Source organism: Canis lupus, chromosome 25, assembly GCF_003254725.2.
Source record: "Canis lupus dingo isolate Sandy chromosome 25, ASM325472v2, whole genome shotgun sequence".
NCBI classification, from domain to species: Eukaryota; Metazoa; Chordata; class Mammalia; order Carnivora; family Canidae; genus Canis; species Canis lupus.
The window spans coordinates 36,679,260-36,894,319 of NC_064267.1; the positions used below are offsets into that span (position 1 = coordinate 36,679,260).

At 42.5% G+C, this 215,060-nt stretch overlaps 1 protein-coding gene, 1 long non-coding RNA gene and 1 other non-coding gene across 8 annotated transcripts; all 3 read left to right on the plus strand.

Moving 5' to 3' along the window:
- Positions 1-24,695: 24,695 nt before the first annotated feature.
- On the plus strand, positions 24,696-140,156 carry LOC112669789 (uncharacterized). 3 transcript variants are annotated; one of them, XR_007405877.1, is made up of 5 exons: positions 24,696-25,363; positions 29,856-29,948; positions 59,147-59,338; positions 124,636-124,755; positions 140,075-140,156. It is a non-coding gene; the product is annotated as an uncharacterized LOC112669789 (long non-coding RNA). The 3 variants fall into 3 exon arrangements; XR_007405878.1 differs by lacking the exons at positions 124,636-124,755; positions 140,075-140,156 and adding an exon at positions 80,076-80,242 and having other exon boundaries at positions 24,753-25,327; XR_003142520.3 differs by lacking the exons at positions 124,636-124,755; positions 140,075-140,156 and adding an exon at positions 80,076-80,242 and having other exon boundaries at positions 24,754-25,363.
- On the plus strand, positions 73,385-73,488 carry LOC112670246 (U6 spliceosomal RNA). Its single transcript, XR_003142828.1, has one exon. It is a non-coding gene; the product is annotated as a U6 spliceosomal RNA (small nuclear RNA).
- A 4,810-nt stretch (positions 140,157-144,966) lies between the features above and the next one.
- On the plus strand, positions 144,967-196,340 carry LZTS1 (leucine zipper tumor suppressor 1). Of its 4 annotated transcripts, none has more exons than XM_049101224.1 (5): positions 144,967-145,156; positions 145,343-145,515; positions 187,112-187,589; positions 188,870-189,670; positions 191,840-196,340. In XM_049101224.1, exons 3-5 carry the CDS (start codon positions 187,245-187,247, stop codon positions 192,521-192,523), a joined length of 1,830 nt encoding a protein of 609 aa, XP_048957181.1. In that variant the 5' UTR covers positions 144,967-145,156; positions 145,343-145,515; positions 187,112-187,244; the 3' UTR covers positions 192,524-196,340. The 4 variants fall into 4 exon arrangements, 3 of the variants coding, with proteins under 3 accessions (XP_048957181.1, XP_048957180.1, XP_025318983.1); XM_049101223.1 differs by lacking the exon at positions 145,343-145,515 and adding an exon at positions 179,110-179,240; XM_025463198.3 differs by lacking the exon at positions 145,343-145,515.
- Positions 196,341-215,060: the final 18,720 nt, after the last annotated feature.

Consider the following 215,060-nt stretch of genomic DNA (forward strand, 5'->3'; position numbering starts at 1 on the left):
TCAAACCCAGGCAGTCAGACTTCATACTTATACTCTCAACTACTGTGGTTTATAGATCAGACCAGAGCTAGGAAATGTTCTGAGAATCATTTAAAACCTGAATTTCTAGGCTTTCCAATTGCAGTGGACATTAGCTGTTTGGACCAACCAATCACCTATCCCCTTACCTTCTTACCTCCTCCCGTTAGCAATACTCCACACTGTTTTTTAGAGAACTGCCCTTCTCCCAGCTGACCCATTTGAATTAGAGAAAGCTGCCAGTCAGGGCTCCCCCATTCATCAGCCTTAGACACAGCCTGGGCCAATCAGAATCCTTCCCTGGAATTTTTATTAATTAATGGTGAGGAATTTCTCTCTCTTTCTCCTGGGATTTCCAAGTGCCAGGATATTACTCTAGAATTGTTCATGGCTGTGTCCTTAAGCTAAAGAGCATGAGAAGGCTGCTGACACAGATGGGGACTGACTGAGAGATGAAAGGAGAAATAAAGTTCGAGAAAGAGGAAAAGAGAGAAGAAAGATTTCTGTCTGTGTCTTTTATTATCCCTACACCTGCTTCTTTGAAAATTTGTTATATTTTTTTCCTTAAGCTTGTATGAACTGGGTTCCTGTAACTTGAAACTATAAGAGTCCTGAACAGTGTGCCAATCCTCCTAAAATATTTAAGGGCAGGGGTAGCTGGGTGGCTGAGTCGGTTAAGCATCCCACTCTTGGTTTTGGCTCAGATCATGATCTCAGGGCTTTGAGATCAAGCCCTGTAGTGGGCTCTGCACTCAGTGGGGAGTCTGCTTGAGATTCTCTCTCTCTCCCTCTGCCCCCCCCCCCCGCCTTCAGCTTATGAGCTGTCTTTCTATCTCTCTCAAATAAATACGTAAGTCTTAAAAAAAAAAAAAAAAGTCTAAGAGGGGATTCCATACTCAGTTTTTCCTGGAAGGATATCAGAACAGAAACCCCCCCCCTTTTTTTTTTTTTCTGTGACTATCACATAGGAGTACAGACTTTTCAATGTCCCTTTGGAGAACAGAAGTTAAAATGATCTGCTGGAAGGTGATTCACAATTGTAATTTTGACTTTGATAATAATGGTATTGGTATTGTTGGTATTAACGGTAATACTATTATTAATGGTAATACCAACAATACCATAATAATGGTATTGTTGATTTTAGTAACTTTATTATTGCTGACTTGTTGAATGCTTACTACATGTCACCTACCATGGTCAGAACTGTGCATGCTCCAACTCATATGATTCCAGGAGTCCCTATTATCCCCACCAAACAGATAAAGAAACTGAGGTATAGGGAGGGTTAAGGGACAGCAGACAAATGGCGCATCTGAGGCTCAAATTCAGATCTGTATGACTCTATAGAGTTCCAACACTTACACTCAACTCAGCCATTTACTTCCCTGATATTATCCAAATGTAATGTTACACAAAGCTTATGACAAGCATTTTCTTGTGAAATGGAGAAAAAAAATAGCCGAGAGGGCAGGTCAGCTGCCACCTTCTGATGGGAAAAGAAAAAAAGAAAGAAAGAAAGAAAAAAACTCAAAGAGGAGCATCTTCAAAAAACAAAGCTCAGGAAACTAAACATTATAATAAGCTTTAGAAAAAGACTATATTTTGGAGAACCTGTTATTTAAACAGTTGTCATTTTGCTGAACAAAATGTCCAATTATGGATATCAATTCTATCTCAGAGCTCTCTGACAAAATAGACTAAAAGCGATGCCATCAAAAAGTGTCCCTAGTCCAGCTCTCTACAGATGCCCCACAATAAGATGTGTGAGTACTCAGACTTTGGACATCTTCACCATGAAATCAAAATGGTCTTACCAAGCTGGAGGTGGAGGTGGGGATCATGGAGGTGGGAAGGGAAGCCCTCTGAGAAATCCCACATGATGGGTGGGAAACTGTTACAGGTCATTTCCTGGGGTGACAATGTTCCTCCTTTACTTGTGTTCTTCTACCTACCATACATACAGTGGACTTCCTCTCCCTGTCACTGTTGTAGCATCTTTACCACTCCCGTCACTGCATTTCCCCATGTCTGAGGCCTGTGTTGGCCTCTGTTCCTTGTTCATTTGCTATGAGAAAGCATCATGTGTTCTCACAGCATCCAGCATCAATCAGTGCCCCCCATGCTTTGACAGCCAGGAGGCAGAATGGAAGCAAGGGTAAAGACACATTCCCATGTAAGACCCTAGAGCCTTTCCTGAATCCTCCATAGGCCAATCTGCCAGGTAGTCCTTATAAAAATACTTCCAATTAGCCATCAAGGACATACCTTTCCCTCACATAGCCTAAAAGAAGAAAAGGCAAGATCTTTAAGATCACATCGTGAGATTCTTTTGCCATCTGATAATACTTACGCCTCTTGTTGCATTTATTTATAACCTCTTTTGCCTTCATTCTTTCTATGTCTTCCCTCCTGGTAACTTCTACATTCACATACTTGATCCATTTAACATCCTAGTTTCTCAATGCCTAACGTCACTGCCAGTAATCAGCTCAGAAATCATCTCAGCGCATCTCATCCAAGAATTTCCATGCCCATAGCCCAGACTATTGTTACCAAATGCATCATCTCTAATATCCTGATATCAAACATCTAACTGACTATCATCACCAATATTCCAGTTTACTCTCTCTAATACACCTACTTCAACAATCCCTCCAGGAGTTCCAGATCATAAAACCTATGCTCACTGTTATCCTCCCTTTTATGTTTTCACTTCATCTTCCATTTATTAAATCAACCCACTGGATAAGCCATCAGTTCCTTTTGCTCTCCATCATGGAATCCATCCTGGATGCCTCTAATCTTTGGTTAAACCCAACTCTCCATCTACCTCATAACTGTATTCAGCTGAATGGAAATGATGAAAAACATGCAAAACCCTTGACTGTTCTCATCTTAAATCCATGACCATAAACCCCAAGTAGAATTGTGTTCCTACTTTATTTTCCTATTCATTTCACTTACATGGTAATTATTTCACAACTTTTCAATTCTCAAATCTCTAATACCCCTTCTTACTTCTTCACTCTTGGATGATGGTCTATTTCACCGAGAACACAGAAACAATCAGAGAAATTATTTTTCTTCCTACAGCCACACTTCCCAGTCTCTGTACCAATAGGCTCTGCCTTTTTTTCCTGCCAGAGGAAAAATACTCCTAGAGGTCAAACTTTTCACTGTTCAGAGGACTTTGTTTCTTTCTACCTATAAGACTTTATCACTGTAGTTATTCTATCACTTTCCTTCACTTTCAACTCTCAAAGAATAGTGTATCACACACAAACATACTGAAATAACACACATACTAGAGAAGCTACTACCCTATTAACTTGCTCCCTTTATAGTAAAATTTGTGATTATATATATATATATAATACTATATATATATAGTAATTCTTATCTTCACTAATTCATCTTCCAATTTATCTTGAACTCTCTTTGTAGAACTATTGGCTCCTCCTTTCTGTAATGATTGTAGTTGCCATGTGACATGTAGGTGAAGTATATCTCCCATAAACATCTGCAGGCTTGGCCATGTGCCTGGCTTCCCAACAGAATCATAGTAGACATGATATGAGCTATGTTTGAGTAGAAGTTTTAAGAGGCATGTCAAGTTGCCACTGGCAATCTTGCTCTTCCCCTAAACTGTGATAACTGCAAACCCCAGATTGGAGCTATTCCTTCAGCCTGGGTTTTAAAATGAGAACTTATAAGGAGTAGAACTATAGTTTACCCACAGCTGTCAACAGGTAACATGAACAACAAAACATTACTGTTTGACAAGTCCTTGAGAGTTGGTAGTTGATCGTTATGGCAGCCTTACTCAGCAAATTCTGATTTTCTAAACAGGCTTGAGTCCCCGTCATTCCATGGAACACCCACATTTGTCAAAACTACTTCTGCATTGCCAAATCTATTGATAATTTATTGGTCTCCTTATTGAACCACTGATAATGCCATCCTACTTAAAACATTTTCATGTCTTGGCATCCGGAAACCCACTTTCTCTCTTTTCCTACTGCTTCACTCGCCCCTCTGTCAGTCTGCTTTACTGGCTCCTCCTCTTCTTGAAATCTAAATGTTGAAATCCTAGAATATATCTATTTTCTACCATTTTCTCTGTATTTTTGGCTGGGATTTTAAAACTAGTATCTCTTGCCCCCACCTCTCCCCTGATCTTCAGGCTTGAGTATGTAATTTCTAACTCAGTATCTCCACATGCATCTCCAAGACAGTACTCTTAATTACCTCCAACCACCGCTGATAGACCTGCTGGTCTCTACTCTTCCCAAGTTGAGCAAATGGCACTACCACAACATCAGACCAAATTGCTCAGCTGAAAAAGACTTGATATCATCCATATTCTTTCTCTCACACTCCACATCCAGAGCTTTCAAACTCGAGCACTTACATCATTATCACTCTGATCTAATCCCAGATTATCTCTTGCCTGGACTATTGCAGTAGCCTCTATTCTATACCACATCCTCATTAATATTCTTGACATCTTGTACTCCTGACACACACTGAACATCCAGAATAGTTCATTGTTTCTTAATGTAATTAGATCCCGTTATTGCCCTTGCTCAAAACCCTATAATGGCTTATCATAAATCTTCAGAGAAAAGCCAAAGCCCTTATCATGAATGCCAAGGCCCTATAATATCTAGCCCTGGCTATCTTTCCAACTCCATCTTATATCACTTTTTCCCTTGCTCATCCATTTAGAAACCAACACCTTGACATTACTCAAACCCACTATACTTTTCCCATCTCAGGGCCTTTGGACTTGCCAATCCAATCTTTGCCTTGATATCTTCAGACTGGTTTCCTCGATCCACTCAGATTTCTCTTAAAATGTTCCATCTCCTTAACCATTCTAATTAGTCACATCTTCTCTTTCACATTTTATTCCCTTATTCATGTTTTTTATAGCAGTAATAAGAGAGAGTATAGATTAGGAGTTAAGAACAGGCTCCCCAGCTTTGACAATTAACCTCTCTGTGCATCAATTTTCCCATCTGTAAAATGGAGACCCAAGTAACAGCATTTGTCCTACAAAGCTCTAACAAGGCTTAAATGAATTAAAACCTCTAAAATGCTTGGTAAGAAAGATGGCAAAATACAATGATTGTTAGCTGTCTGTACCTGATGTTGAACTCTCTAAATGTACACTGTCTAAATCCCCATAGAGCAGAAACTTTTGTTTCTGGGTCACTGCTGTAATTCCAACCTGTGTTGACAGAACTTTTTCTGCAAACCCATTTTAAGAAAATTATTTCATTTTGTGTACTAGTTTTTAAGAAATCTTATTTAAGTTGGATTTTACTTAGTCTGACTCACCCAATCCCAGTATTACTTTATCATCACTTTAAATTGATCTTTAATAACGTTTCACTTGAAAATTTCCTCTCTCAGTACTAAACAAGATAAGAGAAATTGATAGTCACAATTCTCCGATTGAAATAATCTTTCTCTAATTTGTGTATGAGTGTCAACTGTCACCTATTTGATTTACATAAAATGGATTATATTACCATGTGGACTAATATTATGTAACTTGGTTGCGGTCAATGAAACTAAATGTCACACTTAAAATCATTACTTGTGAGTTCCTGAATCTTTTGCTGACTTCCTGAATCTCAACTACAACCTAATCTTTGATTAAGAATGATCCCTTATATAGCATTTAGTGTGTACAAACACAACTATTATTTATTTCATCTTCAGCGCTATTCTGGAAAAAAAGAAGAAGCCTTTGTCGTTATATACAATTCACAGAGATGAGAAGGGTCCTGACTTAGGTCGTTTGGAGCAAAGAACAGTGCCAGGAAAGAAAAGCTATTTACCACAGCTGGCCTCAAATGGAAGCTCCCCAAAGACAGGGACCATAGAGAAGCTCACAAGGTACTATAAATCACGTTCAATGCTACGCTGTTGGATCTGCACTTCTCTTTCATGGCACCATAGAACCAGAAGCTGTTAAATTCTGAAAGACCTCAGAAATCATTCTGGCTAGCACCCTCTGTTTTTCCATATGAGGAATCTGAGTATATTAGCCAAGGTTATGCTAGCTGTTGTAATAGATAAACCCTCACATCCCAGGGGTTTCACATAATCAAGTTTATCTCTCATAGTGGTGATGCTGGGACCCAAGCTCCTTCCTTCATAGCTCCACCATCTCCAGCATCTCCTGTGGCTTCTAGGATTGCTGTGAGAGAAGAAAGAGCATGGAAGTCATGGGTGAGAGGTTCTTAACAGCCAGGCCTGGAAGTAGCACATATCACTTCCACTCACATTACACTGGCCAACACTCAGGTGTTTGATCACCCTAACTTAAGAGAGACTAAGAAAGCAGTCTAGCTATTAACCCAAAAGGAGAGGAATTTGTGACTGGTGAACAGTTGGTGTCAGCCGCACCAAGCAGGTCCTGCAACTGTCTTGAGCTGCATCTACGCAGTCTATGGGTAGTAGCTGAGGTTGTACCAAGAACCTCTGTTTCTGGATGTGAATGTCTTCTACTTAACTACTCTCACCCTTCTGCTCTCCTTTGTACACTAACCTTCATTATACAAGTTCTCTATTGTTTCTAATCTAATGTTTTCCTTCACTTTTACTCTCAGGGATATGAAAAAGAAATGAGAAAAAAGGAAACATTAGCTGTTAGTTATCCAGGTGAAAGAGCACCTGAGAAGAAGGATGGTTAGTAATAGAAAAAAGGAAGTTGTTCTTTTGGAATCATCTAGCATCCTGCTCCCAGCTCTAATCAATTCCCATGTATCTCCTAATGGCCCAGGTAATAGAATATTAGAACTGAAATGACCTCAGGAACAGCTAACACAGAGGAAAGAAGCTGCTGCTCTTATTAATACATCATGAAACCTTAAGGAACACCCCTGGGACTCACAATTTAAAAAGTGAGATAATACCTCACATTAGGTTCTCATAAAGATTGTCTAATATGATAATATTAAACAAAATTATCTGGCCCAATGCCTGGAACATAGTAGGTTCTCAGTCAATGCTAGTTGGCTTTGAATCTGAATCAAGCTCAATGTTGTCATGTTATAGAATAGTTTGTGCCCCAAACCAGGTGAGATTAATTTGGTGCACAGATCTTTTTGGGCTCCCAGGCACAATTCCAATATGGGAGGGGGAGTTCCTACATAGACAGACACAAAGAAATTCTCAGACACCAGCAGAATTCAGCTTACTTCTGACACTATTTACCTGGAGATAGCACCAGATTGCACAGGTTAAAGGTTCAGCCCTGTAAAATTGCCCCCCCCACACACACACACACCCCAGTTCAAAAGCCAGATTGCAAGCCTCAGGCTGTTACCTATGTTTCTAACTGACTGGCTATATAGTTCAGAGGTTCCAATGACCTCCTTCTTAGGTTCAATTTATTTGCTAGAGCAGGTTACAGAACTCAGGGAAATACTAACCTTTACCATTTTATTAAAGCATATGATAAAAAGGAAATGAATCAATAGCCAGATGAAGAGATAAATATGGTAAGTTCCTAAACAAAGGAGCTTCTGTCCTCATGGAGCTTGGGGCCCCACTCACTGGCAGGGAAGCGCTTTGAAAAAGGACCAGAAAGCTGTCCTTTTTTATGGAGACTTCATTATATGTTCATGATTGGCTAAGTTACTGGTCATTGCCAATCCTTTGGACCTCTAGCCCCTCTCCCCTCTCCAGAGATCAAGAGGTAGCACTGAGAATTCGAAATCCTCTAATCAGAGTTGGCCCCACTGGCAACCAGCCCCTATCCTCAGGAGCTTTCCAAAAGTCGTCTTATTAACATAACAAAAGACACCTTTCTCACCCTCAAAAATCAGAAAATTCCAAGAGCTTTGGGAGCTGTGAGCCAGAAACTGTGGACAGACCAAATATACGTGAGAAATAGATATATTGGTTATCTGAATGATCAAATGTATTTTTCTTATCAATCACAATATCACAATAGGCTAGGGTATGATGGGTTAAATGACCCAAGTGCTGTATGTAGGAAGCCACAGTCACCTGGAGAGATCCAGGAGCTGGCCAGCTGGGAATGAGAGCAAAGGCTAGGCTGAACAAGCTGCTTTCACATACTCGTTTATTATACTAGAGTTAGCAGCAAGCCTGAGTCTCCCCCTGCCCCATTCTTCCTCTGTCTTTCCATTCTTCCCTCTGCTCAATAGACTCAAAGCCAGAGAGGCTCTCCCTGAAGAGTATCACAAGCCATCATGAAACCCACCCCAGTCACAGATAAATTCTCATTTGCATTTCCATTTCCTTGCTATGTGACTTTGGACATTTAATAAATGGTAGTTATTATTTTTATTATTGAGTTCATTATTATTTCCAGAGCACACTGATGTTACCACCCTCTGAGGGTCTTCATTGCTTCTGGAAAACACATCCTGTCCACTACCCAGACACAAAAATGTATTGCCTCATAGGAGAAAAGCAAGTCCATTAACACTTGGTGCTCCTGAGCATTGGATACAGCCAAACCTACCATACATACTCTCAAACTGGTCCCTGAGGTATGTAAAGATGATTTGAAACAAAGATGAATTATCTCTCATGATAGACTTCTCCAGTGTCCTAATGATGTGTGCAGTGAGACTGTGGACCAGGAGAAAGGAGCCTGAAAGATAATGGTAAGGTTATTGGCTCTTGCACTGTGACTTACGAAGTTCTCAGAGATGAGGAGGAAGAGAAGACATAGCAGAACCTAGGCTCATGAGCCCGGTGCCACCTGAGATGACAACTTTGAAACATGAGGAAACATTTCTGCACAGCTCCTACACCAGTGGACACCAGAAGACAATAGCTAAGACAGCACATGGAAAGCGTCTGTGCTGTTCATGCCTCATCCTTGACCTAGTCAATGACAATAGCTCTGTCATGTGTTCCCAAGGTCCTTACCACTCGTTTCCACCACCCCAGAAAAGATGTGACTGATTTTTCTTTCAGTTTCCCATAGCATTTTTACATACCCCTACTATCATAAACAACACGTTATATTTTAACTGTTGATTTTCTTGTCTTTCTCCCTATCAGGGCGAGGAATCATGTCTTCCTCGTCTGCGGTAAGCAGGTGTTCGATAAATGTTTGTAGACTGACAACTGGCCTCTTTTGCCAGATACCTTTGTGTTTCTGACCTTCACCTCTCACTTGACATTGGAGTCTGCTGACTCCCAGGCATGCCTAAGGCTGGTCTTCTCCTGGGCCTAGCCTTAGTATTGATGAAGCATGGGGCCTCATCTAACATCAGGATTTTGCTGTGCTCCTGAACTCTGGGAGTGCCCTCCCTCATCCCAGTTGGCCTTACCACCTCCACCTCCCTGGCAGGCTGGGACTTTCCCTGTACTCCTGTCCTCATAGCCTGGACCCAGGCAGCGGGGTCTCATGAGACAGGAACAGGGTGTGACAATGAGAGTCCATCCCATTGAAAATAAGGCGATCTGTTGTAAATCACCCACCATCACTGCTCCTTAGCTTCTTTCACTATAAATGGATGAAATGATACCAATCTCAGAGTAGAAACAAGAATGAAGGTAGAGGTGAAGGCACCTTGAAACAGACTATTTGTTCAGTCAGCTCTGCCTTTGTCCACAGCAGAAAGCCAAAAACATTTAGACATTTCGTCTACACCGATGTTTGGATAAGGTGACTCCATGAGTGCCTCCATCCCTGGTCGTCCAGGTGAGCGATCTGCTAACAGTGTGCCTCCTGCATCGACACTCAGGCTGCAGAAATCCCTACAAGTGGGCAATGCAGGCAGAAAAGGAAGGTGTAGGTGTTCCTTAGGCATTGTCAAATAAGTGGATCAGCAAAATAGGAAGTGGCAGAGAGCAGAGACTGTCTGTGTTATTTCAAGCTTGTGATCACATCTCACATGCTCTGCTGAGCCAGTGAACAAAGCAGCCCTCTGAAAACTGGTGCTTGGTGTGGGCGGCGCTCAGCCAAACTGCCAGCAGCCCTAGCTCTGCTCTGCGCACTCACCAGTGAATCTGACCTCCCCTGAGGGAGCCTCAGTGTCCTTGGGGCTCCTGCTGCATGTCCTTTCAATTCAACATTTATCGAACACTTATCAAGGCTAAGCATTACACTGACCCTTTGACAAGCACAGAAAAGAAAACCCACCGTCCCTGCACGCAATGACTTCCCAGTCTTGAGCCAACGTTGAGTTTTCTTAACCAACACTTCCCCCAGGTCACTCTCCTGCTCAAGAACTTGCAATAGCTTCTTATTGCTTTGGATCAAGTACAGACATTTTGGCCTGACTTTTAAGTACCCACCTCCAACCTAAGTCTACTTCATCTTACGAAGCCCTGGAAAGGGGGTGGCAGCCTTCTATAGGCATAAACCCTCCGTTCTGCAAGTAAAATGTCCTGATCGTGCCAGGCTCTTCCTGTCTTCTCTAGTCACGCTGTAACTTTTTCTTACCTAAACCTTTCAAGACCTAGCTTAAATTCCATGAGCCTCTATATGATGTTTCTTTTCTAAACTCCAGTTCACAGATAGCAAGCCATAGTCTAGCACTAAATTATTCTTTGCTTCACACAGCCTCTCTCTCTCTCTGTCTCTGTCTGTCTCTCTCTCTCACTAGATTATAAAGTCCTGAAGGGCAGAGACTATTCAATTAAGCTCAATTCAACAAATATTTTTGAACACCTACCATTATTCCCTGTCTGTATCTGTTGATGTCTTGACTGACAGGCTGGACCCTGTTCTGGGCTCCTCAGGCAGGGGAACATTCATGATAGAGAGTTTAAGCCACAACCTTATGCAAATCTCAGGACTCTGCTCTTCCCTTAATGACCTCAGGGCATCCTGGAATAAGATGAAACTATAGGCCCATCCTCAAAGCCACCTTGAGAAATGGGAAACCATTTGTTCTCTCCTTTTAAGCATATTGAGAGTCACACCTGAACACAACAGTAAGCAGGTGTGGGAATGCCCACCTCAACCAGCCAGGAGAAATTGAAGCCCCATGACTGGGTCTCCTTCTGGGCAGGAGGGTGAGCCCTGGATAGGGGGTGGTAGCCGCCATCCGCAGACTGCCTTTGCTCTCTTATGCTGCCTTGAAATTGCTGCAGATCCACCCTATTGTCCAAGATAGATGCTGCCTGGGTCCTACCTATGAGCTGGCCCCTGCCTCTGTTCTCAATACCCTAACCTCCACGCCTTCCTACTACAGGGAGAAATGCCTGGAGAAAGGAGGCCTGCTGAATGCCCAGGCTGCTTACCTTTTTGCATGTTTGACTATTGCCATCTAGTGGCCATATGGCATAAACTAAACTCTCACCCCATCCCCCACTTTCACCCTTTTTTTGAGAGGAGAGAAAAGAACTCTCCTTTTCAACCCTAAAAGGTCCTAAAAACTGCAGTCAAAGATTGCCCGGAGCTTCAGTATTCTCAGGAAATTACTTGAACAACCTGAAGAAGTTAGGATCAGGGCCCTTCCTGGGGGTTAACAGCCTCAGCAGGAAGGCTTTCTCTAAGCAGAGAAGTTGCAAGAAAGGTAGAGGGACGTAGGGAGAGAAGAGAGAGAAACAGGCAGAAAGGGGGCAAAAGAGGAAGAAGAGAGGTGGGGTGAGGTCAAGGAGTAATCGTGGCCACAGAGACAAGATGAGATTACACAAACACTAAACTAATGAGAGGTGTGTGCCAGACATGGCCCAGCCCTGAGAGCAATTGAATTACTACAGGATCTGAGCAGAGGAACTTGAATCTGGAAGACTGCACAGATGCCATGAAGGCTGTTCTTTCACCTTCACTTCCATGAAGTACTGCTTCCTGGCTTCACAGGGCGCTGGTCACCCTGCCTTCTGAGGTAGCACACCCACTTTGTTAGTGGTGCCTCAGCATCCCTGCCTCCACCCTCCAGCTTTCTGTCACCAAAGCATCCCTCAGTGGACAAAGCACCCACCTGGGCTCAGAACATGGCAAACAGAACCCTGGCAGCCCCTGGGCAATGTGGGGTTTACCCTCAGCCAGCCCATCGCCTTGCCCTCATGCCTGCTCCTCAAACCTCTTCTCACCCCATCCCGCCTTCAAGCCTCCTAGCTCCAGTAGGAAGAAATGTCTTCCACTGGATGAAATGAAAATAAAAATACAGCCAGGCAGGGGGGCACCCTTGCCTCATCTGAGAACGTCTGCTCGTCCCCATGCCTTACCTGGGAGGCCACTAGGTAGAGACCCGTTGAAGGGATGAGGAAGGCTATTAAGCAAATTCATTATTGACTATTTCACATTAGATTCCATTTTTTTCCCTTTGATGCCGACACAACTAATAAAAATGCACTTTATCTTCTTGGATTTATGGGCTCGTAAAGCTGCTTTCATGTACCTCAGGGAATTGGGATTAAAGGAGAATTAAACATCTCCAGTGCAAAGCCTGCTCAGGTGAGGGGGTGTGGGGGGGAGGGAACCGAGGAGGTGGGGGAGAAGGGAAGGAGTGATTCAAGGACAAGAAATAAACTGAAGTAAAAATCTGGCAAAAATATGGCTTTAATATATTGTAAAAGAATAAAAACCTCATAAAAAGTTATCACCAGACATGAGGAGTTCGTAATGTCGCCCATTGTGGATTCTGGGAGGAACTTTCTGGGAGATGAGAGTCATTAAGCAAGAGTGAGCCCATAGCCGGTGGGCGGGGAGAGGCAGGATGGAGGTTTGATGGAACTGTACGCACAGGCGGCCAGGGAAGCTGCCAGCCTGGACGCCTTGGGGGCTGGCCAAGCAGGGGTCCTGAGATGGGATACAGGCACTTCCCACAGGGGTCAGTGGACACGGCTACACCTAGGGTCTTTTACAAAGGAGGTAGCTAGTCTTGGCTTTTGCCAACCAACATGAGACATGAGAATCATCGAATCTCTCAGTTTCTTGTTTTCTTCTGTTAACCAGGGACACAAAGCCCCTGGCTACCCCTGGTTACCCCGTGGCCCAAAGTTATTGCAAGAGCCAAATAGAATGGGGCAGTTATGAGAAAGAGACTTCTTGAGTCAAACCAGAAATTTGGAAGCTATTCTCACCCTTCCTTTTTCTTCATCCCCAAATCCAGGCCATTACCAATCTTGTCATTTCTACATTAAAAAAAAAAAAAAACTCTCTCCCTTGTTTTCTCCATCTCCAGCCCCAGGTGCAAACCATTCTTATTTCTCACCCAGACTACCGCAATATCTTCCTTGTTAGCATCTTCTGAATTCATTCTCCACACAGCAGCTAGAATGATCTTGTAAAAATGTAAATCAGATTATGTCATTCCCTGCTTAAAACTCTTCAGGGGCTTCCCATTGAATTAAGGATAAAATTCAGAATCCTTAACCTGGTCTGAAAGGCCTAATCTAGCCAGGCCTATGTTTTCAAACTCGTAGAAGGGCCTTCTTTCTGTTCCTCTGCCACACTGAGCTCTGTCCTGCATCTGGGCCTTTTGTACACGCCCTCATCTTTGTTTGGAGAGCACCCTCCAAACACCCCTGCCCCCAACTCTCTGCATGGTTAACCTGCCTCTGTGCATTAATCTCAATTCAAGTATTCAAGTGTCACTTCGACTTCCACAAAATATAAGCCACCTGTGTTCTGTGTCTACGCTTTTCCTACACCACAACCGATATGCAATCTACATCACAATTTGAGTTATATATTTACTTGTGTATTTAAGTTTAATATCCGACTCTCCTACTAAATTGTAACTCTCTGAGAGCAAAGAGTATGTCTATTTGTTATTCATTACATCTCCAGGACTTAGCACATAGACCAACCCTGGTCACCCCTCAGTCAATATTCACTGAGCAAAAGTAAAAGAACCTTAGATTATTGCTAAATAGAGATTCTGGGCTTCCTGTGGTTGGAGTAGAAGGAAAGAAAATCTGGGAGGAGGCTGGAAAAGGCTTCTGGGTACAAGCCAGACAGGACATAGAGAAGAGGTTAGGAACTGCACAGACAGGTGGTCAAGGCACAATCATCTTTTCCTCAGGCCTTTCTCATCTTTGCATTGCCACATGTGCCTCATCATTGAGTGTTGAATGCTTTTGATGTGCAAGACTTTGCATTCAGTGAGGTTGGGAAATCCCAACAGAACCTGATACTGCCCTTGCTCTCCAAGAGCAAAAGTATTTTTTTTAAAGATTTTATTTATTTATTCATGAGAGACACAAAGAGAGAGGCAGAGACACAGGCAGAGGGAGAAGTAGGCTCCTAGCAAGGAGCCCGATGTGGGACTGGATCCCTACCCCAGGATCACGCCCTGAGCCAAAGGCAGATGCTCTAAGGCTGAGTCATTCAGGCGTCCCAACCAAATGTATTAAAAAGAAGAGAGCCAGGAACCCAGAGATGAGACACTAGACATCATTAAACATAGGACACAGGCCTCTTGAATCCTAGAACCTTATCCTCACTGTAGGAAGAGGCAGATAGTCCACTCAGGGCTGACTTTGGTGAGGTCCTGATAGCTCTGGATCTAGTTCTCCAGCTTTGCAGAGAAAATAATTTATTTACTGCCGGTGAGCAGAGCTTACTTATTCTAACCAAATTTACTAAAGACCCATTAAGTAAAGCAGAATGCCAGTTTATTTACATTGAGGAAACACAATTTCCACCCAGAGGAATCCTTCCCTGGGCAGGGTTTGCATGAATGTTCCCACATATCTCATGTGGCACGCTACCAGCCGTATTGCACAATGAATCGTTTTAAGAAGCTGTAGCATGTCAAGCTCACTTTTGCCTCTTACCTTGGGCCTTTACTTAGGTTGTTTACAATCTGTGAACTACTCTGCGCGACCCCTTTCCCCTTCCCCTTTGTATAGATAATGCCACATCTCAGTTTCAATACTTCCTGCTCTCAAATCTCTTCTCTGACTTATAGACTAGATTAGGCCTCCTGCTAAATGTTCTTATAGTTCCTTATGTTTCTGTTCATCATTCATCCAACAAATTATTTATTTATACTTATTTGAACTACTATGTGCCAAGCAATTGTTGGGAGTATTAGGGATACGTCCATGAACAAAATAGACAAAAATCCCTGAGATTTTGAAGAATAAATGTTACATGCATACACAGACACACACAAATAGACTGTAAGCTCCCAATGTCTTGGAAACATTAATGTGCATTATATTTCTTGGCGTCCGTTAATGTATTTCTTCCTCCATTCCTTAAATATTTCTTGTAGTCCTGTTCTTTGGTCAGGTACTAGGCTAACCTCTAAGGTGCTATTGGCATAACCAATACACGTGGTACCTGTCTTTAGGTATATAAGATGTAAGGAAAGCGATAAACACTAAAATAAAAACACAAATAAACAGCAGGGGCTATGAAGAGAATGAAGGAGTGTGTAAGAAAGAATAATAGGGGAAGGGTCTGGTTGGGATTTAGTGGTCAGGGAAGACTTCTCTCATGAAATTACATTTAGGATGAGATTAGAAGAATGATTAGAGGGATAGAAGGAGCCAGCCATGGGAACAGTGAGAGGAAGGACACTGTAGACAGAGGAAACAGTACCTCTGCAAATGTCCTTAGGAAGGAAATAGTTGGCACATCTGTGAAACTGGAAGAAGACCAATTTGCCTGAAAGCAGTGAGTGAGAAGGTGTATGGTAAGAAATGAGGTTGGGAAGGTAGCCAGAGGCCAGGTCTTGCAGGGCCTTATGTGTCATAATGAAGATTTTTGTTTTCATCCTAAGTGCAAATGTGAAGTCATTGAGAGGTCTTAAGCAGTGGCTAGATGGTATTTTATGGCAAACGTAGAAATGGGGATCCAATTAGAAGGCTTTTGAAACGGGTAAAAGGTGACAATGTCTTGGATTGGAGTGATGGTGTTGGAGGTGGAATACGGAATGAACCGACATGCTTTGGGACTAACTAGGATGTGGGCATTTCACTACCCTAACACAGTGATCATAGAACACAGAATATTCAACAAGCCTTATTTCCCTGGTGCACATCAACGTAGATGTCCACAATGGTTCTTCCTAATGTCCACCCTAGTTCATCTTGTAGCATTTTATATTCATTTTCTCGTGCCAAAAAATTATCAGTGATCTAAAGTGCTTTCATAACTAGTAGGTTCAATTCCCTTTTGTGTTCACTCCAGTTTTGTTCTAAGTAGTTTTAGAATTCTTCAACAAACTTCTTTGCATTTGAAGTCTCATTGTTTTTATCATAATCCCTAAAGGTGTTATATTTAAATGGATGGAAGCAGTGTTGCTCTGGGAGACCTCGAAAGCCAGAGGCCTGGGACAATATTGCTTTGAAGTAGGGTTCAAAAGGAAGAAGAACAGATCGAACTCAGAAAAGAGACTGGGCTCCGTAACCCAGCTCTGTCTCTGAGAGCCTGCTGATCTGAGACAAGCAGCACACCCACCTCTTAGTGGCAGGTAGATCCTTGTCCTTCCTTTCATTCATCTAACACCATTACTGAGGACCTACAATGTGCCAGATGCTTTCCAGGTGCTAGCAAGGTAATCATAAGTGACAAAGAAATCACCTTTGTGGACAGAATGCTTTGAAAAGCTCAAAACCTGTGTATAAATATGAGGTGTCGTTGCAGCAACCTCAAGCATGAAGGAAGCAACGATAGTCTGAGGATTTCAGACCAGGAACCCATGTCTTTAGGGAGCACTCCCCTATGAGCAACTGACTATTCACGTAACTTGTCCTTGTCCCCCTTACAGAGAGGGGAAAATTTTTGAGGAAAATTTCTTGGCAATCAGCTCATGCATGATTTACAAGTTTATGGTTCTGGGAGGCATCTGAACGTTGGGGCATAGATCTCAGTAATTAATCCTAGGAGGTCCCTAATGACAGAGGAGACTTTGCTGTGTGAAAGTTGCTTCAGTACTAAACAGCTTGTGTTATCTAACAAATGAGAACATTTCACACCCAATAAACGTCACTTTTGATAGTGCTACTAGCGGTCATAAATCTAACAAATGACACACGTGCAAGATCTCACCCACACTTGCCCTTCCCCTGCTCATCTTCTACAGGGTGCTCTCACTCTGGGTTCTCTGAGAAGGGCAGGGCCAGAGCCCACCTCTGTTCCCACGGTAACCATGGAGCTTTGGCAGGGGTGGGGGGCATGTCAGGACCCACAGCCAGTTTCTCCTTCATGCCAACAGCACAGCACCTGCATCTAGTAGAAGCCTTGCAGTTGCCTGGAAAATTTAGGTCATTTTAAGTGCAAAAGTGGGTAATTCACACAAATAAAGCAAAACAAACCAAAACAAAAAGCTCCTGCCCCTGTTTCTTCTCAGTTCTCTTTTCAGGACACATTAGAAATTGTTGGGAGTTGGCCGAAATGATAAAAAATCACCCCTAGCTCATCATCAAAAAGCATTTAAGTGATTAAATGTGTTTTACTGAATCAAGGAAACTGCAAAGATCCAATCTTTCTCCTCTGGGCTAACAGTGGATCTATCCTACTTGCTAAGTAGAGAAGATTTTACTTTTATTTTGCACATCACTGCCTCTCAATTATATGAATGGGCCCATATGACCATGGCAGGACAGAGGCTTCTGGGTTTCACCACTCTGGGATGAAGGTAGCAGCCTAACTAAACAGAATCAGAACAGAATTGCTAAAAGAGAAAGTCCTATATGATTCCAACTCCATGATAATTTAAGAAAGGCTCTAAAATTATGGAGACAGTAAAAGGATCAGTAGTTTCCAGGGGTTAGGGGTGGGGAGGGATGAATAGGTGAAGCACAGGGTTTTTTAGGGCAGGGAAACTGTTCTGTATGATGCTGTAATGGTGGATACATGTATTATAGAATACATTTGTATTATAGAATGTACAATTCAAAAAATGAATCTTAATGTAGACTATGGACCTTAATTATTAATAACGTATCAATATTGGTTCATTAATTGTAGCAAATGCATTCCAGTAATGCAAGATGTTAATAATAAGGGATATTTGGGGTTGGGGCAGGGGGATAAATGGAAACTCTCTGTACTTTCTGCTCAATTTTTCTGCAAACCTAAAATTGCTCTAAAAAGTAAATTATATTAATTTAAAGGTGAGAGAGAGAAGTTGCATGACTCTTGGGCTCAGGACCACAAGATTTCTTGAATGTACTCATAATGTTCACCTTCAGGGAACGTGGTCCTCCATGAGCACAGGCTATCAGGGGCATAACCAGACCCCCTTGTCACCATGATGGCGGAGATCCAGATGGCTCACACATGGCTTTTGGCAGGTGATCTCCCAACCCACTGACCACTTTCTCCATTTTCTCTTTCCACTAGTGCCTCTTCACACCTTACATGCTTCATTCCCCTGCTAGAGTGTGAGCTCTATGAAAGCAAAGTAGATTTGGTCTATTCTATTAATTGCTGTATCATTAATGCCTGGAACTCTGCCTGGAACAGAGTAGATACTCATTAAATAACTGTAGAATTAATGACTATAACCATATGTCCACCCCATCACCAAACATCTCTCAAGTTGCTCTGATACAGTATCCCAGGAACTGTAGAGAAAATGCATATTAGAAAACACAGTCTCTATATTTAAGAGACTTAGAATCTATTGGAAAGAGATCATCTGATTCTAAATTCCAGTTCTAGGCAGTACATGGCAATCCTTCTAGGAGTCACAGTCTAGTACTCTCTGCCTGATATCTTGATACACCTCTGATTGCATAAAGTGTCTGCCAATGCCTGGCAAGTGGAGGCAGGCAAATGTTTAGCAATTTCCCATTCTAAAATTGCCTACCAACAAATTGATTATTAAACCCTATTTTCATGATAGAATCCTGCCATATTGGCTCCACCCTCGATAAATAACAGTAAGAACAACATATTTTTAATTGCACAGAATCTTACAGTTTCCAAGTTTAAGGTACTTTCATATATATATAACATGTAATACAATTTCATATATATAAAAATTATGTATATTTACTATACGTATCTCTATATGTTACATATGCTATGCATATATTACATGTCATTATATGACATGAATTCCCAGCCCTGGATATTAGGCTGATAGGGAATTACTTATTTAGGATCTAGAGTCATTTCAAGAGGAGAAGAAGCACTAAGAGTGTCAAGGACTGTGCTGAGTGCTTCATGCAGCTCTCCCACATGTCCCTCACAATGCAACACTAGAAAGGTGTCCAAGCTACTGAGAGGGAACTAAAGCTCTGAGGAAATAAGACACATTGAGCTACTAAGCAGCAAGGCTGGGATTAAAATTCAGGTTACTCTGATTTCAAAGATCAGACTCTTTCCAGAGACTGATATATTGGCTCTAATCTAAATGATCTAATGTCTCTAAAAATCTAGAGGTTCCAGGACTTCTTCTAAGGAAGGAGAATTAGAATTTGAATTGTATACCAAAGACCAATTGCTTCGTGCTTCTACTTCCTTTAAGTAATGAGATGTCCCTGATAGCCTCCAAGACTGCCCCCGTAAGTGCTTAATGTGCAGTAAGCACTTTAAATGTATTTTCTCATATTGTTTTCATAACAATTATATGATCTTGATAGTATTAGTATCTCCATTTTACAGATGAATTAACTAAGACTTAGAAAACCTAAGTAACTTGCCTAATTTCATACGATTTAGGAGACGCTGAGCTGACACTGAACCCAGATTCCTTAACTTCAACAACTAAATGCAAGAGCCTCTATGGGGAATGGTTTTTCTCAAGGTCTCAGTTTATACTAGTCAATATTACTATTACTATTACTATTACTATTACTATTACTATTATTACTATTACTATTACTATTACTATTACTATTACTATGAGTAAGCTCAGGTTGCCATAACAAAACACGTAGACAAAATATTTCCTCCAAGTTCTGTAGGCTAGAGAGGCCTGATACCAGAATTCCAGTATGGTTGAGTTCCATCTGTGTTACAGACTGACTATTTGTCTTTCTCCAAAATTCACATGTTGAATCCCTAATGCCTAATGTGATATGTGGAGATGAGGCCTTTGGGAGGTAAATAGGTCAGAGGGGTAAAGGCCTCATGATGGGATTAGTTCCTTTATAAGAAAAGATACAAGAGAGTTTGCTTCCTTTTTCTCTGCTCTCTGCCAAATAAGGATTCAAGATGGCCATTTATGAATCAGGAACCAGGTCCTCACCAGACACCAGTCAGCACCCTGATCTCAGACTTCCAGCATTCAAACTATGATAAATAAATTTCTGTTGTTTAAGACACTAGGTGTATGTAATTTTTGTTATAGTAGCCCAAAGGGATCTCACCTTCATGACCTCATTGAAACTTAATCACCTTCCAAAGGCCCCACCTCCAAATACCTTGAAATTTATGGCTTCAACCTATGAATTTTGAGGGGACACAGTTCAGTCCATAGCACCTATCATTGGCTTAATCTCAGTATCCCTTGCTGCAAAACCAGGTCATTCTCTTTCCAGCCCATTTTTAGTGGAGCCAAGAACAGCCACTTAAGTTAGGCTCAGTGTTGTACTGAGCCATGCATGGAGCCTGCCTGACTCATTAGGCATTTGCAGTCTTAAAAGAATCAACTCAGATTATTAACAGGAGGAGACTATTGCCTTTTTTTTTTCCTCCTTTATTCTAAAAGGGAAGAGTAACAAGTTGGCTTCGGTTGTCAGAATAACAACAAGGGCATTTTCTGGCAGTCATTTCATAAGGAAATTTGTCTTGTAATTGGAGCTTCAGAGGCTCACTCAGCATTGATGGCATCCATGGTATAAATTAGCCTCCTCTCTACATTTACAAATGTTATTGCAATTATTGCAGCTAAAATGCATATAGCCTGGCCAAATTCTTCATTTAAAATCTAACCATAGCCAGCAGGGTATCCCTAACCCCAGGGACAGAGCAGGCCTCAGTGCCCTACGGACTCACAGTAAAACAGTGCTGTGAGAGAACTAGCCCATCCAGGACAGTGTTAATACAAGCCTGGTGGCAGGCTTCTCTATGAACCTGCAAAAGCCCTTTCCCTGCCCCAGCCAGTGGCTTCTGGACTGACTTCTGGCTTCTCCAGACTTTCCTCAGTGCAGAACATATGCCCGCCCATCTTTTGCCTTCCCTCCGCAACAGACCACAAAGGACCTACAATGCAGCAACTTGCAATCTCTCCAGTCTCAGATTTTTGGCTCCCTCAAGGCCCCTCCCAGAGCTGCCAATTCCTTCCTTTCTTCTCAGGGCCAGTGATCCCAAGGGAAGCCAAGGTCCTATAGCATCAGGAGCAGGTCTGTCCTGCCAACTGAGGACTCTGGCTCAGATGCTCCTGGACCTCAGCAATGGTCTGGCAAAGAATCCAGTGCTGGCAACATGCAACAAGAAAGTCTCTTGAAGGAATGGCTAAAATTAGTAACTCAAGAAACAACAGATGTTGATGAGGATGCAGAGAAAGGGGGACCTTCTTACTTTGTTGATAGGAATGCAAACTGGCGCAGCCACTCTGGAAAACAGTGTGGAGGTTCCTCAAAAAGTTAAAAATAGAGCTACCCTATGATCCAGCAATTGTACTACTAGGTATTTACTGCAAAGATACAAATATAGTGATCCAAACAAGCACCTGCACCCCAATGTTTATAGCAGCAATGTCCACAATAGCCAAAATATGGGAAGAGCCCACATGTCCATTGACAAATAAATGGATAAAGAAGATGTGGCATATATACGCAACGGAATATTACTCAGCCATTAAAAAATGAAATCTTGGGCAGCCCCGGTGGCCCAGCAGTTTAGTGCTGCCTTCGGCCCAGGGTGTGATCCTGGGGACCCGGGATCGAGTCCCACGTCGGGCTCCCTGCATGGAGCCTGCTTCTCCCTCTGCCTGTGTCTCTGCCTCTCTGCCTCTCTCTCTCTCTCTCTCTGCCCCTGAATAAATTAAAAAAAAAAAAAAGGAAAGCCGTATATGTTCATGGAACATTCCAGGAAATTGAAAGCAATTAAGTATCGCTGTTATATAGAAAATAAAGAGGAGGGCAGCCTGGGTGGCTCAGCAGTTTGGCACCACCTTCAGCCCAGGGCGTGATCCTGGGGACCCGGGATCGAGTCCCACGTCGGGCTCCCTGCATGGAGCCTGCTTCTCCCTCTGCCTGTGTCTCCGCCTCTCTCTCTCTGTCTGTCTCTCATGAATAAATAAATAAAATCTTTTAAAAAAAATGAAATCTTGCCATTTACAATGATGTGGATAGAGCTAAAGGGTATTATGCTAAGTGAAATAAGTTAGAGAAAGACAAATACCATATGATTTCACTCATGTGGAATTTAAGAAACAAAACAGATGAACACAGGGGAAGCGAAAGAAAAATAAAATAAGATAAAAACAGAGAGGGAGGCAAATGATAAGAGACTCTTAATTCTAGGAAACAAAGTGAGACTTGCTGGAGGGGAGGTGGATCAGGGGATAGGACAATTGGGTAAAGGGCATTAAAGAAGGCACTTGATGTGATAAGCACTGGGTGTTATATGCAACTTATGAATCACTAAATTCTATCCCTGATACTCTATATATTAACTAAATTTAAATTTAAATCATTTATTTATTTATTTTAAAGATTTATTTATTTATTCATGAGAGACACAGAAAGAGAGGGGCAGAGACATAGGGAGAAGTAGGCTCTTCATAGGAGCCCGATGCAGGACTCCATCCTGGATCCTGGGATTACGATCTGAGCCAAAGGCAAGTGCTAAGCACCCAAGAGTCCCTAAATAATATTTTTTTAAAAAATTCTTTTAAAAGAAAGACATGTGACCAAGAAACCCTTTTGGAACCCTAGGAGCAGAGTCTGCTGGCCCTCAGGCAAGCAAGCAGGCAGGCAGTCAGGGAATTCTCATCCTAGAATGGTAGTACTCGAAAGAAACCAAAAGATTAGCTTGTCTAACCTTTGCCTTACACAGAGAAGAAATCTCAGGAAAGAACAGGAAGTGACAGGTTATACAGTCAGAGTAATACCCAGCTGTACTAAGCCCGTGGCCAGGCTATTTCCCCTACAATCTACAGAGCCACAGAGACCAGGTCAAGGAGCGAGAGGCCATGCCTGAACGCATACAGACATGGAACATCCTGAGCTAAGCTATATGGGAACTCAGGTTTCCTGCCTCCAGCTCCATGTACTTCCTTAAACCTCTCTTTCTAGAGTTTCTCTCTCTCTCTCTCTCTCTCTCTCTCTCTTCCGTCCTATTTCCTCCTTGCTTTCAAATGAAAAGCTGAAATCACGGTTGGAGAATTGGCTTCCCTGGACTTTCCTAAGGAGATAAAATTGCTTTCCAGATTTGGCTCTCTTTAGTAGAACTAACTTGCTTTTAGCATAAGGCTTGGGAGGGGCGAGAAAAAAAGCAGAAAGGTAGGTCTTTCCAAAACTCATTACCCCCCACCCCTTTCTCTCTGTCTCTGTCTCTACCTCTATCTCTCTCTGTCTCACTCTGTTTCCAAATGGGCCTGATTTGGGCTTCATATCACCCTCTAATCCATTTCAAACAGCTTAAACCCCACTCTGGCAGCAATGAAGTTCTTACTAATAAATGCAACCCTGGCTCCATCGTTCATCTCTGAAGGGAAGGAGGCCTTTCCTGTTCTAAATTCCAGGCTATTGTGCTGTCTGTGTTTTGTTATATAAAGTCTTGGGCTTGTTAACAGCTTTGGTATCCTATGCAGTTAAAGCCTGGACAATGGAATGAAGATGGGCAAGGATAGGCTCTGGACTGATGAAAATTGAAACTGAGAACATATTAGACTGTAAGAGTCAGGAAAAATATAAGAAAAAAGAATCTCCCACATAAATTGGGGCAGTGCTGCTCTGCCAGGAATGCTACTATTTACCAAAGTGAAACCACGTATGTAAATTTTAGTGCTGGCTAATGCTATGGCCCCACAGCCTTCTTTCTCAAAATAGCCACATGGTAATCATAGCTAACACTACTGAGCACTTACTGTGTGGCAAGAACTGCTGAGACCTTTACATGCAGTATCTCCTTCAGTTATTATGGCAACCCTATCCTGGAGGGGCTGTTATAACACCCATTTCACAGATGAGTTAACTGAGGCTTTGGGATTTTAAGAAACTAGCTTGGTTCACAGAGCCAATATGTGGTAGGTCTCAGCTTTGAGAACCCAGTTATCCTGACAAAATGGGCTAACCCCTTGATTCTTTGTTTGATTTCTCTATGTAAATTTTCTGCTCCAGTGCCCGGAGAAAAGGCTAAGGAAGATGCTCTGGACCTAGGATGGGTAGAACAAGGCAGCAAGAAAAAGCGAATAAAAAGAACGCACTAATTTTGTCATTCCATTTCAAGCTGTGGGCTCTAGTACTAACACTGTCCTCTCTGCAAACCAGTTTCCATATATGTAAATGAAAGAGGCTGGTTGGAGGGTCTCCCTTCCACCCTCAGTCGTTTCCATTTCTGGTCAAGGAGGGAGTAATATAAGAATAATATTTAGGGAAGAGCGTGAAGCTGGTGATATCTTCATTGCCACCCCAGGCCACTTCATTCAGCTGCATAAAGTGAATAAGAACTCTACACGAAAAGGAGTGAAGCAGAACATAAAGAGTTTCTCCTACTTCACATATTTAAGAATATTAAAGTGTAGAAAGCTTTCAGTAACAAGGTTTCTTTTTTTTTTTTCATACTCATTGTTGATTAATTCCATGTTTTCCCAGGAACAGTAGTACAATATCGCTCAAAATGCAGATGGGAGGACACAGCAGGGAAAGCATGAATGAGGAGCTCATGTCTCAGGGGTCTGATGACTCAAGCTTTGTTCTCATGGTTACTCTGATGTCAGAGAAGCCCCGGTGGGTGTGAATAGCCTGGAAAACAAAATATCTGCCCAGGACCTCTTAACCTTCTGGATACATAATTTTACTAATCTTACAGGATCGACACCTAGCTGGTTTACGTAGAATAGGGAAAGCTAGACAAAACAGCTGTTGTGTTGGCAACACGGAGACTTCATAACGATATCACATACTGCATGATGGAACTCTCCAGTAGACAGGTCACAAAGGAACTTCTACTGTTCAGTGCCTCCAAGGAGCCCTTGGAAGATGGAAAGTTTGATGACTTGATTTCCAAGCACATGAGCTGAATGTTTGAAATTAGATTTAGGGAGGTAAATGGAAATCTGTGGTCTCTAAATGGAAGGTCTGCATTTTAGGGCAGTATTTCCCACCTGAGATGATTGGAATTATGAACATTTGTCTCAATTGTCATAAAATCACTGGTCTGCTGATTTTGCCAACAGAGTAGACAAGACTTTTTTGTCATGTATGATGGAGGCACCATAATCTCCCAGCCTTGGAGGTGAAGAGTCTCAAAGTGGTGAAGCATGGATACAATGTAAGGAAAGACTTACTGAAGCAGCAGAGAGCTGAGGTATTCCAGGGTAAAGAGGGAAATGGAGTGAACACACTGCATGTATCACAGCATAATTATAAATTCATTGAGATTCATTCATTTGTTCATTCATTCATTGATTCTCTGACTCATCATTACTATTTTGTATCGGTCACTCTGAAAGGGTCTTGAGGCCACAGCAGAGAATTTTATAGGTGCCATCAACCCCTGCCATCATAAAGCTCAGAGTCTGGACAAGGGTACAGACAAAGAGGGAAACAGCAGGCAGACAATTAAGTCTGTTGTGATGTTGCTGGAAGGAGAAATGGAAGGTCTAGTGGTGCTACCTACCCCTGAAAGAGATGTTATCAGGAAGACACAATCCCGCCCTGCCACCACACCCTCCTCACCACCCCCTCAATTTGTTTCTTCAGTATCTCTTGACCACACCTTCTATTCTTTTGCCTCCCACTTACTCCTCCTCAGTGCTCCCTGCCTCCTTTCTATTCCTCAAACATGTCAGGCACTCTTAGAGCCTTTGCACTTATTATTTCTCTGCCTGGAACACTCTCTCTAGATAAGCTGAGTGGTTTGCCCCTCATTTTTTCCAGACCTTGACATAAATATCCTCTCATGAGGTCTCCCTGGTCAATCTACTTAAATTGCCAAGTGCCCACTCCCTATCTCTTTTCTTGTTTTATTTTCCTCACTGGTACTTTTCACCATCTACCATGTGTATATATTGACCTACCTCTCTTGTTGGCTGTTTACCTCTCTTAAGCACAAAATTTTATGAGAGTAGGGATTTTGTCTATTTTATTTACTGCTAAGAACTGTGTTTGGTAGATACTCAATAACTATTTGAATGCTGAATAAATGCTGATTTAAGGAAAACTAAAGAATAAGTAGGTGTTATCCTTGCAAAGGGACTGAGGGATGAGAAGGTAGAAGTAAAGGAATGTGGTGGGGGAAGAGTTCAGGAAGATGGAATCACAGGGGCCAAGGTCTAGAGGCAGAGAAAGTGTGGCACATGTGATAATGTGCTCTGCTCTCTCCTGTTCGGCTCAAACTGGTTGAAAGGCAGAGTTGGCCAGAGTAGAAAAGTTTGAGGCAAGAAATGAGGCATAAATTTGAACTGAGGCCAGGTTGATACCTTCTTATAGAGCATGGACTTAATCCTCTGGTAAATGGACAAATATTGAGGCTATATTATTTTATTATATATTTACACATACATTATTTTATTAAAATATTTTAAATATAAGCATAAAATTATCAGATTTATGTTGTGGAAAGATCACTTTGGATATACATGACAAGTGAAATAAAGTAGGCCATCAAGGGCAGGAAGGCCAGTTAGGAGGCCATTGCAGAGGTTCTAGCAAGACATGATGGCAGCATAGCTAGGGTGGTGTCAGAAATGTAGTGACATGAGTCTGGGTTCAAGAGATATTCAGGACACAGAATTGATAAGCTTAATAACATATTGGCTATGAGGGACGAGACATGGGGAGGAGCCTTCATTCTATCATGGACCTTGGGTTAAATAGCAATGGTATTCATTGAGCCAAATCAGAAGAAGAAACACAGACACCTGACAGATTTAGTGTTGAAGTCCCAGTGTGGCATTCGGTGGAGATATCTGGTAGAAGTTTGGTCACAGTGGCAAGCAGTTCTAGGAGAGAGTTATAGGCTGGAAGCAAATATTTGAGAATTGGTACATACATAGGGAATGAAGTCCTGAGAGTAAGTGAGACCATCAGAGGGCAAAGGACTAACCCTGGACTACACCTTAGGGTTGGGTCTGAGGGATGTTTCCCCACACAACCACCAGAGAAAGTCACTAGTCAGGATTCACAGGGTTCTCAGAGACTAAAATATTTTCTTATGGTAGCGAAGTCCGACACTGTTGCGTAAGAAGCCAGAGTTGAATAGAAGGAAGAATTAAGGCAGGTAAAAAGTATTGACCTTGACCTTGGAGAGACACAGTCCTGACTTCAAATCTCTATCCTACTGATTATGCCCTTAACAGCTCCAGGTTCTCTATGGAAAAATAGGGATCATGGTGCTTTCTTCATAAAGATAACAATGGGCTTGAATGAGAAAATGGAAATATACATGAAGGTGTAGTGTCTGAGCCCATGCAAGTTTACTCAGCAATTCATTTATTAAATATTTGCTGCAGACAAATGAAGAGTCAGGCACCAAGGAGGCCATGATCCAAGCAGACACAGGCCATCCTCCAGGCACTCACAGTCTAGAGAAATTCAATAAGAGCTTTTTTCTTCCTTAAAATTTAAGGAAGGTACTGAATAGTTTTTGGCCAGGTTGATGGCCCCAGACAACAGTGTGATATGGGAAACGATCTGCCTTCACTTTCTGGTTGTTCTAGGGGTGTTGTGCTAGACTCCATCAGTCACTCTTCCAGGCCTCCCACCATGCAGCAAAGCTTGCATTTTCCTGACCACCTCCTGTCCCAGGAGCCAAATTCTCTAACTTCTTGGCCTGACCCTATTTCTTTTTTTCAAAGCTTTACTGACTGATGGAATGAATCTACTTATTATAATCTGGCCTTGTGAGGATAGGGTTTTTGTGGTTGTTGTTTTTTTTTTTTTAATTGATAAAATAGGTGTTTATTCTGAAGGCATAATGCCAGGAAGAAACCCAATGAAACCAGATTAGGAGTGGGTGAAAACTGTTGCCCCTCAGAACTTCTCTGCATCCCAGTCTTTCAGGGAAGTCTGGGGCAGAGCTCATGAGTGAGTTCTGTGAAGCCAGAGGATTTTGTTTTCTTCTGTTTTTATGTATTGACTGCGGTTTACCTAGTACCTTGTTTTGGGCATAGGGTAGGCACCCAAGGAATTCTTGAATCACTGAATGTCTTATCCATATCAAGGAATTGAATAGCTGAAAACTTAGATGGTTTGCATAGCAACCAAGGAGTGAGAGACCTGAGTAATCAGTCCTGGGATCAAGAAGTCAGTTAAAGAATGTGCTCTGAAAGGGGACCCTCCAACTCCTGACAAACATAGCTGCTTTCTACCTGTGAACAATGCCTATATGTGCACCCAGGCTGAGTCAAATGCAGTGAAGGCAAAGAAGCACTAGTGGGAGTTTGAAGGTTAGAGAGTGTCATGACTGCCTGTGATTTCCTCTCCCTACTTCTGGCTTCACTTAAACAAAGGCCATGACTTGGATAACAGTCTTTGAGCCCCCAGGGTGCGCTCTCTGACTTCTATTTACTTCTTAAGAGACAATACCATCACTCTCTCAGACAATTAAGATCTTACTTTAGGAAGGACAAGGAGTTGGAAAGCAAGAGCAAGGCTGATCTTCTGGCACACTGGATAGAATTTCAGCTCTGCCACTGACCAGTTGTGTGACCTAGAGCAGCCCACAACTGCCCTGGGCCTCAGTTTCACAAGTTTTCAAAGGCAAAGGATTGTTTTGAGAATTCACTAACATTGCATGTTTGACAGTGAATATGAAGTCGATGGCTGGAATAACACAGGGCTTCATCAAGATGTGTACCTCTTGTCCACATACCAGATCCAATGGAAGATGTCCTGTGGTACAAATAATCTGTAGCTGTGAATTTTTGCAAAATTGCCTCATTGGTATTTGCCTCTTTCAATGTTATAAAGCCAACAGAATTTAGGATTCAAGACAGCCATATTTTTATCTGACATAAAATAAGTACTCAATGAATATGTTAAAAGATTAAATGAATGCATGGCCTCATAGTACTTTTTTGATTTTATCTCTTAATGCTCCTTCACCCAGACTTCTAGACCCAGAAACGCTGTCTACTTACTTCTCCATGTTCATATCTATTTCAAGGCTACCTCCATGATTGTATATCCCATGAACCAAACAATAAATATCTAATACGCTCCTATATTATGTTCAGCACTTTTGTCCACAGGGGGTTCACAGGGAATAAAAAGAATAACTTGGTCCTATCCCAAGGAACTTATAATTTGGTTGGGGTGAAAACTGCCAAGTGAACAAGGCAAACAATATGTGGAGGAGGAGAACTAAGGTGAATGGGGGTTTCTTGAAGGTTATATTTGAGCTGAGTCTGGAATGACATATGGCCTGAGGCTCCCCAAGCAAATGTTACCTTAAAATGAGACTTTCTTTCTTTGGTCACCTAATTGTCCCTAAAATAGTTGAAGCCTGTCAGCTTTAAATATAAAGCTAAGTGGTGCAATTTAGTGATAATACACAGTTTGAATTTAGGAATTATGGCAGAGTCTACTCACTGCCTGCCCAATATCTATTTTTGCTTTTTTCTTTAGTGGTAGAAGCACAGTTCTGTTTGATGGTGGCAATGTACCTGAGTAAAGGTAGTCAATTTTCCACACTTCCTCCCCAGCAAGGGTATCTATGTGCTATAGTTCTGGACAAAAAGATAAATCAGAAGTTACTGGTTGGAGCTTTTAAGTAGAGGTAATATTCAAAGTAAGAAACAACCAATTTAAAAAGCATACTTAATGTAACCTGCTGGTATATATGGCTCTATTTCCAGGAAAGTTCTGTAAAAGGAACGGTCTCAATGGCATGTGCTTTGCCACTTTACTCTTTCCTTCTTCCTGCCTGGAACATGATCCAATGCCTGAAGGTATAGTAGCCATTTTGCAATGACAAAGACAAAAGCTAAAGATGCTAATAACTGATAGTATAGGCAGAGAGAGAAGTCTGGTTCTTAAATGATCTTTTTGACCTTCAGCTGCACTTGAAGATTGCCTATTTCCAGAGCACATGTTGAATTTAATAAAGTAATCCCTTACCTATTTAAGCCACCCTTAGTCATATTTTCTGTTATTTTCACCTGAGTGGAATTCTAACTGATACTAGCATCAGACCATGTTTAAATGTAAGAATGTGATGACTTTTAATCGGAATATTGTAAAAGGAGTTGTGACTTACTTTGGCTTGGGTGCTCAGCTCCCCAGTGTCTGGCTTGTCTTAGTAAAAATAGTCTCAACACCCAGATGACCACAAAACAGCATATACATAGTCTAGGGCCTAGCATATACATAGTCTAAGTGGTTACTGATGCATTTTTTAAGTGCCACTGACAAGTGTGCAATCCTGTTCCAACAAGACAAGGAAAGATGTTATTTCATTGATGAGCCACAGACTATCAGAGTAAAATATCCCCTCTCTACTTTCAGGATATGCCAAACCCTGCCTTGAATAGTGAGAAATTATAACTTTTAACTCTCTTCTTTGGTTAGAAACCTGTTTTTGTTTTTGTTTTGTTTTTTTCTTCCCTGGATCTTTTTTTTTTTAAGATTTTATTTATTTATTCATGAGAAACAGAGAGAGACAGAGAGAGAGAGAGGTAGAGACACAGGCAGAGGGAAGCAGGCTCCATGCAGGGAGCCCGACATGGGACTTAATCCCAGGTCCCCAGGATCATGCCCTGGGCCGGAGGTGGCGCTGAACCACTAAGCCACCCAGGCTGCCCTCTTTACTGGATCTTAAAAGGCCAGCAAGCAGTTTGTTTGGACTATATTGTGTTCTGTCCATTCTCTGTGAGCCTATGTCTCTGTGCAAAGACCTATTTAGTTGAGGATAAACCAACCTAGAGAGTTAGCTCTGGAACTGGAAATCATTCTCAGTTCAATTCTTACTCAGGGACAAAGTTCAGGGAGCTGAGAAAAGGACAAAGGTACTTGATGGTCAATAATTAAAAGCATAGAAGCATGGAAAGATTTAGATTTCTGCATGGGACCTTAAGTAAAACAGATATCTAGAGTGGAGTGGACACTATGGGGGAACTGAGGAAACAGCTGGGAAGATAAGGTAGGTGCACCGTTGGATGCTGGGCTAAAAAGACTGGGTCTTATCACATAGTAATAAGAAAAAGACAAGGTAAAATAATAGAATTCTTCTCAGGTTTCAAAATGCTCTCACACATTTAGGGTCATATGATCCCCACAACAATCACTGAGATATATGTAATACTGATTCATCTTTGAGGGAAAAGACCTAAAGAAGTTAAATGTTGTCCAATGACCCACAAATAGAAATAGTAGATTGAGACTCTAAATTGGATTGAATTTTTAGCATCTTACTCTAGTGCTCTTTTCACTCTACCCCACTGAGAATGGGAAAGACATGGTTTGTGTAACCATGCATTTATGCAGACAATAAGGGGTAAGTGTGGAGGCAGAGTGACCAGCAAGGATATTTTTGTAATAGTTCAGTGTTAGGTAAAAGGATTTGAATTAAAGTTGTGTCAAGAATGTGATAAAAGAAGAAGAGAGGATTCAAGAGGGCAGTGTAGGAAGATCATACACACACACCTTCTCCCAAAGACCTAGCACAACTACAACCACATATGGAATAATTCCATCTGAAACTAGATGAACAGAGCCTCCACAGCAAGGGACAGCACCAGGATGGATAGAAGAGGCAGAGATATTGTCCATTAAGGGGAAAAAACACACCCAGGCACAGCATTCCATAGTCATAAGGGAGCTCAGTAGTACACAACTGTCCTCTGAGGAGAAAGAGATTCAGGCTCTACATCAAGCACCATTCCTTAGATCCTGCATAGGCAAGGCAAGCCCCCAAAACACTTGGCTCTGAAAAATAACAAGGAGTACATTCAAGAAAACTACAGAACTATAGGGAAAGGGAAATCTTTTTTTAAAGTCTTGTACACAGACTTATTCCACCTGGCACAAAAATACCAGATCAAAAAGAATATAGACCATAGGTGAAAAAGACTCACTACTCTTTTAGCACCTGCCTGAAAAGAAAGACATAGCTGGGATATCCCCCTGGGGACTGAGACACTGGTATTAACCATTTTTGCTATCTTGTTCTTCTATGATGATTCCAATACTGATGGATTCCACTTGGAAATCCTCCCTCTAATCTGTCCCCACAACATGCACCTTGGCTGGGCCTTGCAGCTGACAAGAGGATCACCCCAACCAGGAGTACACTCACAGTAGTTGCTGCCAGGCCTCACAGACCTGGCTCCACTAACACACACACCCACAGCAATCACAGCTAGCTGGATTGGGACCCACCCACCCCTACTTACCAGCATGCCTGGGGCAGTCACATCTAGGCCTTCCAGCCAGGCAGGCTAGGGGCCTCCCCACCCACCAGTGCACCTGCAGCAGTAGCAGCCCCATGAGGGTGCATGCTTCCCACAAAGGGGATATCTCTAGAATACCTGGCTCTGTTGTCCAGAAAAAAAATTATCTTTTGCAGACCTACAGGACATCTTTAACATAGGCCACTTTTTCAAGACTGGGAGACATAGCTGAACTACATTATACATAGAACCAGACTCAAGCAAATCAAGGAGACAGAGAATATTTTCCAAATGGAAGAACATGACAAACCCTCAGAAAAAGAATAAACACCATGGAGATAGGCAATCTAGCCAATAGAGAGTTCAAAACAATGGTTATAAAGATGTTTACTGAACACAAGAGGAGAATGGGTGAACACAGTGAGAATTTAAACAAAGAGAAATTATAAGAAAGTACCAGTTAGAACTGAAGAATACAATAACAGAAATGAAAAATACACTACAGGCAATAAAAGAAGATTTGGTAACACAAAATGTCAGGTCAGTGATATCTAAACCAGCTTTGCAGGAAATATTAAAGGGACTTCTTTAAGTGGAAAAGTAAAGGCTGTAATTATAAGTAAGAATAAAGAAGAAAATATATGAAAGAAAATTATCACTGGTACCAAGGCAAACATATCGTAAAGGTAGCTGATCAAACATTTATAAAGCTAGTATTAAGGTTAAAAGATAAAAGTAATAAAATCAATGATAACTATATTTGTAATAAGTTAAGGGATATGCAGAATAAAAGTATGTAAAATATGACACAAAAAAAAACAGAAAACATGAAGAGAGGAAGTAATATAGTGCCTTTAGAATGCTTTTGAGCTTAAAATAGACTGCTGTATACATAGATTGCTATATATAAAACACATGGTAACCACAAACCAAAAAAAACCTAGATACACAGAGAGAGGGGATTTTAAACAAAACACTAAGAAAGTCCACAAATAATAAGCAAAGATAAGAAAGAAGAAAGGAACAGAGAAGGACTACAAAAACAACCAGAAAACAATGAACAAAATGGCAATAAATATGCACCAATCAATAATTACTTTAAATGTAAATGGTCTAAATGCTCGATCAAAAGACATGGCATGGCTGAATACATTAAAAAAAATAATAAGCAAGGTCTATCTATCTGCTGCCTACAAAAGACTAACTTCAGAGCTAAAGACACACACAGAGACTGAAAATGAACTGATAAAAAAAGATAACTCAAGAAAACAGAAATGAAAAGAAAACTGAAGTAGTAATACTTATATCAGATAAAATAACTTTAAAATAGTGGTTGTATTAAGAGAAAAAGAAGGGCATTACATAATGATAAAGGGATCAATCAAACAAGATAAAATTTGTAAATATTTATGCATCTATATACAACAATTAGCAGATAGAAGGGGAGAAAATGACAGTAATACAATAATAGTAGGGCACTTTAACATCCTGCTTACATCAATGGACAGATTAGTCAGAATGAAAATTAATAAAGAAACATTGACCTTAAATGATATATTAGATCAGACGGACTTAACAGAAATATACACAACATTCTGCCCAAAAGCAGTAGAATGCACATTCTTCTCAAGTACATATGAAACATTATTTAGGATAAACCACATGTTAAGACACAAAACAAGTCTTAATAAATTTAAGAAAACTAAAATCACATCAAACATCTTCCCTTACCATTAGAATATGAAACCAGATATCAATTACAAGAAGCAATTTGAAAAGACACAAACATGTGGATACTAAACAACATGTTACTAAAACAAATGGGCCAACCAAGAAATAAGAAGGAAATCAAAAAAAGTACCTTGAGGCAAATGAAAATGAGCGCACAATGTTCCGTAATCTATAGGATGCAGCAAAAGCAGTTCTAAGAAGGAAGTTTATAATGATACAAGCCAACGTCAAGTAACAAGAAATATCAAATAACTGATCTAATCTTACACCTACAGGAACTAGAAAAAGAAAAAGAAAAAAAGCCCAAAGTTAGTAGAAAGAAGGAAATAATAAGGATCAGAGTGGGGGGATCCCTGGGTGGCGCGGCGGTTTAGCGCCTGCCTTTGGCCCAGGGCGCGATCCTGGAGACCTGGGATCAAATCCCACATCGGGCTCCCGGTGTATGGAGCCTGCTTCTCCCTCTGCCTGTGTCTCTGCCTCTCTCTCTCTGTCTCTGTGTGACTATCGTTAAATAATAAATAAATAAATAAATAAATAAATAAATAAATAAATAAGATCAGAGTGGAAATAAACAAAACTAAGAAAAGATCAATGAAACTAAGAACTTATTTTTGAAAAGATAAACAAAATGATAAGCTTTTAGCCAGATTCATCAAGAAAAAGAGAATTCTCAAATTAATAAAATCAGGGAAAAAATTACAACTAGTTCGACAGAAATACAAAGGAACATAAGGAATTACCATGAAAAAGCATACGTCAACAAGTTGGACAACCTAGAAGAAACAGGTAAATTTACAGAAACTTAAAATGATTCAGGACTAAATCAGGAATAAATAGAAAATCTGAACAGACTGATTACAAATAACAAAACTGATGCAGTAATCAAAAATTTCTCAAAAAGATGTCCAGAATTATATGGCTTCACAGGTCAATTCAACCAAACATTTAAAGATCTTTGGTTGAACATTTTTACCTATCCTTCAAAAACTATTTCAACAAGTGAAAGAGGAATGAATAGTTCCAAAATCATTCTGTGATGGCAGTATTACTCTGGTACGAAAACCAAAGACACTACAAAAAAGAAAAAAAAAGAAAAAGAAAATTATAGGCCAATATCTCTGATGAATATAGTGTAAAAACTCAACAAAATATTAACAAACCGAATACAACAATACATTAAAAGTATCATACACCATGATCAAGTGGGATTTATTCCAAGGATTCAAGGATGGTTCAATATCCACAAATCAATCAATGTGACATACCACATTAACAAAATGAAGGAGAAAAATTACACAATAATCATAATAAATGCAGAAGAAGCATTTGATGAAATTCAACATTCACTTGTGATAAAAATTCAGCAGAGTGCATTCAGAGAATGTATCTCAACATAATAAAGGTCATATATGACAAACTCACAGCTCACATCATAGTTAATGATAAAAATCTGAAAGCTTTTCCTCTGAGATCAGGAAGGAGACAAGGATTCCCACTCTCATCACTTTTATTCAACATAGTATTGGAAATCCTAACCACAGAAATTAGGCAAGAAAAATTAATAAGAGGCCTTCAAAATGGAAAGGAATAAGTAAAAATATTACTATTTGCAGAAGACATGATACTAGATAGAGAGAGCCCAAAAGCCTCCACCAAAAAAACTATTAGAACTGACAAATGAATTCAGTAAAGATGCAGGATATAAAGTCAATATATAGAAATCTGTTGCATTTTTATACACTAATAATTAATTATCAGAGAAATTAAGAAAACAATTCCATTTACAATTGCATCAAAAAGAATAAAATACCTAGGAATAAATTTAACCAAGAAGGTGAAAAACTTATACTCTGAAAACTGTAAGACATATATGAAAGAAATTAAAGGTGACACAAATAAATGGAAAGATATTCCATGTTCATGGATTGGAAGAATTAATATTTTTTAAATGTCCATACCACCCAAAGCAATCTACAGATTAAATGCAATTGCTATCAAAATATCATTGAAATTTTTCACAGAACTAGAACAAATTTTTATGAAACCACAAAAGAACCACAAAAGATAGCCAAAGCAATCTTGAGAAAGAAGAATGAACTGGTAGTATCATACTCCCAATTTACAAACTATATTACAAAGCCATAGTTATCAAAATAATATGGTACTGGCACAAAAACAGACACATAGATCAAAGGAACAGAATAGAGAACACATAAATCAACCCACACTTATATGGCAAATTTGTCTATGACAAAATAGGCAAGAACATACAGTGGAGAAAAAAATAGTCTCTTTAATAAATGGTACTGAGAAAATGAGACAGCTACATGCAAAAGAATAAAACAGGACCACTTTCTTACTCCATGTACAAAAATAAACCCAAAATGAATTTAAAACTTATATATAAGACATTAAACCATAAAATTCCTACAAGAAAACATAGGCAACAAGCTCTCTGACATTGGTCTTAGTGACATTTTTTTTTTCAATCTGTCTCTTCAGGTAAGGACAACAAAAGCAAAAATAAACAAATAGGACCACATCAAACTAAACAGCTTTTTCACAATGATGGAAACCATTAACAAAATGAAAAGGCAACCTACTGACTAGGAGAAGATATTCATAAATGATATATCTGATGCAGGTTAACATCCAAAATATATAAAGAACTCACACAATTTAATAACAGAACACATTAATAATGTACTTAATAGATATTTTTAAAAGAGTAAAAGAAGAGTTAAACAGAATTTTTTTAAAGACATACTATGATCAATAGGCCCATGAAAATATGCTCAATATCACTACCATCAGGAAAATACAAATCAAAACCACAATGAGATATCACCTCCCACCTGTCAAAATATCCATTATCAAAAAAACAAGAAATTTTTTAAAAAGACAAGAAACAACAAGTGTTGCTAAGGACGTAGAGAACTCATGTGTGTTGTTAGTAGAAATATAAATTGGTACAGCCAATATGGAAAACAGAATGGAAGTTCTTCTAAAAATTGAAAATGGAACTATCATATGATCCAACAATTTCACTTCTTGATATTTTCTGAAGAAAACAAAAATACTAATTTGAAAAAAAAAAATCTGTATGCTAATGTTCACTGCAGCACTATTTACAATAGTCAAGATAGGGAAGCAACCTAAATGTCCAAAGAAAATTTTGTGTGTGTATGTATATATATATATATATAGAATGCATATATATTTGTATATATAGAATATATATGTGTGTGTGTACATAGGTATATATGTGTAAATGTAAATATATATATTATTGTGTGTATATATATTATATATATATATATTCCACTTTTCTGTGGTATCTAAACACAAAACAAATGAACAAAATAAAACAGAAACTGACTTTTACATACAGAGAACAAACTGATGGTTGCCAGAGGGGAGGAGATTGGGGAACAGATGAAATAGGTGAAGGGTTTAGGAGGTACAATCTTCCAGTTATAAAATAAATAAGACACAGGGGTATAATATTCAGCATAGGGAATATAGTCAATAATATTTCAACAACTTAGCATGATGACAGATGGTAACTTGGAGTTATTGTGGTGACCATTTTGCAATGTATACAAATATTAAATCACTATGTTGTACACTTGAAACTAATACAATATTGTATGTCAATTATTCTTCAATTTAAAAAAAAGGAATGCAATGAAAGAGGGGGAAGAAGGCAAGAGTTCTGTCAGGGAGGAATCAGCAATACGGGGGAAATTTTCTTACTCAATTCACTCAACCAACTCTCCAGATGGACCAATGTTCTTCATCTTCTCTGTAAAACAAAACATTTGATGCCTACGGCAAAGTGAATGCTCATGATGAGTAGATAAGTGACTGTGGTTCACTATGCCTTCTGCTCCCACCAGATGAATTTGTTGCTCAGCCTGTTTATTCCAGTTATTTTTGTTATTGTAATGATATAACTTAATTAAATATTACAAGTACTATTGTTATATAAACCAACAAGGCAAATGCTTCAGGAATAGTCAATAAAGATAAGTCACTAAAGTGAACTGTTTAGATTCTCTTGCAAAGTCTTTAGTGCTTGTTCTGCTTTAAGGAAATCTGAAAATCTTAGCTCATACATTAAAGATGTGGTTTATCTTTTTCACATAAACATGCAACTTTTTCAATTGTCATAGAAATCCAACAGATTCATACTCAAAGAAAGGCCTTGACCCATATCAAAAGATTGAATTTCCTTCATTAAAATAAAGTTTCAAGGATGTAAGTAGCATTTCTCAATTTTAATTGATTCTTTCCACAATTAATTGACTATTAATATGGTTCTGTGGAACAAGAGGGCTTCTTCTATGGTTAGAATCCAGAAAGCTGAAAGGAACTTTGGAAACCAACTATCTAGGGGTTCTGTAATCTTTGTGCATATCAGAATCAGCTGAAGGACTTGGTAAATACAAAATGTTGGGTCTTGACCAAGCATTCTGATTCAATGGTTTAGGGTAGGGCCTGATAATTTGCTTTTCTAACACATTTTCAGGTGAAGCTGATGTTGGTGGGCCAGAGACACCACTTGGAGAACCACTGAACCCACCTATCACTGAGTTAAATTCTAAAGTTTGGTGATTATAGAGTTCCCTCAAGCTCACATGGTGGGCTAACAGAAAAGCTGAGACCAGAACCCAGGTGTCCTGGATGTCAGTCCAGAGATCTTCCCATTATATTCTGCTGTCAAAGTAAAAAGTATATTTTTGATAAATTATGGACAGCCACAATTTTCTCACAACTGTTTCTTTCCAGAGGTGACATCTACATCCCCTCCCATGATCGGGGCTGGTTCTGTGATTGCATGACCAGAACCATATGCAGAAGTGATGCTGCACCTGATTTGAGACTCAGTCTTAAGACATTTGTGGCTTCCACATACTTGGAACTTTTGTTCTGGGAGCTCTGAGCTCCCATTTAAGAAGTCTGACCACGTTGCACTCTGGTTGATAGTTCTTTTTTTTTTTTTTTTTTAAATTGGAGTTCAATTTGCCAGCATATAGCATAACACCCAGTGCTCATCCCATCAAGTGCCCCCCTCAGTGCCCGTCACCCAGTCACCCCCACCCCCTGCCCACCTCCCTTTCCACCACCCCTTGTTCGTTTCCCAGAGTTAGGAGTCTCTCATGTTCTGTCTCCCTCTCTGATATTTCCCACTCATTTTCTCTCCTTTCCCCTTTATTCCCTTTCACTATTTTTTATTCCCCAAATGAATGAGACCATATGTTTGTCCTTCTCCCATTGACTTACTTCACTCAGCATAATACCCTCCAGGTCCATACACATCGAAGCAAATGGTGGGTATTTGTCGTTTCTAATGGCTGAGGAATATTCCATTGTGTACATAGACCACATCTTGTTTATCCATTCATCTGTCGATGGACAACGAGGCTCCTTCCACAGTTTGGCTTTTGTGGACATTGCTGCTAGAAATATCGGGGTGCAGGTGTCCTGCCATTTCACTGCATCTGTATCTTTGGGGTAAATCCCCAGCAGTGCAATTGCTGGATCATAGGGCAGATCTATTTTTAGCTCTTTGAGGAACCTCCACACAGTTTTCCAGAGTGGCTGCACCGGTTCACATTCCCACCAACAGTGCAAGAGGGTTCCCCTTTTTCCACATCCTCTCCAACATTTGTTGTTTCCTGCCTTGTTAATTTTCTCCATTCTCACTGGTGTGAGGTGGTATCTCATTGTGGTTTTGATTTGTATTTCCCTGATGGCAAGTGATGCGGAGCATTTTCTCATGTGCTTGTTGGCCATGTCTATGTCTTACTCTGTGAGATTTCTGTTCATGTCTTTTGCTCACTTTATGATTGGATTGTTTGTTTCTTTGCTGTTGAGTTTAATAAGTTCTTTATAGATCTTGGATACTAGGCCTTTATCTGATACATCATTTGCAAATATCTTCTCCCATCCTGTAGGTTGTCTTTTAGTTTTGTTGACTGTTTCTTTTGCTGTGCAGAAGCTTCTTATCTTGATGAAGTCCCAATAATTCATTTTTGCTTTTGTTTCTCTTGCCTTCATGGATGTATCTTGTAAGAAATTGCTGTGGCCAAGTTCAAAAAGGATGTTGCCTGTGTTCTCTTCTAGGATTTTGATGGAATCTTGTCTCACATTTAGATCTTTCATCTGAGTCCTATCTTTTAGCCATCCCCAAAGAGAAGACAGACATAAGAGAGCACAATCTTGCATTTTCCGGACTTACCAACACTCCAGTGAATACTAGTAAAATGACCTCAGTTGATACTGTGTGAAACAGAATAATCACTTGGCTCAGATGCCTGACCCACAAAATCATGAGGCATATTAAAATGGCTGTGGCTTTAAGCCACTAAGTTCTGGGGTAGTTTGTTACACAGCCATAGATAACTGGAACAATATTGAAAAGACAAAAGCTGTGAGGATCTGGGGTTCTATTTTCAGGCTGAACTTAGAGACAGAAGCAATCTGTGTGAAATGTAATAATGGGAGGCTGATTACACAAAGGCATCAGTGCAAGCGAGAAGGCAAACTTGACTGGATTTTTTGCTCTGAAAACTATAGTACACTTGGTGATATGTACCAAAATAAGTATCATGAGGTACAGCTAATTTTTAGAGGAAATTTGGGGAGTAGAGAAGTTGAAATGGGTAGTGAAATCGTGAGTTACAATATTAGACACTTTAAGTCCTCCAGCCAGAATGTCCAATCTCCCACTCCCATTCCCTGAAGTCTCTTGGGGACCCTCTCAGTTTGCACATCTGACCTTTCCTACTCACATGCTTCTCTCCCTAAATTCTGGTAGTTCTTCTCATCTGGGTGGCTCATTTCTATACTGTTTCATGGACTTTTTTGCATTATTACTTGATATTTTTTCATATGATTCCATCAAACGTAGTTGTAAACTCATGATGAACATGATTTGCCTTTTACCTGCTGAACGCAGTCCTGTGGACACTGTTGGTGTCCCTGAAACTCCTGCCAAGTGGAAATTTTGTAGATTGGCTCATGTTACAACAGCAGGAAATGAAAGGGGTGGGTTGGAGTGGGAGTGCCAAGGGCTGGGATCTTCTCAATGCTAATGGTGTGTTTAGTGGCAGCCTCGGTGAAGTAGATCTCTGAAGGTGACTATTTTGAAGAGTAGCACTCATCTCAGTATGCTACATTTTAGATTGTTTGTGAAAATACCACTATCACGTATGGCTATAAACATACATACCTTTAAACACATACTATTTTGTCTTTTTTGGCAATTCGGTTAATGTTTTCTTGTTTTAATTTTCAGAATTGGTCCCTAAGTTCAAATTTCAAACCGAGTCTTCTTTCTACCACTTTAATATTGACAATCCCATAGTACCCTGAGAGCCCTTTTAACCCTATTAAATTAGTCAATCAGCAAATGTTTTTGATTTCCCTACTTTGTCAAGCACTATCCTTTGGACAAAGCAAGAGAAATACAATGTTCTGTGGAAGATTGAAAAGAAGAAAGTGTACTTTCAACCAAGGCTCAAATCAGGGCATGCTTCATAGAGGAGGCAGTATTTGAAATTAACCTGTAAAAATGAATAAAACTTAGACAGAAATGATGAGGGTAGAGATCTGACATTACAAGGAGCATTTATCCTTAGATCAAAGGGATGTGAGTTAATCTAGGTTAGCAGGAGCATAGAGCATGTGTAGAAATGTGGGTTGGAGCTGTTTACATGAGGCCTGGGATACAAGGCCAATGAGTCCAGCTTGAATTTTGTAAAAAGTGAGTTTCGAGGGTTAGAGACACAAGATTTTATTCAAATTTTATATTCTCCATAGTCACTAACATTATGCTTTACATGTGGTAGGCAATTATTAAATATTCGTTAATTGATCAATGAACTGCCAAAGCCATTTGGATGCATTGCTGGTATCCGAATCTTTCAGAAACTTAATTTTCCCCCTTTTTTTCTTCTCCAGTGTTCAGGCAACATTTATTCTAGGAAATGGCTCTAGCTTTAAAGACAAAGGAGAAGAAAAACTCCCAGTAACACAGAGATTGTCAAAGCAGAACCATTTTTAAGTGAAATGATTTCTCCCTACCCAAACTTTATTGCAAGACCCCATTAAAAAACTGCAGAGGCCCAGCACGAAAGAACTATAAATTATGAGACTCCAGACCTCAGGGACAGAGAGTCACAATTCCCACAGGAGTTTGCTGTACATTTCTCCTTGCAAAGCATCCAAAGCAGATTGAAATCCTGGCTGAGAAACTTGTGGAGAGAGAGAGAGCTGAGGCAAAGGGCAAAGGCATTAAATAATATATAGATTTTCACAAAAGATCATTTCTGCTTAAATAGCTGACTACTCATGCTGGTGGCCAGGTTCAGAAAGGATGGAGCCTGGCACTGCTGACAGTGGAAGGTGTAGGGCTGATGCAATCAATAGTGGCACAATGACTTTGTTTAATGGGCTTTTAAGTGCCCCAAATTGAAAGTCCAAATTTCTAGGAGGGCTGTACGGTAAAGACAATTTGTCCTTGTTTTATTAATCCACATGAAAGCACTTCTCTCTGCTTTAAGATATAATCATCTATCTAGTAGAAGTTAAAATTCCAGACACACCCACCCCAGCCCAAGAAGACTTTCCCACCTCCAAGATTTCAAAAACAAGCTCTTCAATGAGATTCTCCTACCATGCAAGAACTCCCATTCTCCACCTTCTTCAAGAACACCATACCCTTCAATCTGCCAGTACTAGTGCCTTCCCACTGAATGGGAACCCTGGCCAGCATAGGGAGAGAAGGACCACAGGCAGCACCCATACCAGCGGCATGATTTGATTCAGCCTTGCAAATAACTACCTGCCCATTCACCCAAGGCAAACACTGATTTATGCTGAATGCTAAGTGAGTGGGAAAGAATGATGACTCACTTTCACTGCATGACCTTTCTACTTTCATAAGGAGAAAGCAGACAGTTTAAAAAGAAAAGCAATTTGTCTTCTACTGATTTTCTCTTGTATGAAGTCTGAATTCCTCTGCCTAATGTTCAAGGACCTACCTTCCAATACATGTCTTAACACTCGCTGAGTCCACACTCTTTGGTGTCCTCTTCCACCTCCAATACATCATGCTTACTTTTATTTCTTTCCTCATAAAGTTCTCCTCTCCTCTCTGCTTTCCAAATGTATCTCACTAGAGAACATGGTCAAGCCACACCTCTTCTATGAATCCTTCGACTGTTACTCTCCCCATGAACATTCACAGACTTAACCAAGAAACACAGAATGCTATCCGGTATTTATTTTCCTCTCATTGTTTGGAGAGCTTACACTTTTTATTTCTCTCTAAATCATAATTTTTTGAGGGGGGGAAACCTGCCTTTTTAGTGAGCACTGTTCCTTGCGCAATGGAGGGCTCAATGAACATTTGTTAATAGCAAGACCAACCCTTGCAGAAGCCAACAGATAGTTAAGGGGAACATCGATTCATTTGAAGATTTAAGAGTTTTTAAACTAAGAATGTACTAACCACCTCCACCACTCCATCTTTCTTCTTTATTTCATTGCTGTTGCTGCTGTTTCTGTGGATATTCCTTTATTTGCTGCTGCTGCTGCTGCTGCTTTGATAATGATGATGATGATGGAGAAGGACAAAAACAAGATGACAACTTAATATTTACTGGAGTGTATTAAATACCAAGCACTGTTTTTATCAGTTAACTCATATTGTCTCATTTAATTCTCACTGAATTACAGCAGAAAGTATTTCCATTTTAATACTGAGGAAACTGAGGAAGGGACCATTAGTAACCTGCCCAAGATCATTCCTATAGAAAGGGCAGAATTAAAATTTAGATCCCAGCAGCTCAACTTTAGAGCTTGAGCTTTGAGTGATACATCATTCCTCATACTTTCTTTCACCTAGCTTGTACAGCACTTAAAATGACAGAAAAGTCATAACCCTTTTCCCAAAGACATTAAAAATTATTTAGCACTTTATTTTTTCTAAGCACTTTCACCTGCATTAACTCATTTGCTCTTGACAAGAGATCTCTGTAGGTTGACCACTTCTATACTTATGAATAGATAGGGAAATGGATTTCTTGCCCAAAGTACAAGTGGGTCAGTGGAGCCAGGAAGTCATGGAAGTAGAATCACAAAATGCTAGAGAAGAGGGAAGAGTCAAGATCATACAACCTGCCATTCATTCTATAGCAAAACAACTGGGGCACCCAGAGGCAACTAGCTTGGGATAAACATCAAATGAGGGAAAAGCAGGTCTAGAATTGGACTGTGTGACTTCTCATCTGTGGTCTTCCATTGCAGTACTATGGCTTTGAGCACATTCTCCAAAATGAATGATGAGGGGCACCTGGATGGCTCAGTTGGTTGAAGGTCTGACTTTGGCTTACGTCATGATCTCAGGGTCAGGGTCCTGGGATTGAGCCCCAAATCGGTCTCCTGACTCAGTGCAGAGTCTCTGGTCCCTTTGCTCCTCCCCCTACTTGTTCTCTCTCTCTCCCCCACTTCTCTCTCTCTCAAATAAATAAATAAAATATTTTAAAAATAATGATGTAAAGGGAGCCCTGGTCAAATATGCTGGGACCTGCTGCAGGCCATGTCTTCCTCTTGGAGAGCCACAGTACACAGTCTTTGAAAAATTATGCAAAACACTTCATAAACTCACTTAACCAAAGAAAAAAAACAAAAAAAACAAAACAAACAAACAAAAAAAAAAAACAAAAAACACCTTCCATTAACACCCCTTTGCAGAACTTGTACTCTATGGAAGTCAGTTTGGGAAATGATATATAACAGATATATTGGGATATGAGCATAAAGATAAATGTAATTCCTTTTTTTTTCTGCTATTGGGCCCAGATGTAAAATAAAAATAATTCATTTTCCTTTCTTCTCATCTCCAGAACCTCCTCTCCCATAACTACCAAAAATCTATGCATCACACTCTTCTACTCTACATTAAAACATATACGGGAAAACATTTCAACCACTTAGATGAAACATAATGGAAAATTAACACTCTCCAAAGAACGAACACCTGTACTCTTGCCTGTATACACACCACATACACATACATGCCTTGAATTCTAGTTTTATTTTTGTTGTTTTATTTCTTCAGTTTCTTAGAGTTGTTATGTTATTGATTTTGCATATGTGAAGATCAATTATATCCCTAGTGTTCCCTTGGGATTTGTTTGTTTATAAAAGATTAGCCTGTTCGGGCTGCCACAGATTGAGCGACTTAAACAACAGAAATTTATTTCTCACTTTTTTGGAGGCTGAAAGTCAAAAAGATCAAGGTACTAGCAAAGTAGGTTTCATTCTGAAGCCTCTTTTTTTTGACTTATAGGTGGCTGTCAGTTCACTGTGTGCTCACATGACCTCTTCTTGGGGTGGAAAGAGATGGAAAGAGAGAGGGAGAGGAGTGGTTGGGGAGGGGGAGAGAGAGAGTGTGTATGATTGAGAGCTGTCTGGTATCTCTTCTTGTAATGACACTAATCCTATTGGATCAAGTCTCTACCCTTAAGACCTCATTTAGCCTTAATTACTTCCTTACATGCCCCACCTCCAAATATAGCAACACTAAGGGTTAGAGTTTCAACATATGGATTTTGAGAGAAACAATTCTGTCCATAACAAAGATGGGGGATATAATGATGACGGCAAAGGTTCTGTTTGTGGTAACCAGAGAGGTCTCAGAGATAGAGTTAATATTATTTTTAAAACTAAAGAAAGAAATTTGGGAAAACTATCTGCACACTGCTGTCTCACATCCTTTTCACGCGTTGAGGGAAAAAATAAAAAACGTCAATGGATCATAACAGCTATGTCTGAAAACGTTAATCTCTTATGAGCTGAAGTAAGGTGGCAAATTTATATTAAGACGTAAATAACTGACATTCTTCCCTCTGAGCACATCTCTGTGACAGAAGGGAAGTGGAAATCCGAAGTGGAGTAAGGACAGAACTGCCCTCCACACACCTGGTGTGCTACTGAGGAGGCCAACCACAGCCCCAGGACCACTACTTCTCCACACTATCCCCAACCTCCCAGGCCCCAGAGCCGGCAGCACTGTGGGCAACCACACCCACTCCCCTGGGCTCCACCTGCCTCCCCCCAGCCCCCCACCATCTGCCAAACGCAGCCAGCTGAGTAGAAGTGTAAGAGGTAGAGGAAAGGGAATGTGGGCTGGAAAGGGCACAACTCTCTGGGGGGCTGAGGGCGACATTCACAAGAAGGACCTCACTGATCACTTCCTTCCTTATTATTTCAGGATTATTGTAATTTCATGCAAACACTCCTTCTTCCCCACGCAGCTTCTGATGGCCACGATTCTTGTTTGGTGCTGGCCCCCAGCAATGCTAATAAACGGCTTCCGGATCATTTTTATTCATTTTGCGCATTTCACTCACAGTACTTCATGTGACTTATGTAGCCCCTGCAGCTCATATTTCTATTTGAATTGCAGGGCAAGTAGTGAGTTTTAACATTCCAACTGCACACACATTCTTCTTTCCCTCGAAATGAAAGATCATTTGAACTTTGAATTGCATTAGCATGACATTTTTCTACTAAATTACCCTGGCTGCACTCAACAGCCTGAAAAGAAACAAACCTCTTTTAACTCTATAGGCTATGTGAGTGAATAAATACCAGAGGAAACGCCAACAGAGAGGAGGAGGGAGGACAACCAGCAAGGCTGGGCATTGCCCCTGCCTTGGGGCGCCCTTCTGTGATGCTAGCCCGGCAGACTGAGGGTCACTGCTGTTCCACTCATGTCAGGCCCAGGTCAGGGCATTTGGATAGATGGAGGAGAAAGTTAATGGTTCTCAGCAGCTGTTGCTTTGTTAAAATAAAATAAAACAAAACAAAACACACACACAAAAAAAACGAGGTGCAGCTTTTCATACCATTTTTTAAACGTAATAATGTTTGCTTTTCTGTGTATTATAATGGTGGAAAATGTTCATTGTGGGAAATCTGGAAAATACAAGAAGAATAAAGAAGAAAATGAAAACCGCCCATATTCTCACCACTTAGATAAACTCTAGCTTTTGGGAGTATAGTTTTCCAAATCCTTTTTAGGGAAGTGAGTAGAATTCTATTCAATATATGTGTATAGCATCATTTTGTTAATTTTGTATAAATTAGGCTATACATATACATACAGATAATTTGAATCATGTATATGATTTGAGTCTCTTTTTTACACATTTGTGAACATTTTCCCATTTCTTTAAATATCATGATTTGCAATGGCTACATAATATTTTATCATAGGAGTACATTATAATTCAGTTAATCATGTCTTTTTTTAAGATTTATGTATTTATTTGAGAGAGAGAGAGAGGGAGTGGATATAGTGGGAAGAGCAGAGGGAAAGAGAATCTCAGGCAGACACCCTGCTGAGCAAGGAGCCCCATGCAGGGCTCAACCCCACCACAACCCCACCCAAATCGGGATCTGAGTGGAAATCAAGAGTCAGACACTCAACCAACTAAACCACCCAGGCGCCCAAATTAATCATGTCTTTATTGGCACACGTTGATGCCATGTTTACAATCAATGCTGTGATGAACGTCTTTTTGTACATAACAGATCTGATAACTGAGAGTAGCTCCCAATTCTTGAGCTCTTACTATATGCCAACTATGATAAAAGACAATTTCCAGAGAATATATTACATATATAGTATTAAAATAATATATAACAATTAAAAATCATAATACATAGCATGCTAGCCTTTGTGATCTCCCTTAGAGGTGGTCATTATTCTCTGTGTTTGATAGGCGAAGAAATTATAACTGACTGGTTGAAGCCATCAGGTAGTAAGGAACAATTCCAGGATTTGACCCTAGCATTTTCTGATTCTAATGTCTGTGCTCTTTCACCTGTGTTCTGGGGTGCTATGCACTCCCAACTCCCAGGGCTTTTCTCTGAAGATTGCAAGAAAAGGTATTCAAGATCATCCACATAAGGGGCACCTGGGTGACTCAGTTGGTTAAGCATCTGCCTTCAGCTCAGGTCATGATCTCTGGGTCCTGGTATTGAGCCCCACATTGGGCTCCCTGCTCAGCAAGGGAGTCTGTTTCTATCCCTCTCCCTCTGTCCCTCTCTACTGCTCATCTCTCTCTCTCTCTCTCTCTCTCTCTCTCAAATAAGTAAATAAATAAATAAATAAATAAATAAATAAATAAATAAATAAATATTTTTTTAAAATAAAAGATCACCTACGTAAAAATTTAACTCTGCCTCAGAAATCTATATCCACACAGGTCAGAATCCTAGGAGGTCCGCAGAGTTTGAGGTTTTCCTCCATCAGGAAATAGGCATTTCTTGAGGCAGGTTAGGAGAGTAGAGATTCCTCTTTGGACAAAACTCAAACACAGGATTCCTAAGTGGCTCACTGTCTGCAGCAGGGGCTTGATTTGATAAAGGACGTCACAACCTGTAGAAGCCACCGAGGCTTCAGACCACACTAACTGCTGCGTGTGGGGCAAAGGTGGGCACCAAAAGAGGGAAAAATAAAAAAAAAATAGATCATATCTTCTCCATGCTTATTAGCACAAAAACCCAGTGATATGTTTGGCATTTTCTGGTTAAAGAGATCATATGGATCTCCTTGTAGGTGACACATAAGTGTACTATTCTTACTGAATGAGTTGCTGGTGATTAGCAACTATCTGATTGAATATATTACAATTACTCTGGTTATGGCACACAGATCCATGTACACTCACAAACCCCCACGACCAAACCATTGGTCTCAGCACTCTCCTCCTCTCCAGAATCTATACAAGGCAGCCTAGGCCATTGTGATAGAAACAGAGCCCACAGGTCTACCCATGTCATTATCAGCCCCGAAAGGTGAGGTCTTGGTCTGAACTCCAAGGCTGCATACAGTGTAATGGTATAGGCATTAGACATGGGATCAGCAGGTGCTCTCATAACTCATACACTGTGGGCAGGACACCAGAATAGCTCAACTATATCTCAGCCTCTGGTTTCAGGCTATTTCAGGGTGCCTCTTTATTCCCGTCCCAAATTTTATGAGAAAGGAAGCAACATCTGGCACAGAAACATAAGCTTCTCCTAAGCTTATGGAAACCTTTCTTGAGAAGTTACCACAGTGATTGGAGCAGAAAGACACAGAGAGAAGCATCTTGACCCTGCCAGTTATTAGTCACATGGCCTTAGGAAGTCAGTGAACTTCTCTGAACCCATTTCTTCATCTACAAAATTCACTCATTCATCAAATTAACTCGTTCACTTAATGTCACTTATTAACTACCTGCTGTGTTAATAAGTAATACCTATTAAGTGATCACTACATGCTGGCACCATGATAAGTGCCCTTTAACAAGGGGCAATGAAGTAGGCATGGTGTCTTCCTTCAGTGAATTTGCTATCCAGTAGGAGGTCACTGAGAAAGCATGTGTGAGCAAGTAGGCATATAAAACAAAATGAGGTGAGCAAAATACCCGCAAAATACCTGATGTTATTAGTACACAAACAATAAATGATAGTTGTGATGATGATTATTATTACTATTAACCTGATGTCTCCTGGACATTGAAATCTTCTGCCCGTTGAAATCTTCTTACGGAAAACCCAAGTTCCATTCTTTATGGACATCTAAAATCCAAAATGCCTGTAAAATCTGTAAGGGAAATTTCTCTGACCATCTCAGCTCTGTGCTCTTGATCACTCAGTTTATGGATCATCCATTTCACACATGTTCTTTTTGTAATCCTCCACATTGACCCAGATGGGAAATCCAACCCCTACCTTGATTTTTATCGTAAGTAAGTAAATGACTGAATAACACTTAGACACAACAATTTGTGTATTTAGTGGTTACTGAAGGTGTAGCAGAAGAGGGATTTAATGGGAGCAAAGCAAAGAACTTAAAACTGAATTCTAGGCTCTTTCATTCTAAAATGTTCTTAGACCTTTCGTGGGCCACTTGATTGCATGTACATTACAGCTTACTATCAACTTACTTTTCAGGAATAAAATCCATTTTTCTCTTTGATTGTCCTTGTAACTATTACTATCCATGTTCTCAGAATTTCAGCTTTTATCCTATCAAGATTCTCTCAAAGGCATCATTCTCCCAAAGAAAAATTCTGCTGATAGCTAATAAAATTTTAGATATTTTCACCTCTGCTTCATTGTTATTGTCATGATTAGGGTCATTATTAGTATTAATACTAGTATTAGTATTAGTATTAGTATTAGGGTTAGGATTAGTATTAGTGTTAATATTAAGTCTGACCTCTTAGGAAAGGCTTTCACAGATGTAGACTCCAAAAATCCATTTCCTTGAAGTATAAGGGTGATGTCACCTAAGATCCAAGACACCTAAGTATGTCCTGGTGCAGACTACAGGCATCCATATTTCTAGTATGAATCTCTCCAGTATCCCAAATATACCATAAAATGGAGAACAATGAAGTCATGCCTGCTTCACTGTGGATCATCTCCACCACTGGTTCTCTTCAACTTTGGCCACTTAAATAAAGGACCCAAAACTGTAGAGCTTGAGAATCTAATCTTCCTTCTCTGCTCTTCCTTACCCCAAGTATTAGTCCTGATTTTTTTTTCCTGAGAACTCAACAGTATATCAGTGTAGAACTTACTGAATCTTTTCTGATTCTAGAGCTTGCCAGAACTACTGGACAGGAATGCAGAAATAAAAATGAGCTCCAGATACACTGACTCCAGAGGTAATGGTGAATTTCACCCAACACCTGCCACTGTACTTCTGGAAAATGAATTCTTCAGAATTCTTTAGGACAGCAAAATTTGTCCAAATTTCCTGAAAACTGGGGGGTGGGGAGGGAGGGATCAGAGGGTAGGGGTCAAGGATTTGTTTTTGTTTGTTTTCATTTTCCAAAAAAAAAAAGAAAAAGGAGACAAATTTCCTGAAAACTAAATCAAAATACACCTTCAGTTGTACTTGGGACTCTATTCTCTACAAATAAGAGGTTAGATAGTATTACTTTTCACATGGCGACACCTTCCATAATGAGTCGCTGTCCACATGAATGAGTAGGTTTGCAAAGGTTTACAAGAAATACTCAATCCAAAATGGAACACTACCAGGCCTCCAGACCCAAGGCAATTTTAGAAAGACATTAGCTAGTGAATTTTGTGGCAATAACTGAGCTACTTTACTGAGCAACAGCATATTCACTTTTATCCTAAAACATCATGGAATCTCCTTTCTTGACTAAAGTATGGAAAAATTTGGTGTGTTTTACCTTCTATCTTTTTGATGTGTGGTATTGTGCAATTTTTGTGTTCACCTCTGTTATAATTTTGAGTGTTCGTAGGAAACTTAGTGGCCAATATTTTGTGACGTCCCCTTTCAGATGGCATAGTCCCAATATTTATTTTTGGATATTATATATCATGACATAATGAGCCCCCCTGCACATATTTAATCATGTTTAACTTTATCAAAATATAATTAACGTGCAATAAGCTGTACATATTTAAAGTGTACAACTCGGTAAGTTTTTACTTATCACTCAGGCACCCATGAAACCATTACCTCAATCAAGATAATAAATCTATCACTTCCAAAAGCTTCTTTCTTCCACTTTGTAATCCCTTCCTCACACAATTTCCCATTCCTTTTGTCCCCAGGTAGCCACTGATCCTCTTTCTTTCACTGTAGGTCATTTTTCATTTCTAAAATTTTATGTAAAAGAAATCAAATAGCACATATTTTTGTGTTTCTGGCTTCTTTTGTACTGCATATCACTTTGTAATTCATCCAAGTTGTAACTTGTATCAGTACTGTGCTCCTTTTCATTGTTAAATAGTATTCTGTTGAGTGACTATGCCATTGTTTGTTGCATTCATTCACTTGTTGATGGATAGTTGGGCTGTTTTCAGTTTTTGCCTATGACAAAATAAAGCTGCTATGAACATTTATGTACAAATTTTTGTATAGACATGTTTTCATTTCTCTTGAATAAATATCTGGAGTGGAATAGTTGGACCATATCACAGGTCTATAGTTAACTCTTTAAGCAACACCCAAACTGTTTTCCAAAGTGGTTGTGCTATTTTACATTCCCGCCAGTAGTTGAGAGTTCCAATTCCTCCACCTTTTTGGCAGTACTTAATATGGCCAGTCATTTTAATTCATAATATTCTAACAGATGTGCAATGACATCTCATTATGCTCTTATTTGCAGTTCTCTAATGTCTAACAATGTTAAGCATATTTCCATGTGTTCATTTGCCAACGGTATATTCTTTGGTGAAGTGCTAATCTGACCATTTTTTAACTGGGTTATTTGTATTTTTATTGTCGAGTTTTGATAATTTTCCATAAATTCTGGATATAAGTCCTTTATAGGATATAAATTTTCCATAAATTCTGGATATAAGTCCTTCTGATGTGCAAAAAAATTCAGCAGTATCTTTCAAAGAGCAGAAATTCTCAATTCTTATTTGTCAAGTTTGTCTTTTATGAGTATTTTTTGTATTGTATCTAAGATATCATTCCCTAATTCAAAATCATGAAGATTTTCTTCTGTCTTCTTTGAGAAGTAATATAGTTTGGGAGTGTATATTTATATCTATGATCCATGTAAAGATTTTTTTATGGTGCAAGAAATGAGTTTTTTGTTGTTGGGGTTTTGTTTCTTTCTTTGTCTATACATATCTACCTATTCCAGCACAATTTGTTTAAAAGACTATCTTTTTTTCCACCAACAAAATTGCCTTTGTTGAAAATCAATTAACCATTTATGCATAGTTTATTTTCAAACTCATTCTGTTCCACTGATATATTTATCTATGTATATATCGTATTATCTTAATTACTATTACTATGTAACTCCTAAAATCAGGTCGTGACAGTCCTCCAAATTTGTTTTTCTTTTAAAAATAAAAATAAAAATTTGTTTTAGCCCTCATAGTTCCTTTGGACTTTTCTATGAATTTAAGAATAAACATCAATTTTTACCAAAAAAAACTCTTCTGGAATTTAATTGGGATTATGTTGAATCATTAGATCAATTTGGGGAAAATTAACATCTTAACAGTATTGAGTCTTCCTATTCAATGGCATGGCCTTATCTTTCAATTTATTTAGTCTTCATAAATATCCTTCAGCTCAGTTTTGTAATTTTTAGTGCACAGGTCAATTTTCCCAGAATTATCCTTAAGTATTTCATATTTATAATGCTTTTTAAAGTAGTATTTTTTATTTCTTTAAAGTAGTATTTTTAAAATATTATTTCAAGTTCTGGTTCCTTGTTACTAGTATATAGAAATAAGTTAGATTTTGTATATCAGTCCTACATCCTGTAATTTTTTTAGACTTTATTTATTTATTTGAGAGACTGAGAGCATGAGTGGGAGTAGGTGCAGAGGGAGAGAGAGAGAATTTCAAACAGACTCTGCACTGAAGAGGGAGCCCAACTTGGGGTTCGACCCCATGAGCCTGAATTGAAACCAAGTTGGAGGTTTAACCTACTGAGCCACCAGGTGCCCCAATCCTGTAAATTTTCTAAATATACTTTCATTTCCTTAGAATTTTAGTCGATTTCATAAAATTTTCTTGAAAGATAATTATGTTCTCTAAGAAATAAGACAGGCTTATTTCTTTCTTTCTGATCTTGGTGCATTTTATTTCTTTTTTCTTCTTTATTACCTTGGTTGAATTCTCCAAGTACAATGTTGAATAGAAGTGGCAAAAGTGCACCTCCTTGCTTTTTTTTTTTTTTTTTTTTTTTTTTTTTTTTTTTTTTTTGATCTTAGGAGGAAAACATTCAGTTATTTGCCATTATATGTAATGTCTGTGGGTAGGTTTTTTCATAGATGTCTTTTATCAGGTTGAGGAAATTCCTTGCTATTCCTAGTTTGGTGGGAGTTTTTATCAAGATTAAAATGCTGGATTTCCACATTTTTTTTGTATGTTCATCAAGATGATCATGTGTTTCTCCTCTTTTAGTTAGTCAAAATGGGTAGTTATATTGGTTGATTTTTCAAATGTTAAACTAACCTTTCTTCTCATTATCAATTTTATTTTCCTGTTTCTCTGTATATAATTTTGTTTTTATTGGATACAAGACATTATGATATTTACTAAGTTGTTACTGGATTTCTTATATCTCTATTAAAGTTCTTGAGCTTTGCACTGAAATGCAGTTAATAGAAAGAATTTGATCCTTTGTATGTCTTGCCTTTAAATTTTGTTAAATGAGACCACAGCAGCATTAGGTATAGATTTAATTTTGCCCTACTACTAAATCAAAACTTTCTGACTACTCTACCCAAGGCCCCGTGAATTATGAAATTTTCACTCTGCTGCTGTGAATAACAATTCCCAGAGCTCTTTGCTCTCTGGTATATATTCCTCTAATCCTTTTGGATGGTTCTTTCCTTGGCCTTGAGTACTTTTCCACATACACACTGATCAGTACTCAGTAAAGCCTTCAGTGGAACCCTCTGCATATTTCTGGAGTCCTTACACTGAGCTTTCTACTCTCTGCACTCTACTCTGTCTACTCTCTTCTCAGTCTCCTCAGACTCCCAGCTTCATCCCCTCAACTCAAGATCTACCTGGATTCTCTTTCCCTGAGCTACCATCTGGCAAATCTCTCAAGCTAGAGCAATCACAGGGCTTACCTAGCTTTTATCCATCTCTCAGTGATCACTCTCATGTGTTGTCTGATGTCCAATGTGTTGTTACATATATTTTGTCTAGCTTTTAGTTATTTTAAGAGAAAAAAAATTAGTAATAGGGTATTGACCACACAGAAAGTTACTATAGCCAGTCAATGACACACAGGAAGCAGCAATGGACAGTAGAAAGGGCAGAGACTATGTGAATACTGATGGGGGAACCACAGATCTGATCAACAAAGAAGAAAACAGCCAACACGCTGGACAATAATATGTATCGTTCTCCTTTTCCCCAACTCAATTCGAGTGAGTAAGTAGAGGGAAGACAGAGACAACCATAGATAGAGTAGCAGATAATCCCTTCCATTCCAAATTCTGGAGTCACACTCACTCAAGGAAAATAAAATGGGCTTTGAATCAAAACTTAAAGTATTTAAATAGACAAAACTAAGCCTTAACACCCAAAATGATACTGTTTTAAATGACTAAAAATTATAGAATTAGATTCAGATATATTAAGGGAGTCCACTGCCCATAGGGAAAAGGGATTTGGGGAAAACACAACTTAGCAACTATTGAAGAAATATAAGTATTTTATGATTGCACCTCAAGTTAAGATGTCTGTCAACCTAGTCATGCATATATTGGTTAAGATTCTTTTAAAAATAATATGACAGGGCAGCTCTGGTGGCCCAGGGCTTCAGCGCAGCCTTCAGTCCAGGGCCTGATCCTGGAGACCCAAAATTGAGTCCCACGTTAGGCTCCTTGCAAGGAGCCTGCTTCTCCCTCTGCCTGTGTCTCTTCCTCTCTATCTGTGTCTCTCTTGAATAAGTAAATAAAATCTTTAAAATAATAATAATAATAATATGACAACCGATATATCAAAAGCTATAAACGAGTTTATACCCCTTGGTCAGTTTCTTGCTAGCAAGCCAGCTCTCTAAAAACAAAACTAAAAACAAAACAAAACAAAAAAAGCCTGAATTTGCAGCCTTTGTCAATTTTTGTGGTGCAAATAGAAGTTCCTGAATACAGAGATTTGCAAAATGTGCTGTCACAAACTGGTATGACCCAGCTCCAGCACACCATTGCCTTTGATTCTTCTTCTAAAAATTAATCCTAGAAAAAATAATTTAAGCAAGAAAAAAACTATATAAACAAAACTGTCATTGAATGGTTGCTTATGATAGCAAAAAATAATGTAAATAATTTAAATAGTTTGTTTATCCACTTGATGGAATATTACAAAGTTATTAAAAATAGAAAAAGAATAGAATAATATAGAGAAACACCGAATATAGTGTGAAGTGAATAAAGAAGAAAGCAAAATTTTATGTTCACTATGATTATATTAATGTAAAATATGTATGATTATGGCCCACGTCTCCAAAATACACAAAAACAGAACTCATTTTGTTATAGTCCTGTGATAGAATTATTTTCTTTCGTAGATGTACATAGAAAGTAATTCTATCACAAGAATTTGTTATTTATTACTCTTCTTTCAAAAGGCCTATAAAGTTATAATAATATTCTTTTTTATATATAACAAAACAAAATTAGCAGTAGTTTACTTAACCTATCTCTAAAGACATATTGGCACACTGGATTAAAGCTAAGAGCATCCAGGAAGTTGACTGGAGCACTATTTTAAAGGGCATTTCTCTAAAGAAAACATACAAATGGCCAACAGACACATGAAAAAATGTTCAACATCACTGAGCATCAGGGAAATACAAATCAAAACCACAATGAGGGGCACCTGGGTGGCTCAGTCAGTTACATATTTGCCTTAAGCTCAGATCATGATTCCAGGGTCCTGAGATGGAGTCCTGCACTGGGCTCCCTGCTCTGCAGGGAGACTCCTTCTCCCTCTCCCTCAGCCCCTCACCCCATCACTTGTGCACTCTTTTTCTCATTCTCTGTCTCAAAATGAAATAAATAAAATCTTAAAAAAACAAAACCTCAATGAGATACCACCTCACAGTCAAATGGTTAAAATTAACACATCAGGAAACAACAGATGTTGGTGAGGATGCAACAAAAGGGGAACTCTCTTACACTGCTGGTGGGAATGTAAGCTGGTACAGCCACTCTGGAAAACAGTATGAAGGTTCTTCAAAAAGTTAAAAATAGAGCTACCCTACAACCCAGCAATTGCACTACTAGGTATTTACCCAAAGGATACAAACAGAGTGATCCAAACAGGCATCTGTATCCCAATGTTTAGAGCAGCAATGTCCATAATAGCTGAACTATGGAAAGAGCCCAGATGTCCATTGACAGATGAATGGAAAGAAGATGTAAAAAAAAAAAAAATATATATATATATACACACACATTATATTATATATATCATATATATAATGGAATATATCATATATATACCATATATATAATGGACTATTACTCAGCCATCAAAAAAAATGAAATCTTACCATTTGCAATGACACGGGTGGAACTAGAGGGTATTATGCTAAGTGAAATAAGTCAGTCAGAGAAAGGCAAATACCATCATATGATTTCATTCATATGTGGAATTTAAGAACCAAAACAGATGAACATAGGGTAAAAGAAGGAAAAATAAAATAAAACAGAATCAGAGACGGAGATAAACCATAAGAGACTCTTAACTATAGGAAACAAAGGAGAAAAAAAGAAAATAAACTGAGGGTTACTTAAGGAGGTGGGGGGGATGGGGTAACTGAGAAATGGGCATTAAAGAGGGCACATGATGTAATGAGCACTGGGTGTTATATGCAACTGATGAATCACTGAACTCTACCTCTGAAACTAATAATATGCAATATGTTAATTAATTGATTTTTTTTAAAGCGATAGATAAATAAATAAATAAGTGACATTAAAATAACACTGGAAATCCAGTGCCAAAAATATTTACCAGAACTCTTATGAAGGGAACCTCCAGGTTGAGAACCCTCAAAGGGCAAGCTGAAGTAACAAGGGATTGTTCAAATGTCTCTAAGGTGGTTGAATCTGTTTAACTGCCAGTTTTTATGTAAAGGGGTTAGAAAATGAATGGGGGTTGTTCATCCTTAGAAGCCCTCTGCTCACTCAGCAATTCAATTTCTCTAAATAACTGCTGAGAAAACATTTAATAATATTATTTAAAGTAGTGCCAAATTGTTAGCTTTTCTGGGGCAGCCAGGTGTCTCTGGCTATAAACATAACTCTACCAATTTCTGTCAATTCCATTCAAATCAACAAAAGTTAAGTGAGTCCTGATTTACCACTAGACCCTGGCTAAACTTTGTGGACACACTAAGGGATAAAGACTCAGTTCTACCTTTATGAAGCCTGGTTGTCACAGAACAAAAGAACAGTACGTTGGTATAAGTACTGCTACATATAGGAAGTTTACTAGAGCCTTCCTGGAGCCTCTCCCAAAGTGCCTAGTAAACATGTTGAAGGGATCCCCTGGTGCCCATCAGTGAAGATTGTCCCAAGTCTATTAACCTCTCAAGCTTTCTTCTCCATCTGGGCTCCCTTTGCTCTTTGCCAAGATCTGGCCATTTCCTGCACCAACCTGTTCCAAGGCAAAGCTAGCCTAAAAGACTACAGCTTGCTCAGCCTGGCATCAGGTTGCCAGGTCAGCCTGCCAACTGGCAGGATCTTCCTTGCCCTCCCTGCCCTCTTCTGTCTCCTCCAACCAGAACAGGTGGCAGAAACCTGGCAACATGGAAGGCCCACATCATAAGCAGACCCAAAGCTTGCCAGAAAGGCCCAGGTGCTTCTTGCAACCAGTGCAGTGAGTAGGAAGAGATAGAGCTTTGTTGGCTCCTGGAAGTCACTGGGACTCTCCAAATGAAACTTGCTGAATAGAAGAACATAAGCACTGATTCCTAGTCCTGGAGGCTGGAGGCTAGAGGCTGGAGAAAGAAAAGGTATATTCGCATTTGAAGTATTTGGTTTTCTGAGTTGTGAGGCTGAGCGTCAATGATCTTCCTGCCTTATCTGAACAGCCCAGCCTAAGTCATACAGGAATCTTCCCAGTCCTGCAAGGCCTAGAAAATGTAAGTTGAAGAAAGGATTCTCTTTCTGAGGATAGGAAAATATGAAGATAATGGTTATCCAGCACTAGAAAACAAGACAGATTGAGATAAGAGAGTCCTTCTACATTCTTTTCTGAAGAAAGAACAAAGAAAGCAAGAGCTCTGCAGAAACATGGGGAAAACATCTTGAGTGGATAACAAGACAATGCATTGAACAGTGTCATTCAAATGCAATGCAATTAAATGGCCAAATCAAAGTTCCTAAAATGTGTGTGTTGCTCTCAGATACAAGTGAAGAAATGTACTCTATGTCATCATCTTGTAACTCCTCTTTGTTATTTCTCCCCCCAGAAAGTTCACCAACCTGTGGTTCCTCAGAAAGACAACAGAATATCAGATCCTAGATACACAAGCTGCATAGAGTGTTTGGTGGAAACTGATCCTTTCACGTCTGAACTGCAAGTGAACCAAGTAAACAAAGAATTAATCCCAGCAAATTCAAGGGTGTACTTACTTGACAGAAGTTGACTGATGTTGCAAATGGTAAGTTACCCGCACTTGCGCTGAGCTTGGTAAACCAAATGAAGAACTCATTAGATGGTACTTAGAAAACTTTCAGACGTCAGTAAATGGATTTCAATTAGATGGAAGAGAAAGCAAAACTAGTTCCCATGGAAACCAGCTTTTATCTGTCTAGGTTATCTGAAGTCTGGGACACCAATCCTGATGGTTTTGAATGGCCCTAAATGGTACTACAAATGTGGATATAGTTAATGTTCCAAACATAAATGGACTTATTTTTACATTTGGGCCATAAAACATGTATTTTATAGCTGCTTTCAACAACAAGCAAGACATTAACTGGCGGTATTTCAGGTAAATCAAAACCTGCTTCCCCACACCCCCTACAACTGTCGAATCATTGATCATGGTACCAACGTAAGGTATGTTCTCTCTTCAAGTGATTGTTTGCATTGTTTTGTACATTTAAAGTAAAAAACATTCAATTTCTAGGCCAGGAATTAAACATTGTAATAATAACACAACATTTATTGAATTGTGCTATGTACTATCTGCTTTCCATGCATTTTCTCAATTTATCTTTCTAAATACCCTATGAAATAAATTCTATTATTATTCTCCATTTGACATATAGAAAAAGAGAGGTTCAATAATCTGCCCAATGTTTCCTAGCTAAGTTGTGGAATTGCAAATTGAATTTAGGACTTTGTTATTCTGTTTCCTAGAACCCATAGATATTACTCATCTGCCCAAATAATTTTCCACATTTATTTTCACTATTTCTCCTCAATTCTTACTCCACGGCTCAAAAGGTTGATTCAAGCCTCACTTTTTATTAAATTGTACATGTATTCAACAATAATATATTAAGTGCTTTCTCTTTGCTCAGAACTAAGTACATACAGAGAGAAGACGTGGTTCATGTCCTTGGTACACTTACAGTCTAATAAGAAGACAAATAGTAAATAAAAATTTTAATCTACTTTTCTTCCTTTGAAAATATTGGGCTACTGGGGTCAACTTACAGATGTCAATTTTTTTTTCTGATGGGTAGCTCCATACCGTAGGTCAGTAATACTTATCACTAGCCAAGGTGACAGGCACATATCCATAAGGACCTCCACCATGGTATCCAGGAGTGATAGCTAATAATGTCCAGAACTACAAATAATTAGTCTGCCTGGATTTCTAATCCTGCCTTCTTATACCTTCTTGTGGAAGTAGGCTGGATCCAAGATTCCCATTATGTGATTATACATGGCCTCCATCAGTTTTCTTTTAACTTTGACCACCTCATCATACCCTACTGCTCTGCACTCTCACTGCATGTATTTTGAACCTGCCTCATCATTATAACCATCTTTCCTTTCATTCAGTCATGTAGTTCTCATTTATTATTGGTTACATTATATGATTAAACTAATGACCAAGTTCCTACTTTCAAAGAGTAAACATAAATGAATACAAAAATAAAAATACCCAAATATTATGATAGAAAGGATTCAGGTAAGGCTAATACAAAAACATATTCAGCAGTGTTTTATACTTTCCAGTGCACACGTTTTTCACCTCCTTGGTTAAATTTATTCCTAAGTATTTTATTATTTTTGATGCTAAAATAAATGGAATTGTTTTCTTAATTTTTTGATAGTTTATTGTTGGTATATAGAAATGCAACTGATTTTTTGTATGCTTGATTTTGTATTCTGCAATTTTACTGAATTTGTTTGTTCATTCTAACAGTTTTGTGTGGAATCTTTGGGTTTTTCTATATATAAGACTGTGTCACTTGCCAACAGATAAACTTACATCTTTCTTTTCTGATTTTGATGCCTTTTATTTCTTTCTTTTGCCTAATTTACTTAGCTAGGACTTCTAGTATTATGCTGAATAAATGTAGCAAGAGTCGTCATCATTGCCTTGTCTTATGTTTCTGGTTTCTTTGTTTTGTTTTGTTTCAAGATCTTATTTATTTATTCATGAGAGACACAGAGAGAGACAGAGACAGAGACAGAGAGAGAAGCTCCTCGCAGGGAGCAAGATATGGGACTCAATCCCCAGACCCTGGATCGTGCCGTGAGCCGAAGGCAGATGCTCCACTGCTGAGCCACCCAGGCATCCCTGGGTATTATGTTTTTATCACAAATAACAGTAATAATAAATAAGGGGACTGGAAAGGGGATGAAAAACCTAAAAGTGATAATAAGGAGGACAGAAGAAAATTTTGGAGGTGATTGATGTGTTTATGGCATAGGAGATGATGGTTTCATGGATATATTATTATCTTCAAGTTCATCAAGTTGTATACAATAAATATGTACAGTTTTTTTAATGTCAGTCATACCTCAATAAATTGGTTTAAACACACACACACAGGATACCTTGGTGGCTCAGCGGTTGAGCATCTGCCTTCAGCTCAGGGCGTGATCCCCGGTCTGGGATCGAGTCCCACATTGGGCTTCTTGCAGGGAGCCTACTTCTTCCTCTGCCTGTGTCTCTGCCTCTCTCTCTATGTCTCTCATGAATAAATAAATAAAATCTTTAAAAAATAAATAAATAAATAAATAAATAAATAAACAAACAAACAAACACACACTAGAATTTAGGTTTAAGTGACTAAAGAGTACTAACTCTGGGAACACCTGCTTTTTAAAAGAAGACTGTGAAAAGAAAACCATCTTTAACCCAAGAGGAAGAATTATCAGTATTATAGTAACTAGGTATCATTGAACTGTGGACATGATTTAGAAGACACTAAGAGAGAGCAACCTTCCTAAAAATAGCTAGCTTAGACAATGTAAATGGCTACATTCTTTAGCAGTTAGTCTACTAACAATCACAAATACGTTCATTCTCTTTCTTCCTCTCAACTAGCCTGAGAAGTATCCAACATCCAGTTGAGGAACAAGAGAGGTACTTTGTCCCTGGGTCAAATGAAAGGTCTCTTCTGCCCCAAAGCCTCCAAGCACCAGCTTCATTGGACATTCCATCCTCCATACTGGCCCGTTCTTAAACCACTTCCACATGGTACAAGGTCTCTTTCCCCTGATCCTATTTCCAGGCCCAGGTGCTTGCTCTTTGGTCATCACAAATGACTTAAACCCAAGAGAGCAGCTTCAGTAATTGGCCTGAGCAGAACACCACCTGTGGCCTATATATTCTTTGGTCTCCATCTGCATCCCCCACTTTTCAGGCCTCTCATTTGAAATTGATTTCTGAACCACCCCTTAGCCGGCTGCAAAGCCCAGGAGTTGGAGGGGGCAGGGAGCACAGGCAGCAGTCATCCCTTTCTCCCTCTTCCCAGCCATATGCCATTGCTCCTGCCTCCTCTCCCTGTATTACTTCTGAAACTCTCCAACTGGGCTCTTGCTCAGCTCATACGTCCCCACTTGCCAGCCTCACTGCCCTCCCCCACTCTATACTTCTTCCTCATTTATAAGCATTTCCATCTAAAAGGGGGAGTTTTTTTCTTTAAAAAAAATCTGAGTTGGGAACACTGCCGATTGTAACTATAGTGATGCATCAATCACGTCGCAATAATTGCACAGCACAGGGTTTCCTGTTAGTGCTGAGCTACCTGCCAGAAAATGGCAGCAATCAGGCTATTGGCAGCAGACAATCAGGCATCATTTGTAATTCTTTCTGGCTGCATGTTTCCCAGTCCAGGAATTGGATGCTAATCAATCAGTTGTCATGGCAACCCAGCATCACACAGCTATCAATACAGGAAAAAGATGGGAGAAATTATGAGGGCAGTGAGCACCGTAATTCCTGGAAGGGAGTGCCAAGTGACCTTACCAGGTGCCAATGCATGAAAAGCAGTACCATGATAAAGCAGGAGACCCCAAGGGTAAACTATCATAAGCAGTCCAGGGAAGAGCTGTTGTCTTAGTCACAAGACTAGAAGCAGGTGGGCAATTTTTAGGTCACCTCATTGTCCTTGGATACCAGCTGAGTTTCCAGGGCCAGGCAATATAGAAGCGGTTTGAGAAAAAAAGACAAGCACTAGTGATAGAAGAGAGAGATCAGTTATTCAGTCAGCCAGCAAATGTTTATGGCGTACCCAATACACATGAGACCCTTCATGTGGCAAATAATTACTGGTCTGGGCCACCCAACATAGACAGCAAGAGCCAACTGGTACTCACACCACTATCTGAGGTGCCAAAAGAGTAGTACAATCTTTGAGTAACACCGTAGAGGAGATCAAAATAGAAACGACCAGTGTGACCCAACATGGTGAAGGCAATGAATCAAAGCTATATGCCAGGACAGACCAAACATGCTCACTTACCTCATATTGAATTCTAACAACATGAGAGGTAGGTTTCACTATTTCTATCTTACCACCGAGGAAACCTCAGCATAGAATGTTGAGTAAGCTGTCCAACGTCACACATTTAGAAGAGCTGGGACAAGACCCAATGAAAGCTCAGGCCTAACCTTCACTCAAAACCATATGGACAGTGGCCACTCTGTAGCTGGCAGACTGGGGAGGTCAGATTCATTCAGATTCTCAGGAGCCCTGATGGCCACATAGTCCAAAGACAAGATTTAGTACAAGATAGATGTATAAACGGCTTTGCTAGCAATTCAGAAACATCCTCCAGAGATATCAGCTCATCTCAGTGTAACCCTAGAGAAGTCATTTATTTCTCATGTCTTCAACTTCCTTTTCTGTAAAATGAGAATAAGAATTCCTATGAAGAATAGTGATATTTAAATGAGAAGGTGTCCATGAGTACTCTTAAGATAGTTCCTGGCCTCAGCAGCTTCTTCATTCTTTTTCTCCTTCCTCAACTCTAGGGTGACAGGGGTATCCTAGATCCTGTGGTACAGATAAGCAGTCTCCTTGAGCAGGGTTAAGAGTTTGTTTTAAAAAGCTTTCTAAGCTTTCCAGAGTGTCACCAGAGCAAGCTGAGAATTTGTTAGCTTCTACATTCTTAGTCTCTGGCCCTGTATTAATTTCAGGGTTCCAGAGAAATAGAACCAATAGGAATATATATGAAGAGACTGATCATAAAGAATTAGCTCACCAAATTATAGAGGTTGAGAAGTCCCATGATCTGCTGTATGTAAGTTGGAGACCCAGGAAAGCCAGTGCTGTGATCCAGTCTGAGTGAGAAAGCCTGAGAATCATGCAGGCTGAGAACAGCATAAGATCAATGCTACAGCTCAAGCAATCAAGTAGGAAAGTAGAATTTCTCCTTCCTCTACCTTTTGTTCTAAACCCAGGTCCTCAACAAATTGGGTGACGCTCACCCACATTGCAGAGGGTGATCTACTTTACTGAATTCACCAATTCAAGTGCTAATTTCATCTGGAAACACCCTCACAGGTATATCCAGAAATGACATTCAGCCTAATATCCCAGCACCTTTTGATCTAGTCATATAAAATAAACCATCACAAGCCTCTCCTACCTGCTCTGTCTTAATCTTTAATCTTTAGGGAGGCTTGGAAAGAAAATCAAATGGTCCCACACAACATGAGCCACCCCTCAGGACCCAGTGCCAAGGCCCCCTCATTTCCATCACGGCAGTAATGTTGTGATGGGATTTTGGCTCATCAAACAATTCCTGGCATAATGCTGTGGCATTGCAGAAATGACACTTAAAACACTGTGAGCACGAATCTAGTTACTAACCAATTAATTTACCAAACTGTTCTTATTAAAGTAATTGCATACTTCAAATGCATTCCTTTAAGCCAGATAATATCCAGGCTTATTTTATGATGCACAGCTTTCTTGCTAAACTCTTTGAACTTCGGTGAAAACGTTTCACAGCCTAAGAAGGGGCTTCCATAAGCAGTGTGGTAGAAAATGCATAGGTCTTGAGTTCTAGTAGTCTTGTTTCTCCTACTAATTGTTAGCTCTATAACCTTGTGCAAATGAGTCCCTGTCTCTGAGCTTCAGACCCCTCGTCTCCACAGTGAACAAGCAGCACTTCCAAGACGGCTTCCTCAGAGCATTACTACATATTCATATAACATCGGCATATACTTATGTACAGTATAAGTAGGTGATTTGGGAAGAATGTATTCAGAGTGAAATGGTCAAAAACAAGTTTGAGAAACTGGGTGAAGCCACGTTTTTCAGGTTTTCTTACTGAATGAGTTCCTAGAGCTTTTTATAGGCTATTGGCATGGGAGATCTAAATGCTAGAGCACCTGGATGGCTGGGGTGGTAGAGTGTATGACTGCTGATCTCAGGGTCATGAGTTTGAGCCTCACATTGGGGGTAGATATTACTTTAAAAAGTAAAATCTCAAGAGGAGGAGTTAAGGTGATGGAGTAGGGACACCCTACGCTTGCCTCATCCCTGGAACACAACTAGATAGTTATCAAATCATTCTGAACACACAAGAAATCAATCTGAAGACTGAGAGAACAAAACTTCAGGTCTCCAAGTAGAAAGGTGACCTCCTTCTGGAAGCTAGGGGATGCAGAGAATTGATTTGGGAGAGATAAGAACTATGGGTACTGTAGAGGTGAAGAAGCCCTGATTATAGAAACTACCACAAGATATTATAAGCAGTGAAGTGCAAAATCTGAAGTTTTAATTTAGGAGTCTGCCACCACTGGGGCTGTGCCAGGATTAAAGGTGCTCCAGTGGGGAACGAGGGTGGAGATCCAGGAGTAGAGCGCATGTTTGGAGGATCCTCTGGGCAGCAAGAAGAACAGATGGGACTAATGTGCTGCACTGTTCCCAGGCATAGGAGCAGGGACTCCAGCTGAGGGCAGCAAGCCTGGGTGCCAGCTCTCTGCTCCACCTTATCATAAACTCTAAAATGCTGTGCAGTTGTGCAACCACTTTCCAGGCACCAGCCACCAAACACCAAAAATGCAGCAAGTCCTCCCCAAGAGGACTGGCATGGATCCATAAACCAGAATTCCTTAAAATTTGGAATTTTGCAACCCTGCTGCATGCCTAGATAAAATAACTTGAACAAAGGAAAAGTGAAGGTAGAGATCTGATGGAAGTTGGGAGCAGAAGGGGGGCAATGGTTTGCTCTTCTACAGTGGGCTCTAGGGCTAGAGAGTTGCTCTGCCATTTTCACCCTGCCCATCAGCACTCAAAGTCTTCAGGGAGCAAAACAGCAACACGTAGTGGAGATGAGAGCCCTCACAACAGCACCCCGCCCCTCCCCTGCACACTTTGCATCTCCACTAGGTCAAGTCCACCTGAGAATCAGTGTAACAAGCCCCTCCCCCAGAAAACGAGCACAAACCTCTTCACATGCACCAAGTTTTCTGATCATAGAGTATTGCAATTAAAGGAGATAAGATCTAACCTCCTTTTTATTTTCTTATTTTTGTTTTTTATTATTCATTTATTTATTTTTATATAATTTATTTTTTATTATTTTTTAAACTTTTATTTATATATATTTGTATATTTTTAGGGTTTTTTTTAATTTTTATTTTTTTCTTTTATTTAGATCTAGCTTCTTTTGACAAGCAGACCAAAACACACGCAAGATCTAGTTTTTTTGTTATTGTGTTGTTGTTGCTGTTGTTGCTGTTGTTTGTTGGGTTTTATTCTGGATAAAATAATAAGACAGGAATTTACCCCAAAAGAAAGAACAGGAAATAGAACTAATGGCCAGGGATTTAATCAATACAGATATAAACAAGATGTCTGATCTAGAATTTAAAACAATAATTATAAAGGTAATAGCTGGGCTTTAACAAAGCATAGAAGACACCAGAGAATCCATTACTGTAGATATAAAAGAACTAAAATCTAGTCAGGCTTAAATTAAAAATGATAAAACCAAGATGCAAACCCAAATGAATGCCATAACAATGAGGATTCACAAAGAAGAGGAATGAATCAGTGATACAGAATATAAAATTATAGAAAATAATGAAGCTGAAAAGAAGAGGGAAGGGAAAGTAATGGATCATGAAGGTAGACTTACAAAGCTCAGCAGCTTATTAAAACAGAATAACATTCGGATTATAGGAGTCCCAGAGGATGAAGAGAGAGAAAATGGAGCAGAAGGTTTATTTAAGCAAATTATAACTGAAAACTTCCCCAATCTGGGGAAGGACACAGGCATTAAAAATCCAGAAAGCACAGATAACTCCCATTAAATTCAGCCAAGTTATATCACAGTCAAACTTTAAAAATACACAAATAAGAAAAGAATCCTGAAAGTGGTAAGAGAAAAAAAAGTCCTTAACCTACAAGGGAAGACAGATCAGGTTCATGGCAGATCTGTCCACAGAAACTTAGCAGACCAGAAGAGGGGGCAGAATGTACTCGACATGCTGAGTAGGAAAAATATGCAGCTAAGTATATTTTATCCATAAGGCTATCATTCAGAATAGAGAGATAAAGAGTTCTCCAGACAAACAAAAGTGAGGAGTTTGTGACGACTAAACTAGCCCTAAAATAAATATTAAGGGGGATTCTTTGAGTAGGGGGGGAAAAGACCAAAAACAACAAAGACTATAAAGGACCAGAGGATATCACCAGAAACACCAACTCTACAGCAAACACAATGTCACTAAATTCATGTCTTTCAATGATTGGTGAAAGTAAATGGACTAAATGCTTCAAACAAAAGACTTAGAGTATCAGAATGGGTTTTAAAATTAAAAAAGCAAGATTTATCTCTATACTGCCTATAAAAGACTCATTTTAGACCTAAAGACACCAGCTGATTGAAGATGAGGGGAAGGATAACCACCTATTATGCTAATGGACAGCAAAAGAAACCTGGAGGAGCCATACTTATATCAGACAAACATGATTTTAAAGCAAAGATTGCAACAAGAGATAAAGAAGGGCATTAGACCATAATTCAGTGGTCCATCCCTTAAGATTTAACAATTGTAAATATTTATGCCACCAACTTAGAAATACACAAATATATAAATCAATTAATAAACATAAAGAAACTCATTGGTAATAATACAATAACAGTAGGGGACTCTAACAATGTGCTTACAACAATGAACAGATTCTCTAAGCAGAAAATCAACAAGGAAATAATGACTTTGAATGACACAGTGTATCAGATAGACTTAACAGATATATTCAGAACATTTCATCCTAAAGCAACAGAATACATATTCTTTTCAAGTGTACATATAACATTCTCCAGAATGTGACCACATACTGGGTCACAAATCAGCCCTCAAAAGTACAAAAAGATCAAGATCATATCATGCATATTTTCTGATCACAATGCTATGAAACTTGAAGTCAACCACAAGAAAAAATTTGAAAAGACCACAAGTACATGGAGGTTAAAGAACATCTTATAAAAAATGGATGGGTTAACAAAGGAATTAAAGAAGAAATTAAAAAGTACAAAGAAGCAAATGAAAATGAAAACACGAAAGTCCAAAACCTTCGGGATGCACAAAGGCAATCCTAAGAGAGAAGTATATTGCAATGCAGGCCTATCTTAAGAAGCAAGAAAAGTCTCAAAAATATAATCTAACGTTACACCTAAAGGAGCTATAAAAGGAACAACAAATAAAGCCTAGAGTCAGCAGAAGAAGGGAAGTAATTAAGATTAGAGCAGAAATAAATGATAATAGAAACAACAAAATGGAAGAACAGATCAATGAAAGTAAGAGCTGATTCTTTGAAAGAATTAATAAAATTGATAAACCCCTAGCCAGATTTATCAAAAAGAGAATGGCTTCAAATACATAAAATCATGAATGAAAGCGGAGAGATCACAACCAACAACCACAGAAAAACAAATAATCATAAGAGAATGTTATGGAAATATTATACGCCAAAAAATTGGTCAATCTGGAAGAAATAAGCAAATTCTTTGAACATAAAAGCTATCAAAACTGAAACAGGAAGAAATAGAAAAATTGAACAGACTCATAACCAGCAAAGAAATTGAATCAGCAATTAAAAATCTCCCAATAAACAAAAGTCCAGGCCCAGATGGCTTCTCAGGGCATTTCTACAAGACATTTAAAGAAGGATTAATATCTATCCTTATCAAACTTTTCCAAAAAAGAGAGAGAGAGAGAGAGAGAGAGAGAAATGGAAGGAAACTTCCATACTCCTTCTATGAGGCCAGCATTTTCTTGATTTCAAAACCAGACAAAGACTCCACAAAAAAAAAAAAAAAAAAAAAAAAAAAAGGAGAACTACAGGCCAATATCCCTGATGAACATGGATGCAAAAATTCTCAACAAGATACTAGCAAATTGAATCCAACGATCATTAAAATAATTATTTACCAAAATCAAGTGGGATTTATTCCTGGCCTGCAGAGGTATTCATTATTCACAAATCAGTCAGTGTGATATGTCACATTAATAAAAGAAAGGACAAAAACCACATGTCCTCTCAATAGATGCAGAAAAAGCATCTATTTGACAAAATACAGCATTCATTCTTGATAAAAATCCTCAACAAAGTAGGGATAGTGGGAACATCCCTCAACATCATAAACATCATATATGAAAGATCCACAGCTAATATCATCCTCAATGGGGAAAAACAGAGCTTTTCCTCTACAGTCAGGAACAACATAGGGATTCCACTCTCACCATTACTATTTAACATAGCACCAGAAGTCTTAGCCTCAGCAATCAGACAATAAAACAAAAATAAATAAATAAATAAATAAATAAATAAATAAATAAATAAATGGCATCCAAATCAGCAAGGAATGAGTCAAACTTTCACTATATGCAGATGACAAAGTACTCTATGTAGGAAACCCAAAATACTTCATCAAAAAATTGCCAGAACTCATATGTGAATTCAGCAAAGTCACAGGATATAAAATGAACGTACAGAAATCTGTTGCATTTGTACACACAAATAATGAAACAGCAGAAAGAGAACTCAAGGAATCAATCCCATTTATAAGTGCTCCAAAAACTTAGGAATAAACTTAAGCAAAGAGGTTAAAAAACAAAGCAAAACAAAATACCCTGTACTCTGAAAACTACAGAACGCTTATGAAAGAAATTGAAGAGGCCACAAAGAAATGGAAAAACATTCCATGTTCACAGATTGGAAGAATAAACATTGTGAAAATGTCTATGCTACCCAAAGCAATTTACCCATTTAATGCAACCTCTATCAAAATATCCTAACATTTCTCACAAAGCTAAAATAAAGAACCCTAAAATTTGTATAGGACAACAAAAGACCCTGAATTGCCAAAGCAATCCTGAAAAAGAAAAAGAAAAACCGGAGGCACCATAATTCCCGACTTCAAACTATATTACAAAGCTGTAATCATCAAGACAATATGGTACTGCACAAAAATAGGCACATAGATCAATGGAACAATATAGAGAACCCAGAAATGGATTAGTTAACCAATAGTTAACTTATATGGTTAACTATTCATCAGCAAAGCAAGAAAGAATATCCAATGGAAAAAGGACATTCTCTTTAGCAAATGGTGTTGGGAAAACTGGACAGCTACATACAGAAGAATGAAACTGGACCACTTTCTTACACCATACACAAAAAATTAATTCAAAATGGGTGAAAAACCTAAATGTCAGGCAGGAAAATCATCAAAACCCTAGAGGAAAACACAGGCAGCAACCTCTTTGACCTTGGCTGTAGGAACTTCTTACTAGACATGTCGCTGGAGGCAAGGAAAACAAAAGCAAAAATTAACTCTTAGGATCTCACCGAGCTTCTGCACAGTGAAGGAAACAAAATAACCAGCAAAACCAAAAGGCAGCATATGGAATGAGAGAAGATATTTGCAAACGCCTTATTGGATAAAGAGTTAGTATCCAAAATTTATAAAGAACTTATCAAACTCAACACCCAAAAAACCCACAAATAATCCAGTTAAGAAATGGGCAAAATATATGAACAGACACTTTCCTAAATAGGACATCCAGATGGCCAATAGACACATGAAAAGATACTCACCATCACTCATCATAAGGGAAATACAAATCAGACCCACAATGAGATATCACCTCACACCTATCAGAATGGCTAAAATTAACAACACAAGAAATAACAAATATTGGAGAGGTGTGGAGAAAGAAAAACCCTCTTACACTGTTGGTGGGAATGCAAATGGGTACAGCCACTGTGGGAAACAGTATGGAGCTTCCTCAAAAAGTTGAAAATAGAACTATCCTATGATCCAGCAATTGCGCTACTAGAATACAAAAATACAGATTTAAAGGGGTACATAAATCCCAATGTTTATAGTGGCATTATCAAGAATAGCCAAACTATGGAGAGATGACTGATGAATGGTGGTAGGTGATAGATATAGATAGATAGATGATAGATAGATAGATAGATAGATAGATAGATAGATAGATAGATAATAGATAGATAGATGATAGGTAATGGAATATTACTCAGCCATCAAAAAGAATGAAATCTTACCACTCTAAAACCGTGGATGGAGCTACAGCATATTATGCTAAGCAAGATAAATCAGTCAGAAAGACAAATACCATATGATTTCATTCATATGTGGAATTTAAGAAACAAAACAGATCAACATATGGGAAGAGGGGAGAGGAAAACAAACTATAAGAGTTCTTAACAATAGAGAGCAAACTGAGGGGTAATGGAGGGAGATAGGTGGGGAATAAGTGATGAGTGATGGGTATTAAGTAGGGCACTTGGTGTGATTAATACTGGGTATTGAACGTAAGTGATGAATCACTGAAACCAATATTGCACTCTATGTTAACTAATTAGAATTTAAGTTAAATTTTGAAGAAAAAGTCCTTAAAGTAACAGTAAATAAATAAAATAAAATGCAGTGCTTTCCATATGTGTCTTCTCTCTAAACATTTTTTTGTTTTGTCACTAAACATCTTTAAAGGCTTGTGTTCCAATGATCAAACTTTAGAAAACACTGAATTAAAGGCTCTCTGAGAAGCATCGTTTGCAGCAGCAACAAGGTAGAAATAAGCTGGGTGGCCACTGCTATTTGCCTTTCCTTCAGGGAATGCTAGGCAGCCTTATGAAGAACAGGGAAGATCCACATGTGTTAACATGGAAAATTTCCAACTTGTTTTATTAAATGCAAAAGGCGAGATGCAAACTTTATAAACTGTTCCCATTTATGTGTGTGTGCTTGAGTGCTGGTGGAGGTGACTTGATACAAAGGTAAATGTGAATGTACAATTATGCATAGAAAATTTCTCAGCATATTGTGAGATATGTGATAAGATACCACAAAGGATCCCTTCCAGAATGGCACTGAGGGTGGGGATAAAGGGCATTTTTAGTTTTCATTATATACCTTTAAGTATCATTCAACTTTATTTTTACCAACTTATGTATTATTTTTATAATTTTTTAAAAAAAACAAATTTCAAAAGCTCTCTGGAAATCTTTTAGGTCAACATTTGTAATTTTGTGGTTTCTTAAGCCCTAAATTGAGGTTAAGTCTGTCTTCTGGATGAGAAATGGTCAAGGCTTTCGACCCTCGGGTCCACCAGAATGCCAATGCTTCTGTATTTTTCCACCCTGAGACTGTAGGCAAATTGGATGCCTGAGCACCCTGAGGAGTAACTGGCCCCTCTGTTTGGGGGGCCCACACTCGGGCTGCATCTATATTTCCAGAAGACCAAAGAACCCAGCCACAGAGGCAAGAATGGAACACTAAAACCCATTGTAGGCAAATATTAACAGGCAAATCATGACTAAGCACCGAATCCCAAAGTCTAAAAACATCTAAGCTGGAAGGATCTTTCTACAGAGGAGAAACCTGACACCCAAAGGAGAAAAACCGAAGACCATACTAAAGATCTCAGATCCAAAATTTCTGACTCTGAGTCTGGGAAAATTTACATCATGCAATGTTCCCTTTCCAAAATGGGAAGGACATGCCCCTTCCCCACTTCTGAGCCCTCCACATGGAAACAGGAGAATGTTCCTTGCTTGAAGGCTTTAAAATGGACCAAAACAGGGGGAAAAACTGGTCAAAGCTAGACACAGTGAATTGAAGAAAAAAAATCCAATCAGAAAAGGCAGAACCAAAAATGCAGAGAAGGCAGATTTGTTGAGCTAATTTAGGTAATCCTCAAGTTGATGAAAATCTGGAGAAGGCACCAAAGTAAAGAAATAGAGTGCTCATTTCAACAGCACATAAACTAAAATTGGAATGATACAGAGATTAGCATGACCCCTGTGTACAGATTACATGAAAATTTGTGAAGCAGTCCACATTTTTTTAAAAAGAAAAGAAACAGAAACAGACCCAAATCAAAAGATCAAGACAAATTGGTGCTGATGAAGGAAACTGGTAAGAACAAATTCACCAGTTGCTTTTGGCATCAATTCTACATATCTGAGAGGAATTAGCTTCTCAACTAGTTATACATGTTGTAAACTTAGTGGCAACAGTGAAACACAGTGATAGCATAGGTGGAGAATGAGCTTTTCTGTCTAATGAATTATCCTCAGGATGGAAAGTCTTTTTTCCAATGCTAGAACTTCTGTATATTTTTACAATGTTTATGGGGGGAAAAAAAGGAAAAAAAGAAAAAAAAGTTTATGGAAATGTTTATAAAAAGGACTATATGTTTCCCAGACTTTTTAAGCAGAATCTACTGCACACCTTTTAGACTTTTCCATAAGTTTTTGTTTATTTGTCTGCTTTTACATTTGAAAAAGAAATCCTTTTTCTGAGTTTTTGTACAGGGAGGCCCTTCAACCATTTGAGGTATAATGGTTCTGCCCTTTGTTTTTTGCTCCGTACTATGAATTCTCTTAGGTTTTACAAAGCACTCGTAGATCTGAAGGGATATATTCCACTCTAGTACCAGTGAGGAATAAGATGGGAGCGGCCCAAAGACAAGGGATATATGAGGAAGTAGAGTAGTTTCTCTTTTGACTTTGCGTACTTCTGAATCATCCCATTTTTTTCTCTTTACAAGAAGAAAGTTGTTTTCATAATAAACAAGTTTATTATTTTTGTATCAAGCAAGCAAATAATAGGCCAAGTAAGTAAAAATGAGAAAATAACACCTTGACCCCCTATTCCCTCATTTGATAGGAGTCCAGGGATATTTGAGGTCATTATTATTGCTATTTTACAGGTGAGAAAACTGAGGTCCCCAAGAGGTTTCACAGACTTGTCCAAGGCTGCCCAAGTTGAGTTATTGGTAGAACTCAACTGTGAATCTTGGTGTTTGGGTTCCTAGGCCCTCATACTACCCTTCATTTGGCAATGTAAGCCCCTGGCAAAATGCAGCCTACCCTAAATGCCAACCTCAGTGTGTCCTTCACTAAGAGTCAAGTCAATCCATCCGTCTGTCTATCTTTTTCCTTCCACTATCATTAAACCTGGTCCTAGAAACCTCTGCTCCCTTCCAACTGACTGTTTTTACTGTATAATGGGCTGGAAAGGCATAAGGAAATAAGTATCCCTCTGTGTGTAGGATTGATAAAGACATAGGCTTAGTCCATGGTCACTGGGGTGATACTGCCTATTCTGAAAACCTTCCCTTCCTTCCTCATTCCTGCCCATGTTCCAGGTAGTTGATACAAATTTTATGATACACAGAGAGTCTGCCTCTCTGTAGCCAGAGTACTCAAAAGCAAACCTAGATGAAAATACATTGTTTTTGTGTTGATCTTAGCCAGTATAAGAGAGAGTAAAGAAAAGGTGAAAGGAAGAAAGGAGGTAAAAAGATGAAATTTGGAGAAACTTGGTTTATAAGATTAAGCCATAAGAGCAGAGGTGACATTAGCGAGAGATCTAGGCAGGTGGCATGGGCAGATGGCACGGAGTGGTAGGTGAAACTCTGGTGTTTGCTCCCTATAATTTTTATCAGACCTCTAGGCTACCCCTAACCAGCATACAAGCCAAGTACAAATAATGTGCTGCTATAAAACATGGTTTCTAGGGAAGGACTCTAGCACTCTCTTCAAAATATTGTCACCTCTAAGCCCCTCTTCCATAAAAATTCTGGAACCTCCAGCATTCAGGAAATCTGCTGGTCTGTCCTAACTTCCCAGCCATTCTCAGATAGGATCTTTCCCAAGGACAAGTCAAGTGATCATGATGGGTGAAGGCTGCCCAAGGGCTTCCCAGTGCTGGAGGGAGCTCACTTCTTACCTTGCCTGATAAACCTGGACCCCCAGCAAATAAACACCAGAACCTATGGAAGTCAATCAATCCTCCTTTGTAGTCTGAGTCACAGATATGTGCACAGACACATGCACAGACACACACACACACACACAAACTCCCACATGTCCTTTAACCCAAGGCCCAAGGGAAAGAAAGGCATCTGTGCAGCCCAGGGAGCCAACTTCTCCAGGCTGTAGTAATATTCACAAGGGGTGGGACTAATAGGAGATGCCTGTGTGCTATGCAGTTAAAAAGATAAAATGACTTGTAAGGCTGGTAAAACCATCCCTGTGAAGATAGACAAGCAATACTGAAGCCATCGTGCTAGGAAAAAGGAACGATTGCTCCTACCATCTTATATTCAAGTGTCCCCCCTGGTCACAGGAATCAGGCATGTTTGGTAATCTACTTGGGCTAGCTGGGGCTGGTCAGAAAAAGAATGGGGCCAGGCAGAGATGGGGTTATTTCCGCTCAGGCAGGCATCCAGTTGGTGTTAGGCAGTGTGGCATGGTGGTTCCCAAGGTAGTGTGCTTCAGAACTACCCAGAGGACTTTCATTCAAAGATACAGCCTAGGGCTCTAGTGATACTTGCAGAATCAGAATCAGATGTCTGTGATGGTTTTTAAGCTCCCCAGGTAATTCTGTTACAGTTTGTCCAGGGACTGGCATTTAGAAACCACTGCAGTGGGGGATATAATAGAAGTATAAGATGCAGTTTGTCCTTGTGGAATTTATCATACAAGCAAAGATGTAGGACTTATTCATAGGAAAGGGATTTAATTATTCCCTCAACAATGTTCAAATAGTACTTTTATATATCTCTCTATATAGTGCTTTTGTTTCCTTAGATTGGAAACGTTCATTAATTCTCTCATTTACAAGCATTCTGTAACTATTTGAAGGCAGGGTTGTGTTTATTCACTGTGGATACATTTATTCACACAATCATCTAACTAACCACTTGTTCATCCCGTTACTTCAACAAATATTGAGTCTCCAGGGTGCCAGGCACTGTCCTAGGTGCTGGCAATGCAGCAGACTGACAAATCACTAACTTCCTGGAACTTATATTCTAGAGGGGGTGAGAGTGGGTGAGAGTAGAGAGCCATAAAATAAGCCAATGAATGAAATGAGTGCGACAAAGAAGATAAAACAAAGCCATGGGAAAGAGATGAATCAGGAGGCAACATTTAATAATACAGTCATGGGAGGCTTCTCGAGCTAATCCCCAAATGACGATGACACAGAATTAGCAGAATGAACATCTGGAAAGAACAAGGCAGAAACAGAAAGTGCAAAGTCTCAGCAGCTGGAACGAACTGGGGTTTTGCAGAAATGGAAAGCAGGCAGGGGATGCTGATCCCAGTGGCTGGCAGGAGAGAAGCAGGATGTGGCCAGAGAAGTGGGCAGAGGATGAACAGCAAGAAGGCTTATACGCTGTGGGGGGAGGAGGTTCTATTTTATTTCCTATTTCCCTGTGATCCTAAGTGCAATAGAACATTACTGCATGGTTTTATTTTTTATTTTTTATTTTTTTATAAATGTATTTTTTATTGGTGTTCAATTTGCCAACATATAAAATAACACCCGTTGCTCATCCCATCAAGTGCCCACCTCAGTGCCTGTCACCCAGTCACCCCCACCCCCCCACCCACCTCCCCTTCCCTCACCCCTAGTTCGTTTCCCAGAATTAGGAGTCTCTCATGTTCTGTCTCCCTTTCTGATATTTCCCACTCATTTTTTCTGCCTTCCCCTTTATTCCCTTTCACTATTTTTTATATTCCCCAAATGAATGAGATACTGGATAGTTTTAACCAAGGTGATTAAACAATATGATTTGATTTCCTCTAAAATTCACTCCGTTTTGTGGAAAATGGATTGCATAGGATCAGGAATGAAGTGGGAAACCAGTTTCAGAAGAATGAACAGGAGACAGTGGAGAGGGCAGAAGGAACACGGGTGCAAAGAAGTAGCTGGCACAGTACACATTTTGGGGTGAAGCGAAAGGAATCAGGGATGACTCCTAGATTAATGAATAAGCCCGATATCTGGAACATAATAAGCATTCAATGAGTAATTACTGAACAGCTGGATAAATGAATATAAAACAACTCGACATCAGCATCTCAAACATAATTGCATGCCAGTATATCTGGTGCAGGCAAAGCACTCTCGGCCATCAAGAAAGATGTCACTGCAGGCGCACGGAATTCCACAATGATTGCAAGGATGCCTGGCACCTTTTCTCTGGGCACCCCCCTTCATTGGCCTGAACTGGCTCACGCCAACCCTGTGGTCTTCTAGTACCATACTCACTGATGGTCTCCCAACAGCACTGTGAGCTTCAAGATGGGAAAGACTTAGCCTTGTTCAACCTTACATCCTCTGCTTAGACTGAGCTAGTACAAAATAAATATATGAGGAAGGAGAATCAATCTGTAAATCTCAATGTTTGTACCTCATTCTTAAATTCTAAATATTTTGAGATTTTACATATTGTAATTTTAAGACATTTTTCCAAAAATTATTTTAATATCCTACTTTAATCTTACTATTGAATGCTTATCAATAAACTGCTTCTGAAACTTAAAAAAAAAAAAAAAAGAAAGATGTCACTGTGGATTCAGATTTTCCAGGAAGTGGGATTTGAAATTTGACTCAAAGATGAGTAGCATTGGGATAGAGAAGCAATCTCTGAAGGAGATTCTAGACCAGAACATAACAATAAGCCTGATATGTTTGTTTTTTATGGGGTAGGAGGGGGTTGTTTTTTTTTTTTTTTTTTGGATCTATAATTTCTTAAGGGGTAAGAGGTTCAGGGGAAGTATAAAGACAACTGCATTGGCAAAACAGAGGATAGAGATACAGTTGGATATGAAAACAGGAAAAGAATATGAAGCCTCTTAAAAACTAGACTGTAGTTTGGATTCAAAAAGCAATAGAGATCCATCTTGGGTTCTTGTGTAGGGAAGCAGCATGCTGGCAGCAGGTGATTTATGTCTTGAATTTAGATGGTCTGGGACTGGAAGTCAGTGACACAATACTATGAGACAGCAGGTCAGATAGAATTATAGTAATCTAAGCACTGGGTCCACCGAACTATCCTTTCTGGAAAACAAAACAAAAACAAAAACAAACAAAAAAGCATAATGTTCCAAGCCTGGGCATATAGACCATATAGACATATAGAACCAGAGGTCCTTGGAGCTTGCCAGGGGGGTCAGGGCAGGAGAAGAGGTGGGAGGTGGTCAGTGGGAGAAAATAAGTCAGCCCTGAGCCAATAAAGAAGCCCTCACTACAGCTTAAAGAGAACACAGGAGTTTTTTAGTTAGCTGCAGGTGGTTACATACCCTGAGCCAATTTGTGTATTTTCCTTCTTCAGATTCCAAATCTAAGTAAAATTCTTGGACCTCCCCAGGGCATTTGCAGCTGCCATGAGTGGGCCATGTCGATGAAGAACATCCTCCTTGGTGATCAGAGATTCAAAGCTCAACCCCAGCCTCCTGGCCCTTGCAAACTGTGTAGAGATAGAGAGTGGAAGAGGGAGAAATGAGACCTTTTATTTTTGCATTCAAGAGCTGCTGGAACATGGCGCTCGCTCTCTCTCTCTCTCTCTCTCTCTCTCTCTCTCCATTTGTGATATATATATATATATATAACAAATCTAAGAATTTGAGGACCTTGCCTCATGCCCCAGCAGGTCAGTGAATTATGCCTGGTCACTTGGAAGTGGAGGCCACAGAAAAGGATGGTGGACTATGGAGTCAGGTCTCCCAAATGGAAAGGAAATGACAAAATGAAAGAGAATAGCAGCAGCAGCCCATGGTGGAAACTTGTCATCTTACAGCCTGGAAGCTGTCTGGCTTCCCCAACACAGGAACGTGGGGGAAGCAGGCTCAACATCCAGTTAGGCAAGAATACAAAGCCAGATTCTGCTAAAGAGGCTGGAATGGTTCCAAATGATAACCATCTGCTCAGGGGTCCAGTGGAGCCTGGTTGGTTGGAAATTATTCATGGTCAGGCCACACTGGGCCACTTGGACAATCATGCACCAGTCTTCCCCGTGGTTCAGCACAGATGGCAGCTTCTACTCCCCTATTTGTTTTTGAAACACAGCAACTAGTATCCAGGATGCAGTCGACTGACACAGAGCCAGGAACCCAGCATGTTCTTTCCCACCTCAGTCTCCTGGCCTGTACTGCCTGTACTGTAAGAGCGCCACGTGTGTGTACATGCACTCATCAATCATGCAACAGATATTTCTATTTTTTTAAGATTTTATTTATTTATGTGAGAGAGAGACAAAGAGAGAGAGAGAATAGTAGGGGAGAGGCAGAGAGAGTAGCAGGTTCCCCCTCTGAGCAGGGAGCCCAACTTGGGGCTCCATCCCAGGACCCTGGGATCATGACCTGAGCCGAAGGCAAAAGCTTAACTGACTGAGCCACCCAGGCGCCCCTCAACAGATATTTCTTGAGCATCGAATACATGTCACATGCGATGCTAGGACTTGATACAGTAGATAAATATGACAGGGTCCCTTACCTCCAGGGGATGACAGCGAGGGACACAGATCACACTCTGTAGAATACCGCCAACATTGTTACAAAGAGTGCAGTCCAGGTCAGGTGGCCGTAGTTAGAGAAATTTGATCCGAGACACTATCTTTGTTCTGTCTGTTGTAGGAAAGGATTTTTCCCTACCAAAAAATAGTGAAAAAGAAACTCCCAGAAGAAGAAGCATGTAAAATGTACAATATCTTGAAGGAGTCCAGGGGAAGGACCAGGGATAACAAGAGGTTTCCTGTGACTAGCAGCAAAGCCAGAGAAAATGTAAGTGCCTCAATCAGCTGGGGACAGATTATGAAAGGCCTTTGCTAAGGGGTCTGGATTCCTGAGCAAGATAGAGACCTAATCAACAGTGCATTAGAAACGAACAGATGCTGACATCTGGTGCCCAAGGACTTAGGAATGCCTAATTGTCTCCAGCAGATCACATGTCCTCCCCATGACATTTTCAAAGGCACTTGCATACACGTAGCATGATTATTGGTTGGGCAAGCCCTACGCTATCCTGATATCAGAAGTTTCAAGGCAACATGAGGCTTAGGCTCAAAGACCTATGTAGGATCTTCTGTCCTCTCTGGACCAAACACATGGGTATGTCTGTGGGCACAGAGTAAGAGAGAAAGAAGGGAATTATGTGAGCAGGCTCTGTCTTAATCCTCAATCCCCAAGCTTGTGCCCAAAATGCTGTGGCTAGATCGCCCTCTGGAGGCAGGAGGCAGAAGAGCAGCAAATCTGGGTGCAGAGTACCTCCGTGTGGTGACTGAGATTAAACATTATCCCGAGTACCACATTCGGGTGACATTCTGCCCCTAGTTTTCCCCTGTGATCTGTCACTGGGATCTTTGAAGGAATCCTACATATAAACGAGGCTGTTTCTTCAGCACAGGAGCCTGTTGAGTGTGGATCCTTTTACACTCCAAATGTGAACTACCCCAACCCCATGTCTTTCCGTTGTTCCACTGTTCCAAATTTCCAAGGGATGTATAGACGATGCACACCAATATCACTGCACCCCAGCACCCAACCTAGCTTCAAAATACAGAAGATTTAAACAAAACATTGGCATTTCCCAAGCAAAAACTAATTCCCACTTGGTTGCCAGACTGAAATACAGCTGGGTTGTAAATACCTACAAAGGGAGGGGGAAAAAGGGAATCCTAAACTAATTTGGGAGAAACTTGCCATTGGGCCGACTTGGTCACCATATGCAAATTTTATAGAAACTCAAAGTTTGAATGGGTCAGGTGGCAGTAGAAGTCATTCCAGGATAATGACCTTTAGCTAGTGATGCGACCCACTTGCACACAGGGAGTGAAGATTGGGGTGGGAAGGGACCGGGCAAGTGGACCCTGACTTATGAGATCAGCAATTCTTCACAGCATTTCCAAAGGCCAAATGAGAAGGCTTTCTTCAAACTTTCTAGTCCCAGGACATTGAGCTGCATTTCCCCAGTTGTAGCCCAAATATCTTCTTCTATCACCAGGTTCCCTCTTGCAACAAGGCTTGACTCCCCCAAAAAATAATATGACAAATCAAATATCTCCCCCCCCCCCATGACATCTTCCCTGGTCCTTCCAGCTGTGGATAACCTCTGTTCTCACTTAGAACTCACCTGGCCCTTATCTGTGCCTTTCTTGTAATTGTGTGTGTGTGTGTGTGTGTGTGTGTGTGTGTGTGTATAACTTCTCTATTCTATTAGAAGATTATAAACTCTTTGAGGACGGAACTAGGAACAATAAAAACTGGACTTTTTCCCCTTCTTTATGAGGGAAAGAGAGACTCCACAGAGGTCTCCCTTAGAATCCAGGGTTATTTCGTAGCTCCCACTGCTCTCAGTGTGACCCCAATCAACCTTGGGGGTGAGACACAGCTGGCAGAACTGGTCATACACATGCAGAGCAGGAAGTGTCTTGGATGGTGTGCTTTGGGGAATGCAAGGAATTTCCCAATTTTGTCCCCAAACCTCCCACCTCCAATACCTGAAATTCTACCAATTAGTAATACATTCCTTTCAGTCTTTGAGGTTTTCCTCTTTTGCAGTCTCCTCTTGAGCAAACCCTAAATACCCCATAGAAAAAGAACATTATAACCTCTACGGTGCAATGACTTAGCAAGGGAGTGACTGCCTATTAGAGGTAAGCAAAGTTGACAGGAGTGTGTGACTGTGTGAGTATTTCAAAGGCCAGACATTACAGCAGGGAACAAAGACTATGAAAATACACGAGGGGGAAGTCTTGTTTGTTTTGTTTACTTCTGTATCCCCAGCACTGCTTATGGTGCCAAAATACAGAAGGTGCTCAGTGGATGTTGTTGAAAATGAATGAAAGAGCAAGGATGATGGAAGAGAAGTCCAGAAAACAGATATTCTCCAGGGAGAGGTTATAAGGCCAGAAAACGAATTACCTGGGGAAAGGATTGATTCCTTATTCTTCTCATGTGACCTCATAGTATTTCGGACAACATAAGAAGCTCTGAAGAAACACTGCAACTGATGTATCCTTGCTCTCTAAGTTTGGTGCCACACAGCAATAGCCAGCTTTGCCAGTCAAAAATCAGTCTTGCCACCAGGGGGCAATGCAGACCAAATACCAGGGGGTTTTGGTCTAAACCCCCGGTGGCTAACAGCAGGGGGCCCCCAAATGCCATTTGGGACCACCAAATACAGCATACCCCTCCTTGCACACTCATTAATATCAAAATCCCATCTAAGCAGCTTTGCTTCTCAGACTTGTAACAGAGACAATAGTTCAAAAGTCATACTGAAATCACTCAATCAATAAAAATTGTGGCCTATATTGGGGGACAAGAAGAAGAAAAAGAAAGTTGGTACTAAGCTCATTGTTAAGAACAGTGAACAACAATAAGGTATTATTCCTATGGAACTTGAAGGATCCCACAGATGATTCATATTTTTTTTAAGATTTTATTTATTTACTCATGACAGACACAGAGAGAGAGGCAGAGATGCAAGCAGAGGGAGAAGTAGGCTTCCTGCAAGGAGCTCAATGTGGGACTCGATCCCGGATCCCGGGATCATGCCCTGAGCCGAAGGCAGACACTCAACCACTGAGCCACCCAGGTGTCCCGATGATTCATATTTAATTGATAATTAATATGCAGCGAGTATCACATAATATCTATGAAAGGCATACAGAAACTTTCTCAGGATTGATGCCAAGCACTAGACTATTATTTAGCATTTAGAATCCAACTGGGTCAGGATCTTAGATAGTAGTCTGGCCCTTTCATTGTTAAGCTGTAAAAAGAGGTTGAAAGTAGGTAAAAGACATGCCCAAGTCAAAGAAAGAAGCAAAAAGGAAATATTTATTGACCTCGATATTGTATCCTATTGGGCTTATATACTACAATACTTACGTAACCTCTACCAGGCCAGCACCCATTTTCTCAAATGAGAAAGCAGACATAGAGAAGGATTACAAAACTGTGCTTTATTTTACTCATTCTCTCACTCAACATTTATTGAGCTCTTACTTGGGCTGGGAACTATGTTAAGGGATAAGAATACTGAGACTATAAGACCTAAGATGAGTGGGACAGATAAACACAGCGATTGCTACAATTGAGTGTACGGAGTGTTCAGCCTCAGTTCGTCTTTGAAACCAAGGCTACATTTTGCTGCCTTCTAGTAGAGTCAACATCCCTTCCCCAGGGCACGTTCTATCATGTCCTCTTTGTATCTCCAGTACCTTGTTTTCCCCTATAAATGAATGGGACAAATGAATGGAGATATAGATGGATGGGTTGTTGGGTGGACAGATGAGCAAATAAATCAATTCTAAAGACCATGAGTCAAAAAGGGGAAAGAAATGAAGAAGTATTCAGTGAGATAGTGAGTAGGCCTGTTTATAACTATATTCTTACTATCTGCACAGATACTTGCTCTCTTAGCCTGTAGTAAACTCTTTTAAAGCAAAGAAGTTTCCCTGTATGTTTTCTAACACCCACACAGCCTAACACAATGTTAGGTATCCTCCAGGTACTCAATAAAAGTTTGTGAAGTGAAGCAGTATCTTTCCATGTTTCACTTCATTCTCTCTGGATCTTTTAACTTTGGACAAGAGGGTAGGTAAGTTTCTTCCACCTTCATGTGGAGGGGAAGACAAAGCCACAAAAAAGTGAAGTGTCTAGGGGTCTGAACTCTGGGTCTTAAAGATTCAGCATCAGTTGAGCATCTGCATTCGCCTCAGGTTATGACCCTAGGGTCTTGGGATTGAGTCTGCATTGGGATCCCTGCTCAGCCAGGAGTCTGCTTCTTTCTCTCCCTCTGCCCCTCCCCACTGCTTGCTCTCTTTCTCTCTCTCTCTTTCTTTTAAATAAATTAACTTAATTTTAAAAAGAAAAAAAGAGCTTCTGGAGCACATCAATGAGAGAGCATGTACCCTTTAGAAGAAGCATCCCAGAGGTCTCAGCCCTGAGGACTGATGAGAACCCCCTAGCTGTGTCTGGAGAAAAGCTCCAGACCTGAGTCCCTGTGAGTTAAAGGTGTTCACAGGCATCCCCACATGTGAAAGGCAGGCCACCCACTACCAAAGAGGTAGATGTGGGAGCTGGGGCTGGCAACTCTAAAAGAGAGGGGAGAGGAGGATGCAGGAGTAGGAGCCCAGGGAGTGTCCTTGGTAGAGGAGCAAGTATATCCTCCACCAGCTAGCCAGGAAAGTTCAGAACTTGTCCTCCTTACACCCCTCTAGTCCAGCAAGGCTAAAGGCAGAAGTCACCCTGAAGGGTTGAGTTCCAGTTAAAGAGAGAAAGAAAGAGATAATTACCATAAAAATAACCTCTCTCAGACACACAAATGGCCAACAGACACATGAAAAGATGTTCAACATCACTCAGCATCAGGGAAATACAAATCAAAACCACAATGAGATACCACCTCACACTAGTCAGAATGGCTAAAATTAACAACTCAGGAAACAACAGATGTTGGTGAGGATGCAGAGAAATGAGAACCCTCTTACACTGTTGGTGGGAACAAACTGATGCAACCACTCTGGAAAAAAGTAAGGAGGTTCCTCAGAAAGTTGAAAATAGAGCTACCCTATAACCCAGCAATTACATGCACTACTAGGGATTTATCCAAATGATACAAACATAGTGATTCAAAGGGGTACATGCACTCCAATGTCCACTATATATATATATATATATATATATATATATATATATGATATATAATATCAGCCATCAAAAAGAATGAAATCTCACCATTTGCAATGACATAGATGGAACTAGAGGGTATTATGCTAAGCAAAATAAGTCAGTCAGAGAAAGACAAATACCATATTATCTCACTCATAGTTGTAACTTCAGAAATAAAACAGATGAACATAGGGGAAGGAAAAGAAAAATAAAAGAAGATGAAATCAGAGGGGTACTTGGGTGGTCAGTTAACCATCTGCCTTCAGCTCAAGTCATGATCCCAGGGTCTTGGGATTGAGAACTGGGTTGGGGGACTAGGGGGGTGGACCCTGCTCAGCAGGGAGCCTGCTTCTCCCTCTCTTCCCTCCTAATGTTCTCTCTCACTATCTCTGTCTCTCCCCATCAAATAAATAAATAAACTCTTTAAGACGAAATCAGAGAGGGAGAAAAACCACAAGAAGACTCTTAACTCTAGGAAACAAACTGAGGGCTGCAGGAGGGTGAGGAGGAGGATGGGGTAATTGGGTGATGGACATTAAGGAGGGCACTGTAGTAATAAGCACTGGGTGTTGCATGCAACTGATGAATCACTAAATTCTATCTCTGAAACTAATAACACTATACGTTAATTAACCCATTTAACATTTTTAAAAAGCCTCTCTCATATCTGTATACATGTCCCTTTTGATGATATTTTGCTTTACTTATCAAGAAATAGAGTTTATGTCTCCTTTCCTTAAATCTTGGCTTGTCCTGTGACTTGCTTTTACAACTAGAACATGGTAGACATGATACTATATGGCTCCCCTAATGAGGTCTCAGTAGGACTTGCAGTTTCACTCTAGTTCCCGTAGATTAAATTTCTATCACTATCATGTGACAAGGCTGAGCTAGCCTTCTTGAGAATGAGAGACCATGTGGAGAGAGAGGCCTAGATAACAATAGTCACTGACCACCAGACATGTGAGTGAGGCCATCTCAGACCACCCAGGCCAACCACTTGAGTGCAAATATAATAGTGCCCTCTGCAGAAAGTGTAGAGAGTGCCAAGCCTGGCACCACCTAGTGATTTTCCATTTTCTTTCAGGATCTTCTTCCAGAGTTGAGCCAGCCCAAATTGTTGATCTGCAGACTTGCAAAGAAATAAAATGGTTGTTGCTTTAAGTATCACCAAGTTTTGGTATAAAGCAAAGATTATAATGTGTTTTTGTGTCTATGTGAATAATTGAATGCATATAGATACCAGCATCAGAACTAGTCAGGTGAATAATTGCATGTGTGGAATCAAAGCCTTAATACACTCTACTTTCAGATTTTGCCTCCTGAATCCATTAATATAAAATTTGTTTGGTGGAGCTGACTTTTTCCCTCTCTTTTCTTCCAACAAGAAAATAGAATAACCAGGATTTGGAAGAAATTTACCTAGTTCTCAGGAATGTCAAAAGTGTAAAGGAAGGATCCAACTTATAGGTTTTTCTTCAATGCATTTAAGGCTCTGCAGTGTGATATCAGGGAATTGAACTGGAACCGGGCAATGGCTGCATGAGGCCTGGTTTTACCCCTCATTGGCCGTATTTTTTTTTAATTAATTTATTTATTTTAGAGAGAGAGAGCACTAGCAGGAGGGGCAGAGGGAAAATGAGAAAGAATCTCAAGCAGACTCCACTTTAAGTATGGAGCCAGACACAGGACTCAATCCCATGACCGTGAGATCACCATCCAAGCTGAAATCAAGAATTGGACACTCAACCAACTGCCCTACCCAAGTGCCCCTCGTTGGCTGTATTCTTGAGCATGATCAGTTTCTTCTCTCTATACCTTAGTTTCCCAACTGTAAATAGAAGCTTCATTTGATAGCCTCTAGGCTCTCACCAATAACATTTCTTGAATTGCTGGTAAGGATGTATTAATCCTTTTCACTCACCTCATGGCATATTCCTTTGAGTTTATAAAAATCAGTAGATATCGATGGGGAGTAGATCTGTCCCTATGGGGGTGGGGGCAGAAAATAGGACTAAGAAAAGGTAGTTAAGACTCCTTAGAAGATACTGCAAGGCAGGAGGGGAGTCAGAGATAGAATATACACATAACATCTGCATTTTGGAGATTGGCTCAGACATCCAGGTTATACTGGGTCTCAGATCCGGAGAGTTGCAATCTGTCTAGCAAACTTAGGTTGCAACTCACAGGACATGATGCTTTATAGCGTGATCCTGAGTAAGCCTCAGAAATAGCTGTGGAAAAAGATGACTTTTCATCTAGATATAAGTCTGATTGGAATATACAAGGATAAATCATTTATCATTTATGGTAAATCCAATCATAAATCTGATTGGAATATACAAGGATAAATCATTGGAATATACAAGGATAAAACATTCTCTGCCCTCCATCTATTGCCACCATTTTTCTGAGAATGGTAATGACCATTCTCTATAGAAGGTCCATCTTCCTAACCATGTTACACTGGACAGTATTATTTATTTCATTTTAAATTTTAAGAAATTAAAGTTCAGAATGATGAGGTGAATTGCCTGAGTCACGTAATTAGGAATTTCAAAGCCAGGAAATAAACCCAAATTTGTCTTATTCTAAAACTTACAACCTTTTCTACTACATCATTCGGTCCCTGGCACCATCCAAGAGTCTTCTACTTCCTGCCATAATCTCCCAGAGCTAAGGTCAAGTGGGGGGAGGTACTCTGCCATTTATGAACAGGGCCATAGCACTTCTTGATACAGCTGCTTCATATCTACCTTGGATAGAATCTGGATTGGATCTACTTCACCCTAAATTCTAACCCTGTAGAAAACTGAAATATCACATAATTCCAGTGAATAAAGAAACAGGAATAATTGCAGAAGCTTGGAGCCCCTATCTGAAACTTCATAAAATGTGGCTTCAGTCCCTCCTCCCAAACGAAAAGCAGTCAGAGATCACTGCATATTAGGCAAATCTGCAAAATTGTGGTCTTCAACCCAAGGGAGCTTAACCTCTGGGGACTACATCAAAAGACACAAAACATGTAAATGTTGAGCTTTGTGGAACTAAACTACAGTATAAGAAAATGAGAAAATAAAGATCCTTAAGAACTAGAGGGGAAAGAAAGATTTTGTGGAGCAAGAGAAGTTTATACTGAGCCTTGAAGGAAAAAATGGCCAGAAGAAGGAGACCCCTCAGCACTGGTAACAGCATAAGAAGAAACTTGAGTGAGAGAAGTGAGCAGGCTTGTGTAAAGGACAGTGAGAAAATAAATCTCTATGAGGCCTGGGTCATAGGAAGAGGAGATGGTAAGTGGCCTCAGAGTGGGCTAGAAAGCCAGAGGTCAAAGGGAGACATTTGGCACCTAGGCCTCATTCACTCATCTATCTCACCCTGTAGAAGACTGAATCCATGGGCCTCTACCCACACAAATCAACAGGCAGACATCTGCATGTATGCAAGTGCATACAGACACACACCCCTGCTTTGTGTTTACTCCTGTCAGAAATCAGCCCTCGAGATTATTGTGGATTCCAGAAGAGGGTGGGGAGGGCCAGGATAGCAGATCATTGAGGCTCTAATTACATATCTTTGAGGTGGAAATTTAGTAAAACCACAGACTTGGAACAACATAAAAGTGCATAAAACAGTCTCATCCGTTCATTATGCAAAGGAATTGCTCATTTATGGAGTTTGGATTACAGTAGAGAGCTCATAAAGCAAAACGATGGTGCTTTATGGAATCCCATAAGTATCAGCACGTTGTTCTTGTCATGAAGAGCACACCTGTTGGATGTAGCCTAACCAATGCTGTGATAGGTTCCCCACCTACTGAGGAATGGCCACATAGCACCATCCACCTCGAGGAGTGATGCCAAAAACAAGGACCAAGAGAGAAGCTAGCTGAGAGAACGACTATCTATAACAATTCTGAGATCATAGGGAAAAGGTTCCATCAAAGAACTATTTATTATGAGAAAAAAATACTATAAATAGGGGCAGCCCCAGTGGCGCAGCGGTTTAGCGCCGCCTGCAGCCCAGGGCGTGATCCTGGAGACCCTGGATCGAGTCCCACGTCGGGCTCTCTGTATGATGCCTGCTTCTCCCTCTGCCTGTGTCTCTGCCTCTCTCTCTCTGTCTCTATGAATAAATAAATAAATAAATAAAAATCTTTAAAAAAATACTATAAATAGTACAAATATTTTCATGCTGGGGGCAAAGGACTCAGAAAAGGGAGATAAGACTTAGTCATGCCTTATACACTAACAAGTTACCTATTTGTGATTCACGGAATTCTGTGGAACTTGGATCCCTTGACTCTAACTCAGTTTTTCTACATTTTATTATCTATCTTCCTTAAAATTTACATTAAAATTACTTTGGGGAATGATTAAGTCACTAAAAGAGCATTCCTCAAAGTATGGTCTTGTGGAATACTTGTTTACAAGAAAAAAAAGTGTTTGGTGAATAAATACATTTGGGAAATCTCAAATTAAATTCACATACTTGGAATGCATAGTGAGTGAACATCACCATTAATGTGTTAGAAGCTCTGAAAAGTCTTGCAATAATGAAATTTAAATCTGTTTAACTTTAACTTGCTTTTTTCTAAAATTTAAGTAACCCCCAAAATTGTTTTTGTTTTCTTTTGTTTTTGTGTGCAAAACAACTACAGTTGACCCTTGAATAATACAAGGTTTAGGGGTGCTGGCCACCGCCCACCTCCGTGCAGTCAAAAATCTGCGAATAACTTTTGACTCACCAAAAACTTAAGTAAAAACAGTCTACTGTTGACCAGAAGCCTTAATGACACCATAGTCAATGAATACATATTTTGCATGTTTTATGTATTATACACTGTGTTCTTATAGTCAGGTCATCTGGAGAAAAGAAAATTTAATTAAAAAAAAAAAAAAAACATAAGAGAGGCATGCCTGGGTGGCTCAGTCAATTGAGCTACCTGACTCTTAATTTTGGCTAAAGTCATGATCTCAGAGTCATTAGATGGGGTCCTGGGTTAGGCTCTGGCTCAACGTGGAGTCTGCTTTTCCCTCTCCCTCCCCCTTTGCTCCTCCCCTGCTCACACCCATGTGTGTACTGTCTCTCAAATAAATACATAAATCTTTAAAAAAGAAAGAAAGAAAAAATTAAAGAAAGACAATAAGAGAAAATACATTTATAGTACTATATTTGTAAAAAAAAAAAAAATCTCTGTATAAATGGACCCACACAGTTCAAACCTGTATTGTTCAAGGGTCACCTGTATTATCATCTGAGGAACAAATGTTTTATTAAAGAAGTTTTGGAAAATAATGAACTTTTTGGCTTTTTTCCAGTTTTCTGTCTTTGGATATAAATTTGAAAATTGTTCAGTGACTTTTCAATACCTATTGCTTGATCCTTTTGTTTCAGTGCAGCCTGGTAAAGTTCTGTCCTAATCCTCTTATATATAGTTGTATTACTTACTCATAAAGAGATATGATTACCAGGTTTCTGGGTGGAACCAAGGAACTCATGAACTTCAGGTTTTCTGAGACTGAAAAAGTCATATCCTGGTCCCCAGAGATAAGAACAGAATCAGAGTGCTGTGATCAGGGCATTTAGTCACACTGGGGCTAACCATAAGAAAAACATGTTAGAATGTCCTGTGTGTATGTATTAGAAAGCAATGGTGAAACTGGACAGGACCCAAAACAAGCAAATAGATAAATTGTGGTTTATCCATACAAAGGATTCATGCTACTCATCAATCAAATGGAATAAACTATGATATAAACACAACATGAATAAACTCAACTGAGTGAAAAAGAGTATGTACTATATGATCTAGAAATATAAAATTCTAGGAAATTCATATAATCTATAGTGACAGAAAGCAGATCAATGGTTGCTTTGTGATAGGAGCAAAGGGAGGGAAGGATTGCAAAGGGCACCAGGAAATTTTGGAGAGTGGATGATGGAAATGTTTGATATCCTTTTTTTAAAAGATTTTTATTACTCGTTTATTTTTGAGGGCGGGAAGAGTGAGCAGGAGGAAGACAGAGGGAGAACCTGAAGCAGAGTCGGCACTGAGTGCAGCTTAGATCCAGAGCTCAATCTCATGACAGTGAGATCGTGACCTGAACCAAAACTAAGAATCAGATTATTAACCAACTGCACTACCCAGTGCCCCAGAAATGTTTGATATCTTAATTGTGGTGATGGTTTAAAGGTGTATACATATGTCAAGACTCATAAAAATTATATACTTACATATGTGCGCTTTATTGCATATAAGCAATATCTCAAAAGAGTTGCTAAAATAAATTGAAATAAATAAAATATATAAAACATTAGAATTTTTTTCTCTAGGAAAAAAAATCAACATGATGAGAAATTTATGCCTGGCTTGCCTCTGATTAATGCTTTTGATCATCAATGATTTTTAGATAATCAAAGTTGGTAAGAAAGTGAATGAATGAGTTCAGGACCCCCATGGGCTCCATTTCTAGACCCTGCCTTCTACATTCTTATAGGCCACATAGACAAAAGTAACTGTCTTTCATTGCTTTCTTATCAATGGAAGAGGCTTTGAAAGAATTTCATCTGGTTCCTAGAAATTTAAGGGACACAGATGAAGGGGCTTGTGCACTGGCTTCTCTTTGATAGCAAAGTTTCACCAAAGCTACTATGATCTAGGGGAATTAACTGAGCCGATGTTTCCAGACAAGCTTTGACTTACCTTCTCTGCCGGTACATCTTCGGTGGGGTCATTTTCTCTCTGTGTGACTTTGGAGAATCAGACACTTCAGAGGTGTAACAGATTTAAAGGATTAAAAAGACCGTTCACCTTAGAAGAAACTAAGGCAGGAAAAGAATTTCTTCATTCCTAAAATGAAAAGGTGTGAAAGTTTCTTCTTACTTGACATTTTATGATTCTTTGGATTTTTCTCTGCAAATAAGAATGGCACTGTGAGCATTCCAAATGTGTGGATGAGTTTGAGGAAGAGGAAAAAGAGATGGATGGGGACATAAAGAGGAATTGGCCATATTGAGTCCTAAGAATCTGGTCTTCATAGTCAGACAGACCTTAGCTTCATCCCTGAATGGTAAGCCATGGTGAGCAATTCACAACTCTGAGTCTCCTCTGCAATCTAGAGTTATTAGTAACTAATTATTTTCAAAAGTAAATGAAAAAAATATTTGTAAAAATTCCTAGCCCAACACATATATAAGGAAAAAGTCTCAATTTCTTCTCTACCTGCCAGAGACAAATAGCTTAAAAAACATTTTGCTATGAAGAGGCCTACAAGTTTACTGACAAATGCAGGTCCAAGGTATCCCAAATCCTCAGAACTGATTCGATGACAAAACCCTCCTCAAACCATAAGGATCCTTGATTTCTGTTTGTTTAACTGAACCACATAAGGCATTTTTCCCCTGGTGACTCATTGCTTCTGGAAGGGAGCCCACAACTTAGCAGGGCCTTTCTTCCCCAGCCATGAGGCTCTTTTCTTCCATGCCACTTTCCCAGGCTCTACAGAGCTGCTTCTGATATTTTGACTTCTGTTGCCCACCACCCCCACTCCATCTTCAAGCTTGTTCTTTCTTTCTTTCTTTCTTTCTTTCTTTCTTTCTTTCTTTCTTTCTTTCTTTCTTCTTTCTTTCTTCTTTCTTTCTTCTTTCTTTCTTTCTTCTTCTTCTTTCTTTCTTTCTTCTTTCTTTCTTTCTTTCTTTCTTTCCTTTTCTTCCTTTCTTTCTTTCTTTCTTTCTTTCTTTCTTTCTTTCTTTCTTTTTCTTTTTTCTTCTTTTCTCCCCTCTTTGCTTTTTAAGGGACAGCCCAGATCTAAGACACCTTCAGAGTTCAGGATGGTGAAAACAGGTGGACAATGTCAACTGAGGGGACAGGGCTTTGTGTGTCTCAACAAGTTAAGTCTCTTAGAGCTGGAAAACACTGAAGATACGTGTCTGTCTCATGAGGCTGCTGTCATCAAGCACACAGATTGAGTACTTTGTTTGTGGTGCTTAAAATAACAGGAAATTATTCCCCCACAATTCTGGAGGCCAGAAGTCTGAACGCACAGTGTCAGCAGGGCCTCTCCTCTCTGATGCCTCAGGGGAGGACCCTTCCTTGCCCCTTCCAGCTTCTGGAGGTTGCAGCAATCCTTGTAGTTCCTTGACCATACACACATCCCTCTAATCTGTGCCTCTGCCAACACATTGCATTCTCCCTAGGCATCTCTCAATCCCTGAGTCTCTGTGACATTTCTTTCTCTTATAAAGACATCAGTTTTATTGGATTGGGATTAACCTGATTCAGTATGTGAACTCATCTTAATTACATCTGCAAAGACCCTATTTCCCAATCAGTTCACATTCTGGTATCTGGATAGACATTAATTTGGGGAAGACACTATTCAACCCAATGTAGCATCTTAGATATCCAATCCACAGAAAGAGAATAAATCCTAAAGACTAAAGTAATTTAGTCTAGATTATATGGCCAATTAATTAATGTCAGAAATAAAACTGGAGTCCAGGCCTTGTGCTCCCATATCCAGAGTGATTTCTAAGGCACCAATACATGTCTTCAAGGAGCACCAATTTGGCTCCAAGCTCAGGTTGGGGAAAGAGGATGATTTAATTTGGGAGGTTTCCTGTACTGAATTAGGTTTATAATAATAATAGCCACTAAGTACTAGGCTTTAGACACATGGTCTCTAATCTCTATGACAATAGTTAACATTGTCAGAGAGCTTACTATGGGCCAGCCACTATTCTTAACATTTAAATATGTATTAATTTATTTAATCTTCCCGACAAACTGAGGTCTGTCTAAATCCAAAGCCCATGCCCTCCCTCTAGCACCCAACTTAAATGAGAACTTAGAGCAAAAATGGCACTTTAGACAATCCCTTCCCACTCCCACTGAATGCCGATCAGTAATTTAAAGCTCAGTGAAATTTGAAAATGTCCACCTAGGCTGAGAATGAGGCTACCACAAAAGAGGTTTTTTTAAATCCAAAAGCCAGCTGCAAGCCAATTATCTGGGAACCTCCCAAAGCCAAATCTTTAGATGTGCCTACAGATTGAGACAAGAAATGGTCAATTAAGCCCAATCCAGCTGATTGCTGTGGTTTCTGGCCGGGACGAAGGACAAATGTGCATCAGTAGCCTCTGCCAGTCAGGATACAGATGTGGAACAAATCTCTGTGGCATGATGCCGTTCTAAAATAAGTAGAGGCAGAAAAGAGGAGAGCAGCTCAGGTCATCACTGCAAACAGCTCAGATTTTAAGGACTTCTAGTTGATCCCAAAGGCATTGGCTCATCACTTATTACATGCTGGGGGACTGTAGGCCATAATTAATGATTACCTAGTGACATCAATTAAAACCAAGGAAAGAGCTCAGTCGGATACATTGACTTTCAAAGAGACTGAGTACAGAAAGAGGGGAAGGCCACCTCTTCCTGGGCATTTGGCAATGGAAAGTGCCTGTGGATGCCACAGGGGATTTAAAAAGGGACTGGAATTTTCTTTGCCTCTGCCACTCCCTTTGTAATGATAGTTCTTATTTGAGGGAAAGCATATGTGAAGGATTTGGGCTCTGAAGAGGACTTATTTTAAGATCACACCCTGGGTGCTGAACCAGGTTTTTAGAGGAGTCTGAACATACTCCTACTTGTCTCTATTTGGTGCATTAAGAAACAGAAGTGAGTCTCTCATTTGTAAGGATACTATGGAAGCAGCAAAGAACACTGACCTAAAGCCTTGAGACCTGTGGCCCTATAACAGCTCTACCACTGTCTTGCTATGTGACTTTAGATAAACCCTTTAACCTCACTGCATCTGAGATTCCTCATTTCTCAAGTAAGAATAACAATACATGTTCTTTCCTTCTCCGTGGGCTATTATGAGACTCAAATAGGACAATATACACAGAAACATTTTGAAAAGCACAATTTTGGTAGTGAGGACAGAAAGTACTGATGACTAAGAGCCAAGAGGAGTCACTTAGCCGCAAACTAACCAGCCATAGTAAACTGGGAAAGTCATCATAAAAAGCTTAACAGTGCACTACAGCCTTGGTTCATGGAGTTTTTTTGCAATCTACCCAAAGTGATGAACCTAAGAGCCCAGAAAAAAATGCCCAAGGAAGCAGTAATGTTTGCACATGACTTCAGAAGCTTCCTGGACTTTCTAAAACTATCCATGGGCCTCCAGCAAGTCCCTGAACCCCAGATTAAAAGTGCCCATTCCCAGGACCAGGAACCTGACAATAGCAGCCCAGATCTGGGTTATATTACCTTGAGAAAGAATATCACAGTGTCACTAGGGACCATTCCTAGCAGACTGAAAGTGAGGAAATATATTATTTCTTATATTTATCAGGATTGTCATGAAAGCAATACTGTGCATGATCTATTTTTCAAGCAGTATTTAAGGGTAACCTACCACACTTTCCTAAGCATGTTCTAAGTTGTAGCTTGTTCTTCAGTTTATCCTTCCATATGTTCCCATCTACTTCCTGTCTTTTAGAGATTTATCAAAATTTCTGGGCACACGGGGCCATCCCTGCTGTTCTCAGCACAGTGATGGATTGATTTCATTTTTGCATATCTGCTGTTATTTCAGTGGATTTTGGAAGCAAGGGAGACAAACATGTAAACTCAGGCTTGAGCCACAAGCTCCTCATTTCTTTCAGATGATATAAATCTTTACCAGTTTCACCCATGGAAGGCCAGATGGAAGGCACTTCCTTGGTTTGCTTTTGCAGTGTCATGTCAGGACATCCACCTAAATTATCCACCTTGAGCTCCTAAGTGTCAGTGTCCATGCAAGGGACCATCCCAGCCTTCATGAGCCAGAACAGGAACAGGAGTATAGCAGCAGCAGCCAGACCTCAGTTGATATAACTTGAGCAAGAGTGTCTCAACACCACAGCAGTGTGCATGTGTCTCTATGGCTGAGATCACTGGTGCACTCTCCTGAGAGAATGTGTGGCCTCTGCTATTTGGGCAGGGGTGAGCATTCATTTTTCAGGCATGTGGGTTTGTACCCAAGAGTCAGCACAGCACACAGATCAAGAAAGCAGACTCAAAACGTATTCACTAGCTGTGTCATGTTGAACAAATCCCCTAACCTTTTTGTGCCTCAGCACTGTCAACTATAAAACAGGAGCAATATTTACTTCATGTTGCTGCTATGAAAACTGAATGGGTTAATACTTTTAAAGTGCTTAGAACAATGTCTCCTAAGCCTAGCAAGCACTCAATAAACGCAAGTTATTTAAGAATGGGGATAAAGGAGTGTTATAGACTGAGTGCTTGCGATTGCCTAAAATTCATACGTTGAACCCCTAACCCCCAATGTGAGGGGGATTGGATTGAAACATTTGGAGGTGGGGCATTTGGGAGCTAAGTAGGTCTGAATTAGGTTATGAGGGTGGGGCCCCGATTATGGAATTAGTGTCCATGCAAGGGGAAGAGAGAGCAGAGTTCTCTCTTCCTCCATGTGAGGACACAGTGAAAAGACAACCATCTACAAGCCAAGAAGAGAGCCCTTACTGGGACAGAAACTGCAGGAATCTTGATGTTGGACTTTTCAACCTCCAGCATCCTGAGAAATAAAAGCCCGTTATTTAAACCACCCATTCCATGGTATTTTGTTATAGCAGCCCAAGCTGACCTATACAGGAAGTGTAACAGAATTCTCTAGAGAAACACATGAATATATGTGTGTATATACAGACATACCTCATTTTATTGTGCTTTGCTTTATTGTACATGCCAGATAATTGGTTTTGTTTTGTTTTGTTTTGTTTTGTTTTTTACAAATTGAAAGTTCAAGATTATAGTAGGAGTAACTGCAGGTGTGGTAGAAATACCAAAAGAACTACTGGAAGTGAAGCCTGATGTGAGTGCATGGCTGCCATCTTATGATTAAATTTGAACAGATGAGGAGTTGCTGCTAATGGGTGAGCAAAGAAATTGGCTTTTTGAGATGGAATCTACTCTTAGTGAAGATGCTATAAAGATTGTTGGAATTACAACAAAAGATTTAGAACATTACATAAGTTTATTTGATAAAGCAACAGCAGGGTTTGAGAGGCTTGGTTCCAATTTTGAGAGAATTTCTACTAGTGCAAAAAATGCTATCAAACATGCTCTAAAGAAATCATTCATGGAAGGAAGATTCAATCTGTGTGTCAGATTTCAGCATTATCTTTATTTTAAGAAATTGCCACCCCCCACCCCCCACCCCCGCCAACCCTCAGCAACCACCCCCCTGATCATCAAGGAGCCATCCAACATCAGGGCAAGATGTTCCAGCACCAAAATGTTACGATTTACTGAAAGTTCAGATGATGGTTAGCATTTTTTTAGCAATAAAGTATTTTTAAATTAAAGTCTGTTGTTTTTTAGACACAATGCTATTGCACTTAAAAGACTAGTATAAATACAACATTTATATGTACTGGGAAACCAAAGAATTAATTTCACTGCCTTTATTGTAATACTTTGTTTATCATGGTGCTCTGGAATTGAATTTGCAATATATCTTAAATACAGGTTTGCCTGTATTTAAAAATTGGCATATGTAATTGTGGGGCCTGGCAAGTCAGAAGGAATTCCATGGGGTAGGATAGTAGGCAAGAGACTTAGGAAAAAGTTAATGTTGCAGCTTCAGTCCAAAATCAACCTGGAGACAGAATTCCCTCTTCCTTGCGGGACCTCAGTCTGTTTATTCTTAAGGTCTTTGACAGATTGAATGAGGCCCACCACACCATGGGGGGTAATATGTTAAGTCAATTTACTCAGTTAAATTTTAATCTCATCTAAAAACTATCTTCACAGTAACATCTAGACTGTTTTTGACCAACTATCTAGGTACTGGGGCCTTGTCAGGTTGACACATATTAACACTAGAATTAACTGTCACAGGGATAACTAAAGATAATGGGCAGGTGCACATGTGCACATCTGGGTGCACTTCCTCAGTGGCAAACTAGACATGTATCATATATTTAAAATGCCCCAGAAGCTAAGGCTGTCTCTGGATTGGAAGCCCCTGTTCCTAGATTTGCTGAAAGTAATTGCAGAGGGCTATGTGGGCCCATGTCTTTAGCACACTTGGAGCAGTAGCTCTCAATGGAAGCCAGATAGCAAGGGTCTGCTTTGGGGGCAACTGCAGTCTCAGGGCCCTGGGCCTTGGACAGGGTCCAGGAAGCTGCCACTTAGGCCTTTCAATAATTATTTTCTGCTTGGTGATTCACCTACATTATCTCCTTTGGTCTGCATGACCACCTCAGGAGGAGGCTGGGTAGGGATTCTCATGCCCATTTCACAAAGGCATGTTTAAAACTAAAGGCTACCAACTAATAAGGACAGAGTCTAAATTAGACCTTCATTTTTCTGGCCATTATTTTAGGGCACTTTTTCACTACATCAAAGGGTCCTCCAAGTCTACAAATGGACTCAACTTGTGATGTCAGGAGAAGGGAACCAAAGGAATTAAGAGGAAGCAGACAATTCTCAAGCAAGTCAGTTTACCCATCTAAGACTTAGTTTCTTTCTATGCAAAATGACACAACCAGGCCATAAGTTTCTAAAGGATGGAAATTTGTCTTTTCCTTCCTAATATATCCCTGTGTGTTATATAGTAAGCATTCAGTAAATGCTTGTTTAATAAAATAGTAGGTAGGAGATTATATTGATTTACTAGGGCTGCCATAACAAAGTACCATAGATTGGGTGTCTTAAACAACAGAAATTTATTTTTTCATAGTCCTGGAGCTTGGGAGTCCAAGACCAAGGTTGGTTTCTTCTGAGGCTTTTCTTCTTGGCTTATAGATGGCTGCCTTCTCCCTGTGTCCTCACATGGTCTTCCCTTTGTGTGTGTCTGTATCCTTATCTCCTCTTCTTATAAGGACACCAGCCATATTGGATTAGGACTCAGCCTAGCGATCTCATCTTAAATTAATTACCTAGTTAAATTCTACATGTGGTCACACTGAGATACTAGTAGGTGTTAGGTCTTCAACTTATAAATTCGTGGGGAGGGACATAAATTAACTCAAATCAGGGGCTTATTAGTCTCTAAAGTCATTCTAGCTCTGACATTCGACTTCTTTGATGGTGACTCAAGAACTTTGGCTAGGCCTTCCTCCCACTAATAAATAGTTTCTGGTAAAAATGACATATTAAACTCAACAATAAAAGAACAAAGAACCTGTTTTTTTTAATTGACCAAAGTTCTTAACAGACTTCTCATCAAAGAAGATATACAGATAGCCAATAAGTGTATGAAAAGACACTCAAGGAAACACAAAATTAAGTGAGACACTACTACATACTTATTAGAATGGCCAAAATCTGGAAATCTGACAACACCAAATGTTGACAAGGATATGGAGCAACAAGAACTCTTATTCATTGCTGATGGGAACACAAAACAACACAGCCACTTTGGAAGACAGTTTAGTGGTTTATTACAAAAACAAACATACTTTTATACAATCCAGCAATGTACTTCTTGGTATTTACCCAAAAGAGTTATGTCCACACAAAAACTTGCACGTGGATGTTTATAGCAGCTTTATTTTATAATTGTCAACACTTGAATGTAACCAAGATGTCCTTCAGTAGGTGAATGAATAAAGTGTGGTATATCCAGACAATGGAATAGTATTTAGCTAAAAAGAATAGTAAATAGCTAAAAAGAAATGAGCTATCAAGCCATGAAAGATAAGAAGGACACTTAAATGGATATTACTTAGTGAAAGAAGCTCATCTGAAAAGGCTATGTGCTGCATTTCAACTATATGGCATTCTAGAAAAGGCAACACTATAGAGACAGTAAAAGATGAGTGATTGCCAGGGTTGGGGGATGAGTAGGTGGAGCACAGATGATTATTAAGGCATTAAAAAAGTCAGTGTGACATAATAATGATGGATACATGTCATTATGCAATCTGTCCAAACTCATAGAATGTGAACACCAAGAGTGAACTCCACTGTAAACTATGGACTTTGGGTGATGATGTGTCAACATAGGTTCAGTTAACAAATATAACTTTCTGATAGAGGATGTTGATTAATGGAAGAGGCTATTCATGTATGGGGGCAAGGAGTGTATAGAAACTCTCTGTAACCTCCTCTTAATTTTGCTGTGAACCTAAATCTGTTCTAGAAATAAATTCTTTAATATTAAAAAAAAACACTCTATTGTTTGTATAATCAGCCTGGCAATGGACAAAATCTGGTGGGGAGAAGAGGGAAGATGAGTGCATAAGTCCAGTGATGTTTTGCCTCCAGCAAGAAACCATGTCAACCAGCCAAACAAAACATAAGGCTTTGAAAAAATAGTGAGAGGAAACTGTTCAGAATAATTTATTATCAGTAGTAAGAGAACAACACCATTTAGGATATTTAAATATTTTAAAATCATGTAGAACTATTTATAAGCTTCTCATTTGTCAAAAACAATTTTTTTAAATGAGCATGTCAGGACATTATAGATATGCATTAGTTTCTATTTCTAGACATGGTTGGACTAGGGCCTGGATGCCTTGACTAGGTGGTACATCTATGCGGTGAATACCCCTCAACAATAAAAGTATGGATTGTTAATAAATGCAACTACACAGTGAAATCAAAGCAATATGTTGTTTTCAATCAATAGCAATCCTGCAGACTAAGGGCTGTCCATTTGATGCAGTCACAATTGTACTGAAGATATAAAATTTCTTAACAATCAAATAGGTATAGTGTTTGCTTTAATTGTAAATTGTTTTTTTTTTAAGATTTTATTTATTTATCCATGAGAGACACAGAGAGAGAGACAGAGACACAAGCAGAGGGAGAAGCAGGCTCCTCACAGGGAGCCTGATGCGTGACTTGATCCCCAGACAGGGATCACTCCCTGAGCTGAAGGCAGACGCTCAACCGCTGAGCTACCCAGGCGTCCTGTGTAAATTGTTTTCTAAAACTAAAATAGTTGCATTGTTAAAATAATATACTGAGTGAGAGAAGCTGACAAAAAAGTATTTGCTCTATGATTCATTTACATAAAATCTGGAAAATGCCAATTAATTTAGAGTGAGGGAAAGCAGATGAGTGGCTGTTTGGGTAAGTGGGTTCAGACAGAGATAAGAGGACAGCTTACCATGAACATGAGGAAGGTTTTGTAGATGATGAGCTTGGTCACTATCTTGAGTTTAGTGATGGTTTCACAGGTACATACATTTGTCAAAAGTTGTCAAAAAGTATACCATAAACATGTGTGGTTTACTGTATGTGAATTATACTTCAGTAAAGCCATTAAAAGGAGATGCTGGAGACATGGCAATTGATTCATCTTACAACTTCAAGCCTACAGAGAGAAGAACACCAAGAAGATGGGAGACGATATGCCTATAGATTCCTAAGAGGTTCCAGGTACCCAGGAAAGAATGGTGAGAAGACAGGGTGAAAACAAAAGGAGTGAATGAAAGTCCATACAAAGAGTATAAGGACCCACATGTTCCTGTTCCCTCCCACCCCACCCCTGCCCATGCACTGTGGTGCCTGCTTCTCTAAAATGGGACTAAGGATAACATGACCCAGACTCAAATTCCTGGACTCAGGTATCTGAACTGAGGGAAATTCATGAGAACTGTCCTTAAAGGTGGACAAACCAAATTGTCCATCTGTGTAGCCCATCAGGATTTCCTCATCTTTCAGTAGTTTGACAAAAGGAGGCCCAGAGGACCACAATGAAACCTGCTGAGAGGCTCTACTTCATGAAGGAGAGCATCCCCCATTATCTTGTGAGGAGGGCCATGGAGAGAGCCCTGCCTGGGATACTGGCTGTGCATCTCTTGGGCATCCTGGCTAATGCCCAGTCGTCTCCTCTGAAACATTGTCGACCAGCTGCTCAAGGCACAAGGAAGGGCAGGAGCATGGACAGCTAATCAGCCCATTAGTTCAAATATAGGCTGCATCCTTGCCCAAGAGCAAGTTTCTTAACCTGTGTGCTCTGTGTCTTCATCTAAAGCAGGGATAATAACTATCTAGCCACAAGGCTTTGGTGGCGTCTGTGTTTAGAACGCAGCCTGTACCCTGGAAGGATCTAGAACTATCAGCACTTTTGTCTTATTTGAGGGAGATGTCTTTCATACTCCTTTCCTTTTCCTTCTGGTTTAACTGCATTTTCTTTTTCAGGTCTTCAGACTATGAGGTTTCTTTGTGTCTTTCTCTAGGTCATCACTAGCTTCTGAACTTCAATCTGTGTTCATTCCACCTTCTGAACTCCATCGAAACAGCTTCCAGAGAAACTGGCCACAGATCTTTCAGGAACTTGACTTTCCATCTCTATTTGTTCCCCTTCCATCCAACTCCTACAGCCCCGCCAGATGTGTGCACCTCCAAAGCTCCCACCCACACCTCTAAACATCATAGTCCCTGAGCACACATTTCCCCCCACTAGGTCCCTAAGACCTACGGAGAACTGGACCCCCTCTGCTGCGCACACTACTCAGCTTCATATCCTTCATCACACACCCTTTAGCATAGCTAGTGTCTAATTATATTCTGATTATTTCTGTTTGTTATTTCAGATTATTTATTGTTTAGCTTTAACACACAGGATTTGAAGGGAGGTCTTTCTTTTCATGAAACACTATTATCTGTAAACTAGAAATTGTTCCTGTCAAATATACAGATCTGAACATGTGTACATGATGTTACCTGATACTTTAAAGAAGAGCTTGAGAGATGGTTAAGGGGCTGAGGGATTGCCTTTTATGAAGCTGTGAACACCACACCTGTGTCTAGCCAAACCCTGCCCCCTGCAGCATCTGCAACCTCAGTGGGGAGAAGAGATGTGGGAAGGGAAGAGGAGATGAGGCACTTGACAGACTCTAAGCAAACTTTCCCTCCGCCCTCACCTACGCTCAGTTTTTTCCTTGTTGTGATTGTACAGGATTGCTTATTATTTGGATGTGAGAGGGAGAAGCAGGATAGTGCCAGGCATGTGGGTAGATGCTGGTGTCACGTTCTGCTTCCTAATGGCTATAGATCTCAGGCACGGCACTTAACTTCTCTGGACCTCAGTTTTCTCAGCTGCAAAATAGTGCCATTAATTATATCCCCCTCAAGATTGTTATAGAGAACATATGGAATAGTCCTCACTCTATTTTATGAGCTGTTGTATCTAGTCCAACTTTTTTTAAATTTAGAGACTGAGAGAGATCCCTCACCGAAGGTTGAAGGACTAATTGTAGCAAGGGGACTAAATCCAAACATCCAGACTCCTTGTTCAAAAACTTCCCTTTAGTAGCACATTAATGGTCCACAGCACACTCTATTAAAATGCAAATGTTCCCTAGGAGGCCTAACTCCAAGTCATTAGCACCTTAATGTTAGTGATGTGCAATGCTTTAACACCTTTTTTTTTTTTTTTTAATTGAACTCATTCTGGTTAGAAAGGAGTATAGAAAGGGGTGGGGAGGGGCATACTTCACGCCTGTGATTTTGGCAGCCCTTCTCACACTACATGTTGCCTCAGGAAAAAAAAAAAAAAAAAAAAAAAGCTGGCTCCTCTCCTGCCATCATGGAACAAGGTTGAGATTCAAATTTTAGGATCAGACCGCAAAATGGAAAGTTCTGCTCTCAAACACCCTACATCTGTGGCCTGACTACCTCAGAGAAGAAAACTGAGAAAAGCTGGTGATCCAAACCTGGCTTCTGAGGTGGGCCTGGGTGACCACACAGGCAGGAGGAGGTACAGACCACTTCAAAAACCTTAACTACTGCCCAGGCAGGACAAGGCATGGATTATCCATTCACTCTTTCATCAATTTGTTCATTGTACTCAGCCCCAGGTTGTGAACACCTACTCTGTCATAGATGAATGTCTCGTGTCAGGGTATGGACCCCCTATAAGTGTTGACCACTGGCAGCATTACGGGCTCCTGATGGCAGGAAGGATGTTTAATCCTCAAACACCCAGGAAGAGCACTGTCAACCAAATCATTGAGATGGAGGTATAAAACCTGCTAATAGAAAAGAATATTCAATGGAGAAAAAGACAGTCTCTTCAACAGTGTTTGGGGCTCCCCGTTCTCTACTTCCCCATTCTCCATGTCCCCACCAACACCTATTGTTGTTAATTTTAGGCATTCTGACTAGTGTGAGGTGGTATCTCATTGTGGTTTTGATTTGGATTTCCCTGATGCCATGTGATGTGGAGCATTTTTTCATGTGTCTGCTGGCCATTTGTATGTCTTCCTTGGAGAAATGTCTGTTCATCTCTTCTGCTCATTTCTTGACTGGATTGTTTGGGTTTTGGGTGCTGAGTTTGATAAGTTCTTTATAGATTTTGGATACTAGTCCTTTATCTGATATGTTATTTGCAAATATCTTCTCCCATTCTGTAGGTTGTCTTTTAGTTTTGTTGTTTCCTTTGCTGTGCAGAAGCTTTTAATCTTGATGAAGGTCCAATAGTTCATTTTTGCTTTTGTTTTCCTTGTCTTTGAAGACATGTCTAGCAAGAAGCTGCTGTGGCTGAGGTCAATGAGGTTGCTGCCTGTGTTCTTCTTTAGGATTTTGATGGATCCCCATCTCATATTTAGGTCTTTTGTCCATTTTGAGGTTTTTTTGTTTCTTTGTTTGTTTATGGTGTAAAACAATGAAATCTTGCAATTTGCAATGATGTGGATGGAACTAGAGGGTATTATGCTAAGTGAAATAAGTCAATCAGAGAAAGACAAATACCGTATGATTTCACTCAAATGTGTAATTAAAATAAACAAAACTGAGGAACATAGGAATAGAGAAGGAAAAAATAAAATAAGAGAAAAATAGAGAGGTAAACCATAAGAGACACTGAACTCTGGGGAAAATGCTGAGGGTTACTGGACAGGAAATGGTGGGGGTATGGGGTGATGGGGATTAAGGAGGTCACTTGATAAAATGAGCACTGAGTGTTGTATGTAGCTGATGAATCACTAAAGTCTACCCCTGAAACTAATAATACAGCATATGTTAACTAAATTGAATTTAAATAAAAAAAAAATTTTTTAAACCTGCTGATATTCATGCAGTGTTGTTCTTCATCAAGGATGGTAAGCCAAGGACTGCATAATGGGGACTGTTCCCCTTTCCTGCTTCTAGAGAGAAAATAAACATCATAGGTTATTTTTCTTCTTAATTAAACCCTGTAAATTTGGGCCTTCTTCTCTGAGCTCCTTACCCAGGGAAAGGTGGACCAGAGAAAATATAAAAAGGAAAATATACTGGCAAAGAGAAGATGCTATGTTTTCATTATTCAACTCACATTTCCAAGGACTTACTATAGCTTTAAAATAACATTTCACTTGATCCTTATGAACTCTAGGAAGACTGAAGATTACAGGCACCTATTTGCTTATTGCCTAAGGCTGGTATGAAGGGCAGAACTGGGATTTCAAGCCAATCCTGGCTTATTCAGAGGAGCTCAGACTCTTCCAAGGTGCAGCTTCCCATGACTCTCTAGGGCTTCACAAGCTGGCCTCTACCTCCACACCACAAACCAGGCACTGGTTCCTCAGCCCCACTGTCCTCAGATGCATTGTTTCTATATCCATGAAGAAACCCTACCCTTCAATAGAGTCCTCACTCATCTTTTAGTGTTACCAAATCATCCAGTATCCCTGCCACATAGTCTCTCTTGTTTAAGAGAATTCATCAAGCTGAAAACCCAACATGGGTTCCATGATGCTTTATAATTAACTCATATTTTAATAATCGCAAGCATATCTACACACACTTGAAAAACAGTTTCATAGGAAAACATTACCCATTCACTCTAAAATATTCCTTGTGCCATGAAGTAGAAAATCTTTTGAAATAACTCACCTTACAATCCCCAGGGATTCTGACTGGCCGAGGACATTGCTTTCCATCTCATTATCTCTTCTACCTGTTGAACCAGCAGACAGATCTGGCACTCGGAAGATTCCTTTTGCTTTTTTTTTTTTCCCCCCTCATTCATTACAAGCTAGAATTCCACCGCCCAGCACAGTTAGTGGTTGGCACTGTCTACAACCCTCCTGGCCATCACTCTCAGTCCCAAACTTAGTACCCAACAGTTTACGCAGCACATTTATTATGTTAACCCATTTAACACTTGAATCAACCCCAGGTAGGTGTTATCACTGCCATTTTCCTCAAAAACTGAGACCCAGAGAGATTTAAGCAATTTGCTGAATGTTGACCAGCTCACAAATATGAAAGCAAGAATCTGACCCTAGGGTGATCTATCCTCTTCCCTACAATATACTCCTCCTCACCCACTCTCCTCTCAGCCTGCCACTTCCTTTACCACCATGGCAACAGGAGCTCCCTGGTAGGCCCTGCACAGGTACTCTATTTTGATTGCACAGGTGGACTGCCCACATGCCAGCCTTCACTGCCCACATGGTCTCATTCTCCAGCCCAGTTGGCTTTTTAGGCACCACATCAGCATGAAATGACGACCCTGTAATAGGGACTCTTCTGCTCTCCATTTCCTATCCCAAGGGACTTCAGGAGACACAAGAACAATCTTTCTGAAGAGGGAATGACTGCCTCAGGGAGCAAAGGCTCATGGGTGCAGCCTCCAGAAGAAGAGCAGCTACAAGGGGCATTAGGGTCAGCTCAGCATTGAAGAGGTTTCCCTTGGACCATTTGCTACGACATACTCTCCTAAAGCCTTAGGCCAGAACACACAGTTTGAGGAAGTGCTTCCTTCATTCTCTCTAGGGCTTATCTTCCCCTCCAGGACCCCCCTGCTAAATGGCTTCATCTATAGCTGAAACCCTACCTGTGGTGTCCAGGGGTCCAGCATCTCAAGCCAGTCTGCCTCTAAAGGCTCTGCCCCATACACACCCATCCCCGCAAAGGTCTCAGCTGCAGAGCTGACTGCCATACTGAGGTTAATCTTCAGTGCCCTCCAGGCTCCTCAGGTTAATTGCCAAACAAACAGCTGCCTAATAAAGAAGTGTTTCTCCTTCCCTACCCAATATGATGCAGGGTGGGACACAGTTTGCATCCTCAGGCCCAAAGGCTGTGGCCCATCTGGTCTTTCTTTCCCCCTCCCACCCACCCCTCACCCCTCACCCCCCCCCCCCCCCCCCCCCCCACTAAACACTTTCAGGCAGGACATGGCCAGCTGGGCTGAGGCCTCTGGAGACAGCTCCCCCTAGACTCACCAGAGTGAGAACCCACCCCCATTCAAGGGTTGACAGGGGCCATCTGTGCCTGAGCTCCAGGAATTGGGCAGGCAGTGCCCCACACCTCCAAAGCCCTCCGAGCTATGAGGAAATCTGCCAAGCGCCCAGCTCTTCCCCGACAGCCCCTGGCGCCAAATATAACCAGCAGTTCTCCTGCCTTCCCCCACCTGCCTGATCCGGAGAGTAAGTGCCAAGCCAATCTGATTTCCTGCAACCCACCCTGGGGAAATTCAATTGCTTTAGGGCGGGAAAGAAGCTTTTGGCTACTGATTCTATAGCTCGCGGTATCCTGACAATTCAGGCTGCTAACACAGGACAGATGAAAAGGAAGGGCAAGGAACAGAAACCAGGAATAAACCTCCAGTCCCATCTTGGACAAAAGGGATGTCAGCTAATATTGAGAACATGGAACAAGGAAGAGGAATCCTACAATTTTACAGACACAACTTTGCATTTTATAAAACTCAAGGGCAAAAAAAAAAAATCATATAGGTCCTTTAGTCCAAGCCTTTTATTTTACAGATGAGAGAATGAGGCTCAGAAATGGGTGTGTGTGGTCACAGCTAGCTCATGGCAAAATCAGGACAAGAAGCCTTCTTTCCTGACTCCCAGCTCAGTGCTCTCCCCTTCACCTTCTGTTCTTTGTCACTGCACGGCTCCTTCTGCATAAGTTTCCTACCTCGGGCTCCCCTGTTTATAAACATTCTGCCGCATAGGGGAGAAGGACACATAAAAGACTTGTGTGGGAGACTGTCCTGGAGAGAGCTATTCATAGGCTTCCCATCTGTGTGCAGCGGGAGTACCCCTAAAGGCCCTCTCTCCTTCCTGCAGCAAGTGAAGTTGGAGTCTTGAGGTGTATAAGGCAGTGTGGTATTGTGAGAACACCTGAAGAGAGCAGCTGGGTTCAATCCTCATTTCTGACCTTCACCAGGTCTGCAGGTCCAAGGTATAGCTTTACCCTTCGATCTCTTGATTCCATATGTAAAATACGTACAGGAAAACCAACTTCAGCATCCTTGTGAACAGAATGAGATGTCTATTTTAACAATACTGCCCTGACAGCCAGTCCTTGAGCCTGTCCTTCAAGTATGTTAAAAATCTGAGGTTGCTACGGTTCTCTAGTATCTTATAGACCTGGACATCTGAGCTACCCCAAGCTAAGAGAAGGCCTGGAGATAAATGTAAATGATACATATTCCTTTACATTGGAATCATCCTCAGGAAGTAAAGTTGCTTCCTCTGGCTCTCTTCATGGACAAACATGATATGTTCCATTCTTACATTGGTGCCTGCCCTCCCCCTGATATGTTCTCCCTTCCACCTGTTCAAACGTGTCCCTCCCATAATTCCTGTCTCTGCAGTGAAGAGCCACCCCCAGAATACTCTAACCCTCCTCAATATCCTCTGAACCATCACTGTGATTCAGCTTCTCCTTTTCTTTCATCCTGTCTTTTAACAAGATCAGAAGTTCCTAGAGGGCAGAAATCACAACTTGCTTATTTTCAAATCTCCTTCATGGTGATCTAGTGCAAAGTCAAATATATGGATTAATTGAGGGATCTCAGTTTGCATCAGACCATTTCCTCCCTCACCCTGATGCTCCTGTTATGGGTTCTTCTATATGTCGGTAAAATGAAACTATAGCCCCAAGAAGATGGGCACAAAGGGGAAGTTAGCCACATGCCTCAATATCTGAGGCTTTCTATGTTCATTCATGTATTTCTTCATTCACTAAGGAGATGAGAGTACTGAGTATATCTGCCAAGTTTAATTCAAGCTGGGTGGACTTTGGCCAGAGATAGGCACAAACCTGGGACACTGCACGAGACCTTGAGATAGTGTCTTTATATAAAAAATAAGGGCTAGATGCTTTTCATGCATTGATGATTATAAGAGCTTTACCTCTATTTACACATATAAACCCTATAAGCATCTTTCAAAGCAGGGGCCATCATCATCCCCACTTTGTAGATAATGAAACTGAGGTATAGAAATGTTAAGCCACTTGTCCAAGGTCTCACACTAGTAAGGTACAGAGTCAGATCAAAGCCAGGCCATCTGGCTCAGGGCCCATAGGCCTAAGCATTCCACTGTACTGCATGTCAGGTAGGAGTCACAGGGCATCCAAGGATGGAGGGACACAGGGATAGGGGCATGACGCTATTGAGAGACTGTAGAGCCCTGCTGAGGTAGAGTGATGAAGAGTGCCAGCACCTCAGTCTGAGCCACTCCCAGGCCCCTGTAAGCCCTCTCCTTAAAAGGACATTTTGAGCCCCTCCTGTGAGCTGCCACTTGGAGCTCAGCTGATACAGGGTTTCTGAGAGGCAGCCTGGCATTCCTGTCTGCCTGACATTAGCCAGGCCCCCAACACAGGAGTCCTTGATTGCCACAAAACCTGCCCTTTACATTTCTATGCAATTTCACTCTTCTCTGACCTGGTAAAATGCCCAAAGACCAACCCTTCACACACTTTCATATCACCTACTAACAACCACAGAATCTGTTTCCTCTATTCCATGGGTATGGTAGCAATGCAAAGGGAGATGTCCAGTGAGGACATGAAAGATGATCAGAAGATGCTAAAAAAAAGAGTGGATCCTCATAGTATTCATTGCTGAGAAAACTGGAGTTACACACAAGGGGCCTACCACCTTTTGGTAGGGAACCAAGACTCCGGCGGGGTACTAACAGAGAGGAAGGAGAGAAGCTCAGAACTGCGTCTAAAGTGATATCTGGAGCAGTTATGACTGTGCATGTTGCAGAGTGATGGCCACTTCTAATCGTTATGGCTGAGTGAATGTGAGGCAGGGAGTGGCTACGACACAGAAACTGTAGAACCTGAAGCAAACTTATATGCAAGTGGAGGTTGCTGATGTTGCCCGTATTGATGTTTAAAGCAATAATTCCTGGAGAAACCTTTACCAGTTGTTGGTTCTATAGTTACTCCTGGAAAAGCAGCCCCCATTTCAGGTCAGATCAAGTATAGGACCAGAGACAGCATAAGCCCAAGCCAGCTTCATGCCTGGTGGTATGAGATTAGCTGACCAGGTCAACAAGCGGAAGTGGACTTGCCTGAAGAAAACCAACAGAAATACAAGGATTCAGGGACAATCTCTTCACTCCATCATCCCCTTGTGAGCTTTGACAGGTCCAGGTGCGGCTCACCAATGGGAACCACCCAAATTGGTGGGGGATGGGGGGGTGGATGAGGATGGATTGTAGTCAATAGTGCTTACTCTGATATAGCATGTGATATTTTCCTCAGGGGTTTTCATGCCCTTTCAGGGTCTAGGCTTCCATTACTTCTCTGACTTTCTCCCTTACCAGTCTCTCCTGGCTCATTTTGCTTCAGCCACACTAGTTTTCTTGTTATTCCTTGAACACATCAAGCATGCCTCAGGGCCTTTGCATTTGCCATTTCCTCTGTTTAGAATAGTCTTCCATTCATATATCTAAATAACAGCTCTCCATATTTCGCTTTTCTGCTCAAATGTCATCTTATCAGAGGGATGACCTAATCTCCCCATATACAATTCACCCTCCCCCAGCAGCACTCTCATGTACTCAGCACTGCTTCCTTTCCTCCAGACATTTATTGTTACCTGATGACTATACATCTGTATGTCTGTCTGTCTGTCTGTCTCTCAATCCTAGAAAAACACAAGCTCTGTTAGAATAGACTAAGTTTTGTTTGTTGCTGTATTTCTGCACCCAGAACAGCGCCTGACATATATGGGGCACTCAAAATACTTATAGAATCAAAGTGAATTCTGCTCTATTAGTCTCTGAATGATTTCCTTTCGAACTGGACCTAGTGATTTCTTCATTTGTTCTTTAAAAATATATATATATATATATTATGTATTTGACAAAGAGAGAGCACAAGTAGGCAGAGCTGCAAGCAGAGGGAAAGGGAGAAACAGTCCCTGGGCTGAGCAGGGAGCCCACGGGGGTAGGGGGCCAGAGGTGGCTGATCCCAGGACCCTGGGATCACGACCTGAGCTGGAGGCAGATGCTTAACCAACTGAGCCACCCAGGCACTCGTCCTGTTTGTTCTTATTGTTGTTGGTTTGTTTGTTTCCTGAACTCATCAGTAAAATGTAGAAGATGCTCTTTCCCATAGTCACTGAGTGATCAAGGCCCTTGAAAACAAGGCTTCACTTCTGTTCCTGTGAACCCCCGTGTGAACCCTCTGCCCCACCACATATTTTCTGACTCATTCTTGCTCTTGGCATCAGCTGGTGCTGTGTTCCTCACCAAGTATGAACTCCCTCCTGCTTATCTAAATCCTGTTTAAACTTTCAAAGCATACTCTGACTTTTTCCCCCTTTATCTCTTCATCGATATCTTCATCCTCTGAGTCCTCATGTCTCTTCCACATTGTTTATTTTTTTAATTTAAATTCAATTAGCCAGCATCATTAATTCCAGATTTTGTATTCAATAATTCATCAGTTGCATATAACAGCCAGTGCTCATCACACCACATGCCCTCCTTAATGCCCATCTCTTCCACATTGTTTATCACTAAAAGTTCCAAATATAATAATCCTATCTCCCTAATCAGACTATAATTCTTTGAAGACAGAAAAAAAATGCCCTCTACATCTTCTACATCTCCGTGGGATGAACATCGTGCAGGGAGGGAGGGAGTGCTTCTGTGTTGACCAATTTTTCAAAAAACAAATAAAATTATAGGGCATTAAGAACGACATTTCTCTTTCTTGCTGACGTGGCTGCTGCTGCCTCATGTTGATATCTCTTAGATCACTGAGTGAAATAATGAAAAGCATGCGGAAGGAAAGTGTAAGGTGGAGATCCTATGACCATTGGTCACCTAGTCAATAAACATTAATTAAGGGTCCAGCACTATGCTAGCCAGTCTGAAGACAAATCCTAGAATCACAGGACACTGAGTTGGAAGGAACCTTGGAGAGCATATGTTCCAAACAGTCGTATCAATCAGGATACTTAGCTATAAGCAACAGAAACTAATATAAGCTTAAATGGGCAGGAATGGAATGTGTTAAAAATGCTGGTAGGAACATAGGGGAGCCAGCCCTAGAGCTATGCTTCCAAAATGATGGTCGGGTGAGAAAAGAGTTACCACTCTCATGGACACTATACTTTGAAGTTCTTTCCCCCCCGCTTTTTTATTTTATGTATATTTTTTAATTGGAGTTCGATTTGCCAACATATAGCATAACACCCAGTGCTCATCCCATCAAGTTCCCCCTCAGTGCCCATCACCCAGTCACCCCATCCCCCCTCCCACCTCCCCTTCCACTACCCATTGTTCATTTCCCAGTGTTAGGTGTCTCTCCTGTTCTGTCACCCTCGCTGATATTTCCCACTCATTTTCTCTCCTTTTCCCTATAATCCCCTTCACTATTTTTTATATTCTCCTAATGAATGAGACCATATGATGTTTGTCCTTCTCCGATTGACTTACTTCACTCAGCATAATACCCTCCAGTTCCATCCACGTTGAAGCAAATGGTGGGTATTTGTCACTTCTAATGGCTGAGGAATATTCCATTGTAAATATATACCACATCTTCTTTATCCATTCATCTGTTGAAGGACATTGAGGCTCCTTCTACAGTTTGCTATTGTGGACATTGCTGCTATAAACATTGGGGTACAGGTGTCTCGGTTTTTCACTGCATCTGTATCTTTGGAGTAAATCCCCAGCAGTGCAATTGCTGAGTCATAGGGCAGATCTATTTTTAACTCTTTGAGGAACCTCCGCACAGTTTTCCAGAGTGCCTGCACCAGTTCACATTCCCACCAACAGCAGAGGGTTCCCCTTTCTCCACATCCTCTCCAACATTTGTTGGTTCCTGTCTTGTTCATTTTCCCCATTCTCACTGGTGTGAGGTGGTATCTCATTGTGGTTTTGATTTGTATTTCCCTGATGGCAAGTGATGAAGAGCATTTTCTCATGTGCTTGTTGGCCGTGTCTATATCTTCTTCTGAAAGTTCTGTTCATGTCTTTTGCCCATTTCATGATTGGATTATTTGTTTCTTTGCTGTTGAGTTTAATAAGTTCTTTATAGATCTTGGAAACTAGCCCTTTATCTGATATGCCATTTGCAAATATCTTCTCCCATTCTGTAGGTTGTCTTTGAGTTTTGTTGACTGTTTCTTTTGCTCTGCAGAAGCTTTTAATCTTAATTCCCAATAGTTCATTTTTGCTTTTGTTTCCCTTCGTAGATGTATCTTGCAAGAAGTTGCTGTGGCCAAGTTCAAAAAGGGTGTTGCCTGTGTTCTCCTCTAGGATTTTGATGGATTCTTGTCTCACATTTAGATCTTTCATCCATTTTGAGTTTATCTTTGTGTATGGTGTAAGAGAGTGGTCTAGTTTCATTCTTCTGCACGTGGCTGTCCAATTTTCCCAGCACCATTTATTGAAGAGACTGTCCTTTGTCCAGTGGATATTCTTTCCTGCTTTGTCGACTATTAGTTGACCATAGAGTTGAGGGTCCATTTCTGGGTTCTCTATTCTGTTCTATTGCTCTATGTGTCCGTTTTTGTGCCAGTGACACAGTCTTGATGATCACAGCTTTGTAGTACAACTTGAAATCTGGCATTGTGATGCCTCCGGCTCTGGTTTTCTTTTTCAATATTCCCCTGGCTATTCAGGGTCTCTTTTGATTTCACACCAATCTTAAGATTATTTGCTCCAACTCTCTGAAGAAATTCCATAGTATTTCGATAGGGATTGTATTAAGTGTGTAACTTGCCCTGGGTAGCATTGACATTTTCACAATATTAATTCTTCTAATCCATGAGCATGGAATATTTTTCCATCTCTTTGTGTCTTCCTCAATTTCTTTCAGAAGCGTTCTGTAGTTTTTAGGGTATAGATCCTTTACCTTTTTAGTTAGGTTTATTCCTAGGTACCTTATGCTTTTGGATGCAATTGTAAATGGGATTGACTCCTTAATTTCTCTTTCTTCAGTCTCATTGTTAGTGTACAGAAATGCCACTGATTTCTGGGCATTGATTTTGTATACACTTTGAAGTTCTAAGTGTGGTTGCTGTTGCCTGTTTGCAAAGGTACCACCCCTAGGAGGGTCCTCCACTGTCCTTGCCTTTTTTTTTATTCAGACTCTGGCCAGTGCACATCTGATTAGGAGAGCCTAGGTCATCATTCTCCACCCTGGTACAAAAGAGGGCAGAAAACAAGCATATTTCCCCACTCTTTAGTGAGATGTGGACTCTGTTTCTGACCAAAATTCTTTAGATGGAGATGCCCTTAATGAAGGAAAGTATTCAATGGCAAATGTTCACTTACTCTTCATACCACAACAGAGGCAATGGTGATCTAGAGAGATGGAGCAAATGCCCCAGGTCATGTCATAAATTGCTAGTAGCTAGGACAAGAATCCAGGTCTTCAGACTCCATGTCTCAAATTCTTTTCATTCATCTATGTATAAAAGAAGCAACTAGTAAAAAGGTTAGATGCAAATTAGGACAAAGAACAGGGATCAAATGAGTGACCTGTGTCCCTGGCATGGTAATAACCATCTCTTAGATTTGATTACTGCTCTGTTTTCAACATTTACTCTTGACAACAGCCTGATCTCAGATATCACCTCCTGGAGGGAACCTCTCCTGAATCACTGAGCCCCTTGGTTCCTTGACTTAACTTTGAGGTAGTCTTGTTTATGTTGCAATATCTATGTATGTGTCTTCCTCCTCACCAGGCTGTGAGCAATTTGAGGTGCAATATTGGGCAAGAAGTATAACAGGAGAAGCATCATCATGAATATGCATAGGGGGAACTACAGAACAGTCACATTTAGTCCTCCATCTCTACAACAATAACCCCCCTTCTGAGTCAAAACTATACCTATCATTCACCTCTTATTTCTGGGGTGCCTAAAACCACATTCTCCAAGAGTCTTGTAAAGAATCCCAGGGCATGGCACAAAGCACAAATGCCAAAGGCTAGCACTTTTGTAGCCTCACAAAGTCTTGGTCAGGTGTCTTCTTCGTGGTGGTAGAAAACTAATGGCAGAGTTACCAAAGCAAGTCTGTAAGCCCAGGAGGCTGATATCTAAGCTGGACAGCCCTTGGCAGGACAAAAAGTTCAGGACAGTGCCCAAAGCACAAATTGGCTCTGGACACCTAAGGCCCTTGGAAACAACAGAAACTGGCCTGCAGAGACCCTGAGTCAGCAAAACAGATGTCACAGGAATGAGGTAAGAGCTCCCTGCAAGGACATGTGGCCTTCCCTTGGAATGAAACATTTTAATATGTTTGAAAACCTTTATAAGTTCACCATAACACTCCCTAACTCTTCATGTTCACCCAACCTCCACATTTACCCACACATGACATTTGCATTGCCATCTCTGTGGCTTCCCCATGGCTGTTGCTGAGCTCAAGGAATCCTTCTTATGCCTACCCTTTTGAATACTTGCATTCGGTAAAACCCAGCTCAAGTGCTGTATCCTCCAGAAAGCTTCTCTGTCCCTATCTAGTTCCTTGCTAATATCTCAGGGAAATACTTGCTCCTACCATTGCCTTTGACATTCCTTTCATGTTACAGTCCATACTATACTATTTTCTGAAGATAGGACATGTCTCCTAGATGAGATTGTAAGTCTTTCAATGGCTAACCGTGTCAGAAATTCCTTTTTCCTCCAAAGCATTTTGCACAATGTATGCACATAACAAATACTATAAACAATACAACCCACTGAAATGATATCTTCAAATTCTATATTCTACATAACTTGGCCTCCATTTTAAATGACTTACTGGTTTTTACTAACCTCTTTTTAAAATTTAATCTAGTTATCAAAATAGTACATACTGACAGGCATACATATTACATGCAAAATAAGACAGACACAAGAAGTTGGCTCAACCAAGCATTCCTAGACATTTTTCCCTTGTCTGTCTATAGTTATGAAGATGCAAAAACTAAGATACTCAATTTCCCAGCATCCTTTAGAGCTGAAGAGGGCCAGAGAGCACACTTTACAATTTTGGTCAATAAGGTTGAAGTAGTGGTCTATTGTGTTCCCGCTTTCCCCTTCTTCTTTATTTCTGCCCGGAATGTAGGGGTTACCACTTAAACTTCAACAGCCATCTTGTGATAAATGTGAGGAAAAGCCATAAGAATCTCAAAGATGCTCTTCCTCCCTGACATTGCCAATAGGCTAAACCAGGACTAAAAGCCATCCATTTTCAAACTTCTAGGAAATAAAAGAGGGAACTATTTGATTAAACCATTGAAATCAGGTTTCTATAAAGCATTACTGCTGATATAGGCAGCCAAGATATCCAAGAGGACTTCTAACTGATATACTTGTACATTGTCAAAAACAGAAAAACACAAAGATGGAAAGTCACCTGCCACCCAACCACTAAACTGATTTATTCCACATGACTCTATTTTTTTTCTAAATATGGATGAACTATATTCTTCAATAAAAAAATGAGATTTTAATTATATTGTTTTCTATAATTATTTAACCATAAACTATGAACATTTTAAAGCCTTGCCATCAAGAATCATTTTTAGCATTATTTTAGGTAATACATACCATAATTCATTTTACTAACTCCTTTCCACCTGCTTGGACATAAGGTTCTTTCTAATCATTGTATAAATATCCTGGTATGTAAATGTTTGCATAACTTCATAAGGATTTCATTAAGATTATTTCTTAGAAATAAAATTTGTAAAATATGTCTATCTTTAAGGAAGGTTTTTAATGCGCTATGCTAATTTTTCTGCTACAAATTTTATATTATTTTTCCTAATAGGACAAATAATAAAACATGATTTTTTAACAAAACATTTGTAAATAATGAACGAAAAATAAATACCTAAAATAACATCAAGCTAAATAAGCAAGCTTTACAAGTGTGTCAGAATTTAAAATGTTTGTGTGGGGAATTAAAAAATGTATCCCACCATTATCATCACCACCATAGCTTCTGTCTACTTCTCTATTTTAAGAGAAATACATGGACAAAATCCAAACAACTCGATTCCAAAAATAAAAAAACAGTCAAAATGAAGATGAAATAAAGATGAAACCCTAGGGAGTTTTGCCTGGGAGGATAAAGGGGTCAAGTATTTGAGGCACATTTTTCTTGAAGGACATGGCCAGATTGAGAGAAATGACAGAGGAAGCAATGTTGTGGAGGCAGGAAAACATGGAGAATAAGATTATATTCTAGAATAACTGAGTTACAGACTCCCAGGAATTATTGAGCATGAAAGAATGGATGAGGGGAAGGGATGTTAATAAGAGATTCTATGGAGTACACTTATATCCTCTTGAATAACTGTGAGAGACACCAGTAAGAATCTGATGTCCTGCTTAGAGTATTGTTTTTAGATGTGATATAGCTCCGTAGCTAGACTATATGAGTTAATATTTTTAAAAGGGTTTCTCAAGATATGGTTTACTCCTCTTTAGCTTGTTGTCCACTATAGCTATTCAACTTATCTATTCTCATTCTGCTTCCTCATAATGGCAGAGTCCATTTTAAAATTCACTCCACAAAGATCTCTAACATCTTTAATGCCTTCACCACCTCTTCAGCCCACACATTAAACAGGGAAACCTGTCAGTTTTATTAAATGTAAGGATTTCCTCTGTTTTTATTCTGATATTGTTAATTTATACCTTCTCTTTTCTGTTTGTTGAGATCAATTTAGCTAAAGCTTTATAAATTTCACTTATATTTTTAAAGAATAAGCATTTGCTCTGTTTTGTTGGTTTTGTTTCTTCTATTTTTTCTGATTATCTATTTACTGATTTTTGCTATTTTCTCCTCTGTGTATTTACTTTGGTTTATATGCTCACTTTTTCCTAGCTTCCTAAAGTGAAAGTGTAGCTTATTTAACTGAGTTTCTATTGTTATATCTTCAAGTTCACTAATCTTTTCTTTTGCAGGATCTCTAACTTTCTACTAATTCCATCCAGTGGGTTTTTTATTTCATATTTCTATTTTTTATTCCTAGAAGTTCCATATGTGTCTTTTAAAGTATATTTCTTTTACTCATATATTCCTTTTAATTCTTAAACACATTTGTGTTAGTTGTTTTAAAAGTCCTTATAAGCTAATTTTATCATTTCTATCATTTCTGTGTCTATTTCTATCGTCTGATTTTTCTCCTGATTATAAGTCACATATTTCTGCTTCTTTGCATATCTAGTAATTTTTGATTGAATGCTAGAGATCATGTTTTATATTTTTGTGTGCTGAATTCTTTTTCTAAGGTATTGGGAGATTGGACTTTATTCTGGCTGACAGTTAAATCCTTTGTGGATATGCTTGATTGTCTGAAAGCTTGTTTTTAGTTTTATGAGAGTGGGTTTAGAAAAATCCTTATAATATCACTAATTTAGCACCACTATTAGGGCAGGACACTTCTGGAGCCACTGTAAGCCCTGAGTGCTCAATGAAGACTCAATGCCAACTGATCAGAAATTAAACACTTTCCAGACTATGTTCATTTTAGCATTTCCCTGAATTGTCCTTTGGCTGCTCTAGTAAAATTTTATTCTATGCATGTGCAGTTTAATATTGAGCTTAAGAGAACTACTATGCAAATTTCTGAATCTCTTTTTCTATACAACACTATCTCTGGTACACTGTCCCAGAAATTCTGACTACTCTAGCTTTCCCAAATTCTGATCTCTGTTCACTCCACTCAGAAAGACTGCTGAATTCTGTCTGGGACTTTTTCTTTGTGCTGACATCCAGAAAAGTGCCTCACAGCAGAAAGCTTAAGCAATCTTGGAGCTCACACTATTTTTTTTCTTTCTCTTGGGACTACAGCCTTGTACTATCTATTGTCCAATGTCCAAAACCTATTGCCCTTTTTTTTAGTTTTCTAGTTATTTACAGCAGGAAGATGAGTATTGTCCCAGTTATTGCAACATGGACAGACTTGGAAATCTTATATCTGTTTTGTAAACTAAGCCACAAACTTTCCTAGGTTTGAGCAAAAATTTCTCCAGAACACATACCCAAAGATACAGCATGGTTCTGACAATAGTACCTAGTTATGAGACCTCCAAGAAGATGAATGCAAGGAAGAAAATTCAGGGCTGCTTTTTTTTTTTTTTTTTTAAGATTTTATTTATTTATTCATGAGAGACAAAGAGTAAGAGGCAGAGACATAGGTGATGGAGAAGCAGGCTCCATGTGAGAGCCCCAAGTGGGACTCGATCCTGGGTCTCCAGGATCATGCCCTGGGCCAAAGACAGATGCTCAACCACTGAGCCACCCAGGCATCCCTAGGGCTGCTTTTATTGTCACCCTTTCACATCTGGAGAACTTTCCTTGGCTAAAACTTTAGAATTCTCTGTACAATATTTGGGTTTTGCAGCTCTAAGAAGCACTAAATTTCAAATGCCCAAGAGCAAATAGATAAAGTGAATTGAGGCCTCACTAAGTGGAAGTGATTCCAAAATTTATTTTTTTATCAATAAAAATTGTTTATTTATAATTCAATGAGGATTTAAATTTATAATAAAACAAGTTTCAAATTTATATTTTCCCCTGCTTAATGCAAGTGCTTCACATTGATTCCTTACTTCAAGCTAATACAAGCTATCTGCTGGATTCCCTTTTACTGAAGTCCCTTCAATTCTCCTTTCTGAGAATCTCATAGAATGAAGGAGATATGATCAATTTTTCTGAAGTATCAAAGAGAATTGACATTGTATGTGATCACATTGGTCTGGTTAAACCAACCTAACCCTCAAGAGTCTATCTCACTGCTATCACCCAAATTCTTCCCCATCACCTTGCTCCTGGACTATTGCCACCAGTCATCCCAACTTCAATTGAACTTCCTCATACAGTTTGGTAATATTGCCTACAATTCAACTTTAATCATAACATTCCCTGATTAGAAAACCTTTATAATTCTTGACTGCTACAATGTTCTCCATAATTTGGCCACAATTTTCCCTTCTAATGTTCTGTCTCATGTTTTTCCTTCTCTGCATTCTAACCAAGACATTAATTTCTGGTTCCTGTGCATGAACCATAATTTCACAGCTTTCTTCTTTCTCTTTCAGTTCACACTTTCTTTTCTCCCTCTGGAATACTTTCCTTATGCCAAATATTTGATTATAAAAATGTTACCTATCTTCAAAATCCCCACTCTAAAACAATCACATTCATGAAAACTTCAATAATTTTAAAGTTTCTTTCTTTCTTAGAAGAAATCTCTTGGGCAGCCCGGGTGGCTCAGTGGTTTAGCGCTGCCTTCAGCCCAGGGCGTGATCCTGGAGACCCAGGATCGAGTCCCATGTCAGGCTCCCTGCATAGAGCCTACTTCTCCCTCTTCCTGTGTCTCTGCCTTTCTCAATCTCTTCCCCCCACCCACATGTCTCTCACGAATAAATAAATAAAATCTGAAAAAATAAAGAAGAAGAAATATCCGTTTCCTCTCTAAATAACTTAGTCTAAACTTCATTTATCATATGTATCACTGTCTACCTTACATTATAACCACTTCAGTAAACCTCTTGAGCATAGTCTGTGTATCATTATTTTTCATGAATCTTTAAGAGTCACATGGACTGAATTTCACATATGGGTGTTCAGTAAATATTTATTGAGAGGAGGAGTGATTGATTGGATATTTGTATATATTCCTTGTTATTATAATAGTTAATTTAAAAGGTATTAGTTTGAACCATATGAAATGGCTGTACATTCAAAAATAGTCAAATATCAGCAATTTAAAATGATTTAATCTTGTACATTTTCTTCCCTGTTTTAATATGAGCTATCCTTTCACAAACTGTCTTACATTATTAAAGTCAGAGGATGTCTAAATTAATCAGGGACAAAGGAGTTTTACTAATGAAATGAAAATGTCAGAAATAATTATTTATGAGAGCTGAACTGAGTATAAAACTGACACATATCTGTTAAAGATCTTACATGTGCAGAATAATAGATGACCACTAAAATCAAGCTAGCTTCCAAAAGGGAAGTATCAACAGGATATTGGAGAATCTCATGGTCTGAATAAGGTGGCATCGCTAACAGTAGGAGCCAGGGCAATTTTGAAGGCCTCAGCAGCAGGAGTTCCTGGGGTTTTATTTCTTTTATTTTTTTAAACTCCTAACCTGTTTTGATTTAAATTCTAAATTCCTGAGATATAACATCTGAAAGACTTGGCAAGGTAAAGGATCTGCCAATCCTTTAGTTAAGGTGAGAAAAATTGCTTGGAGCCTGGCCTTATAGACTAGTATGTGGAGAGGGGCAGTGGGCATATATATATGATTTTGAAAATAAAATGCATACAAATTCAAAGACATTTGTTATATACCATTCTGGGGGAGATGTGTCTTCTGCTTTACCTTCTGGAGAAAAGTTTGAAAATCTTCAAGCTAGACCATCTCTATGGTATTTTCAAACTCTTAACACTTTCTCAGTCAATAAATCTTCATATGTAGCCAAACATTTTCTCTTTCCTCCTCCAACTGAGCTCATTGCTATCAAGTTCATCTGTAAATGACTAGTCTGCTGTTTGGGATGTCTGAGTGGCAAGAGATAAGAGAAGTTGAATTACTGACACAAGTTGATAGTGGAACCTAAGAGACTCATCTCAGCTCTATTTATAATCCATTTAATTAATATTTGTTTAGCATCTACTCTGCAAAAAAATTTAGCACTTGAAAAATCATAATATCCAACATTCGCAAATACTGTGAGAAATACAAAGGAATATAAGCAATAGTCCCTGCAGTCAAGAAAGTTATGATCCGATTAGGAAACTCACAGGCAAAGTTAATAACAATGCAAGTTTAGTGACTAAGGGTATAAATGTGTCTCTTCAGATGCAAGTGCTAACATACATTATTTCATTGCAAAATGTTGCATAGACATGAACCAAAAGAATCATTAATTGTATGGGATTATTTGTTACAGAAAATTGGCAGTAACCAGGTCTACTGAACCCTGCATTTCTGAGTCATCTGCCAAAATCTGGAAATAGTGTTCTTCAAAGCTTACCTTGAAAAGTGATTTAATTTCCATTATTTTATACCTATCCCACTCTCAATGCTGAACAACAGTGAGTTGGGTCTAAGGTTTGAACTACCTCACCATTCCCTTCCTACCCAGGAGAAACCAGCAAGCATTCCATGGTCTTTGTACATAGCCTTTGAAGGGGAAATGAGACACAGATAGGGGGAAGAAGCAACCTGAGGAGTTGAAAAGAGTCATGAACTAAGAACCAGAAAACTTGGTTCTGGTCTTACCATTGATCCCTATTTACTGTCATGCTTAGAACAAGTCTCTTAACTTCCCTATGACCTATATTGGCCCATCTATAAACCAAGGGGGGCGGGGTAGGAAAAGTTTTAAATTCAACAACATTTATTATGAACCCCCAAGGAATTTCCCTAAAATATTTCTGTTAAATGCTTCTGGACAAAATTGAAAACCTAATTTCAAATCACAGACCTCCAGACTGCCTAATAACAATTAATGGTAAAACATCTGTTCCACTTTTCTTTTTTTTTTTTAAGATTTTATTTATTTATTCATGAGAAGCACAGAGAGAGGGAGAGGCAGAGACACAGGCAGAAGGAGAAGGAGGTTCCATGCTGGGAACCCAATGTGGGACTTGATCCTGAGTCCCCAGGATCACACCCTGGGCCGAAGGCAGCGCTAAACTGCTGAGTCACCTGGACTGCCCTATTCCCCTTTTCCAACCCCAACTACATACCTGATGAGACAGACCAAGTGCCTCCCCTCTCTGATGCAGTGAAACTCTTTGAAAATAAGCTAAAGGAGAAAATCATTTAGGGGACATGATCACAGCTCTGACTGAATCTTTCTTTAACTTGTTGAAAACCATCCCTTACAAAGGGATTGTGAGAATGTAATGTAATTCTGTGCACAAGAGCTCACAAACTAATCTGGCCTATAAAGCATTTCTACCAAAAGCTTATTGTTGAAAGCTGTGGGCTTTAATAAAGTGTTATCCAGGGACAAGTCTAAAAACTTGTCTGTTCTAAAAACCCTCCTCCTCTTCTGCCTCTGTTTATGCTCTTAGTTCCGGTGCCTTGGTTGATGACCAAAAAGGGTCAGCTCTGACTCACAACAGCACTGTGAATATCCTGACCCTGGTGGGCTACAGGGCCTGAGATGTTTATTTCATTTCCCTTTCATTCCATACTCAGCTGGGCTCTCAGGGATGGAAAGGGAAGGAAAGCAGCCCACGCTGACCAATCAGTCCAGAAATATTTACTGAGCACTATCCAAGTACTTCGCATTGTGAGGAGACATGAAGCCACATCTCAAGCCCAGGGCTTCAGAGCTGCTCCCAGGTTTATGAGAATCCCTGTCCTGACCACCTTAAACAAGGCCACTAGCCCTGAGAAAGAACGCTTTGGTCCTTGGAGTGTGTGGAGCTAAGGAGGGGTCCAGGATAGGAGGTTGCTGGAAAGTGCTTAGGACCTAAGGGCCTCAGTGCATTAATTCATTTAAACATGTCCCCTATTGGGCAGCCTGGGTGGCTCAGTGGTTTAGTTTAGTCTTTGGCCCGGGGTGTGATCATGGAGACCTGGGATCGAGTCCCACATCAGGCTCCCTGCATGAAGCCTGCTTCTACTCCCTCTGCCTGTGTCTCTCATGAATAAATAAATAGAATCTTTTTTAAAAAAAAAAATAAACATGTCCCCAGGAGAGGACAAAATTCTCTACAAATATGATGAATTGAAGAGGATGGTGGATGTCCTGAGACAGGGCAGCAGAAATGTAGTGAAGGCAGCTCTGTGGCTCTTACGCTCTCCTCTGGCCCTGACTCCACGACCAACCGAGAAGTCTCAAACTTAGGAAGACTGCAGTCACTATTTGGATGTTTTAGGGACTAAGCCAGTTGCCTTTCCCCTATCAAAGCATTGAGTGTAGCTGGATTCACAGAGAGAGGGAAGGGAGATGTAAATCTTGTCCCCTAAGAAGAGAGCAAGCCAGAAGCTGTGAGGCTCAGCACTAGGGCATCTCCTTACCACATTGTCTCCAGTGAGTTTTGGCCCAGTCTAAGCCAGAAAGAATAAAAGTTGCTACCAATTCCAGACCACATTCCAGGGGCCAGACTCTATGCTAAATGCTTCAGTTGCATTATCTCATTTAATCTTTACACCGCCACTGCTCTCCACCCTGCCCCTCTCAGCAAGTTATAATTATCTCTACTTAGGAATGAGAGGAATAAAGTCTCAGAGGGGCTAAGTAACTCCTCTGAGTTCATGCAAGTAAGAAAAGTGAAGATGTTAATGCAGATTTGTCAGAATTTGAATTCTGTGTTCCTCAGTATCTGACATGGCTTGCCAGAAAATAAGCTGGAAACTCCAGGAAGAGGATGGTGGGGAGAGGGCGATGACAGAAAGAACCAGCGGTGGACAGAGAAGAAATGATCCCCTGGTTCAACATGGTAAGAGCCTCGGGTTTGGTTTCCTGGAGGTGGCATTTGGGTCCAAGCTCAGTACAAAGCGACAGGAGGAATATCTGTAGAACAAAGTCTTAGGCAGAGACTAACGGAATGGAGAGCCCACAGTGGGACCTGTAAGAGCTCACACTTTGGAGATGCATGGAGGATCTCTAACTTGTCTAGGCAGAAGTGTACATGGAGGCATGACATACTTGCCCCTGCACTTTTGTGAGGAATGATGACAATGAGAGGGGACCAACAGGGACAGGGCTAGATCCATGGTGCAATTCAACTGTGATGGACAGTACATCAGGTATAGGCATGAAGGGGATATGTCTGGTTTTCTAGTGCCTGCTGTTCTGGTATTTCTGGATCCAGCTCTCTCCACATTCCTTAAAAAAACAGCAAAGGAAGGAGATGAGCATGGGGAAGTGAACACTACCTCTTCCTGATGAAGTCTTCAGAAATATCATTAAGAAATGCTCTTTTCATTGTTTTCAATGGTGTCAAGTCTTTTTAGGTGGGAAGTCAACCCAGGGCAAAATCAATGAAGCCCAGTCCTTTACACACTCACACACATTCCACAAAGAAGCATGGAAAATGACCTCTGCCTTCGTGAAATACACAAATTTATTTGTTTTGTTTTCTTAAGAACTTTATTGAGATAGAATTCGTGTATCATACCATTCACTCAGTTAAAGTATATACCATTTAGTGGTTCTTAGTATAGTCAGTTGTAAAGCCATCATCACAATCAATTTTAGAGCATTTCATCTTTCCAAAAGAAACCCATTTGCTATGTGTAGGCACTCTTTATTTTCCTTTAACACTTTACCTCCAGCCCTGGGCAACCACCAATTTTTTTTTTTCTGATTCCATGGATTTGCCTGTTCAGTACTTCATACCTTTTTATGGTGAATAATATCCCATAAAATGAAGACAGCACATTTTATTTATTCATTTATCAGTTGATAGACAGCTGAGTTGTTTCCACTTTTTGGTTATGAATATTCATGTACAGGCTTTTGGATGGATATAAATGTTAATTTCTCTTGGGTTTATAACTAGAGATGGAATTGCTAGGTAATATGGTAACTCTATGTAGAACTTCTTGAGGAACTACCAGATTGGTTTCCAAAACAGTTGTACCATTTTTCTTTTCCATTAGCAATGTATGGGACTCCAATTTCTCTACATCTTCACCAGTACGTATCATGATCTATTTTTGATTATAGCCATTCTAATACATGTGGTATCTCATTGTATTTTGATAAGATTTCCTTCATGACTAATTTGAGTAACTTTTTATCTTTATGAAGCATTTCTGTGTCTTCCATGGAGAACTATTCAGATCCTTTACCCATTTTCAAACTGGGTTTTCTTTTATTACTTAGTTATAAGACTTCTTTATATATTCTGCATATCCGATGTTCCTTATCAGATATATGATTGGAAACATTTCTCCCATTCTGTGGTTTGTCATTTCACTATGGTATCACTTACAATACAGTAATTTTAATTTATCTATTTATTTTTATTTTGTCAATCAGGCATTTACAGTATTTAGTGTTGTATCTGAGAAATCATTACCTAATCCAAGGTCAGAAAGATTTATAACTATATTTAACTATATTTATGGTTAATTTTAACTAATTTATAGTTAAGTTATAAATTAGACAAAACTTATAACTATATTTTCTTCTAAGAGTTTTATGTCTTTATCTTGTACATTTAATTTTTTTTAATTTTTTATTTTTTTATTTAAATTCAGTTAATGAACACATGGTATATAATTAGTTTCAGATGTAGAGTTCAGTGATTCATCAGTTGTATATAACACCCAGCTTGTTACATCATGTGCCTTCCTTAATACCCACCACCCAGTTACCCATTTCTCCCAAACCCTTCCCTAGCAACAACCCTCAGTTTGTTTCCTATGATTAAAAGTCTCTTATGGTTTGTCTCTCTCTTTGATTTCATCTTGTTTTATTTTTCCCTCCCTTCCCCAATGATCCTCTGTTTTATTTCTTAAACTCCACATGACTGAAATCATGTGATAATTATCTTTCTCTGATTGGCTTATTTTACTTAGCATAATACCCTCTAGATCCATCCATACCATTGTAAATGGCAAGATCATCTATTGATGAACATCTGGGCTCTTTCCACAGTTTGGCTATTGTGGACATTGGTGCTCTAAGCATTGGGGTGCAGGTTCCCCTTCAGATCACTATATTTTGTACATTTATTTATTTATTTATTTATTTAAAGTTTTTATTTATTTACTTGAGAGAGAGAGCACAAGCTGGAGGGAGGAATAGAGGGAGACAGAGAAGCAGGCTCCCTGCTGAGCAGGGAACCCCGCATACAGCTCAGTCCGGGACCCTGAGATCATGACCTGATCTGAACGCAGAGGTTTAACCAACTGAGCCACCCAGGCACCTCCTGCATTTTTTACATTTAAATTTATCATCACTTTTGAGTTCCTTTTCTTGGTATGATATGAGATAGGGGTCCAAATTCATTTTTTTGCATGTGGATATCCAATTGTTCCAGCAACACTTGTTGAAAACACTATTCTTTCTCTCACTTAATGCTTTGGCACCATGTGGAAAATCAATTGCCCAGTTTACCATCTTGTTTGAGAAGCAGGTTGCATAACTGAAAAGGACAAGATACTCTATGAGATGTGAGGTAGCCGTAGGTATTGTTAGATTTAAGGGAAAACATTCTGATGGTTAACTATTTCAGAGATGAATTATGCAGTGGTAGGAATGGCAGAAGGTTTAGAGGTAGAATAAACTGGATAGCTTATAAAAAGCAAGCATAACAATGTAAAGGGTTTGTTGATTTGTTCATTTTTAATATATTCCTAGAGCAAAAGCTAAAGAAAGAAGGAATGGACTCTGTTTAGGAACTAGATTGCATAGTAGATTTATCAAACACCACTCCTATAATCCTATGTAATATAACTTCTCTCACATGGATAGTGGATAATTCCTCCTCACTTTAGATGCTTCTTCCACAGAGAAGTGTGATACTCCTACTCTCTCTCTACCTTTCACTTCCCAGGGGAAGAGGTATAATTTAATTGTGTTAGTGAAATTAAAGATAGTAAACTAAGAATGCTCAGCTCAGCTCATTTCTTCCTTTTGTCCTCTCAAGAATCAGCTGCCTACGGGGAATTGCAGTTCTCTTCTACTCCATGCTAGGTTTTATGTCTTGGAGAGAAAGAGGAGAGTGGTGAGGAGTCCTCACTCAGACTGACATTTTCTGTTACTAGTTGGGTATGTGTTCATAATTCAGGAAATTAGAAAACTCACTTGCCCACAAATGTGAGCCGTTCTTATGACTTTGCCCTTATCTGCGTCAGGAGTGATACCATTGATTGAGTCCAACGAGGGACTTCATTATTTGGTGCATAGGGCAGGACATTGAGTTTTCAGAACAAAATGGCATGTACGAAGTCTTTTGGTGGGGCCAAGGTATTGAGGGAAAAAAAAAAATTCAATCTGGTACTTGTCAAAGAATGGTAGGGAACTTTATTAAAGAAGTTTATTACAGGTTCAGGGATTACTGCAATGGGGTTTTGCCATAGGAGAGAGAGATTGGGCTCAATTCTAAATACAAGAAAAAGTGGGGATTAGTAATAGCCAAGGAGCAGAATAGAGGCCAACAGTTGGAAAGTTACTAACAGGAAACATCAGGGATAAGAGGAGATTTTGTAAATCATCCTAACAGGATTCTTGCTGAAGTCTGGCCAGGATGATCAGATGTCACCTGATGGTAATATAGGATGAAAATCTGAATAAATATCAGGAGTGAGAGATCAGAAATCAAGGTTGAGGGATTCTGGATAAACTGACTAGCAGGATTCTTGCTAAATCTGAACTCTTGAGAACATGCCCAAGGACCAAGCTTAGTTGAAAAGAGCTCAGAGGACCCTGAACAGAGATTGGTCAAGGAGAGAATATTTGTCTGGAGCTTGGCGATACAGAAAGTCTGTATTGTAATAATTAATTGTTCTATCAAACAATCAAGCTCTTTAAAAGTGAGGTATGTGAGGCTTGACGCTGGATTAAGAAAACTCCTGAGGCCCTGAAGGAATTGTAGTGAGGGTATAGCTGCTTAAGGAATCTTAGTTTGATCCAACCATCAGGAAGTTCTCTGAGTCAAAGCACAATAAGAAATTGAAGTTGATGAATTTTAGACTTTTATTTCCTTGAACTTTAACCCATAAAAGCAAGTAAATTTGATTATGGAGATTAGTTTCTTTGAACTTTGACTTGGCAAGGAAATTTAGTCTTTGAACTTTAAATTCCCTCTGGGAATTTGATAATAAGGGATATTTATATTCAAATCTGAGACATTCCTAAATAGCTGACATTTTATTATTGAATTGTCTTTATACAGTTTGTAATTGGAAGATCTTAGTGAGTCATTTAATTTCATTGAAAAACCTGATATACTATGTTGGAAAACGTGGTTAGATATAATTTGGAATAAGAAAGGGAGTCAGTTTTCAACTGTGAGTACCAAGTAGTCTTGGCTTTATTTAACAAGGAGGCTGTTTTCACCCATTTCAGAGCCTTCAGGGATCAACTAAACTAACCTGAAGAGGTTCCCAGGAAGATCCTCAAAGAAGCCTTAGCTGGTCCCTGGGAAGTGGGGATTGAGGGGACAACACAACTGCCCTGCTTTAGTGCTGATCTCCAGCCTCAAAGAGGGCCATATTCTTTGTTGACTCAACTTAATGGCTGAACATCTAGAGTTGTTGGGGAGAAATGCTTCATCCTCATTCTTGGTGTTTCTTTTAATGTGAAGTGTGGCATTCCTGATTTTCATGTCCCCACAGAAGGGCTTCTTTGTATATTAAGAATTACATTTGACCACTGACCCAATCCACATTCTCCAATCTGGTTTTTGTTAGTAATAAAGGTGGTGTGTCAATTTTTCAGCCACAGCTACTCTTTTTTTGTCTTATTGACAACTGGGTATGATGCAGAGTAGAAAAGAATGGTGCTATTCAAACCCCCAAAGAATATCATCTTCAAATTGCACGGTAGTTTACAAAGCTTATTTCACATATCCATATATCACATGTGTGTGTGATATACAAAATATAATTTTATAAATATTATAAGGGAAAATACATTTTATATTTTATATTTCCACATATTATGAAAAATAATTTCATAATGAAATGTATACAGTTGTCCCTTGAATAAAGTGGGTTTGAATTACCTGGGTCCACTTATACACAATTTTTTTTCAATAAGCATAGTAGAAAAATTTGGGGGGGATTTGCAACAATTTGAAAAAAACCTGCACATAAACTGCATAGCCTAGAAATACTGGAAAAAAATTAAAGTTAGGTATTATTGTAAGAATACAGTATATAATTAATATGTATAACATACAAAATATATGTTATTCGACTATTTATGTTATCAGTAAGGCTTCTGGTCAACAGTTGTCTATTAGTAGTTAAGTTCTGGGGAGTCAAAGTTACACATGGATTTTCAACTGCTCAGGGGTTGGCACCTCTAACTCTCATGTTGTTCAAAGGTCAACTGTATATGAAATATACATAAGAATTATATATGAAATATAGGGACATCTGGATGGCTCAGTGGTTGAGTGCCTACTTCAGCTCAGGGCGTGATCCCAGGGTCCCAGGATCGAGTCCCACATCAGGCTCCCCACAGAGAGCCTGCTTTTCCCTCTGCCTATGTCTCTGCCTCTCTCTCTGTGTCTCTCATGAATAAATAAAAATAAATCTTTTAAAAAAAGAATTATATGTGAAATATCTACATATAAATATACTGTATTAACATATATATACACATACCATACATATATACACACACACACAGTTTTGTCATTTGCCATTGTAAACATCTCGAATGTACATCTATTTGACTTTTGCCCTGGTTAGCAATATTTGCAAAAATAAAAGGGGCCCTGATTCTCAAATTAAAAGCAGTGATTCTCAGACCGAGCATGCATGAAAACCACCTGTTAAACATAAATTGGGGGGATCCCTGGGTGGCTCAGCTGTTGGGCGCCTGGGGCATGATCAGCCCAGGGCATGATCCTAGAGACCCGGGATCGAGTCCCACGTCGGGCTCCCTGCGTGGAGCCTGCTTCTCCCTCTGCCTGTGTCTCTGCCTTTCTCTCTTTTTTTCTCTCTCTCTCTCTCTGTGTATCTCTCATGAATAAATAAATAAGATCTTTAAAAATAAATAAATAAAACATAAATTTGTGGCCTCCAGAGCAGAGTTTCTGATTCAGTAGGTGTGACCTCCTTCAATAGATGGCACCAGCCTGGGAATTTGCATTCCTAGGAAATTCTCACATGTTGAAGATGGTAGGACACACAATAGGAGTATATTGATACTCTGCAGACACACTTATCTTTGGATATTTTAATTTCATATCTGAAGGACTTCTCTTGCCCTATTGACCTAAACATATATCATAATGTATGTAACCACATTCAGATTTTATGAAGAACTTCATTCTTTCCTTGCTAGCAACTGGAAGAGTAATTGTATTCCACATTCAAAGTAGGCAGCCAATGAACACTTGGCCAACTACCATTTTTAATGGCAGTCTTCAAGTTTTGCAGAAACTATAAAGCTCTCCCAAACAGAGTGTTGGAATAGCTAACCACAGAGATGAAAGTTGTACATGTCTCCATCTCTTCAGAGAGCCAGCCTCTGAGTATCCCTTCCCAGTTGTCCTTCAAAGGCTGGATTCAGTGACAAGAAGAGAAACCAAATGCCTGCCAGTTCTCCCATAAGTTCGGATGGTATCTTTGTTGATGCATAAGACATTCCTGTCATAACAAGCATCATTTAGATTAAAAATAATAAATCTCTTCTGGTTCAAGTGACAGGTGGTTGGGGTTTCAACACACACGTGAAGAGAAAAAGTGAAATTGCTCATTTTGTAAAGGAGGTACCAGGTCTGAAATTGAGACATGAATGGATAAAACTCAGAAAACAGAAAACAAATATTTTAGAGAATTAATTCCTTGTATAGGTAAGGAAATAATTGTGAGGCACTCAGACACCTTTAGTGCCTTTAAGAGACTGTGCTCTGGGGTCTGCATATCTACATCCCTCTTCTGAGAGATTGCTTATGTGTAGCTAAGAGTGCTTGTTCCTACACAATGCCACAATCCTGCCTAAAGATGATTAGGTCAGGGACAGAACCTGATCTAAATAACCGGGGCCATATGGACACTTGATTCTTGAGAGGAATGACTGCCTCAATCAGATCTTCTGGGTGTCCAAAAGCAGCAAATGTAGTTGACAAATAGGGTAGAAGTGGAAAGACACAGAGAAAAGGCATCAGGAAGAAATCAAAAATAAAAATAAACCATAGGCAGAAATAAGAAGGAAAAGAATAGAGAGTAGAATAGGAAGAAGAGGTAGGGGAGTGAGAATACTTATGTGGCAGATGGGTCCCCAGGGTTGTTCTCCGTTTGTGGCTGCTCTGGTCACCTCCTCTTCCCTCCTCTGAAAGCCCTTGCTGGGAGTCTGCAGAAGCTATTCTTATCCTTACAATAAACTCTCATAAACTAGGATAACCTGAACAAGTTTCTAGCTCTCGCAAACATATCTTTGTTAATAGAAATAGAGACAAGAAGAGACTATTATAGATTATGATCCTGGACTCAAACTACGAAGATGAAATGTAATACAAGCAAATTGTGAATTGCTTTGCTTCAATTTAAAAAATTAACCAGATCTGACTAGACAGTAGATCATATAGACTTGAAGAGACCTCAATTCAGTGCATCTGGTAAAAGCAAACTCAATCTTACCTTCTTTAACAGATGTTTAGTACATTCACACACACACACACACACAGAGAGAGAGAGAGAGAGAGAGAGAGAGAGAGGAGAATTGCTGCACTCTGCCTTGAATAAATTCTTGGATTAATGTGGCTCTCCAGGGCTCTGCAGTTTATAGAGATCTTACCTAGACATGTGGGCACACAGCAACAAGGATGGCTAGCAGCAGCACAGGTTAGGTGTCCTTCTCAACATAGTTCCTAGACATCCATGTACCTCCTATAGCACCTTGCTACATCTTATTTTATTTGTTCAAGGATCATAGTTCCCACTGAACTTGAAGCTTTAGAAGACAAGAACATATCTGTCTTGTCCAATGCTCTGTCCCTAGTACCTAGCACAGTGATGAGAATGGTTGAAATACTTAAAGGGCACCTGGGTGGCTCAGTCAGTTCATAATCTCATGGGTCATGAGACCCATGTGTGGAGCTCCATACTCACTGGGGAGTCTACTTGAGATTCTCTCCCTCTGACCCTCCCCCCACACCCTCTCTCCTTAAGAAATAAATCTTTAAAAAAAGGAATACTTGAAATATTTTTGAAATGTTTCTTTATTTTTGAAATGTTTATCAAGGAAATGTTTCTTGAATAAATCAGAAAATCACATTGTATGAGCAATGGTAAAGTAAAATGGGAACCTTAAATTTGGAAAGGAAGAAACTCCTTTCCATTAGATTGTGGACTCCTTACACTAGATTGTGGTTTTCAAATACCTGCAAGATTTTCATGTGGAAGAGGGAATAGGATTGTTAAGGCCTCAAGTGAGCAGAATTAGCATGGTGTTGGTGATAAGTAAACCAGACTAGCAATCAGAGCCAGAGCTCACTCTCCAACTCATGGTAGACTTGCTGCTTACATTGGAGCCATCATTCCATCATTTCTTCTTCTTCTTCTTTTTAAAAAAAATATTCTTATTTATTTAGATAGAGAACATGAGTGAAGGGTGAGCGGAGGGCAGAGGGCAAAGGAGAGAGAATCTCAAGTAGACTCTGTGCTGAGCATGGAGTCCTATGTGAAGCTTGATCTCACAACCCTATGATCACTACCTGAGCTGAAATCAGGAGTGAGATGCTCAATCGACTGAGCCACCCAGGCATCCCTCATTTCATCATTTCTAAGCTCTGTTCAAGCTTCAACATTTAATGAACCATTAAATGATAGGCAGAAATTCCGGGAGAGAGATTTTTATTTTAATTTCACCAAATTCCCCCAACATTTAGTGTCAAAAATAGAATGGCTTATCAAAAATAGAATGATCTGTGAGCTTTCTGATAAAATAAATCAACAAGCAGATTTCATTAACTATGTACTTTGTGTGTTGTAGATATGAGTCTTACATTGGGTGAGAAGTTGGACAGGATAATTTTTATCCCCATCAAATTCTATGAAATTCTAATTACAGGGTGTTTTTCAGTTTTGATGTCAAGAATGTGAACCAAAGAAAGAAGTGGCTTCTGTTTTTATTCTGTGGTTTGTTAAGTATACAACTTAGTCTTGCCAAGCCTCAGTTTTCTCATCTGTTAAGTGGGGTTAATAATACCTGCTCTTCCTACTTTAACAGATTGGTAAAGATCAAATGAGATAATGTTTGCACTTCAAAAGTATAAAGTGCTCTACAAATATATTAAATCTCTTCTCTGGAGGAAGAAAAAGAAATCATGAAGGACCATGTCTTCTGATGTCCAGGCCAAGATTCTGTCGTTCTAAAGCAAGACTGTTTTTCCTCAAATCCCTCTAGACATCCTAGAGATAGTTTTCATCTCTCTCTCTCTCTCTCTCTCTCTCTCTCCCTCTGTCTCTCGCTCTCTCTCACTCTCTCCCTGCCTGGGAATAATAGGGCTGCTAACTTGTTTTTTAGTTGTGGTGAGTTCACTTGCTACTTAAATGTCAAGTTCCACTTGACTAGAAGTTAATATATAATGTCTTCCCTTTCCTCATGAGTACAATTCTGTTAAATTATCTCTTTATGCTCACATTGATTTTTTTTTTTTTGCTTTTCAGTTTTAAGTCCTAAAATAGCATATTCAACCCTACTGCTTTACTGCTTTCAAGGCAATAATGATGGTGCCTGGCATTGTGGGAGTTTAACGCAAATCATAGTTAAGTTGGCTGTGCTTCAAGATAACAAGAGCACTGCCAAATGGGCGTTTATCAAGGATGCCTGACAGCCCCAGGAGTCTAAATTACCTCACATTTGCAGCCTTTCCTTCACAATCCCCCATCACCTTCATGCAAGCCAAAGGGAAATACAAGATGGGTTTTATTATCCCCATTTTACTGAGAGGAAAAACGAAAATACAAAACAATGAAGTGCTTTTATAAAGTCATGTGGCTGATGCTAGACCTGAGCTTAAAAATTTGGATTCCTATTGGTGCATTAGTCTTACTACCAAGCCTTTAGAAACCATTAGACATTAGATGATCCTGCGTTTCCCTTGGGTTGATTGTACTTCCAATTCACTCATGTCATGGCATGAAGATCTTTCAACCATTGGCTGGTCTTGCTAGGAAAGGCTCTGACTTTTATCATGGCATGTTTCTAGACAACCTAAGAGAGGCCCAGGCTAAGAAAGGATCCTCAGGACAAGAGGAAATAACTAGGAGAGAAAGCTTGTCCTTGTGAAATTTTAGTGTTTGGCCCTTAAAGTTTGTCAGAATTTTGAGGAATAAGTAAATAATAGAGGCTTAAAAACTACATTAGTGGGAGGGGCTGAATAAAAGGCATGCATCTGCCATATGTATACAGTGACATGAGTTTTTTTTTTAAGATTTTATTTATTTATTCATGAGAGACACAGAGAGAGAGAGAGAGAGAGAGAGAGAGAGGCAAAGACACAGGCAGAGGGAGAAGCAGGCTCCATGCAGGGAGCCCAATGTGGGACTCGATCCCGGGTCTCCAGGATCACACCCTGGGCCGAAGGCGGCACTAAACTGCTGAGCCACCTGGGCTGCCCAACATGAGGTTTAAAATAACTTAGATATTGTCACCTGCTTTGGTTTTGGTGACAGTCCAGTGAGATATATATGACAGATGTGTGTGGGGTGGGAGGGTGCTCTCTGCACCTCACAAATAATCAACTTAAATGACATCCATGATCATGTAGCTAGTAAACATTAGAGCTACCCATGAATTCTGATCTTCAGACAACACTAGAAGATTTTGTCTCACCTGTAATAGAATCGCAAGTATTGATTCTCACTTACATGAATATATTTAGGAAAAGAAGTCTCTTTTGGTCTCCCAGAAATAATACTATAGAGGAAAGCACTGTCCACTATTCTCCCTCTGCATAATGCTGACCTTACATTATTAAGGGTAAGTTCATTCACACCTTCCCTTGTCAAGACCAAGGAGGCCCCCTTTCCCTAGACCTGGCTTTTTTATAAGAACCCCAAAGACAGAATGTGTTTTTAAACCAGCTAGAGATCTCCCCATGCCCAGAGGGAGAGGCACTTTCCCAGAAAACACTCTTGCACAAGAGCCCCTTCTTTTTTGTTACTCCCTCCCCCACCTACACCTCAATGGAGAGTTCCTCACCTTTCTCCCAACACTCCTTCATTACCAGAACAGCCAGCCAGCCAGCCTGCCAGCCTACACCTTCCGCCTTCTCACCAAGCATCCTCTTCTTCAACACAGATTAGGGCCAGGGGCAGGCCAGTAAAATCAGGTCTACGGGTGGGGGGAATCTAAGAAACTCTTTAAGAAGCTGTGAGCCAGCCGAGGTGTCCCCAGAAAGTCCCTTCCCCCTCCCAGCACTGGGCTTTAGCCCTGCAGCAGTGGCAGCAGGGAACCTCACCACTGCAAGTTGAAACAGGACTCCCGCCTCCCCTCTCAGCTTTAAATAGGATTAATGAGAGAGAACATTCTAAACACTACTCTGAGAGGTTCCAGAACAGGCTGCCGGCTACTTCCTCTCAAGCTGCCATTTTGGACAGGGTCCTCTGGCTGCCTCCCCCTTAACCTCCAGCTAGCTCTTTCGTTCTCAACATTCCAGCTTTGCTGGGAACCTAACCTTGGAAACTCAAGGATAGATGAAGTCTTATTGCCCTCCCAAGTACCTCCTCTATCCACTGATAGTGCTAGAAAGTTTACTCTTGCCTCATTCATTAGATTATATTCTTTGATAAAATTCAAAGACTTTTGGAAAGAGAGTGGGAAGTGGAGCTGGGAAGGAAGCAATAGAAAGCTGTTAGTGTCTGTGTTCCATTTTATAGCAATTACAGCATCCCCTAAAACTTTAGTAAATGCATTTGAATCTGCTCTATATTTGTGTGTGTGTGTGTGTCCCTCCCTGTGGAATTATATTGTCAATACCACTCACAAGTGCCAGAAACTGAGGATATGGGCAGAAGACTTGGCCAAGGTCACCTAGCTGGGTTTCTGATTGGGGGGCGGGGGGTGGCAAAGAAAATAATAATTAAAGGGGTTTCCTGTATGACAGGTGCTGTGATAAGCACAATGGAGTAGGCACTAGTACTAGAAAACATCCAAGAAACTGATGCTATTTGGCATTTTGCCATGATTATTTCATGAAGGCAAAACCCCTCAAAGTTTACCAAAAGCCTCTTCTGGATGGAATGCTCACCTCACTGCTGCAACAGTCCTTCTTTGTTGTTTCCAGCAAACTTAGCTAAAAAGAATCAAAGAATGCTGAAATAAACCTCAGAGAATACCTGAGACAGCCATCTACCACTTCCACTCCTCTGTCCCTTTCTCTAGCTCCTCTCTTTTTGGAGGCAATAAGATTGAAGCTTTCTCATGGTGACTAGAGTCAGTAATGGGAATAAAGCAAAATATGTAGTCAACACGTAGACAGTTTGACGCACAAAGTACAGGGAGTGAGGTTAACTCCAGAAGACCTCAGGGGAGAATGGCAATGCTTGTTGAGACATGTAGTGACCTGGAAGATTCAAACAGAAATTCAGGCAGGTCAGTAGGAGTCCAAGCCCAGGGTAACCTCTCACCCCAGAAGACTAGTTCTTGATCCTACCAATTCTTAGGGCATAGCATCGGCCTTTCTGTCTAGGATCCCTTTCACCCAGCAGCTTCCTGAGAAATGACTGAGTAAATGCGTAAATTAAATTTCAGCACACAGGATCTCAAAAGCCTCTGATATTTTTTTCTCCACCCTGGAGGAAAGGAAATGATCATGCCAGCATTCCCTTAGGGGAACTAAATGATTTCCCAGAAGTCATGGTCTCATATGTTCTATTTGTTTAAATGAGTTCAGGGCTACAAGTAAATGTGAGCTTGACAGGGTCCATTTGCCAAAGACCTCCCTCAGAACTGACAAAGGTCATGTCAACTTCTTCATCTGTATGCCATTCCTCAGCCCTGGGGAGAAATTAGCCCAAAGTCTATTAGTTACCACCTATGTGCTCAGCAGCAGGCTGAATGTTATTAGAGATATAGAAAAATAAGAGGTGGTCTCTGCTATCATTTAGTCATTAAATATTCGTTGAATGCCTATCATGTGCCAAGCATTGGGCTGAGCACTGAAACATGTACTAGGAAAATGAGATGCATTCCTGTGAAACAATAGAACACAAGTTACAAAGTGCACAAGGGATCAAAGAATAGCAGGATATGGATGCCCTATTTGATAGGACTTCAGTGGAGTGTGAAGGGGGGATTCAGGAGGACTAGGTCAGGACTTAGGGAGATCCTTGAAAGACTTCTATTATGGTTTGAAGAAGACCAAGAGCTGAGAAGTGAATGTGGCCTTGGTGAAGGTGAAGAGGCAGTATAGAACTGAGGGAAGAAGGAGAAACTGAGGTGAATAGCTAAGGAAGGGGGCAACACTATGGAGGTGCTGGAGACACTACAAAGCTATTTATCTCTTGTGCATACAGTGGTTCCTGGAAGGTTTCAATTCATTTGGGGCATCTCTAGCTTTGGGTAGACCTGAGAAGAGTCAAGTCTAATAAGACAGCTTGGAACAGTAGAGAGAGAAAAGGCTTTGGATGAACCTGCATTCCAGTCCTTTATCCTCCCCTTACTAGTGGTGGATTTGGGGTACATTACTTAATCACGTTGAGCTGAGATTTCTTTATCTCTGCTCAGATAATGATTTCTATGGTTATTAAGTAAAATACTCTAGATAAAATGTCCAGCAAAGATGAGGTACATAATAGGCAAGCAATGACTGTTTTTCTCCATGGCTTCCCTATTCACCCTTGAAGAAAAAGGTGAAATGTGTGGGTATGTCCCACTATCCAACCAATCGGTCAAAGCCAGTGATGATAGTCTCCTTCAATTTGCCAGTGATTGTTAGATGATGCCTCTAGTCCTGTCTAGTGTCAACTGAGAGCTTTTCAGGAAAAGTTTCCTTGATCTTAAGAAAGAGATGCAGGAACAAAGGTCTTTTATTTCTTAGCCCATCATTGGTTCTGGGTGTGACAACTCGACTGGCAGATCCAACCAAAGTCATGGAGCAAGCACCATGAGGGCAAAGCCCATAGTTCAAGAATGGCAGAAAGAGAGATGCAAAGGCTTGATCTGTGATGACATTATGAGGCCATGGTATGAACTAACCTGGAAGCTGATTTATTAATGTATTAATTCATGAGATTTTTGTTACCTATTGTTTAAGCCAATTTAATTCAGGTTTTTTTTTGTTTCTTGTAAGTAGAAACATCCTCCTAATTCACAGTTTGATGCAAACTAGTTAAAACAACAGAAGAGATAGATTCCAGAACAGATGAAAGGCCAGGCCCATTCACAGCTAGGATGTTGAATTAGAAATAGCCTATTGTATCCTACTGAAAATGGTATTTGGGGTGGAGCAAGACATGTCAAATCACAATACTTCCTCCTTATTTCTCTGTAATCTAGTTCAACCCTGCATTTACATTGAAGAGTTTGCTAAACGGTTATCACATGACCCTTGTCAGCTGATGGCTGAACAAAGCCTATTCAGACTAGAAGCCAATGAGTGCCATTTGAGCCCTGGTTTTGTATTGCCAAGGTGGCTGCTTCACTGCTCTCTGCTCAGAGGAAGGCCGCCTGCCAGTGGTCTACACTAACCAAACTAAACCACATTTAAGCACTGTATCAGTCTCAAGGTTTCTGAGGCAGTTAGAGGGTACATGCCTCAAAACCCTGGGGTGCCAACTCCAGTAAACCTGGGCAAATTTCTCACCTCGCTCTTTGACTCAGTTTTCCTTTAAACGAAAGAGTGGAGTGGATATACTTCTTAAGGCAACTTGAGCATGTTAGTGTGAATGAGTCATCATTGAATAGGAATTCTGATGTCAGCAAGTTCTCTCTAGAGCTCCTAAAGGTGTTTTGTTTCCTCTACAACTGCCCTCTAGTTTCCTGAATATAGATTAAGTACTCTAAATGAAGTTCCGGATGATAATCCTCCTGATGATAATGATTAACAATTCCTTGGAGTCAGTTAGTACTTTCTAGGAAAGAAAAACATTACTTGCATTTTATCCTATTTGTCTTCCTAGTGCTCAGAGAAGTCAAAGAAGAGATGTTCCTCACAATGTAAAGAAGAGTTTAGTAAACTTCAGAGATAAGAGCTGCATTCAGGTAAGCAATGTAAATTCTGGTTATAAAAACTGCACATCCGGGGAAACTCCAGGAGAACTGTTTTGTTGTTGTTGTTGTTGTTTGTTTGATTGTTTTTGTTTTTGTTTATCCTGGAGGGAGACAGGACACTGGTGGGGCATCCTTTAAGGTCAAGAGGCATTAGTTTGACCTTCAGGAAAATCAGCCTTTTTATACTTTCCTAGGGTAGCTTGGAGACGGAGTAGCAGTTAAGTGATCTATCACTATATTTTCTTACCTACTTTTGGAGATTAAACAGCCTCAGTTAAATATAGTCAGCTTTTTTATTTTTTTAAGATTTTTAATTTTTTTAAAGTAATCTCCACACCCAACATGGGCTTGAATTCATAACCCTGAGATCTAGAGTCACATGTTTCACCAATGAGCCAGCCAGGCACACCCCTATAGTCAAGTTTTATTATCATCTAACAAAAGCATCTGCATTTTTTTAGACTTGAAATAATGTTAAACAATTATTTGACATTTTTTACTTTTCTTACCGTCTTCAACTTGATTTTCTTCATCTTTGCATCATTGCCATAAGACAGGTAGAGCAAATGTTAATAGGCCCATTTTACAATGAGCAAATGGAGTCTCAGAAATATTGTGACAAGACCACAAATTTGAAGTGAGAAGAAATGTGAATCTTCTGTATTTGAGTTCATATCTCTCTCTAAAACATCATCTTTCTCTTCTCAATATAATTCTTTCAAACATTGTTTGAATGCTTTCTGTATATCAACTATGTGCTGGGCATTCAGTGTTGAACAAGAAAGATGTGGTCTCCGAGTAAGAAGGTTACAGAAAAGTTGAACACACAAACAAAAAGATGGGCAATTATTTACATTGTAATAGGTGAAAGCACACTGAGAAAGGCAGAGGCGCTTCTAATCCAGAGAAAGTGTTAGGTTAACTGGTCCATGGGCCTGGTCCTATGTGGCCAATCTAAGGCCCTAGAGATGAAGGACAAAATGATAAGCCCGAATGGTTAACTACTTGAATCTTTGTTGGTGAACAGATGAGGAAGGCAGGGAATTTTTTTACAAAAACATGCTTTTAACCCAGCTTTCCAGACTCAGCTCAGGCAAGGGAAAGTCTGGCAGAGATTCCTATGGGATACCCAGGGCCCCGTCAGGGCAGCACTCCTTAAACAGACAAAGGAAGAGGAGCCACATTGAGAATCCCACCAGGGGTGTTAGGAGCAGACACACCCAGTCATTGCATTACCATACTCAACAGCTGAATCAGGGAGCTAATTATGGCTTTCTACTTCTGGAGTCCACATTCCTGAGGATTTCATGCACACACACACGCGCACACACACACCACGCTGTACCATGGCAGCTCTTCTCCCCTTATTCTGCTTCCTTACTTCCACCCCCATTTTCAATGCACCCCACTTTATCTCTGAAGCATCCCTTGCACAGGGTGCTTCTGTTGTTTCATACTGTATCTTGGTTCCACCCCTTGCATACACACCAATGCATTGCCCGCATCCTTTGCCTAACTCAGTCATTATAAGAGAGCTACATGTCATGCTTTATATGCTACCTAGAATGCTTCTGACAGAGAACCGTAATATGTCAGTGCTGGATGCATCCCCTTAAAGAGTCTCACTCAAACTACCCACTTTGCAGATATAGAAACTGAGGCCTAGTCAGGGACATGGCTTATCCAAGAGCATTTAAGTAGTAGTGGTAGGGCCAAAATGAGGAACAGGTTTTCAGGATTAGTATTTTTCTCCTTCCATGGAATTCCACATCTAAAAACAGAAAAATGAGTTTGACTGAAATCAGAAGTCCACCTGATTATTTTTTTAAGATTTTATTTGTTTATTCATGAGAGACATACAGAGAGAGAGAGGCGGAGACATAAGCAGAAGGAGAAGCAAGCTCCCCATGAGGATCCTGATACGGGACTCAATCCCCAGATCCCAGGATCACGTCCTGAGCTAAAGGCAGATGCTCAACCGCTGAGCCACCCAGCATCCCATAATTCTTTATTCTACCTTCCAAGATTCTACTTTTTTTTTTTAAGTGCTAAGATGTTAGATTTATATTAATCCATTCTGCAAGTGTTTCTGAGAAATTCCCACCTGTGAGGCACCACATCTGTCTCTGGGGATGTAGAGTCCAGTGTCTGACTGTAGATAGCTCATAGTCTAGGGAAAGACAGACCTGCAGTCACAGTCACCATGCAAGCAAGCATACATATGAATGGGACAAGAGACGTGGAGCTCTAGAAAAAGGAATTGTCGTTTTGGCTGAGATGATCAAAGATGGTGTGAATAAGGAAAGCATTTTAGGTCTCAAATTTTGACAGGTAGAGAAAAGCCTTTCAAACTGAGGGACAAATATATGCAAAGGTGGAAAAGAAGAGGTGATCTTCAGAGAAGGCTGAACTGGCCTTTGGAGTTGATACAGAGAAGTTGTAATGTTCCTTGTAATAGCTACCATGTGTATGTACTTACCACATGCCAAGGATTCTTATTTAATCCTCATAGCAAACCTATAAAGTAGGGATTGCTTCATTTACAAGTAGTTATAGAATGACTATGATATACCAGCCAGGTTCTAGGTGCTGAGGGTACATCTGTGAACAGAACAGATCAAGTCCCTCCGCTATGAACAAAACCGAACAAGTCCTTGCTCTCAGGAAGTTTACATTCCAGGAATTGTTTCCCCATTTCATAAAGGGGAAAAATATATATAAACGACAATATCACCACCAAAAAAAAAACCAAACAAACAAAAAACAAAAACCCTGAGATATAAGGAGGTTATGGCCTTGGCTGAGGGTCACACAGATGATAATTAGCAGAGCCTGTCTCTGCTCTGGAAGTCTGTTGTGTTTCCTTCCAGGAAGCTTAGAATTGAGAGTTGAAGTTTTCAGAGTCCAGATCTGGAAATGGGAAAGATATTTTACAAGATTGAGAGCAACAGGATGGCTGTAACAACATGGTGTTGCTTCTGTTTGGGCTGTCTTCCCTCATTCCACTTTTTTTTTTTAATTTTTATTTATTTATGATAGTCACACACAGAGAGAGAGAGAGAGAGGGGCAGAGACATAGGCAGAGGGAGAAGCAGGCTCCACGCACCAGGAGCCCGACGTCGCACTCGATCCCGGGTCTCCAGGATCGCGCCCTGGGCCAAAGGCAGGCGCCAAACCACTGCGCCACCCAGGGATCCCTCATTCCACTTTTATTTTTTTTTTTAAATTATTTTTTTTTTTAATTTTTATTTATTTATGATAGTCACAGAAAGAGAGAGAGGCAGAGACACAGGCAGAGGGAGAAGCAGGCTCCATGCATCGGGAGCCCGATGCGGGATTCGATCCCGGGTCTCCAGGATCGCGCCCTGGACCAAAGGCAGGCACCAAACCGCTGCGCCACCCAGGGATCCCCCTCATTCCACTTTTAGTCAGAGATCAGCCACCTCAGTGTTCCCTCCTCCACTTGGCTGAGGCTGGCATTCCCTGGGTAGAGCCGTGCCTGGTTTTAGTGAATTAATTAACCTGGGTGAACCCAGGACCAGAGCCTCATGCCACACCCAGCACCCCATTTAACTGGCCTTTTGTCCTCCCAAAGCCTGTAAACTTGGTTTCCTTCCTAGCCCAACTGCTAGAAGTTAAAAATGAGGGTGGTGGAGAAAATGATAGCGTTAAAAAGGTACTGGGTGAGATTTATAGCTATAAACTTGGAACACGACTCAGCTTTCCTTTTTTTTATATATAAATTTATTTTTTATTGGTGTTCAATTTGCCAACATACAGCATAACACCCAGTGCTCATCCCATCAAGTGCCCCCGTCAGTGCCCGTCCCCCAGTCACCCCCACCCCCCGCCCTCCTCCCCTTCCCTCACCCCTAGTTCCTTTCCCAGAGTTAGGAGTCTCTCATGTTCTGTCTCCCTTTCTGATATTTCCCACTCATTCTTTCACCCGAAACCTAGTCCCCCGGAGGGAGCTGGAAAAGTTTGCCTTTGAAATGTCTTGGAACGCTTGGGTGGCTCAGCAGTTAAGCGTCTGCCTTCGGCTCAGGGCGTGATCCTGGAGACCCGGGGGTCGAGCCCCACATCGGGCTCCCTGCATGGAGCCTGCTTCTCCCTCTGCCTGTGTCTCTGCCTCGCTTTCTCCGTGTTTCTCATGAATAAATAAATAAAATCTCAAAAAAGAAAAAGAACAAGAAATGTCTTGGGAGTGGGGGTGCCAGTGTTCCGGGCCCCTGCCTTTAATCCCAGCACGTGAGGCAATGCCCATCACTAGGCTGCTGGTCCCGTCTTTCACCTGGAAATCCAGCCTTTCCCCGGGACCCAGGGGCTGCAGGGCTGGGGCTGGGGAAAGCAAACTGGTGAGTAAGAAGATGGGGCGGGGAGCAGGGGGGGGGATGAAGGAAGAGAAGGATCCAGGGGAAGAGGAGAAAGCCAAGGAATGAATCTAGGAAACGCGAAGGAGGAAGGACGGAGCGCGCGTTACCGAGGAGGCAGGGACAAGAGCAAGAAGGGAAGAGTCGCAGGAGGGGCAGGGCCGGCGGGTGGAGGGAGAGAGGCTCAGGGCCGCCCGAAGGGGTCTGCGGGCGGTGGCAGCGGAGAGCCGGGGCCCGCGGCCGCCGCCGACCCCAAGTGCGGGGCAGCCCCAGCTGTCAGCCGGGAACAAAGGCCGCCGAGCAGCAAGCGAGAGGCTGCGAGCCGCGCCCGGCCAATGAGCGGCGCCGGCGCTCGCCCCGCCCCGCCCCGCCCCGCGCCCCGCCCCGCCCCGCCCCGCCCCGCCCTCGGCTCCCGGACCCCGCGCGGAGGCCGGCGCGCCGGGAGCGGGCGGGCGAGCTGCGGGCGCGCGCGGAGGCCGAAACTTTCTCCCGCCGCCCGGTCCGCCGAGCCGGAGCCGCGAGCCCGCAGCCCTGCGGAGACGGCCGGGACCCCACTGCAGCCCCCCGACCCCCCCCCCAAAAAAAAACCATGCCCAAGCCAGCCGGAGGCGCAGGGGGCAGGTAAGGTGCGCTGCGCGCGGGGTCCTCCTCCGCCGCGCCCCGGGCGCTCGGGCTCGGGGGCGACCGCGCTCCCCGCCGCGTACCGGGCGTCCGGGCGTCCGTCGGTCTTTGTCTGTGTCGGCGTCCGTCCGGGTGTCTTTGTCTCTGCACGTAACTGTCAGGGTCTTTCTTTCCCCCCTGCGCCAGGGTGGGTGCTGCTGCTCGGGACCCAGCCTGGAGAAAGGGATGCTGCGCCCGTCCTTACGGCTTTGTCTCCGTCTCCTGCACCCTGGCTTCATCTGCTTCCAGCCCCGAATCTGATCTTGCTGGACACGAAGTGTTGGGTGACACTGATGTCTGAGATGAGCCAAAGGGGAAGTGTGCGTGAGCCCAGAGGGTCCCTGGCCCCAGACGGAGGGTGTGACAGCTGGGCTCTGGACACTGCACTTGGCCGTCCGAACTCTGGAGATGGGCCGTGGCCGTGCTCACGGGGTGGCAGGGACACTGGTGCAGTTAGAGCTTTGGGACGTCTCACTGAAGGAATGTGTCACGGGGGCTGAGTTGGATAGAGAGGGGCTCCATGAACGTGGAAAGTGGCCCCCTGGAGTTGTGGGTCAACAAGGATCAGTCGTAGACTTGCCATTCAGCCAGATTAACACACACACAGTCCCACACCTACACACACACCACGTTCACTTCTTTCTCTCACCGGCCAAAGGTAGCCAGCCCCCGACTCCCTCCCCACCCCTACACACACACACACACACACACACACACACACACACACAGTCTTCAACATGCTGAACTCCCGCTTTCAGAGCATAAAACTCAGCAGCAACAGGCATCGAAACACCACAGGCCAGGTGATCTTTCTCCTTCTTGCTCGAAATGGAAAGGAGTGAACTCTGGAGCAAATGAATGTTCTGCTTGCCCACAAGTATGTCAGGCCTAGGAAAGTGCTTGGGACTTGTTAGCTTCAGAGCCCTCGGTTCCCTAGGAACAAAAAGAGTGCTTAGGGATCTGAGCATCTAGATTTCCTGGATCGCCCCCCCCCCCCCTCCCATTCTATCCACACCCTCCTGCAACCATCAACCCTGGTCTTCCGTCTTAGGTGCTGGGCAGACTAGCATGGAGGGACTGAGTTCTAGAGAGCTCTTGGCAGGAGCTGTGCCAGATAAAGGATCTCCTGCTCTGCTGGAAGTACAGCCTAGTGGCAATCAGAGGAGCAGAGAAGTCTAGCCAGAGAGAGATGAGCTGTGTGTGTGCTTGGCAAGTCTTCCAGAACCAACGACCCTTGAGAAGACTCTGTGGGTAGGGACTAGACAGTGCTTGTAACCTGAGCTTCCTCTAAGTCCAAAAACAATTTTCTGTGGGTATACTGGGGAACATATAGGTGCTAAAGCATACACACACACACACACACACACACACACACGAAAATGGGTATTAGAGACAGCTTTTATAGGCAGGAAGGGTGTTTGTGTTCAAGGGTGAGAAGAGCAGAGTGTGTGGGTGGAAATCTGTGGGCAGGGGCATACACACTAATCAGGTCTGGCATTTACACCTTATATTTATCCAGTGCCTTTCTTCTGAGGTGCTTTCTCCACATCACAGACGTTATCTCATTTGTTATCTCCTTTATCCTCACAATGTAACTACCAGGTTGGCATGAAGCATGGTTCATTCTCTGTGTTCTACCAGTGAAGAACGGGGGCCGGGCTTTCCCTAAGGTCCACAGCTAATAGGAGCAAAGTTAAGTTTAGCAAGTGGAAGTTCAAGTACGAGGTCTCAGCTGAGCAGATGGGTGTGTGGACATTCACTCTTCATGAAGTGAGAAAAAAAAAAAACAGGTGGAGAAAAAGGATAGTCTTTCAGGAGTGTGTATGTGTAAGCGAGAAGGAGGATGGGACGTTCGAGATGGTTGTTACTTAACCATTTATGGCAGCCTCTGTGCACCTACCTCACAAAGTAAAACCTGCTTTAACAATTCAGCTTGTACATTTGTGTGTCTGTCGAGGAGCCTCCTGTCTTGCCATGTGCATCCCAGTAGATGTGTGTTGAGGTGGCTGCCGTCTAAAGTGTGCCGCTGTGCAGTGTGTTGTCAGGGAGAGCCAATGCTTTGGGAGTGCATGAGGGAAAGATCCGCCATGCAGTTTTGAGAAGCCACTTTTGTGCCTGTGTGGGCAAGGAGGTAGATGGGTTCCAACCATATAAAAATGGCTTCCTAATTCTAAAAAGTTATGTATATGCCTTTGCACTTATTCAACATTCACTTAATAAATATTCATTGGGTACCTACAAAATGCAAAGCTCTGGGCCAGGCATAGCCTCATTAAACTATGAAGATGCATAAGGTAATGAGGGCAAACCTGTGGTTGATCAGCTTATAGACTGGTGTCATGGGTAATACTTAGCAACACCTAATACTGTTCACTAAGTACACTATGTGCCCAGTACTTGTTATTCATTATCTCATTTAATTCTCAGCACAGGCCTGCGGGTGTGTATGATTATTAGATGAGGAGAGTTAAATAATGTAGTTAGGATAGAGGATGGAGGAGCAGGGGTTTGAACTCCACTCAGCTCAGCTCTGGCTCTTTCCATGTTCTTCTACTAACTTTGAAAAGAGAAATACACGTTTCCACTCTGTCAAATATTCTTACGCCGTCTCTCTACCTCCACCTAACAAGCTCCCACTTGCGCTTCTGGTCTTAACCATGAGAATCAACCCATCCAAGAAATCTTCCCCTCTTCTTTCCCTATGTCTGGGTTACATGCCTTTCTCTGAGTTCCTACCATCATTCCACACTATTCTGACATTTACCCACTGATCCTGAAGAGCCCAAATGGTTCTTAGAGGCAGAGATGATGTCATGAATGCCCAGCTCATAGTATACTATTTGGCTACTATGAGTAGGCCCTTAGTAAATGGTTGCTTAATAAAGCAATGGGAAGAAGAGATATCGGGGACTGTTGGCAAGGAACATTTTCCCAGCACAGATTCCTGCATGGCCTCTGGCTTTCCTGCCCCTGTTATTGGGTCATCTCTTTCAGGGCCTCTGCCTAGACAGGGTTCCTTCGTCTCAGTTTCTAACTCCAGTTTGGGAACACAAGGAAAACCTAGCTCCTACCCACCCTACCAACCTAGGCGCTCTATCTCGGGGTCAGTCAACCAATGGATATATACTAGTGGGAAGTGCTAGGTGTGATCTAGAATTAAGGTTTTAAAAATTGTGCAGTTGGAACCGCAGGAAGGCACTGGTTCCAAGGCAGTGATGAGGTGTTTCTAGGGGTTTGCTAACAAAAAAGTAGCCAGCTGTCTGGGGGATCTTTAGGCACTTTAAGTGGTAGTTCTTTGAGTTTCCTTTTGAATAGATCTTTATGCTGCTGCAGTCTGAAAATTGCTGATCTAAAATAGACACTTACGCTGTTGTTGGGAGTGTGAATTGCTACCATGTTTAGGGAGGCAATCTGGCCATGATTTCCCCAAGGTCACGTGGTTACAGTTTGGTGACTCCTGTCTCATGCCGTTTATACCACCCCATTATTTCTCATAGCAGGTTTGCCACGTGCCTTCTCAGGGGTTTGTGATTATTTTAGTTTCCCTAGAACTGTACATCACTATTTATTGAAGGTTTTCAAGGTGCCACGGAGGTGGGGGATTTTTTAAAAAAATGGTTCAATAATGGCTTGAGACTAAAATTTGTGATGGGAATTGAGAAGAGGAAGCAGCATACGTAAATCAATGACAAGTACATTGAAAATTGGATTGTACTAACTTTGAACACAGCAGCTGCTCAGCATGAGGGAGGTGAGCTCAAAGACACCAGGGAGGAAGTGGTCATGAACTAAACCTTGAAGTTAAACCTCAGGAAAGTATAAAAAGTAGACATAGCAGCAGCGAGGTCATAGTTCCAAGATGCAAGCTGAGACCTGAGGAAATGGAGCTTTTTCTTCCAAAGGGAACCCAGGTAGGAAATGTTTCCTCCTTCCATGTAGCTCAGCAAGGCACCCAGACCAGACAGAGCTGGGAAATGAAGGATGTGAAGTAACTCACCTCTAACAACTGCCTCCAGCAAAATGAGTGTGCAGATTGGCTCTGGATCCCCTTCTCCAAGGATTTAGAGAAGTGGGTGGAGATGTGTCAAAATCAGGCATGGTTGCGTTGGGCTTCGGGCTAGCTGCCGATTGGCAGTGCTGCCTCTGTATCTGCAGTCTCCATCCTGCTTCCTGCCAGACATCGACTTCCACCTGACAGTCTACCACCATCTCTAGGCTGCCTGTAATAATAATTTTAATAGCCTTTTTTATTTGTACAGGACTTTACACGTTAAAAAGGATATTATTATTGTTGCTGCTATTGTTGTTATTGTTAGGATCATTATCAACCCTGTGAGAAAGTATCTTCCACAATTTGGCATATGAGAAAACTGAAGGAACCTATTGGGGGTGAAGGGGTTCACCCCAGATTTTAAGTGGAATGCTGGGATTTGAACCCAGCTGTCCTGACTCCCAATTCATTGCTATTATCACCCAATTGGCAGGCCTCATTAATTAGCAAATAGAATATGAGCGTGTGTATGTGTTAGCTAAAAGCTAAAATTAATTGTTCTAATCAATCCAGTAGACTGGTGATTTTTCTTGCTAAGTGATAGGCCAAATTGGTGTCTAAATAGATGTGATATGGGTTTTGTCCAGTACCTGGAACAAAGGCAGTAAAAAGTTGCCCTATCCAGATCACCCATAGATTAGCTTCCATGTCAGTTAATCACTGTGGGAGAGGATAACTGCCTTCAGAATGACAGCCAGCAGACACACACACACACACACATGCACACCCGAATTCATTCATTCATCTCTTTCACTAAGGCATGCTCTCCTCTGATATCCACACTCGCAGTCATATCCCATAACGTGAATCCTTAGACATTCCCAGATGGCAGGACCTGGAAGATCCACACCCTATGCCTACTTGGGTTGGTCTTTCTGTGGCATGATCTAAAGTGTGCTTGGATTGCCCCCCTCCTCGATGGCACAGAACCTCAATTTCTGCCATGCCCAGAGCAGTCTTTTGAATTACCATTAGTTCTTCAGAGCTTCAGAAGCTCCCAGGCCACAGCATCTACTAGAAGAAGAGAGCCCAATCTAGGTAAGACTCTCAAGCTAAGGCATACCCAAGGACACAGGCCCTCAAAAGTGCCAAAGTAGAGCTGAGATCAGGGGTGAGGGTAGGCATTGCTTTGAAAATCAGTTGCTGTTTAGGGATGAACCCTGCCCTGTGCATGAATATAACTGCAATGCATAGACTGCCAGGTGGCTGAGGCAATCCCTGCCTGAGGCACCAGGGCAGGGCTGTACACTTGGCTCACTGGCCTGTTGGCTTTGGGGGCATCTTCACCCTCCTTGCTGTTGCAAAGCCATTTGCTGCTAAATCACCCTCCTCCTGGCACCCTGGACTGCTAAATTGGTCTCAACTTGCTGTACTTCCACCCACTACCTTAGTCATTATTCGCTGGCAGCATTCACAGAGTGGGTGTAAAGCAGCTGAACATTATATTCCTGCTGAAGAGAGAATTGAGTATAGGCATGCAAGGGAAGGAGGTAAGGGAAAGCTAAGGAGGCAGGGAAACAAAGCTTGGATCTGCCAGCACCTTTCCCTACTAACTCCAATAATTCTGGACAGTTGGGTGGTGGGCAATAGGTGAGTGTCCTGGCTCAATAGGAGGAGACACAGGATTCTAGGGTGAGAGAGGTACACTCACTACAGTGGGGCTGCACCTACCTGGGAGGAAGAAAGGACATCCTCTGTGAGGAGAGAAACACCCCCCCGCCCATCAGCTCCCTGTTGCTTAAATTCTGCAACATGTACTGTCATACCCATTGAGCATCTATTCCCATGTATTAGCATTTAGCTTCTCTATCCTTCCTCCCTGCCTAGATTATAAATCTCTTGAAAGGAAAGTGTGTCATGTTTCAGGTGACACAGGCTCTGGACACAGGGCTCAGCCCCAAAGTGCTGAAGGTAATGGTGATGAGGCCTATGGTGGCCCTTCCTTCTCAGCCATTTCAGATCTCCCTGTGCTGTCCAAGGGCCACAGGGTTTGGGAACCCAGGCAGGCAAGAAGAAAAGGAATAACAGGGGAACATTCGAGGCTGGGTCTATTATCTCAGTGAGGAAGCTTTAGGGAGGGAAGGGTTATGCCACACAGGAACAGGCCAGCTAGGGAGGTAGAAACTTAGAGACTTTCTGTTGTGGCATAGAGGCTGCAAGTAATCTCCAGCCAACAGATGGGGTACTCTTTCCTAGCTCATCTAGCACCCAGGATTGCACTGGGGCTGGTAGGAGGTGAAGAACACAGTTGGTTCTCATGTCAGACAGCATCAGATGGAACAGGGTGACCTTGACAGGAGGTTCTCTGAACCACTGATAACTTTTGCTTGGTCTCCCAAGAAAGGGTTGGAAGGGGAAAACAGTACCAACACAACCTGGCCTGGAACCCAATGGACTCCCCAACCCAGGTTCCTGTCCTCTGACCCTCTTCTCAAGGAAGATAATGAGAAAACCCTGAGAATAGAAGCCACCACGCAGCTAGGGACAATGGGGAATTCGCAGAGCATGGCAAGGGATAGAAGTCTAGGGGAATGAGCCCTGAGGTTGCTCTTGACCTTCTGCTAACTGTTAAGAGGCAGTCTGACCAGTGTGTCTGGAGGATGCCTGTGCTGAGTCTGCCCTCGTCACCTCAGCAGCCAGGTCAGGGATGGCAGGGTTTCAGAAGGACACTTTAAGCACTCAGAGCACCTCCCTTACTTATTGCAACCTTCAGACACTCCAGCTTTGGCTCTCTCCTCCTTCCCATTGAAGGGTATCTCAACGGTGCACATGCAGAGGAGGCTAGGAAGGATTAGAATGTGCTCACATCCTGAGAAGACAACCCTCCCCAGCCCCAGTGCCTCAGTGGTGGCACCAGCAGGGAAACTGAACTGCAGGCAGGTGGGGAAAGCAAGAGCCAGGAGGCAGAGCCCCAGCCTCCACCTGCACTAAAAAGGCAGCGCTGCACTGAAGGAGTGCTCACAGCCGCCCGCTCCTCCCCTCCGTGGGCCTGCAGCGGCCCTGCTCAGAGACACGCACTAGCAGGGAGTGACCATGGGCAGGATGTTTGGTCTTTCCTGAGACATTTCCTCATCTACCAGGACCACCAGGCATTCAGCGTCCCCCAGGATTTAAAAACTCCTCTTGACTGGAGTCACTTCTATGCTGGAGCTACACACAGGACCTCCAAGTCCAGGGTTCCAAGACTTATTAGGAAACTAAGGAGCCTGTGTTGAAGAAATGTCCAGTACTCAGCATAGAAACAGAAAATCTCAGAGTTGAAAGGACCCTTAAATTCTATTTTATGCATTCCTCCCACATCCCCCAAAACTCTTCTTCTCCAACTTGTTGTCTTTACTCACTTCCAAGTACTCTTGCTCTGGACCCCTGGTACCTAGTTCTTTCTGTCTTAGTTACATTCTTTTTCAAGTCAGGGAATGCCAGGTCCGTATCAAGCACTCTACCAGAACCTGAGAGGAGCAAAAAAAAAAAAAAAAAAAAAAGATGAGACAGACACTGTTCCAGACAGGCTTGGTATTGGGGGAGACAGCAGATGCATTAGAAAATATCACTCTACAAAGCTGAATTGGTCGAAAAAGTCTTCATGGGAGATATAGAACATGATAAGCAAGCTGTGGTCTGGGTGCGACTTTTAAGAGTTAGAGGGAGGGGTGGCAAAGAGAGGGCACAATCGGTGGTGGAAACAAAAGCAAGGTGAATCAGATTGAGAAGGGCTTAGTACATCCCTTGGGACTTTGCTTGTTATTTGGCAGGCAGTGGGAAGTGACCGATGTGATAGGTCGAGGAGTGGTTTATAGTAGTCCTTGGTTTTAGGAAGTTAATCTAGCAATGGTGAATAGAATAGATTTGAGGCTGTAGAGACTCCGTTCTCCAAATAAGATTATTTATTAGAATGACTTTCTATCCCCTTTCCTGTCTCCTGGTTGATAGCACATGGTCTGGGAGATCTCGCATAGCCTGGAAACATAGGGTAGCCAAAGCTTCAAGGAGAGGAAAGTTCCTTGTCTATCATCCAAGGTCAGGTGTCACATTGACAATGTGTGGGGTTTAGAGACTTATTTATAATAGGATACTCGGGTAACACCTTGCTTTGCACCACTTTGGACCTGGATGGAATCACAGGGGGCTTTTTTTTTTTTTTTTTTTTTTAACAGATGAAGACACAGAAGCTCACACTGGGGAGGAACTTGCTCAGTGTCCCCCCCCACAGCTGATTAGTGGCAGTACCAGGATTGGTGTTACCACTTCAGACCCTTACTAGCCCACTGCTATTTGTGGACAAAGACAGCAAGGGCCAGTGGAACTCATCAGATCCTCTCACCTTTAGTGTCAGACAGATTTGCCTGAGAGGACATAGGAGAACTAGTCAATAATGGAAAGTTCGCAGTCTTTGTGGATCTCTCCCCCCAGGGCAAGGGAGTCCCTGGACTTTGGTGACAGGTGATACTCACAGCCTCCATTTTTCTGTCCTGCCTTCCTTCTTGTTTCTCTGGAATCTTCAGATGTTGGATTTCCTTCCTTTCCTCTGCCCTCTGCTTTGTTCTCAGAGTTCTGAGAAGCTCCCATCTAATGTGATAGTGAAGGTTTACTATCACAGTCACAGTTGTGACCAATTATCACCTTTCCAAAATGAAAATCAAGTTTACTGCCTCTGTCTCATATGTGCTCCATTTAAACCAAACCTGAACAAAATGGAAAGGTTGTAGGTGCCAGTGAGCTATGCTAACCACTTAGAGAGCTGATGCCACATTGGGAAAGATTCCCAGCCAGGAGGCAAGTGTGCATCCCAGGAGAGGCAGGTCCAGTCAAATAGGGACTTCCTTCGATCTTGGAAGAACAGGGTGCCAGGGGTCCTCCTGCCCACAGAATCTAAAAAGATCTTAGAACATCATCTTCCTCTACCTGCCTAGGAACTTCCCTTGTGTTTGCTAAAAACCTGAGTAGCCGAGGGCAAGGCCATGGCAGTGTCCTGTGACATCTCCAGTGAGGTGACCCCTGGAGACAAGGCTTTGCTCAGGAAACATTTCAGCTCAGGCCATGCTCCCTCAGTCTCCCAGAGAAGTTCATCCTCACCTGGACAGCAGCCTACAGCCCTGGTAGAGAGAACAGGTGAGCCGTAAAGGTGAGGCCTGGGCTTTTTCATGCTTGTCAACCCTTCCAGGCAAGTTTGGGAGTGGAGAACAGAAAGAATAGGATTTTTGGCATCAGATAGATCGGTGTCTGGCTCTGCTACCTAATAGCTGTACGGCAAGTCACTTAGCATCTCTGAGCCTGTTTTCTCATCTATAAAATGCATTGTGTCCCAGGGAAAATTTTTATGAACATTACATGACCCAATATAAGTAAAGGCGTGTGAAATGTAATAGGAGCTCTATTTTCATGTTACCCTCATCCCCTTCCCATCAGCTCCAATGGAAGGAAAGCAGGCATGAGATTAAGATGTCTGTGTAGGAAGGTCATGAGCCCTTGGTGTAGGACATGTCCAGAGTATCAGGGAAGGGAAATTTTGGGGTCAGGCATTATTGCCCGACAACTACTCTCTTATCTGCTTACTCTGGCAGAGGGAAACAGTTGTAACTGAAAATAATATGGGAGGAAACACTTCCACCTTTGTCACTCTGGATCCCCATCTACATTGTCAATTTGACTAAATTAAAATGGACTGATAAAATTACGTAGGACAGATGAGTGTGGCATCATTGAATGTCCATCACTGAAGGACAGATGAGGTGGAGACTCGGTGTTGAAAGTAGATCTCTTGCTCACATTGTCTTTCACCAAATGTGTGGAGGACAGAATGCAGGAGAGGGGAGGGCTCAGAGACCCTGCAGGTCTAGCCTCAGGAAAACCCCACAAGGCCATCTGGAACATGTGTGGAACGGAGTAAGGGGAGGAAGATTTCTCCCCAAGGTGAACACCTGGATACAAGGTGTTTCACACTGCACCTCTTTCTTTTTTTTTTCCCCCTCCTGCCAATGCCTTTCTCATCTGTATCATTTTCTGGATTATGTAACACATAAGGTGTAGGAAAAAATAAAATGAAACTTCTCTCTGCACTTAGCTTATGAGAGATGCATAGACGCAAGAAGGCCCACATCTGGTTGAGTCTCACGGAGGAGAATGAAGAAGGCTGAAGAGTCGACTTCTGCCTTGGGAAATTAGGGCAATATTATTCTGCCTAAGTGGCATTAAACAAGATGGGGCCAGGCAGCCTGGGTGGACCGAGGGGAAGTTGCTCCTGTTTTGATGCACATTCTATACCAGGGACAGGGACACATACACGAATCCTCCCACGTGAAATGAGCAGTCTGGCATCAGTCATGCACCATCCACCTGCCTTCTCACCTCCCTCTGTGCTCTTTTTTTTTTTTTTTTTTAGTGAAGGAAACTTTTCCACGTTAATGGCATGGCCTAGAGAGCTGAGGCGGTGTCTTCCATGGCACACAGCACACAGCTGTTAGTCTCTGATGTGACATTAGAACCTGCATCTTCAGAGTCCGGCAGTTTCTCGATTCTAGCATGTTGGTATCTGTCGGGGAGAAGACAGTGCCTCCAGCAACAGGAGGCCCTCATGGCTTTTAGGAACATCTGTGAGAGGGGATGTTAGTTCAGTTTCAGGGCTGATTTTAGAGCCAGGACAGCTTGCAGAGATCTTAAAGAGCTGTCGGGGAACAGAGGCAGCCATGGGACTTCCCTCCAGCAGCCTCTGCCCTCCCCCATTAGGTAATGGTGGGAACCTCCCACCAGCAGAGGAAGACAGAGTTCAAAGGACTGCCCTCTGCACAGTCCCTGGGACAGCAGCTATAAACTCCCATTTGACTGCACTTCATGGATTCGGAGGCTGATGGGAGATGTGGAACCTGTGAGGGAAACACAAGGCAGCCCAGAATTAGGCCTTACTTTCATCAGCATAAAGTGGTTTCAGGGAAGCCTGCCGAGGGTCAGAAACTACGGTGCTATGTTGAGGCCCTTGCTTAAGATGCCTCCAACCCAGTAAGGCTCTAGAGAGCTGTGTCCCAGGACAGGAAAACAGGATGAAGGGACTGAACACAAACCAAGGGCTCGTCTCTTCTTTCTTCCCTCCTCACACCTTTTCTGTCAGCGACTGAGAACCCTGCTCCATTGCCTGGCCCTGGAGCAGCTCAGGCACGGGGACAGGGAGGCAGGTGGGGTTTCTGGGATCCGGTCTAATTGCAGCAGTGTCTCCCAGCCTTGCCCAGACTTGTGCTGGCTGCACAGCACTTCTAAGGCAGCCAGGACGTGTCTGCAGGGGCACGGTGGTGGGAGGACCTCAGGGATCCGCCACTTCTCCTTTGGACCAGAAGAGGCTTTTAGGATCTCATTCTTTGCAGACAAATATGTTTCCACATTGAAGCACAAGAGGGTGCCAGCAGAAGGAAGAGTCTGGTTTCTAAGACTGGTGACTGTGAAGGTTTCTCTTGCCAGAACACCACGGGGTGTTCAGTATGTACCAGATCCGGTGCAAGACCTGGCATTGCTTGGTGCAAACCAGCCCCTGGGCTGTTTCCCTCTGCTCCAAGCCACTGAAGTGACATGATCTCTTGGGTTCCCTCACTCTACCCAACCCTGCCCTCCATGACTCAGGTGAAAAGGACTTCTTACCTATGCTCCTGCTTAGTTTTCCTCAAGGAGGTGGTGGCAGAGAATGTGGGCTGAACATTAGCAGCAAGAGACAGGGGTAGTCCAACATCGCCTGCCTCAGCCCAAGGGGACTGTAGGGCCAGAGACCCACAGAAATGCCTCTGGGGAAGACAGAGGTGTCTGATCTCATCTACACCCTGGGGCTGACCTGTTATTAGCTGGCCATGACTCAGAGCACATGCAGGGGGAATGAGGAGCTGTCTCTAGCTAAAAACACCCATCCTCTAGCCCTCTAAAGGATGGGGACTACTAGCTTAAGAGGCCAGGACTGTTCCCCACTATTCAAACTTGTGCTGCTGACTGTCTGTTCCTTTGAATGTACTGAGTTCTGCTGGGCCCAGCTCTGTGCTAGACCCCAAGGGTATTTGGCATCCTCAGGGAGTTTACTATTTGTTAGACTAGTGATTTCTAAATACTTTAAGAGCAATTTCTAAAAAAAAAAAAAAATGGATAGATGATTACTGATATTTTTTTTAGAAATCTAATCTCTAAAGCCCCCAAATGGAAATGTCCCCAATTCTTTAGATAATGAAAGGAAAGTAGAGCCCAGAGACCAGCAAAGTTGAAGAAAAATATATCAGGATTAGAGCCCAGAGATGCTTTGAGTCACCAAGTTCCATATGTTAAAAAACAAAGATAGGGATCCCTGGGTGGCGCAGCTGTTTAGCGCCTGCCTTTGGCCCAGGGCGCGATCCTGGAGACCCGGGATCGAGTCCCACATTGGGCTCCCGGTGCATGGAGCCTGCTTCTCCCTCTGCCTGTGTCTCTGCCTCTCTCTCTCTCTCTCTCTCTGTATGACTATCATAAATAAATAAATAAATAAATAAATAAATAAATAAATAATAAATAAATAAATAAAAACAAGGATAAAATCTAACTGCCATTTACTAAGCTCTTAATTATATCGCAGTTCCTTTACAAATAAAACTTCACTCAATACATATAGAAACCTGTGAGGTAGGTACTACTGTTAGCTCCACTTTATAGATACGATTGGAGGTTTGCAGAGGCTGCAGTGGTGGCCCAAGACTAGAGGTGCAAAGGACTAAAAAGGATTATGGACTGGAGCCGGAGTGCAGGGTGGGGGGCATGGGAGAGAGTTAGGGGGAGTTCTAGAGGAGCAGCCAAGCCTGTGGGGAGAGGGTTGGACAATGGGTGGGGGAGCACTGGCTGGTGTGAGGTCTGCAGAGCACCTGATACCACTAGAGGTAAACAGGTGGTGTGTATGGCTAAAGCACTGTTGACTACAGCCTAGATTCAAAGCTCGGCATTGCCCCTTGTTAGATGTAAAACCTGGGACCTCATTTTCTGCATCTGTTGTATGAGAATAATGATGGTGTTCCCCCTCAGTGTTGGGGTGTAGCTTGCTCCAGATCATGTCTGTATAGTCCTTCATCCAAACCTAAGGAAACACTCAGCAGATGGGAGCTTAAGAGGGACTGTGTCTCCCAGATTGACATCCAAGGGGACTGGATTCTGCTATTTCAGCTTGGGCATATACTTCTGGCCAGAGGCAATGAGAAAGTTGGTAAACTGTCTCTCCCAGCCTTTCCTGGGCAGTGGTGACCTCCTTATTTAGCCATGGGAGGCTGGCCCTCAGCCTTCCAGAGGAGGCTTCTGACAGCATCCAGATCCTATTCTTCAATGATGTAGAGACTGAAGAGTCCCCCATTGTGTTGGGGAGGAAGCTCTGGTCAGGGATCTGCCAACAGGGACCATTTCATTCCCTCCTCTGCAGGAGGAGAAAAGAACTTCAAGGCTGAAGTGGAAGTGGAGTCAAGACCAAGCCCTGGTGGCAGAGAGAGTTAGGAGCTGAGCCATACCAGTCTGGTTCCACACCAGTCTGGTTCCCCCCTCACCCCTGAGGATCTTTCTAGGAGTAGCTGAGTTGAAGAAACCCCACTGTTCTGGGTGGTGGTGGCCCAGTGCAGGTAGCCTAAGGGAGAGGAGGGCATCAGGACACCTCTCCTGTTCCACCTCTGCACCACATTCTGGGAGCACCGCTGAAGCCACTTTGCTGAAACCACCCTGTTATCCCCATCCTAAAGGTAGCAGCACTCTGCCAAGTAGGGGGACAGAGTCAAGAGCCAGGCAAGCTCAGGAACACTCTTTAGAGCTAGGAAGGAAAAGAGAGTAGAAGGTAGGCAGGGAGAGGAAAAGGGTAGGTGGGCGAGTTTGTAGATTTAGCTTCTGGCCTTCTTCTTCCTACTGAATGTCTTAGCTTGAGCTACTATAACAAAGTACCTGGTAGCTTGAATTAATAACCATTCATTTCTCATAGTTCTGAGGGCTGGGAAATCTAAGACTGAGGTGCTGGAAGATTTGGTGTCTGGTGGAGGCCACTTCCTGGCTTGCAGACAGCTACCTTCTTGCTGTGTCGTCAGGTGGTAGAGAAAGGGTTCTGGGCCTGTTATTCTTCTTACAAGGATACTAGGGATGCCTGAGTGGCTCAGTGGTTGAGCGTCTGCCTTTGGCCCAGGGCACGATCCCGGGGTCTGGGATCGAGTCCCACATCAGGCTCCTTACAGGGAGCCCGATCTTTCTCTTTCTCTCTCTCTGTCTCTCATGAATAAACAAATAAAATCTTTAAAAAAAAAAAAAAAGGATACTAATCACATTGTAGGGGCCCTACACTTATGACCGCATCTAAACTTAGTTGTCTCCCAAAGACCCTACCTCCAAATACCATCACATTGGGGGTTGGGGCTTCAATATGTAGATTTTGGGAGACAAAAACTTTCAATCCATAACTGAACATCTGTTGGGTTGCCATGTCCAGCCATGGGCAGGCAGCAAAGGGAATACAAGGTAGGACTCAGAGTCTCTGCTTCTGAAGGCACAAAGCCCCAGTGAGGAACCCACACAGGGTGGGTTTGAATACCCATCCCCATCTGACATCTGACCACTTCTTTGTTCCCACTGAGCCTCTTAGCCATTGGAAAATTGGGAGAAAGAATCACTTCCTGGGTCATTGTGAGAACTATTTTAAGTGAAAATTTTATTCAAATATATAGTATAATACAGAAATGTGCACAAAGCACGGATGACCAAACTGATGAATTTTCAAAATTTTTTATATAAATAGAACCCAAGGCAAAAGACAGAGCATTAAAAGTACCCCTGAAACCCCTCTGGTTCCCCTATCCTCCATAATTCTGTCCCTCATCCTGACACTATAACTTTGCCCTCTTTATCAACATCTTATTAATAGGACCATATAGCATGCATCCTTCTGTGAGAGACTGGGCTATGCTGCTATGTGTAACAGTAGCTCCATGGATCTCTTTACCCCATAATCTTCTACTATATAAATATACCGTGGCTCATTCTACTGTGGATAGGACTTAGGTTTCCAGGCATTTCCACTTTGGGACTCTTACGCATAATGCTGCTAGGTTTTTAAAATACATGGGAACATTTCTACTGGGTGTGCATCTACGACTGAATTGCTGGGTCAAATGATGTGTATATGTCCAACTTGAGTAGATACTGCCATTTTCCTAGTGTGGCTGAGCATATCTGCTCAGTGGATACTTCACATCCTCACCAGCACTTGGTTATCTGGCTTTTTCATTTTATCATTGTTGTGGTTGTATTTAATTATGGTTTTTTTTTGTTGTTGTTTTTAAAGATTTTATTTATTTATTCATGAGAGACCCAGAGAGGCAGAGACACAGGCAGAGGGAGAAGCAGGCTCCCTCTGAGGACCCTGGTGCGGGACTGGATCCCAGGACCCCAGTACTATGCACAACCTGACCCAAAGATAGACACTCAACCACTGAGCCACCCAAGTGTCCCTAATTATGGTTTTAATATGCATTTCCCTGATGACCAATCATCATGAACACCTGTTTATATATTTTGGCGATTTGCATATTTTATTTTATGAAGTGACTAATTAAAATCTTTTGTTCATTTTTAATTTGGTTTCTGTCTTTCTATTAGAGATTTACAAAAGTTCTTTTATGTATTCTGTTGAGCGTCTTTTGTCAGATATGTATAAATATCTTCTTCCATTCTCTGGCTTGTCTTTTTACTCTCAGTGGAGACATTTGATGAAGAGAAATTCCTAACTTTTCAGTATTTTTCCTTTATGATTAGTGCTTTTTAATGTCCTGATTGAGAAATTTCTGCCTATTCAAAGACCAAGAAGTCGTTCTCCTTTGTTTTCTTCTAGATGGAAGCTTTACTGTTTAACCTTTTGCATTTATAGCTGCAATTCATCAGAAATTATTTGTATGTAGTGTGAAGTTGTAGTCAAGATAACTTTTTTATAAATGGATACCAGTGGACCCAGCAGCAATTAATAAAAATAGCTCTTATTTTCTTATAGCTCTGCACTGTTCCCTTTGTCACAAATCGAGTGATTATGTATGTGTGGGACTCTATTCTGGGCTCTATTCTCTTCCACTGGTCAGTCTGTCTACCTTTATGTCAATAGCACATTGTCTTGATTAGTGCTACTTCTTATGTCTTTAAATCTAGTAACATATGCCTTCCAGCTTTGTTTTTCTCGAGGTGGTTTTGTTTATTCTTGGACTTTTGCATTTCAATGTATAAGCTGCTGGGATTTTGATTGATAGTGTATTGACTATATTGATTGATTTGAAGACGATTCAAATCCTTAGAATATTGAGTCTTCTAATGCATAAATCTGCTATATGTCTGCATTTGTTTAGATTGTCTTTATCACCGTACTTTAAATAATAATTTAATGTAATATATAATTTAATAAAATAACAATTTAAATAATACTTTCCAGTTTTCAATGTACTTTCAATGCATTTCATGCATAATATAACTTCAGTTATTTTTAAAATGTACATTTTTAAAATGGTATGTTTTTAACATTTCTTTTTCTATTTATTTGTTGCTACTATGGAGGAGTGCAATTGGTTTTTGTATACTGACATCGTATCCAGAGACTTTGCTAAATTTATTGCAAGGATTAAATGAGATCATGAGTAAACCCTACGTACATTTGTTGGTGGGGGCTCACTAACTCTGATCTGTGTGCAGAAGAACTGAGGCAGGTCAGCAACTCAGTACTAAGGGTGTTCATAGTGAAGGAAAACATCAGAATAGGAAGGTTATTGAGCTCTGGAGGAAAGGATTTACCTGGCCAATTAAAGGAGGGAAGATCCCTATGGAGAGAAACAACAGGAGAACAAGAAAACCATCTTGAATGAACTTTGAGAGATATTCAAGAGCTCTGAATGGATTCTAATGTTAGTGCTGCACTTTTTAGTTTGCAAAGCCTTTCTATATCCACTGTGTCATTGACTATCATTGCACTCCTATGAAATCACCACGTCAGGTCTTTATGCCATTTTCAGAGATAAGGAAGGGGGCTCAAAGAGTTAAGGGCTTGACCAAGTTCCCTCCCTGAGGAAGTCCAGGTAAGATAGGTTTCAAGCACATGCCTTTTTTGATATTATGACTTAGTGTGGAGGTTTCTAACACTATCACATGGTAGCCTTGGTCCTGATGAGCTAGGCCTTGGGAGCAGGAAAAGGTTATCAGGAAGATAAGTGAGGCAAGTGTTGAAATCTGTGTTTAGAGGACCTTTGTGCAGGATGGCTTAATGGGAAGAGGAGGCAGGCCATCTTGAAGTTTGTCACCACATGTTAGGCATGAGATGATGTAGGCCCTCAGGGAGGGAAGGGAGAGCAAATGCAGAGGAAATAACCACAGTGTGCCATGTACCCACTGTGTCAGGTCACAGCTCCCCATGAGCAACACATACAGGTGAGGAATGCTCCTTTGGGGCTTTTGGATCTCAACTCCCCACTTAAAAAAGAGTGACACATGGCATGTGTTTACCCTTTCTTGGCTAATCTCATGATTAAAACCAAAATCAAATCAAAACAAACAATGAATTATTTCTTCCTCACCTGTTCTGCTAGACCCCCTTTGCCAGCTCCTATTACACACTGACCTTAGTAACCTCCAGGGGATAGCTCCACCCTGGCCCCCCAGAGGTGGTCTACCTTGGTTTGTCCTCATGCTGGGAGCTCAGTCCTTTCAGCCAGTGACTCCCTTTGAAATGGCTTTGGTGCAGCCTGCTCTCTCTCACACTGAGGCTGAAGTTGGTGGTGGGCGTGCCCCAATAATTCTTTCTCTCTTCTCAAAGCATGTTTAGTTGCTGACCTCACCAGAGCCTCTTAAAGTGTCTGCGCTGGAACAGTTGCAGTGCTGCCCAAAAGCAGATGATGAAGGGGAGCCCAGAGAGAATGACTCACTCAAGACCACACAACCAGCCAGTGGCCCAGAGGAGCAATTCAAGGCCCTAGTCCATTGTCCTTTCTATTCTATCATTAAAAAAAAAAAAATTAGTCGAGGTGTCTATAGCTTGGACAACTCTGAAATTCCTTATAGTGGGTCAGTTTTGCCTCTCACAGAAGCCAGTTGTGGACTTGGAAGATTTCCATATATCCTAGGCCTGAATGAAATACTACCTCTGGAGACTTCTCTCCTTCCTCTGTCTTCCCACCCCAGTAGAGAAGCCTAGATCTGGGCAGCAGAGTGTGGCAGCTGCAAAGACCAGATGCACAAGGGCAAGGTGGGCAGGAAGGCTATCCTCTGGGGTCTACAGTTATAGCCAGCTTCCTCTGAGTCCTTCCTTCCTGTGCCCCAGCCCAGCTAGTGTCTCAGCAATATCTCCCACATCCTCTCTTTGCTGATACAAACTGCTTCTCTACAGAAGCCATATCCCTCATCTGGAATGGGCCATATATCTCCCCAGAACAACCAGATAGGGAGGTGGAACTGAAGCACAAATGGGCAACATGCTTACGAAAGGCTCTCTGTGGAGACTATTGAACCATGTCTCTCTGGGCCTCCAACTACATCACCCCTTTACCCTGAGACACTTCTAAGACATACATGAATATCCAAGAAATGTCTCCTCTGAGGCCACTGAACATACTGGAGAGATCACCTTCTATCGAACTTTCTTTCTAGAGTCATCCCCACACCACCCACCTTTTGAGGCCCCAGGGACACTTCATGGTGGGTGAAGATAGAAAGGCAACTGCCAAATTCTACCTAAAATATCTGATGAAACTAACATTTATTGAGTCCTTATTATATGCTAGATGCTGTCAGATGCTTTACATATGCTATCACATTAATCTTTAGAATAATCCCAAGGTATTTTTCAGTGGTTTTCAACTGGGAATGATTTTACCCACCCCCTTACATACCTCTGTAACCCCCCCACCCCGATTTTAACATTCAGCAATGTCTATGACATTTTTAATTGTCACAGTTGGCCAGAGGAGGGGGGCAGAGAGTGGGTTTAATTGGTATCTGGTATCTATCTATCAATCGATCTATCCACCCCCCTCACACACACATATATACAATACAGAATTGTCTAGTCCAATCTGTCAGTAACACTATGGATGAGAAGCCCAACCTAAATTTTCAAATGCAAAAAGAAAATCTGGGGTCAAAGTAGCGAGGTAGCATCCCCAAGGGTCTCATGGGTAGTCAGTGGCTGAGCTCTGCTGTAGTCCACATCTGTCCTCTTAGTTACAAAATTCCCCCTTTCTAAAGCATCTGCCCACCAGGTCCTTTCTGTCCTGGGAAAGAACAAATCACTGTCTCTGACTAGGCAAGCAATTTGCATCTGCCTGCCTAGAAGCCCAGTGAGCTTAGGGAGAAATTGTTAAAGTGCAGACTCCCCGCCTCCCAGATTGATCTGGGGGGTTACAGAGGTATGAGACCAGAAATCTAGGATCTCATTCGAGTAGGTATGGCATATGCAGATGCAGAAGCCTTTCGGGTGCCAGTTCACGGTATTACCAAGAAGCTCATGGGCATCAGAAGAACTGTGGGCCCTGGTGGGGATCAAGGAATATCTCCCTCATAGAAGGGCAGGGCTAGAGTAGGTCTTGGAAGGCCTGGTAGTTGGATATCAGTACTAAGGGGAGAACTGGGATCCTAACACCAGGGAGCAATGAGCCTGTTCTGAGGCCAGGCTGGGTGGGGCGCTGTGTTTTGGTGGGTAGGCTGTAGACCATAACAAAAGACCACCATTCCACTGACTCTCTTCTTTTGTGTCTCTTACTTCATAGTCTTACTTTTGCTCTGCTTCCTCTATGGCTTTCTTCATAGTCCTAATAACCATCTTATTAACCATTAGCTTAAAAAATGTTGAAAAGACCCTGTTTTTGCTGAGTTTCTGAGGTAGAATAATGGACTCTTCATGCCATTGAAAGCAGCTGGCCCCTAAGCAGTGATGAGAATATATAAGCAAAGCATGAGCTAAAGATCATAGGAGCAGACCTCGTTGATAGAGGTAGAATTCAATTCAAGGACATAGCACATAAGCCAGGTGGAAGGTGCTTGTCTTCTGGAGAGCCTTGAAGGACAGACTAATGCCTAAGAGGAAGGCAGAGACTGGATCTCTGGAACTAGCTGGCTCTGGGAAGAATGAAAGCAGGGGGAGAGAGGTGGGGAGCAGTATCTGTCTGGAGTGATGTAGCTGATGGTGTTTAATGACAGGAGCTGCCAGGAACACCCCCACCCCTTCCTCCCTTCCTGCTCTGCAGAGGTCGTCAGTTCTCCTGATACTTCTTAAAACAACATTAGCGCGGTAGACTCCCCAGCTAATAGAGGGGGAGGGCAGTCCCACATTCAGGCAGTGCTGCTCTTTATTTCAAGTGCCCTCACCGTTAATGGGATGTGGGGTCTGAACACATGTGCACGCGTCTCTGTGCATGTGGCAGCAGGAGGAATTATCCTAGTGAATGTCAATGAATGAACAGGGACAATGAGGTACAGTGAATGAGTGAGTTGTAAGGGGCCTTTCATGAGGCCCGAGTGACAATTGAACTCCAAAGGAAGGGTGCCAACGGGAATGGTATCCACATCCAGAAAATTAGAGAGGACTTTTATGCCTGACAAAACAAGGCTGCAGAAGGAGCTGAAGTCCCTTCAATTAGCACTATTACCAGGCAGATTAAAGCAGGAGGGAGGGCACACCCTTAGTGTGAGATGCCCTAAGAAGATCATAGAAGGAAAGGACTGAGAAAAGTAGGGGACTTCAGCCTATCTTTACTGTGACGACATTTGGTGGGGTATGGTGTGCCTAAGGGAACGAGAACATCTTCCCTGGCCAAAGGGCCTTTCCTTCTCCTCCTGTGGTCATAGAAGTTCTCTACTCCTTGGGATGGAAGCTGGGAAACAGGAAGCTCAGGGCTGATTACATAGTTTCTGAGGCAAATAGCTAGGTATCTGCAATTTTATATTTTCCCAGTATTATCTCACTAATATTTCTTCTTCCAACCTCTTTGAGTCTCTTTGGCTTCCCTCACTCCTTTATTTAACAGTCATTTAGCTGAATATGTGGAGACAAATCAAAGTGTGAGTCTTTGAGAAGCCCAGAGCCTAGTGGGGTGGTAGACAGGTAAAGAACAAGTGATAAGAGATAACATGAAATCGGTGCTGCCATAGCTTCAGGGCTTCTCTTGTGAAACCACAGGCAAAGAAGCAAGAAAGACAGGAAGGCTTCATGGAGGAAGTGATATTTGTGTGGGACCCTGAAAAGTGGGTTATCAACAAGCTGAAGGCTTGGGTCATAGGTGCAAGTTGTAAAGGAAATTCTAAGTGGAGCCAAGCAAGGCTCTGAGGGCATTATGTATTTAGAGATATTTGGAGGAAATGGCGAGGAACCAGTGGAGGAGAAGTGGGGAATAGAACTGGAAATGGGGGCTGGGGCTCAGGTCATATAATCATTAATGGGAGTATATTTCTCTGAGAGAATTTTCCCAAGGGCAGAAGCTGAAAAGGACTTCAACATGAATTGATCAGGTCTATATTTTAAGGTAATGTCTAGCTGCTGCAGTGTAGAAGACCAATTTGAGCTAGAGGAAAACCTAAGGCAGGAAGTTCACTCATTCATTCATTCATTCATTCAGCAAGCATTTACTGAGTCCCAACTGTGTACCTGATACCGTGTCAACTGATAGAGTGGCAAGGGACACACAGTTGATGATACTATTTCTACACTTCTTCCAAAGGCACACCAGGTCACTCCTGGTTGCATGGAGGGGTTTTCACACATATTCTCCTGTTGCCAGCTTCCCTCTGGTCCCAGAAGTCCCAGAATTCCCCAACTTTTCATCAAGCCAGAATTGGCAATAGACTGCAAAACCTCCTGGGAAATTTCCAGGATGCTGACAGGTCCTGTTGTTTTGGATCTTGCACAAAATTCTAACCTCTGTGGTGGGTAGAAATGGAGAAAAGGGTGCTTTTTGGACAGTTTTCCCATCTGGGGTTGCTGGAGTTTTCTATCATTCTCCCTCCATCCTTCGGCTCTCTGAGTGAAAATCCTCCAGAGTGGGACCTTCAGAGTGAAAATCCCCAGATAAAAGCCCAGCTTTTAAAACACTTTTTTTTTGTTTTGTTCTGTTAAAATAAATACCAGCCTTAAAATCACCTTCAATCCTCGTACCTGATTCTGGGGACACCTTCATTGTGTGTAAAAATGTATAAAACAAAGCAAATCTATCCCAGGATTATATTAATTCTTGATAGCCGGCAGGCATCTTACGCTATTTTGTTTTGGATCATGGTCATGGGGTAAGGTATAGGTGGCTAGTAGCTGTAAAAACTATTCTTCCCTTAAAATGTGCTCCAGTCCATGATTTCTTCTACCATGCTAGAATGCACTCAACCACAAACCTCCTTGCTACTAAGCACTGACTTCTTTTAGTTAATAACAGCTCACTCGGCATGTGACGCCTGCACAAAAGAAATCAGATCTCCATGACCAACAGCTATGATATAATCTTTGCCTTCATCTCCACTTGAGTTTCTACACAGTACCCTCCTCCTCCCTCACGCTGTTCCCGCCCCACTTCCCAATCACTGCATTTTCATCACAATGAAAGCCCTTTCCCCTCCTCTGGCAGCAATCCACTCTCCATCTTTCCTCCTCCTTCCTAACTCATCCATTCTCTTCCCTTCCCTCCAGGTTTCTTTTCACCCCCATGGACCCCTCCCCTCCCACGTCCTCTTAGACCTCCTCCTCCTGCTAAGGCCCTTGCCTCACTCCCTGCTCACCTCTTTTTTGGGGTCTGCAGGAGAGCAGGGAATTGAGGAGTAAAGATAGGAGCTAACCGATATTCTCAATTCTTTCATTTCTTCCACCTCCACCCCACAAATTAACTCACCATCTCCTCTACACATCATGTTCTTTGCACTCCACTGTAGCCCACCAAACACTTCCCTCCACAAGCCCAAGATCACACCCCTGAGTGGCAAACCATTGGAGACCCACACATGCAGCCATTCTTTGTTTTCTGTCAATGTCAGCCCAGGGAGCTGCCCAATGAGGAGCCAAAGGCCAAGTCAAGGTGTTACTAAGGACTAATTCAATTTTCTTTTGTGCTAATCCCAATTTCCTGACTAGATAAGGCCACCGAGTCATCTGGGTTTTACTGAGACTCCCTGTTATTATATTAAGTCGGCTGTCCCAGGAATTTCCACAGCCCCAGTCAAATTAGCACAATTGGTCTCTTCGCAGAATTCTCTTCACAGAATGGAACTCAGAGTGCAGATGACTTAGAAAAACACAGCACCAATAAAGATGTCGAATCCAGTGCATATTCTTGGCCCCAGCAGGTTTTGTCATTCAGCTGTACTCTTACCCCGTTGGGAAGGTCTAACACACAAGCTTACTAATTCCAACACACCCAGAGCCCTGGGCCAAATTAGGGGAACACCGAGGCACAAGTGCCACACAGAGAAGCCTTCTCTAAAGCATGATGGAGCCAAAATTGTCACAGCTGTGTTTCAGGCTACCTTGTGTGCTCTATGAAGCCTCCTGGGGGATAGATTGGGGATGAAAAACTTTACCACTGTGTAGTGTTTTATGGTGTCCCAGCTAGAAAAGGGTAGCTCATGGAGCTCGTGAATCATAAAATAGAATACGATTTTTATTTTCTTTTTTTAGGATATGATTTTTAAACACATGCTTATCCGTTTATTCAACAAGCATTTATTGAGCTCTGGGCCGAGAGAACAGTATATAAAATAGTCTTGTAAACTGTTGAGAAAGGGGTATGAATACAGAGGACCTGTACTACAGTGTGATTAACTCTGTTTTAAGAACAAGTAGAGGATGCATTAAAGACATAGGAAGGCCTCCTAGTGGAAGCCCTGTCTGAGGAAAGTCTCAGGGACTTAGGCCTAGGGAGCAGTACGTGGAAAAATATTACACATTTACAGATCTCAAGTCAGGCGAAAGGGAGAGGGGAAGGGGAAGGGGAAGGAAGACAGCAGTGCTATATAATATGGAGATACAAAGATAAATGATTATTAAAAAAAAGACTTTTATTTATTTGAGAGAGAGAGCAAACAAGCTAGCATGAGTAAGAGGTAAGGCAAAGGGAGAGGGAGAAGCAGGCTCTCCACTGAGCAGGGAGCCCCACCCAGGGCTTGATTCTGGAATCATGACCAGAGCTGAAGGCAGACACTTAACTGACTGAGCCACCCAGGTGTCCCAAAGATAGACCATTCTCATGAAGTCCTTCTCTGCCATTTGAGAAATTCTGATTTTATTCTTTGGGCAATATAGAAGCCTTGGGAAAGGTTGGAAAAGAGCAAATAACAGGCCTACTAGTATCCCAAGGGAACTATGACAGAAACTTAGACTAAGACAATAGCAGTGGAGGGAAATGCTGGTTTTAAGCAAAATCAATAATAAGACAGGACCTGGTGATTGGTCAGGTATAGGGGTGAGAAGAAGAAATAAAGGGTTCCAGACTTGATCAAATTTCTTGGGGTCAGATTTCTGGCTTGGTCACAGTTGCACTATTCTCCAAGACTAGGAACCTAGAAGGAGGGACATGACATGCTAGGGGAAGGTGGGTAAAGACAAGGAAGAGAGAATGGTGAATTCCATTTTGAATATGTTGATTTTGAGATGTGGTGGCCCATCCCAGTGAAGATGGCCAGCAGGCAGTTGGATTTTGAGGTTAAGAGCTCAGGAAAAAGGTTTGGCTATGGACACAAATCCAAAAATCATTACCATGTGGATACAGCTATAGCCATGAGAAAGGATGGGCCAACCAGGAACAGAGCATAGGGTCCAGGATGGAACCTGAAGAACACCAATATTTCAGATTGAAAGAGGAAAAGGTGATGGAGGGAAAGGCCAAGGGGATAGGAGGAAAGCTAGATCATAGTATCATGTAAGCTGAGGAAAAAGTATTTCAAAAAGAATGGAGTGGAGAAAAATGAACAAATATTTGAAACAAATATGGAGTGACTGAGGGGTCAAGTTTGAAACTGTTAAAAAGTGTGGGTTGGATTTACCAACATCCCTGGAGAGCATCTCTAGTGTATTATCAGGGGCAGTTGCCAGGCTTCTGTAGACCATGGACAAGTGGGAAATGAGCACGTGGCAAGAGTGAGTATGGCTTTCTCTTTCAAGAAGCTATCTGTGAACTGGGGGAAAGGCAGTAATTCCTAGAGAGAAAATGGAGTTCAGGGGCTGCTGTGTGTATTGCTTTTGAGTTGGCAGACTTGTGTGTGTTTAAATGCTCATGAGAGGGAATTATGGAAAATCAAAACTTGGAGAAATAGAAGGGTTAGAACATAATTCTTAGTGAGAAACCAATTCTGGAATCGGAACTGGAGAAGGTTGGAGTTGATGGAATCATGCCATGGCTAGAAGGATTAGCCTGATGTGAAAATATTCCAGCCTGTGACAGGCTCAAAAGAGGCAAAAATCACTTCACTTGCAGGTAAGCTTATGAGTTCAGGGAATTGAGGGAGTTTGCTCCCAGTGCTTCTACTTTTCTCTCTATTATAGAGATGAAGTTGCCTTCAGGGAGTAAGATGCAGAGGTGGTACAGGGCTTACACATTGGAGAAGGTTTAACAGATTAGACTTGAGAAAAACAAAAGACACCAATAAAAAGCCCCAGTTTGCTGGGAGATCTTGATTCTTTAGTGTGGACATTAGAATCCAGGCTCAGAAGGAGTTTGTCATCCATTTAGTTGACAAAAATCACTACTCAGCAATACACAGTAGTAAGCAGAAGAAGACGGGGAGGGCTGGATCCAGGAAAGGGAGAGAGGAAGCAGCACAAGCAAAGGCATGGGGAAGGGGAAGAACTAGATGGACCCCTAAGAGCTGGCAGGGGTGCTAGCAAGGAGGTCACTCTAGATGTCAGATGCAACCCTGAGTGTCCATGACGCTGGGTACTGGGGCCAGTTGGGGAGAGTGCTTAGCTGGTGAAGCTTGTGATAGTGGGAGGTGAGGTGAGAGGCAGATTGAGGTTACATTGCACAGGACCTTGAATGCAAGCCAGACCTGTCATTTTCTGTATTACATGTCTTCTGTATTTCTGTATTACATGTCTGTTCTGCTCACTGCTGTGTCCAGAGAGCCCTGATAGTGACTGCACATAGTAAATGCTCACCAAATACTTGTGAATGTCAGACAGGGGCACAGGTACTTCCAGCAGCTCACCTCCACAGTGGCAGATCTCTCTACTTGTCAAAGTTACTGCTGACACGTGTACTGGGAGGTAACAGTTAGCCGAGCCTGCCCCATCAGGCATTTCAATCCTGCTTTCACTATGCCGGCCCATGACTAAGCTATATGAGGCAATAGATGAGCTCTGACCTTTAAACCCGAGTCCTGGGTTCAAGAATCATTTTTTCTGGCTGTAACTCCCCAAAACTCTGATTATAATACCTGTCCAGGGTTTTTTTTAAGCACAGATGAGATAAGAATCCAATGCAAAGGTGATGGACATGTAAGGTCTCATAGCACCCATGTATCACTGTAGGTAAAGCACCTGGTATGTGGTCCATTTAGCTGGACTTCCTAGTTGCTTCCTGTTCCTTGTTTCTTATAGTTAATGAACACTAAGTGGCTGGAAGGAGGGGATGGGGGCCAAGAGATACCAAAACTTCCTTTCTGACATCCTCATCCACAACCTGGCCCTCGTGGGAAGAAATAATGACTGATACATAGGGTGACCATATGCCTCAGTGTATGTCTCCTGTTCTGGTATTATTGATACTAACACCTCCTTTCACTTTCAAAAGTGTCCAAGTTATATGGTCACCCTACTATAACCTATACTATGTTCACAGTTTCTGTGTTCCCTGGAAAGCTTATGTGGCTTTAGCTAGATACAGACAGAACCAAATCTGTGTGGCAGGTGGGCTAAATAACATGTTTATGCAACATATGTATCTCACTGGCCACAATCATTCCATCTTCTAGTTATACTACCCACAGGGCAGGGAAAAGGAGCCCTATAGCCAGTATGGCAGGATGAGTAGGTATCAAAGGGAGTTCTAATACCTTCTGCTCTTTTCCATGGGCTATAATGTGATGGTTTATAGTAAGCAGGCTGCTCAGGAGCGTCCTTGAAGGATGCTGTGTATAAGGGGGTTGGGGCTAGTCTTCTTTGCTCTGGTTTTGCATTTTGAGAGATCAGCTCAACCTGAGAAGCACCTAAAAGGTTTTTAATGTCTTTGCAACATTACTGGGGCAGAGACAACATTTTATACTCTGGACCCAAACCTTTTAATATCTGGCACTTTCTGACACTCCAGAAGTGCCCTCTACCCTTGCTCTACACTCACCATTAATTTCATAAGCCCTAAGTTGGGAAGATGGAAGTCGAGGAGGAAGCAAAGGAGGGAGCAGGAATGAAGGCAGGAAGATGGTTTTCTCTTACTGAAGGCAGGTAAGATTTTCCTAAGGCCCTTGGGTAGATAGGAAGATTGACGGGATCAGGAGACAGGGTTCGGGAAAAATGGGAGATTAGAAATTATTCAGATGAAATTTAATTAAAATGCTCACCTACTCAAATTCACAAGGACTTATCCAGCATTTCAGAATAGAAAACGGTTCCTACCCTCAAGGAGCTTACAGTGATAATTCAGGTCAGGCTATGATTAATACAATGATAGAATACAAAGAGAATACCACAACAGCAGTTCTCAAACTTCAGTTTCCTCTGGAAGGCCATTAAAACACAGATCTTTGGTCCCCAGACATCAAGATTGCAATGGCCTGAGAATGTGCATTTCTGACAAGGTTCCTGATAAAGCTGTTGCTAGTGATATGGGGGCCACACTTTGAGAACCATTGCCAAAGAAGATCTAGAGATTTGCATACCTCCAATTTATGTGGGAAGCTCTACAGAGGAGGCAACATTTGAGGTGGGCCTTGAAAGATAAATAGGGTTTAAGACATTAAATGATGATAGCTGATAGTTATTGAGTGCTTATGATAAGCTGGGTGCTGAGTCTAAGTGCTCTACTTGCATTTTTCTCTTAATCCTCAGAGATAGTAGATGAGGACAGTAATGAGGGACTTAGGGGCAGCCATGGGCCAACCCTATAGAATCCCTAGGCTTTGGAGAGAGGTTAATTATCTTACTTTCAGGATCCGAGGGGAAAGCAGGTGCCAGGAGGGCAGAGAGATTGCCTGATGCTCACTAGAGCCTTCTTTGCAAGATGTGAGGCTTCAAGTTCACTGACAGGAACACACCCTGGAACAGGAAGTGGGGAGGGTGAGAAGTCAGGGCAGAGGTGACACAGAAGTCAAAATTCCCCAGCCAGACACATCCAGTAGTACTGGGAGAACATTAACTTGGGAATGGTTACAGGATTCCCATGTTGTGCACACAGATCCTAACAGGCAGACAGCTGAGCACATACAAACACATTCAAGTGCACATGGGCAACTCCAAATCCCCAAAGCCACAGTTGTTAAAGGACCAGGTTGAACTCATCAAGCCACTCAAGGTCATTTCTAGCATCCAGAGTCAGGAAACTGAGCTTGACCCTCTGCCAGGGCTTCCCCAATTCCAATCCCTTTCTGAGTACCAAAACCTTCCAGGTATCTTCCCTGCCCCCTACTACATGCTCATATATACATATATGATATACTCATTGGGTATAAAAGCCAGTCTGTGGTGAGGATGAGGGGAAAGGGGAGGGGGGAAGGGGAGCTTCTTTAGGACAAGCACTCACCACGTGCTCCCCCCACCTTATCCACCCTCTATCCTTCTCTCATACTTCCCTACCTTCTGGAAGAGTCATTGCCTTCTGTTATAAAATCTTCCTGTTCTATTCCCCAAATGGTGCTCTCTCCCAGGGGTCTTGTATATGAAACAGGCTTCCTACTTACTGCTTCTTTCTACTCCGTCTTGCTACCCACTGTTTCTTGTCACACCCTCACACCAACCAAACTCATGAAGTACAATTTTCTACTGATTTTCTGTGGAAAGATACTGCTTATCACCTGACCTCAGTTCCTGTTTATGGCTGGTGATGCTACATGAAGTCACAGGTTGCTGGTATATGGGGTGGAGGATTTGATTTCATCTTTGGTCTGAGCATTTTGAAGGAGTTTCTCTCACCATAGAATAATTCCACTCCAACCCTTTCTTTTCTCCTGTTTAACAAAGATATAAGTGGGAAAAATACCAGCTAGGGAGCCAGGAAGCCAAGTGTCTAGCCCCAGCCTTACTGTGTGGCTTTGAACAAATAACCCAACCTCTTTGGGCATCCGTAGCCTCTTACTGTGGAACAATGATGCAGCACCCCAGGGCTTTAACATTTTTTTTCCCTTCCGCTCTTCCACCTATGGTCTGATACCAACTTGTTTCTCATCCTGATTGCCCTGGAACTCCTGCCCCCTTAGGATGGGTTTCATGAATAGGTAGAGTAATTAGAATTGAATAATTGTCTCTGTGACCCTTAAAGCCCTCTCATTGTTCAGGTGGCCCTTTCCCTCCCTGGCTCCTGGGATGAAATAGAGGTAGCTCGCCTTGTCTTATTTTCCTCTGACCAAGGAACTTGATCTGGAGAATGAAGAGAACCACAGGAAGGAGCTGAGGATAGGAAGAGTCAGATATTTGGTGAGGTGGAGCCACAAAGGCATTCCACAGAGTCAAAATCCTGAGGGAACTTGAAACCTCTCCTATTCAATTCAAGATGCAGGATTGTCTGATTTGCCAAAGGCTAACCAGGTGCCAACTTTGGTACCTGGACCAGGGAAGTCATGTAGCTAACAGTGCTGCCACACACCCCCTTTCTTAAACCATGGCCCGCATTGCTAATTTATTACAGATTCTTCCCTATTGAACCTGAACTTGACCTTTAGACAACCACAAAGATGACAAATAGGCAAAACCTGTTTAAATCACTGTCCAAGACCCTATTGGTTCTGCCCATCAGTCCCTTAGATGCAGATCTATCTTCGTTTTTTTTCTCAGTGCTTTATTTTTTTTTAAGCATTTTATTTATTTATGAGAGACAGAGAGAGGCAGAGACACAGGCAGAGAGAGAGGCAGGCTCCATGCAGGGAGCCCGATGTGGGACTCGATCCCAGGTCTCCAAGATCACGTCCTGGGCCGAAGGCAGGGCTAAACCGTGGACCCACCAGGGCTGCCCCAGGCCTATCTTCAAATCCACCTTTCTGGGAGGTGCCCAGCTCAAGTGTACATTCTAGGGTGGTAAGGGTTTGGCAGGAAGGGGTGCTGCCTGACTCCTGCTTTCTAGTCTCCAAAGTCCTAAGTGGTCCTGGGTTCCTTCTGTCTGACCAGGTGAGTTGGGAAAGAGCCTAGGAAGTCTCCCAGACCTCCTCTGGATATCCCACCCACTCTCTCCTTTAAGATCTGAGTCACTGTCCTTTGGATGCTGCCCCCTTCACCAGGAGGAGAAGTGGCTCTCTTCCCTGGGTGCTGCCCAGCTCACAAAAGCCCTTGGGCCCAGTGGCACCTGAGTCATGAATGTGGATGAGGCCTGCCTTCTGCTTTCTCACGGAGGAGCAGCTGCTGCACTGAAAGCAGTGGGGTTACATTTGCATGAGCTTTGCATGTAACTGTGGCTTTATTTTTGGAAGAGGGAAGGGCAGGTTGGGATCCGTGGGTAATCGTGTTCCTGAGGAGAAATGTCAATCATCAGCGCTAAGACACAAGCTGCCCACCGGGATGGAGGATGGCTCCGCCACAGCTGAAAGCTGACGACCTGCACACAAAAGGCTGCCAGGGAGAAAGGCTTTTGATTCCTCCAGAGCAGTGGGAAGCAGAATTGCTTCCGATTGTTCACCCCGATGGAATGACTCAGCCCGCCAGTGATTTCCCTTTCACTTTCTGCCTTTTCACAGACCCAAGTGCACTTAATTGAGAGCTGCGTGGGCCTCTGCTCCCAACCCTCGGGCCACATGCTCCCCCTCAGACCTCAGCCACTCCTCACTGCCCACACTCCCCCACCCTCTTCCTCCTCCATTCTCGCCTCCTTTTCATTCACCCCTTCACTCCGAAAATATGTACTGAGCTTTGCACATGGAGCCCTCCAGGCATCAGCCAACCAAACTTGGGGGGGTGGGTTGCAGGCTGAGCTGAGCTGATTAACCTGCCCCAGCACCTGCCCCAGCCCCAGCCCCTGCCCCTGCCCCTCACCTGGAGCAGCAAATGGGAGGAGAGGTCAAGGACAGGAATACAAACACTGGAATTCTAGATAAGAAAAGCTGAATCAGGCAGTGTACCAGGGGGAGGAACAGAGGGTCAGGGGGAGAGTCATCTTGAAAGGGGAGTCAATTAACTCTGGGCACGTGGCCCATTTAGCCCCAGAGAGACCTCTGCCTGGATGCTGGCTAGGGGCCCACCCACCAGCCCGGTGGAGCCCCCGCCCCCCTCCGCCCCCTCCAGCCCCAGCTGACAGATGCCACAGGGCTGCTCTCACATCTCTGCAAGGCCCAGCTGCCTTCCTGGAGGCCGGAGGCAGGTCTGGCTGCCGCAAGTCCCTCTGAAGCCAGCCGTGCCTGCCACAGGGTGATGCGGGTGGGAGTGGGGGGTGGTAATCTTTCCCTAAAGACCTGCTTTTTAATTTTTTTTTTTATTTGAATGTAGCTCACACACAATGTTACATTAGTTTCAGGTGTGCAATATAGCGACTTGACAAGTTTATCTATACTCACCACAAGTATAGCTACCATCTGTCACCAAACACTGCGATTATAATATCATTGACTATATTCCTTCTGATGTGCCTTTTATTCCCATGACTTAATTCATTCCATAACTGGAAGCCCGTGTCTTCGCCCATTTTGCCCATCCCCCTCTCCCCTCTGGCAACCCTTAGTTTGTTCTCTGTATTTATAGGTAAAGACTTGTTCTTTTTTTTTTTTTTAAGACTTGCTCTCTTAACTTCAAGACATGTGAGCTCTAGTTCTAGCATCTTTCTATACTGACTTATAATTTCACAAGCACTTGCTTTAAAAATCCATCCCATATATACCATTTTTCTTACTGGGGCCAAGCATTATCAACTATGTAATTTCATTTATCCTGTGAATACCTGCTCTGTGAGTTAGGTATAAACTGTGCTCATCTGACACCTAAGGAAATAGAGATGCCAAAAGGTTAAGTCTCCTGCTGGATGATGGAACAGACCCATTGATCTGTGATCCTTTGTTGAGGGCCTAATGCAATAATGCCAGTAGAACATACACCATGTAGGGGGCCTAATGAGTGCTATCTGATGGTTTCTCCTATGAACCCATGACTGTGAAGGCACAGGTCCTGTCTTTGAGGACTTTGCTTAAAGGAGCAAAGAAGTCCTAGCAGGTAAGTCCAGAAAGTGAACAGTTTGTGTATCTCAGAGCTGGGGTGAGGGAGAACTAGAAGTAGAAAGCTTTCCTGGCTTCCCACCAAGCATCTTTCCATTATAGGACTCTCCCCGAGAACAGCAGTTCTGTACACTTTGGGACTGTCAACACCATGCAGACAGAGAAGCAGGAGGGAAGACTATGCAGACAATGCCAGTAACAGGGTAACCTGACAGCCCAGTCAGCATCTTCGGCCAAGGTGTCTGGTGTGTGCGTGTGTAGGGGGGTGTCTTAGCTCAGGCTGCTATAACGAAATACCACACACTGGGGGGGCTAACAACAGATGTTTATTTCCCACAGTTCTGGAGACTGGGAAGTCCAGGATCAAGGTGCTGGCAGATTAGGTCTCTGGTGAGAGCTCTCTTTCTGGCTCGCAGATGGCTGCCTTCTTGTTGTATCCTCACTTGGCAGGGAGAGAGAGAATGAGAACAAATGCACAGAGCAAGCTCTCTGGTCTTTTCTTGTGAGGGCACCAATCCCATCATACGGGCCCTATCCTCATGCTCATCAAAACCTAATTACTTCCTAATACCATCAGTCACATCGGGGGTTAGGGCTTCAACATGATTTTTATGGGGGACACAAAGCTTCAGTCTGTAACAGGCAGACGATAGAGTTGAGAACTTTTACCTCACTTCTATACAAAAGAAAAACAAAAAAAAGAAAAAGCACTCATGTGCTAGGGGTAGAGAGAGCTGGTTCCAATTCAGCAAACTCCTGCCAGTCCCTCCTGTGTTTTCAGTTAAACCGGTGCTGCTTTTTATATTCTTTTTATTTAGGTGTACCTGTCTTGTCTCTCAACCGGATCCATAAAAACAGGCACTGCCTTATAGTTCTTTGTCTTGGCCAGAAACTTTGAACAGGACAGGAACGTGAAGGATAGGGTAAATTTGCTTTGCCCCAACTGACTGGTTGACTTAAAGTCTAAGAGGTGGAAATTTGGATTGAAACCAGATTTGGATTCTGTTTTTATAGACTTGGCTTCCTACTTTACTACCTGTTGTGGGACCTCAGATTAAGTCACATACCTTCCCCGCGCTTCACCTTCCCCTCCACAGGCTCACTCAGCAAATCCTTGTGTTCCCTGTGAGCTGATTTTAATTAAAAACATGTATTGAGCACCTACTGTATTCTTAGCAATCTGCTCAATACCGTGTGGGATACAAAGAAGCTTCAGTCCAACCTGCCTTCAAGCAAGTTTAAAGATAACTGTTCATCTCTGAAAGATTAAATAATGCAGGAGCCGTCACTGGCCCTTGAAGGCCGAGTGCCTAGTGAGCTAAGCACTGAGTAGCAACCGTGGGCCCAGTAGAGAGGCTGCTTGTGGTCTGCAAGTCTTCCTGTGGGGCCATACCAGTCAGGCCTGAAAGAGGGCCATGGTGTTCCTTTGAAAGGAAGCTGTGGTTTGACTACCAGGTCAGTTTCCTTGTGAGAGGCCTTGTCTCTCCTCTTCTCAGCACCCAACACGATGCTTGGCACGTGGTCCACCTTGAGGGACAATGTAAATGAATAGTAGTGTGAAGTTCTGCAACTTCCACAGATGGAACTGAACATGAGGATGCAGACCATGGTTCAAACTTATCCTAGACTGGTGACACCCCATCAAAAGGAAGGAAGCAGATACAAGCAGAGCTCGGGCCCCAGATCATCAGCCAGCAGCCATTCCTGGAGGTAGGTCAGCTCTCTCATGTGTGGCTGGGGCCCAGGTGGAGCCTAGAGTGGTTTCCTCTGCCTTCTCAGTCACTGTACCCACTGAATGATCATCTTTGAATGGTGCACCACTGCCAACCTGTGTAATTCCGTCCTGTGGGAATCCCATTTGATTCAGGCAGCCTTGCACACACACATACACTCTCCACAGCCCCTCTTTACACATGTGGCCCCAATAGAGCCCCACCCCCAATCTGGAAAATGGAACCCAGTTGGCCCTATTCAATTCGTAAAATGCAAAGGATACTAGTTTTGAGTCCAGGACTCGTGATGTGACCTAGGCAAGTCCCTTTCCTGCTCTGGGCTTCTGGGTAGCCTCTCTGTAGTAAAGGAGTTAGGGTAGAGGATCTCTGAGCTCCTGCTATCTCCAGCATTATGGAATTTTGACCAAGGAAGATGCTGCCCTTATTGATCAGACTGCCTCAGAGCAGGGAGGCCCTTCATCACCTGCAGCAGGATGATCTCTCTGTTTGGTCAAAACTCCTTTACCCCACCCTGCCACAGGGCTGCTGCCTCTCACCTCTGCTCTGCCAGTGGCACCCTCTTATTAATAACAGCAGTACGTGGGGCACCTGGGTGGCTCAGTCAGTAAGCATCTGCCTTCAGCTCAGGTCACGATCCCAGGGTCCTGGGATTGGGCCCTGCATGGGGCTCCCTGTTCAATGGGGAGCCTGCTTCTCCCTCTCCCTCTGCCCTCCGCCCCACCCCCACTCATGCACGAGTGTGCACACACTGTCTTTCACAAACAAATAAATAAAATCTTAAAAAAAAAAATAACAGCAATGCACCCTCCCCCACCCAAGGGTAATATGGTGAGGTGTGATTTAGGGTCTCTGTGTCTCGCTTACTACCCTTTTGTGATATATTGGCCAATAAGTGTCTCAGATGTCAGCTCTCCTAAAAACAAGACATCTAAGAGAAAAGAAATCCTAGAAAAATTCCCACCCATGTGGAGAAGTAGTTCTATACAAGAGGATTTATCAACAAAATGGGAACATCTGAGTAGGGAGCAATGAATGAAATACAGTGAGATTCTACCACACAGCAGGTAAAAGAAGGAACATGAACTGGTCCCAAATATAACATGTTAAATAAAATAATCAAGCTCGCAGAATGATACATACAGCAGGATGCCATTTATATAAAGTGAAAAAGCAAAGCAGTACATATATAGTATTATTATATGTTAAGAATGTTTAATGATTAAAAAATGTACACATGAAATCCATGATAGGGAATCCCCTGGGGAGAGAGAGATGAGAGAGAGAGAGGAGAAAGGAAGAGGTAATGGGGATTTTAACTTTGAGATGTTTTATTAAAGCAAGTAGCATTTTAACAATTGTCAATTCTGAACACATTACTTAGATTATTTTTATAGTATTTCAGTATTTTACAAACGGATTGAAATTAAAGTTAGATAGACGAAGAAGACTCTAAGAACCGCATGTCAGGTCCCCAAGCAAGCACTGGTGAGAAACCTTGCCTGGGGGGAACCTTGTTCATCACAATCCAGGTGGCTGCCCTCTCCAGTGCCTGCTGCCCTTCACCTTATGACCTTCTTCGAAGCAATTCCAAAGAAGGAACTGTTCAAGTTTTAGGAAACAGGGTTGCAGGACCCTAGAGTCTGAGCATGGGAGGGTAGGTGGAGGAGGGTGGGTACACTGAGGTGATATAACAGAATTTCTATAGTTTCACTTCCTTTCCTTGCTCCCATCTCCCCAGACCCTCCCAGAAAAGTAGGACCCTACTTTTCCTCCAGGGTTTCTCCTCCCCATCCCTGGAAGCAAGGAGTCATTAGTTAAGTCAGGAATTTAAGACCAAACTATTTGTTCCTTCCCAGTCTTCAGTGAGCTCTGGGCTTTGGCATCTCAGCAGGGGGTGCCAGGCAGCATGTGGAGATGCCCCAGAGCAGGGCAGTGGGTTCCTGCTGGGCCTTCCTGCAGGACCACTCCCTGGACAGTGACTGGGAGGGGAGGAGAGACAGGCAGGGGTGAAGGAGGGAGAGAAGGTGGGAGAAGGAGGGAAAATAACCCTTCTAGAGGCTGAGCACACTGATCTTGTGAGTGACTTCTCCAGACAGGGTGAGGGGACAGGGGAAGGAGGGTGTAGATCCTCTCTCTTCCCAGGCCAGAAGTCTGGATTTGTGTAGGCAACGCCAGAGATGTTTCTCCTCGGGGTTTGGGATAGGAGGGTGAGTAGTATTCCTTGTCACCAGAGAGACCGCTTTACAACTCCATGTCTCGACCTCCATATTCCATAAAGGGGATGGGAGAGATTTGCTACTTTGGCATGAGCCCTGGTTTCCTTTGGGAAGGAGAGTGCAAAATGGAGTGAGGGAGGGGCAACTGTTTAGGGAGTAGAAGTAGCTCAAAAGGGAGAGCTTCCCAGGATTCCAAGGTCTTTCTGGTCCTGTTGTACATAGCAGCTAGATTGAGGGCAGGCAGGGGGTGGGGTCAAGTAGAGGATGGAGAGATCTGGCCTGGTACTGGGGGGGGGGGGGAAGTCTCCTGAATTCTCTGGGGCCAAATTTTGAGACGTATAGGCTAGGGTGTCCCCTTTTCTACCAGATGTTTTTGGTTATTCTTTTCTTTTCTTCCCTTCTCTTAAGCCTGGAGTCTAATTCTCGCTTGACTCTTTCTGGAAAGTCAGTAGGAGAACATGCAGGAGAGAAGGTCATTATGACACAGTGAGAGGTTCTGTGGCTCTTTCATTTTTCCTCTCTTGTCCTCTTCTCTCTTTTTTTTTTTCCCTTCTTGAATCTCCAGGATCTGCGTGATTACTTATTTTCATCCCAAGTATGTATAATAGTCTGGGCCAGTAGGGATTTGTTCCCAGGAATATAAATGTGCCCCTTTACTTTGTCCTTCCTGAGTGTATAGATAGCAAGCCTGGCAGGGGTGGGTAGATGGGAAGACCTAGGGTTTGGGAACTCAGTGGGATCATAGCCACATTTTCTGTGATGCTCTCTCCAAGTTGAAAGCAGAACAAGTCTAGACACTTAAAGGTAATTAATTCAGCTTCAAGTGGATCTGGGGATAATCTCAAACTTCAAAGCTCCTCTGTGTGTCAGGATCTAGGAAGCAGAGAACAGAGGATCTGGGGCTACAGGACAGGAATGCACTCAGAGGCCCAGAGGCCCTATCCTGCACCCACTCCTCTCCTGTGCTCCCTGGCATCATTTGTCTTCCTCCTCTCAATCCTCTAGAGCCTAACACAGTGTTCATGTGTCACAGGTCATCCAGGCTGCTGCTCAGGTGAACCAAGAAACTTACCTGTCCCTAAAACCCTGTCATCTGCCCAAAAGAGAAATGAAGCTATGGCTTGAGGCCATGGACCCTACTTTTCCTCCAGGGTTTCTCTTCCCCATCCCTGGAAACATAACTTGGCTATTCAGGACATGAGCCTTGTTAAGGCTCTGAGCCTTACCTATAGTCCCCCCCAGCCTTGTGCTATAGCATGGAGGTCCTAGAATTTGGTTCTAAGTTCAAGTCCCAGCTTAGCCACTGGCCAGTTAAATAACAGAGACCACGTCATGTAACCTCATGCCTTACTTCTTCATTTTTGTTCTAGGAGCTATAGATTTGAAGCCTTTGCTTCCATAGAACTTATATTCTGGTAGAGATGCACACAATAAACAAAAAATAAGATTGTTTCAGGTTAAGAAATTGTTATAAAGGAAATAAATAGGTTGGTATAATAGAGGGTAATGGGAGGCATGGATTTTTTTTCAAGAGTAACCCTAGAAAGTCATTTTGCAGGGGTAATATTTGAGTCGAGAACTAAAGGATGAGAAAGATAGGTGAAGAACTGAGGAAAGACAGTTGTCAGCAGCGGCAGCAGCAGGTAGGAAAGCTCCTCAGTGGGTAAAACCTTGGTGTATTCACCAACAAAGGAGAGAGGAGTCTGGCTATACTTGTGGATGTGAGCAAGGAAGGAATGGGGTGAGATAAGATTGGAGCGGTAGGCAGAAACCAAGGCCTGTCCAGGGTCTTATTCTAGAACAGAAGCTTTGAAGGAGTGCCTGAAATGACACTGACACTTTAGGTGCTTAGGAAGAACAGACTGGGGAAAGACATATTTGGAGGTGGTCTCAGGGACCACGTGAGGGGAGATGGTACTGGAACAGGAGAGCCATGAACGGATTCATGCAGCCTGTCTGCCAGATACTACAGTTATACTCCAATTATATGATATGCTTCTTGAGGGCAATACCCCCATCTTGGCCTTCTGTTGATCACATACACACACACACACACACACACACACACACACACACACACATCTGTAGAACACTTACCATGTGCCCAGCACAGCCCTTGACTTGTTAGTTTGCTTCATACTCATATTGGTCCTGTGAAATAGCTATTATTTCCATTTCATAAGCAAAGGAACATCAGTCGGGTTAATTTTGAAATATCTGTCTGATGCCAGAGCCAACTGTCTTACCTCTACATCATTGTATATATAAATTCATAAATGTGTAGCAAATAGGCAAAAAGTAAGTCACCCGTTGCCCAAGTGGTGCAATGTGCAGAGTGCAGGAGAGGCTTCTGGCCAAAAATAACTTCCCTACATATGGAGAACAGTAGGATTTTTGCTTCTTAGGATCTGAAGGCCCAGCTAAGCAAGAAATGGATAATGTGGGGAGGGAGTGAAAAACACATCTTTGTCATCATCAACTGGTAAATTAACAGAAGAACTCTGTGCTTCTAAGTGACTTCGTTGGGGATTGGGATGCAGGAAAGTTGCATGCCAATGGAATGGAGAGCAGTAGTCCTGGAAAATGAGGTGAGGCATTGAAGATAGCATAGGGATGATGAATGCTACAGAAGAACAATGATGGATACCCAGGAAAATACTTGGCAATTTTGGGGTGTCAACTAGGTACTCGGCCTTCAGTAAACGTACCAGAACTGTTAGCTCATTTTGGTGTCTCATAAAGTTCTGTTGACAATCTTATGAGGTAGACATAACTGTGTTTTCTTGAGTCTAAGAGGCCATCAATATAATAATAGCTTTTCAAAGAAACCATACATTACACTTACACCCTGATGTTTTGTTGTGTTGCGTCTCTATGAGTGGAATATAGAATGTGTTTATTCGTAACATCACTACTTCATAGTTCAGGCAAGCAATGCAAGTTTGAACTCCAGCCTTCATATTCAGAGTCTGAAGAGTGTTCTCTTCCACTATGCATGTACATGCTCTATAACCCACCTGGAACTTCTTTCACACCTTTAGGATTGACAGTGTAATTTAGAGCAGAATAAAGAATATAGGATTTCTTCTGCATTTCCTATTTTATTAAACTCAGAGTTCTCTATCATCTATCTTTTGACTAAGCAATACTCCTTCACAGTGCATGACAACCACGTAGTTTTTTCCAGCTTTGAAAGTCATGTGACCTACGCTTAGAGATTTATCCAAATTTGCAAATGTGCCAGTGTTGACATCCCAATGTATTCCTCTGTGTGGTGACTGGCAAGGTTGTTGTTATTTTCAGCATTAGTTACAAAATGCATTCCTATTACTTTTTTTTTTAAGTTTTGTATTTTAATTCCAGTATACTTAACATACAGTAGTGATTCAACACTTCCATACATCACCCGGTGCTCATCACTGAGAAGTTCCCTCCTTAATCCCGTCACCTATTTTACCCATCCCTGTACCCACCTCCCTCTGGTGACCATCATTTTGTTATCTATAGTTAAGAGTCTGGTTTTTGTTTTGCCTTTTTCTCTCATATATGTGTGTGTGTGTGTGTATCACATCTTCTTTATCCATCCATAAAGATGGATCCATCCATCCCACTTGGGCTGCTTCCATAGTTTGGCTATTGTAGATAATGCTGCATTAAACTTTGGGTGCGTGTATCCCTTTAAACTAGTATTGTTGTATTTTGTATTTTTATTTTTTTAATTTTTTAATTTTTTAATTTTTTTAAAGATTTTATTTATTTATTCATGAGAGACACACACACAGAGAGAGAGAGAGAGAGAGAGAGAAAGAGAGAGAGAGAAGCAGAGACAGAGACAGAGGGAGAAGCAGGCTCCATGCAGGGAGCCTGATGTGGGACTCGATCCTGAGATTCCAGGATCACATCCTGGGCCAAAGGCAGGTGCTAAACTCCTGAGCCACCCAGGAATCCCTATTGTTGTATTTTTAGTGTAAATACCCAGTCGTGCAATTCTTGGATTGTGCATTCCTATTACTTTTAAACACAGTTTAAGTGTATTTTAGAATTACTTTGTGAAACTGAAGGTACTTCTCAACATTCAAGGATACAATTATTTGCCGCTTCTTACTCTCCTGAACCCTCTCCAGCCAGGCCTTTGTTTCCATCCCTCTATCGAAACTACTCTCCTCAAGGTCAATGACAATCCACCTCCACAGGACCAGGTCCATTGATCACCTCTCAGCAGCAGCAGCAGCAGCACTTGACACCATCCTTATGAAGCATTTTCTTTCTTAGGTCTTCTCTGTCAGAGCCTTCTCAGTTTCTCTTCCTTGTTCCTCCTCACCTTCTGACCTCCACGAACCAGTCCTCGAACTTTTCTTATCTTCTTGCCTTCACTTCTGTAGTTACATCACCTAGTCGAATAGCTGGCTTCTATAATAAACAGCTTTGACATGCAGCTCCGCACCCATCCTGCTGCCTACCTTACAGCACTCCTTGGATGTCTAATAAGCTCTGCAAACAATGTCTTAAACCAAACTCCTATTTTCTACCCCTACCTCATCCTAAACTGGTTCTTTTTGTGGTTTCTTTATATCTTTCTTTATAGCTCAATAAATGGCAACTTATGTCCTCTACTTGCTTGGATAAAAATATTGAAGTCATCCTTGACTCCTCTCTTCCTCTCATTCCCTGCATCCAGTCCTATAGCAAATTCTATGAGCTTGACTTTAAAATTACATCTAAAATATAATTTTAGTCATGTTAGTCATTCACCTAATGTAATTGGCCCACCGTTTCCAGGCCCATCAGCGCCACTTTTCCACCCTGCAGCCAGAGTGACTCTCTGCAGCCTAAGTCAGATCAAGTAATCAGCTGGGTAAAGCCATATAGGGGCTCCTCATCTCAATCAGAGTTAAATTCCAGCCCTATGGCCAATCAGGCTCTATGTTTCCTGGTACCTGTTAGATTGATTTCTGCCTATCCTGATTTCTGCCCACCCACCCCCCCAATCCCCATTGCTAACTATTCTCCAGCCAGGCTGGTCTCTTGGCTGGTCTCACATATGCCAAGCACACTCCACCACAGAGACTTAGGGCTTTTGCTCTTGGGACTTAGGGTTTTTGCTCGGGGGCTTCTGAGCTTCTTCTCTCTCCCCCCGAGATCTCCACATGGCTTGCTCACTCATTTTCTTGAGGCTTCTTCAAATGATACCACAACAGAGAGGCCTCTCTTGTGCTGCGTGTATAAAATAGCCACCTCCCAGAATTCTATGCTACTCACTCTGCTTTATTTTCCTCCATAGCACATTTATCACTAAGGATAGTAGACATTGATTTGCTGATGGCCTGTCCACACTACACTGAACACAAACCCCACAAGGGCAGGGGCTGTAGCATTATTAGTACTACTGTAACCCAAGACTCAGAAGAGGGCCCTTCTAAAGGAGAGTCTCAGTGAATGTTTGTTGAATTCACAGACAAAGGAAGAATGAACAAAGAGTCCGGTAACAGGGCAGAGCTTTCGTTAGGAGAAGCATATACTTCTCTACTGCTCAGATCTAGCAGTCAGAACCAACTGCTCTCCAAGTCACCATCGAGGACTATGCAGTGATTGGCCCATCTCAGGCTGACTTCTTCCTTCTGTCCCCTTCCAGGTGTACAGCTCTCCCAGGCTCTGTGAGGCTTCTGCTATGACAGCAGTTTCTTCGTGGTACCAGGACTGCCCCTTGCTGCCACAGCCACATCAGGTCCTTCCTCTGCCCTGTCTGTCCTTGGCCCCAAGTCAGCATGGGTAGCGTCAGTAGCCTCATCTCTGGCCACAGCTTCCACGGCAAGCACTGCCGGGCTTCGCGGTACAAGTTGGGCAAGTCCTCCCATCTCAAGAAACTCAATCGGTATTCAGATGGGCTGCTGAGATTTGGCTTCTCCCAGGACTCGGGCCATGGCAAGTCCAGCTCCAAAATGGGAAAGAGTGAAGACTTCTTCTACATCAAGGTCAGCCAGAAAGCCCGGGGCTCCCACCACCCAGATTATACTGCACTGTCTAGTGGGGACATAGGCGGCCAGGCTGGGGTGGACTTTGGCCCGTCCACCCCGCCCACGCTTATGCCCTTCTCCAATCAGCTAGAAATGGTAAGCAAAGGGTCTCTGGTAAGGGCGGGTGGGTTGGAAAACCAAGGAAGAGCAAAATGGGGGTGAAGAGAATGGAGGCAGGGAGGGGAATAGAGGCAATGATACTAAAATGCAAACCTCCAAGAAGCCAGAGCAGTGGTGGTGAGGGCACTACCCTACACTACTGAAGTTACACTACAGAGATCTAAGGCTGGATGAGGAAATTGAAGTGTTGGTCAGTCCCCTAATCTGGAAGCCTTGGGTGAGCCCCAAGCAAAGAGCAAAGGGGCAACGAAAGCCTTTCTGAGCTCTACTGGAATATAACTCTGAATTGTCAAAACGGGACCAAGAGCAGCATTTTCACGTGCATGGCAAGGGGAAGGAGCTCTGTTATCTCTGGAAAAGCCAGAGATGGAGGGTCCACTTGGAGAGAGCGAGCAGCTTCTCTGAGAGCCGTCTCCTAGAGGTGGGCTTTTCCCTCACTCACAAGCCAGGCCTTGGAAATGTCTTTGGCTGGATAAGAACTGAGTTTGTTATCATCAATTTAGCAGGGATGAGGTTAAAAGAGCCCTACAGACTCAGAAATCCAACCCTTGTGCCACCTCAGGCTCTCAGGGGTCCCATGAGCGGACCGGAAAACAATTTTCCTAGTTAATCCTCTCCCCCCACATGGGGAGATGAATCCATGGCTTTTGATACTAGGAAATGACTCCCTTAGTTTGCATAGAACTTTAAGTTTTTCAAATTAAAGGGCTTGTAGACTGTAGTGTACTCTCCCTGTGAAATGACAGTTTTCAGAAAAGGATTGTTATTCCAAGGGATCCTTACAACCCTTCAATACTAGTCACAGCCAGTTTTCTTGCTCGTGGCCTACTAGAAGGGACAGTGAAAGTGAAGAAGGGATTGACCTCTATGAGGACATCATGCTCTTCCAGTCTAATGTCCTTACCCTACAGCACACAGAGACCCAGAGTCAGAGCCCTGGCCCAGCCATGGTTCATCTCAGCCACTGAACCTAAAAATGCTGTTCATCATCTCAGGAGGGCCAGGACAAGCTCGTGACTGGTTGGTAGTTTATAAAACAAAGTGCCTCAGGGATCCTTTAGGATATCCCCTAGCCACAAAGGAATGTTTCCTTCTTAAGAGGGACTCCGAATATTTGGCTGCTTCAGGTGAGGCTGCCTATCACTATGGCCAAGAACGATGCCCTTTGGCAGGCACAAATACCCAGACAAGGGAAGGGAAGGTGAAAGGGGAGTTGAAGGGAGATATGGGATCAATATGGCTGTTTTCTTCACCAGGGCTCAGAGAAGGGTGCAGTGAGGCCCACGGCATTCAAGCCTGTGCTGCCACGGTCAGGAGCCATCCTCCACTCATCCCCTGAAAGCGCCAGCCACCAGCTGCACCCTGCCCCTCCAGACAAGCCCAAGGAACAGGAGCCAAAGCCCAGCCTGTGCTCTGGAGCACTGTCTGACTCTGGCCGGAACTCCATGTCCAGCCTGCCCACACACAGCACCAGCAGCAGCTACCAGTTGGACCCGCTGGTTACACCGGTGGGGCCCACCAGCCGTTTTGGGGGCTCAGCCCACAACATCACCCAGGGCATCATCCTCCAGGACAGCAACATGATGAGCCTGAAGGCTCTGTCTTTCTCTGATGGGGGTAGCAAGCTGGCCCACCCAAGCAAGGCAGACAAGGGTTCCTCATGTGTCCGTTCCCCCATCTCCACAGACGAGTGCACCATCCAGGAGCTTGAGCAGAAGCTGCTGGAGAGAGAAGGTGAGCTCCAGAAGCTGCAGCGCAGCCTTGAGGAGAAGGAGCTGGCGTCCAGTCAGGCCTATGAAGAGCGGCCGTGGCGCTGCAAGGAGGAGCTGGAGGGCCTGGAGCAGAAGTGCAGCAAGTTGAAGCAAGCCTCACAGAAGAGCCAGCGCACGCAGCAGGTGCTGCACCTCCAGGTGCTCCAGCTCCAGCAGGAAAAGCGGCAGCTCCGGCAGGAACTTGAGAGCCTCATGAAGGAGCAGGACCTGCTGGAGACCAAGCTCAGGTCCTATGAGAAGGAGAAGACCAGCTTCGCCCCCGCGCTGGAAGAGACGCAGTGGGAGGTGAGGCTTTACAGGGTGGGCTTGGGGTGGTCAGGCGTCTGATGCCAGTCCCTGGTTCTCTAGGTCCTAGGCCATGGTGTGCGAACACAAATTGCCCAGGCAAAGTGAGCCAAAGCACCAGCCTTGGAACCCAAAGAAGGAGCTCCATGGTAAACCATGTTGGGGATACAATTAGTGTGAGTTTCCTACTCTCTCCTACCTCTGGGCCTCTTGGCCTCCAGAATTGAATTGACTGAGTCATTGACTGAGAAGCTGGTACCAGGAAAACAGAGGCCTCACTGGGCAATCCAAGTGCCAACCCACTTCATCTGTTTGCAGGAGGCTCAAAAGAAGACTCCCACCCTGGAAAGGAACTGAGGAGGCGTTGTATCTGGTTAGACCCTCGCCAGCCCCAGGTCCGAGTGACCCATCCTCAGTAGCACTGCTGCCTATTTGCACTGGAGCGTTCTGTATTTACTCTAGAAATTAGAGTGACAAGCGTTATCAGGAGTAGAGGGAAAGGATCCTCTCTATGACAGGGATGAACAGGGGACTGCACACGTGAGAGGAGAGAGTCCCTTGTGTTTGCCAGGTCTCCCAAAGAGGAGGGGATGCTGGCCATGGGAGCAGTGCCTTTCCTCTTTCCCACTGATGTTGGCACAGCAGACCCCACCCCAGCCATAGTTTCTCAGCCAGGGCTCAGAGACACAGGCTAGTCCCAGCACTAAGCATCCATCCTTACTGCCTAATCCCCAACTAAGCCGGGCATTGCTGTGACCTCATCCCGGATTGTCCAGTCAGGCTATATAACAAAACAATAAATAAAATAAATATTTATAGTAGCACGTAAATGTATTATAAACATTTAGAATAATAATTTATCGAGTGTTTATTTTTTAATAATAAATTTATTTTTCAAGCCCTTAGTTCTCCCATTTAATCCTTATAATAACCCTATGAAGTAGGTGCTATTACTAATCTATAATTTAGTAAGGGAAACTGAGGCACAGAAAGGTTATAGTAGCAAATAGCTACTTAAATGAAGTCACCGCATAATAGGCATCAGAGCCAGGATTTGATCCTAACAGTTTGGCTCCAGAGTTCACATGTTTAATTACTACTCCCTATTGCCACAAGACTAATGTAGTTTATCACCAGGACCAGCCCAGCCGATCGTATCATATATTGTCCAGCTAGGATTCAAAGGCAGGCCCATGCGTCAACCAGAACTCTGTGTTGCTCCCTCCATGAAACGAATACAGGCTTGGTCTTAGGAAGGCATTTCTTGGTCCCACACAAGCATTGTAAGTGGGGCTCTACATTGCTTCATAAGTGGTTTATGAGAACAAGGGGTTCGGATTAGTACTGTGAGTGGAGAAGTGAGGAGAAATTAGGTGGCTTCTGGTCTTGATCCAAGAATCCATTCTATAGAGGCCCAGGCCCTGACCTTCATTCTGTCCAGCTTTCCCACAGGCTGGCAGGAAACACCCTTGTGACACAGTCGGCCAGACTGGTCTTGATCTTCTTTTGAGCCACCCGTGACCCCAAATGGTCAAGACCCTGAAGACACAGGATCTGGATCACATGGATCTGAATCAGTGCCTTTGGTTTTGTCTGGCCAACTTTTGAAGAGAAATGAGGATCGAGAGGGTGGAGGGGTGAGGCCGGGGGAGAACATAGCTCTCCATTTGGCAGATCTGAATTGAACACTCTGAATGTGTTGCTAGTCATCGGAGTGCGGCAGTTAATGACCAAAAATAGTCTTTATCCCGGTAGGGAGGGAGAGGAGCTGGGTGTGTGCAGGGATGAGGTCAGAGCATGTGGGCACAAACATGAATGGTGGAAGTCTGGCAGACATGGAAATAATATCATTTACGTTAAGTGTGAACGATGGATCTACCAGTAATGATCACTGATTGACATATAACCGTGGGTTGGGGTCCAGATTGAGATTTAGACTCTGATTTGAGACTGAGGCAGGCCTATGGATGGACCAAGTCAGGCTGCAGAATGCAAGGAACCCCGGAGAGGGGCTGTGCCTTCATGGGTCAGACCCAGACCATCATGCTCTTGAGATACTGGGTCAGGACCAGCCTAGTTCTTTGGGCGGTTAAGATGGGACTTGGCCCAGGTAAGGACCTCTTCTTACCTCTTAGCACTCTGTCTTCTCCTCTCCCCAACCCTTGGCAGGTGTGCCAGAAGTCAGGTGAAATCTCTCTCCTGAAGCAGCAGTTGAAGGAGTCCCAGACAGAGATCAATACCAAGGCTAGTGAGATCCTCAGTCTGAAGGCGCAGCTGAAGGACACCCGGGGCAAACTGGAGGGCATGGAGCTGAAGACGCAGGATTTGGAGAGTGCCCTGCGCACCAAGGGCCTAGAGCTGGAAGTCTGCGAGAACGAGCTACAGCGCAAGAAAAACGAGTCTGAGCTTCTCCGAGAGAAGGTGAACCTGCTGGAGCAGGAGCTGCTGGAGCTGCGGGCCCAGGCGGCCCTACAGCGAGAGGCCGTGTCTCTGGGGCCGGGGCTGGGGCCGGGGCTGGGGCCTGGGCCTGGGCCTGCCTTCTCTGAGGACATCCCCGCCCTGCAGCGGGAGCTGGAGCGGCTGCGTGCAGAGCTGAAGGAGGAGCGGCAAGGCCATGACCAGATGTCTTCGGGCTTCCAGCACGAGCGGCTGGTGTGGAAGGAGGAGAAGGAGAAGGTGATCCAGTACCAGAAGCAGTTACAGCAGAGCTACCTGGCCATGTACCAGCGGAACCAGCGCCTGGAGAAGGCTCTGCAGCACCTGGCCCGCGAGGACGGTGCAGGGGAGGCCTTTGAAATTGACCTTGAAGGGGCCGACATCCCCTATGAGGACATCATAGCCACTGAGATCTGAGGGGCTCCCTGGGAGGGGGGGGGGTGAGGGATCTGGCGTTGGGGGGCAGAGGTACCGAGCCTGTCAAGGAGGGCTCCTCTCCCCACTCCCCTGCTCAGTAACTCAGGCCTCTGAGAGGCCTTCTCCGAGGCACAGGCCTGAGACTCTCCAGGGGAGGGGAGAGGAGAAGAAAGACTGCTACAGGATCTTGCCAGCCCTTGGCCACATTCCAGCACTTACCATCCCTGCAGCCCGCCAGGCCTCTGGCCGTCCTAAGAGATGGGTCCAGGGATCTCCGTCATTTGCTGAAGAGATCTCTAAACCCTGCTCTTTGTTTAAAAAAAAAAACAAAATCCCTAGACCCTCTCCCAGGAATGGTGGTAACTGCTGTACTGGCCGATGGCCACCCCAGGACAGAAGCTTCCCTTCTGCTTCTTCCCACAACCGCTTTTTTATTTTTTTGCCCCTGGACACGCTGGGATGCCTTGAGAGTCGAACGAAGCCATCTATGATCAAAAACCTTGGAACCTGACGGGGTCATAACCTGAGCTATTTTTCTCTGGCCTCAGAGCTGTAGGGGTTCGGTTCTGGTGTGGAGAACCTGGCTTAGCAGCATCAGAGCTGTCTCAGCCCTGGAAAGCCACAAGAAAGGAAGGGAAATCTTGGGGCAGCCCAGGCATGTCTGGGTTCAGCAAAGCCCAGAGGGAGTCAGAGTCAGGTGGTAATGGCCAGACCCTGCGGGGCCCTGCTAACTGGAGGCAGGCCACCCCTTGGACAGCTGGTAGCCTTTGACCTCAGTGACCACTCTTCTTAAAGCCATAGACACTGAGGCCCCGGGAGGGGGAAGATTGAAGGTGCTGTGACACAGGGAGGGGCTTTACAAGTGTCCCCAGGGGAGCCTCCGGATCTTTCCGCCTAGGGCTAGAGATAGGGGTTTCTCCACCTGGTTTAAATGGGCCAGTGGCTACCCTGAACTCTCTTTCTTCTCAAAAATCCAGCCTTTTCTGGATCCAGAATAATTTATATACAACTAAAATGTTCAGGGATGATCTGACATTTCCCTCCTTTGCCCGTGGCTCAGTTTCATGGCACACCCTTTCCCCTTGGGGTTGCCAGTACTGAGCTCACACAAGACTCCTTACGGGTCAGGAGTGTGGTGGGCCAGAGCCCCAGGCGAGGACAAGAGACACAGAGCAGCCTTAGGAACCGTCCCATGGCCCCTGGCTAGCCTCCCTCTGCCTGGGCCCCACAGGAGTCCCCAGCTGTAAAGAATCCAGAGAGCTTCAGTTTGCAGGGGGCTGGGCCAGTGCTTGGGAGAGGCTGGGGTTTCTCTTCTGAAGATGTGCGAGCTGGAGGAAGAGAGAATGGTGGAGTTTCTTAGTTGCTTGGTTCAGAGGGAAAAAAAAAAATTTTTTTTTTTTTTTTGGTCTTCTTTCTTTTTTTCTTTCTTGTCTTTTCAGAAGCAAGCCAGATCTAGCAGGCAGCCAGAACTGTTCCATGTTCTATTTTTGACTCAAGCTACAGCTGTTGTTCTTTCTTAGGACAGCCAAGCCTTGCTGGATTCCTGAGCTTCATGCCTGCTTGCTGAGAGGGGTTCACTGAGGTAGGAGGGATGAGAGAGTCTGGGTGTTGAGCAGTCTGAGGCCAAACCCCCTGGTTCTGCCTCCCTGACCACAGTCCTTACAGGACCCAGAGCTGGAGTGGGAGCTGCTGCTTGTCACCCTCCACCCCCTGCCACTGCCCTGCTCCCACCCCATATTCCTCGAGGGCCACCACAGTCTCTCTCCCTGAGTCGGGGCTAAGGGCAGGGTCATCTTCCCTGCAGTTGGCTCTGCCTTCTGCTCCCTGGGGTCAAGCTGTGTCCATGACAGAGGAGTTTTTTTGGAATTTCAAGCCATTGGTCTTAGTTATAGGCTAGATTTAGACCTGAAATGGATAGGCTACAGCCCCCTTCCTGCTTGGAGGGCAGCACCCTCCACTGGGCACAGTGCAGACCCTCAAGTCAAAGACGTCCCATTCCCTGTGCCACGCTGTTAGAAGGCGGCAGAGGGGATGGTAAATGAGCCTTCCACTGGGAAGGCACTTTGAGACCAGAACAAAGCAGGTGACTCCATACAGTTTACACAGAGTTTTATTCCGGATAACTTACTGACAGGGAGAATCAGGTGGAGGGTGATCCCGATGCTACATGCTCCACAAAATCTAGACCCTTAGTCTACAGATATTATAAGGCTAGGGGACACTATAGTGAGATCAGAGGATTTGCGTGCACCTCAAAGGGCTTGCTTGCACCTAGTTGACAGCTAACCTTTAATTAGATCTGTGGCACCACCTGTGTGTCAGGAAAGGAAAGACTATGTTCTCTCTAACAGATTCATGAGGGGCCAAAACAAGCCTCCCTTAATCCCAGCCTGCGAAGGCCTTTCTGAGGTATGCACGTTAACCTCCAAGGGACCCAGAACACATAGCGCCAGGGGAGGTCATCGAGTGAACACGAGCAAGATGGAGAGCCAAAGATAGAGTCCGCATTGTCAGCACTCCTACACACAGCCCTCACTCCCTCTATTTCCACCAGCCTGTGCCTTGTTGGAGTCCTTTCTCCCACTGAGACTGCCATGAGATAAAGGGGTTGCTGTTCCCTCCGCAGGCTGGAGATGCCCCACTACTCCCACCCCTAAAGAGCAGCCAAAAGCCCAGTGCCCTGCCCTTAAGACCTTGGGGTGCTAAGCCCAAGGGAAGACACTCAGGGGCAAGGTCTGTGCTCCACCATGGTGTGACCATACCAAGCACTCTGACTCCTTGCCTAAGGCCAACCCACGGATGCCCCCCACCCCGGGAGGGGGCAACTGAAGGCCCCAGGGTGACCCACGGTGGCACCAGAGTGCAACAGGGTCCTGTAACCTAGTGACCTTACCGCCATGTGACTTTTCTTCCCTTCCCTATGGAAAAACATCCTCACTATTCCTGGACCATGCCAAACTCAGCCTTTCCGGAAGGAGGCTCTGAACAACAGAGGCTGAGCGGGGACTGGGAAGTCAGATGTCAGGGGCTTCAGAGCATATGGCCTGGCCCAGGGCCAGCCAGCATGAGCCTGCTGCCCCTCGCTCTGAATGCTCCTGCTGGCATGCTTGCTCACTCACTCAGATGAACCTGCTCTGCTCTTCCAAAGGATGCCTGGCCTGAAAATGCTCGGGCTGCCTACGAAGAGAGAGCAGCATCCGGGACCACCTCACCGAGAAGGGGACTCTGCCTCCTGGCCTTGCAAGGACCAGACTCTCAGGGCTCCCCCTGGGGATATGTCTCCTGGCTGCTGTGTCATTCAGGTTAACTCCTGCTGGGTGCACTCTGGCCTCCATAGGCACTGAGCTCTATAGGGCCCGGGGAGGGTTAGCTGCCCCCTGAGAAACACTAGCTGACCCCTCTGTTCCTTGCCCTGCTCTTGTCCCAGCCAAGCCTGGGCCACCTCTTGCTGATGGAGCAGCAGCTTTGAGAGAGGGCTTTCCCTGTGGGTCCTGAATTCTCCTGAGCCAGAGCTGCCATGGCAGGAGGCTGTGCACCCCGTACAGTGGAAGCTTCTTATGGGGTCGCTCTTGTGCTGAGAGTGCAGGCAAAGCTGGAACCTCCAGCCAAGGCTGGCTTTGGATAGACTGGCATTTGGAAGACTATGTACATAGTTATTTTTCTCTGGGTTGTTTCTTGGTTTGGTTTGGTTTGGTTTGATTTGCTTTTGACAGCTTCATTTTATTTTTGATGCCCCTTTTTGGCCATGTAAACTATTTCTGATAATTTTATGTTTCTATTTATGAATAAAGAATGCCATTTCTCATGCCCTCCAGAACTACCTTTGTCTATTCAAGCTACCCCGCTTCTCCAGGCTATGGCATGGCAGTTCCTTGGGGCGCCTCCATCTGGAACGGGAAAGGTGATGTCTCTTCCTGCCAGTGAAGGAGGTGCAGACAGCCTTGATGAAGGCAGTGCTGGCTGGGGGAAAGCATGGGCCTTGGCATCAGGTGGACTTCCAGCCGGTCTGTGCCACTCTCCAACCCTGTGGTTTTATCTGTGAAGGGACCTGAACTGACCCCGAGGAAGGAGAAAAAGAGACCAAGGGACATGGTTGTCTGCAAGGCACAGGGTCCAAGAGAACCCCTCCCCCGGCCCCTACCTTAGGCCTCCCCTCCCTCACTCTCTAGCTGCTTGCCTCACCAACCAATTCCTTGGCCTATTGAAGCCTCTTTGGCAGGAGACCAAAGTGGCTATTGTTACCACTACCTCAGGGCCTCCCAGCTGGGAAGGTGAGGTCTCCACAGTGGCCATCTGTCCGGCTTTGTCCATGCCAACCTGCCTCGTTCACCTCAACAGGCATTCCCAACTGCTCTGGGCTCAGATCCTACACTCAAACGGCTTCTACTCAGGTGGCAGGAGACTGAAGGGACATGTAAAAAAGGAAATGGAACACATGAGGGGTAAACGGCAATGCCTCTGAGGTGGAGCAGATCTGGGTGTCTGGGGAAGGTGGCAGGCAGGAGGGCTGGGGTGGGGGGCAAGCCTGGGACAGAGGAAGAGTGAGCAGGAAGAGAAAGACAGGAAGCTCATTCCCGAGCAGGCATCCACCCCAGCCTAGGGCTCCCTGCCTGTCTATACAGGTGACAGGAGCAGAACTGGAGGTCGGAGAGGCAAGAGGCCAGGGTGAGGGGGACCTCCAAAGCTCAAGGAAAGTCAGGCAGCTGAGAAGTGACCAAGCCGGGACAGGAGCCTGCATCTGTCTAATTCCGGGGTCCAGCACTCAGACAAAGGAGTCCTATCAGGCTTGGAATACCCCTTCTTGTTCTTTTCCTAGACCTGGCTCGTGGCGGATAGGCTGCTGCATCGGTGGCACCCACTGAAGTACGCCTCCCACTAATCACGCCCCTGTGCTCTGGCAGGCCCTGGGACCCACTTTAACCAGCTAAAGCCAGCAGAAGTGGTCCTCTACCAGCTCCAGCCTAAGCTAGGAAGCTTCCAATTTTATATCCCTGGGGGCCCTGAGCTGCCATGTAGAAAGCCCCTCCAGTCTGCTGGAGAGACCCCATGGAGTAGGGGGGCTCCTGTTGTCTCAGCCGGGCTCCTGCGAAGTGCAGCTGATCCAGCAGACCCATGGAGTAGGGATTTGCTTCCCCAACTCGGCCCTTCCAGAATCCTGACCCCAGAACCACGAGCACATTCGATGGCAGGGTTTTTAAGCCACCAAATTCAAGATGATTTCTTACATGGCACAGGAATAGGTAACCACTCCCTGGCAACCCCCTTACTTGCCACTTCAACAAGCCTCTCTCTCTGTCTATTGGGTTGGAGTAATAGAAAGGCAGGACTTCTGGAAAGGGATAGGGCCATGGAAAAGACTGCTTTAGTGGCAGGAAGGGCAGCAAAGTAGGGAGCGAAGCCTTCTCCCTGCCCATCTTCCCCAGGAGTGCTGTTGAGGACATAAGCTTTCCTTAAGCCCCTAAACCTACTTACTATTTTAGAAGAAAAAAGAAAGAAAGAAAAGAACAAAAGAGAAATGAGGGTGGGAGAGAAAGAAGAAAAAGAAAAAGGGAGAGAGAGAGGGCTCCTCCTCCCCTGAGAACAAGCTGCTGAGCCTCAGCCTGGCCAGCACCGGGAGCAGCCCTGGGGTTCTCATCAAGCCATGAACAGAGTGTGCACACTTTGTGCCTGAGGCAGGAGGCGGAGTGGCCACCGTCCCCAAGCTGCCTCCGTGGCAGGTGCTTTCTGAGTTACATGAAGAAGGTCATGCTGCCCCCAACTTTCTCTCCAACCCAAGGCCTGAAATATCACCATTTCGTTCATTCGTGTGTTCATTCAATAAATATTTATTGAGCCTCTACTTTATGCCAAGCCCTGTTCTAGATACCAGAAATACAGAGATGAACAAAAATAGTGAAGAGCCTTTCTCCTTATGGAGCTTACCTTCTGGAAGTAAACAAGTAAATCAGATGATTTTAATTCAGTCAGATAGATGCCATGAAGTTGAAATAAGCAGGACGATATAAGCCAACTGGCCCAGGTGGTGCGTGTAGATGGGTGGGTGGGTGGGGGGGGATTGGTTACAGGGAAGGGAAGACTGGAGAACCAAAATGTCCTCTTATTTCAACATTTTGGAAGACTGTGCCAGTCATTATCCCTTCCTAACTTGGACCTCCCAAGTTTCCTCTCTTGGAAATCTCACCTTTTCTGGGGGCCTCAGCAGACACCTCCTTAACAGAGAATTGGCAGTGCTTCTCCATCCTCAGTTTCTCTTTTGCTGTCCCAAACCTCCCCCACAGCAGCCCTGAGCAGCCTATAACCTCACCTTCCTCTCCCTCAGAAACAATTGCTCTCATCCCTTTCGTTGAAGAACCCTAAAAGCTTGATTTCAACGCCAAACGTCGTCCTTCCAAACATGAAAATTAAAAACAAAATTTTGTGAAATGACACAATCCTTATATGGATGCTGAAAGTTAAAATAGCATCTTTCCATGTGACGTGATTGTTAAATGTTAAGTTTCAATTAACTTACCCATATATGTATTTTTTTAATGTCTGTTTGTTTTGATGGAAGAGCTCTGCTTTGCTGGGGCCCCAAACAGGAATGTATTCAACCTACTATATAATCCAGACTGTTCCAGACTGTTCTCCCAGGATCTCTCTCTTCTACCAATCTCTCCTTGCAGTTTGGAGCCATCCTTGACCCATCATTGCCTTTGCATCATCCTCGCTATCCAATCAGATCCTAGATCCTGTCGATCTCCTTAGAGCCCTCCCCTCCATCCTTTTTTCTTCATCTTCTGGCCAGCAAAGGTCACCAAAAGACTCCCCAAGTGCCCAAGACATCTTAGACATCGAATTCCAACCACCTCACTTTTATAGATGACAAAAGAGAGACCCAAAGAGGAGAAAGGACTTCTCCGATGTCACCCAGCTAGTGAATGATAAGGTAGTCACCTTGACAATCTAATAACCCCACTGGGTTCTTTGCCCCCATTCTGGTCCATTAAATCTGTTGACTTACAAGGTGCAGGTTTATCACCATCAAACCCCACCCACCCACCCAGTGCTTCTCCCACCATGTGTCTCCTTTGTTCAAAACCTTTAGGGACTCCCCCTTGACCTCCAAATAAAGTGAAATCCCCTTAGCTGGCTTCAAGTCTCTCCACTTCGTGGTTCCAGCACCTACCTCAACAAACCTAAAGCACATTCCTGAAACATCACATCTACCATCAATATAAGTTCAATAAATGTCAAGACATTCCTCTCATCTGTTACAATCTTTGTGAGAAAAACCTGTTCTGCTGCCCAGCCCTCTGTTCAACCCTGAGACCTGGCTAGAGATACCTCAATGGGATTCAGTGTGGCAAGGGGTCAAGTGCTCAATCTGCAGAATCAGAGCTGAGTTCATGTCCAGACTCCACCACTGCTGAGCTCATGACAGTGGATAAGTTACTTAACCTGTGCTTCAGAGGATTTTTTTGACCATTCAATGACCTATACTGCCCACTGAAAGTTAGCTAAAGTATTGCTATTATTTGTATTACTACTATCATAATTTATTGCTACCATTATTATTTGTTAATATAATGTCACTGCTTCCAGCTGTGCTAAACTACACTGGGGCCCAAGACCCCAGCAGCTTCAGGAAAACCCCACCCCTTGGGGAACAGCTGGCTTTATTCTGGTCAACTGGCCCCCCGCCCAAGCTTTTCTCCCTAGCTCTCCCCTCCAGAAGGCTGACTTGTCAGACAAAACCCCTGGGAGAGAGGGAGGGCACAGCTGGCAGAAGAAAGGAGCAAAGAGGGATTTGCCAGGGGGTGTAGTGGAGCAGGTCTGGGCTGGAGCCCGCCTGTGACACCAAAACCCCACGAGCACAGGGAACCAGTTGGAATCTTATTCTCTACTCCCCTAGGTGCAGCCTTTCCTATCAAACAGACCCCCTTCAGCCCTGCCACATGTGCCAGCCCCAGCACACACATATGCACACACGCAGAGTCCCCACTACATTCTCCCGTCAGTGCCCACCACCCCTCACGGCCTCAGTTATGGCTAATTGAGCTCGCTGTAAGTAGCCTTAGACAGCGTTTGCCATCAGTGACAGGTGAGACAAATTCAAGTCCTCACACCAAAGTGACAGGACAATCTGCCTGCCACAACCCATCACCTGCTGGCACCTTCTCGGGCTGCGGGGGCCCAGAGCCAGACAGTACACACCTAGCCTGGGTGTCCAAGGCCCAAGTTTCCCTTTACTTGATCAGTTCATCCAGGCAAGAAGACATGTGCAATAGAGCAGACTAGATGGTGAGGGCAAGCGGGGTGCTGCCCATGCCCAGGAAGAGGGAAGTTAACGTTTACTGGGCTGGGGGCTGGCTGGCTTCTCAAGCTGGCATCTGCATTTATTGCTCAAAGCAACCCTGCAGCCCCCAGTGTGTGGGGGGGGGGGGCGGGGGGGCTAATTATGGCTACTGCACAAGCTCTCGCTCTGACACCAGGCTGCTTCTTCCTTCTAACCTTTCTCCTAACCCCTGGATCCAGCCATCCCCGACTAGCCATGGAAGGTTGTATTCTGAGCTCCTGTGTCTCACTGTCCCACATACTGAGAGAGGCCCAACCCTCCCCTCAGTGCAGGCCCTTTCCATCAGAATCCTGAAATTCCACTGTTAGAAATGTATATCTTTGGATTGAGCTTTCAGAAGCATGCATGTCCCAGGAGAGGTGACCTCTGAGTAAGTGAATGGGTTTCTGAGGCATTTCCCAAATTGGGAAAAAATGGGGTTATGGGAGAAAGCTGGGCTCCAGGCTAGGGGGTGGAGTGGAAGCGGGTGCCAAAAGGGAGCAAGGGTTAGTAGACAAATGTCAATTGGTTCAAGTCATCTTGCTTTTCTCCCCCACTGTCCATCAGAGTGGCCCAAGCTTGCTAGAGCCTCCCATCCTCCAGCCCCTGCAAATGCCAATCTGAGCAGCTTAGAACTTGGCCTGCTCTGGCCCCAGCTTTGGTTATCACCAGATGGGAGGGGCAGCTTGGGAGGAACCTCAGGACAATCCACCCAAGCCCGTCACGCATAGAGAGCCCGAGGGAACCCCGTCCACTCCAGGAAAGAAGAAATGAGGAGGGGGCTGAGCACACCCACCAGGCCCACCAGCGTCCTGCACCAGTTTCCCGGGCCCTGCCCCTATGGAAGCAAATGCTTTCCAGGGAAATTCTGGCTCTGGCTCTCATTTGGATTAGCCTCAAAAACTGTACTTAGAAAGCGGGAGGGGCCACAGTAATGCCAACTGGCCAGCTCCAGGCAAGAGCCGGTGTCGCAGAAAGACACCCAAAGGAAAACCAAAGTAACACCCTCCACCCCAAAGAGTGGTTTCCCCAGTCTCATTACCACCACCCTTCCTCCTGCTTCCTGAGCCCAAGAAAAGCAAAACATTCCCAGGTTCAATGTCACACTGCTATCTTTAAAATGTCTTAGCTTGGGGGCACTGGGGTGGGTCAGTCAGTTGAGTGGCCGACTAGATTTCAGCTCAGGTCATGATCTCGGGGGCCTGGGATTGAGCCCTACATCAGGCTCCAAGCTCAGCAGGGAGTCTACTTGGGCTTCTCTCTCTCCTTCTGTCCCCCACCCCCTCCTGCTCCCTCTCACTCTCAAATAAATAAATAAATCTTAAAAAAAAAAAAATCTTGGTTTCTTAGGGTATTTTTCCACTTACCAGTTCAGCATAACTATTTCAGAAAAGGAACAAACCTAGGAAGATAGATCATTTCTTTTTCTTCTGCACATGCCCATGCATGAGTGCGCGCGCGCACACACACACACGCGCGCAGAGTAAACCAATAAAAAAAGACAGTGCTCCTTTCTCTAGTTTCTGGATGTTTTTAAGTTGATATTGAAATTTCGGGCATCAGGGAACATTTCACTTTGAAGCAGTCACAATAGAGGGTTTAGCAGATCCTCACGCAAGGTGGGCTGAAAGGGCTGGGCCTTTACACAACCCTCTCACCTGTCCCCCCATCCTAGCCATCACCTGGGGACCCCCGTGGCTATGGGCTAGGAAGTTCTCTGGAGCCAAGGGCAAACCTCAGAGAGGGACTCAGCTGAGAGTTGCAGCTGAGGGAAGTGCAGAGCAAGTGAGGGAATGAGTCTCTTCCTAGAGGGGGGAGTCTGGGCCACCCACCATGGCCTACACCAGGTCCCCTACTCTCTGTTCTCCCCCTCCTCTCTATATCCTTATAACTGCCTCCCCCCTCCTAACACTGCACCATAAACCAAAGCACTATGTATGGGGTTGGGGGGGATCTCCATCCTGGTCTAGTTACCCTCCAAGCCCTCATGGATGGCACCGAGACCAAACCAAGAGTCCCAGACAAAGCTAAAGCACAGGCTACATTCACAAGTCCCCTCTTCCTGCTTCCAAAATACCATTGTATAGGTGCTCGGTGATGCTTACTGCCAAGAACCAAACTTCATGAATTTGGACAGATTACAGAGGAGAGAAGGCACATTTGTTGACCATCTCCAATGTGCCTGGTTGACACACACTTGTAAGGATCCTTGGATGTCTCCAGCTCTTCTCCAGTGGTGGAATTTTAGGTGCATACAGGGCAGCTAGTCCAGCCAGAGTTAACAGTTGGCAAGGGAGGGAGGGCTAAGGGGGTTATGCTGTGTCGTGCTGTGTTGTGTTGTTCTGCGGGTTGCCTAACAGCCAGCCTGCCAGTTCAGATGTACTTAACCACTGAGCAGTGGCCCCAGAAGTTGGCCCAACAGGTCCTCAGCCACATGGAGTGTTCAGTACGTGGCAGAGGGCTGTGGATGGGGACTCAGATTTCCCGTGGATCTCCATTGCCAGCTGCCAAATGACCTTGAGCAAACCCCTTAACTCCAAGGACCTGGATTCCTGGATACCCACATGGCCCTGGTGATCTGGAGGGCACATGGCAAGTCTCTTACCCCGAGGCTGCCTGGTAAAACCATCCAGGCAGTAAGTGACAGAGGAGGTAGGCATTTCCAGACTATTGTGCTCTACACAGAAGACAGGGAAGAGGCCTGGAGAGAAATGGCTGTGAGAGTGGGGACACTGGCCTGGGGAGGGCTGAGGCCTTCAACAGTCTAATGAGGTGAGTAGAAATCATGAAGGCTGCTTCAGCATCTTGGAAAGAAAGTTGGGGCAGTACGGGGCTGGGAAGGGGTCTTCGGCTTTGTGTCCCAAAAAGGGCAGGCACAGTAACTGTCCCTCCTCTTCTCTCAGATGCCTCAATGTTAATACTTTGCTGAGGGCAAAAGGCAATCTTAGCCCAAGCCCCAGGATCCTGTGAGTCTACTTTAATGTATAAAAATTTCTTTAGATATTTCCTTTATCTCTAAACCGCGCCCCCATCCCCTGCCAAGATTCGTGTCAACAATCATCCCCCAAGCACACGGCCCACCAGGATACATCTGAAGGTTCTCATGACTCAGGTTTATTAGACAGTAATAAATGACCTTTTCCCAACAATACTTAGCCCCCTCAAGGTCCTGTAAACCTTGCTTCCAAAATTCCTTAGTACGCTATCCTCAAACCCCTCCCAACTCCCAGGTATATAAGCAGCCACTCCTCACAGGCCCGAGGCAGCCACTCTTCCCACCCTGGGTCCTGTCCCGTGCTTTAATAAAACGACCATTTTGCACCAGAGACATCTCAAGAATTCTTTCTTGGTCATCGGCTCAGGACCTCACCCCTCCAAACCTCACCTATATTCCACAGCTCCAACAAGACCACTGTCAGGCTGAGGAGAAGACCCGCACAGGAGTAATCGTCAGGCCAACTTAGCCAACAGCACAGCGGGGTTGGGAGGGGAGCCCCGGATGGGAAGATTGATCTGGGTGGGGAGGGCTGCTTATAGTCTAGTCTTTCCATTTCATTATGTGGCCACACCTTAATCCCCATGGGGCTTAATCACGGGGAGGGGGTGGTTCAGGGGGCAGGGGGCAGGGGGCAGGGGGCAGGGAGTGGCACCAGGGCTGGTCTCCTGTAGCCACAGCAGACTCTGCTCTGGGCCTATACGGAGGCCCTTGCAAAACTATGCCAAGAGGGGTGGTGTGTGAACAGCAGAGGCCCCCCAACTTTAGCTTCCTGCCTCTGGGGAAGTCAGGAAGTCAGAGTAGCTCTGGAGCTTGTTTCTTCTTCAGTCAAATAAGGATAATGTCACCTACCTTTTTGTCCTAGGCCTGCCTAACGAGCGCCACAGACTGGATGTCCTAAAACAATGAACACTGATGTTTCTCACAGTTCTGGAGGCCGGAAGCCTGAAATCAAGGTGTCGGTAAGGCCTTGCTCCCTCTGAAGCCTCCAGGGGAGGATCCTTCCTTTTCTTCCAGCTTCTGCTGGTGATGCTGCTTGGCTTGAAGCCGCATCACCAATCTCTGCTGGCGTCTCCTCTGATCTCCTTGTGCTTCTGTGTCCGCACAGGGCATTCTCGGGGTCTCTCTCTTCTTCTTCAAGGACATCAGTCATGTTGGATTAGGGGTCACCTCGCCTTAACTGATGACACCTATTTCCAAGTAAGATCACTCTGATCCATTAGGTCGCCCATTGCCATGGGTGGTGGGTATTGAGAGCTCTTACAGTAGGCGGTGTTTACAGCCTGCATAGACCGGGGGGTTAGGACACCAATCTATCTCTTTGGGGGACACAAGCCAGCCCATTAACAAGGGGTTGTCGGGAAGACTGAGCTCAGAGGGCATCCGTACGGAGTGGTGGCCAACCGGGGAGTCCCTCATGCCCAGCGCAGCCTGAAACAGACCTCCTCGGAGGAGAACTGCAGGATGGAGGAGGGGAGGAGGGTCCCTGGGAGCCTCTAGCGAAAGCCCCTTAGCTCTGGCCCGGGGGGCGGGGGGCGGGGGGGGAGTTAAAACCACCCTCCAGTGAGGAAAGGGGTGGGCCCCAATGTATAACTCACTCAAAGCAACTTGATTTTCCCCCCAGAATAGACCCAGGTCCCACGACTGGAGAACTGGGGCCTGTCCCCCTTTGAAGTGCAAATGCTGGCCCTTCCCTTCAGCCACCCCCCACCCCCACCCCACCCCCCGAATAATCAGTGCCCAGCATCTGCCGCCCGCCCCATCCTGCCCCCCTCGCTGGAAGGGCCCCGCCAGCTGCTCCCGCCTGCGCTCCGGGCGCCCCACGGGCTGAAGTCAGGTGGCTGGAAGGCTCGGCCCCAGGCAGTCCCGTAATCACCACTTAGTGGGAGAGCGAATTAAGAAAACAGTGTTTCATGTGCTGGGCGGCAGCTGCGGTCCCGCTTCACCATTTGCTTAGATACCTGCTGTCCCCACAGGGAATGTGGAGGGGGGAGGGGAGGGGGACCAGTGGCTCTTTGTTTAACCGGCAGCTTACTTCCCGGCAGCCTAGGGCCATCTGAGCTAGTTTACAAGGAGGGGACAGGACGTTTGATGGCTCTGATAAGACTCGGTGAACTTGATGATAAGAAGTCCCTTTGGCAGAAGGGGCGCTCCAGGGACACTGTTTGGCTCCACCTGAAACCCCAGGCCCTGAAACCCCAGGCCCAAAGCAAGGCAGGGTTCTGCTCCAAAAGCCGGGGTTTGGCAGAAGCACGAGTAGGGTGATTGTTGCTGGTACTCGGCTTCTGTGGGGCTGTGGTCACAGCAGCTCATGCAAGCCTCAGTTTTCTCATCTGTGAAATGGGCATCAGCGCTTACTGCGTGGATCGCTGGGAGACAGTACATACAATAGAGCGCACAGCAGTATTGGGCAGGCTCTTTCTCCGCTAGGACTCGGGGGCCCTCGGGAAAGGTTGAGGTCCCAGGACCCCCCCCGGGAGGTGGGCTAAGTGAGGAAAACATCAGGCGTATGGCTGTCAGGGCGGCCTTGGTACTCAGACATGCAGGAGGCGTAATTGCCTCCTTCCTTCTCCTCCTCCCATTCCCTTTCTGCTCCTACTCCACCCTGGTCACTTTACCACTTACCAGGGTCACTTGCCTCTTCCAGGGCCACGGTGCTGCTCCGTCTTGGCTGAGATCCACAGGGCAAGGTCCACAGCCTCCAGCTGCAAGACGAACCAGGCATTTCCTGAAATGCAGGATCTTTGATGATCAAACCATGGGCCGTGGCGCCTGGGGCTTGCGGCCTAAAGACCTAGCCAGAGCTGGGATGGGGGCTCCCTGTCTCAAGCTTGTCCAACTGCCACCTGGGGCTGTGCCAAGGCTACCTTCCTGAGAACTCCTTGGGGAAGAGCACCCTCTCCTGGAGGGGACAGGGCTATGCCACTGAAACTCGAGCCTGTAGGGTAAAGGCTTCCTGGAGCTGAACTCTGTTCCTGTATCTTCCTCCCTAGGTGCCTCAGAAGCCACAGGAACCCGTCTTGCCCCGAGGCTGTGAGAGCAACCTAGTCACTGCCACCTCTGTCCTCTGAGACCTAGTCCTTGGTGGATATCACATGGCAAGATGAAAGGTCTTCTTGGTCAGTGGGATAATCGGATCTCCCAGGTCCCATGCTGCCACCCCCGTGGCAGCTCTTTTGAGGTGTCCCTGCTAACCTGGTTGGGAGCAGTGGTGGTGGGTGGGGAGAGAAGGCAGTAGAGTCACTATGTTTTGCCTTTTTTTTTTTTTTTTTTGCTCTTCTAAAAAAGTTGTCAGTCCTGACCCCCTCTTCCCTCAGTTTGGTTTAAAGATACAAGCCTGGTAGCCCACTAAGAAACTCTTATGACTCACCTTTATGGCTATGGGTCTCATTTCTCTAGTAAGACTTAAGGTCCTGTTCATGTCTTCTTATCCTAAAAAACATTGTCTTTGGAGAACAAACTGTGAGTTAAACCCGGGTCAACTGTGTACTATCTATGGGCAAGTTACTCAGTATTTAGCTTCAGTGCGGACCTTAATAAAATAGAAAGTATCTCACCAGCCATACAAGAGACATGTTAGCTTCCTCTGAACACTTAAGGCTTAAGATTACAAACTCTTAAGAAACATGAAGTTTTAATATTTCTACCTTGTTTTGAGATCATGCATTATTAAGTGGTTTTCATTTACTTTTGATTTCTCTTACCTCCTGGTGATTATAGGGATGACCCCTGCTCAGAATAATTTAAAGTTGAAAATCAGGGGCACCTGGGTGACTCAGTGATTGAGCATCTGCCTTTGGCTCACGTCATGATCCCGTGGCCTGGGGATCGAGTCCTGCATCAGGCTCCTCGCAGGGAACCTGCTTCTCCCTCCGCCTATGTCTCTGCTTCTTTCTGTGTGTCTCTCATGAATAAATAAATAAAATCTTTAAAAAAATAAAGTTGAAAATCAAAATTAACTGATTTAGTCATTGAGATGTGGACCTTGAATGTCTCCACTGGTGAACAAGTTGATCATCGATAAAATAAGTGTTTTTTTCTTTTTTTTTTTTTTTAATAAAAGGCATATTATTATAGACATAGAAATGAAGGGCCAGAGATTAAACAGTGTTTCAATCAGTAAGAAAGCGGCAAAGCCAGATTCAAACCTAGATATTCTGCTAGGTATTTGGTGATGTTTTCACTTAATGTGTTTAGAGTAGGTATTATCCCCATTTATATGATAAACAGGGCCAAAGATGGTAAATAACTTGCCTAAATTCTCATAATATAGTGGTGGAACATAGATTTCCTCTTGCGGGCCTGTTGTTCTCCAAAGCCCAAGATTAATCCACACAAGGCTGCCGGAGTCTGACAACTCCTGACAAAGAAAGAGAACGACAGAAGGGCACTCAACTAGATTTCAGGATTCCTGAGTTCTAATCCCTGTTCTACCAATAAATCCAAGTAATTATTTCACTTTCCTGCTTCTTGGATAAAAGGGAATAATGTTATTCTGGCCTATCTTGGGGTAGTTGTAAAGACTATTATGATATGGTGGGCTTCAGTGGGGCTGGGAGATAGTGCGGAAAACAGCAATACACTTGGGTCTTCCGAGAGCCTATATAAGCCTCTATTCCTTATTTCTTCCCTTTACATGGCAGCAGCAGAGAAGTACATGCTCTAGTCTCTTGAATCTGTGGTGACATCACTTCTGGTATGTTAACCTTTGGGTTTCAGTGTAAGAGAAAGACCAGGAAACAGAGCAGACAAGGTGGGACTAGAGAATATTGCTTGATCTTCTGAGAGAAGTGTCCTGGGTTCCCAGACCTGGAAAAACAGGAGTTCTCCTTTTCCAGTCTTCTGCCCAGGTCTGTCGAGTAAAGAGATACTTCCTAAGAAACTTATTCTATCGTATTCTAGAAAGGAGTTCACCACTTTCAGAAAAATTGATCAGTAGAGCCATGAGTTTAGTGGTAGACTTGTCTTGGGTAAAATGTTTCATTCATTGTGTGAAAATTCTGTTGCTGGCTTAGAATCCTGGAGTGACATTCCTTGGAGATTTGTCTGATGACGTATGGGGGGCAGGAAAAAGCCCTCATCACCTAAGCAAGATGATAAAAAAAAAGTGCCATTGGATTCTCAGGGGGATCTAGGCACAAGAAGCCTGGCACACTGACCCAGGTCAAATTCAAGATCATGGGATTTATTATTTATTTATTTATTTATTTATTTATTATTTTAAATAATAAATTTATTTTTTATTGGTGTTCAATTTGCCAACATACAGAATAACACCCAGTGCTCAACCCGTCAAGTGCCTCCCTCAGTGCCCGTCACCCATTCACCTCACCCCCCGCCTCCCTCCCCTTCCACCACCCCTAGTTCATTTCCCAGAGTTAGGAGTCTTCATGTTCTGTCTCCCTTTCGGATATTTCCTACCCATTTCTTCTCCCTTCCCTTCTATTCCCTTTCACTGATCATGGGATTTAGAAATCATGTGGTCTTCTTGGTTCTCCATCCAACTGGTGACCTTAAAGTAAGGAAATATATCTGCAAAGTATAGGTCCTAGGTTTCCAAAAGTAACACAAATGGCTAAAAAGGTTGGGAATTTTGTGGTAACTTGATTTACTTCAATTATTACAACACACATTTTTAAAAATGCATTAAGTTAGCAAAGCTTCCTCCACTCCATGGTATCAGAGGTTAGGATAGTGGTTTCCCTGGGGAGGGAGTGTGGAATGGTTGGGTCACCAGAAGGGAGCATGATGAGAACTTCTGAGGGACTGGAAATTTCCAGTCTATTGAATTGTGTCTGGTTATATAGGTGTATTCACTTTGCGAAAATTCATCAAGCTATATATTAATGATTTATGTAATTTTCTATGTATCTTATATTAATGGAATTTTTTTCTTAATAAAATTAAGGTTTTGTCTTTGACGCTGTTTAGCAAGAAAGAACACCTAATCCTGGTGAGGGCACAGTGAAATGAATACTCATACACCGATGGCAGGACCATAAGTTGTCATAAATATCTTTTAAACTCAGTGTGCCAATATATGTCAAGAGCTTTAGGAGTGTTTATATTCTTTTTCCTATACTTTTGGAAATCTCTTAATATCTCAGAATACAGACAATTATTTATATGCCAACAAATTCATCATGGCGTGAGAGTTAAAACTATCCCAAATATTTAACAATAGAGAAAATATGGTCTATTTTTGATAAAGTGTTATATAGTCATTAAGCTGTCTGAATGCTTGGTAAATGCAGCTTCATAGGCAACTACGGAAAAAGGCAGGATGTAGCACTTCTGTCTCTTTAGTTCCTACTGTATGTAATTAAGCACTTGGTCTCATAGGAAGTAAGGTCTCATTTTTTGAAAAAAGGCATTAAATACATCTTTTAAAAACACCGTATATACGAGTTCTAGAGGTTACTCACTTCTCAAGCAAACTAAATTCTTTGGTATTAAAAAATCCTACCCTCACGCATGGCTGGTAGGAATGTAAAATGATGCAGTTGCTTTGGAAAACAGTTTGGTAGCTCCTCTAAAGATTAACATAGAGTTATCACATGACCCAGCAATCCTACTTCTAGGTATATACTCAAGAGAAATGAAATACGTGTCTACATAAAAACTTGTACATGAATGGTCATAGCAGTGCCATTTAGAAGAGCCACAAAGTGGAAACAACCCAAATGTCCATCAACTGATGCATAAATAAATAATAAATTAAATGTAGTATATCCATACAAGGGACCATTACTTAGTAATAAAAAGAAAGGAAGCATGCTTAGACATGAATGGACCTTAAAAACATTAGGTTAAGCAGTTATGAAAGACCATATATTATATAATTCCATTTATGTAAAATGCCCAGAATAGGCAAACACATAGGGATCAATAGGGTTGGGGAAAAATAGGGAGTGCCTTCTAATTGGTACAGGATTTTTGGGGGGAGGAAATATCAGAATGTACAAAATTGATTGTGGTAACGGTTGCACAACTCTGACTATACTTAAGAACACTGACTGGCATACTCTAAGTGGGTGAATTGTGTGGCATGTAAATTCTACATCACTACAGCTGCTATTAAAATACACACACACACATGCACGCATACACGCACACGAGTAACCATTCTCCTGTATGACCTACAATGGTCCAGATAATGATCTGCCAAAGCAGATTCTCCTGTAAACCATGGCATGCAGCCTGAACCTGTGATTAAACTTCTCCATCCAGCCCTTCCTGGCTTAAAACATCTTTGATGTTCATGTTTATCGTTCAGAATCCTTGGCGAAACACACGGGGAACTGTCTGGCATCGTTGGAGCACTCAAAGGTACATTTCTTGGGCCGAGTCACTCTCCAGATGGCCCAGATAAGAGCATACAGACCTTTCAGCCTTTACCCTGTCCCTGCCTTCAGGTTCGCTTTGCTCAACCTTAGCCTGCTCTCCTCCCTCACCCTCCCACAGCCTGACCACTCTGGTTCCTGAAGTCTTATGATGGAAAAGCATAGAAAGCAGCATGAAAGAAAAGTTTCCTCAAACCTGCCTGCGACCTTGATCAAAGCAGCTGAAGGAGATAGAAGTAGCGAGTGGGCCAATACGGAGGGACTTTTAAGGAGTACTAGAAAGGAACCAGAAATCCCTTCATGGTGGTTGAAGAAACCCAAACAGAACTTTATTTGAAATTATTTTTGTTACGTGAGCTGGGTTGTTTTAACTCTGATACCACTCAGATTAGAACATGTTGCTGTTTTGTATGTATTAAGAGTTTGTAGCTTAGACACATTTCTTGTTGACATGATTCACATCATCTGATATACATAGTCTGTGGGAGAAAGAAGCCATAATTGCCATGGGTTTTGGCTTAACAAGATTAAGTGGGCAAAGCCACAGTTGGCAAAGCCAGGACTGTTCAAACTGTGAAGTTTCTGAGTGGCGGGTATGGGATTCTTATTTCTTTGTACTTACCTGTACTTTCTGAGTCTCATCTGTACAATGAGTATCTATTAGGTAAACCATTAATGAAACTTCCTAGTGCTTGAGTTCTGTCTGAGAGCTACTGAATAAGCAAATCCTGGGGGAAAGTACAATAGAACCAGAGAACAGAATGTCTTAGGTCAGAGCATTTTGAGATTTCCAGTAACCTTGGCTTGACTCAGAGTCCTAGCCTCAGTGGGAGTTGGTCCCGAAGACCATGTTCAGCATTTCCATGACTTCAGTTCCAGAGCTATGCTTGGGAGGGTACTTGATTCTCATAAGCTGAGCTTTTATGGAGAACTTCTCCTCCTGGGGACAGCATAAGGCTTATACTAGAAGTACAAAGATTCCTGTTCTAGAAGGTTAGATATGGGTCTTAATCCTATTCAGTAACTGAGAAGGTAAAAAATTCCATCACCCATAAACAGGTTAACTGAGAAAATTTGACTGAAGACGACTTAAAAGTGACAGCTATCTTTAAAGCAGTGTAGGGTTATCACACAGAAGAGTCCCAGGGAACAGGCCAAGGTTAAAAAAAAAAAAAAAGGTAAAGTTATAGAGCATTTTACCTTGACTTAGGAATACCCCAACCATCAGAGAGGTTAATTCCTTAAGTAGACTGCCTCCTGAGACAGTTTCATGTTCACCAGAACCAGAGTTCCACACTTCTGATGTTTATAAAAGGGCCTTCAATTGTCAGGAGAGCTGGACCTCTGCAGTCCCTCTAACCCAGAACTTCTGAGTCCAGTCCGGGGCTCTTGGCACCAATTTTGGTTTCTTTTGGTTTATTTTTATTACAGCATGGTCCCTGGTAGCCTTCAGGCTAATGTATAGCCCAAAAAACCACCACATGACTCAATGATCATTGACTGTCCTGCTGCCAGAGCTGAAGTGTCCCCATTTCTGGAGCCCCGTGTTGAGCCAGTGCAAGGCCGTTAAGAGCTGCTGCCCTCTTGTGGAATGAAGAATACAACTGTTTAAAAGTTATCAAGACACGCTTGAGGTTATCGTCAGCACATACAGCCTTGTCTTCTTTCCAAAGCTGGACTCTGATACCAAAGTATAAGCCCTGAAATTCCGGACCCTAGCCCCTCAGGGCCTTTTGTTCACATTCACCACAGCATATGTCCCATGCAGTACTGGAATTCTAGTCACAATATAAAATCCTGATTTCCAGAGAGTACTCAGAATCTGTGGATGCCCTTTCAGTTTATGGAGTGAACTTCAGATGTTAACATGCTATGGAAAGAACACTAGATTAACTTTAAAGGTCCAGGTTCTAGCTCATGTTCTGTAATTTGAACTTGAGCAAGTCACAAATTACATTTATAAAATGTTCTAGAGTCTGGAGATGCAATCCTTGGGAAAGCGGTCTGCCAAATAGATGTGCACCACTTATAGCTGTTCATCACAGCAAATGGCCTTACGCTCTGTTCTAGACTAGGGGGCCCCCAGGCTTCTAACAAAGGGAACCAGACAACTGTAGATCTTGTTCATTTGTGTTTTCAATTCCAGATATAGCCGTAGGCAGAGACTCTTATTTTTCCTTCCATAGGAACTGCATCAGAATGATTACAGAGAGATAAGTTGAAAACATTTATTAAGTTTTCCAGGCATGTTTTGCCACTCTTGCTGAGGTTACAAAGCTCTGGAACTGATTAGTCACTGAAAGAGATTTCTCATTGTTTCTAAACATCAAGTCAGTTGCTCACTGTTGCCATTGCAGGGCTTCATATAGAAGAGGGGGCAGCTAAGGATAGGCAGGTGTTCAACCCCAACTTGGTAAAGGGGTTTGGAATAAAACTAGTTGGTAGCTGAATAAGGTAGCTTTTATAAATTTTTATTTTTAAAACCCATTTCTTTGTACTTAAGTTTTCCCCAAATATCATTTTCCCTCAAGACCTGCTTTGCCAAGTTTTTCTTGTAGTCTACAAATGGTACATTTTAGTCTAGAAAACTATTTTCTGTTGTTTTTAATATTAGATTAAGCTAACCCAGAAATTTCCCTTACTTGTGTTAACAATCAGAAAATTTTAAAAGAAAAAAAAAGAAAAATTTAAAAGCACACAATGTTTTGTTGACCTCAGACATCTGAAAATAAAACAGAGCTCAGTGAGGTGAGGTATTTATTACGTTAGTCTGAAAACATTTTTTCACTTACGTGAAATCTCACAAACTGCAGTGACAGTCAACTGCAAGCAATAAATGTTTAATGAGTCATCTAGTTAGCCTGACATTTGAAGATACTTTTTCTCTTCCCAGGTATTTTAAGCTGACTGAAATATTTCCTTTATTAAATGACATAATCACAGTGAGAATCCATGTTAAAGCCTCATTTTAACTGGTCCTTTCATTTGGTCTTATCACTGGTATAAGAAGGTACATCAAGAAAATGTTTCCACGTGGGATGCATGGGTGGCTCAGCGGTTAAGCGTCTGCCTTTGGCTCAGGTCGTGATCCTGGAGTCCCGGGATTGAGTCCCACATCAGACTCCCCACAGGGAGCCTGCTTCTCCCTCTGCCTCTCTCTCTCTGTCTCTCATGAATAAATAAATAAAATCTTAAAAAAGAAAAAAAAGAAAATGTTTCCACTAAAAAATAACTAACAAGAGTGCTACCAAGTCAACTATTCCTAAGTTATATTATGTAAGAATATTAAGTCAAATCTGCCTTAATAAAAGTTTGTTAATAAAAGTAGCCTACTATGAGTGCCAATTATGGTTCGAGCACTGTCTAGTCATTTATACACAGTATCTATGGTCCTTATAATAACCCTCAAAGAAACACAAGCAAACAGACTCAAATGTGTCAGAAGACTAAACAAGGTCCTACAGTTACCGACAGAACCAGAATTAGAACACAGGTCTACCTAGTTCTTGCCTGATTGAGCCTCTTCCTCTGTATCTTCTAAAAGTTGCCTTGAATTGAAGAGGGGAGAAAAATGAAAGGCCTCCATGATGCCACACCCTGGTCCTTAACCAGCATGTTTTCTTAATATTCTGGACATCTATTTAAGATTTTATTTGAAGCAAGTTTTGGCTTGCTTTAATATGTATTTCATTTACTGTTTATCATCCTCTATCATTTATTGCAGATAGATTTGAAACAAAGAATGCTATACAACACCTGCAGTAATAACTCTCAAGCTTGGATCAAAATACACCACACTGGGGATCCCTGGGTGGCTCAGCGGTTTAGCGACTGCCTTTGGCCCAGGGCGCGATCCTGGAGTCCCGGGATCGAGTCCCACGT

Coding starts and splice junctions, on each gene's coding strand:
- LZTS1 (XM_049101224.1), top strand. CDS start 187,245: ATGGGTAGCGTCAGTAGCCTCATCTCTGGCCACAGCTTCCACGGCAAG. Junction 187,590..188,869: donor TCTCCAATCAGCTAGAAATG/GTAAGCAAAGGG, acceptor TTTCTTCACCAG/GGCTCAGAGAAGGGTGCAGT. Junction 189,671..191,839: donor TGGAAGAGACGCAGTGGGAG/GTGAGGCTTTAC, acceptor AACCCTTGGCAG/GTGTGCCAGAAGTCAGGTGA.